This window comes from Emys orbicularis, chromosome 2 (assembly GCF_028017835.1).
Source record: "Emys orbicularis isolate rEmyOrb1 chromosome 2, rEmyOrb1.hap1, whole genome shotgun sequence".
In the NCBI taxonomy this organism is placed as follows: domain Eukaryota; kingdom Metazoa; phylum Chordata; order Testudines; family Emydidae; genus Emys; species Emys orbicularis.
The window spans coordinates 119,469,087-119,735,488 of NC_088684.1; the positions used below are offsets into that span (position 1 = coordinate 119,469,087).

The window sequence follows — 266,402 nt, forward strand, 5'->3', positions numbered from 1 at the left end:
GCAGAATAAATCTGATGTGCATTAGTAAATAAGCAGTAAAAGCACAAAAATAGGGTGTTTTACGCGCTCCAAAGATGTGCAGGGGAAAGTCTCTCTTTTCAATATTTTGTTTTCAGGATTAATAATGCGCATGGAACAGAGCGTTCTGGTTTCTAAGGACTTAGCAAACACTATGTAACATTTCCTTAACAGGAAGTGAACATGTACAATGAAGATTGTAGAGCTCATTGAAAAATGGAAAAGATTTTGTGGGATATTTTGAAAGCTTCCATTTTGCAGGAATCAGTTTTCCATGAAACTTTGAGACTTTTTAAAAAAATACATATTTTTAGCCAAAATCTTGATCAAAATAGTCATTGAACTTTTAGCCATGAAAATGTTAGGCAGCACCTTGAAACACAATTTCGATAGGAGTTATAATTTATAAAATGGATAAAAACATCATACTGCCTGAAAAAAATAGCAAAAAGGTCAAAGAGGTGACCAGTTTTTCCTGAACAGGTAGGTGTGTGTGTGTGTGTGTGGGGGGGGGGGGATATGCTCACTATTCATCAGAAAACTTTTCACTTAACACAAGTATCAGAGGGGTAGCCGTGTTAGTCTGTATCCACAAAAACAACACAGCTTCCACCCACTTTAACCCTCTGGGAGGCAGGCAGGGGGCAGAGTAAAGGGTCTTTGTTCTGAGCACTTCACTGTGCAACCTGGGGCGAATACCCTCTTAGTCCCTAAATAAATCAATCAGGAACACAGTAATATTCATAACGCGAGGTGGGGTGGGAGATTGGGGATGTCTCAGGCCCAGAGCAGCCCCCCAGGGGAGGCTGTGAACGCCCATCCCCGTGGCCGGGAGGCTGCCCGCTAGAGGCAGGGCTGCACACCGGGGAACCACGCGGCGGCAGCGACCCTGGGAAGCGCCTCTGGCCCCTGCAGCGGCTGTCCCCCCGCCCCGCACCGTATCCCCATGTGGGGCCCCGCGGGGGCCCTCCCAGCCGCCACTCACCGTCCCCCTCGGCTCTCTCGCCCCGCGGGCTTGCCGCTGTAGCTGCCCGAATCCCGCCTGACACGCCGCGAGCGGAGGCCGCCAGCCCGGACCGAGGCGCTGGGTGCCGAGCAGCAGAGCCGGAGCCGGGTAGGGGGCGGCCCTGGTCTCCGCCCCGCCCCGGGGTCCCCGCGCCGGGCTGAGGCGGCCGCCCTGAGCTCAGGCTCCTGCGCGGGCGGGCGGGCGAAGGGGCCTTTGCGGGAGGACCCAACTGTGCCAGCAACATGGCAGCGTCCAGCCGGGCCCAGGTGCTGCGGCTGTACCGGGCCCTGCTGCGGGAGAGCCAGCGCTTCACCGCCTACGGCTACAGGTGGGCCCCGGCCGGGGGAGACAGGTGCCCGGGAACCTGCTGGGGGGTGGGGGAGGCCGGGGTCCCCCCAGGTCCCTGCGTTTTGGAGGGGGGGGCTAGGCCAGGTTCTGTCTTCCCCCCCCCCCCATCTGTGTTCTTTGGCGGGGGGCACAGCTCAGGTTCCAGGCCCCCCCCCCCGGGGGGGCAGCTACAGGCCAGTTCCCGCCCCCCCTCCATCCATCCGTTCTACTGGGCTGGAGGTACAGGCCAGGTTCTCTTCCTCCGGCCTCCTGCATTAGGGTGGGACAAACCAGTTTCTCCTGTAGGCCCACTTACTTTTACTGAGTGTGAGGAGCACAGCCGGGTTCCGAACTCAACACCTCTTACTCCAGTGGGAGCCTTAGCCTTGCATTGGGTGGGAGCAGAGGGCAGGTTCTCTCACGCACATCTGAGCCCCCTGTATTCCTCAGAGTAAGGGCACACAGATTCGATTCCATCCTTTGAGCCACTTTTTTCCACCCCAAGTGCTGGACATGTGGCCGTTTCTCCCCCCTGTATGGGGTTTATGGGAAGGCTTCAGGCCAGGTCCCTCAGACCCTGGCATTCCACCAAGAGCGCATGTCTAGATTACTAGGGCACAACTGGCTAGCTGTATGCCTGATATTGCTTATAGTTATCCAGTTCATTTACTAAATATATAGGGCTGCTCCTCAGCAGTACTGATGATAAGACTATATAGCAGGGATGGGCAAACTTTTTGGCCCAATGGCCACATTGTGGTTGCGAAACTATATGGAGGGCCAGGTAGGGAAGGCTGTGCCTCCCCAAACAGCCTGGCCCCTGTCCCCTATCCGCCTCCTCCCACTTCCCACCCCCTGATTGCCCCCCTCAGATCCCCTGACCCATCCAACCCCCCCCCGCTCCTTGACCCCTGACGGTCCCTTCCTGGGACCCCCGCCCCCAGGACCCCACCCCCTATCCAACCCTCCCGCTCCCTGTCCCCTGACTGCCCCCCCCTCCTGGGACTCTCTGCCCCTTATCCAACCCCCGCCCTTATCACGCTGCTCAGAGCAGCAGGAGCTCGCAGCCCTGCCGCCCGCACTGCCTGGCAGGAGCGGCGGGCCAGAGCGCTGGCTGCGGGGGAGGAGGGACAGCAGGGGAGGGGCCGGGGGCTAGCCTCCCTGACCGGGAGCTCAGGGGCCAGGCAGGACAGTCCCGCGGGCCGTAGTTGCCCACCTCTGCTATATAGCAATGATGATATGAAGCTAAATGGAGTTGCTTTATTTTAGATAAGACTTTCAATTCTGGTCCTTCTTACTTTCATGTATCACTCTTATGTTAACCATTTTAAAGCGTAGAAATTATGATAAGATGTGCACTTATATTGGATTCTTGGAAGTTTTCACATAGAGATGAAATCTTTCCCTTTCTTCAGTGAAATGTCTTGATTTTGATGAGTCTGTCTCTAAATACTGTAAAATGGGAAATATTGTCTAAATACAATTTTTGCTATATTTATGAGTTTGAAAACACTAAAAATAATGGCAACTTCTCACAATATGCAAACAGCAGCACTTGCCTGCAGACCATCTGGGAACAAGAAAACAATTCTACCTGTTGGGTTTTTTTTATAAGACACCCATCAATGAAGTATATGAGCACGTAACGAAAATGAATGTGTTGGTAGTCTCTTCTGTTCTAAGATAAACAGTTCTACAGCATCTTTAGGGCTCACATAATGTGGTGTTGTGGTTGGTATCTTAGCACAAACTTCATAAGGAATTACATTTATTCTGAAGGGCAAAATGCTAAAAGTTAAACTCACTGTTTCATGGATTTAGTGGGAGGATTTTTTAAGAACATATACTGTTGCTTATGAGTCTATGCACTGAGTATGAATCGTCTGCTACTGTCTCCCTATTTTAGTCTTAAATTTTTTTCCGAAATATTTACATTTAGAGTCAGACATAGAGTCGAATATTTTTGTATTGCTTCTGTCTTGCCTATTTATGAATGGCAATGTAAATGTTTTCATAAACATATTCTGTACTTGGTCTCCCAATACCACAGTTCCTTCTTCCAATCCAACAGTTATTTTGCTGCCATCACTGTGAAGGGTAATGTTAGTTTCAGAGTTACTGAGCTCGCTACTGATAGGCTTTAGAATAATAATGCACAGGATCATCTCCAGAGTCTGGCAATAAAAATTATGGAGTGCTCTGAAGCCCAGATGTGTGGGCCATGTTTTAATAGCAGGAGAGAATTTAGTAGATAGTAAGTAATTTCATGTCTGCTAGTCTGCTCTATTACACATGCATGTGGTCTAAAGAATAAAGTGTGATTTAAGATGGTAGGAAAAGAATCAGAAGGTGATGTTGAGGTGTCTAATAGCAATACACTTGATAAGCATCTGTGTTTTTATTTGGTAAATAACTTCTCTTGTTGCATAGGTTTTTTTTCTTGGGTTTTAAGTAAAAAATAAACATCAATATTACAAAGGTCTCAGCAGACACTTGCAACAAGTGTAAAATATAGTTTTTGATTTTAGTTCAAATTTGGATAAATTCAAGATCTGGAGAATCAGGGTTTACCTGTAGAAGAACAGGAAAACACTGAAGAACTAAAAATGTCTTAATTAACATAAAGCTTTTATAAAAGGAAAACATTGTGCTTCCTGCTCTCCCCCTAAAAGTCTGGTCCTTTATAGAAGGTGCCAGATAGGCCAACAATGAAGGATTGAGGGTTAAATTGCTGCACTCTGAGACCGTTTGCAGGCATAAGACCAGAGTAAAGAGAGTAGTCCAAAGAAACTGCTTACAGATTTTTGAGGCTCTGCATCCCAAAGTTCAGAAGGATCAGAGGAACTTGTTCATAGTTTATTACATTAAACTTGAGGTGGGTGTCCATTTGCTTTGTAAACATTTACAGAAATTATCAGCTGATATCATGGGCTCCCTACAGATTAACATATTTTAAAAATTAATCTTGCTGAGGGGTTTTCTTATGCATGCCAAAAATAAATTAAAAAATCACACCTTTCCTGCCTAGTGTAGATAGGGGAAATGAGGGAAGGAAGTAGTCTTTGGTGGGGAATTTGAGAGTAGATAAAGATTTACTGTGACCCCCAAATTGTGAAAAACAAATAATAAACAGCCTTAAGAACATAAGAATGGCCGTACCGGGTCAGACCAAAGGTCTGTGTAGCCCAGTATCCTGTCTACCGACAGTGGCCAATGCCAGGTGCCCCAGAGGGAGTGGACCTAACAGGCAATGATCAAGTGATCTCTCTCCTGCCATCCATCTCCATCCTCTGACAAACAGAGGCTAGGGACACCATTCCTTACCCATCGTGGCTAATAGCCATTAATGGACTTAACCACCATGAATTTATCCAGTTCTCTTTTAAACGCTGTTATAGTCCTAGGCTTCACAACCTCCTCAGGTAAGGAGTTCCATAAGTTGACTGTGCGCTGCATGAAGAAGAACTTCCTTGTATTTGTTTTAAATCTGCTGCCTGTTAATTTCATTTGGTGACCCCTAGTTCTTGTATTATGGGAATAAGTAAATAACTTTTCCTTATCCACTTTCTCCACATCACTCATGATTTTATATATCTCTATCATATCCCCCCTTAGTCTCCTCTTTTCCAAGCTGAAGAGTCCTAGCCTCTTTAATCTCTCCTCATATGGAACCCGTTCCAAACCCCTAATCATTTTAGTTGCCCTTTTCTGAACCTTTTCTAGTGCCAGTATATCTTTTTTGAGATGAGACCACCACATCTGTACGCAGTATTCGAGATGTGGGCGTACCATCGATTTATATAAGGGCAATAATATATTCTCAGTCTTATTCTGTATCCCCTTTTTAATGATTCCTAACATCCTGTTTGCTTTTTTGACCGCCTCTGCACACTGTGTGGACATCTTCAGAGAACTATCCACGATGACTCCAAGATCTTTTTCCTAACTCGTTGTAGCTAAATTAGCCCCCATCATATTGTATGTATAGTTGGGGTTATTTTTTCCAATGTGCATTACTTTACATTTATCCACATTAAATTTCATTTGCCATTTTGTTGTCCAATCACTTAGTTTTGTGAGAACTTTTTGAAGTTCGTCAGTCTGCTTTGGTCTTAACTATCTTGAGCAGTTTAGTATCATCTGCAAACTTTGCCACCTCACTGTTTACCCCTTTCTCCATATCATTTATGAATAAGTTGAATAGGATTGGTCTGAGGACTGACCCTTGGGGAACACCGCTAGTTACCCCTCTCCATTCTGAGAATTTACCATTAATTCCTACCCTTTGTTCCCTGTCTTTTAACCAGTTCTCAATCCATGAAAAGCATGAATCCACATGCACTTACTCAAGGAGGCTATCAGATTCTGCCAGCTAAGACATAGAATTGGGAGGTGGTAATAAATTGATCATACAGATTATATTAAAAAAAAATTCTTCTGTACTCTCTCAAATAACTAATAATCTTGCTTTTTTTTCATGCTATAGAAAAATGTTTTTATGAGAGAAAATTGTTGTAGCATTCTGTTTGAATGTTGTTTAAATCAATAATCTACCTCTGGTTGAATGTTCTAAAATTTATGATTCTGCTCCAAGTAAACTGCCAGTTGTTTTGGTTCTTTTTGTGTTGTTTTGTTTTTTGAAACATAATAAGTCGTCACATTTTGCATCTGTTTTAATATCTCCACCTCCCCATTCCTCCTCCTTTCTTTGTGCTTCCAGCTTATCCTCCTGGTGTTTGTGTTATCCCTTTGCTCCTATCTGTAGCATCAGTGTCTGACATGTTTGCATATTTTAGCAATTACTTTTTACTTTCTCCCCTGTTGGCTAGATACAAGTGCTACAGACCTTGGTTTTATTCTGTTTTGTAACATAGTCTGATATAGACTAAAACTGATAATGCAAAAACAGAATGCCACAAGCTATCTCTTGATCCATTGTTTATATGTAGTAAATCTTTCTGACCCTACCTAAATAATGGGGATAAATTAAGTATCTAGAATCAGTCAATTATATCTCCTCTTGGTGAACACTTGGTATATAATTCAAGGTAAATTGGAAAACTGGGACTTAGATTTCTCCATTCTGTGGATCAGCCTTGTCAATCAGTTTACCAGAATTTGATCTGCTAATCTTTGACTTTTTTATTTTTTAAAAAGGCTGATTTTATAACATCAAGAGATTAAATTGATACTGTGTTTATGGACTTCCTCTGACTTAGGTGTTCTCTAGGTTTCTGATACATGGGAGGTTAGTGAAGTCAAGATCTCCAGGTTCTACTCCTGGTTCTTCCACTGATTCCAGTTTGGGCAAATTACTTAATTGTCTGTGCCTCAATTTACCCATTTCTAAAGGTGATATATTCACCTACTTCACCAGGATGTTGTGAGACTTGTATTTGTATTTGGAAAGTGGAATTTGTCATTCAGCTTTCTCCTGAGTAAGTTTTGATTGGCTAGTGCCAGATCTCCTGTGAATAAGGCTAATGTTCTTGAGTCGATCATGGAATGTTGCTTGTATCTAATGTATCACTGGGTCCCGTTTCGATGATATCAATTCTATGTTGAAACAGCTGGTACCAGCACAGTATGTCAATGATCCATCAACTTGTGCAGAAAAAAGTGCTGAGAAATTAGTGATATTTTTATCTTGCTTTCAATCCAGTAGCCAACAATGGATACTAATTTATTTGAGCAGTTGGCCATTTCTAGTGCCCCAAAGGCCTAACACAAATTCTGGTGGTGAGTAGAGCTGTTCATGTGCTTGTTCTCATCTTTGGATTTAGGCTAAAAGACTTGGATATTTGGGTCATCCCTAATAGTGGCCTGGCCATCAATTTGTATGTATCAGTGCACAAGCTCATGAATCTAATGAAAGAGTGAGCCAGTTTCTTTTCATGCATCAACAGAACTGTAAGCCATAATAAAGACTACAATATCTTTATTCCTGGTTATATAGAGAGTACTACCAAATTCACAGTCCATTTTGGTCAATTTCACAGTCGTAGGATTTTAAAAAATATAAATTTCATGATTTCAGCTTTTTAAATCTGAAATTTCATGGTGGTGCAATTGTAAGGGTCCTGACCCATAAAGGAGTTGGGGGGGTTTGACCGGGGTCTGAGTGGGGGCCAGCTGAGGTCACTCAATTAGGGCAAACTGCAAAGAATGGGGTAGATAATCGTAGAAATCATAGAACTGGAAGGGACCTCGAGAAGTCCTCTAGTCCAGTCCTTTGCACTCAAGGCAGGACTAAGTATTATCTAGGCCATCCCCGACAGGTATATGTCCAACCTGCTCTTAAAAATCCCCAATGATGGAGATTCCACAACCTCCCTAGGCAATTTATTCCAGTGCTTAACCACTCTGACAGTTGGGAAGTTTTTCCTAATGTCCAACCTAAACTGCCCTTGCTGCAATTTAAGCCCATTGCTTCTTGTCCAATCCTCAGAGGTTAAGAAGAACAATTTTTCTCCCTCCTTGTAACAACCTTTTATGTACTTGAAAACTGTTATCATGTCCCCTCTCCGTCTTCTCTTCTCCAGACTAAGCAAACCCAACTTTTTCAATCTTCCATCATAGGTCATGTCTTCTAGACCTTTAATAATTTTTGTTGCTCTTCTCTGGACTTTCTCCAATTTGTCCACATCTTTCCTGAAATGTAGCGCCCAGAACTGGACACAATACTCCAGTTGAGGCCTAATCAGCGCGGAGTAGAGCGGAATAATTACTTCTCATGTCTTGCTTACAATACTCCTGCTAATACATCCCAGAATGATGTTTGCTTTTTTTGCAACAGCATTACACTGTTCACTCATATTTAGCTTGTGATCCACTATGACCCCAGATCTCTTTCCGCAGTACTCCCTCCTAGGCAGTCATTTCCCCTTTTGTATGTGTGCAACTGATTGTTCCTTCCTAAGTGGAGTACTTTGCATTTGTCCTTATTGAATTTCATCTTATTTACTTCAGACCGTTTCTCCAGTTTGTCCAGATCATTTTGAATTTTAATCCTATCCTCCAAAGCACGTGCAACCCCTCCCAGCTTGGTATCGTCCGCAAACTTTGTAAGTGTACTCTCTATGCCATTATCTAAATCATTGATGAAGATATTGAACAAAACCGGACCCAGAACTGATCCCTGTGGGACCTCATTTGTTATGCACTTCCAGCATGACTGTGAACCACTGATAACTACTCTCTAGGAACGATTTTCCAACCAGTTGTGCACCCACCTTATAGTAGGTCCATCTAGGTTGTATTTCCCTTCTTTGTTTATGAGACGATCATTGGAGACAGTATCAAAAGCCTTACTAAAGTCAAGATATACCACATCTGCCGCTTCCCCCCATCCACAAGGCTTGTTACCCTGTCAAAGAAAGCTATCAGGTTGGTTTGACACAATTTGTTCTTGATAAATCCATGCTGACTGTTATTTATCACCTTATTATCTTCTAGGTGTTTGCAAATTGCTTAATTATTTGCTCCATTATCTTTCCAGGTACAGAAGTTAAACTGACTGGTCTGTAATTTCCCGGGTTCTCCTTATTTCCCTTTTTATAGATGGGCACTATATTTGCCCTTTTCCAGTCTTCTGGAATGTCTCCTGTCTTCCATGACTTTTCAAAGATAATTGCTAATAGCTCAGATATCTCCTCAGTCAGCCCCTTGAGTATTCTAGGGTGCGTTTCATCAGGCCCTCCTGATTTGAAGACATCTAATTTGTCTAAGGCCGTGGCTACACTCAAAACTTCAAAGCGCTGCTGCGGGAGTGCCCCCGCAGCAGCACTTTGAAGTCTGAGTGTGGTCACACGCCAGCGCTTGGAGAGAGCTCTCCCAGCGCTGCAGGTACTCCACCTCCACGAGGGGATTAGCTTACAGAGCTGGGAGCGTGGCTCCCAGCGCTGGGGCACTGTTTACACTGGCGCTTTACAGCGCTGTAACTTGCTGCGCTCGGGGGTGTTCTTTCACACCCCTGAGCGAGAAAGTTGCAGCGCTGTAAAGCGCAAGTGTAGCCAAGCCCTAAGTCATTTTTGTTCTTTCCCTGTTTTAGACTCTGATCCTACCTCATTTTCACTGGCATTCACTATGTTAGACGTCCAATTGCCACCAACCTTCATGGTGAAAACTGAAACAAAGAAGTCATTAAGCACCTCTGCCATTTTCACATTTTCTGTTACTGTCTTTCCCCCTCATTGAGTAACGGGCGTACTCTGTCCTAGGTCTTCCTCTTGCTTCCCCAAAGCTGGTGGATATTTTAAATACTTAGATTTACCAAGACAGCATAAAACAGCTTCTTTATTACCTCACTGGTTGCCCAGAAGCCAACACCACAGTTCCCTTGAAGTAACCCAGCCTCAGGCCTCCATCCAAATACCCAAGTCAAATATGATGAAGATTTCTGAAAATCTTATTTCATCATATAAAAGAAAAGGTTCTACCAATCCCAAAGGATCAGACACATTACCTCCCAGGTTAATGAATCTTCCAGATCTTATCCAAATACATGTATACAGCCGATTCTTATTAACTAAACTAAAATTTATTAAAAAACAAGAGAGAGAGAGAGTATGGTTAAAAGATCAGTATACATACAGACGTGAGTTCAATTCTTGAGGTTCAGATTCATAGCAGAGATGGTGAGCTTTGTAGTTGCAAAGAGTTCTTTCAGAAATAGTCCATAGGTTATAGTACAATGTTTATATTTCAGGCGGTCCAGTCAGAACTGGAATCTCAGTCCTTGTGGCTTAGGCTTCCCCTGCATGAAACCTCAGGCAGATCTGAGATAAAAAGGATCAGGCCCCAAGGATCTTTTATACAATTTCAGGTCTTCCTTGACCGGTTGGAGTCTCTCTTGTAACAAATAGGTAAGCAGGGCGTATTTGAAGTGGGTCCATCACCGGTACTTAGCTATACGAATTAACATAAGACATAAGACAACTGCCTGTTCCTCCACCATTCACTGATGATTTGCTATACATTTCAAAGAGAGATGAATATAGAGCAGGGTGGATTTGAAGAAGACTCGATTTAATCATGGATTTCTACATAAAAGTGCATTCTTGTTGGTTGTTATAACCTTAATACATATTCTTCACAACTCAGAGATAGATGAGACCCAAACTGGGTCTCTTTTACGGCCTGCTGCCATTATAGGTTTTCCCTTCTAGTGAGAGAATGGTATGGTAGATCTCAAATCAATGAAGGCTAGACTCAGAAAGACCTCAAGACTTGCTGCTCAAACAGTTTCACTTTTGTTTCTACTGCCTGTCCCTCCCTTCTCAGATTTATCTCAAGACTTCTTCTCCTTGTCCAGATCTATTCCGCCCCCAACAATCTTCTATTCATTGAACTTTTTGAAACTTTGCACTTTTAGAGAGAGGTAAGGGACTGACTCTGTGTACACAAATTTGCAGAGGGACAATAGGGTTAAGGTCTGTTATTTCTCACCCCTATATATTTATTTATTTAAAACATTTTTGCTGTTAACAAGCATGTTATCTCTGGAGACACAAATCCACAGTTTGAGAACTGCAAAACTAAGCATCTCTGATGGTATCTTCTAGACTTAGCACTGAGTCCCACTGGGTAGATAGAAAGATTAAGCTAAATAATCTATACAGAAGCCCCTGGAACCCCATAAAATTGAGTCCCTAATCCATGAACTATTGGAACTCATTTACAAAACTTTTCTTAAACATTACATGAATATATTATCTCATACTATAGAATTTATAATCCCTATTCCATGATGAGATATCTTTGAGCTATAATGTATCTTAATTAAAACTATCTTTAGATAGGTTTTTTTCCTCAAAAAGCATTTTATCAAAAAAAAATCCAATTTAAATTTTAAAAATCTATTTTTTTATTTAAAAAAAAAATCATTGATTTTTATCCATCCTGATACAGAGAGATCCTGTGTTTACAATTCATTTAAATGCTAGTATGTTCTTTTGATCTCTGAATTATCAGAATACAGCATAGACAGGGACTGTTGATTACATTGTTGACCATTACCCATATATACGTAAATACACAAAAACACAAACATTTTCTCCCCACATGTCTTTAGGGGTTGAATTTGAGTAATTTATTTTGCAGGATGTTTAACCCTTTCTGGCCATGTGTCACAGCGGGGTAGCAAGGTTATTGTAGGAGGGGTGCGGTATTGCTACCCTTACTTCTGTGCTGCAGCTGGCGGCGGCACTGCCTTCAGAGCTGGGCAGCTGGAGAGCTGCAGTTGCTGGTCAGGAGCCCAGCTCTGAAGGCAGAGCCGCTGCCAGCAACAGTGCATAAGTAAGGATGGTATGGTATGGTATCGCCACCCTTACTTCTGCGCTGCTACCTGCGGCGTTGGGCCCTCAGTCAGCAGCCGCCACTGTCCAGCCACCCAGCTCCACAGGCAGCAGCGCAGAAGTAAGGGTGGCATAATATGGTATTGCCACTCTTACTTCTGTGCTGCTGTTGGTGGGGCACTGCCTTCAGAGCTAGATGGCATACCGTGACCCCCCTAAAATAACCTTGTGACCCCCCTGCAACTCCCTTTTGGGTCAGGAGAAACACTGGTCTCCTCCATGAAATCTGACTGGTATAGGGTAAAAGCATACAAAAGACCAGATTTCACGGGAGGAGACCAGATTTCATGGTCTGTGATGCGATTTTCATGGCCGTGGATTTGGTAGGGCCCTAGTTAGATAGATGTTTGCAGTGTTGTTGTTGTTGCAGCATTGGTCCCAGAATATTAGAGACACAAGGTGGATGAGGTAATCTTTTATTGGACCAACTTCTGTTGGTGAAAGAGACAAACTTTTAAGCTACACAGAGCTGAAGAAGCTTGTTTCCTAGTCCTGGACCTTCTCACTCCCCACATATCAATTCAACTCTAATAATTACTTTCCTAGAAACTTGGCAATAAATTTCTGTCATAAAAGTTTAAATTATTCCCCTGGATAAACTTCAAACTATTGACTATGGATTTCAGTGAAAAAAATGGTGGACAACAAAAGACCTAAGCCTGAATCACCTAAGCAGCTGAAGGACGCCACAGCAGAATCTAGACCAGGATATCACAGCACTGAATGAATCCAGTTGGTCTGTGAGGAATTCTATCTCAACAGATATTTGTGTCCTCTCTAAGGCCTTGGCTACACTGGTGGTGTACAGCGCTGCAACTTGCTGCACTCAGGGGTGTGAAAAAACACACCCCTGAGCACAGCGAGTACAGCGCTGTAAAGCGCCAGTGTAATCAGAGCCTGCAGCGCTGCACGCTCCCTCGCAGCACTGCAAGCTACTCCCCTCGGAGAGGTGGAGTACATACAGCGGCGCGACTACGCTGTGAAGTCCCGAGTGTAGCCAAGGCCTAAAGATGTATGTGACATAGAATCCTGAATAGCTCACTTGGAAAATGAGCTACCAAAGACTGCAATTGAAATCAGGGAAATTAAAGAAGAAACTGCCTCCTTAATTCTTAGACTACACCAACTGGAAGAAAAACAGGATGACCTAGAAAACAGATCTCGAAGAAACAACTTTTGCCTCTTGTGTATTGTTGAGGGTCTAGAGGAGAAGGATATTACCAGCTTTCTTCAGAAGCTGCTCCCTGACGTACTTAAATTGGACCCCCAGCTGCCCCCATTAGCTATTGAAAGGGCTCATTGAATGCCTGGTACTAGAAGGCAGGAGTCTGGCAAGCCCAGACCTGTCTTCAAGCTGCTGAAGTTTAACGATAAAATAATGTTAATGAATGCTGCCAGAAAAGCTGAAATCCTGACCTACAAAGTCCACAAAATTTCTTTTTTCTGACTTCTCAGCTGAGCTTAACAAAAAAAAGGCTGCATTCAGTGGCATAAAGCAAATCCTGAGGGGACCAATGTCAGATACAGCATCAAGTACCCATCCACTTTCACTATGAATTTAGCAAGCACCACAAGCTTTTGCAAAACCCCCTCTGAAGCTTGGCAGACATTTCAAAGACAGATAAGATTTGACCAAAAATAGCAGTATGTTTTTTTTCATCATGAAAAGCATACCTCAACAAGTTTAAAAATCAGTTTTTTCTATGCATCCTTGTAGATATGGTATTATTCACTTATATAATCTTCCAGCTCCTAGCAGATAACCAGATAGATTGAACTCTTCTGTTGATCTCCTTTGGAACTGAGCAATACAATAACAACAACAACTGTATAGTACTGCAATGCATAGAGTAACAGTTTAAAACCAAGCTGGGGTTTATCTACTGACTGAAGTATTAGCTGCACTAACCATCACAATTTGCATGGATAGACAGTCTCTCTAGCTCTCTCTCTCTGATAGATTGTGTTTTAGTGGCCACAGGTCATATGGAACAGTCAACATTTCTGATTTGTAGACTGTAACCTAAACCTTAAATTGCACTCGTTTTTATTCAATTTGTGCAGGGCATTTGAAATACTATGAATATGATTTTTATATTGTATTTTTCATATTAAGATTTTTTACTAATTTATATTTGATTTAACAAATCAATTGTAAACTTACATGTGATGAGTCTGTATGTATTTGCATATACATATTGGCAAAAATACATAAAATCTTTTGTACGTAGGAATACCTTATACATCTTCTAGAATACCAAATAGTATTTACAAGGTAATATTTGACTTCAAATATATTTGTATTTAGAGATGTTTAGACTATTATTCGATAATATAGGGAGAGGAGGAGCAAATGGAACTGAAGCCATCAAAGATCTGAACATGCCCACACTGGCTTGTTTTAAGTCTGTTAATTTTTGTGTGTGTTCTGTTGCAAATATATTTTGGAAGACATATGAAATCTAATTACAGATCTTTTTGTATACCTGACACTCATAGATGCTCAATTAAAGGCATAAAATCATTCAAAACTAACCAGTATCTAATATTTATAAATACAGACCATATCCTACAGATGTGGTTTTAAATATCAATGAGGAAATATGTATCTTAAGGTTATATACCTTAATATATCTTTTTAAAATTGTGCCATGAATGTTCTTAGTGTGTGCTCCTGGAATGTGAGGGGACTTAATCAATCTTCCAAAAGAATTAAAATCCTGAGATACCTCAGATCAAAAAAAGTTGCTTTATTGCAGGAAACTCATCTAGCACAAATCGATGTCAGTAGAATCAAGAAGATGTGGGTGGGTGTTGAGTTTCATTCCTCATTGAATTCTAAGAGCAGAGGCATATCCATCTTAATTCATTAAAGTATAAATTTTCAATGCATATAGTCTTGGTCTGATCCTGAAGGAAGATACGTTCGTCTTGAAGGCTGTTTCAAATCAAGAGTTAATTCTAGGAAGCATGTATAATCAAAGTGGAGGTAATTCTGATTTTTTCAAAGACATTGCATACATTCTTTCTAATAAAAAAAAGACATTCCTCTAATATTGGGAGGTGATTAGATTTATCCAGGTGTCTAACTAGCATAGTATTCCAATTGCATGATTCTGAGTTCTCAAAACACAATAGGCCAACCCTCATGATTAATGAATGAACTTAATTTTAAAAGGGATACGGCGATCGAGACACCCTAAGGAGCATGACTATTCGTCTTACTCCAGAATTGACTTTTTTTGTGTGTCTTCAGAAGTGATTCCAGCGTGCCCAGAAGCAGCTCCTGATGATATATTAATTTCATATCATGCGCCAATTATGCTTAACATAGATGCAGGTTACACATCATTGAAGTCTTCCAGGTGGAAGCTGAACACTCTGCTATTAAAAGATGCAAAGTTTTGTTCCACAGTTGTTTCAGTCATCTCTAACTTCATACAAGAAAATAAGCACTGAGTTACCTCAGCTACCATCTTGTGGGAAGCTATGAAAGTTACTGTAAAGGGTGAATGTATAAAATATGCCTCCCTAAAGAAGAAAGAAAGACTCAAGTTATTAGAATCTCTGGATAAGGAAATAGATGAGTTGCAGAGAAACCATAAGACTGACCCAAATAATGAAAACCTCCTACATTCTCTAATCAACACAAAATATAAATATAATGAATGCTTATCCAGCCAAGTCGAATTTACACTCAACAGGGTCAATCAAAGATACTATGAATGGGAGATAAAGCAAGTAAACTACTTGCCAGAAGACTTAACGTGGAACTAGCCAACAACAATATTTCCTCCTTATTACATGAAGACAGGAATGCCATCCTTGAACCAATAAATATAAATAATTTAAGCAGTTCTATCAAGCTTTATATAAATCAGACAACCAATTTGACTAATAAATTTGATCATTTCATTGAAGGCCTACCTTTATTACCCTAACTTCAGAACAAGTGTTGTTTATGGACAAAGCTAGCACAACACGAGATAAAACAGTCAATTAAAAAAATATATGAATTCCAGCCAGGCTACTGGGATGGATGGCTTTCCAGCAGATTTCTACAAAACATTTTGTAATCTACTATCTTGTATTCTTTCAAAGGTGTTCACTGAAACATTCCAAAAATGAACTATTTCTCATGACATGAGAACTACTTTAATTACTTTATTATTAAAGAAGAACAAAGATGGTTGCAACTGTGGCGACTTCTATCCCATATTTCTATTGAACACAGATTCAAAATAATTGCAAACGTTTTGGTGACACAACTGAATGCCATCATCCCATCAGTTATACACACAGATCAGGTTGGTTTCATTAAACGACGATTGGCTGCTGATAATATGAGAAAAATCTCTCACTTGGTCCAGCAAGCTCAGATGTCAGATGTTCCGAAGACCCAGAGAAAGCCTTTGATAGGCTTGAATGGCCTTATCTAATGGCTGTCCTAAAAAAAATTCAGATTTGGACCAATAATTGGGTCAGGTGCATTATACAATCTCTCTTCGCTTCAGTGTCAGCTAATGGAATTATTTCTCCCACATTTCAACAAGAGGGCTGTCCCCTCTCACCCTTCCTTTTTAATGTCGTCGTTGAACCACTGGCAATGTACATACGTCAGCACTCAGCCCCTGAAGGTCTGACTATAAACAGGAAAGAATACAAAATTATTTTATATGCAGATGACATTTTTGTACAATTGAAGAATCCATTCTCATCGATCCCATCATTATTGAATGCAGCTGATGTTTTTGGAAAGATCTCTGGTTTTTGCATTAACTGGAATAAATCACAAGCAATGAATATATTCAAAAAACCAGATCCTTCTTAGTTTCAGAATTTTCCTGTTCAAATATGCAAGGAAATAACTTATTTGGGTGTTAAAATTTGTCCTAATCGTCCCAAAATTGTTTTGATAAATATGGACTATATATTAGAAAGACATGGTGGGCATGGTAATATCTTTTATTGGACCAACTTCTGTTGGTGAGAGAGACAAGCTTTTGTCAAAAGCTTTTTGTCAAAAGCTTGTCTCTCTTAATCTTACCAGCAAAAGTGCCTCTTGTCTTTCAAAGTCTCTCCCTTTCTCTTTGCTCAAATAAATAGGCTTATGCAATTTATATGGGATAAAAAACAACTTGCTTGTCACAGAAGGACCTTAAAAAATCCTGGGCAACTGGAGATGTGGGGTTGCCCAATTTGTGTGTATATTATCTAGCATTCCAAATGCATCCTATAGTAACGTGGTTCCCCTCCAGTAACTGTGTACACCAGCCTGGTTTGAGATAAAAAAAAGTTAGATATGCCATTTGGTTCCCCCTCTTCTTTTATATACCTTAAGATGCTACCAACACCATTAAGGAAAAAATCCAATCTTTGTATCTACATGGGGCATACTGCAATGCATTAAGATGATTACAGCATTCACTCTTACTAATTCTCTTCTTGAATCACTATGGGATAACCCATGCCTTAGGATCAAAACCAGCCCTACACTTAAGATAATTTGGATAGAAAAAAGATTAACAAAAAATAAATATATAATACAAGATGATAGACTGGACTCCAATTACATATGCAAAAAACATCAACTACCGCTATGTGTCAGTTCCGTCTTTCAGCAGCTATGCTCAAGGATTCATGCAAGGAGAGGGGACAAATTGGTCTCACCTCTAAAAGAACTTGTTAAGAAATATTATAGATGGCTTAATGCTTTGCATTACCCTCAAAATCTCAGTCTCAAAGAAAAATGGGGGAAATTACTTCACCTTGCTATCACAACAGAAACCTTGGAGGATATCTGGCTTAGTGTGAAAGATTCTTCAAGTTCTTTATCCTTGCAATTCTTCCAGAGCAAGATATTAAGTATTACTGGACTCCAGGACATTTGTTTAAGGCTAGATTAGCAACACACAGTGAATGTTGGAAATGCAAACAGCCCCATGCCAACCTTTCACACATTCTCTATACCTGTCAAAAAATGTGTATGTTCTGGAATACCATATTTAGTGCTCTCTCAAAAGCTTGAAGTTGTTACCGCCCAAGTGCTCGAGGCGGACTTCAAATGGTCCGTCGCCCGGTGTGCTTGGCACCAATAAAGACACCGAGGGGAGAAAGCAAGCCAAGTTTATTTCAGAGCTCTGAAATGGCACTAGGAGACCAGCATGTCTCAAATCCAGTGCAACAAATACAAATAACTTTTACCTTTTATACCTCAAGCAGTTTCTGTGTAAGCCTTTGTCTGTTACTCCCTCTTACACCTCCCACCCCTCCCTTCTCTAGCAGTTACAATTAGAAAAGTTCCCATACGCCTGCTTATCTTTTGGCCTTGCAAGGCCTGTTTACAGCAGTCTGCCTGCTAGAAAAGCTGACCCTTATATTTCTGCTTCAGCTTGCTACAAAGCCTGTAAGCAGTGAACACAGAAGTAGGTGAGAGTTCACAAGATGGAATTTGGGGTTCAGATAGACCCAGAGCAAGAGAGTTTCATCGACACTTTGGTCTTCCGCTCTCCCGAGTTACCTGGTAGCTATGCCTAGTGGACCCCAACAATCCCTCCTTTGAGAACACTCAACAAACCTTTGTCAGAGTTTTCTCATACTCTAAAGACAAAATGCGATTAAGCTCCATACAGTCAGGATTATCAATAAGAGGGTATAAAGGAACCTCTGGGGAGGGGGAGGTACAAATCTTACATATAAGCACTTTACAGCAAATGAGCAAAAGAACAAGAACAAAACATATTACCATACCTGTGAGCAAGATGCGAACAATGCTTCCCCCTATATCCCCTAGTTCCCCTAAACCAGGTATCCAACCCCAAAGGGAATCCAAAATAGTGGGTTCCCCTTCCTGGGCCTTCCACTGGTTAAAGGCCCGTTCTGCTGACAAGATGTGCTTGTTAATGTCCTGTGAAAACTCTGGGACATAGGTACAACACTCTTCTCCAATAAGGGCACAGACCCCGCCTCGCGAGGCTAACACATAATCTAGGGCCTGTCGGTTCTGCAAAGCCAGCAGTCGAAGATGGTACAGCTCAGAACTTATGCTTTTCTCTATGGCTAGGGTATCATTGGCAAACTGGGTGAGAAATTTCGATAATCTTCTGTAAAGTTGGGCTAGTCGTCCCACCCCATAGGAAGGGAGGGCTATCATCCCAAACCTGTCTCCTTCACTGATGGGTTCTAAGGTAGCTCTCAAGGACCGATAGTACCTGGGACGACCTGAAGGAGCCTTGGGCAGAATGCGGAGGGGAGGAGCAAGATAGCCTTTGTAACAGCTACCATGCCAACCATTAGGAAGCCATTTGTAGGCACTAGTACCACAAACCCAAATACCCAGAGGACAATAAGAATTATTGACACTAAACAAGTCAAAAAATAACAAGACCAAATACAGAGGCCAGGTCCGCCTTCTGTGAGAAAATAAAACCAATGCTCAGGGTTTTTACGGGGAGTATGCTGTGACTGTTCAGAAAGATCACAACGCATTCCCAGTGATCCTTACTGTCTTTTGAATAACAGCTTAAGTCCCAAATCGTCGTTAGCAGTCTTCTCCACAGGCTGGACAGTCCACTGTTTAGGAGCGGGCACTGCTTTCAGTCGGGAGTGATGAATCCAGTTCTTCTGTCCTTCGACCTTTGCCGCTGTATGGGTGACAAGCAGGACGGTGTGGGGTCCCTTCCACTTCTCTTGGAGAGGCTCGTCCTTCCAGGTCCGCACGAGAACGGAGTCACCAGGCTGCAGGGAGTGGACCCGAGGTATCCAGCAGAAGAGGCTGTGAATCTTTGGTGTACCTGTGAACAAAAGAAAGAACAGCAGACAGAGGGCACATGTACTGAGACAAGAAACCACACCCCACTTCCCATTCCCCTGCCAGAACTGGGGTACCATTCATAGGCCATGCTCTTCCAAACATAATCTCGAAGGGACTAAGCCCTATCCTACCCTTAGGGAGAGCACGAATGCGAAGTAACACAAGGGGCAAGGCATCAGGCCACTTAAGAGAGGCCTCCTGACAGATCTTTGAGAGGTGTCGCTTGAGTGTCTGATTTGTGCGTTCCACTACTCCACTGGCTTGTGGTCGCCAGGGTGTGTGGAGTTTCCAGGGGATTTGCAGAGCACTTGATATCTTTTGAACCACTTGAGATGTGAAGTGTGTTCCATTATCAGATTCCATCCACTGGGGGAGGCCGAAGCGAGGAATAATTTCCTTGACAAACTTAAGAGCCACTGTCTTGGCAGTGTTGTTACGACATGGGAAGGCTTCAGGCCATCCGCTGAATCGATCCACTAAAACAAGAAGGTACCTGTACCCTTGAGTCCTGGGAAACTCAGTAAAGTCTATTTGCCACACCAATCCTGGGCCTGGGGTAGGTTCCAGGGTGGCTGGTGGCACTGCTACTCCTGGTCGTGGGTTATTCTTTTGGCAGATTAAACATTCAGCTTGTACCTGTGATGCTAGGGGTTTAAGTCCAGAGGTTAGAAAATATTTAGTCATGAGCTGGGTGAGAGCCTCTCTGCCTGCGTGTGTGGTTTGATGCAGTTTCTGCAACACCGGTCGAATCAGGCCCTTGGGCAGGAGGATTTTTCCCTCTGTGGAATAAAACCATCCCTCTTTTTCCTGGAGACTGAGACTGTCAGCCAGGTTTCTGTCCTCTTGGGAGTACTGAGGGGCTGCAAGTTCACCCACTGATGGGATGAGGGCATGCATTTGGGCATTCTCCTCTGTTGGTGATTTCAGGGTAGCAGCTCGCTTAGCTTCCCTGTCTGCTCTGGCATTGCCCCTGGTTACATCTTGATCTTCCCTTTGATGGGCTTTGCAATGCACCACTGCTACTGCTGAGGGGAGTTGTACTGCTTCTAAAAGCCGGAGAATTTGAGACCCATGCTTGACCGGAGAACCTTGAGCTGTTAGCATTCCCCTTTGCTTCCACAAACCAGCGTGGGCATGCAATACCCCAAAAGCATACTTTGAGTCAGTAAAGATATTAACCCGTTTGTCTTTTGCCAGCTCGAGGGCATGGGTCAGGGCCACTAGTTCAGCAAGCTGGGCAGACGTTCCTGCCGGTAAACTCTCAGCTTCCACGGTATCATGAAGAGACACAATAGCATAACCAGCCCTCCTTTGCCCATCCACAACAGTACTACTTCCATCTGTATACCATTCCAAGTCAGCATTTGGGAGTGGCTGATCTTTTAGATCTGGGCGGCTAGAATTCTGAACATCTATGATTTCTAAACAGTCATGTTCCTGCTTTTCTGTCTCTGGTGGCAGTGTAGCTGGATTAAGGGAGGGACAGATCTGCAGGGTGACTTCAGGATTCTCTAACAGCTTCGCCTGGTACCGAGCAACCCGAGCCTGTGTGAGCCAAAGACCACCCTTAGTGTCCAGCAAGGCTCGGACCATATGAGGAACATACACTTGCACAGCTCCTCCCAGTGTCAGCTTTCAGCTTTTCCCAAGCACTAGAGCCGTAGCTGCGACCGCCCTCAAACAGGCTGGCCATCCCTTTGAAACTTGATCCAGTTGTTTAGAAAAGTATGCTACAGGACGCTTCCCGGCACCTAGTAACTGAAATGCCCTGTCCGCTTCTGGGGACCAGTGAAAGGGGTCATGATCCGCTCCCTTAACACATTCATACAGAGGTTTAGCCCACAGTCCAAACTCTGGAATCCATATTCTGCAAAAGCCTGCCATGCCCAGGAATGCTCTAAGCCGTTTACGGTTGCTGGGGATGGGAACTTGGCAGATAGCCTCCTTTCTTTCGTTTGAGAGCTGTCTCTCTCCCTGCCTGATGTGAAATCCCAGATATTGAACCTCTGAAAGAGCAATTTGGGCTTTGTTTTGAGATACCCTGTATCCTCGCAGTCCAATAAAGTTTAGGAGACTCACAGTAGCTCTGAGACAAGGGATTAGACCCACAGCAGCAATTAATAAGTCATCTACATATTGCAGCAGGAGGGCTTTGTCTGAATTATCCCACTCCTCCAAGTCTCTGGCCAAAGCCTGTCCAAAGAGAGTGGGGGAATTTTTAAATCCTTGAGCCAATACTGTCCAGCAAAACTGCATCTTAACCCTTCTGTTGTCCTCATTATGCCTTGCAGTATTTTGCTGATCTCACATTGCTTGGGCACATTCAGGCCCCCCCTTTTCTCTTGGTGGTCAGCCAAGTCTTCGCTGTCCTTGGATGAGCCTGCTAGCTGTATTTTCCTCTCAGTTAACTCATTCTGTGCTTTTTCCTCTTCTCCCTTTCTCGGCTTCTTCTAACTTCCAAAGGAACCTTCCACTCTTCACTCATACACCTTTCCTCCAACCATTAACACATACACATTGCCATCATACACCTTTCCAATAACATAACTTCTGTGCAGAGCTTTGAAGCAACAAACCAGGACAAACACACTCACTTCTGAGGATTCCACTCTGTACAACCTCTGGAGTCCAATAGCTTTCCCTTTAAACCTTAAATGCCTTCCCTGTGCCTTCTCCTTAGCCTTGGCTGTAACCTGATGCCGCTCCACTTCAGACAACAGGGTTCTCATAAGTATATTACAATCATCCCAGTCAGGCTTATGGCTAGCTAGACATCCTTCAAAGACAGAAATGAACTTGCTTGGATTCGTTGAGAATTCTCCTGCCTCTACCTTGAAAGCAGCCAGATGTTAAAAGCAACAGGGGGTTCCAAAGAGGATGGATCTAGACTGTTCTCAGTGGTACCAGATGACAGAACAAGGAGTAATGGTCTCAAGTTGCAGTGGGGGAGGTTTAGGTTGGATATTAGGAAAAACTTTTTCACTAGGAGGGTGGTGAAGCACTGGAATGGGTTACCTAGGGAGGTGGTGGAATCTCCTTCCTTAGAGGTTTTTAAGGTCAGGCTTGACAAAGCCCTGGCTGGGATGATTTAGTTGGGGATTGGTCCTGCTTTGAGCAGGGGGTTGGACTAGATGACCTCCTGAGGTCCCTTCCAACCCTGATATTCTATGATTCTATGAGATACACTGACACAAGATCCTGTGTTCCTGGACGGGCTACCACACTCTCAGTAATCAACGGATACAATCCCACGGGGGGGGGTACTCTCTAAAGCCTGTGGGGGTGGAGGAGCCGAAGGGGACACCGATTCTGGCATTACAACAGTGGGAGGGTTCTGGGGTTTAGCAGCACATACTACCGAGCCTGTCGGAGTCAAATGGCACTTGAGCAAAATATCAGTCCTATTTCTTAACACCATAAACGTATACGCATAAAAATGTTCATTCCATTTACCTGTTCTCTGACAAAACAAAAGCAACTGAAGGATTGTGTTGTAATTAAGTGATCCTTCCGGTGGCCACCTTTCTTGGCACTCCAGCTGATACTGAGGCCAATCAACTGTACAGAACCTTTTCCATTTACTTTTAATCAACTGATCAGATCCAAACACCTTCCAGTTCACCAGAATGCATTCTAAAGGTGTACACTGTACCCTGCCGGCTGTACTCTGTCCCTGCCCCATACTGAGGGAGACTCTGGGCGTCCCCAAGTCACAGCAGGTAGACCTCTGGGCGTCCCCAGGTCAAGACAGGTAAAGTCCCCACTGGACTGTTCCTACCTTATCCACGGGACCGGTTCCTCACCGTCGCCCGCAGCTGCTTCTCCACTGTCTGTGTGCGTTGCACCGTTGTGCCCTCCGGGGTCGAGCAAACCACGTCTCTGCCGAGGCCCCCGATGAAGTCACCGGTGCGCGCTGGGCGTCGGTCGTCGTCGTAATCCGTCGGCCACCAGGAGGGATCCGGGCAAGGCTAAATTTCAGCCTCGAGCCCACCCAGGGACACCAAAACTGTTACCGCCCAAGTGCTCGAGGCGGACTTCAAATGGTCCGTCGCCCGGTGTGCTTGGCACCAATAAAGACACCGAGGGGAGAAAGCAAGCCAAGTTTATTTCAGAGCTCTGAAATGGCACTAGGAGACCAGCATGTCTCAAATCCAGTGCAACAAATACAAATAACTTTTACCTTTTATACCTCAAGCAGTTTCTGTGTAAGCCTTTGTCTGTTACTCCCTCTTACACCTCCCACCCCTCCCTTCTCTAGCAGTTACAATTAGAAAAGTTCCCATACGCCTGCTTATCTTTTGGCCTTGCAAGGCCTGTTTACAGCAGTCTGCCTGCTAGAAAAGCTGACCCTTATATTTCTGCTTCAGCTTGCTACAAAGCCTGTAAGCAGTGAACACAGAAGTAGGTGAGAGTTCACAAGATGGAATTTGGGGTTCAGATAGACCCAGAGCAAGAGAGTTTCATCGACACTTTGGTCTTCCGCTCTCCCGAGTTACCTGGTAGCTATGCCTAGTGGACCCCAACAAAGTGTTGCTATTTTTCCTTCTCCATGCTTCTGTATTTTAGGGGTACTGGATGAGTTGGTATTACCAGTTAACATGAAGAAATGGATTGCAGTAACTATTTTAGTGGCCAAAGAGTTATTTTGAGAAAATGGAAATCTGCAATTCTTCACACACAGACTGTCTTAGTGAGCTCTGTACTATTACCTTAATGGGAAAAAATGAGTATCTAATAGAAATGCTTGGAAAAAATATTAGTATGTCTGATCACACATGAAACTATTGCATACTTTTGCAGTTTAGTATCCTGATATTCATAGGTTATGTTCTCACTTATTTATCTATTTAGTCACTTCAACAATTGATGCCCTGCATGACCTCTGTGGCTGCAGATTTTTTGTTTGTTTGTTTTTCCAGGTTTTACAAATAATGAACATTGAATTTTGCCAGGTATATAGTGGTTCCATATTGTGTATGTGTTTATATATGTTTTGGTTGTGTTATATGTTTGTATTTTATCTAAAAACAAAAAAAGTGTGTATCAAATTTAAAAAAACCACACAACAGAAGTTGGTCCAATAAATTGCCTCAGCTCCTTTGTCTCTCTGGTTATATAGATGCAGAAAGATCACAGTAAGTGCTTTTAGAGTCTAGGCTGAGTTTAACTAGCTGCACTACAAAAATGTAACCTTTTTAACAAACTTGACTAGTAAAAAGAAATATGAAACAATTCCCCTTGCAGTTAGGAATTTGATAAACTCACTGACAGCTGTTATACATTAGAATGGGCTTTAGATTCCTTAGCTTCTCACTGCGGTCTAGTTGTCTCTTGGGCCTTGAGGGTGTTGTAGTTTAAAGATCATTTGTGTGAGTTGAAACATCTGGAGTTCATGTGGAAAAAGAAAGAGCATAGAAGACTGGGGTCTGCTATAGTGTACAAGGATTTTATGCAGAGGTGAAGAGATTGTCCAATGGTTAGGGTGCTATACTGGGACTTGGGAGACCTGAATTGGATTAATTGCTTTGCCACAGACTTCCTTTGTGACCTTGGGCACGCTGGTTCCCTGTGCAGCAGTTCCCTAACTATAAAATGGGGATAATACCTCTTGCTACCTTGCAGAGGTGTGGGGAAGATGAATACATTTAAGATTATGAGGCACTCGGATATTTATGTAGTGTCTGACATATCTAGATAAATAAGAGCTATGACTGAAACCAGAAAATGGTGTTTAGACCTGGAAAGCTCATGTTCAGAACTGGTTCTGAACTTAGGGCTAAATCAGTTAATCACTGGTTCAGCAGCACCTGTTGTTGACACCAATTGTCATCAATTAGCAACTTTTCAAAATGGCAGATGGTTGTGCCTTTTCTGTGATGGGTGCTCAGGTGTGGAAATCACTGCTGGCCTCCAACAAATCTCTTTCTACCTTTAAACAATCCTTCAAATAAATGTATATATTGTTTCAAAAATATTGTGACCATTGTTGGTCTATTTATTACCTCATTTCCCCCAATCCCTTTCCCTTTTAAAAATAGTATTCAAATTGCATTTCATCACCCCTACCCCCAAGCTGTAAGATTTGATCAGCTAAAGTGAAACATCTTGCTTTATTGTTAGGCACTGACAAACTGGAAACTCTGTTCACTTGTTCTTTTTCACCTTTTATCCCCAGTCTAGATTAACAACTGCACAAAGGCTTCATTTGTGACACATCCGTGCTGGATGAGTAGTGCTATACATTTTGCTTGCTGGTTGTCCTAAATGGGATTGTGATTGACAAGATCTTCCCTGCTGTCAGCAGCATGTTGCATGATACTGTACATTTAGAACAAAATGTGATCCATGGAGATGTTAAAAATGTATCTGAAACATGGCATTTTCAGGAATGCGTTGTATTCTGTCTTCAGGTAGTCTTATAACTAAGGCCTGGTCTACACTAGGAGGTTATGTCGAATTTAGCAGCGTTAAATCGAATTAACCCTGCACCCGTCCACACAACGAAGCTATTTAGTTCAACATAGAGGTCTCTTTAAATCGATTTCTGTACTCCTCCCCGACAAGGGGAGTAGCGCTAAATTCGACATGGTCATGTCGAATTAGGGTAGGTGTGGATGGAATTCGACGCTAATAGCTCCGGGAGCTATCCCACAGTGCACCACTCTGTTGATGCTCTGGACAGCAGTCCGAGCTCAGATGCTCTGAGCCACACAGGAAAAGCCCCGGGAAAATTTGAATTCCTTTTCCTGTCTGGCCAGTTTGAATCTCATTTCCTGTTTGGACATCGTGGCGAGCTCAGCAGCACTGGCAACGATGTAGATCTCTCCAGCAGAGGTGACCATGCAATCGCAGAATAGAAAGAGGGCCCCAGCATGGACTGATCGGGAAGTCTTGGATCTGATCGCTGTGTGGGGCGATGAGTCCGTGCTTTCGGAGCTGCGATCGAAAAAACGGAATGCGAAGATCTACGAGAAGATCTCCAAAGCCATGAGGGAGAGAGGATACAGCCGGGATGCAACGCAGTGCCGCGTGAAAATCAAAGACCTGAGACAAGGCTACAAGAAGACCAGAGCGGCAAACGGACGCTCCGGATCCCAGCCCCAGACATGCCGTTTCTACGAGGCACTGCATTCCATTCTAGGTGCGGCCGCCACCACTACCCCGCCACTGACTGTGGACTCTGACGATGGGGTATTGTCGACGGCCGCTTCCTCGGAGATGTTCGCGGACGGGGAAGATGAGGAAGGAGATGAGGAGGACGAGGCAGTCGACAGCGCATACAACGCTGATTTCCCCGACAGCCAGGATCTCTTCATCACCCTCACGGAGATCCCTTACCAACCCTCCCAAGGCATTAACCCTGACCCTGAATCAGGGGAAGGATCAGTCGGTAAGTGTTTTAAACATGTAAACATTTATTTTGATCAGAACAGGAATGGAATATTAACAATGGGTTTTTCATGATTACTTTGCCCTAGGCGCTTTACTTTTTAGTCCTTGCCAGTGCAACTACTGCAAAAGTATCTCAAAATGTCCGGGGATAGAGCAGAAATCCTCCTGGGACATCTCCACGAAGCTCTCCTGGAGGTAATTTGAAAGCCTTTGCATTAGGTTCCGGGGGAGAGCGGCCTTATTGCGTTCTCCATGGTAGGAAACTTTTCCGCGCCAGGCTAGCAGCAAGTACTCCGGGATCAGTGCCTCGCACAGCATGGCCACATACGGCCCTGGTTTTTGCTGGCATTCACGCAGCATGCGGTCTTTCTCAGTGTCCGAAATCCTCATCAGAGTGATAGCACTCATGGTGACCTGCTTTAAATTAGGACTGTATTGGGACTGATTGCCTGTTCCTTTACATAACTGTAACCGGCGGTTTACAGCCACGCGGTGGAGGCGGGAGAGGGGCAGCATACAGGTATCTTTTTCGGGAACAGCCGCGAGGGGAGTGGGACAGGGGCAGAGTTCATGCTGGCCGGATTGCCGGCAGCAGGAACTGGCCAACGCTAGGGGCATTGCTTTGAACGTGAAAGGAGGGCACTGCTATAAATTAAGCTTTCAGCAGCCAAAAGTCTACGGCTTACCATGTCCGCCTGCTACCTGAATTCCGCTGTCCTGCCCCGCTTGTGTGATCTGTACTCCAAGACCCCAGGCACTGAATGGGAAGGCCGAAAATTCGACCTTGTCCTGAGTGCGCATGTGATAGGTGCTGTGCATGGTCTTGTTCACAGAGAGAGACTATGTTTATTGTTCACAAAAATGTATCTTTGTGAGGAATTCACTCCCTTTTTCCCATCCCACAGCTGCGAGTGTCTCCCGACCTACCCCGGCATCCCCCTCCCAGAGGCTGGCGCAGATTAGGCGCCGAAAGAGAAGGACACGGGACGAGATGTTCTCCGAACTTATGGGCTGCTCCCGAGCCGAAGCGGCCCAGCAGACCCAGTGGAGGGAGAACATGTCGCAATACCAGCGATCACACAGTGAACGGGAGGACAGGTGGTGGCAGGAAGACCAGCAGGCGACTCAAACGCTGCTTGGACTAATGAGGGAGCAAACAGACACGCTCCGGCGCCTTGTAGATGTTCTGCAGGACAGGAGGCAGGAGGACAGAGCCCCGCTGCAGTCTATCTCTAACCGCCCTCCCCCGCCACAAAGTCCCATCCCCCCCTCACCCAAAGTCCCAAAAAGGAGAGGCGGCAGGGGCCGTGAAAACAGTCACTCCACCCCTGCAGACTGCTCAAGTACCAGACGGCTCTCATTCCCAAAGTTTTGATAAGTCCTTTCCTTCACTCCAAAAGCACCTCACCCAAGCCCCCGTCCCAGTGTCAACCCCGAACTGTGTAGTTGTTAATAAAAAATACGTTTCTGTTAATTACTGTTTCCGTCAGGTTCTTTTAGAGGAGAGTGTGTTTGAAGGGGGGAAAGGGGGTTGGTAATTGGAGAGGACAGTCACCTTTACCAGGGTACAGACACGGGGGCAGGTTCAGCAGCAGGTCACACACACATTACAGTCACTAGGCACCCTGGTCAGTCTGGGAGGTGGTTTTCATGTTCTGTGTGTGGGGGCTATGTGAGTTGGTGGCGGGGGAGGGCGGTTACAGATCTTATGCAGCGGTCCTTAGCCTGGATGACAGAGCCACGCAGCAGGGGATCTGTAACCGTCCTCCCCCACCACAAAGTCACATAGCCCCCACACACAGAGTCCCGAAAAGGAGGGGTGGCAGGCTCCGTTGAAACAACCAGTCCACCACTGCGGACCGCTCTAGGAGCAGGAGCCTGTCATTCCTCGAGTTTAGAAGCGTCCTTTCCATCACTACACACGCTCCCCACCACAGTCTGCGTCCCAGTTTCAACCCTTTACCACGAAACCCTTAATAAAGAAAACAGTGTTAATGAACAAAGTTCCATTTATTTTATTTTTAAAGGTGTGTTGGAAGGGGGGCAACGGGGTGAAGGGGGTATGTAACTGTAGAGGATAGTCAACATTAACTGGGTAAAGAAACGGGGGCAGGTTCAGCTTCTCTTTAAACAAACTTAATAGTCACAGGTTACCCTGCTCACTGTGGAACCTAGCTTTCAAAGCCTCCCGGATGTACAGCGCGTCCCGCTGGGCTCTTCTAATCGCCCGGCTGTCTGGCTGGGCGTAATCAGCAGCCAGGCGATGTGCCTCAACCTCCCACCCCGCCATAAACGTCTCCCCCTTGCTCTCACAGAGATTGTGGAGCACACAGCAAGCTGCAATAACAATGGGGATATTGGTTTCGCTGAGATCAGAGCGAGTCAGTAAGCTTCTCCATCTCCCCTTGAGACGTCCAAAAGCACACTCCACCACCATTCTGCACTTGCTCAGCCGGTAGTTGAAGAGTTCTTTTTCATTGTCCAGGGCGCCTGTATAGGGCTTCATGATCCAGGGCATTAGCGGGTAGGCTGGGTCCCCGAGGATCACTATAGGCATCTCCACATCCCCAAGAGTTATTTTGTGGTCCGGGAAGTAAATACCTTCCTGTAGCCGTCTAAACAGACCAGAGTTCCTGAAAACACGAGCGTCATGAACCTTGCCCGGCCATCCGACGTTGATGTTGGTAAAACGTCCCCTATGGTCCACCAGTGCTTGCAGCACCATTGAAAGGTAGCCCTTTCTGTTAATGTACTGGCTGGCCTGGTGCGCCGGTCCCAGGATAGGGATGTGAGTTCCATCTATAGCCCCACCGCAGTTTGGGAATCCCATCGCGGCGAAGCCATCTATGATGACCTGCACGTTTCCCAGGGTCACTACCTTTGAGAGCAGTAGCTCAACGATTGCGTTGGCTACTTGCATCACAGCAACCCCCACGGTAGATTTGCCCACGCCAAAGTGGTTTGTGACTGACCGGTAGCTGTCTGGCGTTGCAAGCTTCCAGAGGGCTATGGCCACTCACTTCTGGACAGTCAGGGCTGCTCGCATCCGGGTGTCCTTGCGCTTCAGGGCAGGGGACAGCAACTCACAAAGTTCCAGGAAAGTTCCCTTACGCATGCGAAAGTTTCGCAGCCACTGTGATTCATCCCAGACCTGCAGCACTATGCGGTCCCACCAGTCCGTGCTTGTTTCCCGGGCCCAGAATCGCCGTTCCACAGCATCAACATGACCCATTGCCACCATGATATCCATGGCACGGGGTCCCGCGCTTTGCGAGAGGTCTGTGCCACTCTCAGACTTAATGTCCTCACCGCACTGCCGTAGCCTCCTCGCCCGATTTCTCAGCATCTGCCTCTGAAAAAGGTGGATGATAAGGTGCAAGGTGTTGACAACGGCCATAACTGCAGCGATGGTCGCAGCGGACTCCATGCTCGCAGTGCTGTGGCGTCCGCGCTGTCACTCACCAGAAAAGTGCGCGAACTGATTGCCCGCCGGCGCTTTCAGGGAGGGAGGGCGGGAGTGACGGTTGAATGACGACAGTTACCCAAAACCACCCTCGACACTTTTTTTTCCCCAGCAGGCATTGGGGGCTCGACCCAGAATTCCACTGGGCAGCGGGGACTGCGGGAACTGTGGGATAGCTGCCCACAGTGCACCGCTTCCAATGTCGACGCTTGCCCCGTTAGTGTGGACTCACAAAGTCGAATTACTGTTCTTAGTGTGGATACACACGTTTGACTTTGTAATATCGGTTCCACTAATTCGATTTAAGTAAAATCGAACTACTCTCGTAGTGTAGACATACCCTGAGTTAAGGAAGCTAGAAAGTGGGGAGTTGTCAATTCTGCTCCCACAGCATTATTTTGACTTATCCACCCCAGAAATCTAGCTGTACCATGACAATGAAATATTGTGATTTGATACTTTTCCTGTTGTTTGAACAATTTGCAGTGCAATAAAGATAGGTAATCAGATGAGGGATGTGTGGTATTTTTTGTTTGTTTTTCTTTAGTTTCCTTCTCTACATATATTGTTGCCTCTTTCCAAGCAGTGGTAGATTTTGGGGCCCTCCAGGTCCTATTCCCGTTTGGCACAGAAATCATTGATGCAAACCTAGGTTTTTCTTAGTGTAATTTGTTTAGTTACAAAATGTTCATGGCATATTTCCTTGAACAGAGGTGATAACAAATTTCGCAGTCATTGCCCTTATACAGAAACCTTACATAAGGCCCTACATGTTCTGTGTTGCTTTTCCTCCTCCAGCCCCTATGCTTTTCCAACAGAAAATGGTTCCATCAATCTGTTCTATTCAGGACCCATTTCCTTGGACTTCAAGGCATCATTGAATGTCATTCTAATACCTTTATCCTTTCCTTGTAAAATTAAATATGTTTCTTTTTAAAAACCAAATGAAAACACATTCACACTTCTGCTTTGGCAAGTTTACAGAATTTCACTGGGACAGAGAGGAACCTAAAATATTTATGGTAGTAATTTGGAAAAACAAAATGGGATCCAAACTTTTGAAAAATAGAAATGGTTAGCTATAATTTGAAAACAATGAAGTGGGTTTTTCTCTGGGGACTGATAATTGACTTTGTTATTTTAATAAGGCTCCCAAATCAAGGAAATCTGATATGTTTGTAATCTGAAACACTATTTACCTTCTTTACATAGCACAGTCGAACATTTTTTTTAATGTAAAATTTAATTACAGGTAGAGTTTGAGAACTAATGAGGGTAATAGAAAATCACTGCTTTTGGCACAGATTTGTGTAAATAGCGATATCTGTATAATTTCTAGTAGATGAGAAGTACTTTGTAATGTAGTGATAGCTCTGCAACATTGAAAGATCAACTTCACTCCCCTTCCTCACCCTGCATTCTTCTGTGGTATGTGGTTAGTTTTCATTTTCTCACTTTCAGATCCTGAAGCTCCCCTTCTATATTCTGCTGCACTCAGAAAAATGATTGAACTGATTTACTTATTAAGCAGTGGGTATAACCTGATTCCAGGGATCTTCCTTAGATGATGAGACAGCTCATAATTCTCTGAAGAAGAAAAAGATTCGTCTATGGAGTCCAACCTGCTCAGTTAGCATGTTTAGATCCGTTAGAAAAGCAGGCCAACAGTAACTTGTGCCAGCATGCAAGATGGCAGAGTGCACCAGGATTGGCCAACTGTGGTCCTTTGCTCATTGGTTAGATCCAATCCTGTCCCTTTGAACTCTGGCTACAAGAGAAGTACAACTCTGGTTAGTTGTCTCCACCAATAGGAGCTGAGATGAGAAAAATGGAATTTATTTTCTTGGTGTTCTTATGGGTATGTGAATATTTGCGCCGCCACTGATTTGGCTTGCACACAGGATGCCAGCCACACTTTCTGCATTCTGTTTCAGGTCCCATGATCTTCCCCACTCCCCGCCGCCCCAGCCTCAACTGAGGGGAAGGATGCTTTCTTGAGCCATTATATGAAGTTTAAGGGTATTTCACCCACTCCCCTTAATATCAAAGCTCCTTGACAAGATCAGAATGAGGAAGCCACAAATCATTCTGAAGGTTCCCTTCTGGCTGAAGTATCCCCAGTTTTTGGATCTATGGAAACTTGGCTTTTTTTCTACTCTTATTTTTTCCCCACTATATTTTATTGCTTTCCCCCCACCCTTTTAAAAAGCTTTTATTAATTACTTTCTCAGAGCACAGTTTAGTGTTTAATATGATATAATGAAGGGATTGTATATACACCTACTTTCTGAAAACTGGTTGTCTGCAATGAAAAAAACCTTAAAATAAACCTTAAGGAAACTTTAGATGGGTCCCGTGCAATGAATTGGCTGTGTCCCAGGGTTGGCTGGCATACATGGGCTAAGAATATATTCGTTATTGAAGGAAAGTCAGATAATGCTTGTTACGAAGTGGTATGCAAGGCTGTTTCCTTTATCACGGTGGGGTTTTTTTGTATCTTTCTTTTGATAACTGGCAACGGATAACATAGTGTTGTAGTCTACTAACTGAGAAGAGCCCAAATACAAAATAAAGTAGAATTTAAGTGCATGTGTAAAAAATACAGTATCTAGAGGTCAAGGAATTTTCTTCTGACCTTTCCAAATTATTGTTCTATGAAAACTGCTGGTTAAATAGGTGGACAAATCAGTGTGGAAGATGGGATGCATCACAGCTTTGTTAGTATGACTTCTTGTGAATTAGTGTCTGTTGAGTTACACTGACTTTGTGTCTTGAACTTAATGGAAAGATGATCTGGTTGATCTGTTTTTGTTTTTAGTTGACAGAAATTCAGAGTGGTTGTTTCCATGCACAGTGAAATGGCATTGAAATAATATAATGTTGTAAATATTATATAGAGATAAGCCTGAGCTTCAAAATCTCTATGCGGACATATGCATCCGAAGAAGTGGGTTGTAGCCCACGAAAGCTTATGCTCTAATAAATTTGTTAGTCTCTAAGGTGCCACAAGTACTCCTGTTATTTTTATGTGGACATTGAGCACCCGAAAGTTTGAATATATTCAGATTATGTGCTTTGATTGAATCCATTACAAAAATATGAATCATTTGCAAAATTCTGATCCTGATGTGGGTTTGGATTCTGAGTCCACCCACCCAGTTTTGGGGCTTTTCAGACCCATGATTTTGGTTCAGGCCCATTTCTAATTTATTAGCTCATACAGATGCATATCATCATCATTCCACAGCTGTTAAGATCATAGGTAGAGTATATGCTTTCTTAATAAGTATGTACAGTCCAGAAGTACAGTATTCACTCGGTTAAGAATTTATATAGATATAATTTTTCTGCCACATTTCAACTAATTTTATGTAGGCATCACTATATAAATCTGTGTCTTATTTTTAAAAGTGGTTTTTTTTTGTTTTTTTTTTGTTTTTTTTTTTTCATTTTAGTTTTGGGTTCATTGTTTATCTGCAAAAGACCTATGGCAGCAATATATGGAGAGGATGCTGTATATTCTTTGTTGCTTTTGTCTTTGATATCTGTAAAATAATGCTTGTACTCCTTCAGGGCTAACAAGTTCCTAAAGTTTTGATGTTAACTTTTTAAAAATTTATTTTAGGGGATATCTTCAATAATCAGGCCGGCTCCAGGCACCAGCCCACCAAGCTTGTGCTTGGGGCGGCACCTGGAGGGGGGCGGCGCAGCGCTCCGGCTCCGGCCGCCGGGGAGAGCGGAGCCCCAAGCGTCGGGGCTCGCCGCCCTCCCCCCGGCGCTCTGGCCGCCGGGGAGAGCGGAGCCCTGAGCGCCGGGCACTCCGCCCTCCTCCCAGGGCTCCGGCCGCCCTCCCCCCGGCGCCCTCCCCCCGGTCGCCGGGGAGAGCGGAGCTCCGGCCGGGGCTCACCGCCCCCCCCCCCCCCCGGGCTCCGGCCGCCCTCCCCTCCCCCCCGCGCTGGGAGGGTGGGGGGGGGAGGGCGGCCGGAGGCTTTTTTGCCTGGGGTGGCAAAAAAGCCAGAGCCGGCCCTGTCAATAATGTAACAGAAAGCAGAAGTGTCCCTCCCCCACCCTCATACACTGAAAGTTAATTTGTTTTCTGTCTGACCCAGACAATGGGTTTTTAATTATTATTTTCAGGTCTTCATTGCTTTAGAAAACCTCACGGTCCTCCCTGCAGCTGTTCTGTCTATAGTAGTATCCATAACTAAATTACTTGACGTGACTGCTAACTTAATATTGTTGAAGTTCATACAATCTCATTTATTTTTGAGACTTCATTTAGTTTGAATTACCTGCGAAAGTAACATGTTATGTCCCTCTAAGGTTGAGCTCATCAGAGATGCCTTCTTCTCTGTTTCAGGCATCCTTTTGCTCATAGATTCACTCGAGAGGTCATCAAGTCCAGTCCCCTGCCCTCATGGCAGGACCAAATACTGTCTAGACCATCCCTGATAGACATTTATCTAACCTACTCTTAAATATCTCCAGCGATGGAGATTCTACAACCTCCCTACGCAATTTATTCCAGTGTTTAACCACCCTGACAGTTAGGAACTTTTTCCTAATGTCCAACCTAAACCTCCCTTGCTGCAGTTTAAGCCCATTGCTTCTTGTTCTATCCTTAGAAACTAAGGTGAGCAAGTTTTCTCCCTCCTCCCTATGACACCCTTTTAGATACCTGAAAACTGCTATCATGTCCCCTCTCAGTCTTCTCTTTTTCCAAACTAAACAAACCCAATTCTTTCAGCCTTCCTTCATAGGTCATGTTCTCAAGACCTTTAATCATTCTTGTTGCTCTTCTCTGGACCCTCTCCAATTTCTCCACACCTTTCTTGAAATGCGGTGCCCAGAACTGGACACAATACTCCAGTTGAGACCTAACAGTGCAGAGTAGAGTGGGCTTAAGTGCTGTGCTGAATTTGGCCCTAGGTTGAGAGGAAGGTGCAAATATCTGTAGATGCTCTCTTTAGTTTATTAAAGTTTAAATTCCAAAATTTTGCTGCTGTCTCTTGTAACCATGAATCATTGAGGGTGATCGTTGCTTATCAACACATAGTGTGATGCACTTTCAATCTGTATTTTACTACTAAGCTATTAGTTCCTTCAGAATACTGCCCCAAGCTTTGTTCGATTATAAAGGCTTTTAAACTTGATCATGCTGGGGGGCAAGTATAGTAGTTAACAATACTAAACTAACAGATGTTCAGAAATGGGAAAAAATTTTCCAAAGCATTCTCCCTACATGACACTTGTATTATTCTAACATCTCTTCTGAGCTTTCTAGCTGAGACTCAGTTTTCATTTTGGGTAGCATGTTTTGGACAGCTGTGTCTTCCAAGAGCATGTCCATTTCACCTTTTAATTTAAACTCATTTTGCCTATCTATAAAAACAGCAGCCTTCATTTCTTTTCAAAAAATCTTTCTTGATCTCTTCTCCAATATTGGGCTGCTCAATGTACATCTGGTAACATGAATTTTCTTCCTCTTTTCGAGACTGTCTAGTTGTTTGACTTGCTCTCAGTAATTGGTTTCTCTCAACCACATCTGCCATTATGAGTTTGAAGGTACTACCACACATACTTATCCCCTATATTTTTGTGCATTGGTATCTGGTAGCACCTGTACAGTAGAATTGTCAAATTGTCTTCTGCCAGGACCATTTGCTGGTATAACTACACTGGCAAAACCTTTTTAGTGTAGACAAGGCCTTAGTATACCCAGTGATTTTTACATGTTCTCTATCTGTTGCATTAAAATGCTTTTCTGTAGACAGTGTTTGAAGAGCAATGCAAGAGTAGCAGAAGGTTCGGAAGCTGTCATTTATTGGCATTGATTAATCACTTTTGAGAGCAGCCGATCCAAGTTTTTTTTTTTTTCTTTTCCTACTAGGAGACTGTCATATTAATTGATATAGTTTTGATCTGAATCCCCACCTAGATTTTTTGGAAGAATCCTTTCATAAATCAGCATGTGTCTTCTCGTGTAACACTGGTCTATAATTTTTGAAAAGTCGTCTGCTTCAGAGATAAAATGTGCTATTTATTATGTATTTTGATATGCTGAATTCAAATATGACAATTAAAACAACTGATTGGCTACTGTTTCTAAGATATTTAAGTTTTTACATTTTATGTCTATGTATATTGTGTAGATAGTAGAGTTTTAATCATAAATTGTAAACCTAGGTCTTTTCATATGGTTATGGTTGCTTTACATGATAATATTTCACCTGTCCTGTTTATGTAACACTTTAAAAATCAGCAAAAGGGTTATATAAATAAAATGTATTATGAAACATAAGGCAAAAAACTATTATGCACATAGTTTAGTCCTATTCAGTGTCTACTCGGCGCTTCTTGGCTTGTCTCTTGTATTCATTAAATGGAGCATCTCTTGTCACTGTCCAGCAATAGTCTGCAAGCATTGATGGGCTCCATTTGCCCTGATAGCGTTTCTCCATTGTTGCAATGTCCTGGTGAAATCGCTCGCCGTGCTCGTCGCTCACTGCTCCGCAGTTCGGTGGAAAAAAATCTAGATGAGAGTGCAAAAAATGTATCTTTAGTGACATGTTGCAACCAAGGCTTTTGTATGCCTTGAGGAGGTTTTCCACCAACAACCTGTAGTTGTCTGCCTTGTTGTTTCCGAGAAAATTTATTGCCACTAACTGGAAGGCTTTCCATGCCGTCTTTTCCTTGCCACGCAGTGCATGGTCAAATGCATCATCTCGAGGAAGTTCACGAATCTGAGGACCAACAAAGACACCTTCCTTTATCTTCGCTTCACTTAACCTTGGAAATTTTCCACGGAGGTACTTGAAAGCTGCTTGTGTTTTGTCAATGGCCTTGACAAAGTTCTTCATCAGACCCAGCTTGATGTGTAAGGGTGGTAACAAAATCTTCCTTGATTCAACAAGTGGTGGATGCTGAACACTTTTCCTCCCAGGCTCCAATGACTGTCGGAGTGGCCAATCTTTCTTGATGTAGTGGGAATCTCTTGCACGACTATCCCATTCGCAGAGAAAACAGCAGTACTTTGTGTATCCAGTCTGCAGACCAAGCAAGAGAGCAACAACCTTCAAATCGCCACAAAGCTGCCACTGATGTTGGTCATAGTTTATGCACCTCAAAAGTTGTTTCATGTTGTCATAGGTTTCCTTCATATGGACTGCATGACCAACTGGAATTGATGGCAAAACATTGCCATTATGCAGTAAAACAGCTTTAAGACTCGTCTTCGATGAATCAATGAACAGTCTCCACTCATCTGGATCGTGAACGATGTTGAGGGTTGCCATCACACCATCGATGTTGTTGCAGGCTACAAGATCACCTTCCATGAAGAAGAATGGGACAAGATCCTTTTGACGGTCACGGAACATGGAAACCCTAACATCACCTGCCAGGAGATTCCACTGTTGTAGTCTGGAGCCCAACAGCTCTGCCTTATTCTTGGATAGTTCCAAATCCCTGACAAGGTCATTCAGTTCACCTTGTGTTATGAGGTGTGGTTCAGAGGAGGAGGAGGATGGGAGAAAATGTGGGTCCTGTGACATTGATGGTTCAGGACCAGAAGTTTCATCCTCTTCCTCTTCCTCGTCTGACTCGAGTGAGAATGATTCTGGTGCATCAGGAACCGGCAGTCCTTCTCCGTGGGGTACTGGGCGTATAGCTGATGGAATGTTTGGATAATGCACAGTCCACTTTTTCTTCTTTGACACACCTTTCCCAACTGGAGGCACCATGCAGAAGTAACAATTGCTGGTATGATCTGTTGGCTCTCTCCAAATCATTGGCACTGCAAAAGGCATAGATTTCCTTTTCCTGTTCAATCACTGGCGAAGATTTGTTGCACAAGTGTTGCAGCATATGTGTGGGGCCCACCTCTTGTCCTGATCTCCAATTTTGCAGCCAAAATAAAGGTGATAGGCTTTCTTAACCATAGTGGTTATACTGCGCTTTTGTGATGCAAAAGTCACTTCACCACAAACATAGCAGAAGTTATCTGCACTGTTCACACAAGTACGAGGCATCTCTACTCACTTTGGCTAAACAGAAATGTGTCCCTTTGCAAAATCAAACACTGACAAATAAAAGAGCACGACACTGTATGATTTCTAGAGCTGATATAGGGCAATTTGTTCAGCAGAGTGATGTAAGCTTCGTTATGATTGCATCATCCATGACTTCTAGGAATAACATGATGCAATTCATATCATGTATGATGCAATACCAGCTTCAGATTGCATCATTCATTGTTTTGCCTAAAAAGCAAGTACTGTCCAAACCCAGTCATAGATTTATTCATAGATCCAGTCAAAGATGTATTTTAGTCATTTCTGGTTTAAATTGACATCCCTTCCCTTTATAACTCACTTATCCTCCGCCATTCCCAAGTCAAGGGTCGTATATACTGACCCAATAGCATATCTTGAAAACTAGAGCCAATCAACCATTTTAAGCATCATTTTCGTTCTCAGTGACCCAGAATTAGTAAAGTTTGACTACATTTATTTCAGAAGCATTTTGGCTGTAGAGCAGTGTAATCAATACAGTTCATTTATCTAAGCTATCTTGGATTGCTTCCTTTCCAGAAAACATTTTAGGTCAATAAAGCTCGGCTGAAGTGCTTAGGACATAGTACAAACCACAATACTTCCTAGTGCATTTCAGCTTGAATTATGTTCTGGATGTCAGCAGGAAGCATTCCGAATTGGTCTTGAAACTAATATCTGAAAGTGACAGTTTCAGGAAATATCTTGCAACTCACTGTCTTATCTAGAATATTGTAATACTTTTCTAAGCCAAGTAATGAGTAGTAATTTTATAATCATATAAAATACTTAGGTAAGGCTGTAAGAAAGTCATGACTTCTTGCTTCAAAAGATGTGACCACAGTTCGTTAAAGTTGTGGTTTTGGTGCAGGCAGTTCTAGTAACACTGACATATTTCATTTATTGAGTTGCTTTCAAAATGGATTCACAGTGTCTATTCAAGAACAAAAATAGAAAATACTAAAAAAAAAATGCCAATAGACTATCAGAGCATTTGTATAATTCAAAACAGCCCCTCCTTATCACAGTTTGGCAAGTAATCATTTGAAGTAAAACATTTTAGACACATTGCATTGCTTGTGAAGAAATGCAGCGAAATATAAGTGCATACATGCAAAATGGGAGTTTTTCAAAAAGTTCAGTCACAAAATTGAAGGTGAATGATGTTTCAACCGTGTGTGCCAGGTCAGAATACCTCTCACTCAAATTTGCCCCCCCTCCCCCATCCCTCTGAGGGGTGGCTGGGCCAAATTTGAGTGAGTGGCGTTTTGACCTGGCGCATGGCTTCAAAATGCCACTCAAATTTGCCACAACTATAAAAAGTTGCAGTGTGTGTTAAAAGTTGCGGTTCCACAACAAAATCATGGCCCATGATTTTCTTACAGCCATATATATATATATATATATATATGGCTGTAAGAAAATATATATAGTCTATAGTCTATATATATATAGTCTTGAAGGTGAAATGTTTAATGAGAAATTACAATTATTATTTATTCATAGTGTCCATATAAACTAGGTGCCTTGCAGAGATTATAGACATAATATATCTTACCTGCCCTAAACAACTTACAATGTGAAAATTTTCACTAATTATTAATTTACAACAAAGATTAACATTAAAAAATTAGCCAAGATTTTCAGTAATGGGTTCTGAAAAGCAAATTCCTAAATTCAGATTTAGGCATCTAAATAAGTGTCCCAACTTTCAAAAGTATTGACCATGCAACTCCCATTGAAATAGAGATTTTAAAAAAATCTTGGCCGTAATTCTTATTATTAATAATGTTGATAATATGTGGATACGAATTTGAATGGTTAACCCTTTTAGTCTAAATGGTTGCCTGTTTTCAATTTCAATAAAGAGAACACCAAATACCATCTGATCAATACTGCCCATTCTAGACCCTTTTAGTCTGGACGTGCGGGGCAAGGACCAGCAGTTAGAACATGGGATATAGTCACAAGTCAGGGTTCTGGTCCTAGCCCTGCCACTGATTCATTTGTGTGACCATGGACAAATACAGTAATTCCTCACTTAAAGTCGTCCTGGTTAACGTTTCGTTGTTACGTTGCTGATCAATTAGGGAACATGCTCGTTTAAAGTTGTGCAATGCTCCATTATAAAACGTTGTTTGGCAGCCGCCTGCTTTGTCCGCTGCTTGCAGGAAGAGCAGCCCATTGGAGCTAGCTGGTGGGGGCTTGGAACCAGGGTGGACCGGCAGCCCCCCATCAGCTCCCCGCTAGCCTAAGTTCCCTGTGCGGCAGCCGCCCAGCAGGCTATCAGTTGCCGGCAGTTCAGCTGTCCCTCCCCCCACTGCTATGTGCTGCTCCTGCCCTCTGCCTTGGAGCTGCTCCCGGGAGCCTCCTGCTTGCCTGGTGAAAAAAATTTCCCTGGAACCTAACCCCCTCATTTACATTAATTCTTGTGAAGAAATTGGATTAGTTTACATCGTTTCGCTTAAGTCGCATTTTTCAACGTTAAGCGAGGAATTACTGTAATGACCTTTTTGTGCTTCAGTTCTTCTGTCTGTAAAATACTTCCCTAACTTACATGGCTGGTGATAATTAGGGCTGTCAATTAATCGCAGTTAGCTCATACGATTAACTCAATAAATTAATTACAATTTTAATTGTACTGTTAAACAATAGACTACCAATTGAAATTTATCAAATATTTTTGGATGTTTTTCTACTTTTTCAAATATTGATTTAAATTACAGAATACAAAGTGTACAGTGCTCACTTCATATTATTTTTATTAAAAATATTTGCACTGTAAAACTGATAAACAAAAGAAATAGTATTTTTCAATTCACCTCATACAAGTACTGTAATACAATCTCTTTATCGTGAAAGTGCAACTTACAAATGTAGATTTATTTTTTGTTACATAACTGCATTCAAAAACAAAACAATGTAAAACTTAAGAGCCTACGAGTCCTACTTCTTGTTCAGCCAGTCGCTAAGGTAAGCAAGTTTGTTTACATTTACAGGAGATAATGCAGCCTGCTTCTTATTTACAGTGTCACTTGAAAGTGAGAACAGGCATTTGTATGGCACTTTTTTAGCCGGCATTGCAAGGTATTTACATGCCAGATATGCTAAATATTCGTATGCCCCTTCATGCTTTGGCCACCATTCCAGAGGACATGCTTCCATGCCGATGACGCTTGTTTAAAAAAAGTAATGCATTAATTAAATTTTTACTGAACTCCTTGGGGGAAGAATAGTATGTCTCCTTTTCTGTTTTACCTGCATTGTGCCATATATTTCATGTTCTAGCAATCTCGGATGATGACCCTGCACATGTTGTTCGTTTTAAGAACACTTTCACTGCAGATCTGACAAAACACAAAGAAATGTACCAATGTGAGATTTCTAAAGATAGCTACAGCATTCAACCCAAGGTTTAAGAATCCAACGTGCCTTCCAAAATCTGAGAGGGATGAGGTGTGGAGCATGCTTTCAGAAGTCTTAAAAAGCAACACTCTGATGCGGAAACTACAGAACCTGAACCACCAAAAAAGAAAATCAACCTTCTGCTGGTGGCATCTGACTCAGATGATGAAAGTGAACGTGCGTCGGTCTGCACTGCTTTGTATCATTATTGAGCAGAACCCGACATCAGCATGGACACATGTCCTCTGGAATGGGGGTTGAAGCATGAAGGGACATATGAATCTTTAGCGCATCTGGCACATAAATATCTTGCGATGCCGGCTACAACAGTACCATGAGAACGCCTGTTCTCACTTTCAGGTGACATTGTAAACAAGAAGCAGGCAGCATTATCTCCTGTAAATGTGAACAAACTTGTTTGAGTGAGTGACTGGCTGAACAAGAAGTAGGAGTGAATGGACTTGTAGGCTCTAAAGTTAAACATTTGTTTTATTTTTGAATGCAGGGGTTTTTTTGTACATAATTCTACATTTGTAAGTTCAACTTCCATGATAAAGAGATCGCACTACAGTACTTGTATTAAGTGAATTGAAAAATATTATTTCTTTTGTTTTTTACAGCACAAATATTTGTAATAAAAAATAAAGTGAGCACTGTACTCTGTGTTCTGTGTTATAATTGAAATCAATATATTTGAAAATGTAGAAAACATCCAAAAATATTTAAATGGTATTCTATTATTGTTTAACAGTGCGATTAATCGTGATTAATTTTTTTTTTTTATCGCTTGACAGCCTTAGTGATTATTACTTGTAAAAGACTTTGAGATCCTCAGAGGAAGCTTCTGTAACTGTGCAAAGTGTTGACCTCAGTGGGTGATTTGTCCTGAGCTAGGACAGATGAACCAAGCTCTATGAAGTGGGAGGTCATTCTGTATATCAAGAGAAAGGTAATCTGTCCTAGATTTGCAATTAAAATCATGTGTGACCATATTGCTATGATAAACTGGCCTATCTCAGTATATCTGCCCTTGCTAATAATTGGTACTATTGCATGTTTAGAGTTTTAAGCCAGAGGTTGAGCTCACACTCTAACTGTTGCTCAAGGGGAACACTTCACTACACTCATTTATGCCTGGGGGAAATTGGTGTACAGTTTCTTCATTCGCACATCAGAGGTCTAAAAGTGCTTCCATCATTTGTCACAGTGAAATATTTTTTTCCTGTGATTTTTAATTTGTTGCTAGCCTTTGAATTCTTTCTGTGTTCTTGTGTAGAAGATTACTGGATCAAAATACTAAAGCTGTCATGACTTTTAGATGCACCAGTCAATAACATTTTCAAGTCTGAAGGATGGTCTCTGATATTCTTTCCTCAGAGCTTGCCCGTGAAAGAAAATTTTGGATGATTTATCTTCAAATTTGGAAAACTCCAAAAATCACTCATTTTTCACTAAGCTGCCTCTTACATTTTTAACATCGGACCTAATTTTGTAGTCTGGATTTGATAATATAACAGTATTTTGTAATAATTTCTCCTCTTGGAAAAAATAATGAGTAATCTCTTCCTTTGCAGGACTTGGACCTCTCTGATCAACCTTTCTGCTGTCATAATAAAGATTAAACTGCTTCCAATGCACAGATGATCTGGCAGGAAATGTGTTAGTCGAATAATTTCTGCCCATTGTCTTGGCATGTCTAGATTTTTCATCTCTGCTCATTGTCTGATTTTTAAGATTTGCTCTCTGGTCTGATCAAGGTAGAGGATTGCATGCTGGGACCTGTGATGTCCAAGGGCAACACCATGGTATTAAAGATGAAGGCATCTGGAGGCTATATTTAGCTCATGGGAAACACTTTGATCACTATTGATGTAGCACATCAGTCTTGATGGACCTGGAGCCTCTTGCTATCTCAATTTTTAAACTATTTGTGACAAAAATAGTAAGAAACCATGTATAACTAGATTCTTTCTTTGTCTGGAATCCAGAGCATAGCAATCTTCATTTTATCTTCCTTTATTTATGACTGTCACTTTGACTTAGTAGCATGTGGCACTATGGGACCCAAATGAATAAGTAGAATTTATTTTCCTGGAGGTCCCATAGAGCATCCACTTGTATGGCCATTTTTCCTACCAGTCCAAGGATCAACAGTTAGAGGCATTTTGTTCTGTTACCAGCATGCAAAGCTGCTCTGCTTCCATTTGTGTCAATGATGCCTTTTAGAATGCAAGTGGTGGTGATTAGTCCTTTCAAAGAACAATGTAGTGTAGACACCCCTGGCAGTTAATTTTGGTATGGTGTGAGCAAGATGCTCTTAGGATGCTCAATAGTGTATGTTCTGGGTTTAGATCAGCGGTGCTCTTTTGAACCAAAATCTGCCTTTATGATATGATCTACATAAGAGGCAGTCAGAGAGCTTTAAAGAGCAAAGTATTTTTTCCATTAAAGTTTTGCTTTTGATGATGGGTTTGTTCAACAGTTCCTCCTCTTCTATCTTGTAAGGAGCTACATCTAAACTTTCACAGGGATGAAGTGATCTCTAGGATTTGTACCCATTTCATCCTTAAAACAGTGCTCTGTTTTTATCTGAATTTGGATTTTCAGCCTTCAGTTATGTTGGTTTAGGTATTATCCTGTTAGGGTGGTGGTTAAAATTTCCATAGCCCTTAAGTGCTTAAACGGAAGAAGCTGTAAAAAGAAAAATCTGGTACACTTGGCAATATGCTTTATGTAGCACTCAGAACACACAAAACAATCTTTTTGGGGGCAGACTCTGCCTGTGGCAAACTAATGGAGGCAGTCTGCATCCAAGCATCCTGAAACATTTCATATATTTTTCCAAAGGGATATATTTACAATCCCAAATGTCCAAAAATATTCTTTATTACTTTGTTGTAGTGTAGGACAGTGGTTTTAAGTTGTACACTCCAAATAGATTTAGACTTTAGATTTGAGTAAGATGCTTTGCATATAGTAGAATTTTCTGAACTGCTAAATATTACATTGTAATTTCAAATATCCATCATTGCTGTCCATATTGATGCTGCAAATTTGTTAGGCTAAACATGCTATGCTTTGCTCTAAGTGAGAGATGGGATGGATGACTCATCCATCGGGTGATAGGATGCCCTGGGTCGGGGATAGAGGGTAGGATGGGGGGGACAGGAGAAAGGAGTTTGAGGAGAAGTTCCCTTCCTCCAAATAAATTTTTGCATGGTGTCTGTGAGCAGACTATGAAATGTGTTATGTTATTATTTTATGTTACATAGTTCCTTTCATCCCAAAGTATCCCAAAGAGCTTTACCAGCTATATGATGTTTATAAATCACCGCTGAAATGGAGCCACCTCTAGGATGGAGAGTGGCAGCTGGCCAGCGCAGAGTATGCAACTGTGGAAGAGGAAAATTTTGTCTGACATCCGGGTAAAATTCTGTTCTTACAAAAAGCATAATGGAATTTTTAATGACAATTAAAAAATTGGACCTCTGTTTTCAAGGACTCATCAGAAAGATGAACATGCAAACTGAATGTTATTAATTCCTGTGCCTCAGAAGGATGAAGGGACAAATCAGTCTTACCAGGATTTGAACTTGTAGTTCCAGGACTCTAGATATTCCAAACCTGATAATTAGACCACTAAGCTATCCCATGCCCTGTCAGCATCTGTGCCAATGAAACCTTGTTTTGGAGCTATTTGTCATTTCAGGCCATAAGGACACTTTTCATCTGTGGCAAATTGTACTTCTAGCCCCTGCAGCAGTTCCCAGACTGGTGCCTCATTAACTGAATGACATGTTCACTTGGGTCCTGTGCTGGTAAAGCATTTTTCTTTTCCACCTTTACAATACAGAGTTACAGTAGCAACTCCAATTAAAATTAAAGGAGTCCTTCTATTCTGAAATTTTATTTCCTACTTTCTCGATTTAACTTTCTCAAAAGCACTCTCTTTGTGCTGAAACTTTTTATGCTTAGTCTTAGTTCAGTGATAATTTCATTCTTTAAAAATAATTAAGTATAGCAATCAACAATTTATGTTTTAGAAGTTGTTTAAGAGGATTGCCCAAATTGGAGCAGTCCAGGTATGAATAGAATGGGCAGTATTGATCAGATGGTATTTGGTGTTCTCTTTATTGAAATTGAAAACAGGCAACCATTTAGCCTAAAAAAATAGTCCTTCCCCTGGGTTCGACAGACACTGAACTTGTTCAAGTAGGAGGAGGAGTTTTCAGTTTTTTAGAAAAATAAAAGAAAATTCAGGGAAGCTGTTTCAGAGTTATGATGCTATAAAAATATAAGTGTTAGAAAAGTCTTCTCACTTTTCTTTTTTTGCTCTCTCAACTTGGACAGGATACTTTTAAAAGTTCAAACTTTTTAATTGATCTAATAAACCTGAGAAATAGAACATAATAAAGTAACAGGATTTGCTTTAGAAATCAGAAGGTTTTTAATTTTCAAATGGCTATTAGCCAGAATGGGTAGGGATGGTGTCCCTAGCCTCTGTTTGCCAGAAGCTGGGAATGGGCAACGGGGGATGGATCGCTTGATGATTACCTGTTCTGTTCATTCCTTCTGGGGCACCTGGCATTGGCCACTGTCAGAAGACAGGATACTAGGCTAGATGGACCTTTGGTCTGACCCAGTATGGCCATTCTTATGTTCTTATGTTCAAACTTGTTAGCATTTGCTACGTAAATTCGGTCATATTGATGCATATTATGATATATAGTGGGTCTCGATTTATGATGTAATGTGCATCAAATACATCTCTTAATATCCTATTGATCATCTAGTATTTGATACTAGCTTACCATTAGAAGGGGAGAGGGTTTTGTTTGTTTGTTTTTTTGACCAAGCATTCTTTCAAATTATGTTCTGTAGACAGATTTCACCACCAATCACCCCAAAGCAAGACATTTTAGGAGAGGTTTGGAGTTCTAAAACTACTGACCAGAATAGATTGAAAAGATGGAGGGAGGAAGATGCTGGGATGCCTACCAGGGTTTTGCCCCCCATGGGCCTGGCCTAGGGACTTTGTCTTTGATGTCTACCTCTGGCTGGTAGGTGTCTGAAAAACTAAATGCTTTGTTGCTCAAAGAATGAAGGCGCAAGTCTGTCACTTATCTCCCACTCCATCTCATGGCTGCTGTGAGGAATCAGGTATTCTCTGCTTTACCCCTTTCCCAGCCTGTTCTTCTATGAAATATTTGCAGTGCTTGTCTCTGCTGCTCCTCAGAACCTTCCCCAGCAGAAGCAGCAAAAAAAAAAAAAAAAAAGGTAAATTTCTTGGCAGTTTCACTGCTGCTCATAAGGTTCTGTATATTAGCAGTGAAACTGACCAGTGGCTTGTTAATTTAATTGCTTGGGAAACCTATAAGCAAAATAGGCACTGAAGGTGTCATCTCTTAGTAAATTCGGGAAGGCGCTCATGCATTGATTTACAGTCCACGTTTACAATCCACATATCTTCGCAATTACAAGGACTAGAAACTGATGCTGATTTTATTTTAGATGAAAGCCCCAAACTTGCCATATAAATTTATCCACGTACTGGTCAAAAGAGGATTTTTTCCCCAAGTCTTTGTTCAATGAGTAGACCTGGACTTTTATATTACAGCCAGATATCTTTACTGTATTGTAATTTGAGAGCCCCAGCACTGCTAGAAGTTTGTCTAGTGTGGAAGCTTTGTGAGCTGGAGCTCTGCTAATAATAAATAATAATAAAACAACATTACACCTACATCATTCTGTTCGCTCCTGGATTAAATTCCACAAGACACTACGCCATCCCAAACTGTGAAGTATGAATACTTGGGGAAAGCTAGATATGGTTACTGGCCTGACTAGGATTCTGTTTATATTAAGTTCTCAAATTTAACTTTACATTAAAATGTCTGCATAGGGTAACTGTTATATTTGTTTGTTAAAAGTTTCTGTTTGACCCTTGCTGGTGACTTCTAATGAGACTTTAAAGAATTATGAAATATAAAACATATTAAAAAGAGATATTCCTTTCCTTTGGAGTAATTTGTTATATTTCAAGTCTGCACTGATATCTGGCCAAGCAATAAAAGTTTCAGGTAACTTAAAATGAATCTTCAGCAGACTTTTTATCCCTGAGGCTTTCAGTTTTTGAACTAGATGTTGTTCTAGAATGTAAATATAGCTGAGCAAATTCCCTCCAGTTCATGTTTTGCCCATATGAACTGAGATCCTGGCAGCTAGTACTTTTAGTATATCAAGACCATAGGTGTCAATGAGGGGGAAGAAGAGAATCAAACTATAAATGGAAGAAGTTAACAGTAGTTTTTTTAGAAGGGAGACTTTTCTGAATTAGTAAATGTTTCATCCTCTCTCTACATCACACTGCGCCTCGTCTCCCTAAGTCAAAGCATGATAAAATTGGAAAACCTTTTTATTTTATAATTGTTCACCAGAGTGGATTTCCTATACGTGAGATACTACAGTACATAACTTATTATTCACCACAACTTTAGTTGATAGAGAAATGTAATTTTGTTCTCTCTCTTTTTTCTTATATTGATGAAGCCTTCAGTACTCTCTAACCTTCAGGCCTCTTCCCATGTGATCTGTCTCTTGTGTTTGTTTGGATTCTGTATCACAGTTTACTGCTTCTGCCCCAGTGTTTTGGATCATCCTAAATAACAATCTGTAATAGCTGTGCCATTATCTTTAGCAGTCTGTTGGCTTATAACTGTGATATGCTCCATTAAGACATTATTTTTGTTCACAATAATAGATATGGGGAAATGTCAGCACATTTATAAGGCCTCCTTTGGAAGATGACTTAAACCATTAGCATGTTTTGAGTATTGATAAATGCAAAACGTGGAGACTCTCTAACATTATTACTTGACCAGAATTATTTTGAAGGGAAAGTGCTGTGTAGTAAAAACAAGTGTGCCTATGCACAGTGTTTTCAACTCATTTTTTGCACTCCATTTTAACAAATAGTTCTTTTATCTTTTGTACCTAAGACTTAAAGAAAAACTGCAGTGATTTTATATATGTAAATTTGACCTTGCATAAGTATTTTCTAATAAGAATATCTGAATCCCAGAACCGCAATTATTTTCTGATCTATACCTGTTGCAATTTCAGTATTTCTATAGCAGGCAATGGTTCAGACTTCACTCCTTGGAAGCTGCTATTTTGAGAGGAATTGACACACAATAAAATTAGGGTTACCATATATAAACAATCAAAAAAGAGGACGGGAGGAGCCCCGCCCCCGTCCTGCCCTAGCCCTGCCCCTGCCCCTTCCACTTCCTGCCCCCCTCAGAACCCCCAACCCTCCCCCCCACTCCTTGTCCCCTGACTGCCCCCTCCTGGGACCCCTGCCCCTAACTGCCCCCCAGGACTCCACCCCCTATTTATGTACAGGCGTGACTACCTGCCCTTTCCTGGTTATTATACGCGGCCAGTCCGCATCCACATCCAGTAATTAAATAAACTAATAATTTAAATTGGAATTTCATCCATTAATAAGTATTTATTATATAATTAAAACCATTCTATTGAAGGACAGATATTAAATAACACTAATTAAATTAATGTTCAAAACAATATTAAAAATTTGAAAATTTAGAGCATGGAAACCAAAATAGCTAAAATTTAGTTTTGGCAAGATACACGGAATGGAAACTCCGGGATCTTTACCTGTCACTGAATATAGCCATCATACCAATAGTGGAATATAAAACAAGTCTACATATACTCTCCTTAAAATTTTTACTTCTGTCCATTCCCAATAATTGTAACAAATCATTATTACCTTCACTCCACTTGCCACGCGCCCCAAGCACAAAACCAAAGAAGTGAATATTTTTACCTCCCGTTAAGTTTTTAATTTCTTCCTCTAACTCAAGATAATAAGCCACCTTCTCACTGTGGGCTTGTTCCAAACTTCCGGCATTATCCTCCCATCGCACTGTAACATCAACCACCACTGCTGTATCTCCTTTTATAAATATAATATCTGGCTTTCTTAACTCACCCTTACTATTTCTCAAATGGGGCTCTATCATTGCCTTCCACCCTAATTTACCAACCTTATCTACAACTGCAGACACTACTCTATTATGCCTTTTTATCCTAGCATTCTTAGTCTTATAACCTTGTCCTGAGATATGGGGAACAGTCTCCCGCACTTTACCGCACCATCTACAAAGAGCATTCATACCTCCTCTTCCTCTTGCTAATGTCTCCCTAGTAGGATAAATATTTACCCTAAGCTGCAATGCTGAGATATACGCTGACGATTTAACTTTACTAGAGTTTCTAAAAATCGAATTACTAATTAAATCATTTTTAAAATATTTTATCCCTATTCCCTGACATCTCAGTTCCAACCATCTTAAAAATTCCTCTTCCCTCCATTTCTTGGGATGAGATGTTACTGCACTAAATGACAATATTTTATCCACAAGATTTTCTCCTGCATATAGATAAGATAGGTCCATCCAATCATCTCTCGAGACAATATGTCTCCTCCGTTTACGAATTAACATATTTGGGATTTGCACACTAAACTTAGTGAGAGCTAAACCACCATCCCTACCTCTAGAATAAAATATCCCATCTGTGGTACACTGAGGTAAATGTAAAATCTCTTTAACTATTTTTCTAACTAACACATCAAGATTGTCTAAAAGATTAAAAGGGGGTTCTATTAAAAGAAGATTATAAAATAGCTTCGGTAAAATATATGTCTGTAAAATTAATATTTTTGGGCCGGTTTTAATGGGGCCTTAATTAAATTCTCACTCCAATCTTTCAATTTTTCTTTAAGTACCGGTCCCCCTACACCTATCCAGGGATCTATTCTAGCTCCTAAATATTTTTCAAAATCCCCTGGTTGAACATATTCAATCTCCTCTGACCCTATCTGCCAATTATCCTTAGGATTAACTACATAGGTTTTATGTTTAGTTAAAATATGAAAGCCTTTCGTTTTCTTCACATTAACAGAGAGATTAGTATTTTTACAAAACTCCTCTAAGATACCCAAATTTTTAATCATTCCTTTATATGAGCTACTTAAAATTGCCACATCATCAGCAAAAGCCAATGACGTGACACCATTGCCCTTAACATAAAAACCACTTCCTTCTACTTCTAATCTAGTTAAAAGGGGATCCATAGCAATATTAAACAAAATTGGGGACAACGGGTCACCCTGCTTGTTCCCCCTCCTAATTAAAATAGACTCAGTAACTTCATCACCCACCCATACCCTAGTTGTGCAATTATCATAAAGATCCCTAATAATATCTATAAAATGTTCATCTATACCAAATCTTCTCAACCCGGCTATTATATGTCCGTGTCCCACAGAATCAAAAGCTTTAGCCAGATCTACGAACACTATTGCAATTTCATTCCCATTTCGTTTAGCCCCTTTAATCAAATTATCTAATATAGCAATATTTTCCTCACACCCAGGGGCGGATATAAACCCTTTTTGTCTACTACGTATCTTAACTGTTTCCACCAGTCTTTTTGCTAATATTTTGGTATAGATTCTAATCCAAACTGACCCAATTGTCAATGGTCTCCAAGATGTTAACTTCTTCATTTCCTCCTCATCTTGTGTCTTTGGTATTAAAATCGTTCTGTTTTTCTTAAATTCATCTGGTACCTGTCCATTTAGAAACCATATATTAAAAATTTTTTGTAAGTATTAAGGAGTCTAAATTAAAAATATCCCACAAATTGCTCACTTTTACTTTATCTGGGCCAGGAGCACTATCTTTTCTTATTTCTCTTAAAGCTATTCTAATCTCATCCACAGAGATCGGACTCATTAATATATCATTATCCGCATTCTCTGTGGATGATGGCCACCCTATCATATTACCATGTCCAATTGTTCCCAAAATATTCACATAGTATTCCTCAATTTCTTTCATAGGGATAGCACACTTAGCCTTATCTGGCTCTCCCATTATAATGCGAGTCAATCTTCTTCTAGCCTTATCAAATAATTGTTGATAGAATTTATACTTAGCTTTCTTTGTAGCATATCTCCTAATTGCATTAAATTGCTTCCTTCTCCCCTCCTTTCTCATCTTCCCTTTTCCTTTATTCCTCAACTCTATTTGACTTTCATTTCTAGGGTCCTTTCCCTCTACTAATGAATAACATAATTTTTCCAACATTGCCCATCCGAGAGCTTTTGTTAAATCCTCCTTTAATAATCCTTCAATTTCCCCTAAACTATTTATTATTTCTCTTCCCTCCCTACTTTGTTTTCCCCGTTTACATATTTTCTCCACTAAATCCACTTCTGGATGTCCTTTTAGTGGGAAAATCCTCTCTCTTGGGGGCGGAATTTCTAATATATTTACTCTAATGTCCTCTACCTCAGTCACTTCCTCCCTATCTCCTGTTACCACTAACTTCTTCTTTGCTAATTCTCGTCTTTTATCTGATATTTGTTTATTCGTTTTGGTCCTCATCTCGCTCTCAATACATTTATTTATATTCCTTTTCCCAATATATTTCCTTTCCAACTGTATAAGCTGCGCAACCTCATCTTTGGTCCATATACGAGATCTAGTCGATCCCTCTTTGATCTTACTTTTAGCAGCCATATCTTCTTTTCTTTGCTCATTCCTCACAGCAGGGTGTCTATGTCTACAGTGTTGGCTCAATCCAGATCTAGTATGAAAACCAAGCCCACAGACCGAGCACGTATGGCTCTTCATTGGGGTATCCTCCTTCTTGGGTATGCACTTGGGGTAGTGGCAAGCTATATTATGATATTGAGAAGATTTTCCACATTTACTACATACAACTCGTATGGCTTTACTTTTATGAACCACATTAATGTGTTTGGCCCATTTACCAAATGTTGGTAATATCTGGGGACATATTGGACAATTAAAACTATCAACGGGATACTCTAAATAAAAAAACCCATCCTTCCACGAACTACTTTCTAATATATTTATATTACTACCAGTACTGTTAAGATCCTTATTACGATCCCTATTAAAATCAGTACTTGGTCTAAAACTATTTAATAAACTAGACCCATTAACTAAATGAGCATTAAGATATCCCGATTCACTAACATATGGATCATCAAATGTACTTAAATACTTAAAATCTGGATTAAAACTTTCCATAGTTAAATCATTAAAAGTGTCCCTTGTAAAAACCATCGGTAAGATAGATAAAATCTCCTCACCATGATCATCACAAACAGTCTCCTCTACCTCCTCTCCATGCTCCACTGGGAGGACTTGATTCTCACTCTCATGCTCATGAGACTTCATTATAGTCCACACCATTTTATCCATTGGTCCAGCGACCCTAATCACACCCCTAATATATTTAACACTGTCAGCCGGGGCATCAAAGCCAACAGCGGGGGCGTTACTAACCCGGTCCAGTGCCAATCCGGTATAAAAATATACATTACTTTTTTCCATAGCTAAAAGATTTACCCTTCTCAGGGGGAAACTAACCCGTACCTGGGGGAAACTTACCCTTACCAGGGGGAATCTAACCCTTACCAGGGGGAGTCAACCCGTACCTGGGGGAGGCTACCCTTACCAGGGGGGCATCCATGTGGCACCATATGGGGCTGCCCAACCCCGTCCCACACCCCACTGAATGTGGGATGTGGGTTCGTCCTCCGCAATCCGCCTGGCTATCCAAGCCAGTTACCGACTCTCACCACGAGGAGGTAGCGGTTGGACTTGCAATCCAGAGGCTTTCCTCGAAGAGGGGTCCCAAACAGCATAATGTCGAGCTCTAACGGGCGTGTGAGAAAAGGCTCAGATCTTGATAGGGGTTGCCCCTATTGACCGGGCTCACGCCCACCCCCACCTCACCGATAACCCATTCTCTCACTACCCTCAGGCAATGTTTCCGTCCAAGCCCGACAGCTGAGAGGGTCCAGAGACGGAGAGCCTCCCTGCTCCTTGTCCCCTGACTGCCCCCTCCTGAGACCTTCCCACCATCCTAACTGGCCCCCTAGGACCCTAGCCCCTACCTGTCCCCTGACTGTCCCCTCCTGAGACCCTCCCCCATCCTAACTGGCCCCCTAGGACCCTACCCCCTACCTGTCCCCTGACTGCCCCAACCTTTATCCACACCCCCACCCCCAGACAGACACCAGGGACTCCCACACCCCATCCAACCACTCCCCACCCCCTGACAGCCCCCCCCCAGAACTCCCAACCCATCTAAACCCCTCTGCTCCCTGTCCCCTGACTGCCCTCTCCTGGGACCCCTGCTCCTAACTGCCCTCCAGAACCCCACCCCCTACCTAAGCCTCCCTGTTCCTTGTTCCCTAACTGCCCCCTCCTGAGACCCCCCACCCAACTGCCCCCCTAGGACCCTACCCCCTACCTGTACCCTGACTGCCCAAAACCTTACACCCCCAGACAGCCCCCCCCCCCGAACTCCCGACCCATCCAACCCTGCTCCCTGTCTCTTGACTGCTCCCTCCAGATCCTCCCTGCCCCTTCTCTGACCCCCTGGCACCCTTACCGTGCCGCTCAGAACAGAGTGCTGCAGAGCGGCGTGCTGGGCAGCAGGGGAGGGGGAGTAGGAGCAGGGGGGGGGAGCTCCAGACTGCCGGAGGCCCGATGCGAACAGCCAGCCGGCGATCTGCGAATGCAGGGAGGGGGAGGGAGGAAGAGAGAGGAGGGGAGTGATCTCAAGTTGCAGAGGAGAGGAGGGGGAAGTGGAGGAGGGGCTCTGGCTGCCAGAGCCCCGTGCGAGTGGCATGATCCAGCCGGCTGCCCTGCATGGGGGGGAAATCCAGACATTTACAAATCCCCCCCGGACGCTATTTTTAACTCAAAAAAGGCGGACATGTCCGGCAGAATCCGGACAAATGGTCACCCTAATAAAATTGAAGGATACTTGAGCTGCATTTTAGGGAATAGCAAAAGCCGAAGTTTTAAAAGTTAGTTTTAAGGTAAATTTGTGTGCATTAGGAGAAAACTATTGTTTTTATTACTGTTTTTGGCTAGTACTGTCCAAGATTTGAAAAGCTGGTAGCTAGTGCCCATTGCCTATGACATTGTATCTTGAAATGCATTTGCACAGGAACTGTTTTCCACATTAACCCCAACCACCTTCGATGCTTTCTACTTATGTGCAGCTGCTGCCTGATTAACACCTTGTGTAGCCATGTAGCTGCAGTGCCTTTGGCCTCAAATCTCTGTACTGAAACTATTAACCATCTACATTATACTTTTGGTTTAATTGGATGTTAATTGCATGACAGATGCAGATAAGCAGAGATCGCAGAAGGTGGTTCAGGGAAGGTGTGCATGCAGGATAGAGCACAGTGACTACATTTAATACACATTTTTATTCTGGGTTTGTGGTTACCATCTAACTGTATGTGTTCAACAATTCCAGACAATATCTGCAGTAAAGTAGAAGGGAGGACAGTTTCTGTTAAAATGGTGCTACACTTGGATGATAAAATGATTTCAATAAGACACTGAAAAATTACCTGAAAACTGCTTTCATAGTCTCCTACTTTTTCCCATTCCTGGAAGTGCAGATTGGGTTTCCGCTGCTGCTGGTTGTTTGTTAGTAAATACTTTTCACTTATATAATACCTCTTTGTCAAGGATCTCAAAGAGCTATACAGAAGTGGTTAAGGAAAAATTACATATGTTGTAATTCTACTTCTCTGAAGAAGTCTTTTTTCATAATTCTCATTGCTTGGTCCTGACATCTTGATGCAACTTCCCAAGCTCTAAAGGTTATTTTTAGTTAGTGGTGTGAGGTAAGAGCATGAATTCTGGTAGCTATGCAGTACCCCAGTGCGTAACCTTCCAATCAGTTCCTGATATGGCAGGAAGAGAAGACATCCCCAGGAAAACAGAATGGTTGACAAATGAATGCCTCAAAAAGGCAGAACAATAATCATCAAGGTGTATGATAAACGCTCTCTCTGAAGGGCTCCCCAACAAACTGTGAGGGGAAGTGAGTGACCGAAATTTCTGCATGAAAATACCTTCTAATTCTTCACTGAAGTTATGTAATTTTTCCCTTCTGTGAGCATTAGAGCTGATTGAAATGTTTTAACTGAAAACTCATTTCAGTTTCAGTTTTACTTCAAAAACAAACTTTTTATGCAGGAAATTTTGAAAACAAAAACAAAAAAAAGGTTGAAATTTCCCACAAAAAATAATTGGTATTTTCCAACCAGCTCTTCTAAAGTGGCCATCTGTAGTGGAGATTCGCTCCTGGAGAATCAGTAGTCCAGGGAGGGGGAGGAGGGAATGAGTTTCCCAAAGGTAAAAACCTGCAAGCAGTAACCAGGCTAAGGACAACAGTGTGAGTAGTAAAGCAGCATTGCTCCCCAAAGCATCAGGCTTAATATTTCAGTGGTCTGTAGGGCCTGGGCAAAAATCAAAACTTTAAAAATCTGGCCATAAAGGACATCCCAAAAAGACTCCAGGGGAGAGTTAAAATTCTGTCCTTGTGTAATTTACCTAGAATAGACTCTCAGTAATTGCTGTGGACAAATTCTGCCTTAGACTCATAGACTTTAAGGTCAGAAGGGACCATTATGATCATCTAGTCGACCTCCCGCATGATGCAGGCCACAAAAGCTGACCCACCCACTCCTGGAATAATTCTCTCCCTTGACTCAGCTGTTGAAGTCCCCAAATCATGATTTAAAGATTTCAAGTCGCAGAGAATCCTCCAGCAAGCGACCCCTGCCCCATGCTGCAGAGGAAGGCGAAAAACCTCCAGGGCCTCTGCCAATCTACCCTGGAGGAAAATTCCTTCCCGACCCCAAATATGGCGATCAGCTGAACCCCGAGCATGCGGGCAAGATTCTCCAGCCAGACCCTCCGGAAAAAAGTTCTCTGTAGTAACTTTTAATATCCCATCATTGACCATTGTTACTAATTACCAGCGATGGCACATTATTGACCTATTGACTAAAATCACGTTATCCCATCAAACCATCCCCTCCATAAACTTATCAAGCTTAATCTTAAAGCCAGAGAGGTCTTTCGCCCCCACTGTTTCCCTCGGAAGGCTGTTCCAGAACTTCACCCCTCTGATGGTTAGAAACCTTCGTCTAATTTCAAGCCTAAACTTCCCGACGGCCAGTTTATATCCATTTGTTCTCGTGTCCACATTAGTACTGAGCTGAAATAATTCCTCTCCCTCCCTGGTATTTATCCCTCCGATATATTTAAAGAGAGCAATCATATCCCCCCTCAGCCTTCTTTTGGTTAAGGTAAACAAACCGAGCTCCTCGAGTCTCCTTTCATACGACAGGTTTTCCATTCCTCGGATCATCCTAGTGGCCCTTCTCTGTACCCGTTCCAGTTTGTATTCATCCTTTTTAAACATGGGAGACCAGAACTGCACACAGTACTCCAAATTAGGTCTCACCAGTGCCTTGTATAACGGAACCAGCACCTCCTTATCCCTACTAGAAATACCTCGCCTAATGCATCCCAGGACTGCATTAGCTTTTTTCACGGCCACGTCACATTGCCGACTCATAGTCATCCTGCGATCAACCAGGACTCCGAGGTCCTTCTCCTCTTCCATTACTTCCAACTGATGCGTCCCCAGCTTATAACTAAAATTCTTGTTAGTCATCCCTAAATGCATAACCTTACACTTCTCACTATTAAATTTCATCCTATTACTATTACTCCAGTTTACAAGGTCATCCAAATCTCCCTGCAGGATATCCCGATCCTTCTCCGAATTGGCAATACCTCCCAACTTTGTATCATCCACAAACTTTATCAGCCCACTCCTACATTCGGTTCCGAGGTCAGTAATAAATAGATTAAATAAAATCGGACCCAAAACCGAACCTTGAGGAACTCCACTGGTAACCTCCCTCCAACCTGACAGTTCACCTTTCAGTACGACCCACTGCAGTCTCCCCTTTAACCAGTTCTTTATCCACCTCTGGATTTTCATATCGATCCCCATCTTTTCCAATTTAACCAATAATTCCTCATGGGGTACCCTTCCTCCTCCCCTCCCTCACCCCTCCCCCCCATATTTTTTGTTTCTTGTTCTCCTGGCCTTTTGCGTTAATTTGTTGTGATGGTTTCCAACACCCATTATGATAATTTTAATGCAAGAGATTGCACTGCAGTTAGCTTGCTATTTTTGTTGCAGCAACTGTGTCATTTCTGAAACCTGCTTGCTCTGGCTGACAATGTAGCACATACTGCAAGATCCATTTGAATCAACAGGAGCAAAAGGTGTAAGGTATTATATCTACAAATAACTATTATGCCTGGATGAGTTTATTTTTATTATTATTTATTAAAGGATATACAGATACTCTACCCTCTCACTTGTAAATCCTGTACCATATGAGAATACAGATGAATTTGTGCTGTGCTGAGAATCAATGTAATCATGATAATTAGTAGTCAGTCTGTAACTCACTATGAGCCAAACAAAGGGATTTCCTTGGCGCAGCTATTCTCAAGAGAAAAACAAGTGTGTGCAAGAGAGGGCATATGCTATCCATGTTTCTGCATATCCTTGTTTCTTGCTACGTACAGTATGTGTGTTGCTATAATTTTAAGAGGGCTCTGTCGTTCAGAGACCTGCAGAGGTACTGCAGCCATAGTGTTACTGGTGGCTTTTTGTATAAGCATTGTTAAGACCTAGAAGCATGAGAAGAGGATAAAGATTCAGAACTGAGGATGTACAAAACAATCAGTTTTTATCTTTTGTAGAATATGTTACATTGAGAAAGGCTAAAATATATGTTAACTTTTTTTTTTTTTTTTAACACAAATCTTGGAAGAGTAGAATAGGTTGGGTTTGGAAACTATGTTTACCTTATACCTCCCAAAAAGGAAGAAAGGACGAGCTTACGGTTAACATACAGGATTGGATGTTAAGAGATACAGGTTCTGTACCTGGCTTTGCCACAGACTTCATGTGTGACTTAAGGCAAGCCACTTGAACTCTCTGCTTCCGTTTCCTCAGTGCCTTACAGAGGTATTGTGAAGCTAACTAATTTTTGTAGAGTGCACTGAGATATAGCACTTTCCATCCAAGGATGTATAGAAAGTTTTAATAATAGTAAATTGCAACAAAATTTTGTCTTCCTACTACAGGTATTTGCACGTTTAGGTTAGGCCCCAATTTTGCAAAAGCTTAAGTACATGTTTAATTTTAAGCACGTGAATAGTCCAGTTGATTAGTTGGAATTACTCACATGCTTACAGTTAAGCATGTCCATAAGTCTTTGCAGGACTGGGATATAAAATGGCAGCTAACAGATTTACAGGCTTGTAGAAATTAGAGAAGGAAAAGATAACACTGGGTAATCCTTTAGTCAAGTCTGCTCAGGGCCGTCCCTAGCTATTCTGGGGCCCTATGCAGCCCCCCTGTGGGGGGGGGGAGGGCCCAGGCCTCCGCGGGGGGCAGAGGTGGGAGGCCTGGGGAAGAGGCGGGGCAGGGGCTGGAGCAGCACGCAGCTGGGCAGGGCACCAGGAAATTTGGTGCCCCAAGTTTCCTGGTGCCCTACGCAGCTGCGTACTTCGTGTATGGGTAAGGATGGCCCTGAGTCTGCTGCCCGTACATGTTTGTTTCTTGCCATACACAGTGTTTAGACAGTAAATGTGAACTGTTGTGCCAGTTCTTAAATACATCAATTTTCTTTCTAAACAACTGTGTTTGGTGTATTGAGTGAAAAACTAGAAAATGGATAATAAATCCATCGTACATATAAAAGAGCAAAAGCAATCTGGGGCCAAACTGACAGACATGCATGTGATTACTCCCATTAAAATCAATGGGGCCTACTCACCTTGGTAGAGTCACATGAGTGTTTGCAGAATAAAGCTGGATAACGAACACCAGTTTTTAAAAGAATAGAAAGTGTACGTTAGGATTGTATATCTTCCAGGAAACAACCACTGAATTTTTTTTTTTCCTTTTAAGAAATAGAGTATATTTAAACACACACGCACCCCGGATGAAGAGCATTTTCCTTATCCAGTCATTCATTATCAAGCAACAAAATTAAACGAAATCTCAACATTTTTTGGTTGTATGCCCCAGAATAACTAAGCAGCTTCCCCTCAAAATCTTTCTAGGACACCAGCTGCAAATAAGAATGAGCTTCCATATTTAATAAATTCTATTAACTACACACACATCCATGTCACATTATAGGTGAACAGGCCCTAATTAAAAGCACACACCATCTGCTGGTTTGTGGCAGCAGGGTAGCACTCCATAAGCACCCCTGGTTCCTGTGATTGAAATGTATTATTTATGAGCTCTTACAAAAATATGTCACTTACCTCATGGAAACTGCGTTAAGAGCTGGATGGCACCATCTAATGGTATGGTAGTGAAGCAGGTTGTTAATCTTTTTTCTTAAGAATATTCTCTTTGCTCTCTCTCTAGATATACATATTTGGGGTGGAGGAAGGGGTTAATGATCAGATTTCCAACAGTTTCATGTTGGACCTGAAGCTTGCATTTCACTTTTGTATGAGATGAAAAGTAATCTTTGAAAATATTAAGCTATTGGAGTGGTTTTCATTGTTTTTTTCTTTCTGAGCAAAATGTTTAAGTTTGAGATAAATATGTTTATTGGTGTGAGGCATTTTAAATGGTGATAGACAATAATAGTGTGAATTACAAAGATACCTGAAAAGGATCAGCATGCACCAAATACCTTTATAAGCTGGCCTCTCATAAAAATATCTACTGGTCAATTGGGAGTGTCTTTTAACAAAAATGAAATCCATCTAGTGTTTGTTAAGGGATTCATTGCAGATTGTACCAAGATTATTTGTTGGCTTTTAAATAAGGAGAGAGAATTCTAATCTGTGTTTCTAATGGTCCTTGGGACCTAAAGTTTTGGACACTTTTCTGTGTTGCCTTGCAAGGGTGGAGGCCACATCCTCTTTCCCACCTGTTAGTGGGACTAGGGGCACTGTTCCTCGAGTGGAAAGCAAAATGCACCTTGAGAAAAATAAAACACCTTTTTGAACGGCTGATTCAACAGCTCACCTTTGGTGACTTTCAGGTTACAAATTGATGTATGCAGTGGTTAGCATTGTGCCTGATGACCCTTGGAATGCCAGGAACAAGAATCAGTGCACTGATTCAAATCACTCTTGTGGTTCATATGACAAGAAAAGAGATGATTGAAATATCCTTGTGCTCTGTAGCACTCATAACTAGCATCCAGCAGAAGTAGTGCTATTGTGCTACTTCAGGCTTTTTCTTTGTAGTGCCAAGCAGTGCTGCATCTTAATAGCAGTAACAGGCAGAGCAATAATGATTGGACTTTTCTTGTGGCTACTCGAATTGTTACAAGGAGACCTTTGGTATTAAAAAAAGTAAACAGAGAGCATGTAATAAGACCCTCCAGGTAGTTGTACTTAACTTTAAAAAAAAAAAAAAAAAAAACCTGCATTGGTGAAGAAAGTTTAGACAACATGGGGCTTTCTATGTTTCTCTTGGTATTGTTAATGATTCTGTTTCCAGTGATGAAACCACCATCTTTCTTTCCACACATTAGGTAAGGGTGTGTAGAGGAGTAATTCTACAGTTTATTTGTGATTCCACCATATGTTTATAATCTACAATAACATTCCCAGTCTGTTGGCATAGAGAAATGTTTATACATCTCAGAGATGACGTAGACATGAAGAAAATTGAAGTATCTGAGGCACAAAGTTCTTCCACATTAAGTTCTAGTAAAGCTGGTTCTACAGTTCAAGGCCCTGACCATTGCTTTATAGTATTTACTAGGGCATGATAGGATTTAACCTGAACAGAGAGAGAGAATATAAAGTTTGAAGCAGATAAATGGACGATTAGTGTGTACAACTGTTCGTAAATATCCTCAACAGCATTTACTGCAGTAGCCAAACACTTTAAAAATTGTTTTGATGTCAAAACACTTACGGATGCTTTTTTTAATAATGTCTAGAACATATACCATCAGAAGGATAAGAGATGCCTTCAGAGAAAACAAACATTTAAAGGATTCAGAAGAAATACAAACACTAGTGAATAAAGCAAGAACAAACCTAGAGATTATTCATCGGCAGGTAAGCATACTTTAGTTCATCTCTTTTACTTAAGAATTGTAAAATGCTGAATGACATGTTCTTCTCCCCTAAGGGTGTAAGTCCCATGCCAGTTTACGGAATGGGGGGAGAGATCTTGTACAAGTATTATTGTTCACAAATGGTGGGGAGGCAGAGTGAGGGAGTGAGTGACTGGTACAGTATTCAGTTCTCCTTGATTGGAAGGATTTAAACATGAGTTCCATTAGTACTAATGGGATTCTACATACTGTTCTCTAAACTCCTTTGCTGTCCCTCTTTTTTCTGCTCTTCAGTCCTCTGCTGCCATGTGTTTTGTCTTTGCTTTTCCCTGTGTTGTGTTTTCTCTTGCTCTATGTCCATGTCCTCATCCCTTCTTTTCTTCCTTCCCCCATCACTGGCATGTTAATATGCTCAGGAGAGTGCCAGTAGCGTAAGCTTTCTTTACTCTGTTTTTGCCCAATTTGAAGCACAGTCCAGTAGGGTGTAGAAACAGAAGCATATCCAATCTTAACATTTTTGAATAAGTTTGTGAAAATATTTTTTGCTTGTTTGCACCCCGGATATCATTGATTCCTGTCCGCTGTGTTCACACCACTGTGCACAGGGCTAAGGAGGGTAGCAAGATGATTCTTTGGAACACACATCAAACTTAACTGATTAATTTTATACATAATGTATTTTAAGAAGTTTTATCTTTAAGTTCCCCCTAGCCTCTTACTAGCTTACCATTTTCTTTCAATCCTCATGATTGTTTTACATTTGTTTACATTTTGTAGGCTTTCTTTGCAAGGAAAGGGGCTAGAAAGATTTTTATTTCAAGCAAAAGCTGAGATTGTTCTTCAAATTTATTTCTCCCACGTTAGGGAGGGTCTGAGACTTCGGGCTTTATGGAGCCAAAGGACAGCCCTAAATTAAAAAGCTGGAAGACCGCTTGCTAAGTGGAGTCAACCATTAACCATTCAATAACAGCAGAAGAATACCTCTAATAATATTTGTTGAAAGAAGGTTTGGTCTTTAAAAGCATGGGGGGGGAAAGGTGTCCCACTTGTATGACCTGCTGTTTGCCGCCAGCAAGCCGCAACTAGTTCAAATTCAAAAGTGTCTTCTAATTTTGGATGCCTTAACATTTAGGTATCCAACTTGACACACTTATGACCGCGCTTTCACTGGTTCCATTAACCTAAGTGGAACTGTTGGTGCTCAGGTCCTGCCTATGTCAAGTTCAATATCCTCAAATTGAGGCAATTATATTTAGAGGCCATGCTTGGGAAAATTTGTTCCTAAGTGATTTGGTCCAAGGTATCACTGTATGTCTGTGACAGAGCTTGGAATAAAACCCAGCTCTCCTTATTCTGAGTCCTGTACTTCAACCATATAATATTTATGTGACCAGTCCTCCAAAATCTCAATGGGGCTTTGCAGATTTGGGTCTTGGGTTTTATTTCATGTCAGTTGACATGGTGGGGAAAGGAAGAAAGCACTTTTTCTAACCTAACTGGTGAAAGAACACACACAATTGGTTAGGTCCTTCAAATGTGTACTTTTGTTCTTTTGATGCCTAAAAAAAAAAGGAGCAGGGAGATAACAGTGGAAAGTTAGGTTAATCTCTGTTCTACATTCCCACTATCTCTTTCGGTTCCTGTTTATAAAATAATAGGGGCCAGGTAGCCACTAGCAAATACAGTTGTTATATTTTTTAAGTGACATTGTCACAACACGAACATCCAGTCTTTGTTTGGATCTATGAAAACATATGTGTTTAAAGTTTACTCAGAACATGGTCATGACTGTTGTCATGACATCAACAGAACCATTTTAATCCATTAATTTTGTTCACCTTGTTGCTCTGAAGTATTCACAAAAAATTAATTTAATCTAGAAATAATCCTGTAGGGCCATATTTTGCCTTCAGCTATGAACATGCAAATCCCAGTGAAAATGGCACAGGCATATAAAGACACAATTCCACCTGTAGGGGGAAATTTACAAAGGGACAAGTGGCACATAGGTAAGGCTAAGATTTTGTCATGGGTATTTTTAGTAAAAGTCTCGGACAGGCCACAGGCAAAAAAGAAAAATTCACAGACGCCGTGACCTGTCCGTGACTTTTACTAAAAATATCCCTGACAAAATGAGGATCTCCAGGTCCCCACACTGCCTGAAACAGGGCAGCTACACTGGGGCTGCAGGGTACCCCTGCTGTCTACAGCTCCAGGAGGTCCCCGCTGCCTGTGGGGTGCCCCGCCACTGGTGTCAGCCAGGAGCTGCGGGGATTCCCCACGGCCGGAAGCTCGGGGGGTTCCCCGCTGCCCGCGGTGGTCAAGAGCTCGGGGGTTCCCCCACCACTGGCAGCTCCGGGGCCCCCACTGCCTGCGGTGGCCGGGAGCTGCGGGGTACCCTGCCGCCTACAGCAGCTTGGAGCTCCAGGGGCTGCCAGAGGTGGCGGGGGTACCCCGCAACTCCATGACCCCGCGGGCAGTGACTTCTGCCACTAAATCGTAGCTTTACACTCAACTCCCACTGATTTTCAATTTGAATTTTCACATTTGAAAATCTTCCTCTTTATATTTAAATTTAAAAATATTCTTAATTTGTAATGGTTTGATACATATAACTTAAATGCATTGTAAATCAGCAAGATCATTTAGAGATCTATATTTTTCTCTTCTCCAAAGCCATTTGTTTCTCAATTTTGTTCTTTAATTTGTCTTGACTATCTTCACCTTTACATTTGCTATAGGAAGACCTAAGTCAGTTGCTAAGTCTATAGCTTTTAAGAGCTTTTACTCTCGAAGGGGTTTCTTTCATGTTCTAAGCCAACCTCCTGGTTCAAAAAAAGTCTTTAATTCGATTGCATTTTGAGATCACTCTGTGTAAAATTTCACGGGAAAATATATTTTAAAAGCAGGGGATTTTGTAGAAATGGAAGGGAGAATTCTTGTCAGATATGGAATATTTTCACTATTTTGGAAGTGTTAATTTTATCTAAGCATTTCTTTGGTCACCCTTTTAGATTTATTTCTTCTTTCAGACAGGATAGAATCTCTCTAAGTCTGACTGTCAAAGGGTGTATATGTATCTATATATAGATATATTTTTATTGGAGTAAAAATAATAGCAGATGGTATGTGGTGAGGCTTCTCTTTAAAAACATAATCTAATAGAAGGAAATGAGTTTAGCAAGTGAATTTCAGAGATGTCTGAGCTTTGGGGGGCTTTGAATGTTGATATTTGGGATAACTGAAGCTGAATTAGTCTCTATACCAAATGAAAAATGTATTTCTAAATAAGCAAAAGTAATTGTCAGTGTTCTTTTGTGGAACAAATTATATACTTCAATGCTGGCAGCACTTCATCTATAAAGCAAGCTCTAAATATTATGAAACAAGTCTCTGCCTTGTCCTAAAGTACACATGTAAATTAGGGTGAAAGTACAAGAGACCTCGTAGAGTCTCTTCCATTCTGTGTTGCACTTACAATCATCTGTTCCATGAAAAACACAATTTTTGCATGACTCACATTTCTCTAACATCTTGATTGTTTATTTTCAGTCTTCTTTTAATTGAACAATTTAATTAATGGCGTGAACTGACATAAAATAATGGGTTTATATTTAAAAACAACCCTAAAACATATATAAATTGTTTTTGTTTTTAAACACAAAAGCAATGAAGCAAATATTAGATGTAGTGTGCATTTTTGTAAGTTTGGGGATTTATTATAATATAACACATCTGGTGTTGCTGACTTTTTCATTGCATGTCGATAGAAATTAAATAATATTCCAGCTTGCTGACAATTTGTTGTTACTGTGAAATCAAATTTACATGCTAATTTATGGTTTAGTCATCAAAGTGACCACTGAAGTATAAGGTTCATAAATAACAATTTGAATCAGTCTAGTGGGAAATGTGAAATAGTGACAGATTACTGTCATTTCATGTCAGTTACCACAGTATTTTCCTGAATGTTTTAAAAGGAGCTTTATAGAGCTAAAAAGCATGGAGGAACATTAATCTCAACCTCTGTCTTCCCACACTTTCCTAGTTATTGGTTTGATTTGAAAATAGGATGGGTAAGGGAGGGAGCAGATCACAGATTCTTTTTTGCCCATAGCGCATGGTATGGAGGTTTTTCTTTTATCTGGTGTGCTAACAGCAGAGAAGGGGATTATACACTGTGACCAGCGTATTGTCATCATTAAAAGAGTGGAAAAGTTGCAGCTGTTAATGCCAGCATACAGTCAGCTCTAGACAAGCAGGGTAACTTTAATGTAAAATCCTTTGTATGTGGTTATTGAGACAGAATGAGTTCTACTGTCACCACTAGTGTGATATGGTGTCTGCCACTTGCTTATCAAACTGTTTCTATTTATGCTCCCATTACTTCTCTGAAGAACTATTACTACTGTTTGAACAGGAGGGGGATTGGAGAGGCGTCCCTGAAAAAATATTGTTTTTGTTTAGATTGAGGGTTTATTCAAGCCACTTTGAAGCTCATTTGTGTTGTATGTGTTCAAGTCCTAGCTAGTTCTCTTCATGACATCACAACAGCCTTTGATTTTCACTGCACCAAAATGAAAATCTGTATGGGACCAGTGTGTTTTGGTTAAATGCCTATTTTAATCCACAAAACTATTTATTATTATTTGTTTTCATCCTACAAAAGACTTCTTTTTAGCCTTAGACTGAAACTGGAAGGCTTTAGTCTTTTAGCTCTACATTTAAGAAGGCATTATTCTGGATTTCCCAACAGATATGAAGACTACAGTACCAATCATTCTTGTTTTGACATCATATCACTGAAGTACCCTTCAGTAAAAAGGTTTTGACGCCTCATTGCTTTTGCTTGTTCTTTCAAGTAGTCCAAACTGAGGAGAATTGTGTTTTATACAGAAGATTCTTTTGCAGAGTGACCAACAATACATCATAAACTTCTGGAGGAGCACTACGTGAGGGTTTCCCTGATTAGTGCTAACTTGTCTTCCAGGTATAGCCATGCTCTGAGTGAACAGATGGACAGTGATGACTCCTCTCTTTAATATCGTTTGAATTGTTTGACTTTCCTTTCTTATGTATATGAATGGAACTGTAAGAAGAATGTTTATGAGCTATGACAATTCTATTTAATGGGCTGTGCTTATAATACTAAGTACAAAACGCTTAAAATATTTTTCACATTCACAGCATATTATGAACCTCTTCTAATCCTTGCAGTATTCTTTGGGGTTGGTAAGGATTATCCCCATTTCATTGAGATGAAAACTGAAGCAGTGTTGAGTGATACAGCCAAAGTCACTGTCAGATCCTGTATTAGAACTCAGGAGTTCCTATCTCCCAGTCATGTGGTTATGCCACACCTGTCTTAATCTTGTAACAGTCTTGGTTTTTCCATTGCAATTTACTGTAATTAGTTGACAAGTATATTTCATGTTAGAACCTCTGTTTGTGTATACTCTACCGTTAGAACAATTCTCCTGGATTAATAGTTTGGTTTTTGAGTTACATTATATCCGGTGCAGTAGGGCATATCCAGAGTGCTTGACCTTCTTGACTCAGTCATTGCCAAAATGTCTCCTCAGCAGTGTTATGGATGCAAGCAACGACTTGGTGTTAACAGAGGTTATGGCTGATGAATGTACTAGAACAGCACTAGTATTATTACGAATGAGTAATAATATATCTCCAGCATAAAAAATGAAGCATAGAATATTTTGAATCTTTTCGTTCTTTCAGCACCTCCTAAGTGTTTTGGTTAAATGGCAATCTTTTAGTACTGTATGTGCTGTTGTATTCAACATTTTATTTTTAATGTTCACGGGTTCTTAGAGACTGTTAGAGGGGCGCAGACAATTTGAAGTGTAGTCAGTTTGAAAAGCAAAAACTAAATTTTGCTTAGCTACTGCACTTGCTTTTGGATCCCACTGCCAATTTTTTGTGGTTTTACTACATTTTCCTGTTGTTTTACACAAAAGGGGCTGGCTGACTATATGGGGGGAACAATCATCATACAGACACAAACTAACATAACGGAGAAATAAGGGGTTTTTTTCCCTCTGATCTTTCAGTTCTAATAATCTTAGTTTTACTTGCAACCGTGGCAGGTAAAATATTTTAGGCAGAAGTGGGCATGTACTTTTTAAGCATTCAGAGTGCTGGGTCCAGTCTACAAAATCTTTAATGGATTTGGAGTTCACCATCATATAGACCTTCTCACCCTCCAAGAGACCTACTTAGGCCTTGGCTACACTTGCACACTATACCACAATAAAGCCTCCCAGAGCGCTCTACCTCATTCCCCGTCCACACTGGCAAGACACATAGAGCGCTCTGACTCCCTCGCTGGAGTGCTCCTGGTACTCCATCTCCCGGAGAGGACTAACAGCGGTTGCGTATTGGGTGAGCCGCTTCAGTGCCAGTATAAACAAGAAGTAACATTACAACGCTCTAATTGACCTCCGGAAATGTCCCATAATCCCCTTAACTGAAGTGGCCTCTCTTGTCTTTGTTGTGAACTCAGGACGCAGAAGTGCCCTTTCAAAGATCCGTTTCGGAGTGCTGGCTGCTTATCTGGTCTGAGAAACAAACAGCTAATGTTTGCTTTGAGTGAGTGGGAGGGAGGGGGGTCTGAACTTACAAGACAGCGTGCTGACACACTCTCAGCACCCCAAAACCCACTCTCTCTCTCCCCACACTCCACCACCACCACCCCATTTGAAAAGCACGTTGCAGCCACTTGAACGCTGGGATAGCTGCCCATAATGCACCGCTCCCAATGCAGCTGCAAGTGCTGCAAATGTGGCCCCGCCAGTGCGCTTTCAGCTCTGTGTGGACGGACTGTAGCACTTTCCGTAGTGCGCTCTCCAAAGGCTGGTTTAACTTAAAGCGCTCTATAGCTGCAAGTGTAGCCAAGCCCTTAGACTACTAAGCATTAGAGAGAGAATGCACTTAGCAGCAGAATCTTGACTATGAAACTTCTTGCTAGTAATTTTAATTTAAGGCTATAAATAAGACAAACATTGGGGTTTTTTTCCCCCCTTGTTATTTGAGAGTTGCAAAATTATATAATATCTTTGGTTATGTAATGGCAATTGTGTAACCAAGAGCACAGCATAGTTGGAGAAAGCCTTGAACCCCACATTCAAAAGGTTGTTTGAACACCCACGACATTCTTGAAAATTTTGTACTGATTACTGTTGATGCTGAGGGTTCATGAACCAAAAATCTGAACGTTTCTGTTCCTACTGACAGCAAATTATCTTTGTACACAAATGAGGTTTCTTTTTATCAGATTTGCTACTTGGAAAAAACATGTAAAGATGGCAAATGAATTTACTGCTTGCTTCAACAGGCTCATCTGAATTGATTTTATTTTAACTTTTTAACTCTTGCACGTAATTCTAAACTGTACAAAGAAACATATCTCAGAGTGCCTGTAATTATCTCCCTGGAATTTAAAAACTCCATGCAACATAGAGTGATAAGATTGCTAACGTAAATTCTGTATCTCTGAATGGAAAACCTGCTTTCCCCTATTATTCCAGATAATCTACAGTTTGGATGGAGTATATTTCCGGGGAAGGGAGTGGGCATTTGTTTGTTTATTTGTTTATTTTCTTCTAAGCTTATGTTTGACTTTCATTTTCATCGTTTCCCCTCTCCCTCTTTTTCTCTGCCCTTTCCTCAGAACCATGTATGTTGTTTATCTCCTTATGTGGAACCCAGAAACAAAAGCACATTGCTCTCTCCAAGAGCCTTTCTGCAAGTCAGCAAGCAGAGCCATAGTCAGTAAGCTTCCACCTTTTCCCTTGAGGGTGACTCAGCATATTTCCCTAGCTCTGCTGGCCTGGGAAATGGAAGCCCCAAACTTCATCCTGAACCCAGCTCTCCTGCATACTGACATGCTAACCCATCCCTATCGGCTTTTTCTAAAGCCTAATATTTATCACATTTTTCCATTCTGTTCTTTTGGATAGCTCTCCCAGCCCTGTGGATCTCAGTGGAGTTAAAAAAGTGTGTCTGCTTTTCTCCACTGTATTTACTAATAGCTTTCCTCTCTTGGCAGTTCATTACCACTTTACCTATGATTTTTGTTGTCAGAGATTTGTTATTTATTTGTATTACAGTAGAGACAGTCCCTGCGCCAAAGAGCTTACAGTATAAATAGACAAATCACTGGGGGGGGAATGACAATATCCCCATTTCACAGAAGAGAAACTGAGATATTAAGAGACTTTCCCAAGGTCTTACAGGAAGTCTGTGTTAGAACTGGGAGTTGAATCCAGATCTCTTGAGTCCCAGTTCAATGCTTTAATTGCAAGACCAATCTTCCTCTTGGTTTGCAATTAATGTGGCTCACCTGTCTTTGAATTTTTTTACGTATTCAAGCTTGTGCTGATTTTTATCTTTCATTTGAAACTGAGCAAAACTTGTTTGTTTCATTCAAATTGCACTTAAGTTTGAGTTCATTTGAAAAGAGAACGCAAGAGGTACAAATCTGTCTGAAATGCAACTGCCCTTGTTTTATGCAGGCACCCTAGAAGCATGCAGTGAGACAGGGAGGCATAGAATGAAAAAGTGACTAAAAGCCTTACAACGGCTAAATTTTCAATATTGTCCCTTGGAAAGAGGAGTAGGTGTTCTCCTTGCTGACACTTAACACAGTGGTCAGTGAGGCAAGACAAATCTAATTCTAGAATTTTGCAAGAGGAGAAAAGGGAACCTGAAGTTAAAATGGGGAGAGATTAGATATATAGCTACAATAGTGTTTTATATTATAATGTAAGAATATGCACATTTTTTGTCTTTTAGCTGGTCATAGCTTTGGAAAAAAGGGGTAGTGTGGGATACAGGAAGTGAACTGGAGTAAAAGTAACTTTGAACATGCTTTGATAAATTTGAACAAAAATCCAGAGGGATTAATGTTTGGTCCGTCACAGGACATTATTAGCAAGGTGAGACCTACTTCCGACCAGTCTTCTCAAATAGTGTTTATCTTGGCATATGGTATAGTATTAGAGAATATGCAATATTGTAACAGATGCAAAAGCCCAGAGCTGTCACAACAGTTTAATTTCAAACATCTGAATGTGCAGGAAGTGTAACAGACATTATGCCCCTCTTCAGGTGATATCGCTCTCTAGGTTACACCTGTTCCAGTCTCCAGGGCAATGTTAGTCTTTAGGCTTTCAATCTAACACTCCTGATGGAAGACAAGGTTGTATTATCACAAATGATTTGCTGCAGTTTGTTCTGTGACTAAACTCAAAGTGACAGATTCTATATGTAATATTTATTAAAAACAAAAACAGACCCTACATTGAAGTAACCTTTAGGTTGTGACACCAGCCATCAAAGACAAAGGCAATTCAGAGTTAAAGGGTGAAATCCAGTCCATCCAAAATAAGTGTTACAATGGAAATGCCTATTTTGAAAACAAGCACTTTACATCTGTAGCAAGTATTTCTATGAAAAATGAGACTGTTTTTGCAGCAGCTGCTTGTAAAATTTATAATTTTGACCTTTTAAAAAGATTGTTTACAATAATATAAACATGATTTGAACATTTTATGGACATACACAACTTCGCTTACTAAGGTGACCAGATTTTAAAGGTGGTGGGGAGGGTACACATTCACAGAAGGGTTCAGCAAAGCCTGGTGGTGGTAGGTATGAGGGAGACGTACCAAGGAGAGTTTGACTTTTGGGAGGTAGGGAGAAAGTAAGTGTCCCACTACTCCGCCTTTCCTCTCGCAATCAAAATCTACAAAGCAACCTCGTCCTCCTTAAAACTCTCCTTGGCCATGATGCCTGCAAAAAACTGGACCGTGGTTAAGCAGCTGGTGTGGCAAGACCGCTGCCTGTCATGCGGACCACTGTTGTCTCTGGTTTACCTTGTGCTCCTCCGTCTGTTGTCTCACCTTTATACTTCAATGGTAAGATCATTAGGGCAAGCATCATTTTTCATATATGTTTCTACCTAGCTCAGTGGGCCTAGGACCTCTATGCACTTCCACAATACAGATGAATAATAACAACATAGCACTACACAGAGTCAGTGAGCCTTTGATCATGTGTGTGGGAGAGGGCTGTCTATAGGAAAGTAGCTCATTTTGGAGAGAGGAAGTGAGTTTGGCAATGTGCTAGTGGAGGAAGTTAGTGTTGGTACTAGAGGCACGCTTGCACTTAGCCAGCTCTAAATTTCACCAGCTCAGCAGGCCGGTGGCTCTTTGAGATGGCTGGAATTCGTGGAGAATTCCATTTTTGTAAATTACAAGCAGGACAGGCCATGAAAATAGGCACATTTCTACTTTTTGGTGGTACGATTGTCTACCTGTTATCCCCTTGTACTTCCTACTTAGCTGTGTCCAGTGTCAAGATGCAGATAAATACAACTTCCAGCCTTTTGCTGCAGCAGTACTTCAGCTGGATTACTTCCAAATGAAACCACCAGTGGGAGTTGCACTCATAACTCAATTTAAATATAAAACTTTGCAGAGGAATAGTAGGTAGAAATAACTCCTGTTCATTACAGTTCACTATGTTTGTACCATGTTTTAATCTGACTATCCAGTTTTATGTTGGAATCGGTGGTTCTGATTTGTAAAGCTGAATTTCTGATGTTGAACTGTGTCCATCTTAAAGCTGAGCATTCTCACCTTTTAATGTGTGGTGTATGAGAGGGGCCAGCCCTGCAGCAGAGCAGAGTGTTTATGGGAGAATTTTGGATTTATCAATCACAAGTCAACTCCCAAGAGTAGCCAAGAAGAAAGAGGTGGAGTGGTTGTGACGGGTTGGATCACAGAACCCCCCTTGGGAGCTGCCAACTGATGTGCCAAGACTATTTCTGCTCCTGCTTTCCTGCCCCGTCAGTTTAGGACTTCAGTGCCCTTCCTGGTTTGAGCCAGACTCGCTAGCCTGCTGCAAACCCAGACCCAGGTCTGAACCACGTCCCCTAACAGCTGTAGGCTTACCTGAAAGCAGCTAACAGACGTGTTCTTGTCTTTAACACTTAGATGCCGAACTCCCGATGGGGTCTAAACCCAAATAAATCCGTTTTACCAGGGTAAACTTATAAATTGTTCACCCTCTATAACACTGATAGAGAGATATGCACAGCTGTTTGCCCACCCAGGTATTAACACATACTCTGAGTTAATTAATAAGTAAAAAGTGATTTTATTAAATACAGAAAGTAGGATTTAAGTGGTTCCAAGTAGTAACAGACAGAACAAAGTCACCAAGCAAAATTAAAATAAAACACGCAAATCTATGTCTAGTCAAACTGAATACAGATAATCTCACCCTTAGAGATGCTTCAGTAAGTTTTTTCCTCAGACTGGACACCTTCCAGGCCTGGGCACAATTCTTTCCCCTGCTAAAGCTCTTGTTCCAGCTCAGATGGTAGCTAGGGGATTCTTCATGATGGCTCCCTTTTTTTCCTGTTCCGCCCACTTGTATATCTTTTGCAGAAGGCGGGAATCCTTTGTCCCTCTGGGTTCCCACCCTTCCTCACTGGAAAAGCACCAGGTTAAAGATGGATACCAGTTCAGGTGACATGATCACATGTCACTGTAAGACCCCAAGCCTTCATTCCTCCCAGCCTGACTCACAGGAAGGCTTGCCTGCAAACAAAGCCATCCACAGTCAATTGTCCTGGTTGATGGGAGCCATCAAGATTCCAAACCACCATTAATTGCCCACACTTTGCATACTTACAGTAGGCCCTTAAAGTTATATTTCATATTTCTAGTTTTAGATACAAGAGTGATAAATTTATAGAAATAGGAGGAACACACTCAGTAGATTATAAGCTTTGTAAAGATAACTTACAAGAGACATTTTGCGTGAAGCATATTCCAGTTACATTATATTCACTCATTAGCATATTTTTATAAAATCATATAGACTGCCACGTCACACCAAGAGTAGCCAAGAAGAAAGAGGTGGGGTGGTGATTTGTTTTTGTTGCTAATGGGAAAAAAAGCCTTTGCACAAGGCTCACATTTATATTATAAGTTATATTCATATCTGAATATGAATCTGACCTGGTCATAATTTTTCAATAATATATTTGGGGATAAAACATTGTATAAGTCCTTGCTGGAAAAATGGAACTTGCTATGTTTCTCTCCTGATATGGTGGGGTTTTTTTTGGTTTGGTTTGGAGTTTTGTGAGGGTGGGGGAGTAGGGCTTGGTCTTTTTTTAAAATTGGTGACAGAAAGAAAGCAGGCTCAGGCTTGGTGGTATCATAAACTGACCAAAGATGCTTCTTTCCAGAATCAGATTTAAAATGCATTTATCCAGGGCTTCAGATTTTCTGGGACAGTATTGTATCACTCCTGAACTTCAATCTGTGTGATTCAGGCTGAACTTGTGGACACAATCATTATCCCCCCCAGTCACCTAGGCTTGCAAACTTGGAGTGTTTTTTTTTTTTTTAATAACTTTCTTTTCTTTCTCCCCATACATTCAGGCATCCATCCTCCCAGCAGCTCAACATTACAACCTTTCCTCTCTGTTTTTATGGCTAAAAATGCTTATCCTTGTCTTAGTTCTCTCCCACCTCAATAGCTGTGCTCCCCTCCGGCCCCCTCAACTTCCATTTCACTTCCCTCCAGTCCATCCAGAATACAGTCGCTAAAATCCTTTTCTTCACTCCATTTGTTTCTCCCATTGCTAACGTAGCGAGTCCAAGAGTTTTGATTGTGCCTTCAAGGCTCTGCACAAGTTTATTCTAATTACATCACTTCTTACAACATCTCCCTTGCCTTGTTTGCATTATCAGTGAATCCAGCTTCACCTCTCCCTTTCTTGCCTTCCTATTTTCATGCCTTTGCTGCTTCCCCCTCTGCCTGGAACATCCTCCCTATCCCAGTATACTAGGTGCCAATGCCTTATTTTAAAATCTCTATACAAAGCTAATTTCTTGTATGAAACCCATAAACATTAACCAGTGTCAGTTAAAAAGAAAAAAAAAAGCAGGATATGTAGTTAGTTAAATTTCTGTTAAAAAGGGCTTTATTTTGGCAGTGTTTTTCCATAAAAATCTATCAGACAACACATCCTCGATTATCACCCTCGATTATCACCCTTCTTCATTGTAATTTTATAATTTATAAAATAATCCAAATGCTGTTTGATCTCTGTCATTTGTTAGCAGTGGCTGAAAACGGAGAGAGTATGTGCTACTTTACTAGTGGTAGGAAAGAAATCAAATGTGTTTTATCTGATGTTGTATTGTGATGAAGGTAGAGGTCTGGGGAAGAAATCCATCAGTTTTTAATATCTGTATGTCAGTCTCTCACCTTTGAAACTTTAACCAAGGAAGACTCTTCCAAATAACTTGTAGTACAGGAAGAAGTTTAATTAATACTTACACAATCTCCTGGGTAATGCTGCACTGCTTCTCTTTTTAGCTCTGCATCTAGTGAGGTGTGCTCTTTTTTTGATCATTACAAGCAATAGCTGCAATGCCCTTCATCTTGATGGAAGGCATTAGGCCAGTACCTTATTTCCAAAAGCAGGTAAAAAAAAACAAAGAATAATAGAGTCCAAATTACTCTGGTCACATTTAAATTCTGTGTTGCTTGGGTCACATTCATGTCTCTGTCAGGTATGTCAGATGTGTACATTTTTGTCCTGTATGTACACTGTATATATACATCATCTAAATGGTGAGTTCACATGAGGAATGTGAACAGTTATTATTATTTCCCTGGCCAGCTAGATAATGTATACATATGTACTGTCGTGTGTGTACACAATAAATGTAAATAGGCACATGCGCGCACACACAAGATGTGCATATTGTATATCCAAATGCATTGATCTGGGTTATTTTAACCATTTTGTCAGGTAATATGGTTACTCAGAGCACCATATGACCTGACCAGTTAGCCTTTCATGTTAATACTACAGCACCTTGTTTGTGCTTTGCTTACTTTTAATGTTGACCCAGTGCTCACCTTGTCTGTTTTAATGATTTTAATTTTAATCAAAAGTATCGTGTCTCCCAGCAACCTAATTTCCCTGTGTATTTCTCAGTAGTGAATACTTATTGATGGTCATTACTCTCTAACTGCTTGTGCCAGTGCACCTCTGGGAGGTTAATCAATCTTGTGCTTTTTTAATTGACATCAATAATGTGTTTATCAATATTTCTTAATTGTCAAGTTATAACAGTGGAACATCAATAATAAATCACGCAAATGGTGAACTTCACACATTAGACTTTTAAAAGTCTCCTTAAGCAATTTGACATATTGTAAATTGCTGTGGTGTGATTTGTATGTGCTGTGTGGGAAGAGGTCCAAAAATTGGTATGTAAAGTCATGTACTGTAGAATAAATAACATTAAAGAACCAATCCATTGAAATGACAGTAGGATGGTTTTTGCCATAGACATTATATTATGAGGAAGGAGGAAGCAAATATTTTAAGGGCTAGCATAACGACCCCAAGCAAGATTGTGAACCCATTGTGCTAAGTGCTGTACATAAACATAGTAAGAGAATGTCCCTGCCTTGAAAAGTTTACAAACTAGGTGAGACAAAGGCTGGGGGAAAGGAATTATTATTCCTATTTTACACATGGGAAATAAGGCACAGAGAGATTAAGGACTGGATCCAGATAAGCAGATAAACACACAATTAACTTTAAGCATGTGAGATGTCTTATTTAAATGAAAGAGACCATTCATGCTTACGATTAAGCATATGCTTAAGTGCTTTCCTGTGTTGGGGCTTAAGTAACTTGCCTGAGGTCACATAAGAAGCTTCTGGCAGGGCTGAGAATTGAACCAAAATCTCCCAAGTTCCAGTCTGGTATCTTAAGGCCATCCATTCTCTTTCTTCTATCCCCACTAGCTTCATGCAGTAATAAGCTGCACATATGACAATCATCTGAATGAGAGAGACCTGGCAAAATGCTGTCCTGAGGACAACTACCAAATTAAAGACATGTCTAATGAGAATGGAAAAAAAGAAATGGGGGGAAGAGGTGAAGAAGGTTGAACACTTGACAAGACGATAACATGGAGCACCAAGTAGGAGGAAAAATAGCGCCAATGAAGCAGCTATTTACTTCCTTCCTAATTTTATGCTTCATGATTTTTTTTATTTAGCTCATATGATTTTAAAGGTAAACTAGAGCTTTTAAGGTAAATATATACAAAAAACATTCAAGATCCTAATCATTAACAGAATATGTTGCAATTAGACTTTTAAAACTACAAACTTTAAAAAAAAAAGTAAGTAAGACCAGAGTTCAGGGTTCTCCATGTCTCATAGAAGATATTGTTCATTATTTTGTTATTTATAAATCATTTATAGTGCTATGGATTTAAATGGTTCTTTACACAGAGCAAGAGAGAGGTATTCATTCCCTTAAAGATCTGACTATCTAAATCAAACTAAAACAACAAATGCATAAGCCAGGACATGAGACAATGATTCAGGAGTGAAAGAAGGAGATTATTAATGATGACAAAAAGGGGGAAAGGGGGTTGCATGAAGATCTCTTCTTTGAAGGTGCAGAGAAGGGGAGTATACTGTGGATGAGGACAGGGAGACTGTTCTAGGCATAGTGGCAGCTTGATAAAAGGCACAAAGTTGAGTAGAAAAAGTGACAACGGGAAAGGAGTAAGATGAAAGTATTGGAAAGAGTAGGAAATATCAAGATTATCTAGGTCCCTGTAGATGAGGAGAAGCTTTGAATTTGATTTAGTAAGAGGCAGAGAGGAAGTGGAGAGTTTAGTGGGTGGTCAGAGCACACACTGGCATTTTGGGCGAGAGTCATAGAGGGCAGAGAAGAGAGAGTTACACTAACCGGGGTGAGAGATGAGATACTCACTAGGGGCAATGATTTTTATGGAAATCGGTGGCAGAGCTCCCACTGATTTCAGTGATACAGGAACAGGTACCCCAGGCTTTAATGGGCTTTGACTCAGTAACCATTGTAATTTTAGTTCCTCAAAATCCTGAAGTGTAACACCAAGATTCTCTCATTTGAAAAATATTGGTTCTAGATAGATTCTTTTTATTTACTAGTTTGAACATATGTAAAAGGACAACCGAAACGACAAGACAGCTGCCATCATAGTGAACTGAATATTATTGTGGAGGCCTGGCATGTCCCACCTATCATGATTGAATCAATGTGAAAACTGGGACTCCAGTTCCTGTATTCCATATTCTCTTCTAACTCTCTAAAGAATGGCACACACAACCCACTCTGGGGAGAGCAAGCTATTTTACTGTTAATGCACTATAAAGTTAAAAGGTTTCTATTATCAAAAGAGGCTGTTAAATAGCATAAAGAACATAAGACTAAATGGTAAAATCTTGTAAAGTTCAGTTTACTATTCTGGCAGCCATTCTGCTGGCTTGTTGTACTTTTACACAAATGTTCAAAGTAGTGAATAAAAAGAATCAGCCTTTTTCAAATGAGAGGACATTGGCAAGACAGCCTTCAAAGGAACTAAATTATAATGGTTACTGAGTCAAAGCCCATTAAAACCTAGATGTTTAATCAATCTTTTTATCAAGAGTAAAGCAAATCAGAAAGCAAAGGAGTTGACATTTACTGTATCATGGCAGATTATGTACATTTCTTGGCTGTACAGAAGGATGTGTTGTGGGGACCTTGTGTGGAGAAAGCAGATCTAGAGTCAAAGGCATGTATCTCTTAGCTGGAAAATAAGGACCTGTATTCACAGTAGGGCTCAAATAGTGTTTACCAAATTGGTTTGAAACATGTTAAACCCTTCAGATTGACTCAGATTAAACGTGAGACTAATTTAGATTAAACATGCTTTGTCTGGCTGGAATGAAGAAGGTGAAATCTTATTTAAATTGAGTTTAAAAACAGTATTTCACACATTGGCCACCAAAGCACTGTTTAAAATCAAAGTAGCATGAACTTTGTTTTAAACCAGTTCAGCAAGTATGTTTTTCAGTACAGTATAGGCAGGTCCTAAATAATAACAATGGTTTCTGTTCCTGATGTATTAACATGTTTTGAAGCCTGAGTTAGTCAGAATATTGTGCTTGGACCTGGTTTTTTAATTGTATTAAGAGATGACATAGAGGCTGCTGAGAAATGAGGATCTGTAACAAATATCATTGCATACCGCCTTGTAGGCTAAGAAGTGAACGTGAGTCTCTTGCCCCAAAGTGTGCTAGAAGCCGTACACTGGTACTCACCCAGTATTGGTGCTTCATGCTTTTGAGTGAAATTTTCAGAAATGTGTCAGTCCTACTTTCAAAAGTGACTTGGGCACTTAGGAGCCCAAGTTACATTGAGAGTCCATGATATTTAACTTCCTAAACCACTTAGGCACTTGCACATTTTACCCTTTTCTTAGTACTATTCTAGGCTTCCCTTCCCTACATTAATGATGAAGCCTCTTTGCTTGATTCAGTGTACCACCATTTCCCACTTTATTAATGCACACTCTCATTTGAAATGGAGCGGCACAATGTAACAGCAGGCTTCTTGTTTCTCACCGCCTTTTGATACCCATTAATAAAAGCACAGACCATCTCTCTGTCTCTTCCATACTCTCAGGCTGAAAAGCTGAGTATTTTCTTTTCAAGTAAATACCCATCAGCCCTGCAGATCTATCAGCAGTAGTTGTTCTAGGGGGTAACATGTAAGCAGCCCAATACATGCATGACCAGAGAGAGGTTCTGAGTACCTGCAGTTCCCATCATGATGTTGTGGGAGGTGATACTATTTATTTGCATGGCAGTAGCACACAAAATGTCTCTGTGATGGCTCAGTGGTTTGAGCATTGGCCTGCTAAACCCAGGGTTGTGAGTTCAATCCTTGAGGGGTTCACTTAGGGATCTGGGGCAAAAATCAGTACTTGGTCCTGCTAGTGAAGGCAGGGGACTGGACTCGATGACCTTTCAGGGTCCCTTCCAGCTCTATGAGATAGGTATATCTCCATAAGAGCCCCCAGTCATGGACAAGAATCCCATTGTGCTGGGCGCTGTACAGACACAGAAAAAAAGACAGTTCTTGTTCCAAACCTTTGAAAAACTCATATTCACAGACTTTAAGTATACCTATTCCCAACTTTTTTTTTTTTTTTTTTTTTTTTTTGAGGGAGGGGGGCGGGGTAATTGTATCAGTTTACCAGATAAAGGGTTTGATCTTTAGATTCAGTGCAGAGCATTTACCGTTCCTATTGAAGTCCGCAGGGGTTTGACACAAGTGATACATGATAGTTTACTGTGAGTACTGGAAGAATATGGTTCATTATTTATGGCCAGTTAATTGATTTGAATTTTTTTTTAAACTGTGTACCTAAACAGCAGTAATGAATTCAGAGTACTGAAAGTGTTCATTTAGTTTCTTAATTTTTTCAGTTCTTATTTGCTGCTTGCTTGCTTAAGATTTCATTTGAAATTGTAAAAATTAGACTTCTTTATTTTACTTCCTGGCTTTTACTGTAAAACACGGACATTGATACTGTGTTTCTAATATAAAAGTGTCATGAAACTTAGAGAGAGGGAGGGAGAGTTCTGACCTATTTTTATAAAAGAAAACAAGGATAGGGGAGGGTAGAACACAGGAGCAGAGACCCAAAGTTTCCCACAGTATAGTAATAGATATGACCTTTAATATTGAGGCCTTTGGATCAAAGTTAAGTTGGCATTAAAATTTTCTAATAAATTCCCTGCTGAATCTCAGGGTTTTTTCCCCTCAAAGTTAATTCAATAAGGTCACAATAAAGCGAGTGCTATCTGTGTTATTGTAATTGCTCTCAGCAGGCTGGTAATATTATTGCACAGAAGTGCCAGCTACTGTGCTTTTATTTCTCTCTTCAACCACGCTCCTTCCTACATACTCCCTCCCCTCGTCTCTCAAGTCCACCCTAAATAGGAAATGAAGCTGTTTTAAATGCCATTTGCCTCTCATTTAAAATGCTTTTACAGTGATGCTTTCCTGAATCCTTTGCAGCGAAAGAAATAAAAGATTAGTTAGACTTCTTGTGGAATAATTGGAGACTTTTATTTCCTTTCTTTAATTCTGCTCCAACCTTTAAGCACTGGATCCAGCCTTTAAGTTCTTAAGTAAAGGATGTTATTTCTAAACACAAAGGGCTTGGTTCATCTCATGTCGGTTTGACTCTCCGAGGGTAGCAAATTGACAGATATTTCAAGAGTTTCTGTAAAGGTGTGGAGGATGGGATAGTCATGGGAAACCAGCTAAAATAATAATGTGTTTCACAAACATTCTTCTGCATATTGAGACATACCTGGTTGTCCTATTCCTGTAAATTATTGCTATCCATGCCAAGCCTGGTAGAATAATTAATTTGATATTTCTTGTCCTGTGGAATGCAAGTTTGTTTGACATTCATGAATCTACTAGTAGAATATTAGTCTGGGCATAGACCATTGCAGTGAATAAATGGCTGCACAGAAACACTGTGATCATTGCTGTTCGCATATGTTATACAACTGTAAGTTGATACATACGTGTTAACATTAATTTGGTTTCACTTATTTTTGTTTGTAGCTACTATTGTGTCCATAATTAGGGCACTGTTGTTTGGATCTTAATTCCCAGATGCAACTTGCTCCTCTCCTTCCTCAAACATGCAGTCTTAAATAAACATACTTGGTTGATATGGGTAACATGCAGTGTTGTGTGACAGGCTGCCCACGTTGTAGCCAGCTTTTTTCATCTATTGCAGAGATTTTTTTAAAATACAGTATTTGCATTACATTATGATTATTTTATTACAGTAGCACTTGGGACCTTCAATGAAATATCAGTCTCCCATTCTTCTAGGCATCAAACAAATATGTTTTACAAATACAATCCTTGATCCAAAATGCCTGCAATCTGTCCTTCTCTAACTGCACCCTTCATCTGTTAGAACCTCCCTGTGTTACACCCGGATTCTGAATATGCAGTGAGTTTTGAAATTTAAAATGAAAGTTTTTGCTTACACCACTGCATCATACTTTTGTTAGTAGTAAGGAAAGAGCACACTTATTTGTCACTTTTTCACCCTATTTCTATATTGCTTATTATTTCTCTTCACCCTCCCACACACTTTTAAAAATTACTCTTGTCCCACACTCTTGATCACGCATCATACCCTACTGGTACAAAGTGCACTGCAGTGCCTGCATGTTGGATGAACTCCCAGTGATCAAAATCATCACTTTCACTGTGTTTGAAGTTTCTGCTAGCAAAGATGCAAGCATCTTGAGGTCACTCCTGATCAATAACTGTTTATTGCTCTTATTTATGGCATACACATTTTAATTTATAATTCCTGTTGCTGCTTGGGGTACTCATTTTTGGTAGCAGAGATGTGATACGACTAGTAAAAGCTGTATGCCCCCAAGATGAAAGGATGCTACTGACCCAAAAAACTTCAAGAAGGTTGATTTGGAACCCTACTGTGGTTGGAGTCTAAGACATGTTAAGATTCCCCTGAATCAGCATGGCAGATGATCAAGTTGTTGCTTTGTGAATTTAATAATTAAGCATTGCTGTGACAGAATTTCTATTTAAATTAACATTTTTGATTGATTCTACACTTCAAAAGTTCAGTATTGAGATTACAGCAATATAGGCTAAAGAACTCACATTTTCCAAACCAGTTTTCCCTCTGGCTGAGTCAGGTCATTCTAAAGTAAACCTGAATGTTGAAAAATCCATTTGGACTACATACAGTAAAAGCTTTTTTAACGGGCATGCTGCGGGCACGGGGGGTGCTGGTTAACTCAGAGAGAGGGGTTTGGAGTGTGGGGGGGGGGGGTCCGGCGGGGCATGGGAGGGGCTGCGGGGCACGGGCTCTGGGAGGGAGTTTGGGTCTGGGAGGAGGGTTGGGGCATGGGATGGGACTTAGGGTGCCAGATGGGGGGGCGCTCATCTCCAGTGGCTCCCTGCAAGCGGCTTTCCGTCCCTGCTGCTCCTGGCGGAGGCACGGATAGGCGGCTCTGCAAGCAGGCATGCTGCCTCCGTCTGCAGGAGCTGCCCCCTGCAGCTCCCATTGGTCACGGTTCCCGGCCAATGGGCTGGGAGCTGCAGATTCAGCACTCGGGTAGGGGGGAGGGAGGCAGCATGCCTGCAGAGCCACCTGGCTGTGCCTCCGCCAGCAACAGCGGGGATGGGGAACCACCAGAGGTGAGCGCCCCCCCATCTGGCACCCAGAAGCCCCGTGCCCTAGGCCCCCTCCAGGACCCAAACTCCCTTCAAGAGCTCACCCCGCAGCCTCTCCCACAGCCCAGCCCCCTGCTAGCCCCACACCAACTACATTATAAACCAGACTTTCAGTGCAGATCAGAAATGCTGGTTTATAGAGCTTGCCGGTTGGTGAAGTGCCAGATAAAAGAGCTTTTGCTGTATTAACCATAAAAATATCAATCATGCTGTCCTTTGTTAAGCTAAACAAATTACTTGATTAAGATGCTATTTAGCACATATTGTTTTAAATAGTTTCCTGACAGGACCCTTCCTTCAGTCCTCTTGCAGGATTTCAGATGATGCATTTGTCCATTATTCTGAAGCTAGCTGTGTCTAATGTTTGACCTGAATGAAAACCACTCAGCGCTTCTGAAAATTAGGCCACTTATTTACATTTCTAAATAAGGATTTAGGAGCCCAACTTTCGGCCCCAAATTTAAACCATCTAGACCTAGCCCCTGCACCTGAGAGCTCAATATTTCAGTATCTCGCTTGCACATATTCTTACAGATAGTTTGGTTAGTTCCTAAGTAGATCCTAAAAGGAGTTTTGACAATAAGGATAGATTGACTGTTGCATCCCAATCATCATAACTTACATATCTCTATCATCTTTATTCTGAAAATTCCCAAAGCATTATACAAAGTCTAATAACATCAATGAAACACATCCTCCCTTTAGGTGGAAGGCCGACCAATCATTTGTTTTATTTGCCTGGATTCAATATTTTAAAAAGCCTATCCAAGCTCTAAGTATTCTCATAATTAAATTCAAACCCATAAAGGAATATGACCCTATATCTTAATACAAATATTATTCCTGGGGGAATTCTGTGCCAATATTTTAAAATTCTGCAAATTTTATTTGTCAAAATAACACTATATAATCACACCAGTTTCAATTATTTTGGTAATTTCTTTCAAAATACCGGTCAACAAGTATGTTTGTAACAATACAGACACACACACAAATTTCCCCAGGAGTAGAGAGTTAAAGAAACCCCTATGACAACCTAGTTTCTGTTTCTCTGTTCCCCCCCCCCCCCCCACCCCACCCCCTGAGCCCAGTTTTGACCTCTTGGTTTTGGTAAATTGAATCTTCCTTTAAAAATATTGTATCTTCAGATTAAAAATGAATGCAATACAGGCACTGTACTGCTTGATAGTTGCTTATTAACAGGGCAGTCAGTATAAATCAAAATTAGGAAAATTGCTATATGTAATTGGAGCGCATTTAAATTATCTCTGTTATGGGAACAATCCTGTTGTTAAAAGAATCAAGTGCAGTTATACCAAATAGTAAAATAAAATAGATCATTGGACTGGTGAAAGGAGGGCCAAATCCAAACCCTGTAGAAGTCCACTGGAATTTTGTGTTGGTCTTTCATGGGATCATAATTCACCCTTTGATCAATTTAAAGGTGGACTGCAAATGAAATTGTGAAAATTCCATCTGCTTTAATGCAGCCCTCTGCTCCTACTCAAACTCAGAAAAGTCTGCATGTTCAAGTATTGCATGCCTAAAGGAGCTACTTTTTCTGCCCTATCCACATGCCTAAATCATTGTACATATTTCTCTCAGACTTGGCGTTGTTTTCTTCTTTCTTCACTCTGTGCTGTGTATTAATTCACCGAGAGCCCCTTATGTATGGTCAGCCTTTTCTTTTTCTGTTTTCCTCCAAAATTTTCCATCCTCTAATCATTTTAGCTCAAGCCTGAAAAGACACAATACCCAAGAGTGGAAAATGGTAGCACTGTTAGTTGACACAGTTGTCGAAGTAGTCTGCTCCCCTTTCTTCTCTTTAGGAAAGCACGATCTTATTATTCCTTAAGTCAAGTCTTAGAAAACAGACCCAAGAACTCAGGTTCAGAAACAATGCTCTAAGAGACAAATGGCTATAAGACCTGGTAAAGCCACATCTGCCTCAATCCAGTTGGCAGTTTTCCCCAGCTTATGTCTCCAGGCCACATATAAATGTGTTTGTGGACCTAACAGGGCAGCAACATACTTGGGGAGATTCAGACCCTGAGAAGAGGAGTCTGACATGATGACACATTTGATATCAATATTCCTATGTTCTGTTATCATGTTCAGGAACCTGTGATTATAATCGTGCTGAGATGCTGTTTCCAAAACCCATGTTGTAGAAAACACGTATTCATAATAAAAACACTACAGAATACTGTTGCAAACTGAAGTTTGTGATCATTCTTTAGAAACGCACATCTTGTAGAAATCATAGTCTACTTTTAGAACTTTGAGTTGAATTCAGGTTGTGGTTATATTAGCACATAGTAACTTCGGGGAGTGGGGAGGGAAGGTTTATTTGGATTGTGACTGCATACAGTTAGGGATAAATCAGTGGAATAATTAGCAGTGAAATTCATATGTAAAAGAAAGTTCCAGGGAAAAAAATCCAGCAGTGTCAATTAATGTTTGCATTCTATCTTTCCATAGTGTGTAGCCACACAGGCTACTTTTCCTCCCTTCTACTATGGGCCACCAAGAAGTGAACCAAAGAAAGCATAAATATGCAGTGATATAAGCGGAAAGCATGAACACCACATGAATTCTAAGTCACTTTAAACAAACCTACCTGGACATTTTCTCTGTTTTCAGTCATCATTTTCTAAAACCAGATCTTGAAAAATTACAGTGGATAATGACTCCCTGGTTGGTTTTATTTAATCTGGAGTCCATATTAACTAAACAGAGACACGTTTTCCACAGTAGTATTTTTGGACAATAAATCTGGCCAATATAATGCACCTTATTGAATGGTCATATGTATGTATACAAAGGGAAGAATCGGTGAGCAATAATACCTGTGTGCTTTAAATTTACTGCACCTCTTCCTGAGTATTCGCAAAGGCTTTGGCAGTTTGTAAAATCGAGTTCATCATTTGCTTGTGGTCCTTCCTCATCTGAATGTATTTCTTTCAAGGCCCTCTCTGCTGCAGTGAAGAAATTGGTAAAGTAGTTCTGTGTTTATTTTTGGTAATAATTTTTCCATTTAACATGCCTCTTGATTCTGTTTCATTCCCCTCCCACCCTCACTCCCTCTCCCCCAGTGGCTCAGGTAGCCCATGGCACAGTCTTCTAAAGAAATGTCTTGTAGACTAAACTTTTTTTAAGAGTTCATTCTGATTTGGTTTTAACTAATACATTGGACCATTGCATTAGTCCTAGACTTTGTTTAACTGACAATTGCAGATCCTCTGTGACCAGGGAAGAAACAAGCTGTTTTCATTTTTTTTCAGTTTTAAGACCTGCTCCTGCTCCCAGTGATGTCATTGGGTAACTTCAATGGTGGGAGCAAGATTATGCCCCAGGTCTGTAGCAAATTAGTCTGAGGGAATTTGTGACTATGTATAGCAGCTAATACATTTCCCCACTGTTCATTAGAAGTGACAAATGTAGAAATAATTTGCATCCTGGTTGGACATGGCAGCAAGATGGTGATTCTTTTCTTTATGCTGGAAAATGTTTGATTCTGAAATACTGATGTGAATTTCTGTAGAATTACTTAGCAGACTAAAATCTTGTCTCTATTATTCCTCTATCTTATACTTTAGCAAAAATAACGAATAATAAAAAACTGACTTCACACCACAGATCGTTTAGAGAATGGATAAATCTGTTAAAAATACAGTATGTAGAGATGTAAGATGGAAACCGAAAAGTAATGTCATGTAGATATAGTAACATAATTCTACCATTTAAGTGGCAATCAAAGCCGGATTTTCAGCTGGTGTAAATAAAAAAAAGAGCCTAGGACTGCTGGTGTGATACTAGCTGTGCAATGAGATCTTTGGATCCTTGAGGTTCTTCCTGCATAATGACGTTGTTCCCAATTGCTGATTGCTTAATTGTTGTTCTAGTTCTTGTGAACACTTGAAATAAAGATGAGACAGACAGACCTGCCTTGTTGGAACTAACAGATTATAGTATAGTTAGAATATGGATGGAAGGAATGTAGTAGTTTTTAGCATCTTGCCAAGTGATGTCTTGGGCTTTAGAGGCCTGTGGAGCATGATTACTGAATACAATTCAAGGATGGGTTGGCTATACTTAAGGCAAACTTGAACCAGATCTCCCAACAGCTTTGTTTTTATAGCACTAACAATACCGCATATTATATTGTTGTTTGTCAAGATGGTTGAATATTGTATTGTGTGATTTTTGTTTTTCCAATACATAATTTTTATGTAAAAAAGCAGTCTAGGGCATGTGATAAGACATGGTTTTCTGTCTCTGCCTGCACTCCTCTCTTCTGCAGCTATTGGGCCATGTTGTCTTTTATTAGTAGATTTTATTTATTGTATTGTATTAGACACCCACAAGCCTTTGAGGCTGGGACACTATCTAAATGAAATTTTAATTTTTACTATGGCATCTTTGAACACATAAATAGTGTCAAAGGGGTACTCCTGGGGGAATTATGCACCAAAAAAATAAAAATTCTGCACACAATATTTGAAAATTCTGCAAAATTCTGCATATTTTATTTGTCAAAATAACACAATATAAACATTCCAATTTCAATTATTTTGGTAATTTATTTCAAAATATCTGTCAGCAAGTATGTCTGTAACAATACAGACAAAAAAAAAGATTCTGATAATTTTTTTATTTTATTTTTTTTACAAATAGATTCCTCACTAGGCATATTAATACAGAACTTTGAGTAATTCTTTTAAATTACAATACAGAGCTATATTTCCTGCACCTGTCAGAAGCAGTGCAAAGGTTTGGGGGGTCAGGGGTAACAGAGGAGCTGAGGGAGAGGGAAGGAGCCTGGGAGTGAACCTGGAGGGTGGTGGGTGTGGGTGGGAGAAGTTTTGTTTTGTTTTGTTTTGTTTTTTGGGGGGGGAATGCGTTGTTAGGGAGTTGGGAAGCCTCCCCCATGCAGACCCTGGCTAACCCCAAGCCTCTCCCATTCAATCAGACACATCTACCCCTGTCCCCAAACCCCAGTCTGTCCCCCTACTACCATTCTGAACCCCAGTCTGTGACCCCCTAGCAGCTCTGTGTTCCCCACTCTGTCCTAACCTGGCTCCATGGGCAGGGTGCTGTGATGAATTTCTACTCCTGGGGGAATTCTGCAACACTGGGCATGCATAGAATTTTTTTTTCCCCACACACAAAATACATTCTGTCCAAGAAGTTCTGCAGTTCCGCCTTTTTCCCATCAGAGGCCACTGTGGCACCAAAACAGCCATCTGTGTTCATCCAGCTTGCTGTTCTGGCGCCACAGCAGACTCTGGTGGGCAAAAGGCAGAACTGCAGCACTTCTTGGGCAGAATGTATTTTATCCTGGGGGGGAGGGTGGAAATTATGGGGGAAAGATGAATTATGCACATCTGCAGATGCACCGAATTCCCCCAGGAGTTAAGGGGTCACTACAAAGAATCTTTCAGGTCAGAACACACTTAGATTTACAATAAAAAAATTTTGGTAGCCCAGCTTAATTGTTTTTGACACCTTATTTTGATAGAATCTTCCCCTTAGATGAGATGTAGATGGATTAAAAATGAATATATTGGAATAATCAAACTGCTTGGTTTTGCTCTTTTGATCACTGGGAAACTTATAGCCACATTTAGAAAAACATCTCTTTGTGAAGAGCTCACTTAAGAAAATGTTGCAGGAATTGTGTTGATTTAGAAAATTAAACCTTTTTTCTGCTTCACTAAAAGGAAAAATAAAACACTGAACTAATAAAAGTAGAATTATTCAAGGTGAACCACAAATGACATTGCTAAAATATCAACTTCAGTAATGTATGTATGATGAATGCCCAGTTCTATTAATTTATAACTTATAATTCATTTTTTAATTTAATTATTATAACAACCCCCAAGAATCCGCCAGCTTATTTTTACCATTTTTTTTTAAAGTCCTTTATATATTTTTTTCCCTTTTAGGTTACATGACATTCCTCATTGTCTCACGACTGGTTCATTGGTCTACTCCGACACCCCAGCATGTTAGCATGCTGGTGAGAGACAGACCTCTCTGAACTCTGTAGACTACATTATGAGAGGTTAGGTAAGTGGCATTTTTCTTTATTATATTGCACAGCTTTTAATTTATTTCATATTCAACACCATATAAAATATTTATAAAATAAATTTAGGGGGAAAAGCGCAATATAATATTAAAAAGCCACTTATCAGACCTACTATACATGTGGTTGACTCCATGACCCAGGAAAATTGCATGGTGGTTTTGACATCATCCAGCACAATGCACACTGAGGCACCTAGCCGGGTATGATGAGAAAAGGACTTTAAAGAAAAAAGTTAATTTGTATATAGAAGGGCTATTGCAAAATTAATTTATTTTTCATACTAGGGCTGTTCACACAACCAGAGCAAAGAAATGAGCTAGAAGTGGGATTCATCCTGCCATTGGTCAGTTTATGGGGTTGGTTGTTTATGAACATTGAGCTTTGCTGTTTCAAGTTATCAAAGGCTGTGTTAGTCCTGCTGAATGTAATAATACTGGGGGAATTCTGCACCACTGCGCATGCACAGAATTCATGTGCCGCACAGAATTTTTTCCCCCCCACAGAAAATACATTGTCAGAATGGTGCTGCAGTTACTCCTTTTATCCACCAGGGGCCAGTGTGGTGCCAGAACAGAGAGCAGCTGCTCCCAGATAGGAGCAGCCCCAGCTGGGGATAGGGAAGAGAAAGAGGCTGCCTTTCTCACAGCACCCTGCCCCTGGGGCCAGGTCAGGAGGCATGGTATATGGGGGAATGGACAGCACGGCGCATATGGGGCTGTTACAGGGTCAAACTGGGGTTCAGAAGCAGTAGCATTGCTAGGGGGGTTTGTTGGGGGAGCGGCCACTCCCCTGAGCACTCATTCGGCGCTTCCCAGCGTGTCTGGGTCTTTGGCGGCATTCACTTCGGGCTCCGCTGCGTGCATCTTGTGGCGGCGGCTCCTGCAGCCGGTGCTTCTCCTGCTCCCCCCGCCCTCGCTTTGTGGCAGCTGGGTGACACTCCTCCCTGTGCCCGTTGGGGGGTGCCTGCTACCTTGCGGCTCCAGCTGCGCTTGGCTGAGGACTAATCCAGCACAGGTTTCCCACAAGCAGCTCCAGGTCTTCGACGGCAATTCGGCAGCGGGTAATTCGGCGCAGCGGGTTCTTCAGTCTTCGGCGGCAAGACTTGTTTTTTTCTTTTTTTTTTCCTTCGCTGCTTCGCAGTGGGTGGCGCCTTTTTTTATGTGTTCGCTCCCCATGCTCTTAGAACCTGGCTACGCCACTGTTCAGAAGGGATAGTTGGGGGAGGCACGGACTGAAGCAGAGGCTGAATGGGAGTGGGGGTGCAGACACAGATGGGGACGGGGAGGGAGGTGCAGGGACATATGGGGATTGGAGAGGGGTTGATGGGATACATGGGGATGGGGTGAGGTAGGGTGGCTGAGTGGGGGTGCAAGGACACATAGGGATGGGGGGTGCAGGCAGGGGCACCGGAACTGGGGGCGGGGCAGGGCCCTCCCACTTTTTGCTGGAGCAGGGCCTGCCTTCTTCCCCCTGAGGCCCCACCCCCCGGCCACGCCAGCATGGAGCCCGGGTAGATGTGGGAGCCCCGCACACAGATCCTCCACCTGCCCGTGGTGCAGGGGGGCTGAGAGCAGCCCCCACCCCGTGTTCCTGCCTGGCCAAGGGCAAGTGGAGGGTCTGAGACTCCACGGCAGCTCCCCACAGCTGCCCATACGGCTCTCCCCAACCCAGCTCTGGGGGACCGGGGGGCACCTCAGAGCCGCAGCGCAGCCACAGAAAGAGCCGCGCTGCGTACCCTCCACCTGCCCTGGGCGGGGAGGCGAGGACACAGCCTGGGGGCTGCTCGGAGGGTCCGCCACGTTTCCCCACAGCTGCCCACGTGGCTCTTATCATGGCCGGGCTTCGGCTCCAAGGCCACCCGACCCCTGGCCAGAGCTGAGTGAGCAGCCGTGGGGAGCCTTGGTCCCTCCACCTGCCCTGGGTGTGGGGCCTGCTTTTGGCCACCCCAGGAGGGAGGAGCAGGCTCCCCGGCCCCGCTCCGGCTTCCAGCTTGGCTGAGGAGGGGTCTCCGGGGGGAGAGGAGGGGCAAGGGCAGGGCCTTATGAGGGCGGGGGGCCCCAGTCCCCCCATGTTTGGGAAGGCTCTGGAACCCTTGGTGCAGGGACACATGGGGTCAGGGGCAGATGTGCCTGACTGAATGAAAGAGGTCAGGGATCAGACAGGATCTGTATGGTGGAGGCTCCCTAACAATCCCTCCCCGCCCAAAAAAACCCTGTCCCATACTTCTCCTACCCACACCCAACCACCCTCCAAATTCACACCCAGACTCCTTCCAGCAATTACTTTCCTGTCCCTCCATTCCTTCATTACTCCTGACTCCCCCAAGCGTTTGCACTGCTTCTGAGGGGTCCGGGAAGTACAGTTCTGTATTGTAGTTTAAATGAATTATTACTCAGAGTTCTGTATTAATATGCCTAGTAAGGAATCTGTTTGTCAAAAAACATTTCCTGGCTCTTTTTTGTTGTCTGTATTGTTACAGACATAGTTGCCGACAGGTATTTTGAAATAAATTACCAAAATAATTGAAGCTGGCCTGATTATATTGTGTTATTTTGACAAATAAAATATGCAGAATTTTCAGAATTTTAAAATATTGTGTGCAGAATTTTTAATTTTTGACGCAGAATTGCTCCTGGAGTAGTGTAATCTTCATCCTGTTGATGACTGATCTGAAAATCTCCTAAATCTACCTGACTCTGATTACTAGAATCACTGGGAATCACATCAAAAAGCTTCATCAGCTATCTGGTTGTTAAAAGTGATGTACAGAGCTAAAACCTGCTCTTCTCAGCAATGCATTCAAATCAGTAGTATTAATGAAACTTTACTCATGTGTTGGAAAATTACAGTATCGTTATATTTAAAGTATACTTAAAATGCTTTTAAAGGGGAGATTTAACAGATGAGTTTTAAGTATTGGAAAAAGTTAATATGACACTTTTTATGATAGGAATAAATGGGGGAAGAGGACATATGTATAGAAAACTTGAAGTATTAAATTTAGCTTAATACAGGGGGTTATTGTTTAAGCTGGCATTTTTTAAGACACCAGTGTGCAGGATCAAGTCTTGATTTGCATGACGTTGATGCAGTTATGTTCAGAAAGCAACCTTGTAGCTTGGCATCTGTTGGCAATGTGAGTAAACACAGTTGCCAAGAGCATGGAGAGAGGGTATTTCAGAGGCTTTTGCGCATTACGTTTATAGATAAATACTGATCAACAAAAATTTTAAAGCAACAGCATTAACTTAAATCAAATTTCTGACTTTTTTTTTTTACCTTTGTGACTGTTACAATTAAAATAACAAAGAGGTTAAAGAAAAATATTATCTATTTTTTTTTAATGTTTTTCTTTCTGCGTTTGACAGTATTTTGTTTTCAGTTTCATTCAGCTGGCTTCCTGTGTTATTGTGTGGACTTTCACACAGCAACAGCTGAGAGAGAGAAACTTAAAAAAAAATTATTATTTTAAAAATTGGCAGGGCGACTTCAGAGTAGTGCCTGGTATGGCTTTTAACTTTTTAAAAAACTGATTTCAAGTTGACAGTGTCCCTTTATTGTCATGTAATCAAATAAACTTAAACAGAAACTTCGCTTCCCCCTTAAATGTAATTACATTGAAAAAAGCTAGTGTTAATAATACCACATCAAGATATTGAGATCACGCACTCAACTTCTAGTACACCTCTACCTCGATATAATGCTATCCTTGGGAGCCAAAAAATCTTACCGTGTTATAGGTGAAACCGCGTTATATTGAACTTGCTTTGATCCACCAGAGTGCGCAGCCCCGGCGTGTCTCTCCCCCCCCCCCCCCCCCCCCCCCCCCCCCCGGAGCACTGCTTTACCGCGTTATATCAGAATTTGTGTTATATCGGGTTGCGTTATATCGAGGTAGCGATGTACTTCCTGTTTTTTTTAAAGATAGCTGCAGCTGTATTAATTTGTCCACATTGCACATCCAGTATATTCTATAGTACCTATTAATAACAAAGGGTAATACATTCAAGTGACATTTAACTAGTTCTCAGGGAGGATCTGTATACATGTCAAGTTTCATATTTCAACCATAATTGCTATAGTCTTTTTTTTTTTTTTTTTAAAGTGTGGTTGCAAACTTTTTTAAATGGGGAAAGTGTTCTTCTATCGTTTGCTTTTTGTTCTTGCTGTACTTGGAAATGTCTGAATGGATCTTTCTTAGACTTCCTGGGGAAAAAATATTCCTTTGAGAACAGATCAAGTCTGAAAAATTTCAACCAAAATGGTGAATATTTATAAAAGTTATTAGTGAGGGAGGAAGGGAAAGGGTTCTAATGAAACTATTCTGCAACCGTAACTACTGTATAACCAAGTGCCTGCTATAATAAATGCCAAAGTATATAACATGTATTCACTATCTAAGCACTGGTTTTATGTACCAGTAGATCCATCAGGTCACCCCTACCACATGTTGCAGCCTAGGAGTTTGGGGTTCAGAATCCATCTTTTCCACCCAACTCACCATTCATTCATTCTATTGAAACTACTAGCGAAGATGCCAGCTGGGACCCTACAGTTTGAAGGAAGTTATGTATACATTATAGCAGTGCCAGGATGCCTTTGACAAGCTAACCAAGTTGATATTGTAGCACTTTCAATGCCACACGTCACTGTCACAGCCAGGGCTATACCAGTCTGGTTGCTGCTTTTTCCCAGAACAAGCCAGCTGGCTCCAGCCAGGCCCTACCTCAGTGAAATAAGTCACACAAACACATACACTTTTCTCCTAGCATTTCAAAGTGCATGCTCAGTAAGCAGAAAAAACAGATTGGAGGTTTTAATTTCATGTTTTTCACTGACCTTTTGAAATGTCAATTTTAAATTTTCTACTTAAATACTTAACAAATACAAAGAAATAAAAGAGCTATATAAAAACTAAGTATTATTAATTATCAAGCATAAAAACTAATTTCACCTCTCACACTGAGGGTTGGTTCCTCCAGATCAGGTTTATAAATACATTGTCATGATAATGTGAATAATTTATGATGCTACTGCCAGTAGTGTAATTATTCTGTGAATAAAAAGAGGACTTTAGTCCCCAGGGATATAAAGCACCTTTCAAGAATACTAAATTAACTTAAAACATTGAAGAAAAGAGCAAATTAGAGAGCAATGGTTTATATCCTATCTAAACTGGCGTACGTCCACATTAACACCGTAAGTAATAGTTTTAGAGCATTCCTGAAATAACAGTAGGAATTTCCTTCTCATTGTGCATATTTGTTCTACCACTGTTTAAACAAATATATTTAAGTTGGAATGATAAAAAGTATTTGCTTATTTTACAATTACTTTCCATCTTCCCTCAAACTCTTCTACAAGTTGCAGTAATCAATGCTCTATGTTGACTAGTGATAAATTACAATTTAATAGTTCAGGGCTATGATCTCAACAAGATTATATTGGGTCAGATGGTTCTGATGTCAGAGACTTGAATTATTAGTTATTTCAAAGGGGAATTGGACTGATGAATCTTAACCATGGGGAATAAATCTGCTTGCAAACTGTCAAACATGGTCTCTATATCAAGTTGTAATTTAGTCATTCATGCATGGGAAAAGGAGTCAGGAATCAAACTGAGAGGATGCACAGGGATACGAGAGAAGCAACTGAGCTTACTGCTGAGGCCAAGTGTTTCCTATACACCTCTACCTCGATATAACACTAAGTGACAGCAATTATTAGATCTGGCTGTCTTCATTTCACTTTGAATATTATTCCAATCTGTATTTCTAGCCAGTATTTAGCATCCCTACTGAACTGTATTTTGTTATCTTATACGGTGGGAGGGAAGGGGAAACACAACTCAACAAGAACATTGGTTGTTGCTGCTTTTCACCAGTTATACTTAATCTCCTGAGTCTCCTCTGTGCCTCAATAGCTGTAGAAAAGCAAACATTTGCTGCTTTTGATCGGAGGAGAGAAATGACAGTATAACTTCCTCTACAGCCAGTGCCAATCATATTCCTGAGCCTGCCTGCAGAATGTGCACATCATTCTTTCTCTTCTCTCTTTCTGCGTAGAGACCAAGCAGCTTGTCACCTTCACTAGTTCAGTTACAGAGAAGTGCAATTGCTTCCTAAAACTAGAATCTGTTAGGTCAGCCCCATAGTGTGGGCGCATCAACAAGGGGGAGGGCAGGTGGTGAGATCCTCTTCTCTTTGTGCCAAAGCAATAAAGCTATGGAACTGCTGTCTGGACAATCATGTCCTCATTTCAACAGTTTACCTTCCCGGCATACAATGCACCACAGCTGAGGCTTTCAGCAGGCACTTCTCCCAAGATACATGTGGGGCTTAGACTTCTGGACTCTCAATCATCTTTTTCTGACCCACGGGTTTCCAGAGGTGGACTTTTTTGCCACCAACAGGAAGTGCAGACAGTTTTGCTCAAGAGTGGAGTTTGGCCAAAGTCATACTAATAGTCCCAATGTGGCCCAGACAGGCCTGGTACCCTTACTTAATTCACCTTGTCCTTTGTCCAGTGATCAGTCTTCTGTCCATTCCTCATTCCCTCTCACAAGATGCTGGTCAGACTCTCCATCCCAATCTGGGAATTCTCTGCCTCAAGGCTTGGTTCCTTGATGGTTCACAGGAATAGAGACTTCCTGTTCTGCAGAAGTACAGCAGCTGCTGTACAACAGTAGGAAAAATTCTACAAGGAATTCAAAAATGGAGGAGATTCCACCATTGGTGGGACCAGTAGCATCTTTCATCTGCTCTTTCCTCTCTCTCTCTGCTGTCCTGCACTATCTGCTGGAATTTTTTAAAAAATCAGGATTATCTATGAGTTCTATCAGAGTTCACTTATTGGCTGTTACGGCCTTCCATTTCTCGGAGAAGAAATTCTCAGTATTTGCTCATCCCATGATAGTAATATTTACCAAAGGAGTTGGGAAACTGTTTTCCTCAGATTAGAGAACTCATCCCTGCATGGGATCTAATAAGATCTCCCTTTGAACTGATGGCTACGTATTCTCTTCTTAACCTATTCATTAAAACAGCCTTTTTGGGGCCATTACTTTTGCCCAAAGAATTAGGGAAAGGGGGGCTTTAATGGGAGACCCACCCTTTACAGAGTTTTTCAAGGACAAGTTTGCTTTACATCCACAATCTAAATTTCTCCCTAAGTGTCGTCAGAATTTCACATCTGCCAAATCATCCAACTTCCAGATTTTTTTCTGAAATCACATCAAACCTGTGATGTGCTGCCTTACACACCTTGGACATTACCTTTATATTTGGACAGAACCAAGTCATTTAAAAAGTCTCCCAGACTGTTTATTTCAGTTGCTGACCGGTTCAAAGGGTCTGCAGTCTCTATCCAGAGACTCACCTGACGGCTTTCTGGATGTGCTATTTCTTGCTTTGAATCTGCTGATATACAGCCTCCTCCTTGGGTGTCAGCTGATTTCACAGGGTCTTTTTCTACTTCTGTGGCATTGCTTAAGCATGTTCCCATTGTGGAGATTTGCAAGGCTGCAACTTGAACTTCAGTACATAGCTTTACCAAACATTATATCATGGTCCATTTTTCTAGATCAGATGCTGCCTTTGGGAATGCACTCTTGTCTTCAGTTTTTGACTCTGCTCTGAAGCTCCCCCCACTACAACTGAGGGTACTATTCAGTAATCACCTGAAGTTGAGCACCCATCAGGACACTACTCGAAGAAGGAGAAGTTACTTACTTTGTACAGTAACTGGAGTTCTTAGAGAGGAGTGTTCCTCTACCTGCTTTCCTTCCCCTCTGCTTAGGAGTTTCCTCTAAGGGACTTTGCGGTGGCTAAGGAACTGAGGGCAGTTCACCCACGTAGCTCTAAATAACCTTGGTGCATGGGACGAGGATGTGTAGGGTGTATGCATGGCCAAACAGGCACTGTTACCGAAAATCTCTGATTAGACGCCCAAGGGATGCACCTGAAATGGAGCCTCCACAAAGAGACACATCTTGAAGAACTCCACTTACTGCATAAGGTGAATAATCTTTACTTTTCTAATATTCAGTGAGTGTACGACTATTGATTACACCAGTTCTGTTTAATACATTAATGGATTAATTCTCTTATCCGCCCAGCATGTTCTTCGAAAAAGACTACAGTGAATACAAAAAAGTCGGTCTTGGCATAGATTTAGTATCCTAAAAATGTTTTAACTTCAGATTTTTATAGTGTCTTTCACATAAAGAATCTCAAAGCATGTGTCAGATTGTGGGCCAAACTCTTCGAACACAAGCAGAAGTAAGGAAAGCCTCTTCAAAGAGAGTAAGTGTGAAGTGCAGCTTTTATGCCCTGATGCTGGGGCCCTCCCTAGTATTTAGTGTGAGAAAATTCTAACTTCTGCATCCAAAGAGAGTTAGGTAAGATGCAAAGATGTTTGGTATGGTGTACAGAAGGGGAGAAAAAATAGTGTAGTCAATAGTCCATTCAATAACTCCCTGCAAATATTTATGAAGATGCTATGGCAATCTTTACCCTAAAGAAACTTGCTGTATTTACTACCATTTGATTTCCCTTGGCACACCTGTAACACATCTCATACCCATACACACAGATTTTCCTAATGGTGCACAGGCATTCACAGCACTGTTTTAGATTAGATGTGCTTTGAGCAAGACTACGTACCATGTGCTCCTCCACCATGCCATTCTCCATTGCCAATGTGGTAGGGTGGATAAGGATGACTGGCAGCTTTGAGATATTAATCAGCCATACACTCAGTTATATGTGTCATCTGTAGTTCTTAAACCGCAAAACAGATTCTCCTTTACAACATACATATCGCATTCTCATTAATTCTAATAGAACAATGTTCTGTGCCTAGAGACAAAAATATACACCATTGTATTTAGTTTATTTCTGATTTTGTCGTCTCCACAGCAGTACAGATATGTGGCCCTTTACAAACATCTGGGTCCCAGCCCCTTGCTTTTAGACTATTAGTTCTGCTGAGATGATTCCCTGCTTTCTCCATGCATAACAACTCATGGCTTCTCCTGTGGCTCAAGTGTGTAACTGACAATGAACAATAAGTTTTCAACAAAATTATCCTACCTGGCCCAGTCTTCCCATTATAATGCTGAACAGGCTAAATCTGAATGCATCAGGACCCAGTGAATCCATACAATGTTGACTTTTAAAGCCAATTTCTGTACCAGTGCTACATTAACACCTAATGATATCTGGGTAATTTTTTAGTTAATGGATGAAGTAACATGGTGAGTTCTAATGTGGCAGTTGGCAACCAACTCTAAAAAGTTTCTCCAGGCTTAAATAAAATATGCTTTAAACTGAGTGGGCGGGGGTTCAGGGGGCTGGAATGGCAAGTTAAGATGCCTGCAGTAAAACCTGTGATTGTTTCTGGATGTAAATTAAACAAGCGTTCTTCACACTAATGGTCATCATGTTGGCATAAAAGTACTTGTGTGTCAGTGAATTGTGGTTGTAAAGCATCATCATGTTACTTCAAGAGGATCATTAGAGCTGAATGACCAAACCAAAAAATCCTAAACAAATCAAAGTGCTTCTGTAAGAGCTCTCTATAAGGGCATCAATCATTGCTGTATAAGCACTTTCATAGCCTGAGTATGAAAACACCCTGCTGAGGTCCCAGAAAATAGATCAGAGGTGTAATTTTAGAGGAAGATGCAATGGACTAGTTACCGGAAGACAAATGTAATGTAAGATTTTACTGATTGAGTTTCTCAGTGAGTCTAACCCTCAGCACTACAAATAATTATTTTAGCAGTGACTAACACTTAAAATGAGCACCTATTATATCAATAAAGGCACACATTGCAGGATCATATTCTTTCAGGTTTACTCCCTTCAGTTAAGACAATGTTGGTGTTTTCCTAACCTGCATATTTACCCTTCCTGTTCCAGACGTAGCAATTATCTAAAGTTGTATAGAGAGGAATTTTTTTACATTTTAAGATCACTAAGTAACTGAAAATGTATTGTCAAAATTAGTGCAAAGAACTTATTCTTTGTAAGTACTTGATCAATCCCTTGTTGCATAGTGGGGGGGAGAGGAGATTATATGTTGTCAGTTGATGTTTTGTCATGAAGCTTGGCAAAAATGTGAGATTGTAACTGGAAATAATGTTTAATGCATTTGGTGCTGAAGTCTGTTTATTGTGGGAAATGGATCAATACGGCCACAAAATAACCATACTAAACCCCAGATCCACATTTGTCCACTGATTAATTTTTACATTTGTATAGACCCTGTCTGTTTTTTTTTTTTATTAAATAATAAAATATATTTTCTTCTCAGTATTTAAACAGGTATGACTTTTAACCTAATAAATAATGTGAATATGTAGGGTATCTATCTGTTGGACAATATGTTTTCAGTGTACACCATGAAGTCTGTTTATATTGCACTGTAAAGTCCATTTTCAGTTCTTTTTGTGCATGCAGAACTTCCTTTGATGCCAGTGGGGGTCTCACACTAAGGGTACGTCCAGACTACCCGCCGAATTGGCGGGTAGTAATCGATCTATCGGGGATCAATATATCGCATCTCGTCTAGACGTGATATATCGATCCTCGAATGCGCTCCCGTCGACTCCGGAACTCCACCAGGGCGAGCAGCGGTAGTGGAGTCAACGGGGGAGCCGCGGCTGTCGATCCCCCACTGTGAGGACCCGAGGTAAGTCGAAATAAGATACGTCGACTTCAGCTACGCTATTCCCGTAGCTGAAGTTGCGTATCTTACATCGACCCCCCTCCCCCCCACCAGTGTAGACCAGCCCAAAGATCAAGGGTAAAATATGATCTTAAAAGTAGTGGAGGAAAATGCAGAATAGTGCTTGGTAAACATTTCATTCCTGCTGCATGTACTGGAAATAAACCATATATTTTTTAGGGTAAGAGATTAATTTAAACAAAATTAGTTGCAACTGCACTGAAAAACTAAAAACATGCAAAATGTTGAAGGTGCTTGATTTACATTGCTATTAAAATCTTGACACTTGCATTTCCTGACTTATTGTGATTTTAACAATGCAATCTTAACATTGCATTTACAGTTGTTCTTCCATTTAATAAATAGATAAGAGAACCTTCTCAACTAATGCATCTTACTCTGCTAGAATCAGAAGTCTGCTGACTCTGTCTTTCCATGTCAAATGGGAACAACAGTCTTTCTGACCTCCTGAGCCCTTTTATTATGAATTTCTAAACCTTCTTTGAGGCAGTACGCAGCTAAACAATTCCATCCATCAACAATTTGGGTAACAAACTTCTTGCCAGATTCTCTTCTGAGCACAGAATTTCTTACAATATTAATGGTTGAAGCAAATGTATAGATATAATACATTCATACTTTATGCCATCTTATAATACTGTGTCTCAAATTTTGACTTGAAAAAATAATTCATGTTGGCGTAGATCGGAACACTGTCCTATCTAAAAATTCCTTTAAAACCCATAAGCAAAAAGTAGTGGTAAATAGCAATGCATTGAATTGGAGGAAAGTATTAGGGTGCATAAAACCCAGGGGAAAATGTGTTCTTACCACTGAGAGTTTAAAATATAAATAGATGAACAGCAGTAAACACACTAGGAGACAGGTGGAGAAGATTCTTACCTAGATAGACCTCCCTTCTTCTCCCCTGTCTCTCATAGGATAGTTACAGCATTAAGGTGAGTTAGTGTTTGTTGGCTTCATGGAAGAAGTCAGATTTGGGGAGAGCCTGAAAAAGAGGCAGTGGGTACCAATGTTCCTTCTAATTTTTTCCATCCATGTGTGGAATGAATTTTATGTGCAGCACCGATATCGAGGTGATGTGCGCTATCACCTCTGTACTTTCACAGCAGCCCTTATCCCACCAAGATGTCACAATGTCCTACTGTTAGTACCTAGCTGGGTCTTAAGGAAGGCCTGTCTTCAGGTGACGTCTGCAGTACCTATCTGTTCATTCCTACAGCCTCCTTCCACAAGGATCAATACATGCTTCGCAAACTATACATATAAATGCACCACTGAGATGCAGCCATCTCTGAGGAGGAAAGTCAGCAGCCAGCTAGGCCAACAGCACGGAGAGCATTGTGCAGTAGTTTGGAAAAAGAAGGGGAATTTTGGATAGGAAGAATCTTTTCCTCTTATGCAAAATGCTTGAGATATTTAATGTTCAGACAGGGCTTCATCTGTAAAGGTCTCATCTGAATGTAAAATATAATACTGCAATATTTGAAATCAAAATAAATGTTTCTTTTTAAATCAGGACCTTAAGGCTCAAAATCATTTTTAAAAACACTCAAATTCCCCTTTCTACCATCATCTTGTATTAACAGTGCAAAACATTTTAAAAGGTTTATAGACTATTCAACCTTCATGTTGTTTATATTTTTACACTCGATCAGCTTGGACAATTAAAGTAGCACAGTCAAGTTCACCTTCAGATTCTCATGCACACATACAGTGTTCCAATGTCTTGGTTGTTACAGTGAAACACACATAGCCCTGTAAATTTACACAGCACTTTACAAACATGGGCTCAGACAAACTTTAACTTGACATGAAGTTCTCTCACTTCATTTCATGAGGCCACTCACATAAGTAACAGCTACATGAATAATACTTTGCAGGGTCAGGCCCCTAGATAAACCACGTGTCTTCCTGCCAACAAAAAGCTTTTCAAACACTGCTAGGGGAGGTTTAAATCCATAACAGGGAATTGTTGTAATTGGAAATCAGACAAAAACAGTCACAAAAATATTTCCATTAGTCCTAGTTTTGGTAATTTCCTTTTAAAACACAAATCTAAAAGCCAACAATATTTAGTGCTTTTCATTTATAAATCTCAGTGTTTTATAGAGGAATGTCAATATCTTTATTCCCATTTGGAAAATAGGGAAACTGAGGCACGGTGTGGGTGAGGTGACTTCCCAAGGCCACACACAAACTCAATGGCAGAGCCAAAGTCTCTTGACTCCCAAGGACTCCCCCAGCCCCGGGGCTGCGGCAGGGAGAGAGGACTTCCCTGCCGCAACCTCGGGGCTGGGGGAGAGAGGCGTCATTCCCCACCGTAGCCCTGCACCCCCAAGCTCCCCCATCACTGCCCCCCCACCTTACCCCACTTCCCCCACCCACCCCCTGTGGCTACGCCCCTGTGTGAGCATCTGCACTAATCAGCCCTTGATGGCCTCTTGTGCAGACATGCAGGCGCGCAGCTTAGAGGGAATACTGGTGGGTACCTGATGATTGCGGTGAGGACAAAGCTCTGGAGATGGGGGACATAGTGGGAGGAAGAATGGAAGACAGAGGATAAGAAATTAAAAGGGGGTAAGGATGAGGTTGGATTAATTGGTAGAATGAAGTAGGCAGTGGTGAGAAATGAGAGCAGAGAGAGGGGCAGGGATGGAAATGAAACATTCCACTGTAGTTTGACTTTTTCTTTAGTAATCCCATAACCGCTTTAAAAATAAATTGATCTTGGGGCCTAAAGATCTTTTGTATTTTTTATTATCACCTCATGCTATAAGACATTTCCCATGAATAGGGCTCTTTTCCCTTTAGCCTTTGCCTTTTAGTCATTGCTGTACATCAATATAAATTGAGTTTGTTTCGAGTAGCCTGCTATACAAAACTATTTAAGCTTTTATTACTTTCTCCTTTGTGAAATAACATGCCCTGTTCCTTTTGAAGCCGGGCATAAATTATGGATGTATTATAGTTCAGGGTTCAGTATAGATATTAGATCATTCTGGTGCTATATAAATACTATACTGGAGGTAAAGGTGGATGGTCAGAGCTGCATCAATTTCGCCCATCCTGGAATGGTTTAGAAGCTAATAAATGAGAGTGGTGTTTTTAAGCATGGGCCATAGAGATGCATTTCTGCTTGAAAGAGATACATTAGCTTCTGCTGCTTAGTTTGCTGAGTTGAAAGAGGTGCACTTTTTCATGGTTTTTCATGCTATTTCCATTAGTGTAACTAAGGTTCCTATGTTGACTTTACAGGTCAGCATTGTAGTGTTGATCAGTTATAGTGACAAAATACATATGTAATAGTACGGCCTCTGTGGGAAACTAAAGAAAATTGGAATCCAAAATGTATATCCAATTAGCATTATTCCAATTACGAGAAATGTTCTGGTAAAGAAAAGCACGAAGCAATATATCTTGCTTCCTGAGTAAAGATTTCATTTTTATTTTTAAGCAGAGCTCCTCATGAAAACTTCACTGAGTAGCACTTCACTTTGGCTTAATTCATTAACAGCTCAAGGTGATGCCAGAGAGAACCTTTCTTATTACAAATCTTGATAATTGATTTAAAAAAAATAAGGGGTGGTGGTGTGCTCAGGAGATTGGTGCTTGTATTTAAAGGTGAGGTTGCCATTAGTAACACATTTGAACTTCTTGGTTGGAGAAGTCATTGTTCATTACTCACCTGAAGTGAAATGTTAATGGCCTGTGGTGATCTGAAGAAACCCTACAAAAATGCACAGGAAGCTCTAATGGCATTATACAATAGTCCTTTCCACACAGATCTCCCCACATGTTAGAAGGCCATAGAATGTGGTTTTTGCTTTTAATTAATGTCTGTTCCACTAATTGGGATCTGGAATAGCAGAAAATGCAGAGAGGCACCTGCTACTGACTAAAAAGAACAACATTCACCTGGAGACAAGTATTGTACATTACTTATCAGTATTTGCAGAACATATGGGACATGAGCTGTATGGAACCATTACAATTTGGAACCACATTTCTGAAAGTAAAAACCTCATCACATTAGAAGGAGTTCAGTAACTCTTATTTTTCTGTGTTACTGTCTATTGTTTCTGATTGCTTTTTAGAAGACTAACAATTTTTGGTAAAATGATTTTTCCTCTCATGATTTGAACGGAGTTGAAGTTATAATAATACTACCTGATAGCGCCTTTCCTCTCAAGGGATCCCAAAGCACTTTGCAGGCATAAAAAGAAATTTGATCTCTACATAGGGATCAATTAATTGACCAAGGAAATGCACCTTTGTTGTGCAGGTCTTCAAGACAACTCAACAGTTCAGGACAGGTGCTCAGTCTGCCCAAGGAGGAAGAAGGCTAGTTTTTGAGCATTGGTGTAACAGATTACTCACTTATTAGATTGTTTAAACCTACCAATTAAACTAGAAGGGCTCAAATATAAGTGATGATAGAGAAAGGGGACTTTGCAACCTGATGAGCAGTAGGACCAAAACAAAAAACAAAAAAACATTGTTACTGGTAGCAGAAATCATTGGTGACCATCAACATAAGGAAAGGCTTTTTAGTTTTCCAGTAACACAAGGAGAATCACAAACTTTTATGTGTAAAAAGAGCAGCTTGATGGCTTGAAATGTGTTCTGAAATAGGTTGATTTGAGAGTCTTTTAAAGGTATTGCTTGTACCCAATGTGGCAGAGTCCGAAGCACCAAATATAGATGCTCGTCTCTGGTGAAAGATCCTGCCCTTTTGGGTTCAAGGAGTTCAGTTTATTGGTATGTGTGCTTCTGGCTGGGAAGGCATTCTGACCTCTGGGGCCAGAAGATGCTTTAAGGATTTTGTGGCTAAAGTAGTATATGGATCTGGGAATTTTAAAATGGTATTTGAGTCTTTCAGCTTTTGTGGAGACTCCTGCTTTCCCACTGAACAGGTCTTGACGCTCAAATGATAAATCTTCAACTAACTTCTGTGCCTAAACTGGTAAGCTAGAAGCTCTCAGCCAAGAAGTTCATGTAATGGCTGATCATGCAAAGGAGCTGTATGTCTCAAGAAAGGAAGGTGTACTTGGCAAGCACAGCTTGGTAACTAGCTTTACACTTTTGAAGGGTAACCAGACAGGAATTATTTTACATTCAGGAGGGCCACATACTTTGCAAATGAGCAAGGGGAACCATCTTGTGTCATGGGCTGCCAAGGCATTAAGAAAACTGTGACGGGAGTATGAAAGTACTTGGACCCCTTGTGTGGGGGACCTAGTAGATATGCAGCTGTGACACCTCTGACAATTCCAGGTCCAGAGCTTTGGTAAGTCTACCCAGAAAATCCTCATCATTCTTTAAATCACCACAGACTTGGTAACTGAGTCATCCAAAGGAGAGAGTGATTGTGGTGGCCCTTTTAGAATGGCATCTTCCAAACTGTCAGCATCTTCATCTTCCAAATAGTCGGTGGAGAATCTATGGAGAAAGTTGCTAGGATGCAGCTGACATCATGGAAACTTGTCTCTATCTCTGACACGTTGAGGTCACATCTTCTGGACCACAGACACAGTTGCATTTCAGGCTGCACTGCACATATGTTCTTGACTGGGGTACCAGGACATAAGTAGTTTACAATCGCAGCACCATCCAGAAAGTTTCAAGCTCGTGCCCCCTCTGTGCATGTATCACATACGGTGAGAGCTCATGCAGGTAATCATTTTCAAGAAGATTTACCCTTTCTGACATGTATACTGTTATATTACTAAAAATCCTGCTGTACAACTTTTTAAAAAAGCACTCAACATAGGCATTATTCAATTAACAAAATTTTCCAGTACCGTACGTAGTACAAACATGGGATTTTCCCTAGAAGACCAGTGGTCCATCAAGTCCAGCATCTTGCCTGGTGCTTTATCCCCCCTTTACTCTTCCCCCACCCCAAAATACTCGTACATAATATACAGTTATGTACATTGTATAATTGATTAGACACATAATGGCAGTGGTGTTCTTTCATGACTCCTACAGCATTAGATCTGAGCACTTGCTACTGTGAATTACAAAGCTCTCTTTTTGAAGAAATGAACTCTATTTATTAATTTTAAATTCACCTGCCATTCAAGCTATTGAGTTATCTTATTATGGGACAGTGCAGAAAGGAAGTACTGATCATTTTTAACTGTATCCTCCATAAATGCCTCAATCTCTTGCCCTTTAACACTTCTCCTTCCCAGGCTAACTAATCCTATCCTTCTGCAATGCAGAATTCTTCATATGTAAATCCCAATACACCTCTGGCCATCTGTGTTGTCCTTCTTTGGACCTTGTAATTCTCAGCTGTCTTATTTTTAGATAGGCAACTAAAATTGGATGCATTATTTCATATGAACATTGTTGATCTGGATAAACATATTTAAACCATGTTCTGTATTCTCTCTCTCTCTCGCTTTAACTTCTGTTCATTTTGTTCATCTGTTGAGGAAAAAAAATCAAGAGGACTGGTGTGTCAACTTCAGTTCACACGCAACCTGTCAATCAATCATGATCTGTTCCTATGGGGAAATCTCTACATTTTTCCTCTATGAATTATTCCTGACAGTCTTATGGTTAAAATGTTGACCTTTGCTCTCACATTTGCAGTGTATATTATGCCCATTTTTTCCTGGTCTTTTCTGAATCAGATCCAGGACCCCATAATCAGCATATTGTAAATCTATTTATCTTATATACTTACAAGGCCCTACTATCTCAGCATTTGCTATCTTAATGTATTTGTCCTCACAACACCCCAGTGCAGAAGGGAAGATCGGAGGGGGAAGTGAGGTACATAAAGATAAAATGACTTGCTGAAGGTCCTAAAGGGAGTATGGGCCAGAGCATGGAAGGGAATTGTACCCCAGCTCGTAATCACTTAGACATGCTTCCTCCTGAATCATCTTTATTACTAAAGAGAAAACCATGAGATTGATAAGGAGGATAGCCTAAGAGTATCTCACTGCCAGAAGACTCCAGATTTGTACAGCTATATAAAAGACAGTTGTGTGCCTTCCAACATGATAGTTCAGCAGTCAGTATTTGTGACACCACTGTTATGCTTAATTGGTGTGTTGGTATTAACAAACGTGTAATGGCATAAAGCACAGAGAATTTTGTTACAGCTTTGGCAAACCTGTACTGAAAGAAAGAGTAGCACAGATGGCTGAAAATAGCAGTAAAATATTCCATTACATGTCTGCAAAAATCATTAGACAGCCACTATAGTTGTTATTAATGCATCAGATTCACTTGGAGAGTCACGTTTCTGTAATATGCATTAAAACAATGATACTTTTGTTTTTAAATGGAACTGTTGCCAAATACCAACATGTATTTCTGCAGTTATGAAATGAGGTTATCAGCAATAAAGAAGATGCAATCCAAGTTTACACATTTATTCTCAATGGCTTTGTTTGTCTTTTGCCAGCTACCCACAGTAAGCAACTAGCAACACTACTGTTGTCTTTGGCCACCACTGCCAAAATGCAATCTTATAAAGTTATATCACAAACCCAATGTATTGATTTGGAGCATACAGTAAACCCAGATGAGAAGAGAATTTTTAGCTAGAAGACCCAAAGTATCAGAATTTGACCTATTTCTGAGATGCAAGAATAACTTATAAGAAGCAACTGATTAAATACAGCCTTTTATAGTTAGTGAATAATATTTGAACCTCTTTTCATCCTGTGGTATGTGTGTGTTGTGTATTACTTTCAACCTTGAGGTTAATTCAAGCATTCATGATTTACAATCCATTATATTACTAGTTAGTGATTAATTTTGGATGTATTTCTGAACGTTTCTTAAAGCTACCTTTATAACAAAGAAGCGAAAACTCCCTACATTTTTTGTCTGCAGGATTAAAAGGCTGACTATATTGCACTATGTGGCAGAGCTATGTAGCAATGATCAGCCATCAGAATAATACATAGATTGTTAAACTAAGTGAAGAAAGAACAGGAGTACTTGTGGCACCTTAGAGACTAACAAATTTATTTGAGCATAAGCTTTCGTGGGCTACAGCCCACTTCTTCGGATGCATAGAATGGAACATACATTGAGGAGATATATATACACATACAGAGAGCATGAAAAGGTGGAAATGCAGTCTTATTGATTGAAACCCCTCCCCTTTCACTCTTAAGAACTCTTTTTATTAGTATGATTGTGGCGGGGTTTGTTTATTTTGTAGTTGCTTTTTTTGGCTCTTCAAAAATAGAACTATAAACTGTCGCAAATAGGCAAGTTCCTAAATCAGAAACTTCCATATGAATTCTCCTTTGGATTACATTTATTTTCTAGGCACCTGGATATTTTTTGAAGTACACAGTTTGACTCAACTGAGGTGGATGTGTGCTTCTAGTAAATATGAGCCAAACAAGACAAGTTGAGTGATCGCATTTTGCTTTGTGGTTTTGCACCTATAAATCTTAACCAAAAATGATGTAAGAAATTAAAAAAAAAAATCCATAACCAAATTAAAAATTAAATTTAAAAAAAAAATCCATAACCAAAGCTTGCTCATTCTGAAGTCAGTGGTGGTTTTGTAGCTGACTTTAAGGGGACAAGATTTGGCCTGTAGCTGAGTCTTCACTAGTAAAAGGACAAGTGGTAGTTTTACATTTGGGTTTTCCTCGACCAGCTATATTGAGATAAAACTACCACTTGCCTTTTCTTGGTAGGATTTTACAAGATAGAGATCTTATGTTAGCTATCTCTTTGGGCTGGTCTACACTGGGGGGGGGGGGATCGATCCAAGATACGCAACTTCAGCTACGCGAATAGCATAGCTGAAGTCGAAGTATCTTGGATCGAATTACTTGGGGTCCACACGGCGCGGGATTGACGGTCGCGGCTCCCCCGTCGACTGCGCTACCGCCGCTCACTCTGGTGGAGTTCCAGAGTCGACGGTGAGCGCGTTCGGGGATCGATATATCGCGTCTTAACGAGACGCGATATATTGATCCCGGATAAATCGATTGCTACCCGCCGATACGGCGGGTAGTGAAGACGTACCCTTTAAACAAACAAAACACACACATTTTCACTGTCAAGATGCAGCCAAAGTTGTAAATTAGGGGTCCAGTAGCGTTAAAACACAACTGATATTTGGGAGCTTTTGTCCAATACACTCTCATTTCCTCACATGTTGCATTAGCAAACTATTGTTGCTTCCTTTGTCCATGCTCAGCGCAATGGAATTTTGGCAATGCTGACGAAAGCGTCATTAAAATAATGCATCTGACATGTTTCAGGACCAGTAGCTATAGAAGACGACCTTGGTAACTAATAAACTGAGTGAAATCTCCTATTTGTGCACCTTAGGGCAGGGCTATTCTGATTTTCGGTCAGTTGGAAAAACTGTATGTTTTCTGAAAAAAGTCACTTGGAAAAGAAAAGTGAAAAAGCCCACAAATGGAGTCATGTGTTAGTAGCTCTACAGAGTGCCTTGTGTAAGCTGCTTGTTATATTTCAGCCAAAGACTTCTTCCTGCTAAGGGCAAATTTCAACATACTTATAATAGATAGATGCAAATATAATCAAACAGTCTTCCTGAGTATTCTACCAGTGGGAAGCTTGTGGTAACAATCTTCCTTTTTAAATCAGCAACCACAAAGCTGATTATGTCTGAGAAAGAATTTTTGAACTTTCACAATGTGCTTGAGGATAGTTAAGTGTTAATTCTTTCTCAACAAAATTTAAATAGTGTGTGCTGAACAGCCAGACATCAGAATTTCAAGGTAAGTGCACTTGAGCAGTTCTCTCACTTTTTTTCACTTCCTATTGATTGTCTGAGCAAATGGCAACGGCCTCCTTGTCATACTTTTTTCTTCATTTTTTTTGGATGGCATCTGCAGTAACTTGGACATAATACTTAGCAGTTTTCAGACGAAGTCAATAGCACTAATTGGCAATGGCAGTTTTCCCTGTAAGGGTTGTTGTCATTAGCAGATCATTTTTCATATAGATGCTTATAGTCATTAGCAGATTGCTTGTAATTTTTTGACTGTTTTCCTCACCCTACTAACATGTGAAGACTATAGCTGTCCACTAGGATGTTACCACATGTGAATTACCACATTAGCTAGCACATGTTTTTTAAAAAAAAAAAAACTTTTTCCCTAGTGAAGTCAAGGCCTAGTTGTGGACCTGTGAGATTAAATCTCTCTGAAGCAGAATATCTAGTGTGAAGTGCTTCATGATTTCCTGAAATTGCTCATTATGTGCAGCATTGAAGCTGAAGTTATGATCAATTTCTTATCAAGTTTGGGGTTATAATTTTCTCATTGTTACCTAATAGTCATAACAAGAACTGTGATTTTCTCATCAGTTCCCTTTTAACTTTTTTAACTAAAGTTCACATACTATAATTTGTTTTTAAAAGAATATCAAATAGATGTTACGTTCATGTAAATAATTCAGAGTAGCATAGAAATTATTGATAAAAACAGATTTTTCACAAGTTTGCCTTTGATAGGTGAGAGAGTTATTAAAACCAGATTGCCTATAGACACTATAATATTCCTATCAGACATTCCCCCCCTCTCCTAGCCTTCGTGTTTCATGATCATTCTTCCACCAGTCTTAAATAGCATGCATTCTGCCTCCATACTATTTTATGGTCCCTCTATTTCAGCTTTGATTTCCTACATAATCTTCCATCCTCTGATGGATGTGAAGATATTCATAATGAATATTCTTCTCTTCACTCAATCTCCTCAGCCTATCACTCCTTTTTCTGCAGTACTCTGGTGGACTCCTAGCTGTTGCTCAACTTCCTTCTACTATGCAATCCAAAAATGTACAAGCTGTTTCTGTGCTTTTTACAGAAGTGAAAAACTTTGTCCAGCATGGGGGTAACAGAATACTGTGATATTTTTTGCCACAACACCAACAGCGCAGACCAATAGAGGAGGGTTATTTTTGATTATACAGGATTTACTGTCTTATAGCAGGATGCAAACTGCCATTTTTATAGCCAGCACCAAAAAAAGAAGAATTATTACAAAGCAGGGCATAGATTTTTTAAAATGCTTGTCAAACTATGACTCCAGTAAATCATTTAAAAAATTTCAAATAGTAAGGCTCTTGATCTTTCTGGCTTTGACATTTTTTTTCTGAAGTATTAAGAAGACAGTAACTCTGATCTTGTTTTCTTTCTTTCTTTCTTTCTTTCTTTCTTTCTTTCTTTCTTTCTTTCTTTCTTTCTTTCTTTCTCAGTTACTATAATTCTTAGTCATAAATGTCAAGTGTTTAAAAACAAATATCTGTACATTTCCTACATACTCCTTTCAAGGACAGGAATGAAATGCACAGCACTTCTACAGAGATGGATTTCCACAGAGAACGTGGAACAGAGCCAGCAAATAACAATCCACATAAACAAGTGTTCTTTCTTTATAAGAGGCAGTCTTTAAGAATGAAGACAATAAAGAACATTTTTTGTCAAGTTATGACAAGTGTATGGTATGAAGGCTCAGGACCAGAAATCTTAGAACCCATCCTGAAAACAGGAGGTACATTTTACTTATCATTTATTGTAATTCTAGTAAATTTTGCTATTGGTTTAGTGTATAGTACAAGATACTTTCTTTCCATTTGGGATTAGATTAACCCATTCTTTTAAGAATCTATTAATTTCACTTTAAGAAAACTAGAGCAGCTACAAACATTTGCTGCCTCCATTACTGCTTGAGCTCATTTCAAATAGGTGTGCTTAGAAGCATCAGGAAAGCCCTAATTGTTACCAAAAGCACCATATCAGTTGTGTTTGAGGTGGCAGAATTCCTCCTTGTTCCTTTCAAAAAGTCTTGTGGAAATTAAGGGCCTTAATGGTCACATTAGAATGAAGGAAGCAAGGTCTGTAAGAACTTGAACCAAAAAATCAATAAAAGAAAAATGTTTTATATTTGTTGTGGCTAAAAATTTCTGTACATTCTGAAGCACTTGAATTCATGATGATGTAATTACAGTGGTGTAACCTTTGGTATAGACTCTAAAATTGAACCTATAAATATTTAATTACATGGTAGAGAATATTCTTTTAAAAAATAATAATGTTGAACACTGATCCGATGCATTCAGAACCTGTGTAGTGATAACTAGCCTATATTAACCATACAAAATTCAATTTGCTGTTTACTTCAGCTCCGCAAGTCAGTGTAAATCAGGAGGGTTACAAAATAATAACAGGACATGCTCTTGATGGATCTCAGAGAGCTGTCACTATTACATGAGAACAGGAATTTTCTACATTGAATAACCATTACAAAATAACATCTGGTCTATCAAGTTAACGGTCTTATTGAATCATTGAATCCATATCTCTTGGACAACACTTTCTTAAAATGCGTGAATCTAATGTACACAAGCACTTCCACTGTTCCTACCACTAGTGGAGTCCAGGTTTTGCTAGTGTAGATTCAAAGGAGAAGCCTTATTAGCCTTAACCGGTGCTTAATTTGTGCCAGGTCTGAGCCCTGGCATCTCTGGGCTTGCCAGGTCAGTTACCGGTCCTGGCACAGGAAGCAAGAGGCTCATGCTGGCCACAGAGCGCACTTTCTGCACGGGGGCTGCAGTCGCTTCCCCCTCAGGCTCCAGTGCCACCGCCTCGCCCACATACCCTGCGCAAGGCCAGCAGCTCACTGAGCCTGCCTGACACCCAGCAAGTGCAGCTGCAGCTAAATTGGCACAAGCTGAGCTCCAACATCATGGACAGCAGAGTCCTTCGGGTCCAGGGATGCCACCCCCCAGCAGTGCTTCCGCCAGCACCAGCGCCTCCTTCACTTTGTGGGGAGCTCCCACGAGCAGGCTGCTGCCCTCTGGAAGGCCCAGGAGAGGCAGCAACTCCCCAGTGCTGGCAGCGAGGAGAGAGGTGAGGCATTAGGCACTGGGGTAGTGACCATGCTGCCAGGGCGCAGTGCAGGACAGGGGAGCTGGGCACCAAAGCAGGAGGGTAGCTCTAGGAGGCTGGCAGGGCCCCGCCAGAGGAGGCGGAGCAGTTGGAGTGGGGCGCACAAAATGTACCCAGCAGGAAAGCGGCACTGCGCTCCAGCCAGGGGTCGCTGTCCCCCCATGGTGCCCACAATCCTGGCTACCACAGCCCCCAGCAGCAGCTGTGCTTGGCGGGATGGGCGCTGCCTGGCCCGTCCCCCTCAGGGGACCCTCACCAGGAGGAGGTGGGAGCTGGGCCCGATCCTGGACCCCCTTGCGTGAGGGGTGGGGTGCTCTTCCCCCATAGGGGATTTCAGCTGGGCAGGTGCCCCGATCCAGGCCGAGAGCCGAGCAATCCAGGTTCAGGTGGCGGGGCCCACAGCCTCTTTGTACAGGAGTAATGGATCGGGTGGGGCAGAAAATTCACCCCACCCCCACCCCCCCCCACCCCCCCCACACACACACGCATTGAAAGAGCAATGGGAATGGCTGAGGTTGAGGAGGGCAGCACTGGTCTCCTGCGTCCCCTGCCCCATTTGGAAATGAAAGCACCAGCCCCCACCCCCCGGACACGGGGGTTTGTGATGGAGTATGGGTTGGGGGGTACATGGGGGATAGGCAGGGTTGGGAGTGCGTGCGGGATGAGGGATAAGCAGGGTTGGTATATTGGTTGTAGGATAAGGGTGCATCAGTGCTTAATTTGTGCCTGGGCTGAGCCCCGGCACCTCTTTCATTACAAATGAAGCACTGGTTTTAACATATGCTAGATTTGGCCCAATGTGAGAAAATTAAATATTGTGGATCATGTTTAATACTTCTCCTTCTGTCTCCATAAAGTATTCTCCTCTCCAGTTCTATGTTTGGTTCATACATTCTGCATGTTGAGAGGAAGGCTAGGTAGAAGGTGGTTACGGTGACACAGAACTCAGAGTCAGGAAATCTGGATTTTGCTCCCAGCTCTCCCAGAGTCTTCCTGTGTCACCTTGGGCAAGCCACTTAACCTCTCTGAGACTCAGTTTCCCCATCTGTAAAACAGGGTGATCATGAGGAATCATTCATTAAAATTTGTAAATGGCTGTGTGATTGCATGGAAGATAATGTATAGCTGAAAAGTACTATTTATTTTAATTTAGAATAAAATGCATAATCATAATTTTACATTGGATTTCCTTTTGCTTAATTAAGATTTTGACTTAGAAAACATGTTAATTTCGAAGTGCTAGAATTTTTGTAACATTTTTTACTAAAATGCAAAAAAACTTCCAGCAATAAGATGCCTTGACAAAACAAAAGCCATGCGGTAGTACCCCTTTATACAGCCAGCAATTACCTATTTGAGAGACTAATAAAAGCTTATATCAATAAATTCCAACCAAGACAGGTTATTTAATGACCAAATATCCAAAGTTGCCTATCTGTTTATGTGCACTAGCTCAAACATGCACATTTTCACACCCAAGAACTTGGATTTGAAGATGGAAATCTGATAGTTAGATATCCAGCTGCTCACTTTGCTTGTGTAAATGCTGCCTGGAAAAGTACATTTTGTGAGGCAGAACAGCTCCTCTGAGGTGATATGTTCCCTCAGTTCCTGTTGAACACAATTTTTACACTTGGATGCCTACAGTTGGGAAATCTAAATAAAACTGCTTGATTTTCACAGGTGATGTGAATCCATACCTCCCTTTGACCACAGTAAGAGCTATGAGTATTCAATATCTTTGAAATCAGGCTCCTTGTGTAGGTGCCGAATATGGATTTAGGTGCCTAACTTTAGGCTCAAGTTTGTAAAATTTGGCCAGCATTTTGATGGGTTTATTTTCCTTTTGCATGTTTAATTGTTATTAATATGCAAGTTATTTCCATGTAGGGAGACAGTGTAACAGCATATAAGTTAGAAATTTTTAGTCTGTCTCTTGTGCTGTTCTTTTTCTGTACTATTGATAATGGACTAAGTCTACAGATGGAGTTGTAAGGACAAAATGCTCAATCAGTAATTATTGTTTTAGGAAAATTAATAACATTTCACCTTCATGTGTGTGTTCCTTGTGGTCCTCTGCTGCAGTTCTCAAACTGTATCTGTCCGCCCTGTGTTTCCTGACTCTGCGACTGGAATAAGGATTTGATCAGCAGGAACTAAAAGTAGCTCATGATGCTGACAACATTCTTATCAATGTCAAGCAGACCTGCCTACTTAAAAGTTACTTTTTGTTTACGTGCAGGTATTCAGGTTTTCTACAAGAAAGTTTATTGAGGAGCAGTTAAAACGTTCTTATGTACTCCCCAACCTCACAGCATTATTGTGAGGCAAGGCTAATTAATGTTCAAGGCCCTTCGTACATTTTTGTTTTTTACAGATTTTTACCGAAAAATTTCTGGGTTTTACAAAAACTGTGGTTTGGTTTTTTCAAGTTGTCATCCCAGTTTTGGACCACTCAAGTACGTGAAAATACTCATTATATGTTAGAAAATCCAATACATTACATTAGGTCGCTGTTTATGTTAATAATAAATTAGTCTACGTGTAAATGCAAGGCTGTCTGTCAAGGTAAGGCAATGTAGTAGGAGATGCACACTTTCACACACGCACATGCATATGTGCACATCAGTGAACTCCCCAGACTCGGCTCCCCTCTCCAGGAGGACAGATGGCAGCTTGGTAACCTGGGTGGCCAGAGTAACCAAGCTGCCATCTCTTCTTCTGGAGCAGGCTGTAAGCAGAAGACGTGGAGGAGGCAGCATGAGGAGATAGCACCTCACCTCCTCCGCCTCTTCCAGGCCCAATCTGGGAGAAGAGAAGGTGGTTCAATAACCTGGGCTGCCCAGTTTACTGAGCCATCATCTCTTCTTCCAGAGCCAGGAGCTGGGTCAGAAGTGCACTTACTTTTCTCTATTGGTGTTTTTTTCTCCCTGTCTGCCGGTCCCCCCATATTAACTCTGATATTTACCCAGAAAACTCTGGAGTTGATTTTTGCATTAAATTTATACTGTTTTTTTAATTTTTGGATTAAACATTGATAAATTCCCAGGAAACTTTAAACACAAGAAAAACTGAAAACGTAGGGCCTTGTTAATGTTGTAAAGTACATTAAAATCTTCTGATGAAAGATAATATTGTAAAGCTGAGAGGTATTATTATTTTTCCAAATTATGAATTTTTGAATTTTCTGTGTTGGCTGCTGCTGAAACTGGTAATGCTTGTTAAATGGCAAGTGTAGAAGATTAAGAAATATTTACATGTCAATGCCAAGCTAAAGCCTGTTTGTTTAGTAGGTGCTTTTATTTATTTTTATAACAAAGTAATGTATGATCTGTGTTTGCATTATTTGCTGGCTTGTTAATTAGGTCCATGAAGATACATGTCCTACATATTAATTTCATGGTATATTCTACTAATTGAGATGCATACGTTAGAGTTTCACTGGTAAATGGCTGTAAGATTCAGTACAAGCAGCATGTTACATCCATTCAAATACAGCTATTAGGAGCTAAAGAGACAATTAGCAGCCTTAATGACTCCATTGCCAGGCCTAAAATGAACCCTAAAGGTATAAATCACATAGAGGAGTACGTTCTTATAGGTCCAGCATTCATAATTAACCGTCACAATGCAGTGAATAAAAAAAGAGGGGAAAAATATACTTAGAAGAAATGAAATAAAATTAAATACTGAAACAACCTGACAGAAGTGTTTGATGGTATCACATTGCTATCTTGCACTATGACTTCAAACACTGCTTCTAGGAAACCTGTCAAATGGCCATGTCTGTGCTAGGGCCTTTTTTAAAAAAAAATAAATCTCCCACTTTTGCTAACACTTGCTCAGGTTCACTATTGTTAGCAATACTGGGATCCCTGGTGTGTGTGAGACACTGACTACAACTTGTCACATAGCCCTGCTTAGGGGAGGTCCAGTCAAGATGGTGTTTATAATAGCAACAGCAGCACAGTCAGTGGCCCATTCAGGTGCCCAGCAGTGTTGCTAACACGAGTGAAATTGAATCAGCGTTGGCAGTAGTGGGATGTTTTTAGAAAATGCCCTTAGTGTAGATAGGGCTGCCAGGTGTCCAGTTTTCAACTGGAATGCCCGGTCAAAAAGGGACCCTGGTGGCTCCGGTCAGCACTGCTGACCGGGCTGTTAAAAGTCTGGTCAGCGGCTCAGCAGGGCTAACTAAGGCAGGCTCCATGCAGCTCCCGGAAGCAGCGGCATGTCCCCCCTCCGGTTCCTACTGGTAGGGGAAACCAGGGGGCTCTGCACGCTGCCCCCACCCCAAGCGCCAGCTCCACAGCTCCCATTGGCTGGGAACCGTGGCCAATGGGGGCTGTGGGGGCAGAGCCCATGAACGGGGAAGCGCGCAGAGCTGCCTGGCCGCACCTCCGCGTAGGAGCTGGAGAGGGGACATGCCGCTGCTTCTGGGAGCTGCTTGAGGTAAGCACCACCCGGAGCCTGCACCCTGACCCCCTTCCACACCCCGACCCCCTGCCCCAGCCCTGATTCCCCTCCTGCCCTCCAAACCCCTCGATCCCAGCCCGGAGCATCCTCCTACACCCCAACCCCCTCATCCTCAGCCCCACTCCAGAGTCTGCACCCTCAGTGGGAGCTCTCACACACCCCTGCACCCCAACCCCCAGCCTGGAGCCCCCTCCTGCACTCAGCTCCAGCCCCCTGCTCACCCCACATCCCCAGCCGGAGCCCTCACCCTCCCTGCCCCCCAACCCGCTACCCCAGCCCAGTGAAAATGAGCGAGTGATTGAGGGTGGAGAGAGCGAGCAACAGAGGGAGGGAGGATGGAGTGAGCAGGGGGCGGGGCCTCAGAGAAGGGGCGGGGCAAGGGTGTTCGGTTTTGTACGAGTAGAAAGTTGGCAACCCAAAGTGTACAAAGGGCTGTAGTCTGGCAATTCAGCAAATGAGACATTTACTATATGCTTCACTTAATGCAAGCCATCATGTTTTAAAATGGACGTTACTTGATGAAATTCCCCCTCAACTCAAAAGCCAACCACTAGACTCTATAAGTGATACTGTCATTTAAACACAAAATATTGTTTTGTACAATTACCCGAGTTACTGTATGCAGAGGAGGCTAAGAATCAGTGGTCCCATTGTGTTCCCTCGGGGGCATTGAAGAATAATCTGAGAAGAATGAAAGCCTCTTTCAGGAGCAATATTCAGATAAAAATGTTATGCCCGCTTATCAACTTGGACATAGCTGTGTTGGGTTTTAGATTCATTGTAATGACTACTACCTGTCGCACATACTGTTGTATATTCTAAAATTGTTCTTTAATCTAACATTTCAGTGAACCGTTTTCATTCTGGCTCATAATTTATTTTGTTCAGTGCTTTATCAAAAAATTAAGAGATCAGAAAAGAATGTCATGCATTCCAGTAGAGGAAGGAAGTATTTTGGTGTAATGCACTTACTGGTTCTTGCATTGTTCTAGGACCCAATCAGCATTCCTTGTACACCCAACCTCTAATTGGCTTCAGTAGGAGTTTCAGATGCACAAGGAGTGCAGGCTTGTGTCCCTAATCAACTATTAATGCCAAGATTTTCAAACGTGGGTTCTTGAAAAATTGGATCCTAAATTCATATTTAGGCACCTAAATAAACACTGTGTACTGAACTGAACACCCAGTAGCTCCCATTAAGTTCAGTGGCTCAATACATTTGAAAATCAGGCTGTTTGTTTAGGTGCCAAAATAAGGACTTGAATCCTGTTTTTAAGCATCCACTGTTGACAATTGTGGCATTCATTTTTTAATTTAACACTGTGGTTGTAGGTCTATTGGTATGTTCTAATTATGTTGGCTGCTGATTTTTAATCCCTAACAGTTGACATGCTGTCTGGTAGTTTAATAATCATGAGGCTTACAGTTTTCAAATGTTATATTTTGCCGTTATAATTGAACAGCAGTGAGGTGGTTCCATGCAGTATCTTGTCAAATATTAGCCAGGATTTTGGTAGTTACTTTAAGTTCTTTACATAGGACTTATTTAAATCCAACTCATGCTTTTTTTTTGCTCTACTGAAACTGAAAGATACATTCAGTTTCAAGCAGAGATGGCTCAGTATTTACCAGAGGTGGTTTTTACCAGCTAAAATCATGGTTCTTATCACCTTGGGAAAAATTAGTCCGTTTAAGGCATTTTCTATTTTTAAAATCATTTTGTTAATACACACCACATTACACTTAGTTTTTGTTACATATTCTAATTGTGATTACATAAGACAGTAGATTCATAGATTAATTTAGGGTTGTACAAATAAAAAGTAAAACTGCAGGAGGTGTAGTATTACAATATGTAATTCTAATACTGAAAGTTGGAATGTCGCGTACATTTTGGTTCAGTATTTTCTAAAGGAAGCTATACATGTCATGACTCATTTCAGTTTTCAATATTATATAAACAAAAGTCAAACACATTTCAGTTTATGAAAATGACAATAAGGCGTAGTCATAGGCTTGAAGCATTAAGTAATCAGAGCGTGCAGAGTTGCAGATTACCAATCCAGGACCATTTGGCCATGCCACATTCTGTAGCAGAAGATCAACTTTGATTTAGTGGATTGGGAGAGCCTGTTCCTCAGTTTTGAATGGATGTATCCAAAGTTTGAAAAGATTTTTTCTTTGCTTGCTGAATTTGTTGGACACTTACTCTATTATTTTTCACAGTTTCCCGTTTAAGCCCGTATTTACCAGAGCCCTGTCCTAAAAAACAACCCTGGTTTCAAGGAAGAACACGTTAACTGTGTTTTTATAAAATGTGAGCAATCTTCACTAGTACTCTCTAAATGTACTAAAATGCTGATCCATTAGAGAAAAGGGGGGAAATATTTTTAATTATTAAACATGATTGAAAGACAACCTTTTTTTCTTTTTTCTAATACAAATAAACAGTTGCAAATACAGCATTTCTAAGATCTGCTATAGCTGAAACAGAAGCTATGGGTTTGTTGCAGAAATTTAGGGCCTCTGTTTTGAAGGAGATCAGACTTTTGTTACATCTACACAGCCTGTGGCAGTGTGCCTCCTAACCCCAGGTTGACAGATTCAGGCTCGCACTGCCAGGCTAAACATAGCTGTGTAGAACATGCGCCACAGGCTGGAGCTCTGGCTCTGAAGCCTCGTGAAGGGGGTGGGTTCAGAGCCCAAGCGCCAGCCTGAGCCACAACCTCAAAGTACTGTCTACACAACTATTTTTAGAGTGCTAATGCAACCTGCAGAAACCCGTGTCTGTTGACCTGGGCTGTGTAGACGTACCCTAGATGATCACAATGATCCTTTTTGGCCTTCAAATCTATGAATTTGAATTTGTAACCGTTAATGTTGAGGAAGATTTTTTTTTTAAACTTTTTAACAGATGGCCACTTACTGCTAACTGTAATGATTACACTTCTAATGTGAATTTATCATGTCTTCTAAGAATGTGAAGGCACTCAACATTTCCTATAAATGTAAAAGAGAAGAAGAAGAAGAGAGCTAGACAGTTCCAATACTTTTGCAATAATTGCATACCATTATGGACAATATTTTAGTGTGTTCTGAGTGAACAGGGACTATCTTTCTATCATTTTTTCTAAAAATTGCATCCAGCCTAGGCTGCTTTACCCCTTGAAATGGAAGGACTGTCTAGGGTTGCCAATTTGGCGCATTCATCACATGACAATCTTTAACTAAAGATTAGTCTTTAATTTCTGGAAACTCCAGGACAGTCCTGGAGGGTTGGTAACCCTAAGACTGTCAGATCTTGTATACTGTTTGCTTTACGCCATGACTCTGTTATAGTCCAGGCAGCATATTTTGAACCAGGCAGGCTTCCTCAGTGGTGCCAATAAAACCATGTCATCTCAACGAGCGCTTGGAGGCTCATGTGGCAAGATAAGATACAATAAATGACTGGCTCAGCAAAACCCCAGCTAAAAATTAAAAGTGTTACTTTACTGAGACCAAATGTAGATGTGGGAATACATTCCCCCTTTGTTGTTATTTCATTATTAAAGTGTGTGTGTGAGTGGGTGGGTGGTCGTGGTGGGGTTAGTGCTAAGTTGATGGGCTCATATTTCATAAGCTCATAAGATTGAATGGTATAGAATAAAATCGATATTTCTGCTAATTAAGTTTTTTTGGGTGGTGGGAAGACCAAATGGCATTGTAAAGTCATTTCAAACTTTCATATGTATATTGACTAAAAATATTGGCTTGAAGATTTGAACTCTCTACTACAGAGATGATTTTTTTTGTTGTTTTATAGGAGAAGCAAAATATGTTGGATGTTCTCTAAAAACTGATTCTCTGCATTTATGACACAAGGGAGATAGTTCTTGGTGGATATAAAATAATGGCTTTAACATTAATGTCAAATATTCCGAGCATTTAAGTGCAGTATTTTCTTTGCTACTGGTTAAACCCCTCCACCCTTCAAAGGATCTTCCTATTTTGGGATAGTGGGTCATTTCAAATTTACTGGACATTTGTGCTGGTATCTTTTTATATCAGAATTTTTTTTAATTACCATTTGTTCTCCATTTTATTAAAACATTGTCTAGATTGCCCTTTTTAAAATATTCGTTATGTTTATACTTCTGGTTGTGCTAATAAACTTATTGTTGCTGAAGAAGTGTTGATAATAATTTGATGATGGTGTATTAAGTAAGCAACTGGGATTCTTCCTCTTCAGTCGCAGTTTCCCCCACTCCTCAAAATCCCTGCCTTTGTTTTTGTTCATGGAGAAATGTTTACCTAACTCATGGAGGCAGATGGGCCTTTGTTGTTATTGAACGCAGTCGTTTAGACTATACTGGCTTCATTTTTGCTTTAGAGTCCCTACTAAAGCAATCTAGGGCCCTCTAATAACACCCCACACTGGTGTAATGTTGCTCCCATCTTGGCACACGTCCTTTATGAAGTCACTATTCAGATGTGTTGTAAGAGGATGAAACTTCATGGGCTGGGCTGCTGAGAGAGCATACCACGTAAAATAGTTCCTACCTGACTTCACCTCTCCTAACTGACTGATACCCTTCATGCATGTGTGAAGAGTCAGTAGAGTTGCATCCAATTTTTCTAGGTCTGAATTTGGCCCAACGTCCCTGCAGTGCAGGAACATAACAGTTGTTAATATTTTATCAAGATTCTTTTTCAAACTCCTTGTATAAATTATGTTGGCAAGAAAGCAAAGGAGCAGGAAAACATGCATAAAGAGCCCAAAACTTGCGCATGGGGAGAGTGATGCCTTTGTGACATGCTCCTCCATGACCCAATTCAAGACCAGTTTGCTTAAGACTCATTCTGTAGCCCTTCAGACATTTGATAGTGAAAGGGAACTTGACATTACTATAGACCTGAGTTGTCAATGCCAAGTTGGGGAGAAGGGACCCTCAGTAAGAGAGGTTTCAGAGTAGCAGGCATGTTAGTCTGTATCCGCAAAAAGAACAGATGTACTTGTGGCACCTTAGAGACTAAGAAATTTATTTGAGCATAAGCTTTCATGGGCTAAAACCCACTTCATCGGATGCATGCAGTGGAAAATACAGTAGGAATATATATATATACACAGAGAACATGAAACAATGGGTGTTACCATACACACTATAACGAGAGTGATCAGTTAAGGTGAACTATTACCAGCAAGGGGTGGGGGAGGGGGACTTTTTGTAGTGGTAATCAAAATGGCCCATTTCCAGCAGTTGACAAGAAGGTGTTAGGAACCGTGCCGGGGGGGGGGGGGAATAAACATGGGGAAATAGTTTTACTTTGTGTAATGACCTATCCACTGGCAGTCCTTATTCAAGCCTAATTTAATGGTGTCCAGTTTGCAAATTAATTCCAATTCAGCAGTCTCTCATTGGAGTCTGTTTTTGAAGTTTTTTTGTTGTGATATTGTGACTTTTAGGTCTGTAATCGAGTGACCAGAGAGATTGAAGTGTTCTCCAACTGGGGAAAGCGCCGCTTCTCTCCGGCCGGCTTTGAAGGGGAAAGCGCCGCTTCTCTCCGGCCGCTGGCTGCGTGGCTGCCCCTGCTCCTCCTGAGTCCTCCAGCCCGTGCTCGCAGGGCTACATTCCAAAAGGGGCTTTAGAGCTGCAGGCCAGGGCCCCGGGCCCCCCTTAGCCCAGGGCCCTGCAGCCCCTAAAGCCCCTGTGTTCCGAGTGGCCATGCTTGCCTGGGGCGGGGGGGGCAGCTTCCTCGCTCCCTCCCTCCCTTCCAGAAAGTCCTAAGCACTGGAAGGAAGGGAGAGGGGGGAGGAGGCGGAGAAGAGGAACTTGTGCAATGCTCCCTTGTAAAGTCAGCCAAACGACGTTATAAGGGAGCATTGCACAACTTTAAACGAGCATGTTCCCTAATGGAGCAGCAACGTAACTTCGAAACAACGTTAAGCAGGAGGATGTTAAGTGAGGAGTTATTGTATACTACTGTACAACATGCTTTGGGTACACTCACTAGCTGAGTACGTCCAGTGCCAAGAAGTGTCTAAAGGACAGACACATCAACATGGTTTATTTTAAAAAATGTTCCTTATAGATCTGTAATTACAGAAATATACCACACTATTAAATACAAACAAACAAAAAAGGATAGGAAAATAGTCGACTTTGTTTATGGCCTTTAAAAAGAATTCTGTCAATAAAGTATTTTTACTTCACCACACCATCATGCATTTGGTATATGCCACATATGTTATAGAGAAACTAACTGATCAGTTTTAGATAACTTACAAAAATTTATTGGTGATTCTTTGCCTTGTTTACCATAGGTCCAACTGTAAAGGGCTCTCTGAAAGCAATTAAAACCCTCAAAAATTACCTAAAAAATCATTTCTATATTTAAAATTGACAATTTTATGGTCTCAATATCTTGGATCTTGTATGGCTAGAAGTGTCCCCTTCTAGGCTCTGCAGAGCTGTTCTCTTCCCCCATATTCCCCATGAGAACCCCATTAGCCTTCATGCTGCCCTCCATGCTCCCAACCATTCACTAGGCCACATTTTCACCTCACCCTCAATATCCCTGCCCTCCTTGTTCCCTATTACAGCTTTTTAAATGTTGTGTTTTTAATTTTGAATGTTAAAAAATGGCCTACAGATAAGATGGTCTCAAATTATGTATGTTTGGAGTTTCCGGATACTATACAGTGGTTTCGCTAGAGGAATTTAAAAAAAAAAAAAAAAAAAAAAAAGGCAGAAAAAGAAGGGGCAAATTTTCAAAAATGGAGACCAGCTGTAGACAATCAAGTCTGTGAGGTTGGAGAGGGTAGGAATCTGATATGCACAGCTATTATTCCTTTTGAGAATGGAAACAAGTTCCTGCAGATCTGCCCTATCAGTGAGCATAGGATATCCTGGAACATGCTCTCCAGACTTCTCTTGCTGCTGTGAACCTGCCCAGATTGATGTATGGTACAGGTGCTTGGGTTTGGCCTCCGGCCTCCCGTGCACCAGACCCTTCCTCTCCTCATCCCTCTACTTTGTATCTTGCTTTCTCTTCTGATCCAGAAAAGGAGGCTCTGGAAGAAAAAAAAGGAGTTAGAACCAGAGAGCTATGTGCTGGCTTCCATGCTTCCAGGAGAGGAGGCAAAGAATACTGGAATAGGAAAGAATATTCCCTCTAGTTCTTCTTCGAGTGATTGCTCATGTGCATTCCACAATAGGTGTGCATGCTCGCCACATGCACTGGTGCCGGAAGTTTTTCTCCTAGCAGTACCCGTAGGAGAGCGCCCCTAGTGACCCTTGGAGTGGCGCGGTATAAGGGGCACTGTGTGCTCCCCCCACCCTCAGTTCCTTCTTGCTGCCAGTGAAGGTGCGTTGGAACTGCTTTGCTCCAGCTTTGCTGTAGCTTCGCTCTTGGACTCTGTTAGTTCATAGTAGTACCTGTAGTTAGAAGTAGTTTAGTTTAGTGCGCCCGGGTCGGGGCATGCCCCGTGCCCCGGGTTTTAAGTTGTGCGACACTTGCAAGCAGCCGATGCCCGTGATTTGCAGATCGTTCAAGGCTCAGACCAAGAAGGAGCGGGACATTCGGCTCCGAGCCATTTTGATGGACTCGGCCCCGACACCATTGCGCTGCTCCGAGTTGGTACCAAGCTCCACGGCGTCGGTGTGCAGTGACCCTTCGGTGCCTTCCACCAGCCGGCACCACTCCCCATCCACAGGAGACTCCAAAAAGTCTAAGAAGAGGTCTTCTCCACTGAGACACCGGAGCAAGACCGGGGGAGAGACTAGACTTGCGTTGGGCAGCTCTCAGTCCCCAGCGGCCTCCTGGCCTCCGTCTCAAGTTGAGCGGAGTAGCCCGGCCCACTCTGAGCCGACCTCCCCAGATGTTCAGAGGCCCTGCAAGCGGCCCAGGATGTTATGTCTCTGCCGGTACCAGGGGCACCGCCACCGTTGGCTCCGCAGATCCCTTAGCACAGTTGTAGCAGTCATTAGTAGTTAGCAGTTATCAGTAGTTAGCACTTCTTAATAGTAGATAGTTAAGCTTCCTTTGTTTTAGGTGTCTGGAAGTTGTTTCCAGCACCAGCCCTGGTGGCCTTGTGACAAACCCCGGCTTCCTTGCCCCCCATCTCTAAGAGGGCAGAGCGGAAGTACTTTGTGCCCGCCAAGGGGCATGAATACCTGTACACCCACCCTGCCCCCAACTCCCTAGTGGTCGAGTCGGTCAACCATAGGGAGAGTCCAGGCCAACCAGCCCCTAGTCCTAAGAATAAGGACTTGAGGAGACTGGATCTATTCGGTAGAAAGGTTTATTCATCCTCGAGTTTCCAACTGAGGGTTGCGAACCACCAAGCCCTGCTAGGGAGATACGAGTTCAATTTGTGGGGCTCTCTGCCCAAATTCGAGGACTCCCTCCAAGAGCATGACAAAAAAGAGTTCAAGGCTCTGGTGGAAGAGGGTAGAGCTGCTGCCAGGGCGGCCCTTCAGGCTGCCTCGGATGCCGCAGATACGGCTGCAATGTCTATGAGTGTCTACGGTGTCCATGAGGAGGGCGTCATGGCTCCTGCTGTCTGGGTTGTCCAGCGAGGCGCAGAACTCCTTACAGGACCTTCCATTCGATGGCAAGGCCCTGTTTGCGAAACAGACGGACATGAAATTGCACGGCCTGAAAGATTCCCGCACAACACTGAAGACCCTTGGTCTCTATGTCCTGGCCCCAGCCAGGACCAAATTTAAGCCGCAGCAGGCTCCCACCCAGGCCACCCACTCTAAATATGAGCCCCCTTATAAAAAGTCGAGGGACTAAAAAAAGGCCCAAAGAGGCAATCCCAGTTTGCACCCCAACCTGGGGCCTCCAAAGGTAAACAGGCGGGAAAGTGTCAGTTTTGACGGGATGCCCAGGGGCGACTTACCAGTTCATACCAGGGATCCACCCACAATAAAGCTTCCCTTCTCCAACCGGTTGTGTGCTTTTGTCCTGGAGTGTTCGCAGCTGACCTCAGACCAAAGAGTCCTGAACACCATCTCCTGGGGTTACACCCTCCAGTTTACCTCTACCCCACCCACCCATCCTCTATCCCCGTCCCTCCTCAGGGACCCCTCTCACGAGGCCCTGCTCGAGCAGGAGGTGGGGCGGCTCCTTGGCCCAGGAGCGGTGGAGGTGGTACCAGCGGAGTTCAGACACAAGAGGTTCTACTCCCGCTACTTTCTTATCCCGGAGGCCAAAGGGGGGCTCAGGCCCATCCTGGACCTGCGAGGCCTGAACCAGTACATGGTAAAGCTCAAGTTTCGCATGGTCTCTCTGGCTTCCATCGTCCCTTCCCTGGATCCCGGGGACTGGTACGCCACCCTCAATCTGCAGGACGCGTTCTTCCACATTCATATATTTGAGGGACACGGGCATTTCCTCCGTTTCACAGTTGGGCAGGAGCACTACCAATTTACGGTCCTCCCGTTTGGCCTGTCCAATGTCCCCAAGGTATTCACAAAGTGTATGTCTGTGATATCGGCCTACCTCAGACGTCGGGGGATCCAGATTTTCCCCTATCTGGATGACTGGCTGGTCAAGGGCAGCTCCAGGTCGCAGGTGCAGAATGATGTGGCGCCACTCCTGTCCACATGCGCCACTCTAGCCTGTTGGTAAATGACACCAAGTCCACGTTAGTCCCGGTGCAGCACATAGAGTTTATTGGGGCAATTCTGGACTCAGCATCGGCCAGGGCCTCCCTCCCACGGGACAGGTTTGAAACCTTAAGGGAGCTCATCAGCACGGTCACAAGGTTCCCTGTGACCACAGCCAGAGCGTGCCTGCAGTTCCTGGGTCATATGTTGGCGTGCACATATGTGGTTCGCCACGCCAGACTCAGGATGCAGCCCCTGCAGCTCTGGTTGGCCTTAATGTTCTCCCAGTCCAGAGACAGGATGGACAAAGTCCTCACTGTGCCCGAACCGGTGATCGCCTCTCTGTGATGGTGGTCCTCCCCGGGGAGCATGTTCCACGGGGTTCCGTTCAGGGGCCGAGCCCCGTCCGTGAAGCTGGTGTCCGACGCGTCGGACCTGGGGTGGGGAGCCCATGTGGGGAACGTTCAGACCCAAGACTCATCACTTAGTTAATGCACAACCTTTTAACTTAACTGTATTATATATATATTTCTTGGTTCAATGGCAAATTCAGCTCCAGAATTTTCCTTCCTACTGTAATTAAAGTATAGTTACTTTCTATTTTTCTTGTGAAGATGAACAAAGATATAGTTTCTCATGTTCTTGATACTAAAATAAGTGAAGGTTCATACAATTATTTCACTTGAAATAGGCAGTAATTTTGATTCAGAAAGGATGACCTTCTCATGATCATCACTGCGATCTGATTTGGGCTGAGTAATTACTGAAAGTTTCCTACTTCTCTGGGTACTTCCCAGCCTGCTCATCTGAGGAGTTCTAACTTTCCACCATACATCTGTGTTTAGATTTGTATAGTGAAGTGGTCCAGGCTGAGGTTGATGGTGGGATGGAAATTGTTGAAATCATGGTGGAATTCCTCAAGAGCTTCTTTTCCATGGGTCCAGATGATGAAGATGTCATCAATGTAGCGCAAGTAGAGTAGGGGCGTTAGGGGACGAGAGCTGATATGGCACTAACTGAACTCATTGGGGAGCTTTCTGCATGTATCTGTGGGCAGTATTTGGCCAGTAGTCTCCAAGTATTGCTGTCCTTGTTGGTGTGGTGATTGATATACATCAAATGCTTCTTCCCTTCTCATTTGGGGAAATAATGCCTGCTGAAGTTTTTCCATAAGGAGTGCATTGATGCCACATTGAAATGAAGTTATTTTAATTTCTCCTTAGGCAGTTAATGGTAGAACTGGTCAGAGTGGCTTCCAGGAAACCATACTTCATCGGAATGGAAACACTTTGAAATCGGGTCTATTTTGGCAGAATTTCTCTTCAGAAAAAAATTGAGAGAAGTACCAACAACGTCCAAATGAAACGTTTTGAAAAGACTTTGTTTCAAATTTTTTTGTATGTATGATAATAGAAAATTGAAAAAATAGAAATAAAAACAAACCATTTCAGCTGTGTCAAAGCAAAATATTTTGACCCAGAACAAAAATCATTTTCTGAATTTTCCTTCGTGGAGAGTTTTGGAATATCTCGTTTTGTTCCTATCAGGGGAACAGAGCAAATTTTCTAAATCTTGAAATCCTTCATGAAATGGAACATCCATCTGCCTCAGACTTCTAATGAATATCTTACCTCTTTCTTCCAAAACAAGAAAAAACAACAATAAGCCCAGACCAACGAATGGTCTAATTAGTTTGAAATCCAAGGTTCCTGGCAAATCTAACACTTTTTAGTGGTGGGCTGTTTGTTTTAATGACTTCTGGTACTCCATAGATGGCATTTTGTAGCCTGGGTATTGCTGCCTTGGTGGAAGGGTTGCTGATTAATTTCAGCTTCAGGGTAGCAGAATAAGTCATGCTTTCCTCCCCAGCTGCTGCTATTCATATTGGCAGCACTTACCTCCTCCCCCAAAACAGGCACATAAATCCCACTTGTCACATTATCTGTCATAACATTAGGATGAAGCCCATGATATCTGACAAAATACTTGCAGACTAAATGACTCTAGTTCTTGTTCTTTGTAAGCTTCCAACAAGGTGAGAAAGATCCTATAGGAGATCTGTAGAAGATCCTGTGCATCAATTTATGAATTTTTCTTCAGTGGTTTTTTTTTTTAATAAACACCTTTTCTATCATTTTTGCTAAGTTGAGGGTTTTTGGCTGGTGGGCTCTAGACGTTATTGTCCTGGCATAGCATTGCTGTAGTGATCCCACAAAAATCTGACAAACTGCTTTCAGAAGTGGCAGGAAGAAGTCAGTAATTCCATAATTTTATCTGCTAATTAATTGGAATTATGGAGAAAATTGCAGATGCAGTAGTTTCAAGATAACATGTTTTCTGAAAAACTACTGTTTGAATGTATCAGTATGGAGCGTTTCAGCTCTAAAAAGCCACTGTTCAGAGCCAAAAAATATCTGTGATACAAACAAGGCCCCATATAGTCTGGAATTCCACAATCAGAGATTACAGATTTGGTTTATTTTTTGGGATCCATCAGCACAGCTTACATCTACCCAGGTGCCTGGTCAGAGAGGAGGTGTGGTCAGGTTGTTAAAAAGGGCCTGGGACAATTGGCAGTTTAATGCTTCTCCTGACTGGATTTTAGGGCTGCCCTCCCCTCATGGAACTATGGGATTGAATCTCTGCTCTGGTGCAGCTTCTCCTTCACTACAAGTGTGGGCAGAAGTTGTTCCATAGTTAAGATTGCTACCGAGCTTCTGGTATAAGCCCAATTTTGGTCTCAGAATGGGAAGGTTAGATTGGTAGCTGAATTTTTCTTAAAAATTTAAAACAAATTGAACAAGGAATTCCTGAATTACTATATTGTAAAATTAGCTGTTAAACACATTTGCAAAAGTCTAACTGTATTTGCTACTTGTCACCAAAAAAATAAAAAGGAAGAAAGAAGAGAGAGAGAAGCTATTTTTACTGAAGTCTCCTAGCTAATGACCAGTGCCGAAATTTAGTTGATTAATATGAACTGACAGAAGTTATTAATACTTTTTTTAGCAACGTCTCTGGGGAATGTCATTTCTGGCAAGCTTAGTATAGCATGTCAGATAACTGCTGGAAACCTAATAAGTAATTCTTCTTCGAGTGCTTGTTCACGTCCATTACACATTAGGTGTACGCGCGCCGCGTGCACGAACGTCGGAAACTTTTTCCCTCAGCGGCTCCCGTCGGGCCCGCAGGGTCTCCCTTCCCGCCAGAGCGGCGCCCCGCCCCAGCGTATATATATCCCTGCTGGCCCGACCCTCCCTCAGTTCCTTCTTACCGCCCGTGGCGACGTTGGAACAACTCTATCTCTCGCTCGAGAGTGTCCCTTAGCATAGCCATTAGCAATAGTTATCAGTTCATTGTTTAGTTAAGTGTTAGTGTTAAGTAGTTATTTAGTTGTCACAAAGACCAAAAAAGTCTTGGTGATAGGGATTTGGTCAACCCCGGCACCGGCCCTGGGCGGCGGGGCATGCCGCACGCCCAAGGCTTCAAGGCTTGTGCCGCGTGCCGCAGGCCTATGCCAGTGAGCGACCCGCACGAGTCGTGTCTCCGTTGCCTGGGGGAAGCACACCAGAAGGAGCGCTGTAAAATTTGTAAGGCTTTCAAGCCCAGGACACAAAAGGAGAGAGACTTTCGCCTGAAACAGCTCCTCATGGAGATGGCGTTACAGCCCTCCGCTTCCACGGTACCGTCGGCTTCGGTGCGGAGTGCCCCGGCATCGGTCCGCGACCCGACACCGGCGGTGCAGACTAAGCCTGCGGTGCCGCCTCGGCGAGATCACGCCCGGCACCGGTCTGCTTCGCCGGCCAAGGCCCGGGGTCGCTCCCCGCACAAGAAGGTGGCACCAGCAAAGACCGCTAGTGCGACCAAGGCCTTGCCGGCCCCGATACAGGTCCCGGTACCAGTGGCTCCGGCGCCGAAAGGCCCGTCGAGCCCCGGGACAAGCGCGTCGAGTGAGGAGGAAGGGCTGGAGGAACTGTTGGAACAGCCCTCCACCCCGGACACATTTGAGGCGGCAAAGGACCTCATTGAATTGTCCTCCGTCAACACACTCCGCGCCAAAGACATTCCGCCGCGACTGCCTTCCAAGGGCAAGCCGGCGATGATGCGCCCATCGCGGTCGCCATCTCGGCACCGCTCACGGCGCCGGTCCCGGTCGAGCTCCGCCTCGGTGGACTCCCGGCTTCCCGCCGCGCAACGGGCCTCCAAACAGACAGGCCCCGACGCGAGCGAGGCACCGTCCCAGCAGCCCGGCTCGAGCAGGCACCGGGACGCTTCGATGGCGAGGGCCCCCAGACCATCCTCCCGCAGCCGTTCCCGGTCCCGCGGTCAACGGTACCGTTCTAGGTCCAGATCGGTACGGCGCTACTCACGGTCCCGGTCCCGACGGCACCGCTCCCCGACACCAGACCGGCACCGCCCCACGGCACCGCCGTGGCCCTCTAGGTCACCGTCGCTTGCGTCAGAAGAGAGCTCGGGGTTTTCGAGATACGGCCGCAGAGGGCACGCCACTAAAGGGCACGAGGCCTCTTGGCAACCGCATTGGAGCCATCCGGGACAGTGGCCGTTCTGGACCCCGTGGGCCTATCATCAGCAAGGCCCTCCGTCCAGAACCTCGAGATCGGGCCCTTCAGGAGACCGGTCCCGCTCCCCACGGTGCCGCCCCACCTCCCGTGCGGAGGCCACGGTCTCCAGACCACCCGATGCAGAAAGGGCGGACTCGGCACCGAGCCCGGCACCGTCCCTGACTCACGGCAGGGGACGCACCCCGGAGGGCCACCCCGCTGAGGAGGAGTTACAGGAGGATGAGGACGCTCAAAAGGCCATGACCTCCTCCTCCTCACCGGATGAAGCCGTGGCGGGCACAACAGTGTCCGGCCCTCCCCCGATTGACCACCGGGCACACCAGGACTTGCTCCGCCGGGTGGCCCTCAATTTGGGGTTGCAGGCGGAGGAGACGGTCGAGCAGGAGGACCCCATGGTAGACATTCTCAGCCCGGAGGGTCCCTCCAGGATTGCTCTTCCACTAATAAAGACTGTACAGTCGAATTATAAGACTGTGTGGCAGACGCCAGCCTCCTCTGCGCCGACGGCACGGGGCGTCGAGAGGAAGTACTTTGCCCCATCCAAAGGGTTTGACTTCCTCTTCTCCCATCCAGCCCCATGTTCGCTGGTCGTTTCGGCGGTCAACGAGAGGGAGCGGCATGGCCAGCAGGCCCCAGCCCCCAAGGCCAAGGAGGCGAAACGATTAGACTTGTTCGGCAGAAAGGTCTACTCGTCGGGAGGCCTCCAGTTGCGGATCGCGAACCAGCAGGCGATCCTCAACAGACATAATTTCAACTCCTGGGCGTCGGTGTCTAAATTTAAGGATGCCTTGCCTCAGGGATCGCAACCCGAGTTTGCGGCCATTGTGGACGAGGGAAAGGCGGTGGCCAAGACCTCGCTACAGGCCTCGCTCGACTCGGCTGATGCGGCCGCTAGGACTATCGCGTCCGGCGTGGTGATGAGACGCTCAGCGTGGTTGCAGGCGTCTGGTCTTCCCCCCGAGGTGCAAAACACCCTCCAAGACCTTCCGTTTGAAGGGACGGGGTTGTTTTCGGAGCAGACAGATGCCAGGCTCCATGGCCTCAAGGACTCGCGGGCTACCCTCAAGTCCTTGGGGATGCATACCCCTGTGACACAGAGGAAGCCCTTTAAACCGCAGCCTCCGCAGAGGCAGTACCAGCCTCGCCCTCGACACGAACCTTACCGTAGGCGGGGCAGAGACAATAGGCGTAGGCGCAACAATACGCCTAACCAGGGCCAAAGCCAGGGCAACAATAAGCCGCAGCCGGGAAATAAGCAAGGATTTTGAAGATGCGATCGAGGACAGCGTACCTATCTCTTCCCCGGATCCTCCCCTGTGTTTCAGGGACCGCCTATCCCGTTTTTTCCGTGCCTGGTCCCATATAACATCAGACCATTGGGTCCTGCGCACGGTAGAGTCAGGATATGCCCTCCAGTTCTCCTTGCCCCCTCCCTCCCACCCACCTCCCCCGTCCCTCTTCAGGGACCCCTCTCACGAGCAACTTCTTATGCAGGAGGTACGGACCCTCCTCGCTATAGGGGCGGTGGAAGAGGTTCCTCCAGACCTCAGAGGAAAAGGGTTCTATTCCAGATACTTCCTCATTCCCAAGGCGAAAGGGGGCCTCCGTCCTATCCTGGACCTTCGCAAGCTGAACAAGTACTTGCAAAAACCACGTTTCCGTATGGTATCCCTTGGTACCATCATTCCTTCCCTGGATCCGGGGGATTGGTACGCTGCCCTCGATATGAAAGACGCTTACTTTCACATCGCTATCCGCCCGGCCCACCGGCGGTTCCTGCGCTTCACTATCCAGCAGCGCCATTTTCAGTTTGCGGTCTTGCCCTTCGGCCTGGCAACGGCCCCACGTGTCTTCACGAAATGCATGTCCGTGGTGGTGGCCTTCCTTCGAAAAAGACGGATGCGCGTCTACCCATACCTAGACGATTGGCTCCTGGCGGGCCGGTCAGAGGCAGAGGTTCATGCCCACGTGACATTGGCGCTACAAGTGTTCCGCGATCTCGGCCTGTTGGTCAATGTGCCCAAGTCCTCACTAGTCCCCACACAGAGACTGGAGTTCATAGGGGCAGTCCTGGACTCGGTGGCGGCACGGGCGAGTCTTCCCGTATCGCGTTTCCTGGCAATCCAGGAGGCCGTGACCTCCATTCAGAGATTCCCCACGACCACGGCCAGACGTTGCTTACAGCTCTTGGGGCACATGGCGGCATGCACCCACGTGGTTGGACACGCCCGCCTCAGGCTCCGGCCTCTGCAGCTGTGGTTGGCCCAAGTATATCGCCCCAACAGCGACCCATTGGACATGGTCGTCACGATCCCGGCTCGGGTATCGAGCGCCCTCTGTTGGTGACTCGACCAACAGCAGGTCTGTGCGGGGGTCCCGTTCGCCGCCCCACAACCAGTTCTGACGTTAGTGACAGACGCGCCGGACCTGGGTTGGGGGGCGCACCTAGGGGACCTACGCACTCAGGGCTTGTGGTCCAGGGAGGAACAGTTGCTTCACATCAACCTGAAGGAGCTGAGGGCGGTTCGCCTCGCCTGCCAGACCTTTCACGCCACCATAAGAGGGCACGGCGTGTCAGTTCTGACGGACAACACTACCGCTATGTTTTACATAAACAAGCAGGGCGGGTCCCGGTCCTCTCCTCTCTGTCACGAGGCTCTCCTCCTCTGGGACTTCTGCATAGCCCATTCAGTGCACCTTCGGGCGGCATATCTCCCCGGGGTCCAGAACGGATTGGCGGACCGTCTCAGCCGGTCCTATCTCACACACGAGTGGAGGCTGAGGCGGGACATCCTCCGTTCAATCTTCCTGAGGTGGGGGTTTCCCCAGGTGGATCTGTTTGCCACCATGGGCAACAGCCAGTGCCCACAGTTTTGCTCCTTCCAGAACCGCAGTCCGGGCTCTCTGGCGGACGCCTTTGCAATCCCGTGGGGCGGGAGCCTGCGGTATGCCTTCCCCCCGTTCCCACTCATCCACAGGGTCCTTCTAAAGACCCGCAGGGACAGGGCGACGGTCATTCTCATCGCCCCGGCATGGCCACGTCAACACTGGTTTACAACTCTCTTAGAGCTGTCCGTGGCCTCTCCGATAGCCCTCCCCCTCCATCACGACCTCATAACACAAGACCGAGGTCGCCTACTCCACCCGAACTTGCCATCGCTGCATCTCACGGCATGGCTTCTCTCTGGCTAAGTGAGGTGGAGCACAGGTGCTCTCAGGAGGTCCAGCAAATCCTCCTGGGTAGTAGGAAGCCCTCCACAAGGGCAACCTACCTTGCCAAGTGGAAGCGCTTCTCCCTATGGTGTGAGCCTCAGCACGTCCAGCCCTTGCAGGCCTCGATACCACTGATTCTGGACTACTTGCTGCACCTTAAGCGCCAAGGCCTTGCCCCCGCTTCTATTAAGGTGCATCTAGCCGCCATATCGGCGTTTCACCCAGGGGAATTGGGGCTGTCCGTATTCTCCAACCCCACTGTGGTCCGATTCCTCAAGGGGCTGGAAAGGATGTTCCCCTACACTCGCCCACCTATACCCCCGTGGGACCTCAATCTGGTCCTCACTAAGCTCATGGGGCCCCCCTTTGAACCCCTGGCCTCTTGCTCCCTCATGCACCTTTCATGGAAGGTCGCGTTCCTCGTGGCCGTCACCTCGGCTAGGAGGGTGTCGGAGCTGAGGGCCCTCACCTCGGAGCCTCCTTATACTGTTTTTCATAAGGATAAGGTGCAGCTTAGACCTCACTCTAAATTCCTCCCTAAGGTGGTCACGAGTTTTCACATGGGGCAGGACATCTGTTTGCCGGTGTTCTTCCCCAAGCCCCATACGGACCCACGCCATCGTAGCCTGCATACCCTCGATGTTCGGCGGGCGTTGGCTTTCTATCTGGACCGTACCAGGCCTTTCCGCAAGTCGACTCAACTATTCGTGGCCATTGCGGAACGGATGAAGGGCCAGCCTATTTCGACGCAACGCCTGTCGGCGTGGATCGTGCTTTGCATACGCACGTGCTACGAGCTCGCCAACGTGCCTGCACCTCAGATCCGGGCTCACTCTACTAGGGCCCAAGCGTCCTCGACGGCCTTCTTGGCGCAGGTCCCACTTCAGGAGATCTGCAAGGCAGCCACCTGGTCATCGGTTCATACTTTCACAGCCCACTACGCGATCCACCATCAGACCAGAGATGACGCGATGGTCGGCAGGGCGGTGCTTCAATCAGTTATTCCTTGACTCCTACCCTCCTCCAATGGTAAGCTTGTGAGTCACCTAATGTGGAATGGACATGAACAAGCACTCGAAGAAGAAAAGACGGTTACTTACCTTCTGTAACTGTTGTTCTTCGAGATGTGTTGTTCACGTCCATTACACTTCCCACCCTCCTTCCCCTCTGTCGGAGTCACCGGCAAGAAGGAACTGAGGGAGGGTCGGGCCAGCAGGGATATATATACGCTGGGGCGGGGCGCCGCTCTGGCGGGAAGGGAGACCCTGCGGGCCCGACGGGAGCCGCTGAGGGAAAAAGTTTCCGACGTTCGTGCACGCGGCGCGCGTACACCTAATGTGTAATGGACGAGAACAACACATCTCGAAGAACAACAGTTACAGAAGGTAAGTAACCGTCTTTTCTTGGGGGCCCAACTTTTTAAAGGTATTTGGTCGTTGCTACCTTCAGTGTCGCAATGCCTAACTGATTTAGGGCCTAAATCTAATTTTCAAAAAGGTTTTAGGCACTTAATAGCCTAAATTCCCTCAACAGTTGGTGGGGTTTAGAATCCTAAGTGCCAAAATCCTTTTGAAAATTAGATTTAGGCTCCTAAATTAGTTAGGTATTGCAATGCTGAGGGCAGCAACAACTATATACCTTTAAAAATCTGGGCCTCAGCCTTTGTCTGTCAGAGACGGAGCTCAAAATGTAACCCAGTCTATAGGGAGACTTATTAATGGAGCAATGTCGTTTTTCTATCTGAAGGCTTGCAAGGATGGCTACCAATCCTCCTAAGATTCATAAAGGTGTGAGATCCCCGAGTGAGCCTGCTAGAGTTTTCTGGGTTTTTCCTCCTGCAGAACTGAGGGAGCCCACAAGAAAAGAGGAGAAGGGAGTTCTCCTTCCCTAAGCCCAGCTCTCACCCAGTTCCGCTTCCTAGAAGGTCTTCTGTGCTCCTCTATTGGTTGCACTAGTTGCAACTACGGGTAGTTATTGGGCGGAGATGTCAGGGAAACCACTAGTAATTCCCCGTCTTTTTTTTTGCTTACCCCTGTACTGCTCTGATGTGTTCCACTGCCACATGGTCCCTTCTGTTGTAGAAAGAAAATGTCCAGTAATAACACTTATGTCCTGCAGACTTTAGAAAAGAGGGGGGAAAGCTCACATCATAAGTTTCCTTTGCTCCTGCATACTGTGTTACGGCGATTTTAAAAAAACTAAGGAAATTCACTCACTAAAACCTTCGTTAAAGTAAAGTTAGCTGCAGGCACATACTGCAGTGTATTTGCATTACTTCTGGGAGAATTCTGCGCAAAAAAAAATATTTTTTAATTCTGCACTAAAAAAATTAAAATTCTGCACACAATATTTTAAAATTCTGCAAAATTCTGAAATTTTTATTTGTCAAAATAACACAATATAAAAATGCCAGTTTCAATTATTTTGGTAATTTATTTCAAAATACCTGTCAGCAAGTATTTCTGTAACAATACAGACACAAAAATTCCCCCAGAAGTAGAGAGTTAAAGAAACCCCTATGACAACCCAGTTCCTGTTTCTCTGTCCCTTCCCCCCGAGCCCAGTCGTGGGCCCACCCTGCTAATACACGTGAATCTCCTCCAGCCCCAGAGCCCAGCCATGGGCCCCCCTTAGCCCAGACACTCCCTACCCCTCAGAGCTCAGGGATCTACAGGGAGAAACACTCAGTCCCAGGCTTGTGTTGAGTTTCCTGCGTGCTGCCACCTCCGTCCCTCAGGGCGTGCGGGGAACTGCAGCTCCTGGGAACCTTCTAGCTCTCTTCCCCTCCCCCTAGCAGTGTCTTCTATGTGTGAGCTAGGCTCTGCTAGGCACTGCATTGTGCAGTGGCGCAGATTTCCCCCAGGAGTATTGCATACATATTGCTTAGAATACATAGAATTTTTTAAAAGTCCAATGTTGGGAAGCTAAGAAATTCAGAGCTAATGTTGAAATTCTCATTCAAGGAATCGAAACTACTTTAACTTTCCCCATGTAGCAATGTCCTGAAAAAATCTGAAAAGCATACTACCACATCCATCCATAATCAATAGTTTAATTTTATCATTCCCTGCAACCCACCCCCTGAGGGGGGGGGGGGAGGGAAACACCAACCAGACTGCTTCAGTCTCATAGTCGTTGAGCTGCTTATACCTTTCTTTGCTGTGCTGCGAGAATTCTATAAATTTCTGAATAGACAAATTCCATACTGAAAGCAGACTTTTCATCATGAGACACAGAGCTAGCAAATAATAAATATATATAAATATAAATATCACAGGTCATGAACATGCTTTTAGAGCACTTGTGTGAAAAAAGCAGAAACTATTGTGATGACAAATTAGTATGGGAGACACGTATGAATGAAACAATACTCTTCATGCAAAAAAAAGAAGATAGTGGGCTGGCATCATTAAGATGGGTGGAGTTAAGGTAACTGGTATCTTGCCTGAGAGGTACAACTTAATTCTGCATTTATTAGTTGTGCAACATTTGAGGGCTTTTTGATTTTTTCACACTCCCATTCTTGAAAAATAATAGTCTAACCTCTGATCTATGTAACCTTAACTTCAGTTTAATTAAGTTGGGAGTGTGTAGGGAGTATAATTAAATAAAGAAAGCTGATTTCCTGAATGTTTGCTTGTGTATCGCTTGCCACCATATAGTTTCATGAAGTTTGCTGCAGCTTTCAGTGCCATGAAAGTCAAAGAATCATAGAAGTATAGGACTAGAAGGGACCTCAATATTTTTAAACTAATCATATGCCTTCTAGTATCTCCTTGCTGGATATGGGACATTAGTCATCAAATAAAGCACATCTTTTAAAACACAGGGTTGTAACTCTACTATGAGGAGCTGATTGGATTTGGAAAGCAGAGCAGGGAAGACTTGTAGAGCTGGGATGATAATGCAAATACACCGTGTATGTTTTATTTATTCGTTTGTGCATATGTAGCATTGAGCTGTAGCCAAATACATACATCAGTTATACAATAACCAGTAGGGTTGCCAATTTTGGTGGGACTTATTCCTGGAGGTTTCCTCACATGACATAATCTTTAATAAAAGATTAATCTTTAATTCCTTGGAGACTCCAGGACACTCCTGGAGGATTGGCAACCCTACTAACCAGTTAAACAGCTACCTACACTCTTATTATTTCTAGGCAGGATTTGCTGGACTGACTTGGAAAGTGCCACACTGCCATCTACTGGCTAAGCCTTTTTATATTTTCCCCATTGATGACTTCTGTTTGAGTATGTGCAGAGCTATGTAATGTTGTTAAATAGGTTTTAAGGTTGGGTCAGTCCAGATTAACCAAGCTCTTAATGGGTCAGCCAGGCATTTAATAGGTGCCCATTTCCTTGCTAAATATTTTTTAAAAAGTGTATTCCTTATATATAATTCCCTACACTGTGCCTAAATAGTTTAAAGAAACACCGTAAAGTTGTGTCCAATAATTTTTAACCCACTATTGTAAGTAACACCAAAGATTACTAAAACTGAAAGAAATTAGAGGAAAAAACTCTATATCTTCTGTTTATTTTGTGCATTTGACAGCATTTTGTTCATGGTCAGTTTACTATGTTATTTATGGGTGTTCTTTAAACGGGGGGGAGGAGAGAGCGCCATTTTTAAAAAAAAAAAACTAGGAGATGTGATTGTAAAGACATAAAAATTGGCAGCGGCGTCTGGGGCAGGTGTCTCTGAATCTACTTTAACTTTTTTTTAAAATGTATCAGAGTCTCACTGCAAGTATATGTCTGTGTATGTGCGGCATAGGCATTGTGTTTTATTCTACACTGGGTCAAATTTTCAAAGTTAGATGCATTCCTATATTTGTAGCTATCTAAGTTATCTGTGCAACCCTAATTTGTGTTCATGTATGGAGTATGTGTGCATACATCAGGCATATGCAAATATATGTGCGTGCATACATTTGGGAAATTGTCCCCTAAACATATGTATTCTGCATAGGGAATAAGGATGCATCGAAAAAGAGAGAAATATTTTATAGTATGAAGTCATTTTCTATAGAACAGCTTCACTGTAGCCAGAATTGCAATTTGTATATTGACAGAATCTGCATATTTTTCCCTTTCACAGTGCTATGAATAGAGTTAAATTATATGTAGATTCCATTGTTTATATACATTAAACAAATCTGCACAGAGAAGCATTTGTATGTGTGTTTTTCTGTATTACAATACACAGTATCTTGCAATAGCATCAGTGACTAATGTTTTCGAACAGTAAGGTTTAGCCATATAATTTCAATGTATGTCAGTCAGTTATACAGATAAACAATACACACAGCTGTTTGAATATTTAAACCTATATGTTGTAGCTGATGTTGGGGACAATTACTGTTAGAGTGCATTTTGAATACTCTACGGTGTGTTTTTGTGAATACTCAGAATAGACTCCAAAGGTACAGAATAAAAGCAAAGAAGAATAGAATGATGATAAATATTTTAAGAGGCCCTGTGACATGCTTTGTTTTTTGATGATGGCAGACTGCTGATCAGTGGATTCACAAATTCTAATGATGTGAGGGTTATTATGATGTAAGATTTCTGAAGGGGTGTTTTGTTAGTGATACTATTTGGCCTCCGGCATAGGCTGTTTTTAATGTTATCTGTGTCACATACATATATCTTCAAATCTGATCCTTGACATTATACCACTGATATCACTGGAAAATAATAATACGTATCTCTTATATAGGAAATTCATCGACAGATCTCAAAGTGCTTCACAATCTTTAATTTATTTATCCTCACAACGTCCCTGTGAGCAGGGAATGAGGACAGTTATGGGAAGTTTTGACTACTTAAACTGGGTACTTCCTCAAATATGTTTGACAAAACATGGGCTAAAGCAGCATTCGAGTCATGCTGGAATGTTCTGGAATACTGTTCCAGCACCTTTTTGGGAGCTGTTGTTCTGGTACTTCTGCTAATTCTAACTGCTTCCCAGCTTCCGGGGGAGGAGTGGGGCCCTGATGCCAGGGCCCCTCTGAAGTGAGCTGGTCTGGGCCAGCCCCTTTCCCCTCCCTGGCTGCAGAGCCTCCTCTGAGCCGTCAGGTGCTGATGCAGGGCTCAGGTGGTGGGCACTTAGCAGCAGATCAGCAAGGAGGGAGCTGGGGACACATGGGAAGGAGCTGGAGCCCGGTAGCAGGGACACAGACATCAGAGTCCCCCTCACACACACACTCCAGGCATAGGTGCGGGGAGGTGAGGATTGAAGGGGCTCTTCGGGGAGTTGCCCCACTGCTCCCCTGGGCCTCTCCCAGCTCCCCCACTGCACCTATATTCCTCCCAGTTCCCCCACTAACGCTAGCTTGCCCTTGTCCCCTCAGCTCCCTCCTGAGGCCTCCCACTGCTCCCCCCAGTAGGCACCTCAGCCCTCCCCCACTCAGAGCAAGCTTCCCCTATCTCTGGGGTTCCAGCACTACTTCCTTTAGGACTCGAGCACAGGGCTAAAGTCACCATTAACATTGTCTATAGAAATAATCCTACATTCCATATGTTGCTGCCAAAAAAATAATCCATAGACACGAATAAAAATCATTATGCGTGTTTTCCTAAATAATAAGAACTGTGGGTATGAGAAAACCTATGCCCATTCACGCTTACAACTGCTTCTTTTCCTCAAATTCAAACAAAGTTCCCCCCACTAATTGGCTAATTCATCTCTCTCCTAATTCCTTTTAAACTACTTGCCAAGTTTAGATTTTAATTCTTTTTTTTTTTATCAACTTCCCTGTGGGTCATTTAATGGTACCCTCTCTCTATCTCTGCCTTCCTATGGTAAAATTGGTGGCGGGATGTGTGACATGTTCGTTAGACGTTGTAAAGTGTGTGGGGGGGTCAATTGCTGATTTTATTGTTACTGTAATAAATCCAAAGGGAGTGTGTTTAAAAAGCTCCAGCTATTATTCCAGACTTTGTGTAGTGTGAGTAAATATAAAATGTCTGGGCCTTCGAGACCTTTTAACCTTTTATCTCACTGATTTTGGGAAGGTCATGTGTATCCTGCAAACCACACTTTTACTGCATAGTTAGGAATAAGGTGTTTGTACTTCCATGTTCATGATCTTCGAAAAGCCTAGTCCATTTGGCAGGATGTTACTGAAAGGTTTCTTCCTTAAAGCTAATTTTTAAAGTTTCTACTTAGATCTCATTTTGGGTTATTAAACCCTGGTTAACACTCGGCATATTAAGAACAGTAATGTTTAAATGATCCTAGGTGGCAGCAGTAATGTAACCTATAAGAAGTCAATAATATTGTATTCTTGAACCTGCCTCATTACGTTCAGACTTTTCAGTAATTTCCAAAGAATCCACCCACATCCCACCAGATGGGTGCACAGAAACAAAAACCCTCAACAGCACTCCCACAATCATGTGGGAGTTTTTTCCAATTAGAATGCTACATTATTTTCTGCACTGAATAAGATTATTTCCCAGCCTTACTCCAAATACTCACGAATCTCTCATTTTCAGTTGCAACCTGCTCTGGGAAATTCCAAGGCAGGTCTATAGTCCAGTGTGAGACTAAGTATGGAAGAGTTGGGAAAACCAGTATAGAGAAGAGGGCAACCTTCATAAAAAGTCTTTCCCTGTGCTGTATTTCTCTCTGACACAAGCCCTCTTCTTTTACCCTCTGCTCTTCCAAAGAGAGGAAAGACTAATTAAACCAATCACTGAATGTTTCCCACCTACACTATCCAAAAGAACTCCTTGTACAGAATTAGCTCTAACCAGCTGTGCGAAACCCAACAATTTAATTGCAGCCAAAAAAATGAAGAAAAAGTGCTGTTATAGTTTATTCCAGTTAGTCATGTTAATATAATTTATACCCTATATCCACATAAACACTGACATCTCCATGCTCAAAAGCTGGAGGATTTGCAAATAGTTATTTTTTCTCTCATTAATTTTTTTAATGTCCATGAAAAGAGCTGGGAAGACAGCACTGGAAAATGAAGTAATCTATGCATGGAACAGATATAGAACAGGACAAGTGTAAGTTTCCCTCAGTGAAGAATGGTCTAGTGGCTACTTTGGTTCCCTGGGGCTAAGGACTCCAGGTTCATCCTCCATGCCTTCACCACAGGCTTCCTTTGTGATCTTAGGCAAGTCACTTAGTCTCTCTGTGCCTCAGTTTCCTCTCTGTAAAATGGAGATAATCTCTTCCTCACAAGGGTGTTGTGAGGACATTGCAGCTTGTGGGTTCATATGAGTACCGTAGATAGAAGATAGATAAATGCACAGGTGCCACCTCCCTGACCTGGAGTGTCTCAGGAAGTGAGAAGACAGTTCAGTTTCCATGTTGATCAAGTCATTGGCCTCTGCTGAGGCTGCCAATAAAGCATGACAACTGTAGTAATGCTTTCTGAGATGTGGGCATGTGTCTTTGGGAACTGGACTGAGACCAGCAAAGTCATCTCACATCCTCCAGAATACGGTCATCATATGGTGACAACTTTTAGTCTCTAACCCCGGTCTGGTTTTGAACTGATGTCCTGAGTTCTACAGATGTATCTTCTTTTCATTAGTTCCTTGTTTGGGGTTTTGAAGAATCTTACATATACAGATAACTTCTAGAAACCCCAGGCACTATTTTTTTCCTAATGGAAATTCCAAATATGACAGTCTTTAGTTCCAAAGGGGTAAATGAGGTTACCTGAGTCTGAGTCTATCTGAGAACATGAAAGTAAGGATATGGTCGGTTTTCCAAAGTTTTACTCTTTAGTTCTGCTTGAAGAGCACATTTTGGCTCATGTCATTTTTCAGAAATAGGATTTAGTAATATTAAAATGAGAGTGAAAGATGAGCAAAGAAAATCATCTGTCATACATCATGCAAATCCAGATAAAGAAGAAAATTGTTCATGTGTGAATATGTAGGGACCAGATGACCAGGGCTTGTTAATCTGTTAGGGTTTTCACAGAAAAAAGAAGTCTGTTTTACACTGAAATTAAACTTGATTTCATTCCTAACATACTTGCAGATCAGCCAAATACTGTAGTAGCCACAACAGCAGTGATTTGATCTGAAAATATTTGAATGGAGACCCTTACAGACATAATTTTTTTTTAAAGATACAAATCTGTCAGAGTCTACATGAGTTAACGCAAGCCTCAGCTTTGGAAACGGGAAGATGGCTAGAGTCTGTATTTTCTTAGGACAAACAATGCTAGTTTTTTGTTTTTTTTTTCTAATTTAATTTTATAATATGTCGAGAGAGAATTTGAATCTGCATTGGGTCAAAGCCCAAACTTGTAATTAAATATGAAAGGGACATTTGGTTTAGCAACATTACTCCAGAGAGAGAGAGTGACTGAAACTTTATAAGTAGTATTACGTTTTAAAATCCAATTTAATCTCTGGCTCTATCCAGGCCTCTACTTTTCTGAAGAAAGGAAAAAGGGGAGTTTCTAATGCCCTAGATTTTGGAAAAGCGTATATATTGTAGGAGGATTCTTGACTATTTTTTCTTTTAAACAAACTTTGAAAGTTTTTGTTACTCCTACATAGTGAGAAGCCTTTGTTGTGTGTCCTGGTAATAAATGGTAGTCTTGTTCTATAATAAAAGAGGCACAGATGATCACAGAATAGAACAATGTGAAGTTTTAAATACATAACAAGCAGAAGATTTTTTTTAAGTGTATTTATTTAAAGAGATTCCATTATGGGTCTGTGTATCTTGCTCAGGATTTTATGCGTGTGCCCAAATTAATTTCTGGCAAACACACACATTTCTATAATAATTGATAGCTTATTGCATATCTTTGTCCTCAGAGTATGCCATCATCAATATTGACACAAAATGTTTCTTGTGAAATATTCTAGGGGCTTAGATGCCAGTCATGAAAGACAGAGAATGTGAATTTCTAGCAACAAATAATGGTTTCTTGGGCTACCTGGATTTTTTTCTTACCTTTTATGTATAGTGAGTTTGTCAGATAAGATTCAAGACAATTAAAATTAATTCTAAATGTTTCCTTCTTTTTTTTTTAAATAGATACTTCAGTTTAGTTATTAAATAATGACTTGAACCATCAGAAATAAAACTAGCAAACAGTTTCTTCTTGAAAGGAAATACGTTTGCCTTAAATATGCTTATACTAGTTTTATTTAGAAGCTGATTAAGTAAAGGCAACATGAACCTATCACGATTGTTGAGTCAGTAGCTTTCACATACCCCCTCCCCCCCCACCCCCGGTTAATCATTTTGTTTAACCATATAGAAATCTAACAATTCTGTAGTGTATACAGTAGAACCTCAGAGTTAAGAACACCTCGGAAATGGAGGTTGTTCATAACTCTGAAATGTTTGTAACTCTGAACAAAACATTATGGCTGTTCTTTCAGAAGTTTACAACTGAACAGTGACTTAATACAGCTTGAAACTTTACTATGCAGAAGAAAAATGCTGCTTTCCCTTTATTTTTTTAGTAGTTTACATTTAACACAGTACTGTACTGTATTTGCCTTTTTTTTTTTTTTTTGTCTCTGCTGCTGCCTAATTGTGTACTTCCGGTTCCAAATGAGGTATCTGGTTGACTGGTCAGTTCGTAACTCTGGTGTACGTAATTGTGAGGTTCTACTGTACTCTATACACCTCTACCTCGATATAACGCTGTCCTCGGGAGCCAAAAAATCTTACCGCGTTATAGGTGAAACCACGTTATATTGAACTTGCGTTGATCCACCGAAGTGCGCAGCCCCGCCCCCCGGAGCGCTGTTTTACCACATTATATCCAAATTCATGTTATATCAGGGTAGAGGTATATTTCTGTTACCTGTATGCTATTTATTGGATTATGGGTTTGATCCTTTAACAAGCTGAGTGCTTTCAACTCCCACTGACTTCAGTAAGAAGTGAGTGTGCGAATATGTTGGAGGATTGCACCCAATATTATTTGTGTGCTGTTTGAGCTTTCATTCCACTTCTTATGTATTTGTGGGGTTTTGTTAAAAAAAATATTTTGTCTCACTGTACAGTTTTTTGTGTGTGTGATTGGGGGAGGGGATATACACAAGAACATGTTCTAAGTACTGTAATTATCTGCTGTGAAGAGCCATCAATATTAATGCCCCTCACTTCCTAAAAATGACGTGAAAATTAAATTAAAGTTTATTTTAATTCATATTGAATCAGAGCAGTCTGAACAAGCGTTGGATCATCAGAACTCCCATTGACTTCAATGACGGCAGGATTGGACCGTGATGATGAAGATATTTTATTGCTGTCATAAACATGCTGCTATGCCTACCACATTTTTGAGGATAAACTGAATGTAATTGCTTTGTAGTCATCATAATCCATAAACTATGCCCAGATCTATTTGATGCAAGGCATTTTCAGATATTTCTTGTTGGAGTGGAAATAAAGCAGCATTTCTGGATGGGGAAGAAACAGTTATTAAACTTATTTTAAAGTCTTTTATTGTTTGGGATAATCAGATTGTCCTATGTGTTGTTGAATGGGGACACATTAAAACTTAAGGGGGATACGATGTTCTACAGTGAACAGTTCACATGTGGGTTCTGTGGAGACTTTCAAGGCCAGCTGTGTTTCATGAGTTGAGAAGGTTTGGGATAACCCCCAAAATGGGGTATTTTACAGATGTTTCCTGAAACTAGACAGGGATGAATATAAATATAAGGTATGCAGTAAAATTGAGGTAAGAGGAGAAATAAAACATAGTCATGAAAATGCCTTGGATGACAGTGACTCCACACAAATCATCATGCAGCCTGTTTTGCTGTGTGAATGGACTTCATAGCTCAGGTTTGCAGGCCTCACCAGCAATCAGATTCCTCCTTTTATCACATAGAAGGGAGTGAGGAAAAGGATAGAGAAATTGATCCTTCCAGTACACTGCATTTCTAATATCTGACTTCAAATAGAAATGTTGTCAAAAGAAAGTCTTTAAATTTTGTGAAAGTGCCAGTTCCTTTCAGATCCATAGTGGCTCACCGTATGTGAATGCCTTTTAGTGCTATGAAATGAGAGTGCTTTCTCTCTCTTCTCCAAAAGCATAAGCATATTTATTATTTATTTACACAAATCCCCAAAGAGTGGATTTTGTTCAATGTTTCATTCCCAAATAGTCTGTCATAATTAATGATCTAGAGAGACATTACTTGGGGCTGACTCATTTTCCTGTTAGGATGCCAACTTAGGATGTGTATGTACTGTGACTGTATTTTCATATAGTATTCAGCTAGTCACAGTGCAGAATACATTAGGGTGTATTTTACAATATATACAAATGTATTATTTGAATAAAATGATGAATAGGCAAATTCACAAAAGCAAGGCATCCCCATTGTCATTCATTAATCTTGTTGTATTGGTATTCGAACACACAGGTTCCTCTGTATATAATTTATCTAGGCATTTACATTACACTCCTCAGTTTTATCTGAGTACCTGTTATACTGCATTCTTCATCGTGTTATCTCAGAGCTTGTAAAAGGTTCTACCTCCAGCTTCCTCCATATTTTGGAGGCACTCCATATTTTGTATAGTTTTTGCTATACCCTGCTGCACAGCCAAGTGATTATTTTGTTCCATATTTTATGTTCAATGGATTGAAGCCTACCGTGAGCTGTTCCCTTTGGTCACTTAGTGACAGCCTGCCTATAATGAGTTGTGGGTTTCTGAAGGAATCGAGCTGCTCTGTGAAGGCAGGCTTCACCCAGCTTCAGCTCTTACACTCTCTCATTTTTGAATGAAACATGCAAATAGGAACAAAGGAGAGAGATATGGAAAGTGAAGAAGGGATGAAGAGATCTTAAAGGGGCAAAGTTTTCTCTGTAGATGGATCTTCTCCCTGTGCAGATGTGCATCAAATTTAAACTACTTATTCTTGCTGCTAAGGCCCAACTTCACTCAGTCCCTGTTTATATTTGAGCTGCTACCTGGTCTTGTTTTAAAGATTATCCTCCTTCACATCATCAATGGATGCCTCTTTTTCTCATAAGTGTAGTTTGACCTCTGTATTTTCGGGGGGCAGCACCAGTCAGGCCAACGGGGCTGCACATGCCGGGGCAAATTCCATGCCTGTCCCAGGCTTGCAGTGGGGGTGGGGGGGCGGGCAATGGCCCCCGCCCCATCCTTCCTCCAAACTGCGCCCATGCTTTTTCTCCCTCCAGCAGGCAAACTCCAGAACCTCTGCCCTATGCTGTCCTTTATGCTTTAAAGAATCTCCCAAAACCTATTTGTTAAGCCACCTCCCTTACCACATTCCATCTATCAGTTTTAGGATTTTTTTTATAACTCCCATCACTGTAGTATCTAAGGATTTATGCCAAAAAGCCTACAAGATGTGAAGGAAGGAAATGTAACTAGCAAATAATAAGAATAAAGGAGCTGAACCATCAGGATTGACACATGCCTTTTACTGCGTGACCCTACAATCTTGTCTCCTTATCTCTCTGCTGCTCTTCTTTCTCTATTTCACCCTCATTTGTTGCATCATGTTAGATTTAATTTGGAGCAGAGGCCGTGTCTCTGTTTGTGAGGATGCTAGCACATTTCTGGGTGCTTAAAAAAGAAATACTTCTCTATTTCCAGCCTCTGTTTCTATGAAACAATCAATATTTCAGGGTAAAAGTCACTGATGTCCTAGTTCACTGTGTACAGATATTACATATTGTTCAGGTACAATAGTTGAGCGATTTATTTGTTGTTACTGCAAAAGGTCTGATTCAAGCATTAAATGGGTATTATGTAATTCAGCATCTGATTGCCTCATGAAGGTTATAGCTGCTTAGGTGTCCTGTATAACTACGTAAATATAATACTTAGCACTTAAATAGCAAGTCTGGACTTGTTAGCCTGTTTACTTTCTTTTAGATCATTACATCTAGGAATTGGGAGAAAAACATATTGGAGTAGTTTTTTTTCATTATAGTTTGTCCTACCTCTTGCCGGAAAGCTTTAAACAGTTTTTTTGGCTCCAAATGCCTGAATGTGCTTCTGGCAAGGAAGACCGCATTTGTAGCGCTCAGCCTCAGCTACTAAAAACCTACAAGAGTTCTATTGTAACTTCTCTGCTTCTGGCTCTCCTTCACTTCCGTTTCCATTCCCACAGAAACAGAAATGGAATCACCGGAAATGGGGAAAGGGTCTTCAAGATCATAAATGTTTCAAAAGTATTCTAATTCTACTAAATTGGCATAACTTATGTATGCAAATGCCCACTCACACCTCTTCTGATAACATTTGGTTTTAGCTCAGGGATGTTTTTCTTTGCTAAGCAAATAAAAACAAGTCTGTGTTTTTGAAACATATTTAACATCAACACAAACTGAAACTTGACAAATCACTGAACAGTCTCTGCTGAACTTCTGGTTTGCTGCTTTTGGCCAAGTTAGTGTGTGTTAAACTTGATGTGTGTATCTTCTTTTTCACATCAGAAATGGATATTAGGTATTTAGAAAATTATTGCTTTCATCCAGTGAATACAGAATTACATTAAACAGACGTACAGAAATTGTGAGTAATATTCATTCTGAACATATATTTGTGCACAGTATATCTAATTTCAGGGAGGGAAAATAATACTTTGAATTATTACTTTTTATAAACAAATATGCAATGATAAAATCCATTGTCACATATGTTTTATATAAGCATTTGGCAAATACAGTCAAATAGGAGAGATACTGGGTATAGGTTATAAATAACTGTCTCTGGGTCTTAAAAGTAAATAGATTATTCTGACGTGTCTTAGTAATTAGTTCATATATCAACTTTCATTGTACATTACTATTGTGTGTGTGAGAGAGAGAGAGAAGGAGAGAGATTTTTAATAAAAGAAAATTGGATTCTACATTAAATTTTGGGGGGATAATCTTTTTTATAGGAATTTTTTTTATATGAGGCTTGGGGCCAAATTCACCAGTGCCATATGCAGGTGCAAGTGAACTGGCTTCAGAGTTTTCCCTTTCAATTAAGTTTTAATTGTGTGATTCCTCTGATATAAATATCAGTTCTTTAATCATCTATGGAGTCTCCTACAACTAGCAGAATAGACGAACATGATTTTTTTAATGTAAAAAAACGTAAAAATCTATTTTTAAATACACACCCTCATAAGGTCTTTTTATACATCATAAAGAGGCATAAAAGGACATAAATTAAATGACCTCAGATTCTAGTACCAAGAGGAGGCTATCCTGCTTTTCCCTCTTTTGCTGCACATTTACTATAGGGTTAAAAAGAAAAGGATTAAACGCTTTTGCATTTGAATGCAGAAAGAAGTGTTCTAATATGTTAAACCATCTGTTACTAATCAATTAATTTCAGCTCATCATCTGCAATTCATAGAAAAGATTGTTATCCCTCATGAGATGGCATTTTTCAGCAAAACAATTTCAGGAAATTGTTTTTAAAAATACAAAATCAGGAGAGCCAAAGGAAGTTATTTTCTTCTTCGAGTGCTTGCTCATGTCGATTCCATTCTAGGTGTGCACGCGCTGATCTGCACAGTTGTAGGAGATTTTTGCTTTAGTGGTATCTGTAGGATCAGCTGTAGCGCCCTCTTGAGTGCCGTGCTCATGCGTCGGTATATTAGATAGATGCTGCCGGCTCTACGCCCTCTCAGTTCCTTCTTACTGCCGGTGACGGTTCGTTGGAGCACCTTGTCTTGCATCGCAAGAATGTTAGTGGTTCTTACAGTCCATTGGTCTGTCTCCTTTGTTGTTAGTTGATAGGTACTTAGTCAAACCTTTAATTTAAGAGTTAGAGTAGTTGTTTAGGAGTAAAAGTCCCAGCTGGGACTTCACCTCGGAGCAGGACATGCCCCGTCCCCAGGCTTTAAGCCATGCTCATCGTGCAGCAGGCCAATACCCATTAGTCACCCCCACGAACAGTGGCGGATTTACTGTGAAACAAACTATGTGGTGGCACAGGGCCCCCAATGATAGGGCCCCAGAATGCAGGACAAATCTGACAAATGACTGAATTTAATAAGCGTTGCAAGTCATAGCGGTCCAGGCTTTCTGCATTTTGCGAACTGTGCTCTAAATGTGATTTTTTGAAATAGTCTAGCAAAGAATTTTGCTTCGCCATTTTTTCGCTGTCTCGGCAATAGCATAACAGCAACTAAGGGAAATCGTCATTTGCCAAGCAAAGTCTGTCTGCTTGACCAACTATCCAATTGAACAAAAGCACCCTCCCCCGCACTTTGCAACAGTGCCCGTGATTTGTCACTAGTATGTTCAAAATCCCATTTTTACAGATCCTGATAAAAATGCGGGATTAACTGCATTAAACCTAATTGGGTGGTCCCAGGCCCACCCCTGGCTACGCCCTTTCTCTTTCACACATTTTTAATCTACCTAAAATCAAAGTCAGTTTTTTAGCAGTAATGAAGCGACACAATGAGTCTGGCAGTCAAAAAGACAAAAAAGACAAAGCTAAGCAAAAAGACAGTTTGTCACTTATTTTAAAAAGCTTGAAGTATTGAATAGTGGACATTCATCACAAAGTATGGGCAAGGAAACATCTGAATTATCTGATCACTTGCTGACTTGTGGGGATACCACAACGACTGCAAAAGTTGAACAAGTGGACTCCGAAGTGACATTGGAACTACAAAATATTGGTAATTTTGTCAAAGTAAGGGAAGAAACCTACCCTGAAGACATTGCATTATGGCCAAAATTTGTTTAATTGGATATGATAGAATATTTCTTATTAAATAAACCGAAAAATGTAGGTAATATGGAAAATTTGAGAAAAGAGTATGAGGTTGCAGGACGAAAGCAATTTAAAGGTCTTCATGAGTCCCGTTTTCTGAAGATGCAGAAAAATGGTACAACAGAAGGGAGAATTTGGTTGATTTTTTTCAGAAACCATTAAGGCAGTCTATTGTTATTTTTGCAAATTATTCCCTGACCATAGTAAAGGAAAACAAACATTCGTCTATGGGCACTCTAATTGGAGAAATGTTGCAAGACATGTTGCTGATCATGAAACTTCCAAAGCTCATATTAATGCTATGTGTAAATTCGTTCAAAGGTGTAAATTATCTGGAAGAATTGATTCTGTGTTATAGGCTCAGTTTGAAAAGGAGTGTTCTTATTGGAGGAAAATGCTGAGACATGTTGTTGCCATGGTCAAACTGCTGTCTTCTTTGGGACTACCTGTAAGAAGACATGATAAGTCATTGTCAAATCAAAAAGGTAATTTTTTAACCGACCTTGAATATTTTAGAGAATTTGACGATTTTCTCAAAGAACATTTGAAAAATTATCAGTATTCTGGCTCAGAGAAGACCAACTTTTTAACGCACCTAACCTACGATGAATTCATCACTATAATGGCAGAGCAGGTCAGAAACCAATTCACTGATGAAGTAAAGGATGCCAAGTACTATTCCGTAATAGGTGATTCAACACCAGATGTGAGCCATGTAGACCAATTAACATTAATTTTAAGATACGTGACAGGCAATGGTGAAGTTGTAGAGCAATTTCTTTGTTTTGTCCCACTAAAATTCCACACTTCTGAATGTCTAGAGACAACTGTTTTAGAAATTATTACAAATTTAGGTTTGGACATCCAAAGTTGTCGTGGGCAAAGCTTTGATAATGCCGCAAATATGGCAGGAAAATATTCAGGTCTACAGGCAAGACTGAGCAATGCAAGCACCTCTGCTTTATTCATACCATTTTCCAGCCATTCCTTAAATTTAATCTGCAATGCTGCAGCCGAATCTTGTGCGGGATCTACACGTTTTTTTTACTTAGTTCAAAACGTGTATGCCTTTTTTCAGTTTCCACGCATCGGTGGAGTATGCTACAATCACGCTTGGAGCAGACAAATTAAAAAACATTTGACAGTCAAAAGAATTTGTGACACCAGGTGGTCTGCTCATGCAGATGCTGTTTTGGCTTTGAAAATGAGCTATGATGATATTAAAAAAAAACCCTGATTAGACACAGCCACATCAAATTCTGAAAAACGGCGTGCGAAAACTGAAGCAAAATCCGTAGCAGAAAAGTTTGAAAAGTATGATATTGCTGTTTTTACTCTTTTGTGGAACTGTTTACTTCAAAGAATTAATGCCATCAGCAAATTGCTGCAAAAGGTTGATACAAATTTATTGAATGCTGCACAATTGTTAGCTTCGGTTAAAAGTTTTGTCATGGAAGTTCGAAATGACTATAGCTCGGTGGAAGCAGAGGCACTAACATTAACAGAAAATATAGGTTTCTCTGCTATATCTGGTGAGAAGCGTAAAAAAAGCAGGAAGTTATTTTTTGGTGAAACTAGAGACAATGAAATCAATTGAAAAGGGAAAGAGAAGATCATTGTTGAGACCGTCACTGTTATTTGTGACACAATAATAGTGCAATTGCAGAGTAGAAGTGAATCTCTAAAGAAAACTGTTGATTTATTTTGCGTCTTTTTTGACAGAAGTATGGACAAAAATGCAAAAAGTCACTACAGTAAGAAATTAAGTGAATTCGACCGAGAGAACATAGACACAAATCTTTTTGAAGATGAAGTGAAACATTTAATTCATTTTATTGAAAATGATGAGGTCTGTGCTTCAAGATCACCAGTTGATTTGTATAGACTTTTACATGATGGTTTGCAGTCAATCTTTTCAAATGTAGAAACCATTCTGAAAATATTTTTAATGATACCTGTCACAAATGCTTCTGGTGAACCTTCTTTTTCTGTATTGAAACGAGTTAAAAATTATTTGCGAAATACAGTGAGTCAGGAGCATTTGACAAGTTCGGCAATATTGACAATTGAAAGTGCCTCTTTACAAAATATTACTTACGATGACTTACATGACGATTTTGTAAAGAAAAAGTGTAGAAACAAAGATATCTGAATATTTTTTTTTCAAATTGAATAAGTTTCTTCAGAGGAAGTTAACTTTTATTTTTCCATTCATGTGTCATCTATACTTTTTATTTGTACACATTTTTCACGTTAGCATAATGTAAATACAAGCTTTCATCTAGACCATAAGTTCGCAAACTGTGGTCCAAGAACTCCATTCAGGTGGACCGAGGAAAGTTTATTAAGAATTTTTTTAATAAAGCGCTCTTATCCAAAGCACTTTACAATAGTTAGCTAATGGTACAAACAACATTTGGAAAGATCACTAAGTGGCCCTCAACAATTTTCAAGTGGTCTGTGAAAAAAAAGTTAGAGTACAAAAACAATCAAGGTACCTCACTTTATTTTCATTTACTTCATATTACTTATAATATAGGAGGAGGATGAAGAAAAAAAAATGAAAAACAGGGGAGGGAGAGAGTGTTCTTTTTCTTAGCTGGGTCCTGGGGAGGGGTGGGCAAAAATGAAACTGCGCACAGGGCCCCACTAACTCTAAATCCGCCACTGCCCACGAGAGCTGTTTGGGGGAGTCCATAGAAAGGACAAATGCAGGATCTGCAAAAACTTTCACCCTTGAACCCAGAAGGAGCAGGATATCCTCTTGGGGATCCTCCTCATGGAGGCTGCGCTTCATCCTGCCTCGGAGCCCTCTCGATCAGACTGCACACGCGGCACCTCTGCGGCAGCGCGCAACAAATCACTGGCACCGGAACCCACATGGCAGCGTTCCCCCTCTGTGGTGCCTAAGAAGCAGTTGAAGTCAACAGGCCCATCGGCACCACAGAAAAAGGGGGCTTCAGGCAAAGGACCTGTGTCAGGTCACATGCCTTCCCCGGAGCTCCCTGGGAGTACTGCTGCGATCGGACCCCCTAGCCCAGCCAGGGATCCTCCTCCAACTCCTGGGAGCAGTATGGGGTCCCAGCCCCTAGTAGAGTCATCTTTGCCCGAAGCGGACCCGGCGGCCAAAGAGCAAGTAGGCCGACCAGCACTGAAGTTGCTAAGCCGGGCAATGGACCTGGCCAAGGCGCTAGAAGTCAGGAGGGCGCTAGCCTTCTACATTGAAAGGACCAAGCCATTCCGCAAGTTGGCACAATTGTTCGTCATGGTGGCCGACAGGATGAAAGGTTGTCCAGTGTCCGCTCAAAGAATTTATTCTTGGATCACTGCCTGCATTTGCTGCTGTTACGATCAGGCAAGGGTGCTACCTCCAGCAATTGTAACGACCCAGTAAACCAGGGCGCAAGCCTCCTTGGCAGCTTTCCTAGCCCAAATGGCTATCCAGATCATCTGTAGGGTGGCCATACATCCGCCCCATACATTCATGTCCCATTATGTACTTGTCCCAGGCCTGCTGGGTGATGCTGGCTTCAGTAGAGCATTACTGCAAGCTGCTAGACTGTGAACTCCGAGCCCACCTCTGAGGATACTGCTTGTGAGTCACCTAGAATGGAATCGACATGAGCAAGCACTTAAAGAGTTAAAAACGGTTACCTACTTTTTCGTAACTGTTCTTCAAGATGTTTTGCTCATGTCCATTCCATTACCCATCGTCCTATCCATCTGTTGGAGTTGCCGGCAAGAAGGAACTGAGGGGGCATAGGGTCGGCGGCGCCTAATATACTAACGCATGAGCACGGCATTCAAGAGTGCGCTACAGCCGACCCTACGGATACCGCTAAGGCAAAAATCTCCGACTGTGTACCTGGGTGCGCATACACCTAGAATGGAATGGACATGAGCAACACATCTTGAAGAACAACAGTTACGAAAAGGTAGGTAACAGTTTTTTCTTATGGCATTGCTCATATTTCTACATTGTTCTGCTCCTGTCCTCATTTATATGTTAGTTGTCTTGACTAATAAAATGACCCAGAGTTGATAATTCATGTATTTCCCTTCCCTGTCTGCCCTTCCCTCTACTTGCCTATGCTTGAGAAATAGCCATGTTTGAACACAACTGTAATAAGTGCCTATTGTAATAAGGTTCCTTTTTTGCCTGTGTGGACAGAAGGGAAACATTCTAACTATGTCTGGGAGCTATTTTTTAAATGCAATTTGTTTATTAATTAAGTAAAATATATAGCAAATGTACCCATATGTCACAGATTCGATTACTTGCATTATTCCATAAGCAAATGGTTAGTTGCTTGGGATGAGTTGATGTTGGGTTTTGGTTTTAAATTCCAGACATGCCATCTACAGTAAATTTTAATATTCAAACCACGTATGAATAACAAGAAGTAACATTACCAGGGAGAGAAACTTAATGGTTATTTCAAGTTATTTGATAGTCTTTGCTTTATTTTTCTTAATTTTAACAATACAGTTTTAAAATGCTGTCTTATAAGGGAGTTTGGGGGAAAGGGGTTCCTTACCAGCAGTAGCTTGTTTTCCAAAAATATTGGCTCCACAGAGCCCTGCTGTAAGTGCTGGACACATAGTCATGTGGCCATAGAACCTTTTTGAGCAGTAGTTACCAGCTGGGGGTAAAACACATGTCCCTCAAGTGGAGCGGTCTGTAGACCAAGGGATTTAAATACCCTGCTCACTTTAATGCTCTGTTAATTCCTCACTCTCAATCTGTTGGCGGAGTCATGGAGCCAACCTTTCCTTTTCACATTCATGTTAGTTTTACATGTAGTTGTTTAGTTGTAAATAGTCCATGGGTAGTTTAATAGTTATAGTATAAACTCAAAAGTCTTTGTTTATTGTTTGCAATGTCTGTTTCTGGTCACTTTCAAAGTTGGCAGATCTGCTTGGGAAAATGCCAAATGTTCCTCTTACATCGCTATGATCCTCACATCAGAGAAGAATGAAAAATGCCTTCCATGTGTTAGGGAAGGGCACTCAGCCCAAGGCTGTGAAGCCTTCAAGGCTTTGCCAAAAGGGCCCAGAAGAATTGAAAGACACTTCTCCCACACCATCTCCTCCATAGGGCTCTGGTAGTGCATGAGTTTGTATGCTTTCTCCCAGGAAGATCTCTCCACACATCAGTAATGTGGCCAGTAAACCCCTCTCAGTAGCAAACCCTGATACAAAATCCCAAACTGAAAAGGGCTAATGAACCCTATACATACATGCTCTTAATGCTCTTAGCTAGCTCTCCCTCCTGTTTATTGAATCCTCATATCCTTTCCACGAAGGGTTCCCTCTAAGTCTGGATGTCCTGTTTGTGTCCCCAGAGCTTATTATTTCCCTTAACTTTCTATAGCAGTGCTGGTAACATCCAGAAACTGATGAGTCCCTCTCTCACTGTCTTAAACAGGAGCAAAACATCTTTGAGTGCATTAGCATTAATTTAGCTGGGGACGGGATGGAAAATAAAGAGCGCTGGGGGAGCTCTATGGGCATTAATGATGCTGCAGGCAGGGAGATAGGCAATAAAAGAAATTAATCAGTGGGGAAAAGATATTTTCTTGTACTCCGTTAAGTTTCCCAGGTACGGCTCTTAAAGGTGTGATTTTGCTCTGAAAAGTGACTAAAAATGGCACTGTGCAGTTCTGTGTTTGTCAGCAAACTTAGTGGTTTACATAAAAATACACTCAGCTTACAAGTGAGATGTCTAATTTCCAACTCTGCAGTTTTGTCTCAAATCTGAGAGTCAAGCTGGGTTTTTTCTTCTCTCATAGCACCACCAATAAGATAGATTCTACAGTCCAAGTTATATTATCTGTGACACTAGTGACATTTTGCACAATTATTTCCTAAGTTCCAATCAGTTACAACTCTAATGAACAATAGAATCCAGTTCACCCTCTCAGCTGTGTTGGCTCTACAGAACTAAGAGAGTAAAAATGTTGTAATTACTAAAGTTAATGGACATTTTGAATATACACAGGACTGTTGAGTAAAGTGCCATTTTTAAAGTAGTCACTTTTCAGAGAATTGCACCGTAAAGTGACTTTGGCAAAATTGGAATTAGAACCGTAACCATCTGACTTTCAGGTCCACAGTCTCACTAAACAAAAAATCTCTTCCTTGGAATGGGTAGAGTTAAGGATATTGTTGGCACCTTAAACAGGTTTTCTGAATTTCTAGTTTTCAGAGTATTAAAAACCACAGCATTCTACTAATGTTGTTTTCAGTGACAATATATTTTTATACTTAACTCTGTTTTAAGAGACTTTTCTTCTAGAATTCTATTATTTTTGAGAAAAATTTATCCTACTAAACCTTTTTTTATAGCTGTGAAACATTCCACACTAGGTCCTCCTCTTATCATTGCAGCCAGCTGTGATTGAGGGAGAGATCAGTGTTCAAGTGAACCAGGAATAGTAAGAAAGTTTCTTGCTTTTTTTCTGCTACACCGAAATGATCTGTGAATGGTTTGGGAGTTATAGGAAGGAGAGATTCAATCAATTCTCTTTCCTTTTCTTGCTGTCAATTTTGCCCATTGATAAAAGTCCATTTTACCCTAGCCCCATACTACTTACGTTACAGCACTTGCCAAATCTGCTGGTGTGGGGGGAAAATCAAGTATGGTTTCATACTATTTTATATCTGATCTATCCTCTGTCAGGGACTATATCTTGCACGTGCAAGGGAAAGAACTTGATGCTGTAGATATTTTTCATCTCTAACTACTGTGGTCATCCTTACTGATTTTGTTTTTTCATTGATTAAACTGTTTCAAGATAATATATCCCTCACACAAACTAAGTACAAATATTTGGGGAGAAGGATAAAATAATCCTGTGTAATCACACTGAATGGTGGCCCAGTTCTATATTGTAAACTGTTTGGATAGAGAGGCTGTCATCGTACTTGTTGATAAAGTGCATAGCACATTATTGGCACTATATAAATATTTAAACATCAAGTAATTCATTCAGATCTGAAGTGTATCTCTACCATCACTTTGGTCTTCTATTCCCACAGATACTTTCATAAATGTTTTTTATTCTATAACTTTTCTTGGAGGACTAAAGTGTAAATTATACCACCAGTTATACAAAGGGTAAGAAAAAAAAAAAAAACCTGAAGGGAGGTTTGTGGAGCAAATGGTTGGATTTTCTAGGCAAACATCGCTTGTGGTAAATGAACTGTGATGAAAATACTGTGACATTGACCTCTGTACATTGGCTTCCAGCCATTTACCAAAAGAGTAAATGTCTCATTGTGTATAAATTACAAACATGCTTGGTGAAGAAAGAGCTCAGTAAATAGCCATTTAACTCTTTCATGCTTTGTGAGAATCAGTGTGCGGTAATAACATAACACTAGTAAAACATTTTCATTAGAATCGGCACCAACAGAATATCTTTGTAGAAGAAGTTATTGGGACCTTAGGAATTAATGAATTAAAACTGATATGTTTAAACACTCTCTTGCAGTCCTGCTGATATATTGGTGGGGGGAGGGGGGAGCATCTTAATTTTTCAGCAAGTATAAAAGGAATTTGTGTCTGTTCTGTCTAAAGTGTATGTGATCAGGGGTGTACAAAGTTTTAATCATCTTATTGGAAGTTCAAGGCTAACAGTGGTTGAAGAACTGAGGTTTAGAAGTTTAACCTAAAATATTCTGAAATAAATTCTGGAACCACAAGAAAATCATACAAAGTGCAGGCAGATTATTGAAGATGCAGTGGCATAGTGTTTAGGGCTGAGTGCACACTAAAATGTGTGTCTGTGTACGTTTATTGGGAAAATGAGTCAACACGTATGTCTTAAATGGAGATTTTCATATATCCAAATCAGCCATTCCAACAGTGGATAACATAACCTCTTACCACAGGTGAACAGAAAAGAACTACATTTTTGACATTCTCCTCCTGCAAAGAAGCCTGCCCTGCCTGAACACACTACTTCACTTCCAGGCTCTAGCAGGTAGAAGAGCTCTGCTTAGCAGAAATATTGTTTTTTAACTTTTTAGTGAATTTTTTTTAAGCTTTAATTTATTAGCTTTCCTTATTCCCCAAGAGAGTAGAAGGGGAATATTGAATCTTAGGTCATGTATACATTGGGTATTTTCCTGAGTTGCTAGCCACCAGAATAGCATCATCACCAGTACGAATCCCTAGTGTAAGCAAAGGAAGCCACAACATGCCACAGTGGCACTCCTCTGGGGTGCCAGTGAAAATCACAACTTCCCATCTCTACATAAGAGGTTTTCACCAGTGCAGTTACATGCACGGCTGGCCAGTGAGTGCTGGAAACAGAATATGCTCCACATGGCCAAGACCTTAGATGTTTGCCTGACTCAGTAGTCAGACGCTCAATCTCCCCTGCCTCTTCCTTTGAAACAAAGGAAAAACTTCAGTTCAGGTTTCAGCCTTGGGACATCGCCATCCAGGTTGTACAAAGATCTTGACAAAGTCCTCTAATAAAATGAGGGAAGAGGAGGGCCTGGTATCCAAATATAAGACACATGCAGAAGAGGAATTAACCTTTTTGAGAGGGGAAAAAAACAAACTTTGCCTTGTATATAATAAGAGCCTTTAAATCCATGACAGCATACACAGATTATTTTAAAAATGCAGTGCAACATTTTAGATATGAGCTCAGAGAGACAGCAAATCTCATCTCAAAACCAGAACAGAAAATGAGTGATCTGTTGACAGTTTAAAAAGTAAGTTGTAATGGCTGAACCTGTGACCAAGCTATAATGAGAAATTCTTCTCCAGTTTATTTAACTAACCTCAAAAACATCTACTGTAGATTTGGCTGGGATTTAACAGTCCATTCTCTCTTCCCCTTCCCCCACCTCCAAGTGATACAAACACAAATGTTAATATTTAAAGCTCCCCAGGCTGCTACTTTAAAACCAAACATCTCTTACAAAGCTGAATTGAACCATCTGGTAGAAGTCACTGACATAGCAGTAAGTGCTGCCTCTTGAAAACCTGATTCAGCAAAGTGGAGGGAAGGCTGAAGTTAGTGGGGGGATTTGTGTCAACTGAGGAGGCCTCCAAAGCTGAAATTGCAGCACGGATCAGCTGGGAATTCATCTCCCTTGCTTTTCTTCATGGCAGGATGAAATCTCCATTCCCCAAAATTGACGTAAGTAAGAAAACAGATTCTTTATACTGTCCTAGAACTTTAAAATTCCCCTGTTGTGCAAGGTGACAAGGTAGGTGAGATAATATCTTTCATTGGACCAACTTTGTTGGACTGCCTGTTGTGCAGGATGGCTGCCAATGAACAACATTGAGTTCATGTAGAAAGGACTCTCCTTTCTTCCAGGACAGATATGTTAGTTGCAAAACATTTTTTTTAAGGCTTGTTAGGTATTTAATTTCATGCTGATAAGCACATTGTAAATCAGCAGGAGCTGCCAAAAAACAGGCCACTTAGTTGAGAGCCTAAATATAGATTTCAGAGCCTAATTTTAGACCCCTCAAGTATGAACATTTTGGCCTAAAATATTCAACTATATTAATTTAGTTAAATGTCATGGCATGGTTTATAATATAGCAATAATTACTACTCTGCAGCCTGCCACATAACCCACATGTTGCGTGGTCTGCCTGATATAAGTTACATTTGTTAGGGGTCTATACTTTTTTTTTCTTTTTGTGAAATAAATATGGCTTTTCCTAAATTGCGTAATCGGTTTCTCTTTTCATATACTCTATATACCACATCTCCTCCCTGTTAATCAGTGTTGTTCATGGGCTTTTGTTGACTTAATTCTGTATGCTAAGGGAATGGAATGTTTGCTGGCAAGAAATGCTGCTATTCCTTTAAGAATGACACATTAATCTTCCCTTCAGTGAATAGTCAGTCTAAAATCCAGTGCTTTACAAGTTTCAGACCAGGCTATTTATCAAGAGGAGACTGTTCATTTTTTAGAAGGGCAACATGTATGCAAAGATGCATTTGTGACAGTATGGGGAGTGGATAGCAAAATATAACTTAATAGCTGCTAGCTTTTTCTTTTTTAAGTAAGCTAATACAAGTTTAAAACATTGAACTTTGACGTTTATATTGCTCACTAGATTCATGCTGCATTGAGGCACTGTCACAAGTAATGCAGTCAATTATACTTTGTAATATATCAGATTCTATGTAATACCCTCTACATAGGTGTAAATAGTTTATATAAATTATGCCATCTTTTTCGTCCTACTTCAGTAACCACAAGCTGAGCTTTTTTTGTTTTTTCTACGTTAATAGTTCAGTGGGAGCTAATGGGTGTCCTGTCTTATGAAAACCAGGACACTTATTTAGTTGGCTGAATATGGATTTAGAAGCCAAACTTTAAACTCCTTTTAAAAAGAATCTTGGCCTCTGCTGCTTTCTTTAGCCTAAACTTCCTCTTCCTCTACCCCTTAACTGTTCTGTATGTCAGTTGGTTGCTACCCTCTGTCCCACTGGTGGCTGTGATTCACTGGGACTGTATGCAGAGTTTATAAAGCAAGCTCAAAGGTAATTAACACATAAAACAATAGGGAGAAAGTTTATTATTTGGATTACTGTAGCGGCTAGGAGTCCTATTCGTGGACCATGAACCCACTGTGCTAGGTGCTGTACAAACACACCCTGCACCCAAAGAGCTTACAGTCTAAGAATGAGACAAGACAACATATGGATGCAGACATACTGGAGAGTACAAGGAAACAATCAAACAATATTGACAGGCAGTGGTCTCGGTATACCAACAGCCTAATTGTGTAGGCATCATGGCAACATGGGGTTTGAAGGAGGATAATGTTAGCTTTGCTAATTTTGGGGGGGGGAGGCGGGGATGGAAGGGGGGGCTCCTTCCAAACATAAGGGGCAGCATGGGAGAAAGCAAAGCTGCTTGTTCAAGAATTTAACAAGTGGGTGATGGAGGCTGGCACTCTGGGCCAGTCACAGGTGAGAGTTGACATCTCAGTAGTGAATGAGAGATGATAGGGAGGGGTGGGGATAGGCCATGAAGGGCCTTGAAAGTGATGACAAGTAGCTTGTGTTTGATGCAATAGAGAAGAGGGGTCAGTGGAGTGATGCAAAGGAGTCAAAGCGACAGGCTAGGAAAATGATCATTGCAGCAACTTTTTTATGGATATAAGCAGGGCATGGCTGCATTTGTCATTTGGATAGAGAAGGCTGTATTTTAGAGATGTTACGCAGACAGAATCAACAAGATTTAGACATAGTCTGGAAGTGAGGACCCAGAGAGAGGTCCTAGTCAAAGATGACACCCAGGTTACTGGCCTGAGTGACAGGCAAGAGGGTAGTGTTGTCTGTTGTGTTAGAGGAAAGAGGAAGCAGAGAAGAACTAGGGGGGATAATTAAGAGCTCGGTTTTAGCCATGTGGAGCTTGAGCTGACCACTAGACATCCATATGGAGATGTCAGAGGAATAGGCCAAGATTTTATTTTGGACAGGACGAGAGAGAGAAAGATCTGTGAGTTGTCAGTATAGAGAAAATAGTTGAATTTGTGTTAATGGAAAGATCACCAAGAGATAATGGCAGAGGGAGAAGAGAAAGGGAACCCAGGACAGAGCCCTGCGGAATCACACAGAAAGTTGGAGGAGGGACAGTCCTCCCCAGGACACACTGAATGAGTGATTAGAGAGGTAGGAGAACTAGAAAAGAACAAAATCACAGAAACCAAGGGAGGATGAGATTTCAAGATGAAGACCATGGATGACTGTGGCAGACAAGTTAAGGAGGATGAGGATGGAGAACTGGTTCTGAGATTTGGCTAGGAAGAGGTCATTGAAGACTTTGGCTAAAGTGATTTCAGTGGAGTGCAAGGGGTGGAGGATGGATTGGAGAGAGTCTAGGATGGAATTAGAGGAGAACTACTCCAAGCAGTGATTGTAAACAGCACATTCAATGAGCTTAGAGATGAAAAGGAGATGGGGTTGTAGTTAGAGAAGCAAATGGGGTCAAGGAGTGTTTTTTTTCAGATGAGAGAAATTAAACTGTGCTTGTATTGAGAGGGAAAAGCTAGAGGAGAGGGGGAGGTTATGGAGAACAGTAAGGGAGGAGATGAGAGTGGGTGCGAGGGAGATCAGGGGATGGGATTGGATGGGGTCACTGGGAATAGGGAGCAATCAGGAAGGAGCAGGTAGAGCTGGTGGGAATACTAGAGGGATGATGTTAACAAGGATGGGGGAAAGAGGAGGAGGAGGGCGGATGCTATGTTGCAGAAGAGGGGTGTGGTGAGAGCTATGGGTGAGTGGCAGATGGACAAAGTCGTTCCCCCCCCCCCCCGAAAATCAATTTAGCATTGTCTGTAATGTCTTACTACTTAACTATAAAGCACAGAGATCCTGGGTATGAATAGCATGTTATGAACAAGAAGCTATTTCTACCCATTATATGCTACTGATGTACAAATTGTGCAGGGGACCCTATCCCCCTCAACTAATTTTAAGGCAAATTAATTTGTGAATACCAAAGGGATAAACAAACAACTACTGTGCATTAGTCTCCACCCAAAAAAATTCTTATGTTCCCTTCTATTTGTCTAAGTATATTTTGCATTTCCTTTCTCTGTAGTTATTAATTGTGTGTATATATATATATATATATGTATGCATATCTTTTTCCTTACATTGTCAGTACTGTGTTGAGAATTTAAGTATGTGGCTGTTTTATGCATTATCATTTTTTGCTAGCTGGGTTGATGCTGACGAACAATGTTGCGGAAAGAATACAGACTGCCTACTTTCACTTTTGTTCTCAGTTGTGCATTTTTACTTCCCTTACAGAGCTGAAGCAATGCCCCATTGGCCCTCTAAGCCTGTCATTTCTGAAATATTTTGTTTTATTTCAGGTTACCATTGGTCAACTCTATTCAACCCAGAAACTTGTTATTGAGAGTCCAGAAAACACAGAGATAATCTGATCATCTAGCACCGTTGGACCATCCTCAGCATTCTGTAGTGCTGCACATCCAACATAGCGTGTATGCACCCTGCCTGAGTTTGAAAAACTTATCTGTCTAGTAAAAGATAAAGCTTTTGAGATGCTCAGTTTTGGCAACCAAAACAGTCTAGAATTTCTCTTCTCATGGTTCATGCACTAAAATGTACTGCTAAGCCTACAATAGCGTGTAATGTATTCCTAATATCCGCGTTGCTAGTATTTCATGTGTAATGAGACTGTTTCTTGGCCTTATCTGACAATAAAATTCCATGAACCGAATACTTGTAATGAGATATTTTCTTCTCCCAGTGATCTTGCTAACTTACCTGGCTCATAAAGGATACCAATTATGTTTCAACCAATGATACAATTGTTTAAAATTACTTTTTACATTGAGCCCCAGTTAATATAGAAATACGCAGCCTACAGTGAATAAACTAAATAGCTGAATTTGTATGGACCTGGTGTGGGTAAATTTGTGTTAAATAATTTATTCATTAAAGCCATGTGAAATTTGACAGAGGCCTTTAAGTACAACAAAGATATTTTGTTATATCCTGGACCTCAACACCTACAAATATCAAAGGTTAGATTGTGTGTTTTCATTTAAAACCAGTCTCATCTCACTTCTCAGTTAATAGCTCAGTAATGGAATTTTAGCCTCATGTTACTGAGACTTCAGAACTTTTAAAATAAAATTTCATCACTGTTCCTTATTTTAATATACTAAACTGCAACTGGCAATATAAAGAAACAAAGTATATTTTGCTATACAAAAATTTTGTATATTACCCTCATTACAGATACTTGGAAAGTTAGGTAATTGAGTGTGAATGGTGAGGTTGGTATATTTAATTCAGAATTCATACAAATATTTTCTAATTTCTGTTGAGTGTGCAAGTTTCTACACGCTGGCTCAGTGTCTCATGCCTGTTTTGCAGGGACTATCTCTAGAGGCTGAAGGCAGTTCAGTCTTTATGCCCATTCAGTACTAGATCCAGTGAAACTCCCAAGGTGGTTGCTTATTGCATTCTATTCACCTTCACTTACTTACAGTAATGCCACAAAAAAAGTAATTTTTAAAAACATCCATTTGTTAAACTGAATAAATATAGCCAATAGCAAACAGACATTTCTAAAGCTTTCCGTAATTATTTATGGGCCTCATTCAATGCACACATTGAGTAGCATATTGAAAGAGGTGGGGTTTCTTAAGAGATTCTCCTAAGCCAACAACTCAGTAGCTTCACCTTAAGATTCCCCTTTCTTGCAATGTTCCTGAGCTCTAGAGGAGAGAAAATTCCTGAACTGCTTTAAAATGCCTTTTTTTTTTTTTTTTTTTTTTATTTATTTGAAAAGTAAATTACACCTGTTAAGACAGCGTGCTAAACAAGAATGGAATCTTTTTTAAAATCAAGTTTTATTCTCTTCAGTGCTCTGAGTTCGCTATTATGTTTTCCACTAGAATGTACAGAAAAATTACTCAGTATAAAGCTTCAGCACAATGTACAGCGAGAGCTTTATATGAAGTAGACAGAACTTTAAACTAGGACCGTGCCTGTTACCTTTAAAGAAGCTGCATTTGTGGAGGCAAAGGGGCATACTTTCTATTTCTTTTGTAAACTAAAGAGAGAGTATCAAACTGAAATGACAGAACTAAGCAATGAACGTATGTAAGTGATTAGTTTAGAAGTACTAATTCCCAAAACTTATTTATAAAATTTTGTAGAATTATTTTTAGAATTACCTTTATTTTAATATAGCATTCTGTTAACTATGCAAAGAGTATGCAAAAATAAAGTGCCACTACTGTATTTAAGACTACAAACCTGCCTTAATACTGCTTTTCACATGGAAAGCAGATACTGTAGTATTTCTGCATTTGTTAGATACATAAATACACCAAATAGATCACTTTGCTACAGCATTAATATATCATTTTATTAAAATAGATTTTTTTAAACTAGGCAGAATGCCATGGACTACAGTTTAAAAACAAGGCACTAACACTTTAAAATCCTAAAATACACCTAACCAAGCTAATTAGAACACTAGCATTGATGGTAAAAGGACAAGGGGGGAAAGATTTAAGTGTCACTAAAGCATTTAATAGCATTTGCATTGCTAATAAAAATTATACAAGTGTCTTCTGTGAGACACAGTATAGATACATGTATAATGTTACTACAACCCTTCTAAGGGTATGTCTATACTGCAATTAAACCCACAGATGGACCATGCCAGCTGAATTGGGGTCACGGGGCTCGTGCTGAGGGTCTTTTTTAATTGCATTGTATACCTTCTGGCTTGCTGGAGCCTGGGCCCAGGACCCTGCGAGATGGGAGGGTCCCAGAGCTTGGGCTGCAGCCCAAACTTCTACACTGCAATTAAACAGCACCTTACCCCAAACCCTGTAAGCCCAAGTCAGCTGACACGGGCCAGCCGCCAGTGTCTAACTGCAGTATAGACGTACCGTATGTCTCTCATCAGTCAAATTTTCCTTAGCCTGCAAAGGGGCACTTGTAGTTTTAAGGATGCATATTGTGCATATGATATGCCAGAGCGGAGGCCTCTGTGCATAGAAATGTGTAATACAAAATAGGTTGAGAAGGCTCATTTTATTTTTTCATTTGAGGAATCAGTTACATAAGACTTCAAGAAGTTATCCATGGGCTTTTTATACAGCATGGCTACATTGCTTAGTTTCTAAGCTTACCTAAGGAGACTGTTCAGTCCTTAACCAACTTCAGTTATACAAAAGATATAAAATTACTTTATTTAATAAGGTGCAAAGTTAGAAAATGAAATAATCTAGTACAATGATTACTTGTAAATTGCAACACAATTAGTGCATTTAAGGATGCTCCTTGGAGCAGATGTATACAACAAGAATGTTTCCCCCACTGATGCACAGTCTGTGTATCTTCTATTAATATTAATGATAGTAGCATGTGCAAATCTATTACATGTGACTGGAACAAGAGACCCATTAATATTCTCTGTTAAATGCATAATGATTAGTATTGCATTTGTTGAGATAACATATCCCCTGTATATGAAAACTATTGTCAAATACTGTATGAAAGTAATCCTATCAACTATGGAATGAAAATGTACTACTGTACTTCCCACTGCTCATTTAAAAATACCCTTTTTTGATATTCTATTTTCACTGGTTATCAATGAAATTGTTTACTGGATTTTTGTCTGAGCAATGGAAACAATATAAATATGTGAACATTGTCGGTAAAAGGGTTCCCAGTGATTTAATTTCATGTCCCCCTATTCCAAAAGGGATATTTGTTTCTGATTTACAGCAGAAGAAAATGTTAAGAACTCTTACTAATTCTGTAATAATAATTCTTAAAATTACTTAGTAAGATACTAATTTTTGTAGTATGACACTGAAAGATCATTTGCTTCACACATGTACCTTCAGCTGTCCCTGATCTCAGCAACCTTTGACTTTAGTGATTTGGAAATGATATGGCTCAGTTATCATGCTCCAAAATTTGGCTGTTTGCATATATCAAAGGTCAAATAAGAGCTTTTAATAGAAAAATGCAAACAATATTCTGAAAGAGAGCAGAAGACAACCTCTGAACTGCCCTAACATGAATAGTTGTCTAAAGGACAGGCAGTTCTACAACCCTGTTGACATCTGATTAGATAGTCCTACTACATTTAGAGGATTATTTTAAAAGGCCTGGAAATACCAGCGGTATGGCCATGGTGAGGTGAAGCAGACCCGAGGTTACATACAAACGTTTTTACCTGCTGATCACATATACTGTTCTTGTTTAAACATGCCATCAACATAGGGATGTTAAACTGACTCTGCTCTAGCAAAACCGTACCAACTATTTCTAGCCTAGTGCGTGTCATTAACAACATTACTTGTGCCTCCTAACATGTAAGACACACAGGAGAGCATGTTTTTGTGGAAGGCTAGAAGCACCAGCTCCACAGCACACTTCCCGCCACACGCCCATAGCTCCTTAACACTTCGCAGAAGCACCTCCACTAAACTTCTGGCAAGGATCTCCATTTCTTCACAGGTATGTAGGACAGAACTGAGAGGGAGTGGCCAGCTAACCTCTGAATGTTCCCCTGCTCACTCCATAGATATCTAGGATGAAATCCTGGCCTCATTTAAATCAGTGGCAAAATGCCCATTGACTGAAATGGTGCAGGATTTCACGCTTAGGGTGAATGTTAATGCTACTGGAAGCAGCATTAGCACTTGTGAGCTCCACCTAGGGGGTGCTACTGTGCAGCCACCGGAAAGGAAGAGGGGAGGGAAGAACCATGCTGCCTGGAGCAGACAGCTAGCAAGGCAGCTGAATCTCCACAGATCTTGGGAGAGCCATTAATTTAGGGCCGCAACCCCACTGGCCATTCCAGTGGAAGAAAAGAATTCTTTCACCCAATTAGAACATGTTGCTTTTTTCCCCTCTACATATTAAAAAAAAAAAGGGGGGGGGAGAGAGGGGAGAATATGGGCCAGAGTTGCTCAATCTGAGAGCAAAAGGAGAAATAAATCCACTTCCTCCTTAAAATGAACATATTCCACTAATCTAAAGAAAAGACTTGGAACTCTCAAAATTGTACAGTGCTTAGATATCACAGTGCTAAATTATGCATTCAAACAATTACTGTTCTACATCCAGAATAAGAGAACTATGAAGACCAGTGAGGAATTTACAAGACTGCTTTTGAAAAAAAGTACATAAAATATTTATACCAGCCTTTGGAAATTCTTCTGAGAACAAGCTTTTTTTTTTTTTTTTTTAAACAGACAAGTATTAAAGGTCTTTCATTATCGTGCTGAAGGGCAAGCAAATACATTCTGTGCTTGGACAGGTGAATTTTCATGACAATTCTGTATTGCCATAGACCTGCATTGGGGAGCAATTTTCAAATAGACCAAACAGGTAATCAAATTTTAACTAAGAATTCTGGTCTAGATCATCTCCACTACCTTCATTCAATACACTGGTCCAGCTCCAGGTCCCACTGACGTAAATAGGAGCAGAATCCAGCCTTAAGAGTTCAGATTGAAAGCCCAGGCCTTTCAAAATTGATACTTTAAAGACAGCAAGTGTAATTTACATGCAACTTTGTAGACCTTGACAGCACTAAACTATGTTTAACTTCACACTATCTTTCTGAAATTCCTACCCTTCTATCAACCCATCTTGATCATGTACAACTATTAGAGAGAAGTTTCCTATTGCGTGTATTTAAATATACAAAGAAAGAACAATAAATGTTTCCTATATGCTGCAAAAATCAAATTGCTTAAACCAAACTTAACATGTGTTAGTTTGGTTTCCTTCATGCCCAAGCAATTTAATCTAACCCTTTAATTTAAAAAAAAAAAAAAAAGTTCAGATGCATTATTTGTTGTTTTACAAATGTCTATAAAAGCCTTTGGTTGTATTTCTTCCTTTAATCCTAGAAAACCTTGTGTAATCCACAGGGACCATAGAAATTTGCACATACTGAAGAGCCACAGAACTGGAGTTTTTCCAAACATTCTTACAACCTTTAAGATTTCATGTTTTCAATTAGTTTTTTAGAAAATCTTCACATACTGCAACAGATATCTTAAGGTGATACAATGTGTCAATATTGATGTTTAAGCCCAGTTATCATTTTGCTTAGTCCCACCATCAGTTTATGGTGTTAGAAATACTTGATTTTTAATAAACATATCTATCCAGTCTGAACTTATTACATATACCAGCAGCACTAGCGTCTAGTGGATTACGCATAGGTTCTAGCACTCAGACATAGAGTCTAACTCTGGTTTTGACACGGACTTCTTGGGAAATCTTTGGCAAGTCACTATATCTCTGTAGGCCTCAGTTACCTCATCTGTGAGAATGCGGAGAATCATGCTGATGCAATCTTTGAAAAGTGCTTTGAAATCTACAGCTGAAAGAAGTGCAACATACGGTCTTGCTGAAAATTGAGCATGTGTGACTCAGTAGAGAGAGAGTCCCCATCCTATTTGTATTGCATTTAATACTGAAAAAGGTGTCTTGTCTATTGTCAAAGCAGGAGAAGGATTTTTTTTAGTAGTAGTGTCAGCAAGATTGTAGGTAGGTACACATATGCTAGCTATAATTTAAAAAGTACTTTTAAATATTTAGCATTTTAGCCATGGAGAACAGTGCTGCTCACATCTTGAACTTTTAGACTGCTTGGCCGGGGTGGGAGGGGATTTTTACTCTAAAGGTGACCAGCGAAGGTAAAAGACAGCTTTCTTGACTTGGTCCTTTATGATGTTTAAAAGGAAAACAAAAAAGGTCTCCGCTTTTTTTTTTTTTTTTTTTTTTTTAAACAGTTACACTCTACCCTGTTTTTCCTGAAAGGCTATATGGATGACTGGGCAACTGGTGAGCTCATATCACATATACCATGGATGTGAAACATCATTAATTTAGAGAGTAAGTCATTTATATTCATACTTTTTAAATGCTTGTTAATATCTATAACTCATTCAGCACCCTAACTGCTTTTCTTGGGAGTTGAGACAGTTCTGTATCTGACACCCCAGCAAAACCAGGGAAGAACAGATCAAGAATACTTATCTTTTCCTATTTGAATAAGTATAAGGTATGGGATGTTAAGTTAATGTTCTGGAAAGTTCTGCCATTTTGGAGACCAACTCCACAAAACTTTGCCAGAGTTTGTTGCATACCAGAGAACATTCTGACTTGCTGTGAATAATCTTGCCCTGACAGCAGGATTCTTGGACATACCAGCTAGCATCTCTGCTCGCTCGCTCTCTCTCCCCCGCCTGGGCTAGATTTAACCTTTAATAGTCAGTTTAAAAAAATATATTTTTTATTCTTTTTATGATGTAATTCAGTGAAGAATTGGGCTCAATACTTTTAGCATCATACCTCAGCTGTAATAGCATAAATTTCAAGTAGTAACAATCTAATGTTTTATGTCTTTACCATCTTAAGAAACTAGATCAGCTTACATTTTCCTATGTAGTATCCTGTTTATACTACATATTTTTTTAAAGAAGTTAATGTATTGGGGACAATAAACCATTTCACTATTTTCCTTTTTAAAATATATGGACTCGGTGCATATCTGGGGGGAGTATATACTTAACTTGTAGAATTACTACTGGGATTTCTCTTTCAGTTTATATTTATACAACTTACTGTGTACAACCTCAAACACATTTTGAAGTACTGTACAGTATTACAAGAATATAGGTCGAGTTGAGTAATGAAACATTCCCAATTAATTCCATTGAAAATTGGTGTTTTCGTTATGCTAAAAAGGCCTCATACACACTGAAAGTCTAATGTGTCATTGTAGGTACTTACAATATTGTAGTGCCCTAACATAGGTGAACCACGATTTATTCCTGTGGCTCAGAGAGGATTAAACCATGTTTTAGCAATTAACCATGAATGCTGCTCACAGACCTGCAAAGTCCAAGGTTATAGTGTGATTCACTAACAGAGTCTGACCCTGTCTACACTGCAAAATCTAACTGTTTTAACCTTTAGGGGGCACTATCACGTTGTAATTGAGTATTCCATTAAGTTACCTTTCCATAATGTAGACAAGCCTTGGAGCATCCAGTTCTATAAATTACAGCTCCATGCACTTAAACAACATATATCCGTCATCTAAATGTAAAAAGTTATACTTTTCCATGCCACTTATCTTGTTACTAGGGCTTTGGAGCGGAGCCCGGAGCTGCAGCATGGAGCAGCTCCGGAGCAGTGGAGCTGCAGGTTTTTGCCTGGAGCCGAAGCACAGCTCCAAAGCCCTGCTTGTAACACCACTAACTTAGATGTTAGCAAATGGGGTCTCTTACAAATGTATACTGACAAATGACACTTAGAACAATGCTTTCATACTAAACAGAATAAGGTACTATAAATACCTACAGAAATGTGGCTATGAATATAGCATGAAAAGGGCTGAAGGAAACCATTTATTTTCACTCATTAGTGAGGATCATGAAAAATTAAGACCTGACTCTACTTTATAAAACCATTCCTCAGGTAGTCATCCCTAACAAAAATATTTACCCACGCCAAATTTTACAAAAAATCCATGTAACAACTGGGCATCATACTATTGAAAATTTCACACGTGTGATGTAGTTAGGTCAACCTAACCGCCTCTGTAGGCACAGCCAGATTGACAGTAGAATTGTTCCGTCAGCCTACCTAGTGCCTCTCAAGGGTGATGGATTTACTACAGCAACAGAAACTCCTTCCTTCACTGTAGTGCCTACACCGGGGTGGCCAACCTGAGCCTGAGAAGGAGCCAGACTTTACTAATGTACATTGCCAAAGAGCCAAAGTAATACAACAGCAGCCCCCCATCAGCTCCCCAACCCCGCTCCCAAAGCCTCCCACCCACCGGCATCCCTGCCGATCAGTACCTCCCCCTCCCTCCACGCACCTCCCGATCAGCTGTTTCGTGGGATGCAGGAGGCTCTGGGGGGGGGGGGGAGAGAGAGGGAGGAGCGAGGGTATGGCAGGCTCAGGGGAGGGGGCGGGAAGGGGTGGAGTGGGGTCAGGGCATGTGGCAGAGCCAGGGATTGAGCAGAGTGCAGCCCCCCTGGCACATTGGAAAGTTGGCGCCTGTCGCTCCAGCCCCAGAGTCGGTGCCTATACAAGGAGCCGCATATTAACCTCTGAAGAGCTGCATGTTGTTCCGGAGCCACAGGTGGCCACCCCTGGCCTACACTGTAGTGCTAGAGGTGTAACTGCAGCGCTGCAACTGTGCTGCTCTAGTACCTGTAGCATAGACATACCGTTAGAAAAACCATCATTATTTTAAATTTCTAGATCTTTCATTAGGAAGAAAAAGCAACTCGTGTGTGTGTGTGTGTGTTAGGCAAGACTCTATTTAACAAAGATTAGCCAGACTACACATGAACTTTATAAAACTAGGCTGTGGTACGTGGGAACTGCATTAGCCATTGAACAATGTTAAAGTGCACTAACTTACAAGGAAAGAAGGATATTTTCTGTCATTCGGGGCCTCCAAACCTACAGCAAAGATGAGACACAAATAAACCAGAAAGTGTTCACACATGAAAGTTATATTATGGACTCCATTAAATTAAAAATAGGGTGGAAGTCTGCTGTCATATTATGTTGTTTTTGGAAAGGGGAGAAAGAATTAGGCCCCTCATTTGAACGTGTGAAGACTTCTGACTGAATTTAAGCCTTTAAGTTCCTCCACGGTCAGGCAACAACATAGGTGCTTGACTTTAAGTGCTTGAGTAGCCTCACTGACTACTCACATGAATAAAGTTAAGCATAAGAACAGCCATACTGGGTCAGACCAATAGTCCATCTAACCCAGTATCCTCCTGTCTTTCGACAGCAGCCAATGCCAGGTGCGTCAGAGGGGATGAACTGAACAGGCAATCATCAAGTGATCCATCCCCTGTCATCCACTCCCAGCTTCTGGCAATCAGAGGCTAGGGACATCCAAAGCATGGGATGGCATCCCATCCTGGCTAATAGCCATTGATGGACCTATTTTCCATGAACTTATCCAATTCTTTTTTGAACCCGTGTGTTTGCAGAATCAAGACTTAAGAATTAGGGGGGTTGGGGACTGACCCTCCCCCAGTTCTCCCTCTCAAAGAAGAGTTGGATTTCTGCAAGTCATAACAACAACTCCGTTTTTGCCTACATCTGTCCCTGTTTCTAGGAAATGCCTACATACCCATAAAAGGGAAAGTGCATGCATTATCTGTCATTCTAAAGAGAAATGCCTAATGCATAAACATAGCACAGTCACAACACTGGATTTAAAGTTCTCTCTTTAAATTCAGTGTATTAAATAGGAAACTTCATATAAGGCACCATCTTCAAGTTAGACACGTGTTTTTTAAAAAATAAATCACAAAAAGATCGTTTCCAGTTCTCTTTAACCAACTTTAAAGAGAATAGTCTGTGGGAGGAAACTGTGCTGATTTCTTGCAGCTCCTGAGAGTTCATTTCCTTTACAAAAATGGTGAATTAACAATACCGGAACCAACAGGTCAGACCTCACTTTTTCTACAACTTTAAGGCTAATGGTAGGAGGCCTCTGCCCCTGGATCAGTCAGCTCTTTAATTAAACAAAACAAGCCACATTCTAATAGAAGGCTCAGAAACCAGTGACTATGCAGCAGGAAAGTGGTATTGAGTTGTTCTAGGGTGCAAGTACAAGGGATGGGACACTCTCCAGTGGTCTCTGACAGCTAAGGCTTGGCTTGGTACAGAGTGTTCACTTTCTGTGTTCAAGGGCAGGACATTCATAGCCGGCTGCTTGTTACCACACCCCACCCACCGCAGGCTCGGCACAATGGGTGGCTGGCCCCAGGCTCCCTGCAAGCCGCTAGCTGGCTGGCAGCTTGTTTGCCCCCAAGCTAGGCTTAGAGTAAGGCGCTGCTTTTGCTCCCAAGCTGGGTAATGCTGGTTTGCTGCCGGGCTAAGCTGAAGGCAGGAACTGCCCCAGGCTGTGGAATGCTGGTGTGGTTCACGGCTGTCCCAGGCGGCGCTCAGTAGAGGGGCCCGGTGGGGTCGCCCTGGCCGGTGTCTGTGCTGGGCGCTGCGGGGAGCCCCCAGGGGGCGGGGCGGCAGCAGCGCAGGGTGTAGTTGCTGCCCCCGTTGTTGTCCCAGTATTCGCCCTGCTGGCTGCGGTAGCAGACGGCGAAGTGCACGGCGGAGCCCTCCAGCAGGCCGGGCGGGGTGCACAGGCTGAAGTGGAAGCGCTCGGTAGAGGGGTCGCGCCCCTCGGGGCCGGGCAGGGGCTGGGCCGCGGCGTCCAGGAAGGAGCGCCACTCGTTGAATGTGTAGCGCACCATCACCTCCTTGGGGCCCGGGCAGCTCAGTACCCGCACGGTGCCCCGCACGTCCAGGGCCGCCGCGGGGCGGCCCAGGCGCTCCAGACACACCCGCTCCCGCTGCAGCCGCTCGGCCGCTGCCACCTCCCCGGCGGGCTGGAAGTCGGGCACTAGCTGCAGGGGAGGCGGCGGGCGAGCCCCGCAGCCCAGGCCGAGCGCGGCGCTGAACTCCTCCCGGGGCAGGCGCCGCAGGCGGGAGAGCACGGCGGGCGGCACCTGCGGGTCTTCCGCCGCGCTGAAGTGCTTCACGCTGGCCAGGTTCAGTCCCAACGCGTCCGCGAACTGCACCCGCTTCTTGCACTTGGTGCAGCAGCCCCCGCTGCCCTCCTCCGGCGGCGGGAAGAGCCCGGCGGCCGCCAGGCTCGGGCTAGCGGGCAGCGACAGGGACCGCCCGCCGCGGCGGCGCAGCCCCAGCAGCAGCTCCCCATCATCCAGAGGGGGAGAGGCTCCGGCCCGCTGCAGCTCGCCCCAGGGCTCCGGCAGAGGCAGCGCAGCCGCCGCCCCCTCTTGCTCTGAGGAGCTGCCTCGCCAGGGGTCCCGCGGGAGCAGCCGAGCCGTCCTCTCTTGCTGGTGGCCCCCGAAAGGCGCTAGCATTTGCTCCAAGCCCAGCAGTCCGGAGTCCCGGCCTTCCATGGCATGTCGCCCTCGCCCCCCTCCCCGGGAGACTCCGCGGCGGCTGCTGCTGGCCCTCTCCCGGCCGGGGCTTGCTCTGGCTAAGGCGGTGGGGTCGTTTTATCGCCTTTGCCTTGCAGCGGAGTCATGGTGGGGGGCGCGCCCCTGTCCCCCCATGGGCTCCTGGTGGCAGGGACGGACCCTCGGGAGAAATCAAGCCGCGGGCTGCCAGCCACGTCCCCAGCCCTGCCAGAGCCAGGGGCGAAGGGGCAGAGCGCATCCAGCGCCGCGGACAGGCTCGGAAAAGTTTCCATGCGTAGAGGGTTTGGCCGAACACGCCCACCTCGGCGGGAGGCGCTGACCGCCCATCCGCGGCTTCCGAGCCAGGGGAGGGCGCTGCTGTCTCCACAGCAGAAGCTACAGGAGGAGTCCAAAAGTGGTATCAGAGAGAGGAGCGTCCCACCGAGTTTTCCCTGCAGGGCCCTGAGATGTCTTGTGATTTGCTTGCTGCTCCCAAGCACCAGCCCCTCTAGAGCTGTCAGGGTCAACCAGTAATGCCCTTCACCCCATGCAGCTGCAATGTTATTGTCATTATTGCAGTGTCTTAGGCCAGGGGTATGTGTTTGGGGGGGTATGCAGGTCTCATCTACAGATTTGGCAAGTTTTACAACAGGTTACGTAAAAAGCCCTAGTGAAGTCAGGCCTACCAAAACTCCATACAGACAATGACTTGTTTATACTGCTTTATATACTATACACTGAAATGTAAGTACAATATTTATATTCCAATTGATTTATTTTATAATATGGTAAAAATGTAGGCAATTTTTCAGTAATAGTGTGCTGTGGCACTTGTATTTTTATGTGTGATTTTTTTAAGTGAGGTGAAACTTGGGGGTATGCAAGACAAATCAGACTCCTGAAAGGGATACAGAAATCTGGAAAGGTTAAGAGCCACTGCCCTAGGCCATTGCCTGTATAAAACCAGGGCACAATGGTCCAAGCTACCCCATAGTTAGTCTCACATTCCAGCTACCAGATTTGATACTACTTCAGGGAATCTATGATGCTACCATAGGGGAGGCAACAATAATTTAAGCCCTGGTCCTGCAACAGGCTCTCTGCATAGGTGATTGACCTCAATACAGTAAATGCAGCAGCTTCTTGGCAAGGACATTAAAAGTGTCTTGGCAAAAAGCAATTTAAAGATGACCTTTTTTTGCCTTTGTGATACACAGAGGCCTGGAGGAAGGGATTTGCTGTTACTGCTTTTTAAAGTTTTTACTTATGATTTTTTTAATGTAGAAATATCAGGATGGGTACATCTAGTTTTCCTGATTTTTGCTAGAGAACTCAACTGGGGGTATTAATTCGTATCTTTCTGCTGGCCTTAATTGAATAGAGTGTTGAATCTTTAACAAAAACTTTTGTCATCAGGCCATTTGAGTAAAATAGAAATAGAATCAAAACATTTAAAACAGATTTCCCACTTCAGTTAAGTTGTGGAACTTAACTTCTGTTCCACATACTTCACTTCTGTGGAACACTGTCAGAATCCTGCCAGTTCTCCACTAATGCTTGGGCCAAAATTTTTCAAAAGTGGCCTTTGATTTTGGGTGCCCAGCTGGAGATCTCTTGGGCCTGGTTTTCAAAAGTGCCGCGCTCCTGCAGGTCCAGTTGAAGTCTGTATGAGTAGCAGGTGCTTCCAGTGCTGCCAACTTTTACCATTTTATCACAAGTCTCATGATATTTGATGTTTTTCTATTACAGGCATGTGATTATATGGGAACCTCTGCTTTCATTTTTTTAAGAAAGTTTCTAGATCCTCATAATTAAAGAGAAAAACTTGAAAGCAAGAACCCTGAAGTCTCAAAAAATCAAAATAAAAAGAATCCCAAAGGTATTATTCTTTTAAAGTCACGTGATTTTTAAGCCACTCATTACTTTTTTTTTTCTTTTTGGCCAGACTTGTGATTTTTGAACACTTACCCAGATCCTTAAAAGCATTTAGGCTCCTAATTTCCACTGGAATCAATAGAAGTTATGAGCCTTAGTGTTGGCAATACTGTGCTCCTGTGAAAACTATGCCCAAAGAGTCTGAAGATGCACAGGCCCCTTTTGAAAATCTAGTCATAGTGTTTTCTAAGTTTATAATGTTAAAAAAAAAAAAACACAGAAAAAGTTTGATTTCAGCAAAAACAGTACAAACATTTTTTCCCCCTGTAGGCCATTTTTAGCTGAATGCTGCATGTTAAATGACAGCACCACAATAAGGACTTGATTAGGATTTTTGGAGTCAATACCCTTGCATATCTGAGAAGTTTTCCAAAATTAAACGTGTACTTAGTACATGTTACAGCTGTCATCTTTAGATAGTTCTGTTGGTGAAAGTACAGTTCCTCTCCTCCACCCCACCTTTTTCAGGACAGAGAAACTAGAAATCCACATGCAAGTAACATCACTTTCTGGAGATTTAGGTTCTCTCCATGGATTTCTGTTATCAAGATAATTTTCTGAATAAATTAAGATTTATTTTTAATTCAATTTCATTTCAGTTGCAAAAATAACCTTCCAAAGGTGAACTGATGAGATACTGTTCTACTTTGTGGGCAGTCTGTCTCTCAGAGAGAGGCAAACTGCTCCCATTCATCTCATCTGGTATTAAAGACAAATGGACACCACTGAAATATTAACTGTCTTAGCAGCAGTCATCTAGCAGGGCTAGATAGTTCATTCATTTAAAAGGATATTTCCACAAGAATAAGGGTGCAAGCTTGTGCTATTGAAGATTAGAACCACTAATGTTAAGATAAGTTATTTAAAATTTCCCAATAACCTGATTCCTTCTGTAACTTCTGTCATTGTAATCAGCTTTTACCAGTAACTAGTTCTGGAGCATGCAAGAAAGAACTAATTCTCAACCTAGTCTTGTGTGATACACAGGAACTGGTTCAGAGAATAACTAGAAAAACAGATGGTCACTGTTGCTCAGGATACATTGTTTGGCTATCATGGATTAAGAATGGGAGTCAGCAATGGACAACACCGTAACATATAAGAGTGGAGTTTTTTCTTCTGAAACGCTGATAAACTGTTAAAAATAGGCTGAAAGGCAAACTAAAATACCTGAAATGATCAGGTTAAGTCATATTGGTGCAAACCCCAGTCTGCACCAGTGCAGTTTAGTTACCTTAAGGATTTAAAGCACAGTGTACTACTTGTGCAACTACAGTGTAGTTACACCATTGAAAATGTATCTAAGACACACTTTACACCCTGATCCTGAAAACGTTTTCAGACATGCTTAACTTTACACACTTAAGAAGTCCCTCTGAAGTCAATGGAATAACTCTTGTGCATAAAGTTAAGCACATATGTAAATGCTTGCAGGATTGGGCCATAATCCATAGAATCTATCTGAAGGCTGTTCAGAAACACTATATTCGAGGCAGTGATAGTGTGTGTGCTGAAGAGCAAAACCAAAGGAACAAGGAGTGAATAAAATGTGTCTAAATAATGAGGTATGGAATATTATAACTTGGATACTATACATATATTCAGTAAGGTCAGATCAATATAGCTTCTGTAAGGCTAAATTTGTGCTGATTTACTGTTAGAATTCTCTGAAAGAGACGTGTAAATAAAATACTGGCTCTGTTGTTTGAATTTTGAAACAGCTTTTGACAAGGTCTCCCAAGAAAGGGAGACTGTTTCTAGGGGAAAACACAGGATAAAGGAGAAAATCCTATTGCAGTGTTACCAACTCTCACAGTATTTTATGTTTTTTTCTTAAAATTCCAGCTTCTGGAGTCATGTGATAACATAAGACTCTCAGCTTTCATTTTTAAACAAAAGTAAATTTCTAGATATCATGGTTATGGAGAAAAGTTATAAACCATTATCTTTAAAGGTTCAAATAACAAAAGGCAAATAAAAAGATCCCCAAATTATTATATACTTGGCTTAAATCTTGAGGTTTAAAAAATCTCACGATTTTGGGGGTCATGACTCATGATTTTTGAACACCTGGGGTTGGCAATATTGAATTGTGGATAAAACTACGTCCTACTAATCTGAGTAAAGGGAAATTAATAGAGGCTGGGAAGTTAATGGTGGACCTAAAGAACAATTTTATAATAATAATAATAATAATAATGCTATTTATAAATTAAAAATTCTGTACAGAATAACTAATTCTCAGAATACCACTATGAATCAAAAAAGTATTATCCCATTTTAGAGATGGTGAGATCCACAAAGATACTTAGGCACCCAGATTTAGGTGCCAAAATCTCTGTTTTTTTAGGCACCACTGCAATCCAGAAAACTCCTGCCAAACCCTGTAGGTGCCCAAGTTTTCAGGGTAAAAGTTCCCCAGTGCCTATGTTTCTGTCTGTGAGCATGTGCACTGCCTCCTTACTGTAGTTGTCCAGATGTCTATCTCCCCCCAAGCCCCAGAGCAATTCACAAACCGGGGGAAGACAGACACATGCTGGGCCAGATCCGGTAGGAGTGTTCAGAGGCCACCTACTGGTTTGGGTTTCATTCACAATCTGGTCACCAGAGGAGGAGGTAGTGGTGGCAATGTTACCCATCTTATAACTTTTAGCCCAATGGCTAGAACATTTCCTGGAATGTTGAAGACCCAGGTTCAATTCTCCCCTCTCTGCCAGAGGGGGAGAAAGACCGGGGGTCTCCTACCTCTTTGGAGAGTGCTCCAACCAATGAGAGATGGAATAGTCTGATATGAGACTCCCTCAGTATCTCCTGTTGAAGTGTTCCACTATGAATAAATAATGAAAGAGTGATGTGAGGAGGGGGACTGGACTTTGGGTTTCCCACTTCCCAAGTGGGTTCCTTAACTACTGGACTACAGAGTCTTTCTCTCTGTGTGGCCCAATGACTGTTCCACTGTGGATAAATACTTAAATACTCATTTGTGGATCTGTGTCTAGACCTACCTCCCTAACTCCTCATCTTATGCTTATTCCACAAAAGCATTCTGCCTTTGCTGTGCTACATGTTATTTAATATGTTTGTTAATGATTTGTTAGGGGAAGGAGCGGTGAAATTTGCTGATGACACAAAACTATTTAGATTAGTAAAAAAAATAGAGAGGATTGTGGGAAAAACTTCCAGAAAAATCTAACCAAACGCAGGATAGTACAATAGCAGCTGAATTTTAATTTTGATAAATGCAGGGTAATGCATATTGAAATGAATAATCTATATTTCTCCTAATAATATCCCCATGACTGTGCTAAATTGGTCTGCAAAGAGGATTGCCATTCATAAGAATTCTGTGCAAGCAGTAAGGCAGTAGGAATTAATATTGGATCAAAATCTATTTAAGCATTCAATCAGGTAGTTAAGGAAATCTTGGGAATTTAAAAATTCTGAGGGCCGGGTAAGTTGTTTGTTAGTATTCCCAAAGCATGTAGAATTTGAACTCTTAAGTCTAAGGGTTATATCCTCAGCTGGTGTAAATTGTCATAGCTGCTGGAGCTGTGAGGATCTGCCCCCAGGCCTTTAATATGTTCTCTATTCAAAACATTTCCAAATGGACTCTTTGAAATAAAATTTTTAAAAGTGATAGTTCACAAGACTAGATCGTTCAAGAGCATAAACAAATCTGATCAATGGTTTTTCAAAGCCTACTCATTCATCAAATTATTTTTGTAAAATCTTTGGTTCAGCTGGAGAATTTTTGTCATTGGAGGTGATTCATTTTTGTCTATTATCTGAACAACGTCATGGAGAGGCAATAGCAATGGAGGTTGCACTATGAAGTTTGAGAGGAAGAAGAGTCTTATGATTAATGAACTGGACTGAGTCTCAGGTGATCTTGATTCAGTTCCTGCCTCTGCTACAGACTTTGGGCAAGTCATTTATCTGGCCGTGCCTCAGTTCTCCATCTGTAACATGACAATAGCAATATTTCCTTTGTCTATCTGTTTAGGCCCTGATCTTGCAAACACTTAGTTGCATACTTCACTTGAAGCATTTGAGTCAAATTAAACATATGGTTAGCATTTATTGGATTGGGGCCTTGGACTGCAAGCTTGTCAGGGCAGGAACTACCTCATACTCTGTTTGTACAGTGCCCAGCACAATGGAGCCCAACCTTGTTTGGAGGCTCCAGGCACTACTGAAATACAAATAAATAATTATAATAAGGCTGATTCAGAACACAGTTTTCCTCCCCCTCCCTCTTTGGAAGTGAAATATAAAAACCCCTCATGCTTTTGCATTTTTAAAGTTCTCATTGGCAACTATTATCTGTTCTTGGAAAAAACAAACTTAGTACTTTATGGCCCTGATTCAGCAAAGAAAGTAAGCAACTGCTTAACTTTCATCCACTGAACACAGTGGGAAAATTCATGTGCTTAAGTGCAGTGCTGAATCATGGCCTTTGAAATTAAAAAACTTAAATTGGCTTGTTTGGAAAATATTTGCAAACTAAGCCTCCCCAGTCCTGCAAACACTAAGGCACATACTTAACTTTACTACCGTGAAGCAGGCCCACTGAAGTTAGGGATCAGGGCTTAATGTTTTTGTGTCTCCCTCTGTCGGCCCAACCAAATCACTTACCCTTACAAAACTTGACGTGCTGGCAGTGGCTGGAGGGGGGAGAGGGATAGTGCTGGAAGTGGCTGGAGTGGGGAGAGGGATAGCTCAGTGGTTTGAGCATTGGCCTGCTAAACCCAGGGTTGTGAGTTCAATCCTTGAGGGGGCCACTTAGGGATCTGGGGCAAAATCAGTACTTGGTCCTGCTAGTGAAGGCAGGGGGCTGGACTCAATGACCTTTCAAGGTCCCTTCTAGTTCTAAGGAGATAAGATATCTCCATTAATTTATTTATTTATTTTTATTTGGATTGTGACATTGTCTCTTGACTGCTCCAGTTTTCATGTTCAGGGATAGTAAAAATATATCCAGTTCTCCATCAGTGAATCCAACGGAGAAAAGAAAATCATCTGAAAGTATTAAAGTGGGATAGGGGATTTCAGTGGGACCTAGCCATTGTGTTATAGTAAGTTACTTAGTGGCTTTGTTGCCAGCCTATTCAGTTGAAACGTTATATAATAGTATCTTGCAACATTTACTATTGCACTGGGGAGGGGAGAGGGAATCAATAAACATTGGGGGGAAAAGTCTGGTAAACTTGCCTTAAGAGGGAAAATAATCTATAAACCCTTGGGGTGGGGGGCGGGGGGGTCTGGTAAACTTGCTTTAAGAAGCCCTTTTACAATTGGAGGGATGGACTCAGAATATCATATTCACTTTACCTTTCATTTATCTTATTGCCTCAATGTCTGTGTGTCTCTTTTCCAAGACGAAGCTTATTTTGGTTTAGGACAAACAATGGAGAATAGAAACAGCCTGTTAATTGTCTGGAGTGGCTTCAGTTAATTCCCTCATACTGTAGCCATCTCAGGGCTAACGTGTACCATGCATTTTATTCCAGACAACAGAATGAAGGTAATTTATGTACTGATGAAAGGCAAATATGAGAAGTTCTTTTGTTTCAGAACTGTCATTAGGAATTCTATTTTCAGTAGCCCACGATGTTTGATTTCTGAATCGGTTACATTATTCCATGAAAGTAAAACTTTATTGCAGATGCCCTGTACGGAGGCCCAGTCCTTTGGGAGGCAGCACTGCCGTTGGATGTGTGGTTTAACAAACAGTTAAATCTGTTTGAATCAGTAACCACCACATGAACACAAAAGGAAGACAAAATTGTTTGTCTACAGTCATCCAGCTTCAAATCCCTGGAGAAGGGATGAGCTATATCTAGACTGGAAAATTAAATTTGCTTACTCAGTTGCCACTGATTCAGATAACCATCCAATTTAATCAGGAGTCAATTGAAGCAGCTTGTTGATTATTCCTCTATAACCATTTCAATCATGGCTTCAATCTCCACATCCTAAATTGATAGATTTCCCAGCAGTCCCAAGGAAGATATTCTATTAATAAACATACAGGTTACAAAGACTCAAATCTCTTCAGTGACCTCACCAATTCCCCCCTCACATCTTGTCTAAGGAAATCTCTAATGACAGAGGCTTATCAGAAAACATTAATGAGATAACTATTGTGTAATAAATATTAACATACATATGAGAGAAGTCCTGGTGAAGTGAGTGAGTAAGTGTGTGTGTGTGTGTGTGTATATATATATAGAGAGAGAGAGTTTGTGCCCAGAATGAATATTCAAATCTGACTTCAAATTCTTCCCACATCTCACTTCAGATTCTTCCAGCATTAGTTCTGAACTGTTTTTTTTATCCATATTTAACTAAGTCTTGGGACTTCAACTTTGAAAATGTATGCTTTTGCATTAAGCTGGTTTTCCAGAGATAAAATTGTGTCATGAATACTCTTGTTTTCAGGACAGCTAATTTTAACAGATCTGTCATTCCTATGTAGATGGCATGTTGGGATATTAATATCCTCTTAAATTATTTTAAAACTATTAATGCTTCATGTCCTATGGAAATGTTATCTGCAAAGCTAGCATCTTTGTATCTTTGCTAAGATTCTAGGGTTTCAGTTTTATCAGTCTGTGAGGATTTCCAAGTATTGGATGTAAAGATTCCATCAGGTTATGAGTTTCTGCTATATTCCAGTGTAAAACCTGTATCACAGATCTTTCCAGGTTATACTGTTTGATTAGAGATTATTTAAATATATGTGTATTCCTTCCTGTTTTGAAGCTTATACAGAGAGTTTATTAGAACATTTTCTTATTTTTAAACTAGTTTTCTTCTCTATTAAACAAAATTGAATAGCTCTAATACATAAAGGCACAGATTGGTTTTGTTCTTGAAGAAGCGGGTATTGAACTTAAAAAGTGTTCAGTATGCCTTAAGAGGCATAGCAGAAACTGTTACAGTTTCCAAAGGGACTGAGAGCGATTTAATCTGAATTTCTGCCAGATGTTCAGGAGACAAAACCTCATAAATTTTACTGGAGCCCTTCAGACAATGGCAGAAATCTCTCATCCTTTAGGGCTACCAAGTATTACGAAGTGTTCCATCCATCTTTAACTAGTGACTCACATTAACAATGATATGTGAGAAATGGAGATACAGTACTTTGAATTTATGAATATCCTATTTCTCTGATTCATGGCAATGATTGCGTTTCCCATAATGATGTGGTGATTCTAAATCTTCTGTTATTTGTGCCATGTATGTGGCAATAGGGCAAGGAATCTCTTCATTTTGGGTGAAATCCTGACCCTCTTGAAGTCCAATGGGATTTCTCCTTGTGTCTTGCACATAACTGAGCACACTGTTTGTGCTGAACAAATACATAATAAAAAGGGGAATTATCACATTATCCTTTGTTTCCCAAAAACAGTGTGCAAAAGATTCCAAGCACTTTGGGGAAAATTAAACTAAGAACAGAATTCGACTGAAATTTAACAAAAATAGCTTTTGCACAAATCTTAATTTCACTACAATTTTATGCATATTTGGATTATTTTAGTGGTGTTAAATTGCAGTGTTATGCATCTGTGTTTTGGGAGATATTTATTTAAACTTTCCCATGTACGTAGCATATTAAAAACCTTATTTGTTTAAGTCATGCTTGTCAGACTTTTCAATGAGCTAATGTGATTGTGGTCAGAGAAATATCTATGTAAAAATGACTCCTTCTGGTGGAGATTTGCAGATGTGTTCATGAAGTTCTGTGCAAGTAGCAGGAGCCTTTGAAAAGGGCACAGCTCTATGACAAAGTCTGTCAGAGTGATTGGCAAAAAAAAAAAAAACACTCAACTACTGAAAAAATGTTTTCAGCATAGGAGGATTTTTTTTTAAAATGCTGCTTTCTGACATGCTGTCACCGAGCCACATCCATTTCAAAGGCTCCCACTATTTACAAAGAACAGCAACCATGGTAGTGGAGCACTTTTGAAGTAGAAACTACCTGCTGAGTCAGACAGCTCGGGGCAGAGCATCAAAGGGGGATGTGTTTGGACTCCAAGCAGCTTGAACATTCAATTACTTAATTTTAAAGATATCATCTTCACCACCCACCCAACCCCTCAGGGAAGTTGGAGGTAGAATTTTGGATAGATTAATGGGTTTACGTAGCCCGCGTCCTGAGGAGCGTATCAGGATAAATATGGGAGAAGATCTGTTGTCAGTAGCCCATACATGTCTAATGTGCAAAGAATTTATTTTAGAAAGTACGGTAACTATGATCAAGCTAGGCCAATGTAGAATCATAACCCCAGCCATCCATGTTCTCTTCCATTGCAGGGCCATGTCACAGCAGTCCCTGTGTCCGCACTAGCTTGTGGTGATAGAGAGTTCAAAGGGAAGATGACCTGTTTGAAGTGCTGTTGAAGGATCATAATCAGGATTTAGCTGGTGTGAGGATGAACAGTAATGGCCAGTTAAAGAAGCCAGACTAATAGGGGTGTAAAAATTCCCCTGTCCTCTCTTGTTCAAGAGGTTGTGAGGGAGCAAGAACCAGTTTGGGGACAAAGATCCCCACACATTCAGTTCCAAGATTGGACTCCTTCCCCAGTGACGGCCTCTAACAGGCAGAAGTACGCAACATGCCCAGTAAGAACTGTGGTGCTAGCAGTGAGAGCTACTGTCATGGGCCCTTCTTTGATCATAAATAGGTTTTAGTGTAAGGAAAAATCTCTCCCCAGGTAGTTTCCAAACCTAAGATGGGGAAAAGTATAGAAGAAAGGCATTAAATGGAAAATGTTTTGAGTAGCAGAAACGTCTTGTTGAAATGGAAGTAGAGTTCTAATATATGCTTGAAGACTCTTTCGCTGGCCTGGAACCCTCTTCAGAGAGATCACAGCTTTAAATGAAGCTATTTTATAAGGAAAGTTTAAATACTGAAGATGAATCTTAAATAGAAAGTGATGATCTACGCAGTGATGAGATATGTCCTCTGTTGGGTTACATATCTGCCCTTGTAGGTAGATGGACTCATTATTGTATTTACATTTTAACTGCTATGATGCTTCATGGCCTTGGTAAACATGTATTCATCGTAGATGCAACTGTAATATATTTGTTGTATTATGTTTTGTAAATTTTTTTTGACAATAATGAAGAAAATATTGGGCCAAATTCTGCCCTCACTTATGCCAGTGCAACCTTAATGATTTTAGTGTGGGTGCATATAGGTGTGATTGAGGGCAGTATTTGACGGATTATGGCAATAGAATATGATTGTGATTGTCTTCAGCAATAGATTGATTCTAAGCAGCTTTTAACCTCAGAAGCTTAGAGGTCTCCATAAGCTCAGCAGTCACAGTACTCAACCCTGACCCAATTTTATCCACAAATCTCACTCTTTTCCTTGCTGCCTATCTCTAATTGGCCCCTTATCCCAGTCCCAGTCTCCTCACCTAGGCAGTCCCAGTCTCCATTCCTCAGACTTCTCATCACAGTCCCAGTCTCCTTGCCCAGCAAGTCCTAGCCTAACTCCTCCAGACTCCCAGTCTCCATCTCCCGGTCCTCATCTCCTTGCCCAGCTACTCCCAATCCCCAATGCCTGCTCCTCATCTGATTTGTCTCTCTCCCTCCTGGCCTCCAGTCAATCCTCCTGCCTGCCTTCCCCATCCCCACTGGCTCCCATTCCCCACTGACTGAACTATTTTAGCTGAAATGTTCCAAACAAAATCATCATGAGGCAGACAGCCACCATGGAAAATTTTTCCCCACCGGTTAAAGTTTGTGAAGTAATAAGCAACTGAAAACAGGGTCTATAATGGGAAGTATTGGACAATCTTAATAATAGGTTGTGCTACCAGTCCCACCTACAATAACTTATTTCTATCATAGTACCACTGAAGGTCCCCAATCAGAAATAAGGCCCCTATTGTACTAGGCACTATAACAACAAATAATACTAAGACAGCCCCTCCCTCAAAGAGGGAACAATATAGGACTAAATCCCGTCATCAGAAAAATAACTCACTGAGCGAAAGTATATTCAATTAGGTGGCCCTTCAACCTTGTCCTGCCTAGGTGCAAGGAAATTGGCTCAATGAGCTGAAGTTGTTCTTTTACACTCAGCGGAATATAGGCAGTTTCATTGAGGAGGCTTAAGTGTAAGGGCATGAAGCTGGTAGGAGGGGTCATGAAGTAAGAAAAGCAGCTGAAAAGAGCATTCAAAACTACCTAAACTAGTGTAGAAATTACACCACTAATTTAGGCAAAAATGCCCTTGCACTCTTGTTTACCCAAGTTGGGGGGAAAGGGCCATACATTTGCCAGACAGATGCTTATTATATAGAAGAAAATTATTGTAAAGAAATATTTTAATTTATGCAAAATATATTAAATATCACAAACATGTCACTTTGGGAGAATAATAAAAATAGATATAGATATATATTGTATATATAAACTATATGGATTATATTCATAGCTATCTGTTTTGTTAAATTTATTATGAAGTACATATGTATAGGAACCTGGTTTATTCAGTATACAATTTATTTATTTTTTTATTACTTTGTTTGGTTAAGTGGGAAAAGCATAGACCCGAGAATCAGAAGACCTGTGTTTCATCCCCTGATCTGCCAGTGACATCCTGTTTAACTCTGGGCAAGTCACTTCACCTTTATATGCCTCAGTTTTCCCATTTGTAAAATGGAGATAATGTTACCTACCTTTACAAAATGCTTTGAGATCTATGGAGGAAAACTCTACAGAAGTGCAAAGTATTATGCATATACTAAACCTTTATTAGCCATATAGAGAGAAGATATATTTTACATCAGGTTTATATGTCTACAATAAGAATTTGATAATATATTTTACAAAATATATTCCCCTTGCTGGTCCTGAGCTAATATTAGTCCTCATTGGTCCCGCTTTTCTGCTTGCGTCTGAAAATTAGAATGCATTTTTGCACTGTAACGAGGGGGCGTGGCCTCTCTCCCAGACGGATGCTGCGAGTCCCCCCCGGTGGGCAGAGCCGGGACACCCACGCCTGCCCTTCCGGAAGCAGGGGGGGGGACAGGACCTGGAAATATAAAAGGCCGGCTCACAAACTCAGCTGGAGAGGAGCTGCCAGAGGAGAACGACGTCTCTCACCCGCTGCTGGAGCTTGGACCCGACAGCAACCACTGCAGCCCCCGAGATCTGGAGGGACTGCCAGAGCTGCTGGTTGCTGGAGACGTTAAGGAGTTGCTGCGACTGCCGTTAGCTGTTTATCCCAGCGAGGCAGACTGCGACCCTGGGACCCCTCTCAAATTGGAGTGTAGGAAGTAGCCCAGGGGAGCCAAATATAGTTCGAATATAGACTGACAGCTGGCCAGCGTGTTGCGGCCAGTTTTCACTGCTTACCCAGTGGCAGACCACTCTGCCACAGTTAGGGCCCTGGGCTAGGATGCAGTGGAGTCGGGTGGGCCTATGTCCCCCTATCCTACTATCCCACCCCTGGCATGGCAGCCTGACTCACCACAGACAAAGAGGCCTGCATTTGTCGGTGGTCCATCCAGTGATGAGCTCCCAAAATCCTAAGAACCGGTTCCCTACCGGGTCCTCGGCGGCACTTCGGTGGCGGGGGTGGGGGTCTTCACTCGCTCCGGGTTTTCGGCAGTATTTCGGTGGCAGGTACTTCACCCGCAGCGAGTGAAGACCCCCACCACCACCACCGCCAAAGTGCCGCCGAAGACCCGGTAGGGAACCGCGCGGTGAGTACAAGCCCCACGTGCCTGTCTCCCCCCCCACACCCACCCGACCCCAACCCACGTCCTGCCCCCGACTGCCCCCCTCAGAACCCGCAACCCATCAACCCCCCCGCTCCTTGTCCCCTGACCGCCCCCTCCCAAGACCCCCCACCCTAACTGCCCCCCAGGACCACACCCCCTACCCAACTCGCCCCGCTCCCTGTCCCCTGACTGCCCCAACCCCATCCACCACCCCGACAGACCCCCGGAACTCCCACGCCTACCCAACCCGCCCCCCATCCCCTGACCACCTCCCCCAGAACCCCCGCCCCCTCCAACCGCTCCCTGCCCTTTATCCAACCCCTCCTCCCAACCCTGGCCCGGCCCCCTTACCATGCTGCTGTGTAAGGATGCCGCGCGGCCGCTGGGGCTTGCAGCCCCACCCCCTAACCATGCCACTCAAAGCGGCAGGAGCTGCAGAGCTGCCCAGAGCGCTGACGCCAGCAGCGCAGTGTGCTGGGGCTCTGCGAGGGGGGGAAGCGGGGGAGGGGCCAGGGGAGCCTCCCCAGCTGGGAGCTCAGGCGGGCTGGGCAGGACAGTCCCGCGGGCTGGATGTGGCCCGTGGACCGGAGTTTGCTGGCTCACCCGCCCGCCCCTTCAGGAACCGATTCTACACCGGCTTCTAAATTTAACAACCAGTTCTTGCGAACCGGCTCCAGCTCACCACTGGGTCCATCAGAGCCAGGACCCTGACTGTTTGCTGCTCCACCCTGTTTGGGAGCCTGGGCTTAGAGACTCATTGTTGCTCTGTCCTGAGTACAGGCCTGAGCTCCCTGACGTTGCTGCTCTGCCCTCGTTGAGGGCCTGGGCTAATAGACTTGTTATTGCTCTGTCCTGAATACCGGCCAGAACCGCCTAACTGCTTGCTGCCTCGCCCGGCTGGAGGGTCAGGACTTACAGACACTGCTGCTCTATCCTGAATGTAGGCTAGAGCCCCCTAACTGTTCGGTGCCCTGTCCGGTCAGAGGACCAGGACCCCTAGGCTCAGTACTATGTAACCCTGCCAAGTGGCAGAGACCCCGATGCTAATTCCCCCCTGAACTGTGCTCTTCCATGCTCTTCTTGTAGCAAGGGGGCGTGATCTCCCTTCCAGACGGACGAAGGGACATCTGCAACCGCCTTACACACACCTAATTTAAAAAGAAAATCTGACACCAATATTTCTTCATATTTCTTTTTTACGTTAACTGATAAGACTAATAGCTACAGCTGGTGCTGCAGTGATTCAGTAGATTCTTTCTAATCTATCCATAATATATTAACATGACAGATTCAGAAATCTCCCTTATAAATGGAGCATACTCATGCCAAAACTAGTCTGTTTACCTTTTACCTGCTTTAAACTGAACAACTAAGCCTGTTCTATTATAGGACTGTTTCAAGAAGAGGCCATATTGCATGGAGCCCAGAAATAACTTCATTTTTTCAAAGCGAGATAGCACACCAACAAGAAAAGTTACATGCCCCTCTCTCACACACACACATACACACGCACACACTTTAGATGCATAAGGAAACAGTTACAGTGAACAACTGGTCTGTTGGTTTTTGTTCTATAGTGACATGTTTGCAACATCAGAGGGCCATAGTCTACTCCAGTCACACTGGTTTAAATCCTGAATAACTCTCCTGACATTAACAGGGCTACTCCAGATTTACACAGTTGTAAATGAAAGCAGAACATGGCTGAGAGTCTTTTAATTAAAATAATAAACTGCAGAGTCCTTTGGCAACTGAATTGGCAGCTTCAGCACTGACAATTTGAGTATTATTTTAAGCAAGCCTGAAGCCAGCGATTTGATAATACATTATTGATCACAAGTCTCTCCCTCACTCATCATGTATTTTTGTACTCAATCAAAAACTAATAGAATAAAAGGCAGTCACCATTTAAATTCTTCAGCAAATTATTGTCTATCATGAAACTACTGTTACTTATTTAAGTGTATAAGGCTGCCTGATAAAAGTATTTCCAATTTCCCTAACAAAGTTCCAGTGTAACCTGGATCACTGTCTATCTCTAGAACAGGGGTCGGCAACCTTTCAGAAGTGGTATGCCGAGTCTTCATTTATTCACTCTAATTTAAGGTTTCACATGCCAGTAATACATTTTAACATTTTTAGAAGGTCTCTTTCTCTAAGTCTATAATACATAACGAAACTATTGTTGTATGTAAAGTAAATAAAGTTTTTTAAATGTTTAAGAAGCTTCATTTAAAATTAAATTAAAATGCAGAGCCCCCCGGACCGGTGGCCAGGACCTGGGCAGTGTGAGTACCACTGAAAATCAGCTCGTGTGCCACCTTCAGCACGCGTGCCATAGGTTGCCTACCCCTGATCTAGAATAACAGGGCTTGATTCTGCCATCCTTACTCACAATGAGTAGTTACTACTAGGGCTGTCGATTAATCATAGTTAACTCATGCGATTAACTCAACAAAATTAATTACAATTAATAAAATTAATCGCAGTTTTAATCACACTGTTAAACAATAGAATACCAACTAAAATTTATTAAATATTTTGGATGGTCTACATTTTCATATATATTGTATTCTGTATTGTAATTGAAATAAAAGTGTATATTATTTTTATTACAAATATTTGCACTGTAAAAATGATAAAAGTAATAGTATTTTTCAATTCACCTCATACAAATACTGTAGTGCAATCTCTTTGTCGTGAAAGTGCAACTTACAAAAGTAGATTTTTTTTTGTTACATAACTGCACTCAAAACAATGTAAAACTTCAGCGCCTACAAGTCCACTCAGTCCTACTTCTTGTTCAGCCAATCGCTAAGACAAACAAGTTTGTTTACATTTACAGGAGATAATGCTGCCCTCTGCTTATTTACAATGTCACCAGAATGTGAGAACAGGCATTTGCATGGCACTTTTGTAGCCAGCATTGCAAGGTATTTAAGCATGAGATATGCTAAACATTCATATGCCCCTTCATGCTTCGGCCCCCATTCCAGAGGACATGCTGACAACACTCGTTAAAAAAATGTGTTAATTAAATTTGTGACACAATTCTCCCCCAAGGAGTTCAATGTCCCCTGCTCTGTTTTACCCACATTCTGCCATATATTTCATGTTATAGCAGTCTCAGATGATGACCTAGCACATGTTGTTCATTTTAAGAACACTTTCACTGCGTATTTGACAAAGCACAAAGAAGGTACCAATGTGAGATTTCTAAAGATAGATACAGCACTTGACCCAAGGTTTAAGAATGTGAAGTGCCTTTCAAAATTTGAGAGGGACGAGGTGTGGAGCATGCTTTCAGAAGCCTTAAAAGAGCAACACTCCAATGTTGCTACAGACACTACAGAACCCGAACCACCAAAAAAGAAAATCAACCTTCTGCTGGTGGCATCTAACTCAGATAATGAAAATGAACATGTGTCGGTCCACACTGCTTTGGATTGTTAGCAAGCAGAACCCGTCATCAGCATGGATGCATGTCCCCCAGAATAGTGGTTAAAGCATGAAGGGACATATGAATCTTTAGCACAAATGGCACATAAATATCTTGTGACGCCAGCCACAACATTGCCATGAGAATGCCTGTTCTCACTTTCAGGTGACACTGTAAAGAAGATGCGGGCAGCATTATCTCCTGCAAATGTAAACAAACTTGTTGGTCTGAGCGATTGGCTGAACAAGAAGTAGGACTGAGTGGACTTGCAGGCTCTAAAATTTTACATTTGTTTTATTTTTGAATGCAGTTTTTTTGTACATAATTCTACATTTGTAAGTTCAACTTTCATGATAAAGAGATTGCACTACAGTACTTGTATTAGGTGAATTGAAAAATACGATTTCTTTTATTTTTTTTACAGTGCAAATACTTGTAATCAAAAATAAATATAAAGTGAGCACTGCACACTTTGTATTCTGTGTTGTAATTGAAATCAATATATTTGAAAATGTAGAAAATATCCAAAAATATTTAAATAAATGGTATTCTATTATTATTTTAACAGTGTGATTAATCGTGATTCATTTTTTTTAATCGCTTAACAGTCCTAGTACTACTTAAGTAGTCCCCTTGAAATCAGTAGGGCTACTTGTGGAGCATGAGACAATTCAACGTGAGTAAGGGTAGTAAGCTTAGGGTCCTACAGCCAGATTGTGGAGCCCTTACTGATGTTGGTGAGCACTTATTTGTATAATTAGTTCCTCTAAGTCACAGGGAGGGGCAGTTTAACAGTATGAGAGGCATCATGCTCTTATTTACTGATTAAAGGTCTGAGAGCAATGGATTAATCCCAGCTCCAGTTCTGTGGCTTTGCTCAAGGTAAGTAGCCAACATTTTTAGATGTTAGGTAACTGAATGTATAGCTGAGCCCCAGCAGCTTCCATTAACTTTAGTGGGATCACCGGGTGCTCAGCTCCTCTAAAAATCAGACCACTTTTATTTGGATGCCTAGGCTTATATGCCCATGTTTGAAAATAATCACCTTAACTTCTCTGTACCTCAGTTTACCACATCTGTAAAATGGTGGATCTCCCTTATAGGTGGATTGTGACAATTAAACAACATTTTTGAAGTTCTGCATATGTCCTAAACCCCACCAGAGTGCACAGAAAACCATCCAGTTTGTGCAGCCTCCATGACTCTCCAAACTCCATTTAATTTGAGAGTGCAGCAAATTTGCCCATGTGGCTGTGCTGGAGTGAACATTTTCTTCACTGTGCTATTACAGTAGCTTCTACAGACACTGCAGCAAATTTTTTAAAATAAAGTTTGCTTTACAATTTTATTTCCTCCATATCCCTATCTGTCGAGCAGAATCATGTCTTCTCATTCCCATTTTCTCTTTGTGCCCTCTGTGCTCAAGATCTCATCTCATGTCATGACCGTCTTTTCACTCCAGAAGACCAAATGGACTTGCTTAATCTTAAATGCTATCTCTTAATTAGCTGTAGAAGTCACTGTTCAATGACACACACTAGACCTTTCACAGGAGATGAACACGATTACCAGCCCAATCCAAGAGCAAAAGGTTATCCTTGGTCTAACATAGAGCATTTCCACTAAGCTATAAGGCTGCCTTCCTTTCAAATTCAAAGATGCTTAATGCCTTCAAATCGTATCAAACTCTACCCATGTTCTCTGCCACATTTTCAGTGGGTTCTCTGATTATTCTGTTTCATCGGTTGGTCCAAAGTGTCTGCCATTTGCCTATTTAATACTCTTGTTTCATTTTAAACAATAGAGAGGGACAAACTATTGGCACTGAATTGCAATGAGTTGTCAAACTTTACAATGTACCTGCACAGTAGGTAAATACAGTAATATAGTGAACTTTCAACATTCCACTTAGATGGTTCTGAATCTTCCCATTACATTTCAAAAAGCTTATCTGAACTTCTGGATCTTGCTTTCTTGAATGGATGGATGGTGCAGTTCATTTCTTGTCTAGCTTCTTCATAAAACTAACAAACAAACAAAAAATCCTCTGGGCACATACAAAGAATTACCTGTTCCCCAAAATGTTTGGCCTGAAATAGCAAGATTGGCAAGAAGCTCATCTGAACACAGACTGCTAGCAGACAAAATGTGAGGACTCAGACTGAAAAAACAAATACTAAATTTGCACCATATGCCAATTGGCAACTGTTTTACCAGAAGAAGATTATGTTTCAAGGTCAGCTGATGTGGGAGCTGTGGGAGCCTCAGGTAAGGAGATGATTTATACAATCAGAGCTTCTATGCTATTGTTGTTCTCAGACAACGCTTTGCCATGGGAAATATCCCAGAGGAAATTTTGTGATTGACTCAGCTATTTGGACTAAATCCAATTACAGGAAACGTGTTTGTTCTAAGTACCCAAATTTACAAGTTGCTTGTTCTCAGGAAGATTTTTAGTAGTTTAATCATCACTATAAGTGGCATAAAGGGATAAGAAACACAAACACCATACATTCAAACTGGGAACAAATAGAAGTAAAACAAGACTGAAATAAAACTACAAATGCACACCCGCTAGATTTCTCTGCTGAAAGGGACCAGAGCGATAGGAAAACTCCATAACAGTCCCCTCACATTATTTCTCACTAAGCATCCCCTAAGAGAAAGGAATTTGGGACACTTCCCTGTCTGATAGATCTTGGGGATCGGAGGGACAGGGCAACCCAGCCCTGTGGATATAGGACCCTACCATCTGTGGGACTTCTGCCTTTGCACTGCTCCATGGCTCCCCCTCCCATGGCATCACAGTCCCTATAGAAGCTTTGCTTCCACTAACTGGATCCTATGTGGCTGCTCAGTGGCCTTTGTAGGGGGGGCGGACCCAGGGGAAATCAATACAATTCCCAGCTATATTAGTTCTCTGCCACATTTCCACATGAAAATTCAGTGGCTCTACATGGGACAATGCCATTAAATGTAGCCAGTCCCCTGTTCCTTACCCCGAAGCCCCAAATACCCATGGAACCCCTTCCTCACATAGGGAGGGGGTGATGGTGCTGTGGAGGCAGCAATCCCCTTACTTAAAAGCTGACGGCAGGAGATCTGTGCGTAGAGGGTCCCTTTCAAGAACATATGTGTATATAAGATGCTTTAAGCCTTAAACATCAGTGGTTTTGTATACAGACCATGACCAACGTTTTTAAAAAAAGGAGCCTACAGTTAGGCTCCAAAATTCACGTTTAAGCACCTAAGGGTGGGATTTTAAAAAGTGCCTAAGTGACTTAGAAACCCAGGTCCTAACATCAGTGGGTCTTGTGCTAAGTTACCTAGGGTTTTTTGAAAAATCCCACCCTTCAGTGTCTAAATACAGTAGTGGGGCTGAAGGGGTGACCACCCTGTCTGCCTCCAGTGAATTTCAGGTGTATGCGTGGTGTCTTTTCACACAGGGCTGGAGAGCAAGCCTTTCCCGCATTCCCGCAGCAGCAGTGACTCCTGTCCCATGGGGCTGGGCCCAATTCCCTGCTCTGGGTCACAGAACCATTCAGGTTTGGCCCTAAGTCTCACTGAAAGTAAATAAGACCTAAGTGCCTAAGATATGTTTGAAAAGGGGACTTAGGATCTTAAATCCATTAGGTGCTTTTGAAAACCTAAAATAGACTGGTAAAGTGTTGCTTTGCTCATCTTAGATGAGGGCCTGTTCCCCTAAATCAGGGGTTCTCAAACTGTGGGTCGGGACCCCATTTTAATGGAGTCGCCAGGGCTAGTGTTAGATTAGCTGGGGCCCAGGACTGAGGCCGAAGCCTGAGGGCTTCAGCCCTAGGCAGGTGGGCTAAGGTTACATGCTCCTTGCCCAGGGCAGAAGCCCTTGGGCTTCAGCTTTGGCCCCCCAGCCAGGGTGGCGGGGCTATGGGCTGGTTCGGGCTTCAGTCCCCCCTCCTGGGGTTGTGTAGTAATTTTTGTTGTCAGAAGGGGGTCACGGTGCAATGAAGTTTGAGAGCTGCTGCCCTAAATTATTACAAGTTCTGGATTGCTTTGTAGTTACTTCTTAGGTTTTAAGGTTAACATGAAGAGAGATGACTGGAATTCAGGTCTCAAGAAACTCCGCAGCTATTGCTTTTTTAATACCTGGGCACCACATAGCCACGGACAGCAGGCTAGATAACTCAGGAAAGCTGTGCATACCAATAGTGAAGGAACTAAGTCCAAAATACAAGTGTAAAGGTTTCTTATTGGCTAAGAAACCACACTCCTCTGTCTCTATGGCTTTCTTACTCTGCTGGCAGCATTTTCAGTATTGCTCTGGCGGAGATAAGCAGCAACATGATCTTGGCATTGGGTTGAAAAACAGTATTTCAAAAACCCTGCTAAAATCTTTAGGCAAAATCCTGCAGTCCGTACTCATTCAAAATACCTCTCTTACACCAATAGGAGCTTTGCACGAGAAAGAACTGCAGTAGTGGGCCTTTTATGAACAACTGAATGTTTTTGGAATGTAACACAACAGTTTATTAAAGGAAAATGTCAGTGTTTTTCTCTCAAAATATTTATTAAAAATAGACCTCAGCATAACAAGCATTATTAAAGCAATAGATGCAGGAATTGCAACATTTTAGTGGCATTAGATGACTTACTGGAAGCTGGTATCTTCCCTAAGGATCCTAAAAATGTGATTAACTGAGATGGAAAATAACTCTTTCAGCAGGAAAAGCACATAGTTTTGAATGCTGTTTACATATGAACATGGATTTTAAAAATGTGTGCAGAGGAGGAAATGTAGCATTATTTTATTTTTGGTCTGCTTTGGGCTCCATAGTGCCATTTAAGGGCTGCCGTGTACTGCCCTGGTGGAACACCAGGAGGCATCTTACAGAATGTCTTTCAGAGCCCCCTGGTGTACAAGGGAAGCATAGCTGCTATTCCACCCCATTGTGGGATGCAGTACACTGCTCCACTCCCAAGGCAATGTGGAAGAATAGAGCCATAGTCCTACCTCCTCCCTACCTGCTTTGGGACAACTTGCATCTAAGGGCACACTGAAGGCGTGAGCATAAATTAATGGAGATATCTTATCTCCTTAGAACTGGAAGGGACCTTGAAAGGTCATTGAGTCCAGCCCCCTGCCTTCACTAGCAGGACCAAGTACTGATTTTGCCCCAGATCCCTAAGTGGCCCCCTCAAAGATTGAGCTCACAACCCTGGGTTTAGCAGGCCAATGCTCAAACCACTGAGCTATCCCTCCCCCTGCCTTGTGCCACCCTGAATGCAGGGACTGCATGCAACTGTGCTGTGAAAGGAAGGTGACTTGCGACTCTCTACCACCACTGTGATAAATAAAGGGGCCGGGGGTTTGCTCCCTTTGATTGACACCCAGCCAGCCAGTTAGCTGTAAAATCCCTTTTGATAGCTGTTCTTTACTTGTTTTACCTGTAAATGGTTAAAAAGTCCCCCAGGTAAAGAAAAAAAGTGGGCACCTGACCAAAAGAGCCAATGGGAAGGCTAGAACTTTTTTAAATGGAAGAAGAAACTTTCCCTTTGTCTGTTGGTCTCTTTGGGCTGCAGGGACACAGAGCAGCAATGCTATAAGTATGAATGCTGTGTAAGGTTTAAACCAGGTATGAAAAATTATTTTCCATACCTAGCAGGACTTATTGGGATAGGGCAGGGGTGGCCAACCTGAGCCTGAGAAGGAGCCAGAATTTACCAATGTACATTTCCAAAGAGCCACAGAAATACATTAGCAGCCACCCACCGATCAGTGCCTCCCCCTCCCTCCCGATCAGCTGTTTCGTGGCGTGCAGGAGGCTCTGGGGGGGAGGGGGAGGAGCGAGGGCATAGCAGGCTCAGGGGAGGGGGCGGGAAGGGGTGGAGTGGGGGCAGGGCCTATGGCAGAGCCAGGGGTTGATCAGTGAGCACCCTCCGGCACATTGGAAAGTTGGCGCCTGTAGCTCCAGCCCCTGAGTCGGTGCCTATACAAGGAGCCGCATATTAACTTCTGAAGAGCCGCATGTGGCTCCGGAGCCACAGGTTGGCCACCCCTGGGATATGGAATGTTTAGGTAGACCCAATCAGGTGGTTTTTTTTTTTTTTTTTTGGCTTGTGGATCTCCTCTGTGCTAACCCCAGATGCTTTTGTTTGCTTGTAACCTTTAAGCTGAATCCCAAAAAGCTATTTTGGGTGCTTAATTTTTGGAATTGCTCTTTTAAAATCTAGCAAAAGCTTAAGTTCCAAATGTATTTTTTTTAATAAAATTTACCTTTTTTACGAACAGGATTGGATTTTTGGTGTTCTAAAAGGTTTGTGCATATGTTGTTTAATTAGCTGGTGGCAACTGCTAATTTCCTTTGTTTTCTTTCTCAGCTTTTCCCCGGAGAGGGGGTGAAAGGGCTTGAGGGTACCCCACAGGGAGGAATTCCCAAATGCTCCTTCCTGGGTCTCAGGGGGTTTTTTTGCATTTGAGTGGTGGCAGCGTTTATCAAGCCAAGGTCAGAGAAAAGCTGTAACCTTGGGAGTTTAATACAAGCCTTGAGTGGCAAATATTAATTTTTAGAATCCTTGCAGGCCCCCACCTTCTGTACTCGAAGTGCCAGAGTGGGAATTCAGCTTTGACAACCACCATGCCCAGTAAAGGCCAACCACAATCTCACCCTTTAAAGACAGATGGAGGCCGAGATTTCTACACAAAGATAGATCACAAGCACTCCCACTCTCCTTTGAATGGATTTTGTCTGATAACCTCCTCCCCATTTTCTGCTTTCTTACTCTGTCGAGGGCAGTGGTGGGAAACCTGCGGCCTGTCAGGGTAATCTGCCGATGGGCCACGAGACAGTTTACATTGACCATCCGCAGGCACGGCCACCCGCAGCTTCCAGTGGCTGCAGTTCGCCATTCCTGGCCAATGGGAGTTGTTTACATTGACCGTCCCTGCAGCCGCTTCCCGCAGCTCCCATTGGCCGGGAATGGCAAACCACGGCCACTGCGGGCGGCCGTGCATGTGGACGGTCAATGTAAACAAACGGTCTCACAGCCTGCCAGCGGATTACCCTGACAGGCCACAGGTTGCCCACCACTTATCTAGGGTCACAAGGTCAGAGTGAGATGTTTCCTAGCCAGACAGCTCCTTTCTCTTTATTCTAACTCCCAAGTCACAGTGAAATTAACAAAGGCAATGCATCCCATGGTTAGCTAGTGTTCACTACTCTTCCAGGCTTGAGAAAATGTTTTTGTTGGCGTCAGCAAAAGTTCAAAAAATTATGGTTATTTACCAACACCTCTTAGGTTCCTTGAGTACATTAACTGTACAGATCCCAACTCTTTAGCATCGAGTTGCAACCTGCTAGAAAATGGTGAACAGTGAGGCCATTTTCACAATCTGTCACTGAGCTGAACATTTGAGCCTGAGAGTATTAAAGGAAACCATGGCTTAGCCATTTTTCAATTCCTCCCACTTCCTCAAGAATTCCTAGAAAAGCCTCTGAAGAAGTGAGTAAGGAGTCTGAAGAAAATGTACCATGATCGAGTGAAATGCCATTTTTCAGTTTCAAAATCTCAAAAGGAAAAACCAAAGATGGATTTTTCACATTTTATTCCTTTTAGCTAACAGTCTTAGGCAGCCTGATGTATCGGTCTGTAACTGTTTTATGAAGTATAGCAGAGCTTATACAGAAATGCAAAACAAGATGTTTTCTTTAGAAACACCACTAATGATGGCCAAGGTTAGAAGATTCAAGGCAACTTCCTTCCTTTTCTTTTTCAGTCAACAATATTTGAGAGAGAGAAAAACATTGACTGGAAGCAAGAATGTTTTGATGGCAGCTTAGAAACATACACCAGATTCAAAGTAAACATGGCAAATAATTTGTAAGGTTTAATTTTAGGATTTTTATATATATCTGACTTTTGATCACAGAAGATACTCCAGAATGCCCAGAAATTAAAAAGTGCATGTCACCTTTTAAACCCATTTTCTGTTCTATATTGCAGCCTCACACATTCACTGTTCTCCAGCTTTGAAAAACCAAATAAAGATCTGTTTTCAAAGCTGAAAAAATATATGGAAGAGGCAGTTGGCTTCTGCAACAAAAAAATGTTTCCATATAATGTGAAGATCGGGCTTTTATTTCCAAATCCAGTCATCTTTATAGAAAACAGAATCAACTTTTCACCAGTGCCAGGCAACATTTCACAAATCCCACCTTACTCCAAGCTATTACCATGGATGTTGCCTCAAGGCATTTCCTCTTGCCTACATCCTATAATTTTCTTCAAACATAACAAATTGAATTGCTGTATAACTGCATTACCCAGACTGTGGATTGAGATCCCTAGGGAGATTGGCATGGATTTCTGAGTGTTGAGCGGTTTAAATTATTTAACTTTTAAGATAAGAAAATGTCCATTTTCACAATACACAGAAACCTCACACTAATTAAATACAGAAATACAGTGATAGCCATTAAAAACTCAACATTTCTCACCAATTTCCATGCACCAATATAGCCTATTTAAGCATAGGTAAATACTATGGTATCTTGGAGACCACTGTATGGTAACTGTTGCAAATACCTACTTTTTAATGCAGTCCATTTGTCTGGTGAGCTGAGGGGAAAGGAAAAAACCCACAAGACTATGGGTTGTGCTGCAGATAGGTAGATTTCTCCTCTGGTGCAATGAGCTTATTTGACTCAGAGGCATGAATTTTCTCACAGCCCACGTCCATTGATCTTCATGGGATAATGTAAAGCCTATTTGTTCATGCAGGCTTTTGCCTGTGGGGTTGATAATGGGCTATCTCTGTGCGTATAGTTGAATTTTGCAGTGGAGTCTCTCTGTATAGTTGACATTAGTAATCAACTATTTTTTGTATTTTTAAAAGTCTTTGTGAATTAGCCAGTGACAAATGTAATTGGTACAATTTTTAAATTAGAAAACCACTGTGATTACACATGTAAGTGGTTGGATGCCTAAATATCCATTTTTGTGTATAATTACAAAATTTGTACAAGCACTTGCGGTAACTATACAGTCAGTGTAGGTGCAAATCTCAGTCTTCCTTTAAATATGTTGCTGAGCTACTGACCTCAGAGGTCTGTACCTTAACAAAAGCCTATCAAGCCAGATGGTCTGAGCCAGTGAGCTCACAGCCTTGTCATCAGACTAGCAAGATAACAGAAACGAGTGCCATAAAATCAACCTAGGAGGCCAGAGATGCTGAGCTAGTGACTTCACAGTGGTCTCTCCCTTGCCATCAGACCAGTAATCTAGGGTTCCTGTATTACAGACCTCACAAAGACCTGCCTCTTTACATCACCTAGCAAGCTATAGGTGTTGAGCCAGTGATATCACAGAGACCTAGACCTTACCATAACCACAGAACACTCTAGCCTGACATAGTAATGGAGCACAGTCACTCATGTCACAGAGGGCTGAGGCTTGATATAAATTCTGTAAGCTAAGAATGCTGAGCTACTAACCTTAAGGAGGCATGAGCTTTGGCATCAGTCTGACGAGCTATAACTGATGAGTTAGTAATTTCAGAGACCTGAGCCTGCACATCAGTCTAACAGCTATAGATCCTGAGGTAGTTACCTCAAAGAAGTTTACGCCTGGATATTAGTCCTGCTAGCTAATGGTGCTGAGCCAGGGATGTCACACAGGCCTACTTTTGACATGAGACCAGTAAGCTAGAGGTGCTGAGCCAGTGACCCTAACAGAGTCCTGTGTCTTGGTACCAGCCCAGTACCGTAGAGCTGCACAGCCAGTCAGCTCCCAGAGGCCTGTGGTTTGTCATCACAATCCAGCAAGCTAGAGATGCTGAGCTAGTGAACTTAAAGAAACCTAACTATTTACATCAGTCCAACAAGCTAAAGCTGGTGAACTAGTGAAATCTCAGAAACTTGGCCCTTTACATATATCCAGCACACTACAGCTGCTGAGCAAATGACATAACTGTGGTCTGTGTCTTAAAATCAGTCCAGCAAGCTGAAGGAACTTTTCCCTTAGCCCAGCTAAAGGGGCTGAGGAACCAATCTCATATAGTCCTGGCCTGGACAGTAGCCAGAAAAGCCAGAGATGCTGAGCCATGACCTTCACAGAGTAACAGCCCAGCATGCTAATGCTGCTAGACCAGTCATCTCACATATGCTTTTGGTTAGCTCAGGAGCTAGCGCTGTTGAACTGATATAAAAGCTCAGGCTTCTTCCAAACTCAGCTTTTACAGCTTACTGGACTTATGTCAAGACACAGTCTTCTGTCTCCTCTTTCTGTTATTTATGTATTGGAAAGCTCTGTGAGCCACTTTAAGTAAACAGTGCTATATAAATTCGATAGCCTTGTGCATGCATAAACAGCAGCAAGGTTGATTTGGTACCTATGGATATGGTCACATTTGCTATTTTGTACTGTTCTAAAGTGAATGAGGGGACAGCAAGCCAGGGGACAAGGGAGATACGGTGAGCAGGGAGCAGATAGAAAAGGCAAGTTTTTACATGTTCTCCATCATTAAAGGATCTAAGAAAAGCCAAAACTGATGGCCTAATGCTGCAAACACTTGCCATCAAACACTGTGCTTACCATCTGAGTAACCCTATTGAGGGTGTGAGACCAGGAAAATGGAAATGCATTGTTATTTGTAAAATCCTGCAAAAACTGGATGCATGTTAATACTCAGAGTCCTGATAAATCTCCACAGGATTCTGACACACCTGAACAGAGTCCCAATGCATATTGGCCTGTCTCATGCAGTTCCAACACACTGGACAGCGCCTTGGGCAGGGCCGGCTCTAGGCACCAGCTAAAGAAGCAGGTGCTTGGGGCGGCCAGTACCAATGGGCGGCACTCCGGCTGCTATTGGGGTGGCACGTCCGGGGTCTTCGGCGGCAATTCGGCGGCGGGTCCCTCAGTCCCTCTGGGAGCGAAGGACTTGCCGCCAAAGAGTGGAGTGGCGCGATCGCACTGCAGCGGCTTTTTTTTTTTTTTTTTCCCGCTTGGTGTGGCAGAAAACCTGGAGCCGGCCCTGGCCTCGGGATCCAGATACTTCCTCTGCGGGGTTGTGAGGTGTCTGCCACAGTGACAAGGTGCTTGACACATCTCATTAGGTGCCCAATACATCCAGCAGGACCCTGAAACATCCCTGTTTGCTTGACATATCCCTCAAGGTGTCCATAATCCCCCAAACATCCCACATGGTGCCAATATATGCTGCGAGTGCCTCACATGCCCACTGTTTGCTCAGCACTTCAGTGGGGTCCTGCCATATCCCTCAGGAGGCTGACAAGTGTCACATAGAATACAAATACTTTTTAAATTATCCAGCCATTTTTACTAGCACATGGTGGGGATCCTGGGGGGGGTGGGGGGAGGGAGGGAAGAGGACAAAGCTGATAGAAGGCAACTGCCCAGATTAAGCATTCTACAGCCAATTGCCACTCCCCATTTGCTCTTTAGAACATATTGCTAATGAGGGAGTTGTGCTGCAGGCTTCACTGCTATCAGTGTGTGTTTGGAGCAGGAGTTCTATGTAGCACTACCACTGTGCTTACTGCAGAGAAGTCTTTGAATCATGATTTGAAGATGTCAGTAACTCAGCCAGAGGTTATGGGTCTATTACAGGAGTGGGTGGGTGAGATTCTGTGGCCTGCAATGTGCAGCAGGTCAGACTGATCATGATGGTCCCTTCTGACCTTAAAGTCTATGAGCATGAGAGGGTGGGGGAACAGACTACCACTATCAATGTAGAGAGAGAGGTTTCTATGTTCCTATGTTCCTGTATCTGTGGGTTTGGGGGACTGGGAAATCCTATAGGACAGCGGTTCTCAAACTTTAGCAACCTGAGGACCCCCATTTTTATTTAATTTTTTTCATGGACTTCCAAGCCCCCTGCTCAGTCCTAGGCCCCACCGTGCCCTGCCCCTCTCTTTCCTCCCTGAGCGTGCCCCGTCTCCACTTCTCCCCCTCCCTCCCAGCACCTCCTGCATGCGGCTGAACAGCTGTTCCGCGGCTTGTAGGAGGCACTGGGAGGGAGGGAGAAGAGTTGATCAGCAGGGCCGGTGGCCCTGGACATGACTCATGGACCCCCTGAAGTACCCTCACAGACCCCTGCCTGAGAAACTCTGCTATAGGATGTATTTAGTGCCAGTGTGGCTTCCTGTGGATTGTACCATTATCAGTGTGTCTGAGGGTTTCCTAAATGCTATCATTGTATGTGTGTGGGGAGGGTTCCTATGGATTGTACCATTATCAATGCACGGGTCTGTATGAGGGCAATTTCCTATGCAATGTACAGTTGTCAACAATGGGGACTTACATGTGTGTGAAGGGGGAGTATATGACATGTACCACTATTAATAATGTGTAGGGGGTGGGGTTCCACAATGATGCTCCTCAGTTATTTCCCACATATCCAATCTGTCATCAAGTGTCTGATCCATAGTCCTGGTGCTCTCTCTTCCTCTTTACACTTACCACTCCTTTGTCTGCAGGTTCACCATCTCTCATAGCAGTATTATGCTCCTTTGTTTCTCCCCATTTGCTGCTCCACTCTAGCCAAAATGCCACTTAACGTGTCATCTTTCTCACCTCATTCTGTGTATCATTTCAGAGCTGTAACCATACAATTTTATGTCTGTGTGGCACAAAATAGGCACATTAGCCATTTGCTACGCATTTTGGAGGCTTCAACTATATATCCAATGTTTAGGAGGATGTAAATTGGAGGTGGTAGTGATGTGGCCTAAGTTGTCAGTGTAGCAGTCACTCATGCTGAGGACCTGATTTTTCCTTTACCCCATACCATATGTAGTGATTTACTCCACTGTGACATTAATGCAAAATTGATTATGGGACAGCATAATACACCCACTTTGAATTCACATTGCACTGATATAAATGACTACAGAAGGTGCAATGGAGAATCAGGTCTAAAAATACAAATGACACATTGATCATGGATGGACTTTGATGCATTGTCCCAGCAGCATCCCAATCCCTTTCACTTCTCTGTTTTGCATTTGGTGAAACAATTAGTTTTTTGTCCCCTTTAAAACTGATGACACAATTCTTTTAAACATCAAGACCACAGGTGAAAATGTTTAACTCTTTACTGAATCAACTCTTTAGCAGGTTGCTACAACCTGCTCTAATAATTTTATTGTGAGTCTTAAGATAGTTTGTGTTTTTCTTAAAGCTTCAACTCCTGGAGTCAGTGATTAAGTGAAAATAGGTTTCAGTGGTAGCCGTGTTATTTTGTATCAGGAAAAAAAAAAAAAAAAAAAAACGAGGAGTCCTTGTGGCACCTTAGAGACTAACAAATTTATTTGGGCATACGCTTCTCTGGGCTAGAACCCACTTCATCAGATGTATGAAGTAAAAAATACAGGAGCAGGTATAAATACATGAAAGGATGACCTAACACTTGGTAAAGCACCCCCATCCTTTCATGTATTTATAACTGCTCCTGTATTTTTTACTTCATACATCTGATGAAGTGGGTTCTAGCCCACAAAAGCTTATGTCCAAATAAATTTGTTAGTCTCTAAGGTGCCATAAGGACTCCTCATTTTTTAAGTGAAAATATTAAGTCCCTGTTGCCAATGCTTGCAATTTTTATCACAACTTTTGCAATATTTTGTATTTTTCTTCTTAAACCTCCAGATGCTAGAGTCAAGTCATTCTGTGAAAATCTCAACTTTCATCTTGCAAAAAGGAAGTTTCTAAGGCTGATGGTTGCAAAGAAATCCTTGAAAACATGACCCACGTCCACCTTAAAAGCTCACAAACCAGATGACAAAAAGAACACCGTTTTTAAAAAATAACAGTCTCATGATTGTAAAGCAAATCTCATGATTCTTTCAGCCTGTTGTGATTCTTAAATGCTAGTGGCTGGCAAGGCTGCAAACACCAACACCAGATCCAAAAATGTTTAACTTTTGGGGGACAGGTACGACAGGCCCTGAATGGGCTCTTCAGCAAGCAACTTCTGACTAGGGTGACCAGATGTCCCGATTTTATAGGGACAGTCCCGATATTTGGGGCTTTGGCTTATATAGGCCCCTATTACCCCCACCCCTGTTCCGATTTTTCACACTTGCTGTCTGGTCACCCTACTTCTGACACAGATTATCTAGGGTGTTGGGCTACATTGTGCCTTAAATGCCCAGCCCTGTATGGGTTACTGCACCCAGCTACAGCATCCAAGCACCCCCAACCCTGCTCTGCCCCCTGTGCCCCTATTTTATCCCATTTTGCACATGGGGAGGGCAGCAGCAGCAGCTTCGCCAGCTATTACTGCGCATGCGCAGTCTCTCGCTCACAAATTACACGGGTAGCACGAGCTGAGGCTACACCGGAAACAGCTGCTCTGCATCTGGGAGGCGGCCGGAAGTAACCGCATTGCCCCCCCTCTTCCTGCGCCTGCCTGCCCCCTCCCTCTGCGTGACGTGGGGAGGAGGCGAGGTGGCCCCCGGCTGCTTCCTTATTGGTGGCTGCTGCGCGGCGCGCGGATTCGGGATGTCGGTTCCGCTGCGGCGGCTCCGCGAGACCCCGCGGCACCTGCTGGTGTGCGAGAAAAGCCACATGCGGCATGAGCGCTCCCGGCACGCGGCGCACGTGCGGAGCCACGCCTACAACTGCCGCGTGAGTGCGGGGCGGTTGGTGGCTGTTGGGGTGCGGGGGTTCTCTGGGAGGGGCCCCCTCACCGCCTGGCTCGGTGTCTCCCTCCCAGCCCCGCTTCCTGGTGCCTGTCAGGGGCCGACTTCCTAGCCGCACCCGTGCGAGCTGCCCGGCCCTTGGCTACAAACGTGCCCCGGTTTCATGGAGCAGACTTAGAAACCCCTCTGCCGGGGGCAAGCCCCTGGTGTAGACGCGGCTCTGCTGCCACATCTGCGGTACAGGGACTGTAGGGCAGGTGACCTGAATTATAAGCGTAGGCTGACATTAGGGGTCGTCTCCAGTTTGACCTGCTCAGTTTCAGAGGGGCAGCCTTGTTAGTCTGTATCAGCAAAAACAACCAGGAGTCCTTAAAAAGAACAGGAGTACTTGTGGCACCTTAGAGACTAACAAATTTATTAGAGCATAAGCTTTCGTGGGCTACAACCCACTTCTTGTGGCACCTCAGAGACTAACAAATTAAAGCTTATGCCCAAATAAATTTGTTAGTCTCTAAGGTGCTACAAGGGCGCCTCATTGTTTCTGCTCAGTTTGTAAGGCTGCTCGTGGGACTGGTGCACTTGTCTAATGTAGACAAGGGCTCAAGCCTGGATTGCACTTAAAATTTAGGGAGGTACCGCTCTGGCACTCAGGAGTGTGAACAATCCCGAGCCTATAGCTACGCTGACCTAACCCCCGTGTAGACACTGCTGGGAAGGTGCCCGTCAACCTTGCTCCTGTCCTGTGTGGAGGTGGAGTTCATACACCAAAGGGAAAAACCCTTTCAGTTGGTGTTGGTTGCATTTATGTTACAGGTTATGCCGGCCTAGTTACAGTGACAACTATGCTGCTGTAGTCTCTGTAATATAGACATGGCCTTAGACTGAAATACTAACAACCCAAAATCTACCAAGTGGTGTACACAATGATCTCTTTTTCCCTTTCTCTTCAAAAAAATAAAAAAAATCTAAAATTAAAATAGCTGAGCAACAGCCTCTTTTTTGTATAAAGGTTTGTATTGCCAATTTTTCCATGTACATCTGCTCCATTGATTATTTCAGTTCAGCTCAGCTCTTGGGACAGTTCTTCACAGATGGATGAATAAAGTTGTGTGACTATTTCTCCTCCCCCCCCCCTTTTTTTTTCTTTGCAGAGTGCTGGATTTTTAAAGCAAAGGGGGAAAACCCCCAAAACTTGATATATTTTCAATCCAGAGCAAAACACTTTTTCTCCCATCCAGTTATAATTTGTCAGTGGGATTGTAGATCATATTTTTAATCTAATCATGTCCTTCTAAAGTATCATTTGGATGAAGTGATGATATATCAAGCTTGTAAAAACAAACAAAAATAAACATCACTTCTCTACTGGCACCTAAGGCTTTGAAATTGGTTATCCAACAAGATAATGTTGAAGGGGGAAGGAAAAGAGATCAGTGTTTACCAGCTGGTAGATTTTTGGTTGTTGGTATTTTAGTCTAAGGCCAGGTGTAAGCTCAGAAATTTGAATCTGTCACAGAAGTTGGTGCAATAAAAGATATTACTTCACCCACCTTTTCTGTATAATTCTATGTATGCATTTCTGAGATGCTTCTTTAAAGGACATGCAGTTGCTTCTAGAATGTCTCTTACGCTGGGACTGTTAGTTTTAACCAAACTGGATCCATTATTGGTCTGCAAGTTGCTGTGTTTCAAAAACTCCAAAACTTGCATCACATTTAACAGCTATATATGATGTATTGAACAAGGTGTCAAAAACAGATAAACAAGCCAACAGCAGATAGGTATTGTGATGCTTTCTTGAGGTGGTCCAGAACTGTAAGTCACCCTGTTATCCTTTCTGCCTTAGCAAAAGAAGGTTTGGTTGGTGTTATTCTGTGTGACAGCTCCCTGCCACCACAGTCTCCTTTTAGCTAGCCAAAAAAACTCCTTAGGATGCTGCCACCCCAGACTGTGCCTTGCAAATTAATCCTTGGTGCACTACAATTCTCAAACTCTCCAGAAGCATCTCTCTGCAGCATCCAGCCCCTGTCACTGGATGCTGACAGAACTACCAACTCTGCTGCCGCCAAAGAGACAGACTACACACCTGCCTGCTGGTTCGGATGAGGATGCACACCTCTCTTTATTATAACAGCACTGAGATGAATTTATAATAAAGCAAAAGTAAGTTTATTAAGACCAGAGATTTAAGTGAAATTAAGCAGAGATAATAGAAACAGAAAATGGTTACAAATGAAACAAAAGTATAACATGTTTCTGAAGCTATATATAACCTTAGCAGGCTCCATGCTTTGTCTAAAGCAGTTTTCTCACCTACAGCTACTTCTCAGCATCATCAACCCATCTGGTTGGAGATCCACTGTTCATAGATGCAAAGAGCACTGACCTCTTTGTTCCCTCAGTTATGAGTAGCAAGATGTCCTTTTGCTGCTTATATTCCCCAAAGTTCATAGTCTTTGTCCCAAGGGTCAGGCTGACTCCCTGCGGTTCAGATTATGAGGTGTCCTCTGGTGTGCTGATGCTGTGCTATTGCATCATCCTCTTGATAATTGGTGTTTACCTTGGATGCAAATGAAAGGTCCATTGTCTCTGGCATCCCTGTGCTCAGTTTACATTATAGACACAAGCGAATCAACATTCCCTTTGTCTAGGACAAATGTGATCAAATCTGCCCCCAGAACTTATTATAGAAACATATTTCCAGCACACATACATAACTCTTTATACTGCATCCATGCATCATCATGCAATGATATTAATGACTAGTGTGTCACCAGCTTTCACTGGATACTTTACACAACACTCTTTGCAGAAAATAACATGACAGCAATGTGGTAGATGTAATGAGTGTGTCATTGGAATTGGTATATTGGAATTGGAAAAGGTACAGAAAAGGGCAACAAAAATTATTAAGGGTATGGAACAGCTTCCATAGGAGGAGAGATTAAAAAGACTGGGACTTTTCAGCTTGGAAAAAAGATAACTAAGGGGGGATATGACAGAGGTCTATAAAATAATGACTGGTGTGGAGAAAGTAAATAAGGAAGTGTTATTTACTCTTCATAACACAAGAACTAGGGGTCACCAAATAAAATTAAGAGGCAGCAGGTTTAAAACAAACAAAAGGAAGTATTTCTTCACACAATGCACAGTAAAACTGTGGAACTCCTTGCCAGAGGATGTTCTGAAGGCCAAGACTATAACAGGGTTCAAAAAGGAACTAGATAAGTTCATGGAAGATAGATCCATCTATGGCTATTAGCCAGGATGGACAGAGATGTTGTCCCGAGCCTCTGTTTGCCTGAAGCTGGGAATGGGCAACGGAATGGATTGCTTGATGATTACCTGTTCATTCCCTCTGAAGCACCTGGCATTGGCCACTGTCGGAAGACAGGATACTGGGCTAGATGGACCTTTGGTCTGACCCAGTATGGCCGTTCTTTATGTCAGGCCTGATAGGAGTTACAGAACAGTGGGCCCTCTGCCATTGGCACTGAGTGCTTCTTAGGGTCACAGTATAGTTTTTAGACTTATTAGTGTGTAAGTTATTTGTAAATTAATCTTCCTGGCTGCAGCAGTACCTAAAGCCCAGATCCTGCAAACTGCTGCACACAGCCAGAACGCCATTGAAATCAGTGGAGCTCCATGCGGGTGTAAGGGTGCAGAATTGTGTCTAAAGATTAAAGGTACCAATCCTACAAGTGACTCCTTGGGGGTTGACCCCATTGGTCACATAGAGCATTATCTGGAATGGGGCCTAAGATTGCATGCAAACATCTGTAACCAAAGATTGGAAAGAGAGAGCTTCTCTCTTAGAATCAAATTGAGTTGCATTTTGCAGCAGCAAGTAAGCAAATTGTAGTTGAGTTTACTAAGCCCTCTCTGGTTTGGCTGCAAAATTAAATGGTCACTTGCCTTTCTGGCAAAGTTTAGTAACTGCAGTTAAACCATCTGAATGTTGCTGAAAAACCCAAATCCATTCTGTCCCCTCCCTTGTCACCACAGACCCCTGTGCGACCCTCAGTGCCAACTAGCAGAGAGCACAACATACCATAAGTCACATCAGGCCTGAAACTCTCATTGCCCCAACATACTGTGGTCATAATCTGTGTCTAAATGGTGTTGTGTAAAGTATCATATGCAAACTGTTAACATGCTGGTCCTGAAAATCATTGCATGATATATGTACGGGGTGTTACAAGAGTTAGAAATGTGTGCTGAAAATATGTTCTTAAAACATGTTTGGCAGGCAGCACATAAAGCCCAGCCTGCCCTAGACAAAGGAATGTGTTTTTACTTGTCTGGCCAGCTTGATCACAGAGGACAATGAAAAGTATATGTACATACAAGGTAAACAAAGCCATCAAACTAGCAAGTGGGGAGATGATCACTTAATGATCACGATGGGGGATGGAGTCTGTACCCTCCTGGCTCTTGAAACAGAGACAATGAACTTTGGGGTAATATAAGGGGGACAAAGAGAGATTTGAGTCATCTGTCACTGAGGGAACTTAGGGTTCAGTGTCCTCTGAGCCTATGAAAGCTCTCTTGGCCTAGAAGGCAAGAGTAGCTGGAAACTGACTATAGGTGAGAAACCTGCTTAGAAAAGGGAACTTGCTGAAATTGTTTGCCACAAGAAAGCATATTTTGTTTTGTTTTGTTTCACTTGTAACCATACCTGGTTTTTTTATTCTTATTTATTATCACTTAAATTTGTTCTTTGTTAACAAACTACTTCTTCTTTTATTACAAAACCATGTCAGTGCTGTGTATTAAATTGGAGAGTGAATCTTCAGCTAACCTAACAGGCTGATATGCATGCAGTCTTTTTTGGAGGCAGCAAACTTAATAATTTCTGGGAGTGTCCAGTGAGAGGGACTGGATATGGCAAAGAGATGTCTCTGGAACTTGGGAATTGGGGTTCACTGGTTGTTACATGCAAAGCAAGTTTTGGACTGGCAGAATCCTGTAGCGTTTGCTGATGAAGAAGAAAAGCTGGTGTGCCAGGCCTCTGACACATTACTTAGCAGCAGCAAAGCTCTCGCTTGCTGGGTCTGAGAGGGGGTAACACAGTGGCTTATAGTTCTGGGTACCCCAACAGAAGCATCACACCCTGATTAGAAAATTAATGGATAAAACATTTTAACTGAGGCTCAGCGTCAGACATTCTCAGCAATACACTTCTCCCGAGTCTCACCCCCTCCCTTTTCCAAAGCACTACTTTTGTGTTAAGGTCTATCTCACTCTCTTCTGAAGGGCAGCTCAATGCTGCCATGTCAGACTCAGCCTATTCCCAGCTCCCCTGTATTCTATTCTGTATGGGTTCTTATACTATGTTCATCACCTTAGTAGCTGAGGACTAGATGCACAAAGGTATGTAGACACCTAAATATCAGACTTTGGCACCTAAGTCCCAGTTTTAGGTTCTAATGCAATTCACAAAACTCCAGCTGAACCCTGTAGGCGCCTAAACTCACTCAGCACCTAAATTTTCAGGGTAAAAATTCCATAGCTACTTACGTTTCTGCCTCAGGGCCTGTGCACTGCTGCCTTGCTCTAACTATCTGGAATCCTGTCTCCTGCAGAGCAACTTATGAACGGGGGAAGATAGGTGTTCACCTGCCTAACTTGCTGGTGGAGCTTGATCCAGTAGGTGTGCTCAGAGGCTATTCAAAATCTAGTGTTTGGTTATAACTTTTAGGCCAGTGGTTAGAGCACTCACCCAGGAGGTGGAAGACCCAGCGTCCAGTCCCCCTGCTCCATTGACTCTCTTTAATTATTTAGCTGCAGTGAAACAGCTTCAGCATGAGAGATTGAGGGAGCGCTGTATCAGATTATCCCATAGCTCAGTGGGTAGAGCACTTACTTGAGAAGTGGGAGACCCCTGTTTAAATCCTGGTAGAGGGGGGAATTTTGAACCTGGGTCTCCCTCATCCTGGGTGAGTGCTCTAACCACTGGTCACAAGGAAGACAGCAGCAGCACCTCCTCCTTTGATTGTCTTGTGTAGCATTGAGAGCTTGCCTCATTCATTCTCATAAGAAACAAATTAGGCCCTAATCTGCTTGAATTTGGGAGAATAGCCAAACTACATTAAATGTACCTGATCTCATCTGAGTTTTTATCAAGCAGGCTTAATTTGGGGGGTGGGGGCGGTAAATCTGTGTCTTGCACCATGGAATGTATTCGTTTTAAAATGGACCAAATCCTACCCTGATTTCCATTCGTGCATGGGCATAACTAAGGACAGATTTAACCCATTATGTGGTAAATGCCCCAAATAGCAAAGGTAAAAAGCATTCAAAACCTTTATTTTGTCTTAAAACCATACCCTTTGCAAAACCATGCTGTGCAATAATATCCCTTTCTGTAGTGCTTTAAATGGCACTGTACTGTGTATGAACTATGCAAAATAGAGAACTGAGTCCTAACAATAAGGTTTAGTAATTGTGAAACTCAAGGGCATCTGGGGTGGGACTATCTTAAAATTAGTTATGTGCTGAATTCGCCTCTTGGTATTTGGGGAACTCACCCATCTTCAGATACCTTTAACTCTTTAATTTTATGTGCTAACCTCTTTGAGGAGCTGAATTTTTGTTTGCTTATTTCTTTTCTTCAGCCCAGTTTTGTAATTTCGATTATCTATGTTTATATGTAAGATCTAATTTGCATTACAAATATGGTCTAAATAGGTGTCATTTTTGATCCCTGAATGTGGAATTCTTCCAGAAGCACTGAAAAGTGTTATCACAGACATTGGAGAGTATTATTTGGTGAAGAATTTATCCCTTCATGAATTGGTTACACATGAATTTATCAATACATTCGTGAAGAAAGGTAAGGGGGAGCTAAAAATACATACAGTGAATATGAATGAAACCGAATGTCTTGCCAGTGCTTCCTGGAATAGTAAAAAGTGCTTGTGATAACATCAGGTTGTTGTTGTTGTTTTTTTCTATGAGTTTTTTGTACTGTGACATTCTTGGCATTTGGAAGAGACGAACAAATAGAGAAGTCTGCATCACTCTTCTCTTCTCTCTGCTCCCTGGTAAATGGGCTATTATACCTGTTATAGTGCAGAGGAGAAAGGTTAGTGGTAGAAGAAATGGTGGAGGATGGACAGAAAATGTGGGGAGAGAGCAAGGTCACTGTGGTTTTTTTAAAAATTGAATTTCCTTATTTTTTTAAGGGTGGGAGAACTAAACAAAGAGAATCCTGTAGTACACTCAGATCAGTTTATTCTCTTCCTCGTTAGAGTTCTTGGACAAATGCCTGAAAATGTACACTGCTCCTGACAACGTTTACCTTTACAACAGCTTTCCCCACATAATTCTTAACAGGAATGATCTCATAAACCACTAGCTAGAGAGTAAAGCGTTAAACATTTGAAAGCAATAATTCCAAGATTTCAGAATGATATTTTTTGGATTCTAGCTCTAGAGGGCTTGAGGTAACAGTTATTTAGGGTGTGTCTACAGTCCAAAAAAAATCGTTCTTAACTTGGATTAGCCAACTGTGATAGCTAATTTGTGTGAAAATAGCAGTGAAGACACAGCATCTTGGCTTTTACTTAGGTTAGCAACTCAAATTAAAATCTATAGGAAGAGGAGCCTAACTGCTAACTCAATTTAAAAGCCAAGTTGCTGTATCTTCACTGATATTTTAACACAAGTTAGCTACCACAGGGTAACTAATCCAAGTTAAGAACACACCTTTTTTTGTAGTGTAGACATACACTATGGTAGTGTTTTTCAAACCGTGGGTCGTGACCCAGTACTGGGTCACGGCATGTAAGGCACTGGGTCGCCTTGCTGTGGTCAGCACCGCCGACGGAGACATTAAAAGTCCCGGTGGTGGTGGTGCTGCCCAGCTAAGGCAGGCTAGTGCCTACCTTTTCCGACACCGCACTGCACCCCAGAAGCGGCCAGCAATGGGTTCATCTTCTAGGAAGGGGGGCCACGGGGCTCTGCATGCTGCCCCAACCCCGAGCACTGGCTCTGTACTCCCATTGGCCAGAAACCAGCCAATGGTAGCTGGGGGGGGATAGGTGCCTGCGGGCAAGAATCGCGCGAAGCCGCTTGCGCGCCTCTGCCTAGGAGCCAGACCTGTTGGTGGCCGCTTCCAGGGCGCAGCGCGGTCCGCGGTGCCAGGAGAGGTGGGATGCCTGCCTCTGCACCCCAGCTACGCTGCTGACTGGGAGCTGCCGGAGGTAAGCCCGCGCCCCAACCCCACGCCCCAATCCCCTGCCCCAGCCCTGAGGCTTCCCCCCCCACACACACACAGAGCCCCTTCCTGCACCCCAAGCCCCTCATCCCCAGCCCTACCCCAGAGCCTGCACCCCCAGCCCTGAGCCCTGACCCCTTCCGGCGCCCCAACCCCCTGCCCTGGGTTGCGGGCATCAACAATTTTCTTCAACTGGGTCCCCAGAAAAAAAGTTTGAAAACCCCATTGCACTAAGGTACAGCAAGCATTGATCTCAATAGGTGAACATGTGTAAGGCCTGTGGCATTCTTTACAGAAATGGAATGAAGGAAGGTTAGCCCTGGTGCTCTAGCTCAGTTCCATTTGAGTAATTACAGTCTGCCTACCTGAATTCCTGAATTCTCCTTGCACTTTCAATTGGGTATGATTTATGCTTTGCTTTATGTCCTGAACTGTAGTGATGTGTTGCTGTTATTGTTTAATCGCAGCTATCTTCCAGCCTAGAGGTAACTGCATTTCAGAGATTAGTGACGTGATTCTTCTCCATATAGTTTGTAATCATCTTGTGAAGTTCTGGGTCTTTCGTTAAATGTCATTATAGAGATAGTAATTATGAATAAAATCTGCAAGTTCTAAAGAGGGCATGTAAATCTGCACATAGAAATGGTTTCTCCCTCTGGTCCTTCTTCCATCTTGAACATTAAAGATGGAACAACGTGTCTCCTGCCTTTGATATTTAACACTCTGAAGAAAAGGCATGTTGATGGCAGACATCCAGGGACATCCACCACTTTGTTGATGCCAAAATGTTCCCTATCACTGAGGACTCAATCGTGGAGCAAAGGATTTTTTCAAATAAGCTCTTTTAAAAGGAAAGTAGTTGTCCCTCCATTAAGGATTAATTACTTGCTAAATTTAGGACCCTCTTTCTTACTGCTCTTATTCTCTTGAATAGTACTTGTGCCAACAGTTCCTATTCAAGCAATGGGACCACTCATGTGCCAAGATTACAGGACTGGGCTCTTGATTTTAGAAGATGAAGGTGGTTGTGGGATATGACTAAAAAAAAATGTCCACAATAACAACAGCGTCCTCTCTATTTTTCAATGTGACCCAATATCTGAAAAATGGTTGGACCAATTTTTTTTCTAATTTGGTGAAAAGAATCACTTCCAGGGTGAAATAAAGTGTTTCAATTTTGGGCCTGGAATGAATTTCATCTGGGTTATAAAACCCTGAAAATGTCACTGTCAAATTTGTAGAGGCAACGTGAAAGTACCATAGTGGGAGAAGGCTAGTTAGTTGAAGTGCAGAAATCAAGCAGGATCTAAACAGCAACTGACTGATCTATTTATCTTGAGATGAGTCTAACTTAAATATTGCCAGTATATCTTTTGCGAGCTGTATAACCTCAGATTGTACTGTTCCTTTGTGTTAAAGGTTCATGCTATGCGCTTACATACAACACAAAAATTGATCAAGATAATGCTGCTGCTCTACTACCAACTGGTATGAATTCATACTATTCATTATACATAGACATTGACTAATGCCTTTGATTGTTTTGTTTTTACTTGGGTTTTTGAAAGGGGTACTGTCAACTGGAAAAATCATGAGTACATTTCTTTACCTATGTTTACTAGTAATTATTAAAATGAAATATTAAAAAAATGAAAGTTACTCTTTGTTGTTCATGCTCACGATTTATTTCATTTCTTACATCATGGAAAGTAAACTCAATTAAGTCAGTTTCACTTTTACTTATTTCAAATGGTCAGTGCTGCAAACCTTGGGTTGCTAATGTTGTAGAAGAATGTTTGTGTAAAAACTGTTTTCATTGGAATTAAAAAACAAGCATTTCTGTTGGTCTGAAACTTTATTGAAGGCTGCTTCTTACAAACCCTAAAATCGAAACCATTTTAAGTTGACGCTGCCCCCTTAAAAAATATGGGTCAGGTGGTTTTAGTATATTTCTCAAAATACTATGATGAAATATTTAGTACTTAAAAGTACTGACTAATACTTCTCTCTAAGTATAATTAAGCATTTCACACATGAGAGTAATGGAGAGCTTTGTTTTGATTCACTGTTTTCCAAACGTCTTGAGATTTCAACATATTACACAATACATATTACAGCAATTACAGTAAAAATGTAAATCTTTTCATATCCTTTTATTTTTGGTCTCATTCGCTAATTGTCATAACCCAGTTGCCCCCCCCCCCCCCCAAAAAAAGCAAGTGTTTGCCAGAGCACAAGTAAACTGAAATTCTTCATGTAAGCTCTTTGCGGCAGGGATATCATCTTTTGTATGTATATACAGCCACTAACCCAATGGAAATCTGATCCTGATTGTGGTCTCTGGGTGCTAGCAATGTGTAAATCTTTCAAAATAATATTCACAGCCATTCTGGAGTCCATGATTTAGGCACTGGGTGATATCACAGTTCAGTCCTTTTTGACACTCAATATTATTATTTTGTGGTAGTGTCCAAAGACCCCAGTCAGGATCAAGGGCTCCATCGTGCTAAATGCTGTAGTGGCAAAGGATGTCGCCGTGAATGCACCAAAGTGTTTTCAATCTAAGCCGCAAACCTTCAGACACTTAAGTATGTGCTTAACTTTACTCACCTGAGTAGGCCCATTGAAGTCAATAAGTTTAAAGCACAGCAGTAGCTTCAAGCATATGCGAGTGTTTGCAGAATCAGGGCCTAACTCAACACAAGATTCACAAATGAATATAACAAACACTAGGGAATAGCTGGGAGGAGGGAAGATATGGGTGACAGAAGTAACATGGCAAAGTTACATAGGGTAATTGCACAACTCAGGAATTATGTTATTTAGGGTTCACTCATGCTAATTCATAAGACATATTTTGACAACCAACAATAATCTACTGTTAAGATTTTCCAGGGTTACTCTTTGTGATCCATTTAACTGAAACTGAAGGAGCCTGGATTACATTACTAACACCTAGTGATCCAGGTTTAACTTTATGCAGCATGAGACTCTCAAAGACTTTAAAGGGGGAGCTATGGAAGAGATAACTGGTACTAACAAAAATCCTTTCTGTTCATAGGAAAACTAATTATATCAGTAGACAAGGACACATATGAGGAGCTTGGACTACAAGGTCGTCCATCTCAGTATTCTGGTAAAAAAGTCATGAGATATAGTAAGTATTGTTTACACTAACAGCACCTATTCTAATAGTAATATCCATTTATAAAGTGTCTTAATAGGACACCAAACTATCTCAGTTTAAGCTTTGATTCCTCTAAATTTGGTTAATCTCTGGGATGTTTTCTCCCTGTGTACACACACTATACACGTATTGAGAGAAATATGTAAACTACACAAGTAACAAGAAAAGCACAAATAGAACATATACATTTAAAATTTGGTTGATATTGTAAGAACTTAATTTCTGCATTTCTTGATTTATTTTTAATTATATATCCCTTTTATTGCAATAATGTAGGATGTGAGCATTTTTGCATTTTATATATTGTATGCAATCTCTGTATCTTCACAGCAGAAAAACAAAAAACCTTAATCTTTTTTTAAATGAAAGCTTGCACCTTGCAGAATGCTGCAGAAACTGCAAAGAAAAAACTAAATTTGAGAGACCCCTTTTGTTGAGAGAGAGAGAGAGAGGATTTTGTTCTGTGTGTTTGAGACACTTAAAATCTTTCTCAGGCAAATTGTCCTTTCAGTAGCCTCCATGCCTTGCACACTGTAAAGAAAATTTGCAGTTTTTAGCAGATAACCTGTGGACATGCTTTTGACTGATTTTTTACAAATCACTAACTCTCTTAGTTCATATCCTCCCCCCACAAACCTATAAGGGCCGTACATATTGAAAGCTAATTACAAGCAAAGATGAACTTTCAGAGTTCTGTTGGCTTTAAGTTATCTGAATAAAAACAACTGGTAGCAAAATAGGACATAATGCTAATTCATCAAACTTAAAAATGGCTCAATAAAATTTCTTCAGTTTTTTTTTAAATTCATCTTTGAACTGGGACCAATGGGTGTGGGAAAACAGGCTCATAATGGAAACAGTGCTGAAGCCATAAGTATGGCTTTTCCTGGTACTGTAAGCTATAGCTTTTTTCTTAAATGCCAATGGTCTGTTGCCAGTATTTTTTTTTAAAGCCACTATTTTGGCATGACAGCCCCCCTTTTCTCATTTCCCTCACAAAAGTGAGCTGCTCATTGCTGGTTTTTAGAAAGCAGTTAACTTAAAAACAAACAAACAAACAAAAAAACCACCAAACAAACAAAATCCCACAACTTTCCCTTGATTTCTGCACAGTGAAGCTGAGACACAAGCAGAGAAGTTAACAAAATGCAGCAGTTGTAATGTCTTCTACATCAGAATAAAGAGAGAAAAATCTTCATTTGCAAAATGGAGAGCAACAGCTATATGACTAAGATTTTGAGAGAGTGCTACAAGGCGTGGAGGGTTAACTTAAAAGGAAAAACAAAGTGTCTCCATAAAAAGTAGTTGACAACGTCTTCTAGTACTCTGATAATTCTTATAGAATCTGAATATTAAAGCTGAGCTCTGTTGAGTAAAATTTGCCCTTTCATCTTTTACAGTTGTTACCATTGACTTGACTGACTCGGCCTTTGATCCTGATAGTAAGAAACATAAAAGAGTGCTTTGGGCCTTGAAAGAGAAGAAACCTTTAGAATTTGATTTCCTGCTGTCCTGGTATAACACAGGTAATAAGAATGAACTGTAATATTAGAAGAATATTCAAATATTAACTATGGATGACATAAAATTAGATGAGTGAGATAATATCTTTTATTGGACCAACTTCTGCTGGTGAAAGAGACAAGCTTTCGAGCTTACAAAGAGCTCTTCCTCAGGTCTGGGCTGTGTGAAGAGTTCTGTAAGCTAGAAAGCTTGTCTGTCTCACCAACAGAAGTTGGTCCAGTAAAAGATATTACCTCACCCAACTCGTCTCTCTAATATCCTGGGACCAACACGGCTAGAACAACAATGCATACACCAATAATTAGATATCATTCTTATTTGGGTTGTAAACTTGTAATATAGTGGCATTTTGTTACTTAAAGAACAAACTCTTGTTGATGGCACCTCAAAGGTGCAGTGACATGAAGTAAAATTGATCAGGAAGAAAACTGCAATTGCTGTTTGATTTTGAAATTAACGTACAACCATTGTATGTCCTGTTATTGGGCTTGTGTAAGGCTGGTTAAAAAATTTCCATTGAAACTATTTTTTGACAGTTTTGTTTTTTTGATGAAGAAAAAAAAAAAACATTTTTATTTGGAAGTGCTGCAGTGGTGCCTCATGGGAGTTGTAATTTGTTTGCCTCATATCCCCGTTTTCCTCTATAGGCCAGGCTCCTTGGCCTGGCTTCATCTGTCATGATCCACTGCCTCCCCTCTCCAAAAGGGGAAACTGTGGTACATTATAGGAGTTGTCCAACATCAACCAGGAAGCCTGGCCTATAAAGGAGCACAAGGCACTGCAGCAGTATTTCCAAGTCAAAAAAGTTTGTTTTTCCACATAAATTTTTATGTTTTGAATTTTTGCTGAAAAATTGAAATTTTCCATGGGGAAAAGTGACCATTTTTCAAGCAGCTCTATGCTGCTGTTCTTCTGACATGCAGAGTACAAGCTCTCTTGTTGGTGGCCTATATAGAACATCTCTTCAGGAACAGCCTGCCACTGTCTTTTTCAGAAGGAGACTTAGTATTGTTTTTCTCCTTTCATCCAATGATCTCAAAGTGTAGGCAGGGACACTATAAAAATTGCTTTTTACCAATTGGATATCTTGCTTTTGAGTCCGTTAATATATCTTGAAGAGATGGTGTGGGAGAAAAGAGGACAGACTCAAAACATAATGTTAGTGATAAACTATATTCAGGTGATGGTGGTCTATTTGTAATAAACTGTCATCTAAGCCTCCAAATCTGGTTAATGTTTCAGTGGGATGATCAGATTCTCCATTTGCATTCTTATAGAGAAAGAACAAGTGGAAAAGCATAATTTTTTCCTTTCCTATGGCTATTTATTTGGAAACATTAAACAAACACTCATCCTTGAAGATGTTCTGTAATACATGAGTTTAATTTTTATTTTGCCTTAACTGTTGCTAATGACAAATTGAACTATACAAATATGGCTCAATAAGGTTTCTGAACTTGCTGGATCTGAAACTGTACTTCATTTCCAAGAAAAGAGGAGAAGATAAAAAATCTAGGGCTCTGGCTCAGGTAGATAAATAGCATGTAAGCAGTTTTAATTTCAATTCATCATATAGAGCATCTCACACATCTTTTCTTTACAGATGCATGTAAAGGTTTCAGTTTAGTTTGATACTCAGTGTTTCTTTGTTGTTGCAGTTTTATAACAACTTTTTGTGGTCTGTGTTGTTAGGTGCAGAAGGATCAACACTGATGTCATACTTTTCCAAAAACCAAATACAAGCCCATCAGCCAAAAACAACATTCAGCACATTAAGAAATTTGCAGTGTCCAGTGTTCCATAGTAATGAACTGCAAGGAAAGCTGGAAGAGTCATGCAGTGCACAGGAACTGTTTGAATGGCTAGGTGCCGTTTGCAACAAAGTTGGTTTGTAAGTATCTGAACTTGCCTTGATCTTAAATATTTTTTAAAAAACATAAGCCATAATTTTCTGCCTTTGATGCCTGACAGTAGGCACTTCAGTCTTTAGGTACCTTAAATAAGTGACTTGATTTTTCACAGGTGCTCAGCGCTTCCGAAAAGCAGACCATTTATTTAGAGGCCTAAATATGTATTTAGGTGCTTCATGGTTGATGCACAACTCTGAAAATGGTAGCGTTGGTGTAGAAAATGTACAGTGTACCTTATCCAGCTTATTTCTGTTTTCAGAGACAACAAGTCATTTAGCTTCTTATCAACCTATTGCTGTCCTCAGCCCAGAACAGTAGTGGAGCAAGCCTATTTGTGCACAATCACTGGCTTTATAGTCCCAGAGAAGATAATTCAGTTATTGGAACAGCTATGGTAAGGGCGATCAGAGGTACATTATTATAACATACTTACAATTTTAATACTTTTCCCCTTCAAAGTGTTTTCCAAAGACTAATCTTCAGCACCCCACAGAGGTGAGTAAAGGATATCCTCCCCAATTTACATATAGGGAAACTGAAGCAAAGAGGTTAAGGCCACAATTATCAACAGTGACAACTGATTTTGAATACCCCAGCTTTGGGGGACCCAACTTTGAGATATTCTAGTCTTGTTGTTGTTGGTTTTTTTAGTGTTAAGCAGCCACAACTCTCGCTGAAGTTATGGCAGCTGTGGGAGCTCAGCATTTTTGAAAATCAGGCCCACTGTATGTCATATTGGACAAGTCACAGCCAAATTTTCAACTCCTAAAGCAAGTCACACTGAGCTTTGATTAAAACACAGACGTTCTGGCTCCCAGTCTTAAGACCACTGGAGAATGCCTGGCCTTTATTAATATCAGTTTATGATTTGTAGTCTGGTTCCCTTCTGGTGGCTGAAGTACTAATCCACAAAAAGAGTCCGTTCACCAGATTTTCTTTCCATATGTCTTCCACTCTGACATTGGATTGTTCTATTATCCCAGTCACAAATAATGCCAATTCCCTGCAAGATGGTGGCTGCCAGAGGCGGCTCAGAAAAGCTGGTTTTATTAAAAACAACAAGTATTTCTAATTAAAGTACAGCTCAGTTACATGTGTCAAAGTACATAATACAATATAAATCTTCAGGGGTGAAGTTCTTCATTGTGAAATGCCATTTGGTCCCATTTCTTTTGTTTTTCGTTCAGTTTTACATAAACAGTTAACATTAAAATATTTAAACTGAGCAGTCTCATAAATATTTTAATTTAAGGCAGTATTAAGGGTCTGAAGGAATGCTAGTGCCTCAGCAGGAAAACTACAACCCTTTGTGCTCTCCATATGTACCTTCTAAAATGATGTGACAGCAGTTGGAATTTCTCATTACACTACTGTGCGTCCCACATTTCAGTAAAAAGTGATTTTTAACTCCTTTAGTTATACATTTCAGTTAAGTAGTTAGGTCTCTAATTCCATTCTGGTGTACTTCAACATAACTTATTGTTCCATTCTAATTAGCAGTTAATGTATTTTTCTTTTCCAGTTGCTATTTTGATGAACCAAAATTGGCGCAGTGGGTGACCTTAACCGTGCATGGCTTTGCAGACAGCCCTGTTTCCTGGAGAGAAAGTGAACATGGTTTCCAAAAGGGAGGAGAGAACTTGTACAATTTTGTTGTTTTTAGGAACCTGGACTATTGGCTTCAAATGGCTGTTGGAGCAAATGATGATTGCCCACCTTAAAAGTTCTGCCTGTAGCAAAGTTTCTTAAAAAGAATTATCTGAGAAGTGCTTACAAAAATATCAGACAATTAATTAGCCATTGAAAGGATCTATGTATATAGGAAGTTTTTCATGTTAGCATCTTATTGCTTCCACATGACAACTGGAGAAGTCTTGTTTACTGGAATGTGTATTTTTGTCATATCTATTTTTAATAAAAAGTGAAACATCTGTTCCTTAGAAATCTTGTTACATATTCTACAAATGTGTAATCTTGACAAAATGATAAATGGTTTTCTAAATCATGGCCTTCTGTGTTAAAAACAACAACAAACAAACAGCACACCCTCCACTAATCAGATACCAGGAACAGAAATTCCACCTTCCAACACAGAAAGAAATTAAAGCAGCAACAAGGGGTCTGCAGTCTGGGAAAGTTCTTAGCTCCTATAAATATTGAATATGGCTGGCTCACTTGACAGAAGCTTTATTGGATGTTGTATTTTGTTATGCATGCATGTATGCAAACTGCTGCAGTTGTTGGATAAGTCTACCATGACCCTGCTTTATAAGTTTTTGTTTAGGACTAGGTCATGCCACGTTTCAACTTTCACCTGTTTCTGTTGTCACAAAAGATTGAATTTTTCTTTAGTAGGAAAAGTGTTTGTTTTTTCCCTGCCCTCTCCTTTAAGTCAAGTGGCTAAAGGGATTTGGCTCAGGCCTTGCTGAAAAATTCATCTTCAGCAAGAGATCAAGCATAGAAAGGCTTAAGGGTAAGAGTTAGATCTTCTTGGAGAATTACAAGCATTTGAAAACCAATGCTTAGCATGGAAAGTGTTTTGTAACTAGCTAGAAAGGCTGCTACCAAACCCTGCTCTGATATACCTCTCAGAATTATTTCTTTCCAGTAACTGCCCCCAGTGTGCTAATTATTTTCCAAACAAAAGAAAGGAATAGTCCCAGCCCTGAAGAGCTCTTACTGTGTTTAAAAAAAAAAAATGGACAAAGGAAGAAATACAATGTATACAGACAAGGTGGCTAAATATATAAATGTTAATGACTCAAACTCTCCATTAGCCATCAACTAGTTTCTATAGGCATAACACCAGAGGTGGATCTTCAGGAAGGATCTGAATGGAGAAGGAAGTGGCTTTGCAGCTGATCTCAGGAGGGGAGGGGGGCATAGCTGTCAATCAGGTGGACCAGACTAGCAATGCAGAACAAGGATGGATAAGCAGTGGAAGCAGCATTATGTAGAGCTTACAATGGAAGGACAACAACCTTAGAAGCTCAGACCTGCTAACTGCACTGATCTTCCACATGGACTCTGGGTTTTCAGACTCTTTTATGGTCTGTAGGGAAATTCCCTTCAGATTGGCCACTAGTTCTCCATACCGTTTAGCTGTGTAAACAAAGGACTGGGAGCACTACCAAAGCTCAGCCCTTTGGGCAGAGAGCCACTAGGGTGCGGCTAATTCCTACTGGTTCTGCAGCTCCCCACCCCCTCTCTAGCCATTCTTACCATTCACTAGTGAAGATACTAGCACTGCTCACCCCACACCAATCCCTCTGCTGTAGCTGCCTTCCCATAACACCTGACCACCATGCACCCAGCTTGCTCCCTCTTACCATGGGAGTTTTCTGTAAGAAAAGGACTGATAGTATTCCCCCCCACACACCCCTTCTGACATCTGCAGGGGTGGGTTGTTAGCCTCTTCCTCTCCTTTCAACCCTAGGGAATACCACTGAGGGCAACTACCTGCTTCCCCCACCCCTCTAAAGCACTCAGCTCTTCAGGGGAAGAGGATTGCTAAAATCCCTGCCTGTCCAAAAGTGCGCCAGCTAGTCTCCTGCTGAGATGGGAGAGATCACTGGTGCCCTCAGAAGACTCCTCTGGTAGGTGAGGGGGTGGAAAGGCGCTGGGAGCAGGTGTGGGGGCAGTGGCATGTTGGGGAGTGGTACATGGAAGAATGGGTGGGTGGGTGACATATGTAGTAAGCTTCACTCCTAACCTGCCCCTTATATGAGGGGCTCGGAGTGGAAAGGCAGGTACTGCTGGTATCTTTCCCCCACCTCCTGACCTACGGGGAGGCTGCAGGAGAATGCGGAGCGTGGGGAGGAGCTGGCTGTCCGGCAGGGAACAGCTGCTGCGCTGAGATCAAAGGGGTGAGCGCTCAGCGAGCAGTCGGGACGCTGGGGAGTGGTTTTCTGACCGCGGGAAGGGATGCCACATGATTGACTGGTCAGATTCAAGCCTGGGAAGAATTGGTTGTATGAGGCACACGGGGCTTGTTTACCAGGGAGAGGGGAGGCAGGCATAGGAGCCGGCAGGCAGGGGGTTTGGAGTGGTGACTGAGAGGGGATAGGGACTCTGCACTCATGGAGCCCCCCTTCCTCCCCCTGTGAGCTCTGCTTATCATAGGAAGGCACGTGTACTTCCCCCCTCTCCCTTGCAGCTGGGAGTAGGCGATGGGAGGGCTGGCTGGCTTGAGAGCCTCAGCCGCTGAGCTGCATTTGGGGTTGATTGGACGTGTGCAGAATGGGTGGGTGTGGTGAGGGCGGGAAGGAGTGGCTGTGCGCATTCAGCGCAATGTGGGTGGGGAATGAATGGGGCTAGGAGCTGAGTAAGCGCTCTCTGGGGAGAGAGTAATAATAGGTGGGGTGGACTAAATGGAAGCTGGGGTGTATGAGACTATCAGATAATGCCCTTTATGCACATGAATGCTAATTAGAATGGACCAGTGTTTTGTCAGCAAGTATGAGAGCTAAAGGAGAGAGTTTTAGTTGTAGTGTTTTTTGTGTGGGGTGATGTGGGAATGGGGGAGATCAAAAAGGAGATGAATTGAAGAAGAGTCTTTACTGAAGGGACAGAACAAGACAGATGTCGTGGAGGTAGAAGCAGCAGGATTTGGCATGGTTTAGATATAGGGGGCAAAGGAAAGAGTCAAAGATACTCCACAAGTTATAGCAGTTAATTAAGGTGGGTGGGGGGTGATGTTGACTGTGACGGGAACTGGAGGTAACAGAGGATGTGGTAGAGAAGAAAACAAGTTTGGGTTTGTCCATGTTACATTTAAATTGATGGTGAAACATCCAGCAGATGTTGGAGAGATTGAATGACATTCAGAGTTGAGTGGATGGAGAAAAGTCTGGAACCGGTAGATTCCCAAGTCACTGATATGGAGATGGCAGTAGTAAAAATCATCTCAGTGATTGAAGTTTCCTAAAGATAGGATGTAGTAGTCTTTTTCTGAAATAAGGCCTGCCCCCTTATTTTGCCCTATAGTAGGCTGCTTCGCCCCCCCTTCCCTCTCCCCCCCCCCCCCCCCCCCAGCTGCACAGCCTCTGGCAGCACATTTCAGAACCAGCCAAAACTTAGTCCAGCCAAAATACTGTTTTGTGGTAAACTAATTAACTGTTGTTTGTCTTGTATTAACACTTGGAGGCCTAACCAAACAAACACACAGTAAGAGACAAGCTTACAATGTAAACAGGAAAGACAGACAAAGGGGGAAAGACAGAGGCACAAAGAGATGAAGTGACTTTCCTAAGGTCAGTGGTGAAGTTGAAATTAGAACCAAGGTCTCATTACATGTAGTCCAGTGCCCTAGCTACAAAGACCATCCTGCTTCTGATGTTGTTAACCATATTATTAACATAGGCTCTCAGCTCTATCATTACCATTTCTTTATGCCAAAGAAATATTGGGACAAACTGAAGTGTTTTCCTTGATCTATTTCATACATAGAATAGAGCTTGAATGTTCTTCAAATGTTGGAGTATTTAAATATTTGGTCTTTATGAGTAGTAACAAGAACTTCAGAAAACTCCAGTATAAACTGTGGCAAGCTCTCAAAGATCATCTCTACTAGTAGGATAAACACTAGAAAATGGCTATTGCCTCTGTTTACTCACCCTCTTTTGAAGTATGCTACCAAAGGTTGCTAAAAGGATTTTAGTTTAAATGTACTAGTTTCATGTATTGGAGCTAAAAGGGGAGCTAGAGCAAATTACAAAATTCTTCTGTCTCTCAGAGTGAAAATGGCATAACTGTGACAACTTTGTTAGCTAGCTGCTCAAACACAGTTGGGTCTTGATTGTTCCACTATAGACACATAATAGCTATTCAATTGGAGCGTAGTCTAGCTTCATAAATCTATTCTAGTGTTTTTTTAAAAAGAAACAAAGAGAAAATAGAGATCATATAATTATCTCCATTGTTAACATCTGTAGATGTAGAGACCAACAAACTAATATTGTGCCCCGGTGTGGTGGTGTAGGGGAAATCATTTCTTTTTGTAGGTGGAAAACTGAGCATGTTCTTATGTTAACTGATTCATTGCATGGGCAGGAGTTTCTAATCTTCTCAGTCTCCGTTTTTTTGTTGCTGCTGTTGTACTACCAGATCAGCCATGTAATTTATAATAGGATGTTACTGAAGGATCTAAGTAATGAGTAAGGCTAATATTTCGTTAGAAAATATCTTCAGGAATATACACCTGACACTGAAGCAATCACATATCTGAACCAGGCCCTGAAGCAAGAAATATAAGCAACTGTAATTGGGCCAACATAGCTTACCCCAGCACTTCCATGATGATAAAATCTTTTCTGGCATTGAAGTCAGGGCTGGCCTTATGAGTGGGCAACCACCCAGGGTGCTGGGGGGGGGGGGAGGTGGGGTCAAGAGGCAAGGAGCAGGGGGGGGGAGGTGGGGTCAAGAGGCAAGGAGCAGGGTGGGCCTGCGGTGCAAGCTGTGGAAGGGTGGGGGGAGGCAGCAGGGCCTGGGGGTGATGGGGTTGGGGGAATCCGGGGCGTCAGTGGGGCTTAGGGTGCCAAAATACAAGTGTGCCCAGGATGCTATTTTCCCTAAGGCTGCCCCTGATTGAAGCATTGGAGTTGAGGGCACTCATTTCTACAAGGGGCTCACTCCAGGGTAAAGTAGAAACACAGCTGATTATAGGCTAGATCCTGATAGATGCTGAACCTCCACAGCTGCTATTAGATTCCAGTGGGACTTGTGAGGGCTCAGCAGCTAAGAACTTCAGGCATTTTGAGAGGAAATTTGAAATACACAGGATGGCAGGTCAGAGCAGCCATACAAACCCAAACTTGGATCTGCTAAGGCCGACCTGGCTATAGCTTATGCCCATGTCAGCTCCATTTAATTGGACACAAGCTTGCACCAGTATCCTCTTAAACTATGAAAGTACAAACTGGTGAGCCTGTTATCTGGCCATGAATGGAAATGTCTGGGAAGGTGAATGTTCTCAGTGTATTAGAACGCTGCCCTCTCTTCTCCCCTTCATCCTCTTAAATCAGTTAGCAAACTGTAATTTTATGTGTATATATATGGAATTGCTCTTCACGAACAAAACAAAAATTGCTCTACTCAGCACACCTGACTTGCCCAACAATGAGAGATCAATTTGTGCAGGTGCCTAATGCAGGAGCGTCAAGGGGAAGGAGAAACAAGTTTTCAAGATCTAAGGAATTATGCAATTACTTGAAAGGAAACTAAAGGTGTCTTTCATAATTTAAAAACGTATTCACGTTCTATAACGTGAAGTGTACTTCCCCCTTTATAAAAGTTCTCCTGAAAAAAAAAAAAAAAAAAAGTTCTTGCTATACTAACTGAACCAGGAAAGAACACAGACAGTAAACTGCTCCTAGATTAACGAGGAATTGCTAGTATGTCACTCTGAGCGTATTCCTGAAGTCTGAATGGGAGGTACAGCATGTGGATTGGGACAGAAGTCTTTCTGTTGAAAACTCAGTCCTAAGTCACAGTGATAATGAAACAGTTAAAGTTCCAGTAGGTGTCCTGGGGCAGCACAAAGATACAACAGAAGCATGTTCTGCTGATTTTAATACACCCCTTAGAATTTTATATATGGCATTTCAACCATGTCCTCTCTTAATCTGCTCTGATGGGATTTTAGATATATGGAGGCAGTATTGTCTAGTGACAGGGCACTGACTTTGTCAAGTCTCTTTGCCTCTGTTTTCCCCCTCTGTGAAATGGGCATAATGATGCTTGCCTCTTTTGTAAAGTACTTTGAGGCCTACAGATTACTACTTATTTTTGGCTTACAGAATTTACTTTTAGAACCTTAGGCAGCTAGTATTTTCCACTTAGGAACAGATTAGTAACCATGTTGTTTTGGAGGCTGCCAAACAAGGCTGGCCTGGATTCCATAATTTCACCACCCAGCTGGGGTTTTAGCTGTGTGGTGCCAATTGATATCAAGTGGAAAGAGAGGGCTAAATTCCCTTTTGCTGCTTTGTCAAAAGACACTTATAATATAAGCCATAATTAGTTGATAATGTCAGTCATGTTTAGCCTCAGCAGAAACTGATGTGGTTAGTATCAAGTTGCCAAGGCTCTATTCCTTGTGTTTCATTCATATGTCAGGGCTTGAAAGAAAGGGCTCTATCAATAGAAATTTCATGGGCTTGCAGGATCATACTCTTAGGGACAAGGTCTCAGGTTTTCTGGCCCCTCTGTGCTGCTTGAAAATCAGGCCTTCTTTCCCCCCCCCCCCCCCCCCCCATCTGCTCATCCATCCATGCCTGGTATTTGTAGAACGCTATTCTACATAAGGCACTTAAATACAGACACGTTAAGGTGACATCAGACCCAGATCAAAAGCTTAATCCCCCTGCACAGAGGTTTTGCAATTTGGAGCAGCGGGATTCAGTTGAGGTCAAAATAAAATTTGGAGAAAATATTCAGGACTCAAGCCACCCCCTCTTAGGCCTGGTCTACACTACGACTTTAATTCGGATTTAGCTGCTTTAAATCGAATTAACGCTGGACCCGTCCACACAACGAAGCCATTTAATTCGAATTAAAGAGCCCTTTAATTCGATTTCTGTACTCCTCCTCGACGAGAGGCGTAGCGTCAAAATCGGTATTGTTAATCCGAATTAAGGTTAGTGTGGCCGCAATTCGATGTTATTGGCCTCCAGGAGCTATCCCACAGTGCACCATTGTGACCGCTCTGGACAGCAATCTGAACTCGGATGCGCTGGCCAGGTGGACAGGAAAAGCCCCGGGAACATTTGAATTTCATTTCCTGTTTGCACAGCGTGGAGAGCACAGGTGACCACAGAGAGCTCATCAGCACAGGTAACCATGCAGGCTGATAATCGAAAAAGAGCACCAGCATGGACCGTACAGGAGGTACTGGATTTGATCGCTATATGGGGAGAGGATTCAGTGCTAGCAGAACTTCGTTCGAAAAGACGAAATGCCAAAACTTTTGAAAAAATTTCCAAGGGCATGATGGAGAGAGGCCACAATAGGGACTCAGATCAGTGCCGCGTGAAAGTCAAGGAGCTCAGACAAGCCTATCAAAAAGCAAAGGAGGCAAACGGTCGCTCCGGGTCAGAGCCGCGGACATGCCGCTTCTACGCCGAGCTAAATGCATTTCTAGGGGGGGCCGCCACCACTACCCCACCTCTGACTGTGGATTCCGAGATGGGGATAATCTCATCAGGTACACCTGATGATTCCGCAGAAGGGGAAGAGGAGGAGGAGGAGGACGAGCTGGCAGAGAGCACCCAGCTCTCCGTTCTCCCCAACAGCCAGGATCTGTTTCTCACCCTGACTGAAGTACCCTCCCAAGCCAGTACCCAAGACCATGACCCCATGGAAGGGACCTCAGGTGAGTTTACCTTTTAAAATATAAAACATGGTTTAAAAGCAAGCATTTTTAATGATTAATTTGCCCTGAGCACTTGGGATGCATTCGCAGCCAGTACAGCTACTGGAAAAGTCTGTTAACGTGTCTGGGGATGGAGCGGAAATCCTTCAGGGACATCTCCATGAAGCTCTCCTGGAGGTACTCCAAAAGCCTTGCCACAAGGTTTCTGGGCAGTGCAGCCTTATTCCGTCCTCCATGGTAGGACACTTGACCACGCCATGCTAGTAGCAAGTAATCTGGTATCATTGCATGACAAAGCCTGGCAGCGTATGGTCCCGGTGTTTGCTGGCATTCAAGCAACATCCGTTCTTTATCTTGCTGTGTAATCCTCAGGAGAGTGATATCGCTTAGGGTAACCTGGTTGAAATACGGGAATTTAATTAAGGGGACAGAGGTGACCGTTCCTACTGGGCTGTTTGCCTGTGGCTGAAAAGAAATCCTTCCCTGCATTTAGCCAAGTGCAAAGGGGGGGGGGAGGATTGGCCCAGAGCTTTTCGCATTTTGCTAGCAGGGATCTTCCCTGATACCAGCCACGCGGTGGGGGGAGGGATAAAGCACTCATCCCAGAGAATTCATGGCGGGTTGGGGGGGGTGTTAGTTTGGTTCCTGCAGGGATCTTTCCTGATACCAGCCACGCGGTGGGGGGAGGGATAAAGCACTCATCCCAGAGAATTCATGGCGGGTTGGGGGGGGTGTTAGTTTGGTTCCTGCAGGGATCTTCCCTGATACCAGCCACGCGGTGGGGGGAGGGATAAAGCACTCATCCCAGACAATTGGATGGTGGGGGGGTGTTAGCTTGTTTTCTGCTGCTGAAGGTTAACAGGAAAACTGCAGCACAACGGGCTTTGCTTGGTATGTGGGAAAGCAGGGCGCAGAAGCCTAAAGACAGTGGCTTACCATGGCAGCATGCAAGCTGAATTCTGTTGCCCGGACCTGCGTCTGTGATCTCGAGCAGCAAAGCCACAGGCACTCAATATTAAGAGGCAAAATGCGACCTTGCACAGAAATCACATGTGCTATGTAATGTGAATAGTATTTGTCACCGTGAAAGAGTATAAGCATTGTTCTGAAAAATGTATCTTTTAAAAAAATTATCTCCTTTTTTCACTCCCTCCAGCAGCTGCAAATGTTTCAAGCCTCCCTCCTCCTTCCCGAAGGCTATCCCAGATAAGGCGTCGGAAAAAGAAGACGCGAGACGAGATGTTTGCAGAAATCATGCAATCCACCAGGAGTGAAAGAGCTCATCTGAATGAGTGGAAGGACACGGTTTGCAAGTATAGGAAAGAAGCCAGTGAACGTGAGGACAGGAGGGACCAACGTGAGGACAGGAGGGACCAACGTGAGGACAGGAGGGACCAACGTGAGGAGAGGAGAGACGCTCGAGATGAGAGGTGGCGTCAGGAAGATCAGAGGAGGCAGGATGCAACGCTGGGGCTGCTGCGTGAGCAAACAGACATGCTCCGGCATCTGGTGGAGCTTCAGGAACGGTTGCTGGAGAACAGAGTGCCGCTACATCCCCTGTATAACCCCCCTACCTCCTCACCATGTTCCATAGCCTCCTCACCCAGACGTGTAAGAACACGGGGGGGGGGGGGGGAGGCTCCGTACACCCTCCCATTCCACCCCAGTGGACAGCCCAAGCAAAAGGCTGCCATTTTTTAAACCTTTTTTTAGTGGGCTTTTCCTTCCCGCTGATCCTCCTCCCAAACCCCACTCAGGTTCTCTCCCTCTTTTTATAATCAATTAATAAAGAATAAATGATTTTTAAACAATAGTGACTTTATTTCCTTTGAAAGCAAGCTGGGGGAAGGGGGAGGGTGGGTTCCTTACAGAGAATGAGTCAATAAAGGGGGCGGGTTTTCATGAAGGATAAACAAACAGAAATTTCACACTGTAGCCTGGCCAGTCATGAAACTGGTTTTCAAAGCTTCCCTAATGCGCAGCGCTTCCTGGTGTGCTCTTCTAATCGCCCTGGTGTCTGGCTGCGCGTAATCAGCAGCCAGGCGATTTGCCTCAGCCTCCCACCCTGCCATAAAGGTCTCCCCCTTGCTCTCACAGAGATTGTGGAGCACACAGCAAGCAGTAATAACAATGGGGATATTGGTTTGGCTGAGGTCTGAGCGAGTCAGTAAGGATCGCCAGCGACCTTTTAAACGGCCAAATGCACATTCTACCACCATTCTGCACTTGCTCAGCCTGTAGTTGAACAACTCCTGACTCCTGTCCAGGCTGCCTGTGTATGGCTTCATGAGCCATGGCATTAAGGGGTAGGCTGGGTCCCCAAGAATAACAATTGGCATTTCAACATCCCCAACAGTTATTTTCTGGTCCGGAAAGTAAGTCCCTTGCTGCAGCCGTTTAAACAGATTGGTGTTCCTGAAGACGCGAGCGTCATGAACCCTTCCCGGCCAGCCCACATGGATGTTGGTGAAACGTCCCTTGTGATCCACAAGTGCTTGCAGCACCATTGAAAAGTACCCCTTGCGGTTTATGTAGTGGGTACCCTGGTGTTCCGGTGCCAAGATAGGAATATGGGTTCCATCTATCGCCCCACCACAGTTAGGGAATCCCATTGCAGCAAAGCCATCCACTATGACCTGCACATTTCCCAGAGTCACTACCTTTCGTAGCAGCACCTCCGTGATTGCTTTGGCTACTTGCATCACAGCAGCCCCCACAGTAGATTTGCCCACTCCAAATTGATTACCGACTGACCGGTAGCTGTCTGGCGTTGCAAGCTTCCACAGGGCTATCACCACTCGCTTCTCAACTGTGAGGGCTGCTCTCATCTTGGTATTCTGGCGCTTCAGGGCAGGGGAAAGCAAGTCACAAAGTTCCATGAAAGTGCCCTTACGCATGCGAAAGTTTCTCAGCCACTGGGAATCGTCCCACACCTGTAACACTATGCGGTCCCACCAGTCTGTGCTTGTTTCCCGGGCCCAGAATCGGCGTTCCAAGCCTATAACCTGGCCCATTAACATCATAATCTCCAAAGCACCGGGGCCCGCAGTCTGAGAGAATTCACGGTCCATGTCCTCATCACGCTTGTCGCTGCGCTGCAGTCGCTGCCTCCTCCTCCTCGCCTCTTTTTTTCTGGTCCTGGGTAAGCATAAACTCCACGAGAACGCGCGAGGTGTTTACAATGTTCATGACTGCGTTCTGGAGCTGAGCGGGATCCATGCTTGCTGCGGTATGGAGTCTGCAGAGTTCACTCAGGAGAAAAGGCGCGAAATGGTTGTCTGCCGTTGCTTTCAGGGAGGGAGGGGGAGGCTGTACCCAGAACCACCTGAGACAATGTTTTTTGCCCCATCATGCACTGGGGTCTCAACCCAGAATTCCAAGGGGGGGTGGAGACTGCGGGAACTATGGGATAGCTATGGGAAAGCTACCCACAATGCAATGCTCTGGAAATCGATGCTAGTACGGTAGCTTGGACGCACACCACCGAATTAATGTGCCTAGTGTGGCCGAATACATTCGAATTTATAAAATCGGTTTCCTAAATTCGAATTATATAAATTCGGATTAATCCCGTAGTGTAGACATACCCTTAGTGCTTGCATCTCTGGCCCCTTTGTGCTAGAAACCGCCTCAGAGAGAAGTGCATGCATCTTTCACTTATGGAACAACATGCCTTTCATTGCCTTTCAGGTTCCTGAGGTACTGCTGAGTGGGCCCTGTTTGCACAATTCCTATGGAACTGGGAGCTAGGTGCGTAGCCATAGTGCTCCAGAGCCCTTGTGCAATCACATGGTGTCCACGTGAATAGCTCTGGCTTCTTCCTGACCCTTGCAAGTTCTGGAGCAGAATTGCCACACGTTCTTCAGTAAACCCCTCCATCCGGCAGAACAACTTGCTTTTGCGGAGCTTTCCTTCCCTCAGGTCTGAAAATGGACCTCGCGCTATGTTTTAACTGAACTGGAGACAATCCTTTACTCCCTCAATTCCAAAAGGTTTAATCCTCCTGTCAGTACACAGCCTGACTATCTGGGCCCTGTGCTGAGTCTCTCCAGGAAGAATGGCTGAGGGAAGAAAGGAATGTTCATGAGGGCTGTGAAATGGCCATGCAGACCCTCTCCAGGGTCACTACTGCAACCTCAGAGATGCAGCAGGTTCTGTTCCTGTTGCCACCCCGTCGCCCTATATGACTGGGTGGGATTTGTTCAGTGGATTCAAATAACCATGGAGTCACCTGCCCCTTTCTAAACCTCCCTGCTGAGACAGAGAGAGTCCCTGTGGAGGTGGTCTCTGCTGCACGTAAGGGACCTGTTGAGTGGTGGTGGTGGTCATGTTTATCCCAACCAGGAATTGATGTCCCATTCACTAGGCACTGTACAAACACAGTAGTAAAACGGTCCCTGCCATGAAGAGCTCACAATCTAAACAGACAAGACGGGCACAGGGTGCAGGGAGGCGTCTAAGACACCAGCAGTGTAAACAATGTGATGGTAGCAAATGTCTCAGTAGTTCCCCAATTTTGTTTTTTTGGTGAGTTTAGTTAGGAGGGGATATGCTGAATGGGGAGGCAAGGGAGATGAGGCAGGTGTGGTGGGAAGCTGTGATGGAGAGAGGGGGTTGCAGCAAACAGCCAATCAGCACAGGGCAGAGAAAGTCCAGACAAAACTGTAGAAAGTTCTCTGAATGTCCACGGTGTTAAACTTGGCAAAACAAATTCTTCCATCCCTAATGAGAACTGTGGTTTAAATAACTCAGCTGGCCAAATACCTAAGAGGACCTTTTTGCTAGAATTCCACATCCAGCCAAGATGGTGTGAAAGGCACCAGTGGAGGGAATTGTTATGAACATCAGACCTAGGACTACCTGGAACCAGGGTGGATAAAAATCTATGTTTTTTTTTATTATTATTTAAATCAGATTTTTTTATGTTTTTTTCCTCAAAAAGCATTTTATCTAAAGATATCTTAATTAAACTACATTATAGCTCAAAGATATCTCATCATGGAATAGGGATTATAAATTCTATTTCTATAGTATGAGACAATAATATATTCATGTAATGCTTAAGAAAAGTTTTGTAAATTAGTTCCAATAGTTCATGGATTAGTGAACCAATCTTATGGGGTTCCAGGGGCTTCTGTATAGATTATTTAGGTTAATTGTTTTATCTACCCAATGGGATTCAGTGCTCAGTCCAGAACAGGGGTAGGCAACCTATGGCATGCATGCCAAAGGCGGCACGCGAGCTGATTTTCAGTGGCACTCACACTGCCCGGGTCCTGGCCACCGGTCCGGGGAGCTCTGCATTTTAATTTAATTTTAAATGAAGCTTCTTAAACATTTTAAAAACCTTATTTACTTTACATGCAACAATCGTTTAGTTCTATATTATAGACTTATAGAAAGAGACCTTCTAAAACGTTAAAATGTTTTACTGGCACGCGAAACCTTAAATCAGAGTGAATAAATGAAGACTCGGCACATCACTTCTGAAAGGTTGCCGACCCCTGGTCTAGAAGATACCATCAGAGATGCTTAGTTTTGCAGTTCTCAAACTGTGGATTTGTCTCTCCAGAGATGACATGCTTGTTAACAGCAAAAATGTTTTTAAATAAATATAGAGAGGTGAGAAATAACAACCTCAACCCTATTGTCCCTTTGCAAATTTGTGTACACTGAGTCAATCCCTTACCTCGCTCTAAAAGTGCAAAGCTTCAAAAAGTTCAACAATAGAAGATTGTTGGGGGCAGTCTGGAGGTAAATGTGGGAAGGGAGGGACAGGCAGTAGAAACAAAAGTGAAACTGTTTGAGCAGCAAGTCTTGAGGTTTTTCTGAGTGGAGCCTTCATTGATTTGAGATCTACCATACCATTCTCTCAGAGAATAAGTTTGGGAATAAGAACCATTCAAGAAATATGTTTGCCAATGATGTTTTAAAGAAAGTCACACCAGTGAACTGGTGGAAGTCACTTACGCACTTGGATTCAGAGACTGTTGAAGTGATAATCTCACTTTTAACAGCAATAGCTTCTTCTGCTGGTGTAGAAAGAATATTTTCTTCCTTTGGACTAATTCATTCCAAATTGAGAAATCGTTTGGGACTTGAAAAAGCAGGAAGCTTGTTTTTCTTTTCCAGATTATGAATGAATATAATTTGAATAATGCGTACTCACAAGAGATATGCATCCGAAGAAGTGGGTTGTAGCCCACGAAAGCTTATGCTCTAATAAATTTGTTAGTCTCTAAGGTGCCACAAGTACTCCTGTTCTTTTCGCGAGAGAAGGATGGTCTTGTGGGTGAGGGACTGGAACTTGGAAGATCTTCGCTCCATTACCAGCTCTGCCACAGACTTTCTGGTGACCTTCAGCAAGGGATGTGGGGCCAACTTTTCAAAAGAACTCTGCTCCCATTTAGGCACCAAATAAAGCAGCCAGATTTTGAAAAAGTCTCAGTGTGTTGGGTCTCAGCAACTGAATATCTGGCCCTTATCTTTTCATGCCTCAGTTTCCCATCTATAAAGTAAGGATAACATTACTTTTCCTGGCCTGTCTTGTTTATTTAGACTGTAAGCTCTTTGGGCCAGGATCTGACTTACTATGTGTGTTTGTACAGTGTCTGGCACAATCTAAGAGCTACCTTAATGCTGCTGCCTATTAGCAGCAGGACTGTTGACATCAAGACTATCTAGAACTTTAGCATCCTTAGAGATGCTCTAAACAGTGTGGGGCTCAGTTCTCAGAATTTGACTCTTCAAAGTGGTGATGCAAAATAAAAACGCCCTGGAAACATTCATGAGTGAAGGAAGTAAAGTTTTGAAACAGGCAGAGCCAAATTCATCCCAGATGTAATTCCACTGGCTGCAGTGAAGTTACACCAGGAATAAATTTGTTCAGTTTTCATCTGAACAAAACAACTGATCACACGCTTACGGACTCTTTCCTCCATCTTTATATAGATTTAGGCCAATACTTTAAAATGATTACACTGCACTTTTTTTTTATTTAAATAATTGTCAAGGAAAAAGCATGAGAGTGGGAAGAAAAGGACTACATTCTGAAGTTAATTTATGCATGTTTTCAGACTTGTCTGCCTAAGACTGGGCACTGCAATCGCTTGACTTTCGGGAGTGCTGAGAATCACAGCTCCCATTGACTTCTCTGGGAACGGTGGATACTCAGGATCTGTCTAAATCAGGCTACTTATTTGGGTGCCTAAATAGGAATCTAAGTGCTTAATTTTTGGAGAAAAGTTTTTAAAAATTGACCTTATTTCATGGTAGCATGTTTAGATTTGTTCTCATTGTTCTATACCCCCGTTACTGCTCAGAGTATGTTATTACCAACTGAGCACTATAAATGACAACTGATGTACATTGGCCAAAAGACTCTCATCTCTCTCATTTTTCCTTCTCCCCTAATGAAAGCATCTAAATCACACTGTAGGCTTTACAGTTTATCAACCCTTTTGATCAACTGTCAATAATGATGACAAAGTTTTCAGATTATGAAAACCAGTTCCAAGGTATTGCAAAGACCAAGGGGAGATTTTCAGAGAGAATCAAAGCCAACAAGAGAGAACTGGAGTGTTATATTAATTAGCCTGGAGTGAGGCTTCTGAAAGCAGAATGGAGCTGTATCAGCATATTGGCTCTAAAGCAAGAAAGAGCTGGCTGAAGCCCATTCATCTGCATGTAGTTTTAGGATGAATTAAAGTTTTGAAACCAGGGGGGTTTACTGAAAAAATGACATTTTGGAAGAAGCAAGTTGGCTGCTATGAATATGAATGGCAGCAGAGCCAACATAAGCTCATGTTTCTTTTATTCTTGGACCACTGTGAGGTCCAGATTTTCCAGCATGACGTGCTCATGCAAAATGACTCTGCAGAGTGATCTGCCAATTTTTAGTGAGAGGTAAATATGAAAATAAGCCATTAAGTTCTCTTATGTAAATGTACTGCATGTGTCTAAAAGGCCAAGTTACTCAGACATGATGGGATATGTGTGTGCACTAGGAAAAGGAGCGGAGGTGAGAGTGGACAGAAAATATAAACCATTACTTCAGTGTTTGGCAGAAGACAGGAGAGTAAATAAAGTATTGGGATGTAAAAAGGAAAAAAACAGAGCAAAAGAGGTTATTACAGTAGTATACAATGAGCCAGTGAGACTAGACCAGGGGCATCAGGATAAATTTGTGTGAAGGGTACAGCCGAGGGTATCAGGAATGACAAAGGGCCTGAAAGTTAAGGGGACAGGCCAAAAAAATTATGCTGTGGTCCAGATACCTGTATAGATCAGATGTAACTCAATGACAGTCAATAGCAGTAACTTGCAAAAGTTAGTCTAGAAAGGGGCCATATATTAGGCAAGAGGTTAATTAGATATGGGGATGTGACTGAGTTCTACACAGCTCTTAAGATACATAAGGTGGGTGCCAAAAACCTATCTGAGCAGCTAACAAGTTCATAAAGGGACACAAATGAAAGCAGAGAAGGTCCAGACTCTAACTATCAAAGCAGTAATAGTGGATGTAGTTTAAGAATTAAACTGACGCTTAAAAGGAAGGAAACACTGCAGGGTAAGTAATGCTAGTTGCTAGATAGGTGGATTGACCTAGATGGGCCACCAGGCCTCCTTCAATCCCCAAATGTTGCTGTATCAGAGATTGCTGAGTTCACCAGATGTTGAGTAATTTTATATATTGTTGTGAAGAACTGCTCCTGTAGGATTCTGCTACCATGAGTTACAGATGTAGATTAAAGAAAACACAACAAAAGGGGGCAAATGGCATTACATAAATAGAAATTAATAATACAGTTATTCAGATTACTTCAGTGAGTCTGACCAGGGAATAAATATCCCAGCTAATAGACAAAGCAAATATTCAGGCTTAATTTTTAAGGTGAGGCAAAACAGTTCAAATAAAAATAATGCTGAACTTTTGTATATCCCCACTTCCTATTTTAAACTGCTGAAAATTTAATTTTGAGGTTAGAATAAAGTACATCAAATAAATGCAATGGGAGTTGAGAACCCAATTGCCAGTGGTGTGTCTGAAAATCTCCCCATTGCCTGTAATCTTGGACCAAGACTTTTAGAAAGAGGAGCCCAACTTTTTGGCATTCAAGTCCATTGTTAGGTACCTAAGTCAGAGTTCTAATCTTCAGAGGTGCTGAACAAATCCCATTGAGATGGAAACAACATTAGCTCAGTGTGATGTGGAGATAAAATTGTTTCTAAACTGAGATGCTTTACATAAGTAGGGTGACCATATTTCCCAAATGGAAAATGGGGCATCGCGTAGGGCTAGCCTGAGCCCCCACCCCTGCCACACTTGGGGCTGGCCCAACCCGTTAGCCCAAGCTCCCTCCCCACAGGGCTGGTCCAAGCCACTCACCTGAGCCCCCCTCCCCGTGCAGAGCTGGCATCGCTGCTTGCCTGAGCCCTGCCTCCCCTCTGTTCAGGACTGCATTCACCACTCGCCCCTGCTCCCGGCATGTTCCGCCGCACCCCACTTTTCCACTTTTTTTTGCAAAAGTGGGCATTTGTCCTCTTTGCTCTTGTCAACTATCAGTTGGCAAGAGCAAACAGGACAAATGCCCACTTTTGCCAAAAAAGTTGGGATGGCCGGGACAGGGCTTAAAAAAGGGACTGTCCTAGCCAAAGTGGGATGTATGGTCACCCTAATAATAAGGAATGGTTGGGAGGCTTGTTAGCAACACAAAAAATTAATGAAATATTACTTAAGGGGTGGGATTTTCAGCAGCACCTACAGAAGTTAGGGGCAAAATTTTGGAAAATGGTTGCATAAGCTGTCTGTGCAAAATATACATGCAAGGATCACAAACAGGTAATTGTGCATTCAAAATTGGATGATACCACTACATATCTTGCACACACAATTCTTTATTTGCACACCATGTGTGTATTTAGCAGATACATACTGAAGTGTTTTGGTTTTTATTTTGAAATGTGGACCTTTGCTTTCAGTGGGAGGTGGATGTCTAACTCCCTTAGGCACTTTTGAAAATTCCATCCTAAATTATGATCCTAGAGCTGTTTAGGTTTAATTAAATTTTTATTTAAATGAAAAAGCTAATAAATATGCTTTTTGCAAACTTTTTTTTAACACTTTCAAAATGACCCATTTCTTTTTGAATTGCTTCAGAGGGCTGTTTTCCTTCCAAATTGCAAACTATAATATGCTTGTCAGTTGAACTGACTCAGTGGTGTTTACCATCCTGGGCTTCTAGCCAGGCTAATCTTAAAAACTGCAATTACCATTGTTAGGAATAGTTACAGTTCTCATCCCATTTCCTCTGCCTTCTTTCTTTTTTCCCCTCAAGGAAGTCCTCCATTTTCCTGTCAGAATCCTGAGGAGCCCCTTAATTTCTCCTTAGCGGGTTCCCACACTGCACTTCACAAACCTCAAGGGTGTGGTTGTAGTCACAGTGACTCCTTTTCCACCCAACTCTTTGGCACCAATTCCACACTTCTGCTTACACAGAGACCTCACTGGGAAGCAGTGTGAGGCACTCCTTTCCCCCAGGATTGACATCCCTCGCTGGCCTGAGGGGTTTAAGATGGGAACCAGGAATTGACTCTACTGGTTTCCTGTGGAACAGGGTATTATCATTAAGACACCTACCAGGTCAACACACTCCATCTGCCTGTGTAGCACCAGGGGTCTCAAACTTTTTTCATTTGATGTGAATCCTAGTTAAATGCATTTGTAATCACATGGTCCACCTCCCCTCCCATTCATGATCATATAAGCAGTTGCTGCAGAAATGCTCACCAGGAAAAGTAATGCTAGAAAAACATATAATGTAAGTGACCTTCTAATGTAGGTTAAAAGTGGGGGTCGGGGTCGGGGGGAAGAGCTAGCACCATGTAGGGTTACCACCTGACCAGTACTTGACAGGCCTAGCTGTTTTTTTTTTTTTTTATTAAATAGATTTGCCAGTTGCCAGAAAAATAATTTAATCTGCCAGGTTTTTTTGACATGGGTCTAAAGATTTGCATTATTATCACAGTACACTGGGCTACCTAATGTTAAGTTTCCGTTTCCAGCTAAAGATGCTGCAGTGTTCCCACTTCTGCAGTTTAAGTAAGAAAATGTTATCACTCTTATCTATATGTGTTCTCTCTCTAGATACTATAAGTGACTGTTGAAGGGGGGCTTGCAGAGTTGGGGTTGCAGTGGGCTTGCCTTGTGCGGGAAGGGAGGTGCTAGGTTTTTTGCATTTCAAAGTTGGTAACCCTAGCACTGTGTGACCAGCCAGTTGTGTGTGGACCACAAACATGTGCTGTGTGGGCCACAGTTTGAGGACCTGTGACCTAGCATGTAAGCAAGGTTCTGTTTGCTGCTGTGTATCTTGAGAGGATTGGAGGATAACTTTCTCTTTAAATGTCCATTCAGTTCCACAGGGAAAAGACCACATCTTTCTGTTTGTCTGCTAGAAAAGCCACCTCCAACTCTTCTAATGTGCGTGCATCATATCATTGTTGTAGCCACCAGGTAGACACACACATGAGGGTTACAGCACCCTGGGTGCTGGCTACCAGGCAGAGCAAGTTGAGTGAATTCTCAAGTGGACAGCCAAGTCAAGACATCACAGCTGGATTCATTAGAATGTCTGGAAGGTGGAGATAGTTCATTGATCTATTGAATGAATTTGGTGTGCTGTAATTTTAGCTAAAATATGTGCTGGTATTTTATCATCAGTGATTTGCAGAGTGGAATATGGCAGTAATCCAGGAATAGGGAAAGTACAGCCTTCTCAGTGAAGCCTTTAGAACAAAGCTTCTATTTTATGCTATAGCACAAATGAATGTAAAATGTCCTTAATCTCAACTGTCACCCTCAGCTCAGCAACTGTCTTATGTTGTGAGATAGGTATGGGTTGTATATCCTTATGATTGTATGAGGAGCAGAATATATTCACCCCCCAAAAAAGTTTTTCACTTTGTGAATTCCAGTCATGCTGCAAGAAAGAGAAAACCGTGGTTATCTTGTTACTGCCTCTTACTCTAAGGCTTGGTCTACACTACAGAGTTATGCTGACAAAAGGCAGTTTATGTCTTCCTAACTATGTCATTTGTCTACACTACACACTGGCAGGAGCAAGACTAAGGGCATGTCTACACTTACCTCCGGAGCGATCGATCCAGCAGGGGTCGATTTATCGTGTCTAGTGAAGACGTGATAAATCGACTGCCGAGTGCTCTCCCGTTGACTCCGGTACTCCACCGGAGCGAGAGGCGCAGGTGGAGTCAACGGAAGAGCGTCAGCAGTCGACTTACCGCAGTGATAAGTAGATCTAAGAGACAGTGGTAAGTAGATCTAAGTACGTTGACTTCAGCTATGTTATTCACATAGCTGAAGTTGCGTAAATTAGATCGATTCCCCCCTCTCCCCCCAGTGTAGACCAGGCCTGAGTGCCCTACTATCCCAACATAATAAATCCACCTCCACGAGCAGTGTAGGGCTTATGTTGATGTAATTAGGGTGATGCTTACATTGGCTATTGGCTGTCATACATGTCAATTTCACATCTCCAGCAGAGCCATGAAGTTGGCAAGAAAGCTGACCCCAGCCGGGCTGCTGCTGCGTCTCTGCTCTAAGCCGGGCTGCCATCCAGGGTCCCCCTGGGGTCCCGGGTCCCTGTTCTCTCCAGGGAGCCCGGCAGCTGACTGGACTCTGGGCACAGATCTCTCTGCCAGTTGAAGCGCTCCTGGGGAGGACACGCGCCATTGACAGAAGGAGGGTAGCGTGGACATCAGCCACCGCAGTAATTACTGTGGTGGCTGTAAGTCGACCTATCATAGGGCGACTTAAGACTGTGGCGTAGACAGGCCTTAGGCTGCTCAGCGTCTTCACTGAGAGGTTTCTGAGGAACATGTGGGGCTAGAACTTAGAGTACTTCCACTAGCACTGTAAGCCTGCTCATGTAGCAGTTGCTCTTCATCTTTGTCATTTGTCTACACTACACACTGGCAGGAGCAAGACTAAGGGCATGTCCAGGAATGTAGCAGAGAGCTGCTAGCAGATCAAGTCATACCAGTGGAAAGTATCAGAGTCTAAAGGCAGATAGTGGCTAGCCGGCAGGCAAGTATGCAAACAAAGCTTGTTTTATTCTAATCCAATCGTCCTTTTCACACATGCTCTCTGGAATGCTTGTTGCATGGCTTATTACTCTAATAAAGTCAACAAATAACCACAATGATATTTAGCAGTAGTGAAGCGCTCTTTGTTTCAAGAGCTTTACAAAGGTGTATAAGCATTACCACTACTTTACAGATGGGGGAAATTGAAGCACAGAGATAACTGACTTGCTAAAGATCAGTGACTCATCACTGATGAACAGGGTGGATTGATTTAAATCAAGCTAAATAATCCATTTTAATCCGCTTTTCCATTTGTACTTGTTATTTGCTAAAGAAAAGTGCACTCTCATTGGTTGATATAACCCTTAAAATAGGTTGATTTACAGCTAAATAGAGTCATTACATTAGCTTTAGCACATCTTTTTTGCTACCTAGGAGGGTACCCTGTAACTACATATACATTTAAGCAATTATGTAGCTTAATATTTTCAGATTCTTATTACTTGTACATCTTTAGTATGTTAGAAAATGGTGAATGAGATATTGCTTATTTACTAGATAATTGACATTTTGCTGATTTGTGTCAAGCTGCATTAGGATGGTAACGGGAATTTACTTAAACACGCACAACAGCATATGAAAATTATTTTGATTAAACAAAACAACCTTAAATGTTTGGGATACATAAACTTCTCTTATTAAAACTAAATGAGGCCTGGTCTACACTAGGAGTTTATGTCGAATTTAGCGCCGTTACATCGAATTAACCCTGCACCCGTCCACACCACGAAGCTATTTAGTTTGACATAGAGCTCTCTTAAATTCGACTTCTGTACTCCTCGAAAACGAGAGGAGTAGCGCTAAATTCGAAATGGCAATATCGAATTAGGCTAGGTGTGGATGGAAATCGACGGTAATAGCTCCGGGAGCTATCCCACAGTGCACCACTCTGTTGACGCTCTGGACAGCAGTTCGAGCTCGGATGCTCTGACCAGCCACACAGGAAAAGCCCCGGGAAAATTTGAATTCCTTTTCCTGTCTGGGCAGTTTGAATCTCATTTTCTGTTTGGACAGCGTGGCGAGCTCAGCAGCACTGGCAACGATGCAGAGCTCTCCAGCAGAGATGGCCGTGCAATCTAATAGAAAGAGGGCCCCAGCATGGACTGATCGGGAAGTCTTGGATCTCATCGCTGTGTGGGGCGATGAGTCCGTGCTTTCAGAGCTGCGCTCGAAAAGAAGGAATGCAAAGATCTACGAGAAGATCTCTAAAGCCATGGCAGAGAGAGGATACAGCCGGGATGCAACGCAGTGCCGCGTGAAAATCAAGGAGCTGAGACAAGGCTACCAAAAAACCAAAGAGGCAAACGGACGCTCCGGATCCCAGCCCCACACATCCCGTTTCTACGAGGCACTGCATTCCATCCTAGGTGCGGCCGCCACCACTACCCCACCACTGACCGTGGACTCTGAGGATGGGATATTGTCCACGGCCGGTCCCTCGTCGGAAATGTTAGCGGACGGGGAAGATGAGGAAGGAGATGAGGAGGACGAGGCAGTCGACAGCGCTTGCACCGCTGATTTCCCCGACAGCCAGGAGCTCTTCATCACCCTTACCGAGATCCCCTACCAACCGTCACCATCCGTTACCCCGGACACCGAATCAGGGGAAGGATCAAGCAGTGAGTGCTTTAAGCATCTAAACATTTATTTTTAACATAACTGGAATATTTATATTGTTAACAATGGGGTTTTCATTCACTCATTTAAACATAGAAACTTTTATTTATAAGACAACAGGATTATTAATAATATCAGCAATTGGGTGTTCATGATTTCTTTGCCTTAGGCAACTATTTAGTCCCAACTATGTAAAAAAAATCAAATAATGTCCGGATTTTCATGATTAGGCAACCACAGGACGCTCCACTCTGTAGTCCCTTCCAGTGCAGTTACACCAAAATACGGTCTATATGTCCGGGAATTGACACAAAGTCCTCCTGGGAGAGCTCAGCATAGCTCTCCTGGAGGTACTGCTCAAGCCTGCGCATCAGGTTCCTTGGCAGGGCGATCTTGTTAGGTCCACCGTGGTAGGACACGTTCCCACGCCATGACTCTATCAAGTAGTCCGGGATCATAGCACGGCAGAGCATGGCGGCATACGGCCCTGGCTTCTGCATGCTCTCCCGAAGCATCCGTCCCCTGTCGCTCTCCGAGATCCTCATCAGCGTGATGTCGCACATGACGCCCTGCTTTGAATTAGGGAGGGGAATGTTAGTATTGGGACTGCTTTACAGCCACGCGGTGGAGGCGGCAGAGGGGCAGCATACAGGGACCTTTCCCTGGGACAGCCGCGAGGTGGTGGGACAGGGGCAGAGCTCATGCTTCCCTGATTGCTGCCAGCAGAGAGTGGCATTGCTTTCAGTGCGAAAGGAGCCCAGTGCTACTATTAAAGTTTTAAGCTGCCACAAGTCTACGGCTTACCATGTTTTCCTGCTACAAAAGTTGAGGTGTCCTGCCACGCTTCTCAGATTGCAACTGCAAGACCCCAGGCACTGAAGGCGAGGGCCGAAAATTCGACCTTGTCCTGAGTGCGCATGTGAAAGGTGCAGTGCATGGTGTTGTTCACAGAGAAAGACTATGTTCTTTGTTAGCAACTTCATTTATCTGTCTCAGGAATTCACTCCCTTTTTCCCATTCCCACAGACACATCTGCGACTGTCTCCCAACCCAGCCTGGCATCACACTCCCAGAGGCTAGCGCAGATTAGGAGGAGGAAGAAGAAGACGCGTGAGGACATGTTCTATGAACTTATGGACTGCTCACGAGCGCAGGCAGCCCAGACGACACAGTGGAGGGAGAACTTGTCAGAAATGCACCGAGCAGTCATGGAACGGGAGGAGAGGTGGCGCCAGGAAGACCAGCAGGCTACTCAAACCCTGCTTGGACTAATGAGGGAGCAAACGGACACGCTCCGGCGCCTTGTGGATGTTCTGCAAGACCGGAGGCAGGAGGACAGAGCCCCGCTGCAGTCTATCTCTAACCGCCCTCCCCCGCCACAAAGTCCCACACCCCCCTCACCAAAAGTCCAAAGAAGGAGGGGCGGCAAGGGCCGTTAAAACTTTCAGTCAACCCCTGCAGACTGCTGTTGCACTAGAAGGCTCTCGTTCCACAAAGTTTGAAAAGTCCTTTCCTACCCATCTCACACAAGCCCCCGTCCAAGTTTTCTCCCCCCCCTTTTCATGTGCGGTTCATAATAAAATATTTGTTTCTGTTAAGTACTGTTTCCAAGATTTTCTTTTAGAGGAGATTGTGTCTGAAGGGGGGGGGGAAGGGGTTTGGTAATTGGACAGGACAGTCACCTTAAGGAGGCTACAGAGGCGGGGGCAGGTCCAGCATCAGGACACATACACAGTGCAGTCACCAGTTACCCTGGTGAGTCTGGGAGGTGGTTTTCATGTTCTGGGGGGCGGGGGGGTTGATCTGTGACTTTGTGGCGGGGGAGGGCAGTTAGAGAACTTATGCCGCGGTCCTTATCCTGGATCACAGAGCCACGCAGCAGGGGGTCTGTAACCCTCCGCCCCCTGCCAGAAAGTCACTTGGCCGACACATACACGCAGTCCCGCCCAGGACTGCTGGCAGGCTCCGTTGAAACAACCAATCCACCACTGCGGAGCCTGTCATTCCCGGAGTTTAGAAGCATCATTTGCATCAGAACACTAAACCCGCCCCCCGCCACAGTCTGCGTCCCCGGTTTAAAACATTCCCGCGAAAACAGTAAGAAAGAGAACGTTGTTCATTAACAAAACGGAACAGATTTTATTTGTTGGGAAGGTGGTGAAGGGGGTATGTAACTTGGAAGGATAGTCAACAGTAACTGGGTAAAGAAACGGGGGCAGGTTCAGCATCTGTGTCCACAAACTAAACAGTCACTGGAGACCCTGCTCAGTCAGGAACCTGGCTTTCAAAGCCTCCCTGATGCACAGCGCGTCCCGCTGTGATCTTCTAATCGCCCGGCTGTCTGGCTGGGCGTAATCAGCAGCCAGGCTACTTGCCTCAACCTCCCACCCCGCCATAAAGGTCTCCCCCTTGCTCTCACACAGATTGTGGAGCACACAGCAAGCAGCTATCACAATGGGGATATTGGTTTCGCTGAGATCACAGCGAGTGAGTAAGCTTCTCCATCTCCCCTTGAGACGGCCAAAGGCACACTCCATCACCATTCTGCACTTGCTCAAACGGTAGTTGAAAAGTTCTTTTTCTGAGTCCAGGGCGCCAGTATAGGGCTTCATGAGCCAGGGCATTAGCGGGTATGCAGGGTCCCCGAGGATCACTGTAGGCATCTCCACATCCCCAAGACTTATTTTGTGCTCTGGGAAGTAAAGACCTTCCTGCAGCCGTCTAAACAGACCAGAGTTCCTGAAAACACGAGCGTCATGAACCTTGCCCGGCCATCCGATGTTGATGTTTGTAAAACGTCCCCTGTGGTCCACCAGTGCTTGCAGCACCATAGAAAAGTAGCCCTTTCTGTTAATGTACTGGCTGGCCTGGTGGTCCGGTCCCAGGATAGGGATGTGAGTCCCATCTATAGCCCCACCGCAGTTTAGGAATCCCATCTCGGCAAAGCCATCTATGATGAGCTCCACGTTTCCCAGGGTCACTACCTTTGATAGCAGTACCTTGACGATTGCCTTGGCTACTTGCATGACAGCAACCCCCACGGTAGACTTGCCCACACCAAAGTGGTTCGCGACTGACCGGTAGCTGTCTGGCGTTGCAAGCTTCCAGAGGGCTATGGCCACTCGCTTCTGGACAGTCAGGGCTGCTCGCATCCGGGTGTCCTTTCGCTTTAGGGCAGGGGACAGCAACTCACACAGTTCGAGGAAAGTCCCCTTCCGCATGCGAAAGTTTCGCAGCCACTGGGATTCATCCCAGACCTGCAGCACTATGCGGTCCCACCAGTCTGTGCTTGTTTCCAGGGCCCAGAATCGCCGTTCCACAGTATCCACAAGACCCAGTGACACCGAGATGTCCTGGGCGCAGGGTCTCGTGGTTTCTGAGAGCTCTGAGCTACTCTCCGACTTCATGCCCTCACGGTGGTGGCATAGCCTCCTCTCCTGATTTCTCTGCAGCTGCCTCTGGTAAAGGTGGATGAGAAGCTGCGAGGCGTTGAGAACTGCCACAACTGCAGCGATGGTCGCAGCGGGATCGATGCTCGCACTGCTGTGGCGTCCGCGCTGTCACTGATCAGAAAAGTGCGCGAACTGATTTCCCGCCGGCGCTTTCAGGGAGGGACGGAGGGAGGGCGGGAGTGACGGACGGATGACGACAGGCACCCAAAAGCACCCTCGACACATTTTTTTACCCAGAAGGCATTTGGGGCTCGACCCAGAATTCCAATGGGCAGCGGGGACTGCGGGAACTGTGGGATAGCTGCCCACAGTGCACCGCTTCCAATGTCAACGCTTGCCCCGTTAGTGTGGACTCACAAAGTCTCACAAAGTCGAATTACTGTCCTTAGTGTGGACACACACGTTCGACTTTGTAATATCGATTCCACATATTCGATTTAACTAAAATCGAACTACTCTCGTAGTGTAGACATACCCTGAGTTATTAATGGAACAGAGAGATTAACTATCAGTAAATTAAACTGATTATTTCATATCAGCCTGAGAAAATATGCATAAGTGAAAGTGACTGGAGATTATATTCCTACTTGCCTAAGTCTCTGGAAAATGAGAGCCTACACAACTTAGGAGACTTCTATCCTGCAAACTTTTAAAACTAGTAGATCTCGTTCCCTTCCTTGTTGTTTATTATTCATAGACTGGAAAAGTTTTCCTGCTTTTTTTTTTTTTCCAACTCCCAATCAATTTCTCAACATTGAGTGAATTAGTCCAAATGAAGAAAATATTCTTTCTGTGCCTGCAGAAGATGCTACTGCTGTCAAAACTGGTTTAGCATGTCACAAAGTCTGTTTCCAGGTGCTTAGCTAGTGACTTCCACTAATTCAGCGGTGTGACTTTCTTTAAAGTAACTATTGCCAGCAAACAGGTACTGCTTGAATGGTTCACCTCCAGCACTGAAATTTATTATGGGTGACTAATAGATGGTCGTGTCATAGCTGCAGCATCTTGTTCAGCAGTTAGGAATCCACCCTGGTACTTTGGGTTGAGAATATTGCCAAGAAAATGAGGTGGAGTAAGTACTTGATCCATCTGCTTCTTTACTGCCTGCAATGTAAAACTGTTATTGGGTATTTCTTTCTTCAGTGTCTCTTGATGTTCTTGCCAAATTTCAATGGCATCAGCAATACAGCCGCAATCTTTCTACAGTTTGTCCAAGGCTATGGAAATAGGTTTCAGTATATTAGCATATTGTCTACTTTTCTCTTTAGTCTGAGTTGATTAGTTTGGTTGTGAAGTTCCATCTTGAAAGTTCTATTTTGTGATGATTTTCTTCACAAATTGTCATCAGAATAGGCCAGCTTTTAATAAATAGCTCAAAACAGTCAGCCGCTGAATTCTATTATACATCTTTGGGGCTAATTAGTTTGGTTCCTCCTGTTTCCTTCAGCAAAGCTGAAGTGAAGTGGCTGTTATGGAAAGATTTTTCAATTTCAACAGCATTTTCTTTTATTTCTGGAATTGTAGTTACATCTTTGGCTAAAAGGTGCATGAAATTAGCACTGCACCCCTCTGCTATAAGTTTCAGTTTCCCTCAATTATCTTTTTCTAGATTTCTTCTCACATTTATTACATTGGCAGTAGGACTGCCGATTCATTGCAGTTAATTCACGTGATTAACTCAAAAAAATTAATCGTGAGTAAAAAATTAATCGCGATTAATCGCACTGTTAAACAATAGAATATCAATTGAAATTTAATAAATACTATATTTTGGATGTTTTTCTACATTTCATTTATATTGTATTCTGTGTTGTAATTGAAATGAAAGTGTATATTTTGGATTACAAATATTTGCACTGTAAAAATGATAAATAAAAGAAATAGTATTTTTAAATTCACCTCAGACAAGTACTGTAGTGCAATCTCTTTGTTGTGAAAGAGCAACAAGAAGTAGGACTGAGTGGACTTGTAGGCTCTAAAATTTTACATTGTTTTATTTTTTAATGCAGTTTTATTTGTACATAATTCTACATTTGTAAGTTCAACTTTCATGATAAAGAAATTGTATTAGGTGCATTGAAAAATACTATTTCTTGGTTTTTTTACAGTGCAAATACTTGTAATAAAAATAAATATAAAGTGAGCACTGTATACTTTGTATTCTGTGTTGTGATTGAAATCAATATATTTGAAAATGTAGAAAACATCCAAAACTATTTAAATAAATGGTATTCTATTATTGTTTAACAGTGCGATTAATCACGGTTAATTTTTTAATTGCTTGACCGCCCTAATTTGCAGCATTACCCCTGACAAAGCTATTATTGTTCATAGTTTACTGCTTTTACTGCTACTACTTTTAAATATTCTGCTGTATGAATGTAATTCTAAGAGCTCCTCAATGTCAACTGGCAGAAGGCCCACTCATATTGTTACCCACACAACTTTGGGGCTCCCACCCCCTTTCCAGGGCCCAATGGCCCTCCACAGGTTAATGGGACCTTGTCCCAGTAAAGGAGCCTTTATCACACAGAAAATATTCTTAAATATGCACATTTATTTATTAGTAATTAACAATCAATCAACAGAATACACACACCAAGCATCTAATGCTCACCAATCCCCATAATTCAGACTGATGTCTCCCAATGGCCAGTCACAATTTGATCCCGTCCAGGGCTCCAGCTTCCACAGAAACCAGTCATGCAGGGGTTAAAAATCCTACCAGGTCTGGTCTTGAGCTGTATCTCGGAGTTAAGTTCCAAGGAGCGTGTTTCCTGATGCTCATTATATTGTTAAAATGAGAGTTCTTCTTATCAATACCTTATCCAATTATTTTACTCAAAGCATATCTATGCAAAAACACGAACCAATCATTTTCACTATACAGGGGTTCACATGTCTAAGACAGCCTACTCATTAACTTTTGTATTTTTCATAGTTATTAAAATTTCTGAATTTATGCTTTGTTAGTGGAATACATTTGAAACAGCAAAGCCTTATACTTTTTATTATCAGGAAGAAGCTGCAGAAACTCAAGGCTAGCTTTTCCATTCTCATGACTTTGTGAATATATATCTATCCCTGTTAGGAATGCTACAGCGGATACTTTTCTATCTGCCTGCCTACATCAAAGCCGAATTCTCCTGACTCGGTAGTTTTTTTTGTTTCCAACTTCTGGTGGCTGAACATAGCAGATGGTTGCAGGTTATGCTAAGTCCATAGGCTGAAAGTCATGTCAAGTCCAGGCCTCTTATTACAATATCAGGCTTGACACACTCACTATCTCCCAACATTTTGCTGCCATAGGTATCCTGTAAGGTATTATATGTAAATTGGTGACATGCTGGTCCCAAATATCATTGCTTGATGAAAGTACATTTACATATGAGTAGGGCTGTCGATTAATCGCAGTTAACTCATGAGATTAACTAAAAAAAATTAATCGCGATAAATCACAGCTTTACTCGCACTGTTAATCAATAGAATACCAATTGAAATTTCTTAAATATTTTGGATGTTTTTCTATTATGGTTTAACATTCTATGTATTCTATTGTTTAACAGCACGATTAATAGTGATTAATTTTTTTAATCGCGTGGCAGCCCTACATATGAGGTAAACAAAGCAATCAAGTGTAAAGGAGTTAAGTGAGCACACCAGCGAAGAGAGTCTGCACGCCCAAGAAGTCTTCCTGGCTCCTGAGGCAAAGACTATCGAGTTTGGAGAAATAGAAGGAGAGCAAAAAGTTGGCTCCCTGGGCCTGCAGGGCTAGAAACCCGGTAATTTGGTGTAAATGAGAAAAACTGTTCAGGCAAAGATTGTAAGTTGCTAAAAATTGTACTCACTAGAAAGAGTGTGATGTTTTGTTTGTAACCATTCCTGTCTCTCTCACTCTTGCTTAGATCTGTTCTTTAATAAACTTCTTAGTTTTACTAAGTTTTACTATAACCCATCTGAGTGCTGTTATATTGAAGTATAAGAGTGAATCCTCAGCTAACCTAACAGGCAGGTGTGTACTCAGTCTCTTTGGAGACAGCACACTTAATTTCCGTGAGTGTCCAGCGAGAGAGACTGGACACTATAGAGAGACATTGCTGGGGAACTCAGGAACTGGAGTTCACTGGGTGTTACTTGCAGGGCAAGGTTTAGAGTGGCAGAGGTAGGAGGAGTTTTGGGGGCAAGGCAGACAGGCTGGAGTGTCAGAGAGCTGACTAGCAGCTGCAAAGCTCTCCCTTGGTGAGGCTGAGGGTTAACACAATGGCTTATGGTTCTGGGTTCCTCGAGGAAGTGTCACAGTGAGCGTTTCCAGATTTATGAATTGTTTCTGTAAGCTAGACAACCCCATCTTCTGTTGTCACACAAGCACTTATTGGATCGCTGGGTACATTGCTCTGTCAATACTGATTGATGAATTTCCTGTTAATGCTTTTTGCACCTTTGTTCAATCTCCTTCTCATACACTGTATCCAGCAATGTCTGCTCTGCTCTTGGAGTGTAGCCTGGGCGTAATGCTTGAATCATGTCAATTAAATGTTTGTTCTGAACAAGACAAAAGGGAGAATTTGTTGTGTAAATTAACCAAAGGATCTTTTGTTTGTGGAGTCTTGCTGGAATTTGCTGGTCCTGATTAAAACCATGGATGAGTTCATACTGGATGATGATAATGAAAGTCTTTTGGATACAGGTAACTTACTGTCTGATGTTTAATTGCAGCACTTCTGGTGGTACCTGCAGATGACTCTCTGAAGTTGTAGACATTGCAGATGATGGACATTCATAACCTCATATGTTAAGCTGGACCCTGACACACAATGGTAAATCACTGACTCACAGAGTATTAGTCAGTGCACTGCTTTAAAAAAAAAAAAAAAAAAGAGAGATTGTAAATGAAGGATTCATTCTACTACAGCTATTTGTGCCACAGTTTAAATGATAGTTTATTCTAAACCCAGTTTTATAGGGAAAATACAGACGCTCCCCGACTTACGCAAGTGTTCCAGAACGCCTTGCGTAAGTCGAATTTTGCGTAAGTCGGGAACGTATCTCCGACAATTACGCCAAAAAAAAAAAAAGAAGAAAGCTGGAGAGTATGGTGTGCGGAGTCAAAATATTAATAATTTTGAGAACTGAGCCAATCAGAGTTCAGGTAGGGAGAAGCTATAAACTAGGAGTATGAGACCACCCAGGTGGGCTCAGTAGATGATCCTGATGAGGTACATGGTGGTATCTCCTGTAATCGGAGGCTGGGTCGCACATCCACTGGCATGGCCCCACAGAGTCAAGCCCTTAATAGAGTAATTGACATATTGTGCCATGTTTATAAACTTAGACCTCAAAAATTAGATGTCTTCCCCCTAATCCTTTCTTTATAGAGAAAAGCAGCCTTTAACTCAGTTTTTGATAGAGGCTTATGGACCCAGCAGATTTAAATTAAATATTTTAAGAGATTATAAGTAGTTTAGGCCTTAAAATATTTTGTATCAAATTCAGATTTCATGGTAAACAGGTTTATTTTTAAGAGGAAAAGTGACTAAATTTAAAAAAGCTGATTTGTAGCTTCCCTTGTACAGAGCAATAGATTGATTACTATTTCTGTAGGTTGAGAATTGTCTAGAGGGAACAAACACCACACATTTGACTGAGTTTCAGCCAGTTTTACTCAGAGTTACTGGGCTTGTTGCAGGAGCTTTGTGCTGGACCAGTTCTGCTCGTGGGGAATATAACTGAAGAGTTTGCCTATCCTGGGAAACAGAGTGGCACTTTAAAGTGTGTTAACTAGAGCTGGTTTTATAAAAAGGAGAGGGGGAAAAACCTTTTTTCCCTCCTGTCATCTTCAGACTTTGAAATGTTTAAATGATGGATTTTTCACAATTTGTGTGAAAAGTTAATTATTTTTGCATTGAGAAATCAAACCATTCTAGTGCTAACTAAACATATTTTAATTAGCACCTAGTGTAGACACAGTCAGCCATAGTTGTTTTTTGTTTTTAAGTATGAACAGGTTATGATTATCCCTAAGTGGTATTTTAAGAACTTCTTAGTTAAGACATTTTAAAATGCCATTCATTTTAAGTGTAGAGAAACCCAGACAGGGAGGTTTGTTATAATTGGACTTGAAAGGATTACATTATCAGTAAATGTTGATTTCACCACACATGGAAACTGACAAAATATTTTCATCAGTGATAAGTGAAATTCACAGATAGGCAAAGTAAGAAAAATGCTGCTTGAGAACTTATTTAGAGTTTGATTTCAGGATATTTACTTTGTATATTGTGACGTGATGTTGACAACTTGTTTTTAACAGTTCTATAAAGCTTTATGACAGGCTTGCTTGTGTAGTTCTACTTTCCCCTCTCAAGAAATTTCCAGTAGGTTTCATTGGATAGCTGCTCATACCCCTCTAGGCTCCTTTGAACAAATGCATGAAACCTCATTATGGATGCTTAAATTTTCATAAATATCTATCAAACAATGGCTAAATTCAGCAAAGCTAGCATAGGGCTGTGAAAAGTGGCACATCCCTGAACCAGTCATGCTCATCCCAACAGAAGGGAGCTTTGTTCTCCTGCAGGACAGCTTCCAATCCTCTTTTCCTGTCCTACTGCTCGGCATGATTCTCTAGTAACTATGTAATTGGTGCTTTCAATGGCTAATACAAAGCTAGTAAGGTGGGGGATGTGACGGTGAAACCAGCAGAGTCCTCTTATTTTAGGGATGATGGAGACTACAGTTCTCCGGTTCAGTAGAGCTCTTGTAATGCTCATGTCACCAGCTCTATTTGGTTAGCGGGTCAGTTAGTGTATTCTCTTGCACCACCACTGTTTGATTATACCATGTGCCTGTTTTCCAGAATACAAGAAATATATCTGATTGAAGTAGGTGCTGGGAAACTTTCCATTTTTATAATAGATAAAATCCCATTTTTGAAAAAACTGTGCTCTCGTTTTTGATACACCAAAACCCTCCAAGAGGTTGTGACCCACACATTTGGAATCACTGCTCTATAATATGTATACATTCTATCTACAGGAGAAACCACCCTTAGCATTGTCTGATGGCTGCCTCATCTGATGCTCTCTCACTAAGTGTCAATAGAGGTGGCTGTGATGATGGCAGGCAGCCACTTTTACCAGAGAATTAGTCTTCCTCAGGGGCCTGATGCTCTTAATCTGTTAACCACAAGATACAGTGTAAAATCCAGCTATTTACTCAAGCTGATACCTGAGGAATTGATGAGGGGTGTATTTTTACTTTCATTCTGAGATTGAGTCAGTCTATTAATGTTGTGACACTGATCAACTTGTATTGTCTAAAAATTAGTTTATGTGCAACCAGCAAAAAATGTGATGGGTACACTTCAGGCTATAACACCTCTGTCCATAGATATACTGGCACTAGAAAAGGTTCAGAAAAGGGCAACTAAAATGATTAAGGGTTTGGAACGGGTCTCATATGAGGAGAGATTAAAGAGGCTAGGACACTTCAGCTTGGAAAAGAGGAGACTAAGGGGGGATATGATAGAGGTATATAAAATCATGAGTGATGTGGAGAAAGTGGATAAGGAAAAGTTATTTACTTATTCCATAATACAAGAACTAGGGATCATCAAATGAAATTAATAGGCAGCAGGTTTAAAACAAATAAAAGGAAGTTCTTCTTCACGCAGCGCACAGTCAACTTGTGGAACTCCTTACCTGAGGAGGCTGTGAAGGCTAGGACTATAACAGAGTTTAAAAGAGAACTGGATAAATTCATGGTGGTTAAGTCCATTAATGGCTATTAGCCAGGACGGGTAAGGAATGATGTCCCTAGCCTCTGTCTGTCAGAGGGTGGAGATGGATGGCAGGAGAGAGATCACTTGATCATTGCCTGTTAGGTTCACTCCCTCTGGGGCACCCGGCATTGGCCACTGTCGGTAGACAGGATACTGGGCTAGATGGACCTTTGGTCTGACCCGGTACGGCCTTTCTTATGTTCATAGGTGGAGTGCAAGGTGCTGTACGTGGTGATTGTTGTTCATCATGCCTTTATACAGAAAAAGGTGTGCTATACTTTTCCCTCTTCCATTTTAAATAAAATATAGGCTCACACTTACTGTGTGGCTTGCACATCCACATTTCTCACTGAAGCCAACATACCCTTGTTAATGAAATCATTTTTTAGTTCTGTGTCCAGCCTATTCCCGGATGGCTTATTCATGGAAACAGATGTATTTGTTTGTTTTGGGACATTGCCTTAGCCCAGAAATTGTTAGAAGAATTTCTCTGAGGGAGTAGATCTTATCTGGATAGGATTTTCATGCTAAATATTGTTACGTACTTTTAGATTAGTCATCTTTCCATCTTCAAGTGGCATTTAGTTGCTTAAAGGAATCAACCCAATTAAAGGATTTTATTTGCAGTGGTTGCTATCTCCCTGACTGTGGTGTACTCCTCGGTAATCTTATTTTGTCCCTTGTAATAAGGACAACTATCTGGCTGAAATGACATTCACAGCATGTGCATTGGCCTCTCATCCTCAACTTGTGTATGCACCTCAGGCTATTTTCTTCTGACTGATGCAGCAGATGTCAGTGTGTTAATGCATAAGTGTAACAGAGGCAGAGGTGAGGCTCATGTTTAAAAACAAAAGTGCTGTTAACCATTCACTTTACTTGCACCTCCCTCACAGCAGAGAAGACAAGAATTGAATGGGTGTTGAAACTAACCTGCTTCATAACCTCTACTTGGTTTGAGGTGCATTGGTGCTGCGTTGTAGGGAACGTGCACTGCAGGTACAACCTGTGCTACAATTGTTTTGTGGAGACAACATGACTTCTCCGCTTCTAGTGCCAGCAGCGCCTTTCAGAAGCATTAGATTGATTTGGGGTTAAGTGTTTGCTTGTTTCCAGGAATAGACTGTTATGAGCTGTCCAAATATGGATACAGGACAAATCTAGGCCTAGCCCTGCTCTTTATGAAATCACAACTGTAAGGACCTTTTAGCAGCCTCTGGGAGATACTGAAAACAATCCTGCTGGGAGACAAACCACATATGTTATACGTCCAATCTTTCAAGGATCTGGAAACTTGTGCCTAGGAGCTGAAATTCCCTAAAGCAAGAGAGATTAAAGGAGCCAAATTCATGACCTGCGGAGTGCTTGTGCTGGCCATGGAACTCGAAGAATGCAGATGCTGGGTATCTTGCTTTAAAAAACAAAAATGAAGTGGGGAGCAGACAATCTTCTCTCTTGGAGGTGCTGGCTCTGCTTCATTTATAGCCCAGCCCTAAGAAATTATTGATTGTGCACATTATTCAGGACATTACAGTCCTAGACAGAAGGAGAATGGTGACTTGCCGCCTCTAGCCCTTACTCTTGTGGTGGTTATGGATGGTGGCTTTAAGAGCAACAGCTGCTCTAGAATATTGTCCTGCTCCTGCATCATCTGCTCAGTGGTGCATTAAGCAAAGTCCAATGCTGAGTCGAGCCAGCTTTGATTGCTGTAATACAGCCCCCCCAGCTGCTGGGGAGTGATGCTGTCCCCATAGCAGTGCGGCACGCTGTTGAGTCAGTGTTGGCAGCCAGACACTAATTCAAAAATAGCACAAGGTTTTTTTTAGTTCAATCCACAGCATCACTTGTTGGTATCTACTAACTCCCCTCTTCTGTATCCCCCCTCCCAACAAAAGAAAACACCCGTCTTTAGGGCTAGATTGTAGCTGGCCCCTACATAGTTGCACAAGAGCAGGGGGTTGGGTTATGGAACGAAAAGCCAGTGCAAGCTTTTCACTGAGTAGTGGTGTGGATCCTACTCTAAATGTGCATGAGCCTCACGCAGCCAAGATGGGAATCTTCGAACAGGTATGAAGTTGGGCCATGCCTGCCCCCTGTGGATATAAAAGGCAGCTGCAACTGTCCCTTAATTCCCTCTATCTGTGGTAGTGAGATAGAGCCAGAGTGTGTCTACCTGCTACCCCTTAGCACTTTGCTATAAATTTTCATAACTAGGGTGAATTCCCTATATATCCCCCTCATGTTTTTCTTCTAAAAACTTTTTCTTACTTTTATTAAACACCTCCCCCACCCCAAAAACCAAAACAACCCTATCTACGCCTTTCCCCTCTGCTACAAGCGCTGGATGAGTTCAGAGCCTTTCAGGAGCTGCTCTCACAAATTACTGACACACGGGAGATTTAGACCTCACTGATTAAGGGAAAAGGCCGGTAAATAACTTGATATCTTCTGCTCTGGGAAGGTTAGCAATACCTATTAATGAAAACAGTTTGGAGCCAGCTAACAACCTTACTATCCTTTCCCCAACTAGCAAGCAAGCGTAAAACAGATCAAATGCTACATAAGGGCATCTACACACATTCCGTGGATCTCTGCTGGTCTCTACAATCCAGGAGAAAGCTGGACAGCCTGGTCCATCAAAAGCTACTCTCTGAGATAAAGACCCTAAAAAGCTGGATCTCTGGGACAAAAGTTTACTCCCTGCTTCACTCCAGCTACACATCTTGAATTACCAATCACAGCAAGGAGGGCTTCAGGCATGGGGTAGCTCCACCAGGGTACAAAATATTACAGAAGATCTACCCTTTGAGAACACTGACCTATTAAGCAGCCACACAGAACAGGCCCTACATTCCTTAAGAGACTCTAGGGCTCCTTTGGGATCACTAAGCATTGATATCCTGGCCTCAAGATGGAAGTCCTTCTGGTCCCATTCTCAGACCAAACAAAGAACAGTGATCATCCTTAGAAAAAGAGACCCATATTCTCACAAAAGAGGCCACCATCTTCTCAGTCACTGCCACGCTGCAATGTGATGGCCATACTAGAGCCATTCCCAAACCTTATCTTTGAATGCCATCTTTGCCTAGAATAATCACTGCCAAATAGGCATTAGAAGTTGTCTCCCCATGAGTACTTTATTCATTTCCAGTCTTTGCCTCACGGCCCGTCCCCTGTCCCTCTTGAGGGACCCTTTTCACGATCAACTGAAAAGGAACCCTAGAGAAGGTACCTCTGCGATTCAGAAAATGATTTCTACTTCCCATATTTCCTTATTCCAAATTAAAAAGCAGATCTTTATCCTGAGAAGACTGAACAAGTATATACACTGTCACCATCCTGAATCTGAGAAAGTGTCACAGTAGTTAATTAGTGGCTGATGAGACTCTTCAATCCCACCTACCTGACTGCCACCTGCTTTCCCGTCACCTAGCGTGGGATCCCACTAACGAAGAACAACAGAAAGTTACTTACCTTTGCAGTAACCGTGGTTCTTTGAGATGTTGTCAGTGGGGATACCATGACCTGCCCTCCATCCCCATTCTTTGTTTGTTTGTTGAAATTCAGAATTTCAGAGAGACGCAAGGGACTGTTGAGCCACTCTGCCTTTCATGCCCTCAGGTAGTGGTTACGGGAGAGGTGGAGGGAGCAGGTTTGGCCCAAGGGACACTGATGTTCAGAGACTCCAATCTCAATGTGCATGAGGTATATGCACATCTGGAGTGAGCAAAACATCTCAAGCACAGAAGTTACTGCAAGCTACATAACCATTCTTTCTGTAGTTCACTGGAAGTGAAGCAAAACTTGAGTGTGGCCCTTAGAAGCTAAATCTGAAGCTTCAGACTCAGGGAATTTATTGTTGTTTGAGATTTATCTACCACTGTAAATACATACATAGCTTTACAAAAATAGGTAAAACGTATGCTAGAGAAAGAAGGCATCATTACCAAAAGAGGAATGCATAGAGAAAACAGATTTAAAATAACTTGGTCACTTTTTACACGCTATACCTGGTTTATGTGAACTAGGAGGATGTCTCTGTCCTCACAGCTACTGTTTGTTTCTTTGCAGTGTTTTTTACATAGGAGAACAAACCCTGCTTTGATCAGCTTTATTAGATGGTATGGGTTCCTGAATGATTTGCTGTGGAGACTTGCTGGGAAATAAGCCAAGATAGAGATTTTTCAGAATAGTTAAAGGTAAAACTCTAGATTAGGCCAACTTGAATTCAAATACCTGCTGGGGAATATTGGCTGGAAAACTTGCACACGTCTCCTTGCAAACAAAGAATGAATCAAACAATTCTTGCAGAAGGCTAGAAAACTTACTCACTATTGAAAATTCTCTCCAAGAAACACAGGTGTTTCTGGCAAACTCTTAGGATTAGAGAGAGGTTCTGTGGGAAAAGAGGCCCCAGGCTTACTGTGCTGAGATGTCTCCTAAACCAGTGGTTCACAAAGCCGGTCCGCCGCTTGTTCAGGGAAAGCCCCTAGCGGGCCGGGCCGGTTTGTTTACCTGCCGCGTCCGCAGGTTCGGCCAATCGCGGCTCCTAGTGGCCACGGTTCGCTGCTCCAGGCCAATAGGGGCTGCAGGAAGCGGCGCGGGCCAAGGGATGTGCTGGCCGCCCTTCCCGCAGCCCCCATTGGCCTAGAGCCTAAATTCTTGGACTGCATTGCAGACAACTTTTAATTTCAGAAGGTTGAAAAAGCTACTGGGGGGGGAAGCTGTTCTAGACTTGATTTTAACAAATAGGGAGGAACTTGTTGAGAATTTGAAAGTAGAAGGCAGCTTGGGTGAGAGTGATCATGAAATCATAGAGTTTGCAATTCTAAGGAAGGGTAGAAGGGAGTACAGCAAAATAGAGACAATGGATTTCATGTCCCCTGATAGCAGTTTTCAGGTATCTAAAAGGGTGTCATAAGGAGGAGGGAGAAAACTTGTTCACCTTAGCCTCTAAGGATAGAACAAGAAGCAATGGGCTTAAACTGCAGCAAGGGAGGTTTAGGTTGGACATTAGGAAAAAGTTCCTAACTGTCAGGGTGGTTAAACACTGGAATAAATTCCGTAGGGAGGTTGTGGAATCTCCATCTCTGGAGATATTTAAGAGTAGGTTAGATAAATGTCTATCAGGGATGGTCTAGACAGTATTTGGTCCTGCCATGAGGGCAGGGGACTGGACTCGATGACCTCTCGAGGTCCTTTCCAGTCCTAGAATGTATGAATCTATGGGAGCCGCGATCAGTCGAACCTGCGGAGGCGGCAGGTAAACAAACTGGCCTGGCCCGCCAAGGGCTTTCCCTGAACAAGCGGCGGACTGGCTTTGTGAACCACTGTCCTAAACTGATCCACACTTTGAGCACCAGTCCAGTTTTGTGAGGAACCGGTGATACTTCTGAAAAAACACATGCCTTGAAGTGTCTGTGTCAACCCTCCTCCCCCGAGTGTCATTAAACAAGTGGGGAAAGAAGGGTGCCGCTTTGCTGGATATGACTTTGAATTTACATTCATTTAATAATTGAGGCACTCGTTATAAAGCACAAGGAGGAAAAGCTCAAGGTGTGTAAGTACCTACAAGCTTTTGATTTGGAGGCAAATGCACAAAAGAGGAAAAAATCTATTTCTAAGCTGGAACTTTCCCCAAATCATTAATTTGCAATCTTTTTCAAAAGCTAACCTTCAAAAAATAGTGTATCAAATTCCATTTTTGTAATAATTTGTTGATTCGTAGGAGGTAAATCTGGAGTGCCCAGCTTCTGTCTACTCATGCACTTATATGTGTGCAGGTGTTAACATTTGCACATGCAAAACCTATGGGTCCAATAGTTTTTTTTTTTTTTTTTTTAAAGTTACTGGCAAATGTAGTGCACTATCCAATACATACATACAGAGAGAAATCTACATCTAAATGTTAGAATGTGGGAGATAGATTGTGTCTGTCTCCATTCTCTCCCAGGTTTTACATCAGCGTAACTCCACAGGCTCTAATGGAGTTTCTCTTGACTTTGAAGGGAGAGAAGAATCAGCCTAGCAGCGAGAGCTTTTTTTCTATCTAGTTTGGTACATAACAATGTTGTTGCCTATCTCAAAGTATAAAAGCATGTTTTTTTGATGACCGTTGACAGTTTACATGTAGGTGCTGCTTGTGACATTGAGTAGGAAGATTTTTGTAGGCATTGTCATAGTTACAGTATGAACGACTGGGGTAGAGTCCCTGCTGTTTATAAACAAACAGCATAATAGCCAGAACCCATTAATCCCCAAACAGATCTTGGAGAGTTGGATTTGAGCGTCAGTTTAATCTCGCTTTAATTATTTTAATCACATCTCAATTTCAGGGTTTTCTTTTATGGGTCACATTATATGATCATTCATTTTCTTATGGTTCTTAATAAAAAAAAAGGGGGGCACATGGTCAGAATATTATGAAGGTTAGGGGAGCATCCCACAGAATAAAGGGTCAGGTTTGTAATCGTATGTATGTGAAACGGGTTGTACACATGACCAGCATGATTAGATAAAGTTCTGCAGGCAGCCTGGCGAGTGTGCGCACACATGGGCATACAGGATGTTGACAGGTTGGTCACCCTATCCAGCAGAGGTTGGGGCTTTTTTGAGTTCGTTGATTACTATGGTGTAGCAAAAGTGGGATTCCTTTCCATTTGAATTGTCTGCATGAGCATGTTGGAAGAATTACTGACCTGATCCTTATTTACATTAAGGCCCCTTTACAATGCCATGGCAGCATAAAGGAGCATGAAAGTGGATATAGGTGCAATTTATACTCATCGTAAGGCTTATTTAGAATGAGAGAGGGGTGTAATGAGTATCTGGCTGAAATTCTACACATCAGAATCTGGTCTAGCATGCTGGGTTTCTTCTCTCCCTTCAATATGATCACTTCCAAACAAATTTCAGTTACTGGTTTGTAGAACTAGTGGGAAAAACTGTATTCTACCCTTTTGAAATGCCTGGGAGGAGAACCTACCATAAACAGATTAGTCTTTTGGAGATAGAATAGCTTCATGTATTCTGTTTTCCCTCTAAGAGAATAGTTTACAGCATAGACTCAACTTTCCACTTGACACTGAGGGGAAAATGTAATAGATTAAAGCATTAACCTTTCATTGCTGTAATACCATCACTTACAGGGTTTGTTAAAAAGAGGAGACTCCTTTATCTTGGAAGCTTATCTTTGAAAAAGAGGACTGAGAGAGAAACCCATTTAAAATGTGTTAAGAAATATTAGTTTTATTTTAACCAATTTTCACAGCTGAATATTTATTCTATAAAAACTTTACAGATTGTACAGTTTATATATAGTTCAAACTACTAGAACAAAAGTAGGTCCCACAGATGCAAAAATACTGTACCAATCCAAGGTAAAAGCAATTTACATACTGTACAGCTCTCCACTAGGAAGGGAGGTGGTCAGTTCCAAGTATAAACTTCAAAACTGTACAAAAATAAGGTTTGATTTTTCCTTCTTCATAATACATTCAATAAGATTGCAAGCACAGATACCCAAGTAATAGTAGATATCTGCAGTCAGGAATCAGTAACCAGTCCTGAAAGGAATGCAAAATAGGTCTATTTACAGAGGGCACTCTTTTACACCATATTGTGTATATATAGTGTATATTTAAAATAATAAAAAAGCATAGACAAAGAACATTAAACATCTACTATAAGGTAGTTTTTTATAAAAGGAGTTTTTGTATGTAATAGTGTGCCAAAAGAATTTTAACTTATTTAAATAAAATATATTCTAAGTGAACCTAAAATGCATTTTTGGTGTAATACATCAATTAATCCAGCAAATAGAAAAAAAACCATACTGTGTAGAAAGTAGTATTCTCACCCAGCAACAGAAGCACTTATGTAGTTATTAAAAAAAATCAAAACTATTTAAAAAAACACTAAAACTAACTTATAACTTAGGATATTCATATACATAAGATATTCAGTGATTCACTAATACTGCAAAACAAGCTTTTTCCCCCCCTAAGAGACAGTGGTTTCTTTATGCTATCTAAGTAAGAATTAGACATGTTCCCCCCCAAAAAAGGGGTTGAGTGTTTTCTTAGCATAGCTCCTGAGCACACTCTTTTTGGGATATTTATCTAATTAAATCTTTCATTATAGGGTTTTATTCTCAAACAAAAAAAAATTAGAATGTTCCATTAGTTGAGGTATTTCAACCTTCTTCTGAGATCAAGACAATGCCTTATCTTAAGCCACTTGTTGGGTCGTGAAAGTAGGGGCTGGCTAATACCCGTTTCAATTCTGTATTTTAGTGAAGGGGGGGAAGCATTATTCAGACTTCCCTGCCACACAGAAAATAATACAACACAATTCATTCCCCCTCCCCCACCCCATTCTTTCTGATACAGTACTAGCCAATGATAACAAAAACTAGAGCCTCAAAGAGATGTTTGGTAGTGCACTCCATTATAA

General features: G+C 42.3%; 3 protein-coding genes across 6 annotated transcripts; 2 read left to right on the plus strand and 1 right to left on the minus strand.

The window, feature by feature from the left end:
* Positions 1 to 1,225: 1,225 nt before the first annotated feature.
* LYRM4 (LYR motif containing 4) lies at positions 1,226 to 164,707 on the plus strand. Of its 4 annotated transcripts, XM_065399135.1 has the most exons (5): positions 42,722 to 42,779; positions 43,405 to 43,489; positions 45,103 to 45,255; positions 61,794 to 61,914; positions 164,339 to 164,707. In XM_065399135.1, exons 3-5 carry the CDS (start codon positions 45,170 to 45,172, stop codon positions 164,408 to 164,410), a joined length of 279 nt encoding a protein of 92 aa, XP_065255207.1. In that variant the 5' UTR covers positions 42,722 to 42,779; positions 43,405 to 43,489; positions 45,103 to 45,169; the 3' UTR covers positions 164,411 to 164,707. The 4 variants fall into 4 exon arrangements, 3 of the variants coding, with proteins under 3 accessions (XP_065255206.1, XP_065255208.1, XP_065255207.1); XR_010561149.1 differs by lacking the exons at positions 42,722 to 42,779; positions 43,405 to 43,489; positions 45,103 to 45,255 and adding exons at positions 1,226 to 1,352; positions 89,058 to 89,181 and having other exon boundaries at positions 164,339 to 164,426; XM_065399134.1 differs by lacking the exons at positions 42,722 to 42,779; positions 43,405 to 43,489; positions 45,103 to 45,255 and adding an exon at positions 1,226 to 1,352.
* Positions 164,708 to 174,982: 10,275 nt separating this feature from the next.
* Positions 174,983 to 175,960, minus strand: PPP1R3G (protein phosphatase 1 regulatory subunit 3G). The gene has a single exon (XM_065397643.1). The coding sequence runs from the start codon at positions 175,958 to 175,960 to the stop codon at positions 174,983 to 174,985; it is 978 nt and encodes a 325-aa protein (XP_065253715.1).
* A 31,564-nt stretch (positions 175,961 to 207,524) lies between these two features.
* RPP40 (ribonuclease P/MRP subunit p40) lies at positions 207,525 to 224,499 on the plus strand. Its single transcript, XM_065399190.1, has 8 exons — positions 207,525 to 207,712; positions 214,417 to 214,561; positions 217,367 to 217,435; positions 219,009 to 219,104; positions 220,535 to 220,660; positions 222,351 to 222,549; positions 222,828 to 222,962; positions 224,091 to 224,499. The coding sequence occupies exons 1-8, from the start codon at positions 207,587 to 207,589 to the stop codon at positions 224,287 to 224,289; spliced, it is 1,095 nt and encodes a 364-aa protein (XP_065255262.1). The 5' UTR covers positions 207,525 to 207,586; the 3' UTR covers positions 224,290 to 224,499.
* The last annotated feature ends 41,903 nt before the right edge of the window (positions 224,500 to 266,402 follow it).

Bases quoted from the DNA above. Each gene is read 5' to 3' on its own strand.
- LYRM4 (XM_065399134.1), top strand. From the start codon at position 1,267: ATGGCAGCGTCCAGCCGGGCCCAGGTGCTGCGGCTGTACCGGGCCCTG. The intron at 1,353-61,793 runs GTGGGCCCCGGC...AATAATGTCTAG, and splicing joins TTCACCGCCTACGGCTACAG to AACATATACCATCAGAAGGA. The intron at 61,915-164,338 runs GTAAGCATACTT...GTTTTATTTCAG, and splicing joins TAGAGATTATTCATCGGCAG to GTTACCATTGGTCAACTCTA.
- PPP1R3G (XM_065397643.1), bottom strand. From the start codon at position 175,960: ATGGAAGGCCGGGACTCCGGACTGCTGGGCTTGGAGCAAATGCTAGCG.
- RPP40 (XM_065399190.1), top strand. From the start codon at position 207,587: ATGTCGGTTCCGCTGCGGCGGCTCCGCGAGACCCCGCGGCACCTGCTG. The intron at 214,562-217,366 runs GTAAGGGGGAGC...TTTGTGTTAAAG, and splicing joins CAATACATTCGTGAAGAAAG to GTTCATGCTATGCGCTTACA. The intron at 222,550-222,827 runs GTAAGTATCTGA...TTCTGTTTTCAG, and splicing joins GTTTGCAACAAAGTTGGTTT to AGACAACAAGTCATTTAGCT.